Here is a 288,358-nt window from a genome sequence, read left to right as displayed (position 1 = left end):
CAGAAGAGTGAGGGGGAGGATAAAAAGTCAGACATGACGGCACGCGTGTGGACAGGGGCTTTGCGCTTGCATGGCCACTCGTGCGCCTCATTGTCACGGTGTGGGAAACTATCAAGCTATGGATGCGAGCCACACGGGGCTTTAAGGAGATACATTTTCGTAGCTCAAACATGCAGATATGTGTATGCATATGAAAAGTGCTCAAAAAAAAAAAAAGTAGCCTCTGTTTTTGCACGTCGTAGTAGTGGTATTTGATTGACAGTCGACATTTGAGCAGGGTGTGGTTTTAGCGCATTCAGCAAAGCGTCTAAGAGGGGACACAATGGCTTGATTTTTATTTATTTATTTTTTATGATTTCGAAGCCTCATTTTATATACATGGCCATTTTTTGTTGTCATTCAAAGTTGGCAAGGTCTCTGTGGTGTGTCAAATTTCGAATACGTACAGTATTTATTTTCACTTTGAAGGGACTTAGATTGACAGTTTACATTCATGATGGGTCCCGTCATTGTGCCATTTCTCCATTTCAATGAAGTCTGGGTACACAGCTCTTGTATTGGATCTCCTTAACTTGTGCAGACATACCAAATGCAGTGGCAAGTCGATATATATCACGTTTAACTGCTTCAACAACTCCCCCGACTTTGTGTTACGGCCTGATTGAGATTCTATGGCGAGCACAGTGCTCAGCGCGTTTATCGCCGGATTTTTATCTCTCATCGTCCCCAGCCCCAACCTCCCCCTGGTCGACCCAGCAGTCAGCTATCACAACCTTGTCCCCCTATGCCGCCCCCTTCCTTCCCTCTGCATGCCATCAGATGACCCACGGTGCTATTCCAACATTTGTGGATGCCTCTGAGGTGTGTGTTGGCCTGTGCAGACTCGGAACTTACAACTATAGAAATAGGAGTCATGTTGTTCGGGATAGTGTCTTTTATGTGCAGGCAACTCATTTCTGAAGGGGCATTTAATTAGATTGGACCTACCAACACACACACACACACACACACTCACACAGACTCGTGCGCACACATGCACACTTTCATTATCCCTACCCGGTATCTCCCGATCTCTTATCTACCTTATTCACAATTAAATGAGCGCACACACTTTGCACTTGCCTTTTCAGGATGACCCTTACAGGTTGTTAGCGTTTACACACACACACACACACACACACACAGACACAAACACACACACACACTCACTCTTCTCTGTTCGTGAACATGTGACGGTGCTCATTAATCCAGCATTAGTGTGGCCTTTTAATTACGTGAGCCCAGTAACGGCCAGGGGGCAAACCTTCCCCCATTTTATTCCACTTGCACTTTGGAAATATGCACGTCTTCCTGCCGCCACTAATCATTCCAGTTTAGAGATGATGAAATATTGCGGTCCCTGTGCGAGTCGCGTAATTGGACCTTTATGGAGATGCCTGGGGGCCAAACATGCTCCGGGTGTTACCTTGCTTGTGAAAAGCCGCTTTGAATTGGAAAAAAACTCAAAACCATCACTTCAATTTATCAGCTCCCCGTTTTTCAGATCACACCACAGCCTATAAAGTAGGCACACTTGTTGTAAACATAATGAATCCCCTCTTTAATTTCGAGTTTGGCACGGTTAACCGACACCCAAAAACAGCTTCGAACGCAGCCTCAATTATGCACACACACTCGTTTATCGCTTGTCAATGACTCAGTGTTTTATGCAGTTGCTTCATTTTTATTTCCTCGTCACGCCAATCGTTGAAGCCGTTCTTTGATGAGTTTGCAAGATGCTGATGTGGAGATAACCTTTCCTGCTTTAAAGGAAGCAGGCCGGCACAGCTGCCATGACATCTCGCTGAAAAAAAAATAGCATCCAGTGAGTTCCATACAAAAGTGAACTTTTTAACCACTTTTGTAAAACTTCTGCATCTCCTGCAGAAGACACATCATGTTGATTTATTTTTAATTGATGCTAGTAATAGATTTAGCTCAACTATGTTGTTACATTTCATGAAATTAATCTTTTATAAATCCTTATATTTGTGCAGCTTCACTGCTGGGATCTAATCTGTTTCATGCTTGTACTGTATATTCATTTCTTGACCAGGATTTGATCTGGATATGACACATCGTTATACATCATGCATCACATGGCTCGAACAGCACTCTATTTATAACATTTGACAAGACAAGAAGTATGCAGAGGTATCAGTCATGTTTTGTAACCAATTGATGTTTAGAACATGAGGCATGATGAATGACGAATGAAAATCTACATACTGTAATAGAAGCTGTTAATATATATTGGATCCTACTAAAATTATTTCTCCATCATAATTTTTAGCTCTGCAAAAGAGCATTATCAAAAATATAATGAAATATCCAAATGAAATGATTAAATAAAAGAGAAGTAACAAGGTTTTATGTAGCCACTCGGGATGGGCATAGTGTACAGTTTATAGACTGCGAACAGAGAAGGGGGAAAACGCAGAGCCCTGTGGCACACCATGCACAACAGTGGCTCCAGAGCTATGGATGTGATAAACAGTTTTCTGTTGAAAAGAATTGTAGTGTCCAATGAGCATATGCATAGTTATATTGCCTAGTTATTATTCTAGATTATCTATAGAATTAATCTAGTATTGACCTCTCTTCTTCAATGATTTCTGACTCGGGATAAAATAGCTTGCGGGTTGCTGATTTTTGTGATGAAATTTTAGGTTAAAATTTACGTTTCAAATTTAAATAATTTTTGTATTTAATTAATATCTCTAGGGGTAGTAGCAGTTGTCTTTCAGCTACTCCCATCTAATGTTTGCTGCAAGAGCAAACAAACTGAAAAAGAAGACGCGAACCATTGAAGAAGACAATGATGTAGGAGAAGGCATCAGAAGTATATGTTGCGGTGCTACAAAACATGGTGGAAAGCAGCCCAGATGACGGCAATCAAGAGGACTAAGAAGAGGACTAAGGCAGGTGTGCGCTCCTCCTTTGATAACGTTTGATAACATGCAGCCTCTCAGTGAAAAATAAAAAGGAAAAGGAAATAATTTAAGAAGTGAGTATTTGCTCATAATCTCAACCAGCCTTTTCAAATCCATCCAAAAAGCAGCGTACGATCATGAACAACACACTTGGCCTAATTTATGCACTGTTACAGCGCTTTTTATTCGATGAGAAGTGATGTGGCGAGGGAGCAGGGGCGCACGATCCCCATATTGTTGATAGTTCCGAGATTTTCATGATCTGTCTGATGATACAGCGTCCATGTTGTACTAAGCCTGTATTAGACTCACATAGATTTATACCCGAAACACGTGCAACAAGGCAGGGTAAGGCGGCACACAAGGCTTTTCCGTCTTGAGAAGGAACCATTTGAGGAATTGCAGAATGCAAAAAAATGGGATGGAATGGCACAAAGGAAAGATGTCTTTTCAAGCCGCCGTCCCTATTTGCTCCCCAATCTGATACGGAGGCTGAAAGAGAACATTAGGAGAGCGTGAAAGGACTTCACGGCGTTAACATCGTCGGAGCTTTAGATGGGAATGTTTTTTTTTTTTCCATCAACTGATTAGAAGTTTTTTTTTTGTGTGTGTGCGTGCTAAAATGAGACTTTCTCATTGTAGTGTATCGCGTGTAAGGTTAAAATGACTTTCCAGGTTGAATGAATTCATTGAAACCCTTTTTGTGTGTCTGATGTTTCTCTGGAATACTTTTTGCTCTCATCAGTCATCTTTTCTTCCTATTCTTTCTCATTTCCGCTCCTCATCGTCTCTTCTTCCTTCCTTATTATCGGGGAATCTCTTCCTGGCTGAGTTCCTCTCAGTGAGGAGAAAATAGGCCACACTTAGCGTCTTTTTTAAGGGGGCTTAATAAGAAAATGCGATTGGAAAAGCTGATTTCTGAACCCTATTGATGTTGACTGATACCAAAACAGAAGATGACTGAGATAGATGAGGTCAAATCATTGCAATGTTTATTTTCATCTTGCTACCAGGCCGAAAAAAGAAAACATGAGGGATTATTTATTTCTCCCGAGTAAATGATTTTAAATGATAACCGTATCCAAGATACTCAATTTGTGCAGTTTCTGTTTCATGATGCTATTTCTGCCTCGTTTAGTAGTTTCTTATAGCAGCTCGATTTAAATGTACACCATCCATCCATTTTCTATAGCAACCCTCACTGCCGCTTACTGAGTCACTTAAAGTAATTGTAAAGGTCTTTTACGTTTATGTCTGGATTATACTGCCCCCAGTGGCCAAGTCACACACACCAGAAGGAGCTGCAATGAATTACTCGTGATGCACAAAGTGTTTAGTTCTTTACATTCTTTTTAATTACGTTATTACTACGTTTTTAGTATAAAATACAAAATTATAGAGGGCTTTTTTTTTTTTAATTAAAATTTGGAACGGTTGAGCAACATTTCCATTCATTTTACCTTGGAAAGATGATTTGGTGTTTTCGGTTAGGGTGTGGTCACGGTACAAATTAAACCCATATCTCGGCACCACTGTATATTTTTGCGAATTAAATTAAGTTGCTCTAATATCGTACATGCATTAGAGCTGTGTCGGAAATTCTGCCTTTACAAAGATAATTTTAGTGATAATTAGGCTCACAGTTCAAAAGAAGGAGACGTCAGTTGATACATTGAAAGATACTTTGTATAACTCAAAAGGGTAAACGTGAACACATTAACAACCTGCTGCTTCCCTTTTAAAGAATTGTTGGAAATATGGTGTTTTAAGTTTAATTTGACAACGAATATACTCAATTGAATCTGTTCAATAAATACAGTAATTACAAATTAACATCAATGAACATGAACAGCTCTTTAGAAATTATGATATCAGCTGTTAACCAACAACATACTTTGTGACAGAAGGCTCACTTTTAATTGACACTGTCAGAGTGATAGTAATCGAATGTTTATTATTATGACTATGATACAAATTGCTTTTGCGATGGTAATTGATGTCTCTCATTAGACTGTGCACGTGTGCCTAATGAAGTGTCTGATGGTCTGATTGCTGAGAGGTGATCTCAAACTACAGCCGTGTCTCGAATCAATCACACACCTTCAGTATATAAAAGTCAATACCTCCCTCCAACATACTTACTGCAGTTGAAATAGAATCCTCATGAAGGGCGAATTCATTCCCGCATCTAATTCAAGATTGCCTTCACGATACTTGCAAGGGAACACATGTTCACCGAGATGTGTGTCTTTTATGATGTGTGCATCTCAGTAAGAGTGTGTATGTGTGTGTGGTTGTCTGACAAACTGTTCGCCGCCTTCCTGTTGCCTCCATCATGCTGCAGGTGCATCCAGGTGGGACAGCCAGTTGAGAACATTAAAACCACAGGACTGCAGTGTGTGGGCGTGTGCACGTGGCTTGTGCATGAATCGGTTTTACAGCATATACAGTCAATGTGTGTGTGTGTGTGTGTGTGCGTGTGTGTGTGTGTGTGCGTGTAACCAAATGGAGGCATCTGAGGTGTGTAGAATTTTTCTATCTAGTAATCCAGTACATTTGCCTCCTGCTGCTGCTTTTAGAGAGATTACAGACACCAACTTTGGCTTTGTGATGCCTTTGCGTGGCACATTTGGTCTATTTAGACCGATGTCAGCACTCCTAAAATAAAAATAGATGAGATTAAAATTTATTTAGAACCTGAGCATGCTTGAAATTAGTTTCTTTGTTGTTATTCTAAAATCTTCCGATACTCGAAAGCACATCAAATTTGGCAGATATGTTCTTCATGGTGATAATTTACATTTTGTTGTGGTCATGGAAGTGGCCTCCCAAAAGTGATTCTTTAGCGCCTCATGAATGTTTTGAAAATTCACCCCCCCCCCCCCCCCCCCCCGTGGACACTTTCGATTTGCAACATGAAATTTCGTAGTCTCTGATGAGGAGTCTAAAGAAGCCTTGCCCGAAAAGACATATTAAGTCTGACATTTTGGTTCGAAGTGAACATTTTTGGGTCATTTTGTCTGATAGATAACTTTAGATTAAGAAGCTTGGCATTTGAGTCATTGGCTGTGGCAGCAAATTCGAATGACTCGCTGTAAAACACGCCGCAGATACGCAAAGTCTCAGTATGCAGTACAGGGACCGCTCACTATTTGCGGGCCGAGACCGAAGACCAAGGCCAAAACCAAATCCTGCCACAAAGAGTGAAAATCTGCGAGGCAATGAAGACTCACCCGTTAGCGCTCATGCTTTTGGTTTGAATCAAGTTTTAGAGGTCACGTATAGCATGTCAGTGTCATTCAGGGCCAAGCAGCAAGTGGTAGAGCTCAACCATTGTTTTGCAAGTGTGTGTATAGCCTGCTAAACATTTATGTATATTAGGGGTCCCGGACATGACTCCTCCAAAGCTCACCCAGTAACCCCAGGAAAGTTTTTTTTAACCCATGCCCGAAAGTGAACAAGACGACGTGCTAACCACTACAATCTGCCACAACATATTCCTGTATTAGTTAAAAATATTATTGTGACTTACTGTATGCACGGCATTCTGATGAGGGGCTGTGGACCCATGAAGTTCCCATCTTAGATGACTCCATTACATGTGAGTGGACACTGATGATATGATGAGCTTTGCAAGCTTACAGGTGGGAGCTGAAAACACGAATTTGCATCGTGAATCTCCACCGCCCCTCATATGACTCAGTAACTGTAGCAAACTGCAGCATGCCTGATAGACTTTAACATCGCACTGATAACAGTCAGCTTTTGAGGCGGTAATCACGTGAGGCAATTTCCATCTATATTCAGCCCCCTCTCTCTCCTGTTCTGATAAGGTGCTGGAAAACCTTCTCGTTTACAGACTCGAATGAGATGTCAAATCAACAAATGTAAGTCGTCATGTCTGTCGCTCTCACTGGAGATTTGCCCGGAAGCTATCCGGCTGCTGCCAGCAGCAATGTGAGTGCAGTGTAGGAATCATGATACATGTTAATTATACAAGAGGACCTCTGAAATTGAATCTGGGTGCTGGCTAAGTTGTTTGGCTTTATACTTGATGGAAATGGAAATAATCAGTTCCACACAACAAACTATCCATGAAACCTTTATGAACTGTGCAGGTATTTTTTTAGGTCAGCGTTGTTAACCATTTCCAAGTGTAAAATCAATGCGTGTGTATGAAGCATGTCAATGTGGATGCTGGACGTAGATGCTTTATTTTTATTTTTTCTGTTCGAAGTTGCCAAATAAGCCTTTGGGAATAAAAAGCAAATGGACGTGTGTTTAATCCCAGACGGAAGACAGTTTTAAGACCACTACTTAACAATACGTACTATATGTATAAATTGCTCACTTGCCAGTTAGTTGCATATTATTTCCCCTTGGACAGCACCACAATGGCAATACCGCAGGTGTACCTAATTAATTGTCCAGTGAGTGTAAATGTGTGTCCATTTTTTACACACATACGAAGAGTCTTTGAGCGTACATTTGAGTTACAATTGCTCCGTGACGTGTCTGGAGAGAAATGGCGGTGCTGTTTTTAGCAAATAATCATTAACTTAGAATTTTATGGCTGCAACGCGTTCCAAAAAAGTTGGGACAGGTGGCAAAAAAGACTGAGAAAAGTTGAGGAATGCTCATCAAACACCTGTTTGGAACATCCCGCAGGTGAACAGGCTAATTGGGAACAGGTGGGTGCCAGGATTGGGTATAAAAGGAGCTTCCCTGGATTGCTCAGTCATTCACAAGCGAAGATGGGGCGAGGTTCACCTGATCACAAATCTGCAAATAGGTGATTCTGTGGGTAACATTTCAAAGATTAGTCCAAATTGCATGTTCTTGTGGATTTAATTAAAAAAATTGTGGGCGTACGGTACCCTAAACAGTGTTCGAGATTACTGAAGTACATCTTTTCTTGATAAGTAGATAACTATTTCCGAAAGTGAATGTGCGCGCTTAGAGATGATATTACCATCCTCGTTGCCATAACAGCAGTTTTATTTAACTTTAACTTCTTTTTAAACTTTTCTTTCACTTTTTCTTTAACCCTAATTGATGTGCTATCAAAGGATGTTAAATATTTCTACAATTTTCAAGACAGATTTTGTTCTCGTTTCCCCCAGATTCTTTTCAGAGAAACAATTTTCTTTGCTGGTTGGCTGTTAGAATCCACGTTTCTACTGCCTCATTAAACCCACTTTTTGCAGTTTTAAAATGCGGTAGAGTTTTTATTAGTTTTAAAGACTACATGAGTGTCAAGGTGAGAGCTCTTCTTTTAAGCCACTCCTTGTTCGCTACTCCTCCATGCGGCTGTTGTTAGTTATTTCCTGTCCCACCAACGCACCGCTGTCTCAGATTTATCAGTGCTTCAACCTTCTCTTCACTACAAGGTTGCGCAGCCTCATTCTCTCTTCTCCTGCAACCATAAAAACACGTCACTTGTAAATTTTAGAGCCGAGGAGAGGATCTTTGTCTGTTTGTACAGCTCTCCGCAGCATCCTTTAAAATACCTGACAGTCACATCCCCTTCGGCTGACTGGCCCGCAACTCTTTGGTTGGCTGACTCTTCATGCCATTAGTCTGTCTCAGTCACTAAAGTGTGACTTAAACGGCACTATTTAAGAAACATTGTTAGACACACTGTATGACTGGTGCCAAAACTGAGATTTAAGTGCTCCAAGAGTCCGTGAGCCATAAGTTGACTGCTCACTGTGAAAGTTTGGGTCTATACTGTTCCATTCCAGGCCTGCAGGTGGCAGTAATGTGCATTTTTAAACAACAGGAAGCAGAGCTGGAGGTGGCGGAAATGAAGATGTTGATGTTCGCTCTCGGAGTGACCAGGTTGTATAAAATTAGAAATGAGCTCATCAGAGGCACAGCCAAGATTCGATGTTTTGGAGACAAAGTTAGAGAGAGCAGACTTCGATGGTTTGGACACGTCCAGAGGACAAATAGTGAGTATATTGGTAGAAGGAGGATGAGGATGGTGCTGCCAGGGAAGAGAGCTAGAGGAAGACCAAAGAGAAGGTTGATGGATGTCGTGAGGGAAGACACGAGGGCAGTTGGTGTTCGAGAGGAGGATGCAGGAGATAGGCTTACATGGAAAAGGATGACGCGCTGTGGCGACCACTAAAGGGACAAGCCGAAAGGAAAAGAAGATATAACAATATTTTCAACAATTGAACTTTTTTTCATGTTTTGTGGTTGTTAATTTCCCCTTTTGCTTGACTGACAAATAAGGTGATGTTTTGATTTATACAGGTGACGGATTGAGCAATCGTTGCCCCCTTGGAAACACTTTCTGCGAGAGCAAGTGAAAATCTTACGGGTTTGGGAAACCAAGACCACATTTTTCAACTTTATTTCGGCAATTTTAAGTGTTGACACCTAATTGCACATTGTTCCCACTAGTAAACTGCATAACAAACTACACCCAATGAGGCTAGAAATTAGGCTGGACAATGTTTTCAGACATGGTCCATTTGTATCAAGATAAAGAGCCTAGCCTCTTGTTTATGCTGCATTTTGGTACACTTGCTTTCGGATGATAAATATCAAAATCAAAGCGTCCTTTCTCTCTAAAATGTCCCACGAGAGGCTGCAGATCTCCGTCTTATCTCCTACACACATTCACAGTCCTCCTGTCAGATAATTAAAGCTTATCATGTTTCAAACGTAAGCAACCGTCTTGATTCTTCAGCAGTGAAGACAATGACTAGTTTTGTGCACAGCTTTACAATAATGACCCGTTAACTTGGGCAGTCTAAATTACATATGGCATCTGAGCTCATATTCCGTGTTGCAAATTAGCGGAAAGCGAATGCTATTCCAAGAATTGCCCTCGTTGTCTCTGGCCCCGTGAAACTGATTATTGTTATATTGACATTCAGTAATGCAGCAATTATACCAGAGATAATATGCTTGAGTAAGACGCAGCTGCGTGCGAGCTCGGCTGCAGATGGTGTTGGCAGAGAGCCCGTCATTGTAAGGAGTAAAGGCCGAGGGCTTCGGTGGGTTGCTGAGTTCACAATTAAACGGCCATTGTTGGTGTTTCTTATTCTGTTGGCCGCTTTAACCACTCAGAAAAACTGCATACTCCAAGTGTGTATTTTTCGTTCTTGGCAGATACTACCACCCATCCATCCATTTTCTATACCTTTTATCCTGTTTAGGGTTGTGGGGAGCTGGAACCTATCCCAGCTGACTTCCCTCCGACAGGCACAGTATACTCTGGACTGTCAATCAGAGGGCAGTGAGTTGTCACTGAGAGGGAATTGAACTCATGCTGCCTGCGCAAGTCAGTCACCAGAGTCAATGTCACAAACAATACAGTGGTGCCTTGAGATACGAGTGACCCGACTAACAACTTTTTCCAGATCCGAGCTGCGGTTCCGCGGATTTTGTACTTGCTGGCAAAATTTTGAGACTCAAACTCATCTCAACTCACCTCACAACAAACCGCAGTTTAGTAGACAGGCTTCAAGCTGATCACTGCCAATCCCAATTTAAGTTGACTATCAAACTAAACACACAATAAAACAGAGAAGTACACATTACACATTCTGTAGCTTTGACATATAACACGTAGCTAGGTGTAACAATGTGACAAGTCGCTGCCATCTTTGTGGAATTTTCTAAAAAAAATGAGCACTTTAAAGGCCTCTAAAATCCTTCATAACAAATACATTCCAGAAAATAAAAATGCTGACAAATGTACATGACCTATTCTTCCCACACTGCTTCTCTCATGAATAATGTTCTATTTGGGCTATTTACAGTAGGCTGAGTCTTTAGGGCACGTGTCACCGTTTGATGAACCCCTCATTATTTTGTCTTGGACAAGCTGATTGGTGGATATTTTTAACAGAAACTTGTCACTGTATCAGAGATGGGGTTTGCCCGAGTATCCAACCGTACGCAAAGGTCTCGGAGATATGTTGAGAAAACGTCATACCAGATTTTCTATAGGCAATATCACACAAACACAGTATATTCCCTAAAAAGGGCCATTTTTTTCTGACACAAAAAACTAAATTTCTCCGTAGTCCGTCATGCGATTTTCAAAATTCTTTGTATATTGCACTCAGGTTATAATGACTACTCCAACCAGAATCAGCATCACTAACTGCAAAAGATTGCCTGCTTAATTTGTCTGTCGTTTTCATTTCACTCATTATTACAGTCATATGCAAAGGTTTTAATAACTTTACGAACCTTGCAAAGCTAACCCATCTATCTATCTGTCTGTCTGTCTGTCTGTCTGTCTGTCTGTCTATCTATCTATCTATCTATCTATCTATCTATCTATCTGTCCATCCATCCATCCATCCATCCATCCATCCATCCATCCATCCATCCATCCATCCATCCATCCATCCATCCATCCATCCATCCATCCATCCATCCATCCATCCATCCATCCATCCATCCCACCAACCACAACCCACCCACCCAACCAACCACCCATCCACCCACCGTATCTAGCCAAACCCTGTTTATAGCATAGACATATGAAGATATGTGCAAATTTAAAAAGGCCAGACTCCTTTAAAGAGGATTCTATAGGAAAATAAACTATCATCAAAATAATATAGTAATAATTGCAGTAGTAATGATTTATCTGTGTTGTTTGGAACTCTGGTTTTAAATAGGTAAATTGGTTTGTTTTGTTAGTAAATTATTTGCAAAATAGTGTGAATAATCATAAGCGATACTTTTATATGGTGATTGATGATCATGATTTTTAAATGTATGTCAATCATGTGGTTGTGGTAATGCTCAAAATTAAGTGATTTTCCCAGGGGAAGAGGGCTAAGACGGGTCAATATAATAACTCGCCCTTCTGAGTCAAACAAATCATCAATTAAAAGTAAAGCCTTTGTTTTTTTTTTTTTTTTTTTTTTTGAAAAATATATAATTGACCTGTTTTTTCTGCTACTGCTTGTTGCGGACAAACTTCTTCAGAGTCAAATATTTTGCAAATATATCTGGATTCACTGTCAATCTTCATGTGAAACTATGGTATGGTGTAGTCACACTGCCAACTGAAAAAGTTGGTCACACCAGTGCTACTAATGCAAAGGTAGTGCAGAGCTATTTTCTATTTAATAAATGTACTTTATGCATGTCTTTTAAAAAGTCCAATATTATAAAGTAGTTTTTTTCACATTTAAAAAACAGTACAAAAATGTTTTTTTTTTGTTTTTTTTTGGATGAGGGTGGAACAGATGAATGGAATTTCCATTCATTTCAATGGGGAGCAACGCTTTGAGATACAATTGTTTTTATTTACGAGCGTAGTCATGGAACACATTAAACTCATATCTAAAGGCAACACTATAATTTGTTTCGTCTTGCGTCTCTTGCCACTGATCATAGTTTGTGTTTGTCTTGATTCCATGTTAGTTCACTGTGTTTTGTCAAGTTGTAGTTGTAGCAAATATAATTTTTTTCTTTGTTTGTTGCCAGTTGTACCGAATACAAGAGCTTTGGAACTTGCTACTTATATAATATAAATACACACAACAAATACAAAATTGCTTGTCCAAAAACAAAATGCCTTTGTCCTTGGCAGCCAAAATCTGGCTAGGAAATAAAATTAGCTCATAAAAGATCCCAATAATTTGAATGACACACTGTTGTTTATGATGACCAACAAACTAGTGAACGCAACAATGGTGAATCACGACACTGTGTGTTTTAAACTTCACCATGCAGTGACTCTACTCTTCGTAAGCCTGAGGAACTTATACTTCCCAGGTGACTGCCTGGAAGCCAACAACAATTTGTGTAACTCAACTATATGTTCTTCTCTTCTGTTTTTTTCCTCACTACCTCACCGCGTTGCCCAAAGTGGCCTCACGCTTTCATCTCCGTCTGCCCCGAACGTCTTTAAGTCAGCACAAATGTAACTTTGCCGTCTCGCTGTGCAACTCTTTGCCTTCATCTCCACTCCAGGAAACCTTCCACTTAGGTGTCATTATTATGTGATTTTCCGTTTCCTCTCTGCATTGATTTAAAGTGTCAAAGGCAAACACTCATTTGAAGTGAGGTAGTGTTTTTTTTTTTTTTTTTTTTTTTTTTATTTTAGAATGAAATCATTTATTCACCTTCTTCCATTGTTATTTAACTGTGACTGTCCTCCCAAATAATGGCCATTAAGGAAATTGACAGCTACTCCAAATAGTTCAAAGAGTGTAGCTTTGTTGCATGGATATGAACATTATCTAGTTTAACAAAAAGTGCGCCCTGCAAAGACAGCCATCCGTCAAGCTCATCCGCGGGGGGAAACAAAAGCCGAGTTGTTGCGGCTGCAAAGAGTGATGGCTGGATATGCGTGCGGCAAGAAATGAGGGAAGGCTGGCAGGCCAGACTGGCGGAAAGATGGAGATGTCTGGAACTGCAGAGACAAATGTCTGCGTGAAAGAAAGAAAGAGGCCGTTAAAGATAAAGCGAGAGAGGGATGCGGAGGGGGATGAGGAGATTGTTGTTTTAAGGAGATTAACTTTCAGATAAAACCCATCAGGCAAAGAGCAGACAGGGAAGGAGGAAATCACAGCTTTATGAGGAAGGAAAGAGTAAATGCGTGTGGGAAGTGACCATCAATGCCAATCGTGATCGTTCCAGCCCAGTCTGATTGAAGGCTTTACCGTTAAAGTGTAGACTTGAGAACCCCAAAAATAGATCATCTGAAGGCAATTCTCATAAAGGCGTGCGTGTTTCTTAGATGAAGCACAGCAGCCATTCCTGCGGGCACACTATCTAGTTGGATTTAAACACACAGAATAAATAAAAGAAAATAGTCGGGGAACGAACACTAAATTTACTAAAAGCAGACTGACTACGTTGTCACCAAAATGAGCATGTTCTGCTGCGATCAATCAATGAAAATGACCTCAAACTTAGCTCTAAAAGATAGCGGGCAAGCTTTCCACAAATCTAAACTGTTTCTGCCATGTGTTTTTCAAAATACCGACCAAGAATACAACCCTGTTTACACCAGTCTGATTTGAGGGTTGATCCCGTCTCATCCAAATCACCCACTACTCACCACGGCCCCTCTACTGCGGGGTTGCCAGCATGATAACTGCTTTGCGTTACCTTGACGACAGGTGTTTGATACTGGCTAATTTTGTTTAAGCGGCAGTCCTGAGGCTGAAGAAAGGGGAGAAAAAAAAAAAGAAAAGTCAGCCCCTATTAAGTCAATAAACGCATGGATTTATTTTCAGCTCATCACTAAGCGTCTGAGTTACAGTACACTTGTCTATAAGTGTATCAGATCCGTTCATGTGGTGCATGCAGCAAGTACATCATCAAACACAAACGCTCTTTGTCGTAATATGATAAGCTAGCTGGTCCAGCCATGCTTTGTTGCAATTCCTTCTTTAGCCAGCGAACAAGTTGAGCCCGGCTGAAAAACGTCTGCTGGTTACTGCCTAGTTGTGCACTTCATTTTCATCTTTGTTTTCAGATGTAACTTGTAGACGGAAAATGTAAATAGTCGTCAATTCACAATAACCTGTATTACAAAACAACATCGTTGTGCCAGGCAAACGTATGTATGCATGGATGTAATAATGCTGCGCACCAAAGGTTTGCTTTATTGGTCATTCATAGACGGGACGACTGTTGTGACGCAAAATACACAAATTGCATTATAAAGTCAATGACATTACTGTGCTGCCTTGAGATACGAGATACAACACATGAACAGATAATATAGCAATTTGCACATGCATGTATTATTCATCCTCTATGAATAGAGGCTAATATTACAGCAGCTTAATGAGGACCTGTGACCCTCGCCATGTATACCCATATGGGTATACATACCCAATTTGCATTATACTGCCCCCAGGTGGCCATGGCACGCACACCAGAAGAAGCAGCACAATATCCACTGAATTGAAGGAGAACTGTGGCAAAAACAGTTTCCACATTTTACATTTTATTTACTAATCTGATTACTGTATTTCATAATGTACAATTTTATTAAGTGTTATTTTTCATATTCCAAAACTTTTTTGGTTTATTTGGGCTAGGAGGGGGTATGGGGCCAACTACAGCTTAACGGTATTTTCATTTATTTGAATGGGGAAATAAGATTTGAGATATGAGTTTGGGTTACAAGCATGGTCATAGAATGAATTAAACTCGTATCTCAAGGTACCACTATTCACTTTTAAGTGAAAGTGTGCATATGCAACTCAGAAATAAACATGCTTTCAGTGATGTGGACTGTGTTGGGTTTGTTTGCTGTCTTACTATACAGTACTACTTCTACTAATGTCTATATATATTAGTGTAATCTGGTTTACTTAACAAACGCTTTCGCTTTAATATATTTTTCTGTTCTTCTTTTCTTGATGGGACCTTTTTTCATGAAAGGATAAATTGAAGCTCCTTTATTTTAGGCATGATAATGGAGTCATTTTCTTTTCATAATCAATTGTTAACACAAAGCAATGTCGAATGTCTTTAACTGCACTAGGTTGCAACCTGCGGAGGCACTGTTGATTCACTCGCAACTAGTTTTTAGTACAATTTGTTCATCATTTTCTATTAGTAGTACATTGATGGGTTTAGGAAAATATTGGGATACCTGCAAACCCTCACCCTATGAATTATGCAAAAACATTATTTCATAGCAATATATATAGTATTTTCAGATCAGAATGACTGCTGCAGCAACTCTTGCTGTTGTTTTAGAGTATAAAGTTAGCAGTGCTTTATGTTGCTGAAAAATAGTTTGATTATCAAGATAGTAAAGTGCCTTTCACAAGATTTACCTCTAAATCCCGGTGAGAATGACTTTTTACCTTTTTACACAGTTTGGGTTTATCTGATTGTTCCGGCATTAATCACAGTATATGTGCAAGGATGCAAGTATATATTGGAGTTCTGCGCGCGTCTGTTTTATGAGACACCATAATAGAAAATTTATTCCGAGGGATAAATGGAGAGCCAGCAGGAGCGTGGTTAAGTCGTGTGCCGCCGAGATGAGATGGATGGAGAGATGAAGCAGTCGTCGGAGAGGGTCAGCAATCACCCACCGGTGCACTTGCAAACATTTCCTATGCTCAATATTTACTGTGTACTCGCTCGTTGACGTCAATCCAGCTGAGTCTAAATAAATGTAGATTTTATACCGTGCCAGCTTTCAATAGTCTTACTCTCAGTGAAATGAATATATACCAGCGGAGAAATCCAATTTGCCGCCCCCTCCCTTTGCACCTTATTGCTATTAGTGTTGTGTTAGGGTGATTTGGGGACGCCACAGCAGCGGGTACATATTTAAGTGTTATTGGCTGCACTCCAGGCCCAAGTCGACAATCAAAACACGACCGGCTTGCTTTAAAATAAAGCCCTAGTCAGCGTTACATCTTTGTGAGGTAAATGATCAGCTTTGTTTTTCTTCTGCACCACCCACATTTGTGAGTGCGAATGTACAAAAGCACTCCCAGAAGTGGAGGAAAGGGTCAGAGAGTCAAGGGCGTGAACCTGCGCTGCATTGCAAATGAAAGTTTTTGGGCTGTAAAGATGCAAATGCTGTTGGGCATCCGGCTCCATGCAGGTGTGACCGTGTGCAGGTGCTTGGGGGGAGAGGGGGGGGGGGGGGGGCTTCTTTTTCTGCTGATTCCCTTGTTTTTGTGCTTGAATTATTCATTTTCAAAAACTCTTTCATCCTCTTTCCCTTTCAGCTCAGCTAAACACAGCCTGTCATGTTTTCATCTGCACACCTTTCTGTGCGCCACTGCTCCCCCTCTTCTTTTTTCTTTTTCTTAAATTTCACATTTTCATTTGTGCCTTTCTTCCAGTTTTTACACTTCATTTCTTTTGATGTCCATCTCCGCTTTCCACCCACCCTGACCTTAGCCTCTCGTACGCCCGTCTTCCTCGGTCTGCCTCCCCGGCTCGGAAACTCTGGTCTCTCGTCCATTAGTATTCCCGCGGGGAGGCTCCGCTTCACAACGTGTCATGTGTCACCTCACCAGTAGGCAAACGACGGGCAGCCAAAACGTCTGCAGAAACCCCGGCCATGCCGCCGCACGGGAGAAAGGAGGTGGGGTAAAATGAACGAGCAGATAATCAATTTATCATTATCCCACAAGTGAGAACTTTTTCATGGGATTTTGACATATGCTGTGTTTGAAAAACACCCATCCATCCATTTTCAACAGCACTTGTCCTCATAAGTGTCGAATCAGAATCATCTTTATTTGCCAAGTATGTCAAAAACACGCAAGGAATGTGTCTCCGGTAGTTGGAGCCGCTCTAGTATGACAACAGACGGGCAATTGACAGAGAAAGGACTCCAAGATGGCGCCGAAGCCGTGTGGTTATGTGCTCTCTAGTGTCGAGGGTGAGCCTATCCCAGCTGGGAGAGGCTGGTTTCACCCTGATTCCACCTGGATACAAGTTGCATAGCTTGCGGACTTGCGCTGTTTAATTGCCTTTATTTTACGTGTCAGTTTTAAAACAAACTTCAGTTGGTAGTTACAAACAAACAACTTGAAGCAAGCACAAGAGTTGATCTCGATCTGTCAAACTGCACACAGCCACTTTTAAAAATAGCGGTACTGAGAAGAAGTAGTATAGTACCATTTTTTATAGCGAGGTATCGTGGTATTTATTTATTTTTTCTGTATTGGTACTGTAGTATACAAAATCATGTGAGTGACTTGATGTAGCAACCCCTGATGGGATGTCAAAAGTCACAATAACAGCAACGACATCTGTTTTTCCAGTTTTATTATTTAAAAACATATTTTAAACTGTTTTCCTGATAATGAAACAGGAGCTGTTTTTTAAAACAAAAAATAAATAAAATAAAATAAAACTGAACAATAGAATATCGTGTTTGTACCAAAAGTAAAACAGATTACAGGAAAATAGCATGCAGTTTAGCATCGTTATCGATGACTAAGCTGGACAAGCTTTATTGTTTTGATCGTTGTTGTTGTTTTGTTTATTAGATTTAAAAAAAATAAAATTGAATGTATATAAAAAAAATCATATTCAGAAAGAGGAATTGTTCTCTTCATTCATTTCAGTCACAATTGAATAGTTCCCTCCCATCCCAGGATGCAAATGGTAAAGTTCCATCCAATTGTTTTATGTCATTCCTTATAAACCACAATGTAGCCAACTGACAAATAGACGAACACAAAAAAAAAAACAGAACTACATTTTCTTTCACAATTGCACTTTTATTAGAGTAAATGTAATTTTACTTTTGTTATTAGTCATGAAGGAACCATTCCCCCAAATTCAAAAAATGTAGTCCAGTCATTTTAGACATCATCCTCCATGAACTAAAAAGTAGCCCGCTAGCACAAATCACTTTTGCTAACAGTTCAACCTTGGCAGGGGTCTGCGCTCTATTGAGTGCCATTTTAGTTTCTTACTCTTTTATTGTATGGAGCTGCACGCATTACTCAGGATGCGGTGAGGCCGGTAAAATGGAGGTGAGCTGGAGATGGGGAGATAAAGAGAGCACAGCTGTAAATGCAGCACATAAAAGCAGTCGTCCCTCTCCCGGGGGGGGGGGTCCACAAGTCACTTAATCTTCCTGGGAGGCACTTGAAAGGCACGTCCACCTGGCAGGACAATCTTCCCTCGCGACGTGTTGTCACAATTTCAATCCCGAATTGAAAATCGACCGAACTGGACATCCAGGATCGATTTCTTGAGATCATACGCGGGAACCACAACTCTCGCACTGTGGCTTTCCTCTCAACCCGCCACCTACTTGTTCTCTTCAAAGCCCACTCTGCGCTTGCCTCCCTGTTGCTATTCTGCATTGATAAGATGCTCTGGAAAGAAAATGTCACCACTCACTGCAAACCTAATAAACCGCGTTAAGGTGATTACAGCATCTACTTGGAGAGAGGCATTTATTTGTTGAGTGGAAAATGCACACGGGTGTCTATTAGAGCTTAAGCCACTATTTGAGGGTATACGATATGTTTATAGTAGGTTCCTCGAAGACTCTAAATTGCCCGAAGGTGTGAATGTGAATTTCAATGGTTGTCTGTCTCCATATGTCAGTCCTGGGGTTGACACGTGATCTTTTCAGGGTCCATCCCATCTCTCACCTTTAAATCAGGTGGGATTGACACCAGCTTCTCCGTGGCCCTGAATAGTGATGGAGAAAATGGATGGATGGATCATATATTATTTGATGGTTGATGTGGGCTCTCGTCTTGGAGGAACTCTTTTAAGATCAACTGACAAAGACACGTCTTTTTATTTTAAAGTGACATTGAATGTATTTTTTCATTTCATTAGTTTTGTCTTCATAACATACCATATCTGTGACATGTTTTTGTCAAAATGCCCAAAGGATCAAGGTTTATAGCACACTTTTTACACTCTACACAGTAAGTCTCTCCAGATTTAACTTTTTGCACAGAACTTTCCTTTCCTCTTTGAGCGATATAACTCCAAAGTACCTATAGCAACAGTTGTATTTTTTATTTATTTATTTTTAAATCAAACTAAACAAAATGCATAGGAAAGATGCCTCAATGCAACCTTTAACACCGCCTTTAGCATAAGTTACTCCTGACCAGCCTTTACCAAAGGATGTTACTTATAATCCTTTACGGCTCCCATATTTAAAGCAACAGGCAAAGTTGCTTGCTTATGAAGTTTACCGACTACACAAAGACGCTCAAGAGTATGAAGCAGAGAGAATAGAAGAGAACAACATGGAAAAAAAAGAGATGACTAGCGAGTAAGTTACCCTTATGTTACAAAGCAAAAGTAATATTAGGCATCATAATAGGTATTTTCATAGCCCATAACTTAAGCCATAGGAACAAAAAAAGGCCAACTTCACATTTCAGTAAGACTACTGAGGGCAGTGGATTCCCACATCCAGATAAGTTCATCCTCTTAAGGCATTTTCACTATTGGCGAAAACCTAGCGGGCATAAATATGACAAGCACGCATGGATCGAAGGAGCACTTTTTACAGTCTATCTTTGGAAAATAGTAGTTTCATACCAAAGACTTGCGTTAGCAATACTCACAATCGGTCTAGAACGTTCACCTTGTCCTCCTTTAAAGGGTTTTTGGATTTCTTTTGTTCAGACAAAACTAATTTGTTTCCGGTTCTTACCTTGCTGACGGTTTTGTCTGCCACTCCAGCCTTCGTCAGACTTGTCACTGCTTCCTGGTGTGACGTGTCTTTTAAAACAGCTGATCGGGTTGGCAAACCTTCAAAATAAAGTTCCCCGACCCGATCGAGTCTGCACTTCAGCCCCCCGCCGCCATTGTTGATGAACCCAGCGATATGGCTCGCAAGCATGCAACATAATGTTATGTAGCCTAGTAAGCTAGTGCTAGCACAACATTTGTACGAAACATGCTGGCGTTGTTTCGAATCATGCTCTAAAGCTTCGGTAAACATTGGTCCGTGCATGTGAATAAATGGGAAATTGGCCGTGTTAGCTAAAATCCTGTAGTCTTATCTAGACATTATCTTTTTGCTTTGACCTGTTAGCAGTGGCATGTCATCTGTGGGGAATGTGGGTGTTTCTGCATGATAGTGCCTCTGCATGACGGTGTTTTGAGTTTAGTCTTGAAGGTGGTCCTGGATCTTCACCCAGCCTAGCCGATCATGTCACGGGTCAAGAAACTCTGTGTGAGAGCAGTAATGATACAAATTTGCCCTGGAATGCTTGAATCATAACCTGGATGTGTGGACAGACACTCCAGAGACGCAACTATTTGTACACAAGCAAAACACACTATTTGCGGTGTTGTGATGTATCTGACACAAATACGACCAGCGTGACAGCACAAGCAGCAGGGGACTCGGTGAGATAGAATAAGTGAAAACAGAAATGTTGTTGTTTGTGTGTGTGTGTCTTACACACACACGCACAGACCTGCAGTGGGTACCTCGGTAGACAGGTTGCCTGTTGCTAAGCAATTACCGAGTCCATTACCCCTGCAACATGCCCGTAAGGTGTGTTTTTTTCCCTCTGCGTTTCAGTGTTGGCTTGCTTACTTGTACTGAACGTGGTTGTGTGCGTGTGTTTGCACTGTGAGCCGCTACCTGCTGTTAGCTGCCACCTTTAAAGTTGGTATCTATTTGTCTGCTGGGCACGTAGCGTCAGGTAAATAAGACAAAAGAAGAATCGAAGAATGGGTGCAAGATGCTTCACTCAGCTTTTTGTAGAAAGTAGAATAACTGAACTAATACATTTCCAATGGGGGAAAAAAGGGCCGCTGTGCCAGTGAGACTAGTAAATATGCGGTCCATTAAAGCAATACAAATATAAAAGACATGGAGGTGTATTTTATTCAGTTGCATGGCAGCATCCAGCTCCAGAGCCGTAATTTATTGTCCCGTGGAAGTGTTTTGCGTCTGCAGCCGTGTCCGCGGTTGTTGGGAGCACGCTGATATACGACACAGCGGTTAAATGCAAGTGCATGTGCTGGCTGTAAATTTGCAGGTCAGCTATTAGCGGAGGCTGAGACAGGGGAGCGTGTGGACTTAAAAAAAAAAAAAAAAAATCGCCTCTGTCCCATGCAGTCACACTCACGGGGGACATGGACAGATGGTGAAATGAACACAAGCAAGCTGTGAAACACTCCTCGCTCCCTCGGCTAAGGGGGACAGACGTGCTGTTTGATACCTACCTGAAGTCAGCGACCCGCTTTAAAATGCCACCTGCCGCACGGACCAACTTTTGCCCCCGGTGATTGTACGGTACTTTCATGTGACACTGTAACCAGTCAATTATCAAAAAAGGTTTGTGACAACAACAATCGTTAACTATATTTAACTGCTTACCACATCATGACCCACGATGGATTAACTTTAGTATCTGTTTAAGTTAAATAAACAAATAGTGAACAGCCGGCATGGTGGACGACTGGTTAGCACATCTGCATCACAGTTCTGGGGACCGGGGTTCAAATCCTGGCCCCGACTGTGTGGCGTTTGCATGTTCTCCACGTGCCTGCGTGCGTTTTCTCCGGGCACTCCGGTTTCCTCCCACATCCCAAAAACATGCGCGGTAGGTTGATTGAAGAATCTAAATGGCCCGTAGGTGTGAATGTGAGTGCGAATGGTTGTTGGTTTCTATGTGCCCTGCGATTGGCTGGCGACCGGTTCAGGGAGTACCCCGCCTCCCGCTCGAAGATAGCTGGGTTAGGCTCCAGCAGCCCGCGACCCTAGTGAGGATAGGCGGTAAAGAAAATGGATGGATGGAAATGGTGAACAATATCAAAGTAGCCCCATCATCCTTCAGTGTTTCTGTATGCAACCCTTGGTGGAAATTTTAAAAATAATTCCCCCCAAAAACGTCAGTTTCTAAACTTTTTGCACTAAATTCTATAGCGAACGGGCTGCTGTGCTGTGTTCCTTTGCGCCGTGTAGACCTCTCCTGTGATTCTCTGCCCTCGTTCTGCTTTGAGCAGCATTTTATGATTTATGTCCTGCTTACTCCCACGTTGGTCATTGCACATAGCCAGCATAACATCAAACACAGATAAATGTGTCACGTTCTCTCCGCCTCAAAGTAGCAAGAGAGCTTTTTACCTGTCTCACTGACTCCAAAGCAGGCTCGCTGCCGTAAAACCGCGCGTGTGCTTGGTGGGCGAGTCCTCAGCGACACCTGGAATTATCGGTCTAGCAGTGCACTCACACCAAAGGTGGTCAAACTACAATAGTTCACTTCCATTGACCTTTGAAGCAAGGGGAAACCACCAGATATTTATTTAGGAGAACTTCTGAAAAGTGCTTTTGCCCTTTTTGCCCTTTTGGCAATCAAATTTGTACTGGAACTGAGGGCTGTGTTTGGACTGACTAGGACTGGGCTGAATGCCCTGCACCAGCTGCACATCAATGTTGCTCTGTTGGAACATATTTCTGTCAGGTTTTAACAATTCCACCACACAAATTTATCATGGACACGCCTCTGTTTAGGCCCGTTTGAACAAGGAGTTCTGGGTAAAGATGACGTGTCGTAGCTAGCTGAGGCTCCTTTGATTTAGGTCGTCTGGGACTGGTATCTTAATTTAAGTCCATTTGTTTGTGCTGTTTAACCGGTCAAACACAGAATAAAGATGTACACTGCTACATTAACCTTTCAAACTCGCCACAAGCTATTTAGCCGCTCTTATGGACATTCTTTGACTGGTTTGAGCCCAGTTTGTTTGTGCTATTTGCAGAGGTACGCTCGCGCTACATTTATTCCGCTACATTTACTCCGCTACATTTACTCAAATAATGTTTTTGATAAACTGTACTTGTCAGAGTACTTTAAATGCACTGTACTTTTTACTTTTACTTGAGTATTTATGTGAAGAAGTATCGATACTTTACTCCATTACAATGATCGACATGCCGTTCGCTACTTTTATTTATCCATTCATGCGTGTACGTGTCTACGTACACGCATGAAAGACGCCCATTGTGCCTATAAACGTGAACACGAATGTCATTTGACTCCAATTCACCAATCAGAGGACACAAGGCAGTCACATGACCGCGTACGTAGCCTTCGCGAGCCAATCTAAATGACTCATTTTGGGGGTGAAAAACAGCTGCGCGAATGTGTTTACAGACTCCAAAAAACAACAGCTTTGTCATGCAGGTCTTAATTATGACTGTCCAAACTTGGATATTTCAGCCCACTCCTAACTTGAGAAAAAACCTTGGAAGTAAGTTGCAGATGTTTTTGCTGTGGTTTTGGCAGTGGATGTGGCAAAACACACACACACACACACACAATCAATAAATCTGGTCAGCAAACAGCTTCTTCATGAAGTCATTTAAGTGAATAAAGCAAATAATGTTTCTGTAGGGCCCAATGCATGTGTTGTTGTTTTTTTTTGGCAGTTAAAAATTGAAATGGTGGCAGGTGTGTATCGACTCCCATATATGATTTTTTAAAATTTGATGTTCATGCTCTGATTAAAAAAAAAAATAATAATAATTAAAATCTGAAGTTACTCACAAATTACTCTTTACTTCAGTAGTTTTTTCATTGAGTACTTTCTTACTCTTAAGTAAATATTTGGATGACTACTTTTTACTTTTACTTGAGTCAAATTATTCTCAAGTAACAGTACTCTTACTTGAGTACAATATTTGGCTACTCGACCCACTGGGGCTGTTTGACAAGAGGGAGCACTGAGTGAAGATGTAAGCTGCTGGGTTAGCTTTTCAAATTAGCCACGAGCTATTTAGCCGCTAATTTGGTTTGGCTCTCCAGTGACTGAGTTCAGTCTATCTGTTTGAGTTGTTTTTGACCAGAAGGAGCACTGAATACAGAATAAATTGATTTGGATTCAATGTTTGAGTCCATCTGTTTGTGCTGTCTGACAAGAAGGAGCACCAAGTGAACATGCAGACCGCTACGTTAGCTTCTCACGCTAGACATGAGTTAACTGGCCGCGGCTTTGACTTAGCCTCTGGAAAGCCAGCCACTCCCTACTTCTGTGACCGCTGTTGTTTGAGTTCATCTCAGAGACACTATGTAAAGATGAAAAGTGCTACGTTAGCTTCTCACATTTTGACACTTCAAAAAACTCATCAAGAAATCATACCAAACAGTCTCAAGTGATGTTACATTTATTTAGTTTATTTCCATGCACTGTTGCTCCCTACGCTACTGCGGTGTCAGTCCGTCCTGTTCCTGCTCAGTATGTCCTGGAGCAGGAATGCTGTCAGCCTGGAGGTTTTGTGCCAAATACCTCTATATCTGTTTGTGCAAGCCTCGAAAATTCATGCGTCTCGCCACATTTGATTTCCGCTCTCCATCTTGTTCATTTCGCTCCCTCTTCAAAGATCTTTCACTATTACAAGCCCTGCTTGCATGTCTTTCAGCTTCCTCCACGCGTGCCCCATCTCATCCTCACGATCGGCGGGTAGCGGGGAAGGTGATTTATGGAGCGCCTCCCTCGGCTACAAATGGAATGTTTTATTCAGAAGTTAGAAGGAAGTTGCTGCCTCTTTGACTGCTCTCCAGAGCCTTACTGTAAAGAACATGCATGCATTCATAAACGCGCTCGTGCGCGCACACACACAAGCTTGGAAATTATTTTCAAGACACATAAGTGATATAACCTGAAATGAAGGGAAATGGACAAGGTAAACATTGACAGAAAAGGAAATATATACTAGTAAATGAGTCTTTTAACGTCAAGGTCACCCCTTTGGGCTGATGTTTGTCAATTTGAGTAAGCAAAAATTCACTATTGCCAATGTTGTGTATGTGTGTTTTCATGCATGGTATGAACCCCGGTGTGTGTGTGGGTGCACAGCGAAAAATGCAGCAAGATTACTGTTAATATTCATCAGCTGTGAGCCAGTGACAGTTACCCATGTACCTGTCACTCAGAGCTCCATGTGGGTTCTGTTTGATGAATAGCACACACATGCTTGCAACTACACACATACCTACCACTCTAAATGCATTTCCCCTCTTATTTTACTGCAGTCCACTTACTGGCCAATTCATTATGTACACAATCTAATGAGATCCAATGAAAGCGCTGTATCAAAACTGAACCTTATGCCCACCGATCAACACTGCTGGACATGAGTGAACAGGACAATGAAATACACTTCGTAACTCAGACATACCGCACATTAGATGATTGGCCCTCGCACACATTCCAACTACTTGTAGATGGAATGGAAAAACTGCGACCCCTGTTCTCTTACCTGTCGTGACTGTACTCGTGCATTGCCATGACAGAAACGTCCTACGCTTTCACATTTACAGCCACGGGCAGGAGCGTCGAACAGCTGCCGTTCAAAAAGGAAGCGACCGGGGTGGGAAGTGTCCTCAACAATGTTCTTAGCTTTCTTTAGACAGTGGGATCCATGCAGTTCTTAAAGGAAAGTGCAAGGGTAGCCAATAATGATCTTTCGGGATGTTTTAATGACCATCTGGAGCGCTTCCCTCTGAGCCACTGTACAGCTTCTGAACCACACCCACGTACAGTATGTGAGGATGTGCTCAATGGAGCACCTGTAGAAGGATACCACCAGTTTAGAGGGGATGTTGTTTCTCCTGAGTACTCTCAGAAAGTCTCTGCTCTACAGTCTGAGTCTATTGTTTTTACACATTCATGTTTCAGAAAGTATATCTAAGTTGTCACTTTATCCATGCAGAGGACTTGCTTGGTGTTGGCGTGTCACTGATTTATTCTTGTTTATTCTCTATTCTTCCAAACTTTCAGGACATAAGTGGGACGGACGCTCGCCAGTCTCTTCTGTCTTTACAACTTGCACTTAATGCTCTGGAGGCTCAGCTCTCCAAAAACTTCTGCTTTAATTGAAGCGTAGGTCCTGTTTGAGATGTACCACTCCAAAGTGAATTATTCTTCACCTGAGCGCAATACCGCTGGACATGAATTGCTCCTGTGTGGGGTGTTCACGTGGACTTGCGATGCAAACACACAAACACACACACAGACAGACACACACACGCACTTGCCCGAAAAACAAATGCACATTTTTGTTGCACTGTTGCAAGTTAGAGAGCGGAGGCTATACAGTGGTTCGTCGACTTACTAGTTTTTGGATATACGAGCTGTCGCTGGGCCAACTTTTTTTGTCTTGAGCTACAAGCAACATTTTTAGTTATGAGCGCTAAATATTGACAGTGAACGTAACAACGAGCAGCAAATACTGAACAATTATTGAAAAAAAAACCTAATGCTTGCTTCAAGTTGTTTATTGGCATTCCCAGTTGAAGTTTAAACATGAAACAAAAAGAACTACATGTATTTAATCAAAACACACAACTTACAAAGGTTCGCTCCTGAATACTTGCACACGATGCATAGACGGGATAATGAGACAAGCATCAATGTTGTGATAGTTATCACCCTTGAAGCAACTTATATTTAAACACACCCTCTTCCTAAACTGTCACCTTATTGTCGTGGAGGGGTTTGTGTGTCCCGATCATCCTGGGAGCTAAGTTGTCTGGGGGTTTACGCCCCTGGTTGGGTCACCCATGGAAAACAGCTCCTAGGTGAGGGACCAGACAAAGCACGGCTCAAATGACCCCTTATGATGATAAAAATAAATGGACCTAAGTTCCCCTTGGCCAGACGTGGGTCACCGGGGGCCCCCTCTAGAGCTAGGCTTGGAGGAGGGGCAAAGAAAGAGCCCGAGGTGGTGTGCGAGGTTGAGAAGTTCCGACTAGATAGCGTCGGACTCACCTCCACACACAGCTTGGGCTCCGGTACCAATCTTCTTTAAGGGGTTGGACTCTTTCCCACGCTGGAGTTACCCACGGTGAGAGGCACCAAGCAGGTGTGGGCATACTTATTGCCCCCCCCCCCTGACTCGGTGCCTGTACGTTAGGGTGTACCCCGATGGACGAGAGGGTAGCTTCCCTCCTCCTTCAGGTGGGGCGACAGGTCCTGACTGTTGTTTGTGCTTATGGATTAAACAGCAGTTCAGAATCCCCACCCTTTTTGGAGTCCTTGGAGAGTGTGCATGAGACCGCTCCCGCTGGGGACTCCCTCGTTTTGCTGGTGTACTTCAACGCTCACGTGAAAAATGACATTGGACCTGAAAGGGCGTGATTGGGAGGAATGGTCCATAAAGAATACCATGTTCAGACATAAGGGTGTCCATATGTACACTTGGCACCAGCACACCCGAGGCCGCCGTTCGGTGATCGACTTTGTGGTCGTGTCATTGGACGTGCTGCCTTGGACATCCGTGTGAAGAAAGGGGTGGAGCTGTCAACCGATCACCACCTGGAGGTGAGTCAGCTCCGATGGTGGGGGAGGATGCTGGTCCAACCTGGCAGATCCAAACGTATTGTGAGTGTCTGTTGGGAACTTCTGGCAGAGTGCTCTGTCGGAAGGAGCTTCAACTCCCATCTTCGACAGAAGGGGACTCTAAGATGAGTTCTTCTATCGCTGGGGTTGAGGTCACTGAGATGGTTAAAAGGCTCCTCTGTGGCAGGACCCCAGAGGGGGATGAGTTCCTAAGGTCTCTGGATGTTGTGAGGCTGTCCTGGTTGACACGCCTCTGCATTATCGCATGTTTGGTCTGCATTGCCAGGAGCGTGTCCAGTGAGACTTGGATGCCGCCGAGGTTGGCTGCCCTTTGTCAGAAATTCTATTCATTACTTTTATGGACAGAATTTCTAGGCACAGCCGGGGTGATGAGGGGGTCCAGAATGGTGACATCAATATCTCGTTGCTGCTTTTTGAAGATGATGTGGTTCTGATGGCTTCTTCAAGCCGTTATTTCCAACTCTCGCTGGAATGCTTTGCAGCCAAGTGTGAAGTGGCTGGCATGAAAATCAGTACCACCAAATCTGAGGCCATGGTCCTCAGTCGGAAAAGGGTGGGGTGACCTCTCGCGGACGACCCCGGACACATTGGAGAAACTACGTCTCTCGGCTGACCTGGGAATGCTTTGGGATACCCCCGGAAGAGTTGGGCGAAGTGGCTAGGGAGTGGGAAGTCTGGGCATCCCTGCTTAAGCTGCTGTACCTGCAACCCGACCTCAGATAAGCAGAGGAAAATGGATGGATGGATATTTCAACAGAAAGGGTAGCGACACATGCAAACCGAGTATACATTAATGCTCACAGGCATATGTTCTTTATCTTATGCAAGAAAATGACTATTATTCTTGGGGTTTAGTTGCGACATTGTTCTTGTATTTTATCAACAAAGCTACGTTAGTATGTCTGTATGTGTCATACTGCCCCTTGGTGGCCAAGGCACACACACCAGGCACACAATGCCCATTGAATTAATGCATGAAATCATGATGCACAAACTGTTAAATTTAGCACTGCAACTAACAATTATTTTAATTAATCAATTAATCTGCCGATTATTTTTTCCAATCAATGGATGAATCATCTTAAAAAAAACTTTGAAAAAAATTAATCCAGTCACTGATGGTGTAGTGGTACACTCGCTTGACTTTGGTGCAGGCAGCGTGGGTTCAGTTCCCACTCAGTGATGTTGTGAATGTGAGTGCGAATGGTTGTCCGTGTCTATATGTGCCCTGCAACTGACTGGCGACCAGTTCAGGGTGTAGTCCGCCTTTCGCCCGAAGTCAGCTGGGATAGGCTCCAGCGTCCCGCGACCCTAACCAGTGTAAGCGGTGTTGAAAATGGATGGAAATGGAAAAATTAATCCCCTGATTCAAACACAGCACATTATTTCAAATTGACTGTGCAGAAAATCCGCAAACATAAACTGATTATGATTCAGTTACTGGTTTGGTCCGAAACATCTGTCAAAAAATCGGCAAAAATATTGGTAATTTGTTTCCAAAGTAAAAGATGTTTGCAAATATCTTACTTTTATGGAACAAAAAGACAATCAGTCTGCTTTATCATTATCCATCCATCCATTTTCTATACCGCTTTATCCTAACAAGGGTCGCGGGCGTGCTGGAGCCTATCCCAGCTAACTTTGGGCGAGATGCGGGAAAGACCCTGAACTGGTTGCCAGCCAATCACAGGGCACAAATAAAAACAAACAACCATTCGCGCACACATCCACACCTAAGGGCAATTTAGAGTCATCAATCAACCTCCCATGCATATTTTTGGGATGTGGGAGGAAACCTGAGTGCCCGGAGAAAACCCACACAAACATGGGGAGAACATGCAAACTCCACACAGACGGGGATTTGAACCCCGGTCCTCAGAACTGTGAGGCAGATGTGCTAACCAGTCATCCGCCGTTTCACCTGCTTTATCATTATATATTATTTATAAATATAAATAAATTATTTTATACTTATTATTATTATTAATATTTACTCTTGAGAGTATTCTGAGGATTTGGACAATTATAAGTTAAGCAAAGTCTCTAAACGATTAATTGATTATCAAAATGTATCGATTAATTTGATAATTTATTAGTTGTCGATTAATTGATTAATCTTTGCACCTCTACTTAAATTCTTTACACTTATTAATTAAATACAACTTTTGTTGGTGTTTTTCGGGGGGTTGGAATGGATTAAAGGCATTTCTATTCATTTCAATGGGGAAAGATGATTTGAGATGAGTGTTTTGAGCTACGAGCATCACTTAGTGAATTAAACTCATAAGTCAAGGCACAACTGTATTAACATTGATACCTCTACGACGAAAAAATAAAAACGCATTATTATCTTGAGAATTTATATTCTTGTATTGGACCGCAGGTGCTGGTGTTAAATGCAAGTGGGAAAGATATCCAACTCTTTGTACCTTAAAACAAAGGGTTGGTTGTTTTTACCTAACCTTCATCCCATTCGGCTGTTCATGCCTTGCGCTAAATGATAATATTTTTATTACCATGCATTACTTTCCCCATGAAGGGCAGCGTTATTGTTTAAAAGGTGCACTGGGACGACACTAATACTTTCAGTGTTCCCTAACACTCAATAATGTCACGGTTCCCGGAAATAATGGCGAGGAATCTTTTTTTAACAAAAGATAATTGGATGTAAGGGCAAAGTGGTGCTGAGGTAGCCTTGGTTTGGTCTTTATATTCTATTCTTGACCTCTTTTGGAGTTCAGTGTTGTTGTAAGGTCTGACAAAAGCTTAGACTGTTTTTCATTTTTACTCCACCTGTCCTTGAATGTCTTTGTGATTTGTTTTCACGCATTCTCTCATAGACAATAACTTAGGAATGATATTCAGCATATGCCTTTCTGCCTGTTTGTTAGACCTTTTCCTGTACTGATACATCTCGTGAAAGTTTTGCCACGGGCCAGATGGCACACGCACACACAATCCCGCTACTAGTCACCTTACTATTTATTCTTAGCGCAGGCAATCACAGTACTCTCATTATTACTCAATAGGGAGCAGGCATGCAACCCATCATCTGCAATGATCGGTGGAGCCTCGAGCAATAAATGCAAATGGGGGAGATTTAGCACATGCATGGATTTCATATAAATATAAATTTGGTGTTTTTGGACAGCGGGGAAGGGACGATGTAAATCACTTGCCATTTTGTAGCTTTATATGTCGGTGTTCAACTGTTGCAAAAAAAATGTTTTTTTCTCAATTTTAAACCATACATATTTCATATCCATCCATCCATTTTCTGATCCGCTTCTCCTCACTTGGGTCGCGGGCGTGCTGGAGCCCATCCCAGCTATCATCGGGCAGGAGGCGGAGTACACCCTGAACTGGTTGCCAGCCAATCGCAGGGCACATACAAACAAACAACCATTCGCACTCACATTCACACCTAAGGGCAATTTAGAGTTACCAATTAACCTACCATGCATGTTTTGGGAATGTGGGAGGAAACAGGAGTGCCCGGAGAAAAGCCACGCAGGTACGGGGGGAACATGCAAACTCCACACAGGCGGGGCCGGGGATTGAACGCCGGTCCTCAGAACTGTGAGGCAGACGCTCTAACCAGTCGCCCACCGTGGCCCAAAATAAATATTTTCTACTAATTATATATATATACCTAATGAGGATAGGTGGTATGGAAAATGAATGAGTGAAGGATAGATCATGATGTCACGTTAAACCTAAGCCTAAACCTAAGCGTCTCAAGCACTAATACTAGTGATGACAGGGTAAAAGTGTGCGATGTTGACCCAAGAACGCATACAGAGCACTGTGCAGTGTGTATGTGAATGACGGGCTCTTTTGTTTGTTTTGGTACAAGACATGAATTACTCAGTTAGCTCTTGACATTTATTGGGTGGCTGTATGTGCCCCCACTGCTCTGGTTTCAAGGTGTACCACAGTTTTAAGAAGTCACAGTTTCAAAACTGCTAAAACTTTCCATCAGCGGTATGAGCGTTTCTTTTTTGTTGTTGTTTTTTTGAGTCCTCCGTGCAGGCAAAATGGCACGACCCCTCCCGTTGTTGGTTCAATGTGTCAGTGAGGGTACCGCGGCTTGGTAGAGGAAGGATATCATATTTCCAAGAGTGCCATCACTCTTCCACAAATTCAAAGTCACATTAATATCCTACTTTAACGTTTGTAACCAGCTACGAGAGTTAGAAATAAATACTATAGGCTCACTGCCAAGTCAGATAGCTGCTTTTGCTTGTGTACTACATTTTGATTTTATTTCGAGAAAGTCAATTTATTATTTTCTTTTTACGTTTGCTAGTGTACCTACTGGCACGTTCATGCTTATCATGCTGTCAGAATCTGATACCGGCCCATGACGTTTGACCAGTGCTATAGAAAATGGATGCATAGAAATTGAGTACCGCGAAGAAGCTAATTAAAATAAGAACTAGCTGGGATAGGCTCCAGCACGCCCGCGACCCTTGTGAGGATAAAGTGGTACGGACAATGAATGGATGGATGGAAGCTAGAGGTGGCCCAAGACTTTTGCACAGTACTTAGTACTTGGAGGAGAGACCGAGCAATAAAATACTGGAGCACATGGACAAATGAAGACATCACTTTATGACCTAGTGTCTGTCGTCTGTGTTTTTGTATCAGGGGCAGATTCCTGTGTTTATCTCATAGGAGATAATGATATCATCAGTTAAACTTGAACATATTCACAAATACCGATATTAGAATGACATCATTTCAGAGATTAAAGGCATAAAAGGGCACCAAAAACCGCAGGTGACATCACTACTACCTACTTTAGATGCATTAGCACTAGTTTGAAAAAATGTTAACAGGCTGTTTCATTCCCCCTGAACAATAATACAATAACCTCACAAATATTTACTACCATATGTCATGAACACTTGTGGGTTAAATGTTTTAGGGGTTTGCATGACAGTTCATCTGAGATTTTATTAAGGCAAGTACCCTATTAAAAATGCATCATTTGTTATTGTTCTCTTTTTTTAGATGCTGTAACATATTCGAAAGCTCACCACATTTTGCCTTATGGAAAATGGATGGATGGATGGATGTTGATTAATGTTCTTATCAATTGCAGTAAAAGTGTTGAGATGATTTACTCGTCTATAATAATCCTGAAGAAGGATTTAAATGACATTATCTAGCTCAGGAAAAAGGAAAATTTACTCATTCTCACTTTTTAGGTGGTGACACATGGATGACTGTGTTTGCCTTGGGTCCCCAAATGACTAAATGCACTCCTGCTTGCAGGTACTCTGCTATTTTGGTTTGAAGGTGCACTTTTTCTGGGATTTTGGCCATGAACTCCGCCTACCTATCACTGTGGATTCAAGATAGCACACATTTTGAATTAAAGGGAGGGGAAAAAGTGTTTATATCTTTGGATTTATCTAAGAGTGCCATGCAGAAAGATAATGAGGTGGAGAACCTGCAGGAACACGAGGCTCATCTCCCCTTCCTGCCATGATGCCGCTGTCATGCCTGTGTGCTCTTGGCTGTCGGACAGGCGTGACGGCTTGTTTATGGCCAGATTAATTGCCTTTACGGCCTTGTTTCTCCCTGTGAATGGTGCGGCTTGCCTTTAATGAACACGCACGCCGCCTGCATGCCTCCCTCGCCTTCACTGGCGGCTTTAAAAGCAAAGCCGCTCGCTGCTTAATGCGGAACACTCGCCGCATGACCCTGCACAGGTGACTGACTACATTTGAGTGTGTGTGTGTGTGTGTGCGTGTGTGTGTGTGTGTGTTTGTGCGCGCGTGTGTGCGTGTGCGTACTTGGCCTTTTTAAGAGGCCCAGCACTGCTGCTGACTGGTTCCACCCGAGTGCCACCAGCAGACCGGACTGTGACTTTAATCATTTCCCGCTGAGCCGAGGAGAGTCATGTCAGGCTTTGGCCAGCATTAAGCAGCGGGCGCAGGTGCAGGACATGAGAGCCTTTTGAAGTATTTGCAAAAATAAATAATACAAATAAAAGTCATCGAAGAGGGTAAGGAATTATTAAAATGAGCTAAAGCAGGGGTGGGCAATTGTGTCATTGACATGGACAGTGGAACCGCGATAAAACGGCCCAGATATAACGGATATTGGATCAAATGGAACGTCGGAACTGAACAGTGTGTCCAAAAATAGTTTCTATTTGTCACGTACACTGCCGTTGACAATCTGTTAGTTCCAGAATTGGCCGCTGTTGTTTACTGGTGCTGTGGCGCAATGCAGGCAGAGAACGGGACTGACGTATTTCCGGGTAACAGATATACAATATGACTAGATCCAATTCCAAAAGATGTGCCTCCCTTGCCTACGTGGCGGCCATGTCGAATGTGAGGCATTGACGTGGTGGAAATGGTGTAATGGTTCTATCTATTGTCTATTATAAAGCACAGGCAGAGAGAGAGTGGCATGGCTGCGGTGTTAACCAAGTCTTTGGAGTCTGGAACATGCTATTTTTGGTACAGTGTCTTATTTGCCTTGGTTCTCTGACCTTGACTATGTTGCACACGTCACCTGATATTTGATATTGCACATTCAATTAATACTTTTTATACTGTACATACCATAGTTTACTTAGCGTTTTATATTGATGTTATTATCTTTGTAGCACCGTGGGCCCTTGACTACTACTACTGTACCACAAGCATCAGCTTTAGAAAGAGGAAAAATCTGAGCTTTTGCGGTGATTTTTGAAATGTAATTACAAATTTAATAATGGAAATTTCCAAACGCAACTGTAATTTAATTGCACATGTTCTCCCAGTAATGTAAAGGATTACAATTACATACATTTTGTAATGAAATGAATTAATCTCATCACATGTAATTAGTTCCTCCCCAACACTGTTAGCAAATGTATAAGAGAGAACCTCCGAGAAGTTTTCTTTAGGCAACCTATGTGCTAGCAGCTTTTGCTGTATGCTTATTGTTCCTTGCAGGAATGTTAAAAACATCTTTAATCCTATTCAGGCCTCCTCGATATTTAAGAAATGTAAATAACTTTGTGGAAGAACGGTGGACTTAGTGGTTAGCATGTCTATCTCAGTTTTGTGGTTCTGAGTTTGAATCTCCAGGTCACCCACGAACTTAATGAGGACAAGTGCAATAGAAAATGGATGGATGGACAGTTAAAAAGTGAGACCGAATTTTTATTTCATTATTAAAATGAACTTTGTTATACATTTTACATACACTAACCTTTTTTATTTTTTATTTCATCTACTAATGACAAATCCAATTGGGCTTCAGAGCTGCAAAGTTTCCCCAACCCTGTGCAAAAGCATTGATTTAAAATCACCCTCAACCTTTCTCAGCTCGTCACCTTATTGCTTCTTTCGAGGCCTGTTCTCTCTCTTTGACTGCCATTAATCAGCCCTCCTCTTTTCTCTCTGCCGCTCTACTTCATTAAGCCCGAAACAGAGCTCGGTCCAGTGCTAATGGACAGTCTCCTTAACTCAAGAGTTCAAGCATGGGGCCGTGATTCTTTATAAAGGTGTGTGTCTGTGGGTATCTGCAACCTTGTAAACAATGCGCCCCTTTATTTGTCACTTGTGTGACAGCTATTGGACCACCCAACCGTCTAGTCATGATGGGCCTGTACTTAGCGTACCTTTAAAGGGATACACTGCCCAGCTCAGATATTATGTTTCGTAGTCACAGGGGCACCGTGCATGCTGTGAAAGCTGGCGGAGGTAAAGCGGAACCTCCAAACCCAAATAGCTCTGAAGTCACACATTGCAAGATTGTACAGGCCTCTGCATGTGAGTGTCTAGCTTTTTCTTCGGCTTTTTACTTGACATGCATTCCTAAAGATGACACACTGCCACACGTGGTGTTATGCAAGTCATCAGTGCCCGAGCGCTCCAATCAACGTGCATCAAATGATGACCTCTCATGCTTCGCTTTTTTGGGGGGCTTTTATTGACAAGCAGAGTTTAGAGGAAAAAGAACATGAGAGGAGAAAAATAATATGTATTAAACTTCTGTGTCACCATGTGCGTGAGTGAGGTCAGTTTTTGTATTTTTACATTTTACAGTGGTTATCTTTTAAACTAGAGATGTCGCGTTCACATTTTTTTATTATTTTTTTTGCACGTGAGTCGAGTCGCTTGATTTTGAGTATCTGCTGATACCAAGTCCGATCTGATACCTCAGCAATATATTAAGACATGCTTGAACATAGCATGCACGAGTCCTATATTTAAGCGCTTGCTTTTGATGTCTTCCTGACTCAACAATACATTTGCATTATTATTTATAGAGCACTGGAAATGAGGATTATTTTTTTGCTTTTATGAACTTTTTAGAAGAAGATTAATCATCTTTATTGTCATGAACATGCATGCATGCACATGAAATTTGTTCTCTGCATTTGACCCATCACAGTGAACACACACACTTGTTAGTGGAACACACTGGAGCAGGGGGCAACTTAAGCACCCAGGGAGCAGTTTTGGGGTATCAGTGTCTTGCTCAAGGACACCACAGCTCTGAGTGAGATGTTGGCGGATGGTCCGGTCGGGGTCGTGAACAAAGGCCCCCACGGTGGCAGGCGAGGATCTTAACCATTGGGCTACGGCTAGCCCTTTAAAACTTTAAAAATTAATAAAAAATCTGATAGTTACACTTACACAATTTCCCCGATTCACGTGATCAGATCACGACAACTTGAATTAAAGGTCAGAGGACCTTTGTTTTGAATAAGACTTAGCAGAAAGCATTGGATACAGAGGCAGAGGCTGAAGCCAGCTGAGGTGCCAACTATTTTTCCTACGGCCATCGGGACCTCCCCCACCAGCAAGAGAACTAAATCTCGCAGCCGCCGCGGCGAAGCGGCGCAGACAAGAGGTGAGGATTTCCTTGTATATACCTACGACTCTATTATGGTTACTATGCACTGGGGAGTAGGAAAAAAAGACCCACACAGTACTTTTCAGCACTGTCTGTACTTTTGCCTATATGACAAGCCAACAGACACACGGCAAAGACAGTGTGCAGCGTGTTATAACGCAACTCGAGCGAGGGGCACACAATATATAGGAATACTGCATCCTATGTTAAAGTTTGTGCCGTGTCACTGAAACATATATGAATATATAATACGTATAGTTGTGCTAAAAAATATTGGCAATATTGGTGTGGCATTATTTCAAGCCATGAGTTTATAAAAAGTCATGCTTTTGGCATACCATCACATCGAGCCAGTGGCCACTCTCTTTTACTGTTGTACAGCTGCTACTTGGCTGCTCGTCGTCGTCACCGTCAGGTTCCGACCTCCAAACGTACGCTTTGACGATGCCAAGTTCAGTTGGGTGCTCCTGTACGTCGAAATCCTCCTCGTCCACATATTCCAACACGTTGCTGACAATTGCGTATAGAGTGTGGCGCGCTGTGTTTTGGCGATTGCAACGTCACTTCTGGTAGCCCTTGCGGTGGATAGATTAACCACATCCCGGTGTCTTGAGTTTCGGGTATGTTCGGGGAGGACTCAATATGAGTCGGAAAAAACTCATTTTTTAGCTAAACTACGGTTGGAGGTTACGTGCATGTATTACATAACATATAAACAATGCAAATATGAATTTTAACTGACCCTATAACATATTTGTCATCTGAGCTTTAAAGCATTATTATGGTTTCAGTTAGACATTGGAATTATTTCCATTTCCATTATATGCTGTAGATGGTTTTTATTCATCCATACATTTTCCGTACCTCTTATCCTCACTAGGGTCACGGGCATGCTGAAGCCTATCCCAGGTATTTTCAGGCGAGGTTTTTATTCATGTTTATCATTATTTTTTTTAGGTCTGATCAAATCGAATTTTCCCCAACTTATTGGAACAGGTTATGTTTGACTTTAGATGATCCACTGCATGTGAAATATGTGATTTATAACAATCAGTTGAAGAATGATGATGAAAAAAAGCATCTCACCTGATGATATTATCATAAATTAGTCACATCGTTTTATTGGGGGTAAAAATGGAGAACATGATGGCGTCATTTGACATTGAGCTGAATACAAACCCAATGGGAGACTATTTAAAATGCAAAATGTCTGCTTTTAAGTGCCCCATGCTTTGAAAGAAGTTCGATAACCCCACCCCACCCCAACACATTTTTATTTTTTTAAATTTACATTTCATACATTATAATACCCCCGAGAGTGGGAAGTGACACACCAGTTAAATAAACTTTAAATAACATCAGCGACATTTTTTTGGCCACAAATCGAAGTCCCAAATTGGATCATATCAGCCACCAAACTAAAAGACCCTGGGGTACGCTGCCTTTACAATCTTATTAAGCAAGAATGCCGATGTCTACATTTGACTATAATGCTTAATAGAACACATTTTATAGTCGCATGCATTTACTTTCAGCTCTTCAGCATATATATGTATTTATTGCTCACTCCCACCTACCAGTCGATAGTACAGTTGCATGTTGTTATTGGGCCGCTGTGGAGGACGGCTACTATTGAGCGGTGTTGTGAAAGGAGCTGCTTTATTGTGTGTTTGTTCTGGTATATAAATGGCTGCCTTTTCAGCTCTCTGATTACGGCCAACCAGGGAAGCCGGGAGTGCTAACTACACATGAAGGAAAAAATGGTTGCATGAGTTCCTCTAGTACCGTCACAGTGGAGGGCGAAAATGCTGATTGCAATTTCTTTCCTGCATTTTCCCTCCCAACTGGTCCGCTGCCATGATTGAAGTTTGAAGTAAATATTGCTGCCCAGGCAAATGGGGAAAAAAAATGCAGTTTGGTGCTACAAGTGGTTTTAGAAAATAGAGAGATAGTTAAATACAGATTGAAAGAGTCAGCTGGGATAGCACACCTGCGACCCTAGTGAGGATAAGCGGAACGGAAGATGAATGAATGAAATGAATGGATGATAGATGGATGGATTATGGTTAAAATGATTGATGACGGATCATTCAATAGATGGATTGATAAATCATCCATATTTTATAATTCATCAGTATACTATGTTGCCATGAACATGTGCTGTAATAACATTAATAAACCATTTATAAACCCTTTTATATGCCAGATTTTAAGTAAAATCTTTTTCTCTGCATCTGAGTTTTCTTTTTTTTTTGTAACCTCCATGAGCACAGACCATTATGCATTGATCACGGTTCCTTTGTTGATCAGTCAATCAGTTAGCAGGATTACACGAAAACTATGTTGGCGATTGGCGAGGTCTGTGGGGCCAATCTGGCTGCTTTGGGAAATCTCCTCGCTCAATTTCCTGGTCTTATTATGCAGCTCATCTTCTGTGCGCCTGTGACAGTGTCCATTATTAGTCTGGAAAGATGGAAGTGGTGGATGCATTACCTGGAGAGAGTGTTCGCCATCTCAATGCTGGGGTCATTCAGGGACAGCTTTGCGTGCATCATACACAGGTCTAGGTAAGTGCCAGAAGAAAGACAGACGAGAAAGAGGGCCTCATTTACAAATATCCCAAATAGCGGGCACTAAATCACACTAACTCTTTGTGGGCATGTTGCATGTTATCTTCTGCGATTGTGGCGTGATTGGCAACAGGTGTAGAAGTGGTGGGGACCACCCTATTTTTTGTGTTTTAGGTAGCGCTGATGGTTTTCACCATGAAAAATATAGGAGCGCACCGGAAGCACAAAATGAAGTTTGAAGTGATGGAATTGAAAGTGTCAGTGGAAAAAGCAAACAAACATTACTGACACAGAAAAGAACTCTATTGCTCTCATAATTTTGGGGAAGCCACCAACTACATAAAAGCCATATTTTGTTTGAGCCTGGCAATTGGGTGTATCTGCCCATCCTTTGTAGCATTGTGCTTTAGACTGAGCTGAAATGACCCAGATGCAAGAAAATAAAGCAATTTGTGATACGGCATGACTCCTTTTTACTGGCTCCCAATGAGCACTTAGATCATTCAGAAGGTCCACAATTGCATTGCTGAATAGATCATTTGTGATCATTTTTGTTTCTTGCATTTCAAACATGTTTACTGCGGCTCGGACTCCCCCTTTAAATCCTAATTTCTTATTCTTGTTATTCTTATTGACAGTACCAAATGACTTTCGAATCAGAATCGAATCGTTACTCCTTGTACTGTTCCGAAATTATGAAGTCATATTCCAACTCATGAAAAATGTGCAGAAACTATGCGCAGTAAGTCAAAATGGCGTCGGCTATAAAAAAAGAAGGCTACAAATCATGAAATATTTTTTTATTTTTTTAAGTAAATGATGCGTGCCAGCAGTTGCAGCTCTTGTCAGAATAAAGGAAGTAGTCTTTCGTTGCGATTCGAACCCAACAATTCTGATTCAGCGTTCGTTTTTTTTTTCAGCAGACTGGAATGCCAAATCGTGAACAGCCTTAATGTTTACAAAAGTAGGAAAATCCATTCTGCCCATCGCTTTTCATTTTGTCTGCACGTCCTTCTGAACACAATAACGCAGTCATTATTTGCGCATGCTTTTCAGACACGGCATTTAAAGAAGCAAAATCAGCCACCGCAATTTATTTCACGTTTGATAAATCATGCAGCGTTACTCTATTTGAATATACTCCTCGGAGAATGCGCAAAATGGAAATTTGGCCCATTTGGCAGACACAATCATAGGTGCGCCCTGTGAGTAGATCAGCTTCTACAGCTGTTTGTGTGAGCAATAAAGTTTCGTTTTTTCCACACACAAACCTTTAGTAAACCAGGACTAGAGTCTGGCCAGGGTTAACAAAATATAAGAATATCTGTCCCAGGCATGTGCTATCAATCGCACATGCAAACGCATACCGGAACCTATTGACAGACTGAGTCTCCGTCGCAGATAATGGCGCCGGCTAGACGAGGGCACCTTCGGGAGACTGAAAGAAGTTGCCTCTAAACTGTTTGAAGCATGACTATGTATGTGTGTGTGTTGGGGGGTGGGGGGCGTGGAAATCTTTTTCCACGCCAGATGGTGTGATGCTGTGTGAAACCAGTTAGGTTACCATCAGTGGAGAAGCAGGTTTGTGACAGATTTCTGGCTGCGAGGTGACTGGACCCACTCCCAGCCTCAAGGTCGACCCATAATTATACCCGCATACCTGGTGATCGTCCAAATGCCCCCAAGTACTCCATGCAATTAGGGAAGGCGAGCATTGTTCGTGCTGCCAATTGTCTTTGTTTCTTTTGTTCTTTTTTTGTGTGAGTGATTTTTTTTTCACCTTCATTTATACACCAGGGAGGAGGGTGTGTGGGGGGGGGTTTAAAGTACCCCATGCCCTCTGTAAACAGTTGCTTGTCTTTCGGCTTCACCCACCAGGGGTTTAATACAGCTCTTACTGTTGTTGGGGTTGTTGGACTCTTTTGTCTACTTGGCCAAAAAAAGGACTTGAATATAATTATATTATACTGAAACCAACATTTACATTAAAAATATGGGCTACAGATAAACATGCGGAATTTAACATTTAAAGGCATCATTTGAAGTTGCCCTGCTGTAATAATCGAATTTATCCATTGAAAGTGAGAGGTTTTTTAAACATATCACAGTGGGTCTGTAGAATGTATAATTTATTTCGTTTGTTTTTCTTTGCTTCTCTCAAACTGCTGCTCCCCAGACTCACATTTTTAAATTGCCTTGCTCAAATAATCTAATTTAACAACCAATCATTGTTTCTGGAATGTCAAATCAGAGATCTGAATTTTGACAACCAAAATAATAGCTTCGTTCTCATTTTATCACATAAAAATCCTTTTAATATTTGCAACTGTAAACAAGCACATTTACAGGAGCCCATATCTTCATATTTTTTTGCTCTTCTCTCACCATACAAAGTAAAAATCAATACTTTTTGCTTTAAGAATTTTGCAGGTTTAACATTTTTTTTTAATTAAAAACATCTCTCAAGCTGCTGCTCACCAGCCTCACATGTTAAAATAATCCAGTTAAAATAATGTAATTTTACAACCAATCATTATTTTTGAAACTTTAAGTGAAAGAATTTTTGAGGGCGTCCCTGTGTATTGGAATCTGACAGCCAAAATAATTGTGCTACTGTTTGGGTTTATTATTCAACAGATATTTTGGAGTTGTCATTCTCCAAAATATTCTGCTCTTTTTTCTTTTTAGCTTTTGAATTTAAATTATGATTTTTTTAAATATACAGGCAGTCCTCACATTGCCATACATTAACATCTGGGATGCAAACATATTTTTTTTCAACTGCATCTGTTTGAAAATTATATTTTTCGCTTGTACTTGTTTGAATTATGTCGCTGTAACACATTGACTATACTTTAAACAACACGTGGTCTTTTAATTTGGACTTAACACGATGACAGGTGAAGCACTGAATGGGATGAACGCAAAAGCTGCCTTTCTATGTGTTCTTATTTTTTAATAATTCTTTTGCCAAAAAAAGTGAGGGCAAAGTTTGGGGATGACAGAGTTTCCTAGTTGTACTCGAACTGAAGGGGGGACTTTGCAATTATATGGTCGTTGCCTTAAACCTCTTAAAAGCCTTGGCCCCTTTGCCTATCATTTTGAAACTACTTTCAACATTTGCTTCATTGCTCTTTGGCAGTTTTGACTTTAAAGGGAGCATACATAGGATCCAGACATCACTGCATTACATTTAGTTTGATTAAGTGGGCTGCCTTGCTTTATTTTTGGTCTGCAGCAGTGCAAATTGACAAAGATTAATTGATTATCTATACAAAAAAAAAAACAAGTGCACAGCATGAGTGTGTGTTCGTGTGTGTATTGCGAGGCTAATTGCATTCATCAGGCAAACAAACACAGCTGGCCAATGTGCTGCGGCGCTGGATGGCGACCGGAGCCCGTGCTGACTGGGAATGTGTTGCCAGCGTTTCCCATCAGGAAGCTCATCAAGTATTGACGACCAGAGCCAAGTGTAGCGGGATACAACGCATGGTGGGATATGTTAAAAAAAATCAAAAAAGTGGAAAACTATCATGTTTGTAGCGGGGGGGGGGGGGGGTGACTTCAAGGACATGACCTTAAAAAGGGCGACCTCGTTGAAAGCAGGGCGGCAAACAAGGGGAACTCGAAGATAACTGTGTTTTTATAGGCTGCTGAGACATTTGTCTGCCTGCACGTTTGTCTTCGGTCTTTGTCTGTTTGACACTTATAGGAGCGGGAGAGCTATTTAAGTCACAAGCACCTGTGTGCGCGGATGGGTTGTAGGTGCGAGGGACAGATTTACACCCCGCGTACGGGCCGAAATGAAGGCCATTGGCCAGGCGGGACATTTCTGTTTGTCTGGCTCGACAGCTGGCCTTGGTCCAATTTCATTTCTTCCGAGCCTGAACACTTGTTCCGCTCCGCTTCAGTCTCACTAGTCGACTGCCACGGCCTTTCTTTCAGATCAGGGAGGAAAGATCACTTTTAACGAGGGATGCACTGATACTTTGTCTCGTACTTGGACGTACTTGGAAAAAATGCTCCAATACCAATACAACGAACGATACCAGTATACCAGCCTGACAAATACAAGGTGTTGTCTGAGTCATGCAGAGCTGGGTAGAGTAGCCACAATTTGTGCTCAAGTAAGAGGACTGTTACTTTAGAATAATATGACTCAACTAAAAGTAAAAAGTAGCTCTCCAAATAATTATAATAAATAAATATTAAGTATTCAGTGAAAAAAAAAAACTACTCAAGTAATGAGGTAAGTAACATCTGATAGAACAAGATCAACTAGACAAAAATATAAAATGAATATGCGCAAATTCAGATATTTCCCCAACAATACCACATTAACTGAATAATATATATATTTCATCTTTATAAAATGACATATTAAGACAAATTCTACCACGAGAAATAGTCTTAAATTGCTTTTTATTTCACTCATGAAACACCACAATAAACTCACCAGGCAGCGATTACATAGCCGTTCTGTTCTCTGTTGTTTTTACTCGGTTTCCTGAAAATTATTCCTTTGAAAAACTTACTTTTATACGTGACCCCGCCAAGACTTGGTGTGCGGTCATGTGACTGCCTCTGATTGGACGAATGAAGTAAAACATGACTAGTAGTTCCGTTGAATTATTATTATTTTTTTTTTAATCAGTTTATTACACTGAATCATGTGACAGCAACCAAGGCGGAAGTCTCTCTGACAAACTAAAACATAGATTGTTGAAAGCAATAACAGATTAATAGAAATAAAAGTAGCGAGTGTAATGTAATAGAGTAGCTCACTGTAATGGAGTAAATGTACCATTTCCTCTTAACAAAAATAATCAAAAGTCAAATGTATGATGTATTAAAACTACTCTGATAAGTACAGTTTACCTCCAAAATTCTTTCAGTAAACCTGCGATTGGCTGGCGAACGCTTCAGGGTGTACGCCGCCTCCCGCCCGAAGACTGCTGGGAAAGGCTCCAGCAGCCCGCGACCCTAGTTAGGAGAAGCGGAAAAGAAAATGGATGGATAATCGAAAATAAAGTAAATGTAGCACATTACTACACACCTCTGGAACCACGTCAATACTTTGACTGAAATGTCATTTAAAGGGAGAGTTTGCACTTTTCAAACTGCTTGCAAGATTTGAATGAACTCCACTCCCCCCCCCCACCACCCTCACTTGTCTGGTTACGGCCAAGCCGACTTTAGCCATTGCTGGGTTTGATATTTCATTTTTTTCTTGGGGGGGAATGTACAATGAATTAAAAATCAAAATAAACTTAACTGTCAAGCAGAAACGTTAATAATTCAGCAGTGGTCCGAAAGTGCAGGGAGAGTATGTGGTGATTCTCTGCCCTGATGCCAGCTCTTCTTTTAATGGTGCACGTTCCAAGCCCTTATTTACCCTTACCCTTTACCCAGAAAACAAGTCTTTGCAAGCCCGTGAGGCTCTGCGTGTGCGTGTGCTCGTGTGTCAATGTTTGAACACCCTTCGGTAATTTCTTCAGCGACAACAATCTCTGATTGGCTGTTCTTGTCGTGCCATGCCCAGTTGTAAAACAATAATTCAAATCAAATTAGAGGTATAAGATGGCGCCAGAGAGGGATGCGTTTTGAAAATATGATTTTAATAATATTCTATCAAACTACTAAACACACACACCTATGACAAAAGGTGTGTGTGTTTTTTTTTTTTGGAAACTGCAAACTCTCTGAGTGAAATGTGTGGCAAGACTGTTAGAAAAACATGCAGTTGAATGTTAAAATGTCAGTTAGTTGCAATGGCAAGTAGTTACTCTAAAAAGTGTTATATTTGAGTGAAGCATGTCATGTTTAAGAAGAGTTTGTGTTTGGTGCTTTTCATCAATATTAGTTTAAAATAACATGATTTTTCATCACAATCCAGTATATGCACATACTACTTCCGCATTTGGCAAAATGGGTGAAAGCATTTCCTCCCGGTCCGGGTGAACGGCGAAGGAATCAAAACGTAGTCACGCTGGTTAGCGTAGCATACACGGGGAGTCAGCTATCCCGTTTTCGTAGACGTATTGGATTGTCAAGTATGGGTACTTGGTATCGTAAGTACTCGTACTTGTACTCGGTCTGAGAAAGTGGTATTGGTGCGTCTATACTCTTAACACACATCCTACTAGATAATGACTCAGGATAATCTTTTAAAAACATCTGACAATAATCGGGCCTTTGCTCACTTTGATCAGCAGAGGGGGGAAAATCTTCATGTTACACCCATTAATTTTTAAAAACTATTTAAAACATTTTTAACTGTCATACAAGTGGAATAATAAGTTCTGATCTTTATTTATTAATTATTTCAATTATTTATATGAATATATTAAAACAATAAGTCTCCTCATTCTTACCTTTGATGACCGGAATGACATGCAGAGTGAGATTGATTTTTGTGCCTGGGAGGTGAATGTCTTCCCAATAAGAATGAACACAGCTAACTCGTTTGAATATTATTGTTGACATAGCCTTATTGTACTGTGTAACCATGCAGGACACAGATACGTGCCAGCTTTCTACGCCACAATCAGTTCAATTTCCGGTTCAATGGTTGTCAGCACTCCATCACGATAGCCTTCGTTTCGGGTTTTTCCTTTTTTTCCCCCCCCAGTTTATTTTGCAAGGGCCATTGTAATGCAACCATTTGTCTCAGACCGCAGGTTTTGTTGCTGCTTATTGCCAAGAAAAGAAGCTCAATCAAATAAAACATTCTTTTTATTATCCTACCATAGAAAATTTAATACGCAGACAGGGCTTTAAAAAAATTCTATTATGAGAAACACAGAAGGGACAAAAGGTGTACGACAGTAAAGACACAATCAACGGCGGGTGGCCGTAAAAAGTCCCATGACACTACAGAGTCAATATAAAAACAATAAGCAGTATAAAAAGTGAAGCGATCATATCGGGTTAGGCGGCAAAGTGCAAATAAAAAAAAATAGTGGGCAAAGAGCAGCTATTAACGGTTATTAAATTGTTGTTTTTTTTTTTTTTTTTTTTTTTACTCAGGTGGATATTTCTGCTCATACAACATACTGTAGCTTCAGAAAGGTGTCCCCTTGTCTTTTATGAAGGACTCCAATCATTTCAGGTTGATGACATTTTGGATGGGCAGGTTATGAGGTTCTCCCCTGCTTGCATGGGTTTACTCAGGATACTCCAGCTTCCTCCCACATTCCAAAAAAATGCATGTTTTTTTCACTGAAGACTGAATTGCTCATAGGTGTGAATGTGAGGTTAAATGGTTGTCTGTCTATATGTGCCCTGGGATTGGCTAGCGACCAGTCCAGGGTGTACCACGTCTCTTGCCCAAAGTCATCTAGGATGAGATCTAGCTTAACTGCAACAAACAGTTCTCCATTGACCAATCAACGGACAGCAACGCAGGCAATTCAAATTTAACTATTATCGTTTGTTTTCCGTGTGACCTATTCTACGCTATTTAATGAAAGGGTCCCTTATTCACATTTTTATGTAATGCCATATAATGTCACAAGATGGCGCCAAAGCCCTGGCTGAATAGGAAAGTAAAGTAAGAAATTGATATTACGGAAGTAAGTCGAAATGATACATCTCGACTGTGAGCCAAGCTTTTTATGTCGAGAAGCTCCAGAAAGTTTAGCCTGGGTTGTCAGTGGAAGTTACGGCATCTTCAGGTGCATTTTTTTCAAAATCCAAATCTCAGTTTTAAAGGGTAATGTTGTAAGATGAGTTCAAAATGACAAACTGTTTTGGGGTCATGGTTTGTGGTAGACAGTATTTAGAACCTAAGTGATTAGTATAGGAATTAATAAATATTTTTATGCACAGTTGTCCCCCACTGTTCATGGCATGGCTAAGTCCCCATGCCCAGGGTTACTCTATACAAATACTGTAAAGGCCTTCGTCAATTAAACGCCTGGTAGTCCCTTCAGTTGAATTACAAAAATAAATAAAAATATGCCCTTCGGCCATTATTTTAGGAAATACAGCAGGTGAAGCAATGAGTTCGGTCCAGAAATGTCATGTTTCTATTGTGTAGACTTCAAATTGTTGAACTAGAATGCGAGTGTGCTGTTGTGTTCTGGCTACCGCATCTCCTTCTTTTTTTAGTTTAAAATGGCTAACCTTAACCAGGATCCCTTGCCGTTCCATGACCAAAAGTAGAGCCGAGTTGGTTTTGTGGCTGCTGTAAATCCTCGCTGCCTTGGATCAGCGGCCTCCTTTCTAGCTAGCCAACTGGCTACCTAGCTGGCTCTCGTCATCTGCCACACTGTGTTGGCTGTGTGTTGCCACACCTCTGTTTGTCACATGGGGAATCCAGTCAGCATGTCCGTCTTTGCGTCCGATCATCTTTTTTTCCACGCTGGAAATCGAGTTCGGAGTGTTAGCACGATCTCCTCTGCGCGCGAATATGTTAAGCAGGGGTCAAGGTCGCTTCTCCATCTGAATCTCTCTACTCCAGTCCTCCAACCCCCTCCACATTATCCGCTCCATGCCTGACTCTACCATAAATCCTGCACCACATGTGCTGGAACACACACACACACACACACACACAAACACACACACACACACACACACACACACACACACAGAGACATATCCACACGACAATCAATACAAGCCTGCTTGGCACTGCCAAAACCCAAAATGACTATAGATTTTCTGTCGGTGTTGCCTTTAAATTATGCAAACGTTTAGTTTATGAGCCCCCTTTTTTTTTTGTTGGGCTCCCACTTCAGACACTGGATGGGATTGCCACAGGTGCAGGTGTGCTCATACATTATTTCAGACCACAGCGTCTTGTCTAAAACGGTAAGTGCACTAATGTTTCATTTCCATCCAAGGTAATTACACATCGTGGAGTGGTGCAGATATTGAAATTGATACAAAGGAGTCGCTGTAAATTGTCCTGCTGAAGTCAGGCTTTTCCTTAATTGGCGAACATTGTACTCCGGATATCGGCGCGAGGATTTCTGTTTGCCAAGCAAACGCTCACAGCCGCAGTCTGTCAATTAATAGGCAAAGCACAAGTGAGACACTATTAAAAAGCACCTGCAAACTATTGGCTTATTCACACGTTTTATCTGAGCTAAATCTAAAGCTCTGAGGAACCTCTAAGCAATCCCTTCCAGGATGAGATTTCTCATGCTATCTATCTATCTATCTATCTATCTATCTATCTATCTATCTATCTATCTATCTATCTATCTATCTATCTATCTATCTATCTATCTATCTATCTATCTATCTATCTATCTGTCTGTCTGTCTGTCTGTCTGTCTGTCTGTCTGTCTGTCTGTCTGTCTGTCTGTCTGTCGGTCAGTCCGTCCGTACGCTATCTCTTTATCTGCTATCTGTCACTCATCTCTCTATCTCCATCTCTCTATTATTTATCTCTTTCTATCTCTAGTTCTCTCTATCTTCCTGTCTGTCCATCTGACTGTCTCTCCATTTTATATCTCTCTATCTCCATCTCTGTATCCCTATCTTTTTATCTCTATCTCTCTTTCTATTGGTCTCTCTCGCTCTCTCCTCTACCTATCTGTCTATCTATCTCTATCTCTCTATCACTAGGTCTTTCTGCCTGTATGTATGTATGTACTGTATCTATGTATGTCTGCCTCTCAATCTCTGTATCACCATCTCTCGCTCTTTCTCTAGCCCTCTATCCCGCTAGCTATCCATCTTTAACCGTGGCTCACTCGCTATCTCTGTCACTCACTCTATGTCTCTATCTCTTGTTCCATCTCTCGTCATCTATGGCTATCTATCCCTATTTAGCTCTATCTATTGCTATCTTTTCCTTCTGTTTTCTATATCTTTAGCTCTCTACTGTATCTCTCTATCCCTCTCTCAAGCTATATCTCGCTATCTAGCAATATATCAATCTCTATCTCTTTAGGTCTATCTCGCTAGCTCTCTATCGCTCATCATATCTCTATCTCTTTATCTCTATCCAATGATCTCGCTATTCCTCTCAATATCTCTCTGTCTATCACTCTCTCTGTCACACACACACACACACACGCACGCACACACACACACACAAGCTTAGAAGGACAATGACAGACATACATTACCTAGCTCCTTGCTCAAAGCTTATCTTTGTAAACACTTAACCCCTTAACACTCACCTTAAAGTAATCCTCAATCCTTTTCTAGCCCATACCAATCCCACCATCTCTCGCTCTCTCACACACACACTTCACACTTTTGTGTGTTGTCTCTGACACAACTTCTGCATCTATTGGGCTATTTTTAGAGTCATTTATGCCCCTTTTTCTATTTGTCTATTTCTAATCCTCTGCTTTGCCGTTCCAAAGCTGAAAATTCCCAAATGGCACATTTCAAAGTGTCATGTGCCTGACTGAATGCATATGGTGGAGACTGATGCTTTCTGAATGAAAGAGACAGCTGTCTTTTTGGGGCGAGATAGATAGATAGACAGAACACTTTGTTCAAGGAAAACAAAGCAGTAGTGACAGTGGCTCCATGAGGACGAGATCACAGAAAGGTTTGAATCTCCAGCTGAGCCCACGTGTTCATCCTCAAGGATTCTTCTTTTAATCAGATAGCCATGGAGGCAAACGCACTTAAAGAGTAAAACAGCACATTGAAGCGATCATTGAGCACTAATCACAGCGCTTGATTCTATTTAATGAGCTACTTGTTCTTTCTGGGAGGCCGTATAATGAGAAAAGCAGCACTAGCTGCACCCAACAGCCAAAATAAACCCCCTTTTTTCAATTTGAGGAAATTAGGGATATTGGGTGTTCTATTTAGTGGAATATTCATTAAGGTTCAACTTCAACTATCTATGCATGTGCAGCCGCTAAAGAAAAAAGGAAGGCTGAATTTTTAGAAGTAACAAAATGTTTATTATTGTGGTTGTAATATGCACCAGTGCAGCGGTGCACTTCATCATGATATTGCACCATTATATACAGTACAGGTGCATCTCAATATATTAGAATGCTTTGGAAAACTTCATTTTTTTCAGTAATTTAATTGAAAAATAAAATCATGTAGAGTTACTACACACACACACTGAAATATTTCCATCCATCCATTTTCAACACCGCTTATCCTGGTTAGGGTCGCGGGGCGCTGGAGCCTTGCCCAGCTGACTTCTGGCAAAAGGCGGACTACACTCTGAACTGGTTCCCAGTCAGTCGCAGGGCACATATAGACACGGACAACCATTCGCACTCACATTCACATCGTCACTGAGTGGGAACTGAACCCACGCTGCTCGCACTAAAGTTAGGCGAGTGTACCACTACACCACTACTACACTGAAATATTTTATGATTTTAATGTTTCTCATTTTGGTTGATTGTATGATTGTAGCTCAAAACTAACAAAAAATACAAAATTCAGCAGCTCAAGAAATTGGAAAAATTGGTTCTCAACCTGGGTTCGATGGAACCCCAGGGATTTGATGAGACACTCTCAGGGGTTCAGCAGAGGTCATTGTGTGTGCCTGTTCCCTTCACCCCTCTCATATGATTCGTAACAACTCTTCAGAACAACATCTTGTCAGCCTTTTGATATCACCTCATCATTAAGAGCCTTTGAGATACTCATAGTGTTTGTTACAATGTATCTTTGCAAGCTCTCCTTTTCTAGGATGGTAGACATAAAAACCAGAAAAGGATTTTGTTGCAAAAATGATATGAGGGTGGCTCTTGCCAACATGAAGCCAAGCATTCCTGAACTTACATCTGTAAGGCAACAGTAAAAGTTACATTGATTTGCAGTAAATATCCATCCCCAGTACATACAGTAATGGCACATCATACTGCTAATGTTGCAGCTTGCAGGGGCAGCGATGCACCCAAGCTGCTCGTCTCACGGCCTCACGTGAACCACCCTCGGCTCGTCAAGGAAGAACTGCTCCATTTAAACTTTGTTGCTCCCTTGTAATTGAATAAGTCTGCTCAATTATGTCGAGGCAGCCTTGTCCTCATTAGGATGAGCTGAATGGGAGGGGATAGGGCGTGAGGGGGGATCGGAGGTAGGGAGCAGCAGCAGCCCATGAGGAAGTGAGAGCCAGTTAAAAGTCGCTTTGATTTCTTTTTTATTCTACATTTGCTACAATTTTGTCTTAAGCAGCAAATTTGAGCAATTTCCCTTCCTTGTGGTCAAGGTCAGCAAAGATCTGATTATCGGATGTTTCTACTGTATGATTATCCTGTGGTTTAGGCGTGTTTTAAAAGATTTTTTTGCCAATCGTTTATTGCATATCCAAATATGTTTGATCAACTCCAATTTCCGCCGAACCACACCGTGATTATGACGTGAACCTACAGCTCACAGTGTTTGTAAAGACCTTTTCACCATGATGTCACACATGCTTCCGCGTGGCAAAAGCTCAAGCGATCTCTGGCTGCACTACTCGTAAACCCTTTCATGTCATTTGAGCAAGTGAAAAAACTGGGTGAATGGCCTCAATGATGATTCGAGCCGTCTTCTCTCCTGCCGTAGTCTGAATGTGTGACGTTTCAGTCGAAAATATATTAAATGAGGTAAATTGCCAGAAAGGAAGCCCATACGCCTGCTTTAATTTACATTTTAACAGGTACAGTAAGTCGAAAATAGACATGGTAGAAATTCAGACATACGGTAGTTAACATGATCATTAAGGGACTGACTGGCGAGTTAATCCACTTTTCTGTTGCTTGAATGAATGGGGCAGATGTGCTCTTTTGTTGGCGAAAAGGACAGTGTGCTACAGAGCTTAGCTTGGAGGCCCAACCCAACCAAACATTTTATACGTACCTGTGCAAAAATGTCTTCCAGAAACCCCTGACCAGATACCATGCCTTGGTTCACAGTCTGTCCCTTTAGAAGTGGGTAGTTTTGCAATCTTCTCTATACAACTACAATAATTCCTCAATTTATCAATTATTAACCGATTTATCTTCCTCAACTACACGTTGCAATGGATTCATGTTGATTTTTGTTTTTTTTTTGGGGGGGGGGGGGTCAGAAAAATACTTTTTTGGGGTATATCTGGCAGTCCAACCCCAAACACAAGTTTTTGTCATCGTTTTAAGTTCAGGTCAACAGTCGTCAATTACTTTTCGCCACCCAAAGGTACCCTGGCGCCAACTGTTTACAAACATAATAAAAAGGTCTGCAGTTAGCAGATAAGCTCACAGCTAACCTAGCGTTTTCTATTTCTCCGACGACGACGACTCTTTGTATTTCCTGGCTCTCTGTTGGACCGTGCTGCCTCCCACAGGTCAGTCTTGGTACTACACAGACATAATTAGGTGTGTTGTGTGCTGTGTTAGTCATCTTGAGTACACAAGTACACGCTATAAGCATCAAGGACACAAATTGCAAGTTTTCTTCCTCGTCATGTGTGGGGTCTCTCACATATTAAAAATCAGGTAAGATGTTCAAAATTGGTAAATGTGTATATGTGTGACTCTCTTGGACTATCCTGTTTGTCTTCGTTCCTTCAGTCCCATGCTGTGCCTAAATATTAAATGAAATCTCTGAAGCAACAAAATTCTCCTCAAAGTCACAGGAAAAAGAAGGACAAATCCATGCAAACCGAAACATCAGCGCAATGATCGCAAAACATGCCAAATGTTGTATGTGCTCGCACATCAGCTATTTGTTATCAACAATTTGTGCCTGGCCCTCTTTGTGTGTCACACAGGAGCAGCTCAAGAGCCTCCAGAGTGGCTTCAGGCACACTAATGGGGGAGGCTTCCAGCTGCAGACGTGAGTGGGCTCGCGCACACACACACACACACACACACACACGCACACGCATAGTAACACACAACAATAAGAGCACAAAGCATACTGCTCCCGTGTCGCATTAAAAGCCCATTTTGTCCAGATGGGATCAAACCATCTCGTTAATTACTGTTAATACATGGGTCATTCCAGAATTGGAGGACAATATAGGCAACACCATTTTTGAAAAATGTAATGATTTTATGTATTTTTCAAATAAAACAGGTAATTAACCATCATATAAGCTGATTTATCCAAACTCAGCTATACCTTTTCGAGTACTTGTTATTTATGTATTTTTCTGATAATGTGAGGAACAGTTGCGCTGGTTTGATCAGAATCCGAATCATCTTTATTTGCCAAGTATGTCCAAAAAACACACAAGGAATGTGTCTCCGGTAATTGGAGCCGCTGAAGTACGACAACAGACAGTCAATTGACAGAGAACACTTTTGAGACAGAAAGACATTGACAAAAACAGTCACTGAGCAATAAAGGGTTAATAGTTACCTGGGAATGCCGGTACAATTTTTATTTTTTATTGACAATTGTGCAAAAGTCCTCTAGCACTTAGAGCAGTTCGAATGACTAATATTGCAATAGTCCGGTGCAATGACCATTGTGCAAAGGGCGCCGAGACTTCAAGGAGTGTATGCAGTTTAAAGCGTGATAATCTGGGACAATGTTGATTGTGCAAATGTTGCAGATACTCCTCAGTCAGTGTGCAAATGAGGCAGATGCTACGCTGGCATGAGTGGCCAGTATTGGTCAACAACAAATATGCAAATAGTGCAGCGTGGCGAGACAACGACAGTGAGTGCACGAGTAATGTATAATTGGCCCGACAGAAATGTGACAACTCAGACAAAAAAAATAAAAATGGCAGCATGTTGCAATGGAATTGTAAGTTAGCTGTTTAAGAAGTTGATTGCAAGAAGAAGCTGTTGGAATGTCTGCTAGTTCTAGTATGCATTGATCGGTAGCGCCTACCTGAGGGTAGGAGCCGGAAGAGCCGGTGACCGGGATGTGGAGGGTCCGAGAGGATTTTCCACGCCCTTGTCTTAGTTCTGGCAGCGTGCAAGTCCTCAAGGGTTGGTAGGGGGGTACCGGCAATCCTTTTCCAGCAGTTTTGATTGTCCGTTGCAGTCGGCGTTTGTCCTTTTTTGTAGCAGCACCAAACCAGACTGTGATGGAAGAACACAGGACCGATTCGATGACCGCTGTGTAGAACTGTCTCAGCAGCTCCGGTGGCAGGCCGTGCTTTCTCAGAAGCCGCAGGAAGTACATCCTCTGCTGGGCCTTTTTGAGGACGGAGTTGATGTTGGTCGCCCACTTCAGGTCCTGAGAGATTGTAATTCCCAGGAACTTGAAGGTCTCGACGGTTGACACAAGGCAGCTGGACAACGTGAGGGGCAGCTGTGGCGAAGGATGCCTCCTGAAGTCCACGATCATCTCTACCGTCTTGAGCGTGTTCAGCTCCAGGTTGTGTCGGCCGCACCGCAGCTCCAGCCGCTCCGCTTCCTGTCGATATGCAGACTCGTCACCGTCCTTGATGAGGCCGATGTCAGTGGTGTCATCTGCAAACTTCAGGAGTTTGACAGTCGGGTGCGCTGAGGTGCAGTCGTTCGTGTAGAGAGAGAGAGAAGAGCAGCGGAGACTGGACACAACCTTGGGGCGCCCCAGTGCTGATGCTGCGTGTGGATGAGGTGGCCTCCCCCAGCCTGACCTGCTGTGTCCTGCCCGTCAGAAAGCTGTAAATCCACTGGCAGATGGCAGGAGAGACGCTGAGCTGGAGAAGCTTGGAGGAAAGGAGTTCAGGGATGATGGTGTTGAATGCTGAGCTGAAGTCCACGAACAGGATCCTCGCGTAGGTCCCTGTACTGTCGATGTGATCTAGGATGAAGTGCAGTCCCATGTTGACTGCATAATCCGCAGACCTGTTCGCTCGGCAGGCAAACTGCAGGGGGTGCAGCAGGGGACCTGTGACGCTCTTGAGGTGGTCCAGCACGAGACGTTCAAAGGCCTTCATGACCACAGATGTCAAGGCGACAGGCCGGTAGTCATTTAGACCCGAGATTGTAGGTTTCTTGTGGACTGGAATGATGGGGGAGCGTTTGAAACAGGATGGTACTTCGCACAGTTCCAGAGATCTATTGAAGATCTGAGTGAAGACTGGAGCGAGCTGGTCCGCTCAGACTTTGAGGCAGGATGGGGACACATGGTCTGGGGCTGCCGCTTTGTTAATCTTTTGTTGTTTGAAGATGCTTCTCACATCCTGTTCATGGATGGTTAACGCGGAAGTCAGAGGTATTATTGTGGTCGGGGGTGCGGCCGGATGGGTGTGGGGTGTGAAAGTGCCCTTTTCAAATCTGCAGTAGAAGGTATTCAAGTCGTTGATTGATGCAATCCATTATGGCTGAACACATTGAAAATAATAGAAGAGAGGACTTATCTTAGTTCTACCCATGGGCAGAGCATTTAGCTTGATGTCATTCTGCTGAGTCATGGAGGTCACTTTTTTCTCTCTCGCTCTCGCTGGCTAAAAAGGAATTATTAGCAGAAGAGCATGTATGTTGAGACAACTTCAATGCATTCATTATTACTGCACTTTAAAAACAATGTCTGACATTTTATATGGTGCACCAGAGCTCAAGGTACTTGCTATTTTAAATAATACAGTGGTACCTTGAGCTACAAGTTCAGTTTGTTCCACGACCATACTCGTAACTCAAAAACACCTTCCTTATTGAAATGAATGGAAATGCCATGAATCCGTTCCAGCCTCCCAAAACAATTAAACAAAAATTATTGCAGTGTTTTAATAAGAACAATAGCACTTTAAAACAAGATATTGTATATACAAAATAGACTAATTAAATAATTAAATAGAATGTAAGGAATTCAACAGTTTCTGCCACATTGTTAGCATCAATTTAATAGAAATTGTACTGCACCTTGGCCACCTGGGGACACTACAATACAGACATACAGATATACATTGAGCCGGTCAAAACCGCTCAGTAAACCGCATAAATATTAGTTCTTCTTCATAGAGGATAAATAATATGTGCCTGTCTGCCTACATGTGTTGCTCCACCATTTGTGTTGCAATGTCATTTGCTCAAAAAAGTCAAAAATGTCCCCCAATTCGAGAATGACCTACACACTGAAAAAGTTTGCTTCTCCCACAGTAAGGACCTGCTGGTGGACCAGGATGACAACATCAACATGAACATGCCGCCGTTTGAGACCAAAGTGTTGATGTGAGACTATCTTAAATCTCTCTGCCAACCCCACAGAAAACTTTATGACCCCCGCTTAAAACTTTCTTGCTGTGATTTATTCAAGGCCAGACGACATAAAGCTGACAGGTTGATTGATAGTTTTGTGAGAGATAAAAAGAAAAAAGTTCTGTAGGCCTAGGTTGTAAAGTGACACGAAGAGGTAGAGATGTGGATTTAGTGGAAAGAAAATTGCAGTTTTCGATATAAACACGCTCACCTGTGCTTGTGTGTGTGTCTGTATGTGTGTGTACGTGTAGTATCCAGCGCGCTTGGCGTGACTTTCTCCAAAGACAGGAAGCAGACAAGAGGAGCCCCTCCCCGTCTTCTCTCTATTCGTCGGATAAGATGAGCATGTCCATCAGCATGGCCACCCTCTCCGACGGCAGCACCCCAGTAAGTCATGCATTGTTGCCTTTGTCGCAAGAGTTCACACTGCTGCTGGTGGAATATTTAAAGATACTTGTTTTGATCTGGCTTTTGGATAAGGTACTGGAAATTGTTATTTATTTCAAGTAAAATTCTGCAGTTATCTGACTGAATAGTCAATTTCTTTGTTGAAGTAAAGCAATTTATAAATAACTAAATAAAACATTTAAAACATCACTCAATCATTTTCATAGCATGTAATAATAATAAGAAGAAGAATAATAACCATGGTTCAGATTTATCTGCTGAGCAAATTGCCCCCCTAATTGATTAATGTTCTTAATTTTAGAAAATATATTTTTTTAAAGGGAATTTTTTTTTGGGTAGTATTTTTTCATATTTTTGTAGTGGGTCCATTTGTTTGAAACTGTTTTAATTAAAATGTAATAATAAATAAATACCAATATAATAATGGGAATGAGACTAATACCACTAATAATGAATATATTGAAAAAATATTTTATATATTTTTATACACCATATAAGATGACAATATATATATATATATATATATATATATATATATATATATATATTTCGATGTGTAATTGCTGGAAATATCTTTAATTGCAAATTAAATATTAGACTAAATACATAACAACCATAACTAGGAATTGTCTCTCTTATCGATTAATGTTCTTAATTGTAGAAAATTCAATTAGAGGGAATTTATTTTCAGGTGTATTTGTTTGAAAAGTTTTTAATTAAAAATATATTATTAGATTGAATAAAAAATACAACAATATTGATCAAATATATCATATAAATATAAAAATACACACATATATTATTATAATTTTTTATGTATAATTGTTGGAAATATTTTTAATTACAAATTAAATATTGGATTAAATAAACAATATGATAGTGATAAGTATATTAACAACACTTCATAAAACTAATATAATACAGCTGATTATTATTATTATTGTGGAGGTATATTTGTTTAAGATATTTATTAAAAAATTTCAAAGTATAATAATTAAACATAATAATGATAATTAGAAAATGACTAAAACAATGCTAAATTCTATAATTAATTAATGTATTTAAAAGTATGTATGTATGTACTAAATACATAATAAATATTTGGCTTTTTTATATAAATTTGTCATATGTACTCAGCCAGGAAATCAAGGTTATTGAAACTTTACCACAAAAGAGGTGTATCTTGTGGTGTACTACAGACTGAGTGTGATCAAGTATGCTGATAATATATATATATATATATATATATATATATATATATATATATATATATATAAATATATATATATATATATACACACACACCATTCATATGAATATGAAAGATTCTGGAAAAGCTTGGTCTTTGGAAGTGGAAGAAAGATTTTTATATATATACATATATATATATATATATATATATATATATAAAATGCTTTAATTTGACTGGAAAAGGTGTAGCAACCTGAATATTGAGAGAGAGTTTAAGCTCACTCAGCATAATTGCTTATGGGTGTGATTATATGCATTTTGGGATGTTTTAGGTTGCCTGGAGCAAAGATGATGATGGGCCATTGAGAGTTTATGTGTGTGCGCTCCTTCCTGTCCAGAAGGTGGCAGTATGTCTCAGCTAATTTCCACAAACACACGCACGCACGCACGCACACACACACACTTGAATAGAGGAGAATAACTTGAACCGCTGAACCACGATAAATCCTTGGATTTTCCCCACTGCGTCTATTCCGGTCATTATAATTCCACGCCGAATCAAGTGTGCGTGTTCACTCCTCGCCCTAATCTCCGAGATGGCAGTCAACAGGCAGGTTAACTCTCACATGGCTTTTTTTTTTTCCCTACTCCCCCTTAAGGCGGCACTTGTCCGTTGTGTCGCTCCAGTGAAAAGCCGAGGAGGACGATAAGATTTGGATCTAGCGGATAAAAGGAGGTCAGGTGGGGGAGTGCGGAGACTTGAGTATGTATGCTCTCACTCGCGCGTGATGATGAAGTCCTCCTATAGTCGCAGGTATTGTACATACACACTGCTTCGGATCCCCGTGGGATGGCTGGAAAATGCTTAGCTCAGTGAGTCTGACCTGCTGACAAGGGCAGATGATCATCACATGGAGAAAGTGTGTGTGTGTGTGTGTTCTGGCAACATGTGCAATCGTGTGTGTGAGCATCAGCCACTCCCAATGAAGTGCTGTTCCACTGAGCGCTGGACAATATAGTGTGATAGTGGTACAATATAATCTTGATCATGATATAGTGATAATGTATATATTGGAACAACATTTGTGGTAAATTATACTTCACTCTCTTCCAGAAGTATTGGAACAGTGATGCCAATTATTTTTTTTAAGCAGAGAGCAAACATTTAAGATGAATCTGAAACAAGAAAACAAGCATTTGATTTTCAGCTACAGTTATCGCGGTTCACCTATTGTGGATTCAGATTACTATATTTACGTCTTGATCGGATCTGCAGCTTTGAAGACAGCATTATTTGTAACTAAACACATTTTTTAGGTGAGCAAAAGTATATGGTTTTTGTGTTTTGTGCTGTTATGTTAGAACATTTCTGTGTGGAGTTTGCATGTTCTCACCATGTTCATCTGGGGTTCCTTCAGGTGCTCAGGTTTCTCCCCCACGTCTCGAAAACACGGATACTAGGTTACTTGAAGATTTTAACTTCCGTCCATAGGTGTTAATGTGACTGTGAGAAGTTGTTTATCCCAAAAAAAATCTATGTACATCTAAAACAATAACAGATACTGCCAATATGTGGATTGAGTTGGACTAACTCATACAACATTTTAAAGCTCATGCCTTTCACATCCGCAATATTTTTTTTCCAAAATATCATACTGAATCCAGCCAGTAGCAGCAGCCAGTATTGCATCATCACTAGTGCTCTGATTTTCTCCCACATCCCCAAAACAATAAATTAGATTTACTCAAGAAATTGTCCATAGATGTGAGTGTGAATGGTCGTCTGGACAGGTATGTGCCCTGCATTTGATTGGCGACCAGTCCAAGGTATACCCAGTCTGTCAATCAAAGTCAGCTGCGATAGGCTTTAGTCAACCGTTATGAGGACAAGCGGAACAGAAAATCAATGGCTAGATAAATGATCATAACACTTCACACTTCAACCTATGGGTTGCATGACTTCAGATTTATTTATTTTTTATTTTTTTAGTGGACACTAATTTGATGAAAGTGGAGTTGATGTCGACTGGTTGCTGATGATGTCACTGATATTTTGTCAGTAATGTGAATTAAAAATAATAATAATCACGGTAGGCGGTAATGCTTAATCTAAATTCCCTGACAACTGATATCTTATACAGCATATTTAAGCAGAAAATGCACATTACAACACAAGAGTACACTGTCGACTAGTCACTATTCACGTGTTTTTGGCTTGTGGAAGAGCCAGAGCTGCTTCCAGCAACACATGACCGCACTGGATGAAATGGGTCCGTCACTTTAATTCATTTAAATTGTCTTCTATTTTTGAATGTGCACTTTTTCTAAGTGAAGGAGAACCAGTAAAGGTGGAAAAAAAACCAGTCTGAAACTTTTTGACCCAGCAATATCAAAATGGAAGGAGAGTGGGGAATCATTTCACCACACACAAAGGGACCTTTTATTATTTGCAAACACCATCACGTCATGTAGAACCTGCTGCTATGGAGGGCCCAGAACCAGGATCAGTTTCTCCTTTTTGCTAAGTTATGCAAATGTAATTTTGCTTTCTCATCGGCAAGCACACTGAGCGAGAGGATTTAATTTTTATTTTATTTTTTTAATTTTTTTTTACCGTCACGCAACAGCGGGCGAGCTTTCACCCAGCCCATCTGTACAACGCCAACCACACACTATTTTCTCACCCGTGTTTATTTTACTGGCCCTTTGTTGGCTGTGACAGTTCCACCCTGCTTGAATTTCTAACACTTTGGATTGTGTTGACCCAGCAATACATTGTGTTACATTTTCCATGTGCTCCTGCTTTCTCTACAGAATGCACATCCGTAACCCCACCACCACCAGCGTGCGATGGAGCTCACGCTACCGAGCCTCACTCATCGCCACGGCGATGCTGTACAGTAGATGTCTCACTTAATGATCGATCCTCACGTTCCATAGCAATGCCGTGAAGCAGGCAGAAATTATAGCTTTCATTAAGGGGGAACCTAACAAAACTCAGGATTTTATGCTCCGCTGTGAATCAGCTGTCGGGATTTTATTGTTTCATAATATTGTACTGACGCATCAACGCACGCACACAGGGCAGTCACCTCTATACACACACACACACACAAAGTGGTGTGAGCACAAACATGGCAACATAAGGATGACTCCGGCTTCAATTTGTGCCGGTCGTTGTGATGGTTGTGTGGTTATAACCAGTCGTTAATCCGCACAGATCGGCAGGGTTGCGTGAAGGTTTTTCTTGCAGGATCGCAACTAAATTACTACATTAATTATGACACAAAATGAAATGCACAAAAAGGATGCGGGATGGGTGCTGTCCAGTAGCATGGTGCTGACTTGTGTTGCAGATGCAGATTTTGGCCGCTAGAGGAGGTTGTGGTGCTACTGGAACTCTTTGGTTCCTGTTCTCTGCTGAATGCTTTACAAATGTACATAGCATGCTTTATTCATATTTATATCACCCTTGACTGTTATCATGATTTATTTATTATTGCATTATATTTCACGGCATTTAACATATTATATAATTAATTCTTAATGTTATACTCTAACGTTTATATTTATTTAGTCATATGTTTTATTATACCTTCACAATTATAATAAATGTTGCATTGCATTTCTATTTTACTGCTACATTTCTGTTTGCATCTATTTTATACTTTAATACAGTGATGCATGTGTGCAGTGTTTCCATGTCCACGCCGGTAACACAAAAGATTGAAATGAATAGAAATGCAATTAATTTGTTTCAACCTCTCGCCAAAAATACCAACAAACATTTTTACATTGTTTTTAATAAGGAAAATAGCACTTCATAAGATTGAACGTTATAAAAACATAGTAAAATCATAATTAATTAGAATGTAAAGAAATAAACAGTTAGTGCAACATAATTGAGTGCGACTCTGCCGCTCCTTCTGTGTATGCGCCCTGGCCACGTGGGAGCAGAATTATGCATACATGTTCGATACACATAGAAGACGGTCACAACAGTTCAGTAAGCTGCAGTACTATTAGTCGTCTCTCGCAGAAGATAGAATAATGCGTGTGAGTATTGTTATATAGCCTGTCTACATGTGTTGCCCCACCATTTATGTTCAAATATCTATTGCTTAAGGGGTTATAACACCAAGACTCCAAAGCTATTCGTTAGCCTTCCTATTTCCTTTTGTATTGTTTCTTCGCATTAAGCGAAACAGACTTTCCTAAGACAAACATATGTGTTTGTTTGAAATACACAACGTGTTATTCTTTTTGTTTTATGTTTAGTTTGACAATAAACTTCAACTGTGAGTGGCAATAAACATCTTGAAGCCTGTTTTTGAGGATTTGTTCATTTTCTGCTGCTTCTTTTGAAGTGAGTTGAGTTGCGTTTATTGTCGCCATACAGAGTTCCTATTTCCATTTTTTTGCTCGCAAGTCAAAGCAAAAGAATGAGTTGAACGAAAACTCGTGTCTCAAGGCACCACAATATTTACACTGTGCAACTAGTTGCATGTGCTGTTTAATTGTGTGTACCAAACTACTCATAACAAGTATTTTTTTAAATTTTATTTTATTTAACTCCTCGCATTTTCTTTTATTTCATTTAAATCAGCACAGTAAGGCTGGAGCCCGTTTTATCTTACTTTCAGTCCTTTTATTTCACTTTGCTGTGCAGGTCATGAAAACGCATGCGCAAGGCACTTCTTATTTCGAGCGTTTGTTTCTCCTTATCAGGTCTTTTCCCTTCCTCTTTGTTTATTTTGACATTATCCCTCTTATTGAATGCCCTTCACTCATCCTTGTCTCTCCATTGCTCTCCTCACCTGCCATTTGCTTACATTTATTTATCAGGCCGCCCAGCTGCTTATAGGTGGCTGGCAGTAGCGATAAGATATGTATGGCAAAATTTGGTGGGTTTCAAAGGGGCGGGGGGGAGGCTGGGTGGGGTTTAGTCTTTAAATGCTGCGCATGTTCACAAAGCAACGGCTTCCTCCACCGAAACTGCACAGTCATTGTTATTTCGTCCCTATTTGTCTCGAAAGGTTAGCTTCAGAGGTGTCCCGGAATAACCCGCCACCATTTTTTCCTGGCTCATCAGTACACAAAGCATTTAGAACCTCAGGAGATTACTGAGCCACCAGGCAGTGAGCAAAGTATTTAACCCCTTCTATGTCCTCTATTTCAGATCATGGTACAAAATGGACTCTCTCTCAGGACTCAAAAGCCCCTTTTGGTCTTTTTGTGCTCACTGCACAAGCTGTCATTGCTATGGATGGAGGGAAGCAGTAAAGGTCACGCATTGTGTCAGCCCTGCAGAATAGTTATTACACTAAAGGTTCAGCATTATCACGGATGAATGGCTCAGCCTTCGGGCTCAACTCTGTTGTGTTTACTGTACAATAAGCTCGCGGTGCTGCCTTCTGGCAGGTGGTCGACGATCCGCTCGCCATCTTGCAAGTAGCTTGCCGCGGCGCTGGCGTTGCATTTATGGTGCTGTTTTATGCACCTTTTTATTTATGAGTTTATTTTAAGACTTTACAAATACATACAGAAAATGCAGCAGTGGTGGTGATATTGATGGCTCAGCGTATCCCTCGTTGCTCGTTGTGGGATAACAGCTGGAAAAGTGTGGGTGCATGTTGAAGCCTTTCACCAGAAAAAGTGTGGGTGTTGAAACACTCACATGAACACATCAATGAGCTTTGAAATGACAGTGTTGATATTTGCAACTGTGGATTACGGGCAAGTGGCGATAATGCTAATCTGTATCAAATATGTTGCTTTTTCATAGGAGTGGTAACTTCTGTTTGGCAGCTTCAGAGAGGCATTCATTTCACAATATTTTGTATTGTACTTGTGTATTTTATATATATATAATACATGATATACATTTGGCATATAATATATATATATATATATATATATATATATATATATATATATATATATATATATATATATATGGCGGCACGGTGGACGACTGGTTAGCGCGTCAGCCTCACAGTTCTGAGGACCCGGGTTCAATCCCCGGCCCCGCCTGTGTGGAGTTTGCATGTTCTCCCCGTGCCTGCGTGGGTTTTCTCCGGGCACTCCGGTTTCCTCCCACATCCCAAAAACATGCATGCTAGGTTAATTGACAACTCTAAATTCCCCGTAGGTGTGAATGTGAGTGCGAATGGTTGTTTGTTTATATGTGCCCTCCGATTGGCTGGCAACCAGTTCAGGGTGTACCCCGCCTACTGCCCGATGATAGCTGGGATAGGCTCCAGCACGCCCGCGACCCTAGTGAGGAGAAGCGGCTCAAAAAAAGGATGGATGGATGGATATTCTGCAGGTGTACCTATTGTTGTGGGCAATGGGTGGATATTGCGCAGCCTGCTTTATTTCCACAGAGATGATATTTGGTAATTCTGCAAATTCCACATGTAGGCACACCTCTGGAAATGAATGCTCACCACCAACTAGTCCCTTCATCAGGGTGGGGAATGTGCAAGGCTTTTTATGATCCTGTTACGGTAATTCCAAACAAAATGGTTGGACGATTTAGGGATTCTCTTAAATTCCTTTACGGAAGCCTTACATAAACGGAGGCTCACAAGTTTAATCTTTTTTTTTTTTTTTTCCTGCAAATTGATTGACGAGACAAGAAGCTACACATGCTTTTCTGTTGCTTCTTATTCCCCTGGAGAAGGCCACCGGTGCCGCTTTCTACACCAGGCTATAATGGACGTAATCCCTCCTGTCATAGTATCTCTCCTAGATGTAATGTTGCGGTGGATGCTAGCCTCTTGTACCGGGCGCGCTGGAGGCTGCGGTGACACGCCGGCGTGAGAGTTATTGACGGACAAAATCATTAGTGACCTTTCCCTCGCCGGGCGTACGTGCGGTGCGTCTAGCGGCAGAGGTTACACAATTTTAACCCTGTTGTGACTGTAACCCGCCACACTTGTTGGCTGCTTGAAGTAGCTTGAGTGACATTCCTGTGACTATTTGGATTAGATGTGATGCTCAGGAAGCACCCCCACCCCATGTGTTATAAAAGATCTAATGGGAGACCCACTCAGCCGCTCACATGACATCGAAATGACAAGTTCAACATAGACTCTTTCAAGCGTGATGTATAGTGGGACCCATAAAGTTTATAAACAATCTGTTCCGGGGTGCAAATGTCATTTCTTCAATATGACTATATGGGAAATTCCATTAATCCATTCCAGGGTGAACTGTTGCCATCTGGAACCTTTATTTATTGTACTAGCAATGTTTTTGGCACACTCTAAAAACAGCTGTGTCAAAAAGAACCCAAAATGGGTTAATGGGTAACCCAATGCGTTCCTAAAGTTGGACCAACCCAACGAGTGGTTATTTTAGACAAGCAGGTCTGGGTTAGGGGTTTGACAAAGCGTGTTGGATGTGGGGCTGTCTACCCCAAAATAGGTTGAAAGCGACCCTCCCTTTGGGCCAAATGTGATCTTGCCGTTGGATTGGTCAAATGTGAAACAATAAGTGGTCTAAAACATAAGAATAACAAATAAATTATTCAACCCACTGTTTGTTGGCCCCACTTTGATCTTGCTGCATCATACATAACCAGCCCAAAGTGTTTATTCAGGAAAATTATTTTCTAGTTAGCATTACTAACATCCAACCATCCATCTTTTGAACTGCTTATCCTCACTGGGGTCGCGGGCGTGCTTAAGCCGAACCCAGCTGACTTTGGGCGAGAAGCGGGGTACACCCTGAATTGGATGCCAGCCATTCACATTGACCTTTTCCACAAATAATAAATGCATTGTCTTTTTTTAAATTAAAGGCTGGAGTAACTAGACTCTTGCACTTCACCATAACGGAAGCAGTCAGCAGGTGGCTCTAAGTCGCAGCTGAATAAAATAAGTGCAATCAAACAAAAATGGCTACTTCAAGAAGGCGCGTTTTCCCAAACCAATGGTGGTGTACCTGTAACCTGTACCTGTAGTTGATCCATCTCAGTACCGTCAGTTTAGACCAATAGCTGGGTTGCGAAATCAATGCATCTTGTTTTTGTGTTCTCTTACCCAACAGATGGGTTAATAATTTGCTCTAATATTGATCCGATGTTGGTTGAAATTGACCAAACCTATGACCCAACTATGCCAAACCAAGTTGAGTTACAAAATTGACCCAGCATTTTTTAGTGTGGAACATTTTAATATTCTTAACTGTCATAGCAGTGTAAATATAAATTACCTGCCACACATTAGAGGTGAAAAACAATTAATTGTGGATACCATGCGCACCACGTACTTAAGCGCTTCTCCTCACTAGGGTCGCGGGCGTGCTGGAGCCTATCCCACCTGTCATCGGGCAGGAGGCGGGGTACACCCTGAACTGGTTGCCAGCCAATCGCAGGGCACATAGAAACAAACAACCATTCGCACTCACAGTCATGCCTACGGGCAATTTAGAGTCTCCAATTAATGCATGTTTTTGGGATGTGGGAGGAAACCGGAGTGCCCGGAGAAAACCCACGCAGGCACGGGGAGAACATGCAAACTCCACACAGGCGGGGCCGGGGATTGAACCCGGGTCCTCAGAACTGTGAGGCTGACGCTCTAACCAGTCGTCCACCGTGCCGCCGGCTTAGACTTCATGCATTATGTTTTTAACATATTCAGCTAACATACAAGTGGGGGAAAAAAGCCAGCTGTGATATTAACTCCTGTAAACTAAAGCGTACCATATTTGGAACTGGAGAATGAGCTGAATGCTGCTGGCTTCGACTTTGTGCATTGTGATTCGGAACATTCTTAACTACAAAAGTGTTAACAGTGATTGTGCATACAGTGGGTACCACATATCAAAATGGAGAAGGAGCTAACAGCAGCGGGAATAGAGTTCACGCATTTGGCTTCTTAGCATTTTGAATTTCTCAAAGCATGCATGTTAGGCTTATTAAAGACTCTAAATTGCTCATAGATGTGATTGTGAAAGGTTGTTTGTCATGATGTGCCCTACGATCTGCTGGCGAACAGTCCTGGGTGTACCCTACCTTTCGCCCAAAGTTAGCAGAGATAGGCTCCCCTTCACCCTGAGGCAAACCGTATGGAAAGTTGTTGAGTGGCTGCATTTTCTCACGTTGTATTATCCAGTGGAATCCACTGGGGGTCAGTGTTCTGCTTTTGTCTCGAGTAGCTAGCAGCTTGTACAGGGAGGAGTTCCAAGTCCAGTAAACCTGCACAGAAAAAAGGATTGTCATCCCTCCCCGGGAGGAGGACGCTGTTTTTATTCTATCAGAACACAATCGGTCTGCGTTTGACGTGGTGATGTTGGTTCTTCTCGACAGAAAAAAAAAAAGAAGTGTTTAACGGCCTTGTGTCGGAGCCCTTTTCTCCAACATCAGCACCACGACTGGGTGCCTCTTTTCAAAGATAATACGCTTTTATCATCATTTTGCCGACTATAAAAGGCCACATTTTTCTCTTTCATCCCTTCTCCTTGAGGCTTTTATAATTCGGTGCCTCCCCAATTAAATATGAAAGTGTTTCTGGATGACATCAGACTTGGTGAACAAGCAGCCCTAGCTCGGATGTAGCGACACGTTTCACAGTGGCGGCCCATTATCTCGCTGATCCTGCAGTCACCCGCCAACAAGGCCATAATTGAGCATTATGTCTAATTTGGGAGACTCTGGACATAAAAAGCAGCAGATTGATGCCATAAAAATTCATCCCGGGCCTGAGATTTATCGATTGGGGTCTCACACAGTTAATCAAGGCAATGTTGGCCACATTGTGCAAAGTGTCTCAGTATTGGTTTTATGTGAGGTCTTGTTTCCTCTAACCAAGATTCTTTTTTATGATTATTATTCTGTGCTCCTCTGTGATAATCCCATTAAAAAAATAACAAAAAAAGCCATAAGAACTACATAGGCGGCACGCCTCACTTGATGCTTATCAGTGTTGTGATGGTCAGATAAACATTGACGATAAGATGAATGTTTCAAGTACCATTCGGCTTGTGTCTCTTCCCAGGCCACAAAAGTAGGTAGACCCTCAGAATCTGATCCAAAAGCAAGATAATAAAGATCAAGCTCTAGAGAGGTAATACTTTAATAAAATGTTTATTGGAGTTTTGCATGACTACAAACTATAACTTCAATAGCAAACCTATTGTTGATTCAACCCTTTGTGGAGCCCTTTAAATAGAATTAAGCATTGTTGGGTTAACTAAACATACTCTTTTGTAATTATAATCCAAAACTTCAACCTTGGTTTCATTGGACCATAACACATTTTTCTACATATGTTTGGAAGGTTTCGAGTAGTTTTTGCAATATTTTGAAACCAAGATTGAACATTTGGGCCAGAATTCCCAAAAGTATGTTTGGTTAGCACAAATATCACTGTTCATCACCAAAGGTCACCATACGTACAGCTTGGTGGTGGCAGCATCATGCTTTGGGGCTATTTTTCTTCAGCTGGAAGCAGGACCTTAATTGACTTAGAGGGAATTATGAACAGTTCAAAATTGCAGTCAGTGCCAGCTTCTTCTTGCCATTGGCTTGTCGTCCTTCTGCTAGAAAGGGAAAAAATGTCAGGGAAAGCCTACTAGAACATCTGATATTTATTTGGCGTTAGCCAGAGGTACTTTAAATGTTGGCTGGTGTGTAATGACTCCCATTTAACATGAGTTTGAATGAGATTGGCTAAAGCTGAACACAGCCCCGTCCCCACTTATAAGGGGTTCTGCACACTTTTGCAACCAATCCAGTTTGTTTATGCTCCCCCTCTTGAAAAAAATTCAAATGTTCTTTTCAGTTGAGTTTTACAGGTTGCAGGTCTCATTATTTGAGGAAAAACATTTTTTAAATGATTATATACAAAGAAAACCTGCCCTTTGAACTGGGTTGTGTAGACTTTTTGTCTCCACGGTGTGTGTGTATATGCATGGCCCATGGCTTTGAGCATTGCAAAATACAATTGAGGATGTAAGGCGTGCATGAAATCATAGGATAGTGTATGTGCACATGAAGAATCGTTGGCTATGTTGCGGCACAAAAGCAACAACATCAAGCATTACGTTCCTTTTGGAATAAAATGATTCTTTCTTCAAAACGTCTGCTTCCTCCCAGAGTTTCCTGTGGGTGCGACAGCTGCCTCTCTCACTGCATTCTTTCCTCGTTATTCAACACGAACAATCCCGCTGCTTATTCAGGCTCACTACCAGTGCAAAGCGACTGCAGTGCATATATATGCGTGTGCGTGCTTGGAAGAGAGAGATTGCTCTGCCACTTGTGACCATCTAAGCTGTGATTTGTATTAAAATTGTGATCTAGGGAGGAGATACTTTTTTTTGTTGCTTTATTGGTTTGGGATTTTGAGTGGAGGATTCCCACGAGGAAGAGGAGGGGGGAGGAAGCATATAGCACAGAAAGGAGATAAAAAGAGGTTTAGGGGCGCGAGAGAGCCCCCATTCTTCATCCCACTGAGTGATCAGCTCTCCAGAGAGAAATAAACTGATTTGTGATTAATGAATAGGTGGAGGAGAGCTTTCCTCTATTTCCCCCTCCTGCTTTCAATTCTCTTTTGCTTGTCTAACTCTCTTCCCGAGAAAATACATCTCCGTAATGATGTCGGTGTGTAGAAGATGATAAAGGGGCTGATTTAAAAATAAATAAAGTTCACCAATATGCGGAACTCTGCTGTATTATCATTCCCTTTGCTGCTCGCTCATTGGCTAAATAAAGATAAGGCGTTACTGAGATGAAAACAGCGAGGACGTCTTGTGGGACGCTAGTTAGCGTCCCACTTTCACAACAAATACTTTTTTTTAAATAACTGTTTATTATTATTATTATTATTATTATTATTATGAGCTCTGTCCTGCCTCATTAGGCCAGTAAACTAATGAGAGACAGTATGTCCTCATCGTCACCTCGACTGCTGCGTCCCGCATGACTTCAAGGCGGAGTTGCTAATAAGGGAGGAAAACAGCCAGTTAGTTTTATTTTTAACATTGTGTATGTGATGGTTTTGCACACGGCGACACCATCTTTTGAGTCGGTTCATGTTCTTTATCCGTGATCTCCTGTTTATCTTGTTCAATTTTCTGCGATTATCGTCAACTATGTACAAGGAAAACCCAAGCCAGGGTTGATGCTTTTGGTCACAGGTGTCCCACTTAAGGACCTCAAATTAGAGATACTGTATGGTGGCAGTGAACTGAGCTCACTTCACAAATAGCAGCAGTTTGTCAGATAGTGAATAATCCTTCCAAAAAGAGGCTTCAAGCTGTTTAATGTCACTCCCCGATGACTTTTACACTCAAACTAAACATAAAAACAACGAGAAATACATGTTGAGTATTACCAACATCCTCATAGCTTAGAAATGTCTACTTAGATTAATTCTAACACACAATGCAAAACGCTATAGTTGGGCTAATGAATAGCATCCGTGTCTCAGTGTTGTCAGCTTTTAAACCACGGGCATTTTTACACAAACAGTCAAGCAAGACATGTAGACTGACAACACTTACAAGCATGCAGTCTTTATCCTCCGCAAAGAACAACTCCTATTTCTACGGCTTACTGAGCAATTATGACCGTCTCCATCATGTATAGCCGTATGCCTATATTATACTGCCCCCAGGTGGTCAATGCGTGTACACCAGAAAGAACAGCACAATGTCCATTGAATTGAAGCAAAAAATGTGACAAAAACTGTTTAATTCTTTATATTCTAATGAATTATGTCATATGTTATATTTGTCTTATTTAAAAAAACAAGAGGGAAAAAAATCATGTTCCTTGTAACTTTTTTGTGTATCATCCTGAATATGTCTGACTGACGTATTGATTTTTCATGTCGTGTTTGATCCCGAACTCTGTTCATTTTAAAATACAGCCAACATTTAATTTTCCTTGTCAGCTCTTTTTGGGTCATCTTCTTTAAGCTACCAACACCTGTTGCTGTCAAAGCAAGAATCCCATTGATTTTTGAATGCCATTCCAGATGAAATGGCTACGATAGCTTCAATGCTCCTCATTACTGATTCTAACCAGTCCTCTTCAAACTGAGCTGTTGCTAAGTGTGACAAAGCAAGAACCCTATTGATTTTAAACGATAGTGAATGCATGTTGGATACGGTAGCCAGGGTCAAAGATCATCAAATTAGTCAGTTTCTTTTGAGTCTTATCTTCATGTTTATCCGTATTACCATGTTTTTTTAATCATTCAAATTTGGCAGTTTTTTAAGCAACACTCTTCTCTGTTTGGTGTCAAATTTAAAAGATGTATTTATTTTCACTTTCTCGGGACGTGAAATGAACTTCCTGTGTCACCACAGGAGCCCTATTGATTTTCACTGGCTGTTTTTGTCCCCTTCTGATCGCTGATGGCTATCTCAGTATCACCGTCTCCCAGTGTTCCATCCACCTCCAATCCTGTTTCCAAGCTATGTGTCACATCCTTCCTCTTCGTATCACCAATGTGCATCTGCACCAACTAAGATGTGTTTAAAGTTGTTCCTTGTGTGCCCGCAATATCCTCACCAGATGCTCGAATCATCTCAACTGCCTCATCTAACTCCTTTTTAATAATTGCTTTCACTCCATCATTAGCCAGAGTTCACGGCAATTACAGAATGCTGGAAACGGGCATCCAACAAACGAGTTAGTGATTTAGCTGCTTCTTCCGCTTCTAATGAGCCACAGTAACTTCTGACCATGACGTCACGGCTTAATCGGAATGGCGTCACACTTTTCAATAATATTTTACTCTCAAAATGAAATGCCTGAAATACACTTATCAAATGGGAATTATATTTTGGGGAATTTAACCCTTTATTATTGAATGTGGTTTCCTAAAGGGGAGATTCTTATGAAGTCATAACTGCACTTAAGTATGGATGTTCTCTCTCTCTCTTTCTTTTTACACGCAAGCCGTTATCCAACATCAAGCAACACTTACACATGCACTACTCACAAAAAGATAGAAGATATTGGGCTTTCGAGTGAAATTTCAGGACCAACCGAAATCCGCTATAACCTTTACGGGTGAATATAATTTGACATTCTAAACTCTTGAATGTTCAACAGTTCGATGTTTCAGTACTTTTTGCACAATGTGCTTGATCTCTAACAAGGACTGAATGGTAAAATTCACTGCAGTTGTTTGATCCATGCGGCGACCAATTAGATTTCTAAGGGGGCTTCAACTACTATGCGTGTCTGTGTCTCTGTATCTTTTTTGCAACCTGCTGCATTTAAGGTTCATCGTGAAAACTCACCTTAAAAGCACCTTTGCAGAAAACACTCAAAGGTGTGAAGTTTTCCTGCATCATTTGAATGAGAAAAACATTGCGCTGTCTGTTGGGATGAATATAAAAGTATACAATTGAAAACCGAAATTTTGAGTTAAGATGAATGTGGGATCAAAAGGGAGGACATTCTGTTGTCATTAGGAACACATGCATTGTTATTCTGTGGTGATTTGCTATTTTAGATTAATTTAGGGAATGCTGATTATTAAAAATAAATATCTTATGCCAAACATGACATCATTCAACACAGTCAAACATGGGTTTCAAAATATTAACAAAACCTCACTGGCACTTAATATCCCTCTTAAGGGTTAAGTTCTGGTCTTGACCAATCGAGATGGTGAGTGCATAAGTTACTGTGGTGGGTTTAAAAATTAATGCTCGGAAGTCATATTATCAAGTAGAAAAATAAGTACAAAAACAGGAATGATCCACACTGTTTACCCGTTTAAAATATAGAACATTTCATTCATAAAATATTTGTCTGAATCATGCTCTCAAGCCACACAGGCTAATAAAGTATTGCAAATGCAACACTTGGGGTTTCCAACCAAAAGAGTGATCATGCACCTATAAATCGAACCTAACTGCATGCAGCTACCACATTAATCTTGTGGGTAATTATAGCACAACCACATGTGTGAGCGATTAGCAGGCATAGGGGCACAAAATAGCATGTGTACGGCCTTGTATTATTTACAGACACCTACGGAAATGCATTTCATGCTCTCTGCATGTACAAATAGTCTATAAGAGCCCTAAATACACAAAGTGACAGTAGGGCACAAAGATATTGCAACACAAAAAAAGAATATAAAGCGATCACTACAAGAGCTGTATCAAAAATGTGATTATTCAAAGATAATACAGTACAATGCAAATGCCCTTTACATAAATTGTACACCTCTGCAAACCACACCGACAGTAGTCAAAATAATGTCAAATAAATTTTGCAGGATTATTTAGGTGTGGTAGGTTACAGTGATGTCTTGAGATATCCAGTTTTTAAAGAAGTGACCCGTCGTTCGGACGCTGTATGGTGGCAACATCACAGTTCACAAGCAGCATCTGGGCAGATAGTGAACAATTATTCCAAAAAAGAGGCTTCAAAGTGTTGATTGCCATTCCCATTCAAAGTTTATTGTCAAATTAAACATTAAACAAGCAAACAAACAAACATGTTAGGTATTTAGAACAAACGCATAGCTTTGCATTCGGAACATCAGTTTAGTTGAATGCTAACAAAGAATGCAAAAAGCCATGTACAGGCTAATGAATAGCATCGGTGTTATAACCCTTTACGCAACGGATGTTTGAACACAAATGGTGGCGCAACACATGTAGACAGAAAATATAACAATATTCACCGGCATATATTCTTTTTTCTCTGCGAAGAACAACTATTATTACTGCGGCCTACTGAGGAGTTTTGACCAGTTCCTTGTATATCCATGTCTCTATCATACTGCCCCCAGTGGCCAAGGCGCATACACCAGAAGGAGCAGCACAATGTCCACTGAATTGAAGCAACAACACAAAACAATGGGCCTGTGTGTATATACTACCCTTTTTATATGATGACTTTAGAGCTGCCCTGTTTCTTTCCCCTCAAATGTGGCCTGATCATTTTAATCCCCAAAAAGCTCAAACTAAAACCACCTCGGCCAGCGTTTTTTGAACATCTTTCACCAGGAGATTCGATTCGTGCTCCCTTTCCAACGTTGGTTTTTACACCCCCTCCCTCGACGAAACATCTCAAACCACAAGGGCAATCCAATAAACCGACCACATACGTGTTTCTACAAACTACTCTTCTTTTGACCTTCATATTTCTGCCAGTGAGCATGTGAGAGCTGGCCCCTTCTAATCACAACATTTCAGTTAGCACAGTTCAAACCGGGATAATTACTTGGGGAGCTTTATAAATGCTTATATGTGAGTATATATAGCTTCAGCAAAAGCTGACTTCCCGTTCTCGACAGAACATCAAAGACGTTGCCAATGGGCCCCTTGGCACGCGTTCTGTTTGAGATATTCACAGGATCTCAAGGTGCAATCAGGTAGTGCTTGGAGAGTGTGTTTGGGAGGCACTGGGTTCACACATGAAATCATTGCAGACGATGTGGTTTTTCTGGGCTCTTCATACTGTGACCTCCGTCAGGGGGTCGGTGTATGTGTCAGCACTTACAAGAGGTGACGACATCAGAAAAAAAAAAAAAAAAAAAAACAGGTTGGGAAAAAGGAGTAATTTGGATACAGCCATTCTGTGACCTACATATAAACTGTACAACTCATTTGATTAAAAAAAAAAAATATATATATATATATATATATTATATATATATATATTATATATATATATATATATATATATATATATATATATATATTGAGGAAGGAAAATTAAAATAAAAAACAGATAATTTGCTTGGACAAGTGTGCACAACCTTTTATAACTAGGATGTGGCTGTGTTCAGAATGAACATATCACATTCAAACTCATGTTAAATTGGAGTCAGCACACACCTGCCACAACTGAAAGAGCCTCTGATTAACCCCAAATCATTTTCATGACAAAACTTTTTAAGGTTTTTGTTGTATAGGAACATGTCACCCAGAGATCATACAAGTTCAGCAAGCACATGGAATGTTTGCTATTTTGCTTGAATAATCACTTCTTTAAACTTCATTTGTTACATTGGAGCTTCGTTTCTGTCCTACGTTTTGCATTATTAATTAATTGTGTCCCTCCATGTACACTCCATGGGGACTCTTATGATAATGTGTGTACATATGGTGTATTATTTTGCATCTTCATCCTTTTTGTCATCTTTCACTTGGTTTCACAGGTCTTTTTTTTTTAAAACAAATGTTGTGTGCATGTAAAAATACTGTTCACTTCTTCACATTTTTAAACACTTTTCATAAGAGATTTTTTTTTATTGTATATTCATTCACCTTTGAAACTTTTTTTCTGGTTTAGAATTTTTTTTTATTTTATTTTTTATAATTTATTGTTTGAATCCCAAAAGGGAAAACGCTCAAAATAGAATAAATTCAAATTAATATACCTTTTTATTTACCCACTAATCTTCATATAATGTCATGTTTTAGTAACTGTATATGTTTTAAAATCTAACATTATTTGTGTCTGGGTGCGATATTAAAATCTTCCTCAAAAATATTAACAGCCAAAAATGCACAGCAATTATATATTTTTTCCAAAAACTTTGTACATTTAAAAAAGTAAAATATTTATTACATGCTCAATTGTTTTCAATTATATTAATTCAGAATTTAAATATTTATAACCCATGCAAGGTCAGTTTTATTAATTTTATTATTCCAGAAGAGAGATTCACCACATTATCATCACATTATCTTACTTGATTAATAGTTTATTTGCTGGAGAAGGTGCACGCGTGGGTAGCATTGTCTGTACATGTGTGCCCCAGCTGTTTCGCTCGTCAGCGTGGTTAAATATTTCATCGTCTGATTTCTTCCTCTCTGCAGGAGACAGCTGTCAAGCTGCTGTTTATTGGCTGCTTTGAGAAAATGACCTGTCTATGATACAGTAAACACATTCAGTTTACACATCCATCACTATAGGTTTCTGTATATTTATATTAAACTACTACTATAATTTATAGTGAGTCACTATGAGTGTTCCTTTTAAGTGCCCAAGTGAATGACTTAATGCTGAGTCCTTTCATTCTAATCTGAAAAAGAGAAACTAAATATACAGCACATGTATTTAACGATTCATGTTTTTATTTTAACAGCATTTAGAAGGAAAGTTTTACCTACTATTTTCTGTAATAATAAAATATTTAAAACATTTTGGGGGTCCAATTTCCCCTTTAGGTAGAGCACCTACAATCTCGCATTCATCTACTTCATTTGGACTGGAAAATCTGAATTACATTGTTATCCTCTACAATTGTAATTTCGCTTTTTATAAAATTCATTATTTAAAAAAAAAAAAAAAAAGACAATAAATATTCTTGCCATCCGTTTTCTATAGTGCTTGTCCTCATTAGGGTCGCAGATGAGATGGAGCCTACCCTAGGTTACTTTGGTACGCCTTGTACTCGTCACCAGCCAATCGCAGGGCCAATATACACAAAAAAAGTACCCAGAAGAAACCCACACAGGTCCAGGGAGAACATGCAAACACCACACGGGACTCGTCGAAATGTCAGATAGACATTTCTTTAATGCAGTTTTTTTCTTGTCAAAACTGAAATACAGAGATCTGCAACATCATTTTGCCTAGGACAAATGATGTCACTATTGTCATTCATATGTATGGAGCTGCTCATTAAAGATGTCTACAACTCAGTTGCAGATATCCGCTTGTGAATTATGGATATTTGTGATTGAATTGTAGTTAACTGTGACTCTCGTTTGATATATCTACGTTATTTCAACTATCCACAATTCCAGTTAGAGATATAGTACAACGTCATTTCGTTAAAACTTATTTTAAGATATCTGCAAAGGGTCATGTAGCTACTGTATCTTGAATTTAGATTAATTAAAAATATCTTGAACTGGAATTATGAATAATATGAATCGATTGTAGATCTCTCAAACTGGAGTTACAGATATGTACAATTGAGTTGCACATATCCATAATTCACATAGTGGATATCTGCAACTTATTTGGAGATATCTGTAATTACAAACCCCGCATTGGATAGGAATGGCAAAAGTGACGTTATTTGTCTTAGGTCAAATGACTTTGCAAATATCTGAAATGACAATTGTGTATAGGAAGAATTTTGTTGCGGATATCTGAAATGCTGTTTTTGACTAGGAAAAACGGAATTACAAATATCTGCAACACATACCAAAACCCCAGTTTACTACTTTTCTTTTTCAAATCCTACGAAATAATGTTAGTTCCATCCAGCGTAGCTAAGTTCAATTGTGCCAACACGAATGCAGTAGAGTCATGGTGAAAAATGATTTGGATTATAATAATGATCATTTCAATCGAGGTTACTCACCGACAATGCAGTGTATTAGTTTCTTTCACAGGCACATTATTAACATATTAACATTTATAATACATGAAGTAGGGACGGTGTTTGGGGGGAGTCATGGACAAAGAGACACACATTTGCCATATTTAGCAGTAGCGTTCGAAAGCGTTGACGTTAGTTTTAAACCAAATGGTTCCCGAATGTGATAAGAACTCACTGGACTGTGCTTCTGTTTGGACGCCCGGCCACGCTGGCTTTGACTTACCGCTCGATGATCTAATTCCCTTTTCCCATAAGGCATGTTTCTTCACTTCCAGAACACTACCTTCACTCTGTACAGTGTTCCGCTGCTCACTCTGCAATATTTAAAAGCTGCCAGCGGTATATGCTTCGCAATATTACCCGGACTTGGATCAGGAAGTGGCTGGCAATATGTTGTGAATAACTGATCTGATGATTGATCTGATGAAATATTCCAGTCATCTGCCTTGCTTTGACAAACATTGATTTTTGACTTGACAGTCGCTCAGTATAACACAGCAGGTAGCCTTCTCTCCTGAGGACAGTTTCCTCTCATGAATTAGCACAAATACATTCATTCAAACTGAGGTATTACTGAAAACATACTTCTTAATTGCCTGGCTAGGCGTGGTTGGGTCTGTGGGGTGCCTACCTCCCTACCTATCAAGTGTGAAATTACACAACTGAGTCAAACTTTTTTTATATGTCTATCTCTGAAAATATGTCTATGAGCGAGCTGTTACGCACACTAATTTACATAATAACCACCCCACCAGATTTTTGCAGCCACAACATGTTCAGCTAGGATAGGTGATGATCCGCCATGGCCAAGTGATAGCCAGAGTCCACCCACGGAATTACACAGAGGCATCATTTCGTGTCAAAGCCAAAAGGTAAGCGGAGCTACAGTATTAGCATAGATCAAAATTAGATTCAATTGTGTTACCGGCGTTTCCTTCTGATAACTGGCACATACTTGAATTTTCAGATAAGTTGTCGAAATGTTTGTTTGGCGATAAAACCTCACGGATCATGGTGACTGGTCATTTATTTTAACATAGTTAACACTTATGGTCACCGCTGCCGCTGGGCACAAGCACCGCTCCGTGCGCGTACTTCTTCATTGGTTTTCGCCACTTTCTTATTGGGGTCGGCGGACTGTATGCATCTAAACCGGGAACCGATTTTTTATTTTTTTTATTTGAACGATCCCGGGAGAACCGGAATGTTAGTCCCGGTTCCAATCGATTCTCGATGCTCAACCCTAGTGATGAAGTGGTGCTACACAAGTGAACGTTCAATCCAATATTTATGGGTGCTCATTTTATGGTGGAAATATACAGTTAAATTATCCAGTGGTGGCTTTGCACAAGTGCACTTCACTTGCAGTCTGGACAAAGAGAGACTCTTAGAGTCTCCATAGGTTTCTAATAACATCACAAAAAGATGGTTGAATTGATGTGAGGTGTATTTCCGGAGTCTGAGAAAGCGTTCATGTCGAGTGGAAGCAAAGAATACTCCGAGACACAGGCGGTTGGGCTAAATCGGGTTTATTGAACAAGCCTTTGTGTCTTAACAGCTCTTTTCATGGTCAGATTCGCTATGAGCCCAGCCCGAAAATTTCGGACAACAAAAGTCTCGCACCTGTGGGCGTACTCGTATGTACCGCCCTTAAGCCTGATTGGTGCACTGAGGTTTGAATTGAACTACTTCCTCTTCCTCTTGTCCCTCAGGGGGCCCTCTTGTCATTGAATCAACCGAAATCCAAAGTGACGCACCAGATGGCGATCGTAACCTTTGATGTTACACCAGCAGCCTTCGTTTATGGCTTCCTTCATTGTTTACCCATATTGTCCTGTAAACTGCAGGGGGGATTTACAGATAAGCATTTAGTCTCAGGAATGCAATTGTCCTCTATGAAGCTTAAAGTTGAAAAAGAAATCGCTGACACAGTCAACACCTCCCTCTGCAGGCATCTGCACCCGGGTTCAATCCCCGGCCCCGCCTGTGTGGAGTTTGCATGTTCTCCCCGTGTCTGCGTGGGTTTTTTCCGGGCACTCCGGTTTCCTCCCACATCCCAAAAACATGCATGCTAGGTTAATTGACAACTCTAAATTCTGTGAATGAGAGTGCAAATGGTTGTTTGTTTATGTGTGCTCTGCGATTGGCTGGCAACCAGTTCGGGGTGTACCCCGCCTCCTGCCCGATGACAGCTGGGATAGGCTCCAGCACGCCCGCGACCCTAGTGAGGAGAAGCGGCTCAGAAAATGGATGGATGGATGGATAGATCTTAGGTTTGCTGTAATTCTTTATCCTTTGCTGTTTTTGTCAAAAGAATATGAGTGATCTTTAAGAACATTTATATTGTCGTCATAATATGTCTCCTGTAATATTTAGTTGCAAATCACCAAACTTGCATTCTTCTTTTGTGACGCATGTCCAGGCTTTCAATTTTTGTCAGGGTTACCTCTGCAGTCTCCTCCTTAGCAGGTAAAATGTATGCTCTCTTGGGTTTAAGTCTAGATATCGACTTGGCCTTGACCTTTGACGACCCATGAACGCCTTTGACCTAATGGAATTTTTTTTTTAATTGGTGGGGGATAATGCGTTCCATCGGATGGCGGCAGTATCGATATATAATGCCAGTGTATTGACTGCGTACCCTGATGTGATACGTGATGATACAAATATATTATCCCACCCCTGCCATGCAAATGGATTTATTTGTGTGTCATCTGTTTCTACTTGTATAACATTGGATGCAAAATGTCACCTCTAAATACAATGTAAAAGGATGTTTTGCCAACCTATCCATCCATTCATCCATCATTATCCTCACTAAAACGTGTATACCCAACAGTATGAGACTCAATCTGCAAGGAATTTTCCATAAACACCTGTTGCATCACAATGTTCTTTTCTATCCAACCACTTGCCTGTAAGCATGACAATAAGCACCGCATTGCAATGCCTATTGAAATATTCATGCGCCTCTCAGGTATGTTTACCTATCCATCCATCCATCCATCCATTTTCTACCGCTTATCCGAGGTCGGGTCGCGGGGGCAGTAGCTTAAGCAGGTACGCCCAGACTGCCCTCTCCCCAGCCACTTCATCCAGCTCTTCTGGGGGGATCCCGAGGTGTTCACAGGCCAGCCGAAAAACGTAGTCTCTCCAGCATGTCCTGTGTCGTCCCCGGGGTCTCCTCCCGGTGGGACGTGCCCAGAACACCTCACCAGGGAGGCGTCCGGGAGGCATCCGAATCAGATGCCCCAGCCACCTCATCTGGCTCTTCTCGATGTGGAGGAGCAGCTGGTCTACTCTGAGATCCTCCCGGATGACCGAGCTTCTCACCCTATCCCTAAGGCCTTGTTTACTACTGCCTTGTTTACCTACTGTAGCTCTAATGCATGTATGCATGATTGTAAGCCTGACACTGCATGTGCTTCATTTCACAGTTCCAGCAGGGCAAGAGAGGCCATCGAAAATATCCATCTATCTACACATATAAACAAACAACCATTCGCATACATATTCGCACCTACAGGCAGTCTTCAATTAACCTACCATGCGTGTTTTGGGAATGTGGGAGGAAACTGGAGTTCCCAAAGAAAACCCACTCAGGCCCGGGGAGCACATGCAAACTCCACACAGGCGAGGCCAGATTTGAACTCAGGACCTCAGAATTGTAAGGCAGATGTGCTAACCAGTCTTCCATCGTGTCGCAGCTATAGAAACTATTTTGGGGGGAAAAAAATCCATTCCTCCATTTCACTTTCATCACTTGTCCTCATCTAGCTTACTTTGGGACGAGAAGCAGGGTACACTCTGGACTGGTATCGAGTCAATTGCCGGCCAAGTTTTGGCAACCAGTCACATTCACAGTGACACCTATGCAGGGGCAGAGCCAGGAGGTGGCCAGGGGTGACCGCAACCACCTTAGACTGAAACTCGAACACCCAGTTGGGCACCCCCACGTCGATCATTCGTTCTCGAGGGGCATCGCCAAAACCTTGGCCACCCCATTGAATATTTTGTGGGTGCACCACTTCACCTATGAACAATTTCGAGTCTTAAATTAACATGCATGTTTTTGGAATGTGTCATGAAGCCTGACTACCTAGAAAAAAAAACCTAATGAACACGGGACAACATGCAAACTTCATCCAGGAAGCTCAGAGCCAAAATTTGAACCCAGAACCTTTCGACTGTGAGACAAAAGTGATAACCACTACAACCCCTGGATGACCTACATTTTTGTGGGAAATTTTTTTGGGGAAAAAATACACCCATGAAAAAGTTTATATATATATTATACAGTATATGCTGATAGTGTTTTTGTAACATTGTTGTCTGCATTAAAGTAATTTATTAGAGCATTTAAAAAAAAATACAGAATATATATATATATATATATATATATATATATATATATATATATATATATTTATGTTGGCCTGTAATCATTTTCTTCCCTTCTGCCTCTAGTCCGTTGGTTAGGAACCCCCATAATTGTTTTTGCAGAAAATGTGATTTGTGTCAACATTATCCCCTACATTCAGGGCTGTAATGAGATTCATTTCTACATTGCCTAATGGAAATCCTAGTAATATTTCTTGTGTGCTGTCATGTGGTGGAATAAAGTGTGGCATCCCCAAAGGTTGGCTGTCATGTGATTTTTTTTTTTTTTTTTGTATTTGTAGGCGGCTGTACATCCGAAACTTGTAGATCTGCCAGTATTTATGTCTCCTAATTACATCAGAGAAGTCGCAGGGCCGTCTGCACATTCCATCTCCATTCATCACTCGGGGAACATTTTCCGCTCTCCCCCCGCCATCTACTGTTTAAATATGAATATGCCAGCTGCGCTTGTAATGCTGATGGGCACTTTTAATTACACGCTATCTAATGTGCTATCTGGCCCACCGTCCAAGGCGCCGGCCACCTTTCTGTAGGAAATGAGTGCGGTGAGCTCATTTTTTATTCAATAAGAGCAATGCTGAGATTAGAGTAGCGCTGTGAACAATACGAGACGGGTCCAGCCGTGTCTTCATTTGGCTGTCGTGGAGTTCATCATCCGCTTAGATGCGGTGGCACATTGCAGTCTGATGGAAATGAAAGTGACCACCAGCCAGACATGCACCAAACAGAGATTTATTTATTAAACCAGAGGTCCTATCTAAACTAAGCACAAGATTCAAACAAAAGATATCATGTACAATTCCTGTATGTTTCATGAATAGTAGTCCTTGGACTCTTATTAGACCCAATTAGAGCCAATATAAGAGATTTTCTGCCTGCTCAGTTTTTGTTGGAATTATCAGAGATTTATCAGTACAACAATATGCTTACTGTTATTGCGGGTTTGATCAACTAATTAGGTTCAAGAAAAAGGCCGAAATATTAGAAACACCTATCAGTGTGCAGTTGCAAATTACAACCATAATGATAAACATATTGCTCACTGGTATTGCTACTGCTTTTATATAGTTCATTTTATGTGTACCTACTTTTTTGTTATTTCGTAGATGAACAGATGATTTTTTATTTATTAAGTTTATTTAGTGTTTTAAATAATGTTATGGTCAATAATGCTATTTTCAATAAACGTGTATGACTGTATTGTATTATTTATTGGGGTGAAGCCTTTATTTATACAAAGCATTACTGAAATAATATTGAACAACAGTTGTGACACATTACATTTCATGTCAAGTGAAACTGGAGTTTAAAACAAAAGTGCCACAGCTTGTATAATAGTGTGCATTTACTGCCCCCCAAAATAACTCGACACAGCCATTAAATTCTAAACCAAACCACTGGTAACAAACGTGAGTACACCACGAAGGGAAACTGTACAAATTGGGCCTAGTGTCAATATTTTATGTGGCCACCATTATTTTCCAACACTGCTACACCTTGGTGTCAATGTGGACTTGTAGTTAACACATTCGCTTTACAGTTCTGAGGTTGAGCGTTCGAATCCGGCTGGAGTATGCATGTTCTCTATGTGTGCTTGCATGCTTTTTCTGGTTACTCCATTTAGCTCTATTGTAGACTCTAAATTGTCCTCAGTGTGAATAGTTGTTTGTCTTTATGTGCCCTGCAGTTGGTTGGCGACCAGACCAGGGTGCATCCTGTCTTTTGTCCCAAGTCAGCTGGGATAGGCTCCAAATCACCGCCAACCCTAGTGAGAATAAGCGGTATAGAAGCTGGATGGATGAATGGAAGCAATACCGCAATATCTGAGAAAGAGAAAGAGAGAGAGAGTGAGAGAAAGATCAGAGACTACAGGAACGCAAGTCGTCGCTAAAGATGCTGTCTCCACAAGATCCTCTTTAATACTGCGCAAGAGACAACATGGTTCTCTTTCGTGTGCATCGGTCAGTGCTGCTGTTTTGGTTAGCAACTGTTCACATGAGACTCTGAACCAAGATACTTTAAATACAGTAAAGTTAGCTACAGTGGATATGGAAGATGCACCAGGCCACAAATTGGGTCACATCGTCTATAAGTGGCATATCCATTGCTTGGCTATGCCACTTATGGCTTGCCATTATCTGTCGGTGTCGCCTTGCAAGCCTCATTGCTTATTCTCCTCAAAGGTCATAAAATTCGGAAGTCTCTTCATTTTTACCCATCCATTCATCCACTTTCTATAGCGCTATAGGTTTGCATGTGGGCTGGAGCCTATCCCAGCTGCCTTTGGGCGAGAGGCGGGGTACACCCTGAACTGGTCATCAGCCAATCCTGGTTTCATTTGTAATTATTTCTTTCGCTTTTTGTACGGAGTAATTAGACGATTCCATGAAGCGTAAATAAAAAGTTGCGCCTTCAGCTTGCTGAGCCGCATGTGTTGCTCCATGTGTGAACAAACAGGTCAAGAGTACAAATATATCGTCCTTGACCTCCATGACCCACATTGATTTAAGAGTCCCCGTGGACATGCCATGGGAGGAAGAGGAGGAAAGATTTATGAGGCATTCCTCCCTCCAAGGTAATCTGCTTTTAAGTGCAGTGAAAGATGCAAAGAAGTGCTTCCCTCAGGGATGAAGTGTACTGTTATTTCTGCTAGAATGTTTTATATCCGGTGCCTCTCGTTCTCTTTTTGACTTTTCTTTTTTTAACTCGCCTGATATGCAAAGATTCATGTTCAATTAATGTCCCTTAAACTGCCTCCACTGCACTTGTCTTGTGACTTTAGTGCTAAAGAGAGAAAGATTCAGTCATGTTGTTGATTACTATATATGTGGACGTATTAACAAAGTAATAACATAAACTAAAAGCCATCATTGAGGGCTTTAATACAAGGTATCACTCGATGTGATGCGGTTGGTTTATTGTAAATTGATTTTTGACCATGTTGCTAGTCAAATTTGTCCTCAGGTGCAAAATTGAATCAACACCAAAAACCACTATCCCAAGATTCGCGGTATCGCAATTGTGAGTTTTTTGTGTGTTGAAAATGTCTTTTATTTTTTATTTTTTTAACTTATGTTTTACGGTGGCTAACTTCTTTTAAAAAAGAAAAACTTTGTTTAAAAAAGAATGCATGAGGGCATATTCACCCTTGATGTTCAGCATTCACAAATTTGCTCTTTCACAGATTTGTTTTATTTGCAACCAATTCTGTTTTATTTGCTAAAAAACCTCAGCCCCATCATGTGACATCTTGTCTTGGTGTTGTTGCGGTTACAAGGTGGTTAACTTGTTTTTTACATTTGTATGCCAGAAAGAATCCAAGAAGCTCTAAAGTGTAAGGTAGAGGTGCTAACCACTAGGGCTATGTTTACACTGCAGGTCAATTCCGATGTTTTTCCCATTGTGACATGTATCTGATTTTTTCATGTCAATATGAACAGTATAATTCCGATTTTTTTTCGTATCAAACCCAGCCCTCTTTCATATGTTGTTACACAGTGAGTCGGATATCTATGCGACGCGAGTGCAGTGTAGAAGCTTAAGGCCTCTTCTTTATACTCCCGAGCTCGCGCGGCCGACAGCGCCCGCATTGTATCACGTGACTGACGCATTGGGCCGTGCGGCACTTGACACGGACACGGCAAAAATGGTTGCTGCACGTAGAATGCCATGGAGATCATCTCTCGTGATTGATCCATTTTAGTCACATGCTGTGATGATGTACTCAGCGTTCTCCTTCGTTCCACATACCACCAACGCCGCCAAACTCCACCCTGTGGTGTCCTAGTCAATACCAGCCGTAGCGACACCCCCGACTTGGAGGAGAACTACAGCACATTTTCAAAACAGTGCATGTGGGTTGCGCTGGACTATAAAGGCAAACTTCACGCGGGACAGCCGCAGTGACGTCAGCGCGGTCACCGTCCGCGCGAGTATAAAGAAGCCTTTACGGGGCACGCATCTGACTTAAAAATCAGCAAAAAGCGACAAGCCTCACAAATGGAAACGGCGGACGAAGGAGCAGAAAACAGTCAGTGGTGAAAAAAAGATGCTTTAGAAATGATAAATATCAGAAAATGTTGGCTCGGGTTTTACAAAATCCTTGATATCGCCACAAATGCATCATGACGAGACCTACGGGCATACATGCAAATCAGTCGCCTTTCTGTGGAATTTGCCGTTTTGAACTCCTGAAAACATGGCACCTGCCACGTCCCGGCCACGTCCTTCTCTCAGATGATTCCTGCTGAGTCATCTTCTTGAAGGCGAGACATCTTTCTTTCTAAACATTGTCCATAATACTAATGCAAGCTAAGCAAATAAATGATAACTTCTACAATATATCTAACACTAGGCCATTTACGTGAATCGTACTGATTCGATTCGTTTTTCCGGGGGAGGGGGTACTCCTTGAACACTGGCAGCTAGATCCATTCTACAAATCTACCATCCACACACAGATGTCATTTCTGAATATTACTCCGCAGTGAACTAATATGCGAAAGCAAATCGGTCTGAGGTTCTGCCTGTGCGCTCAGGACCTGCTTTGGAGTCACAGGAGTTGACGACATCAGAAAAAACACTTCCGCCGCTTCAGCTGTTAAGAAGTAACGGTACTTTTACTCCGTTTCAATGATCTAAATGGCGCTCACTACTTTTATTGATCAATTATTGCTTATTTATCAACTATTTGGTGCGCGAGACTTCGACTTCCGCATTGGGCGCTGTTTGCGCCGATCCAGTTTAAGCACCTGTGACGATTAAGTCTAGTTTACCAAACGACACAAGAAAGTCACATGACCTCACACAACGTCTCCTATTGGGCTTCCTGGGGATAGGTATTACACTAGATAAGCCAGCCCGGCTAATTGTTGTGCCTACGTGGCGGCCATTTTGGGAAGGTCGTCGGTACAACGACGTACTACCCGTGTTTACATTTAGACGAACAAAAACAACAGCTTTCATGTATTGTTTTATTTGTCTGGCACGACCTGCCCAAATGTCGATATTTCAGCCCACTTATAACTTGAGAAAACCTCACAGTTCTGAGGACCCGGGTTCAATCCCCAGCCCTGCCTGTGTAGAGTTTGCATGTTCTCCCCATGCCTGCGTGGGTTTTCTCCGGGCACTCCGGTTTCCTCCCACATCCCAAAAACATGCATCAATTGGAGACTCTAAATTGCCCGTAGGTGTGACTGTGCGTGCGAATGGTTGTTTGTGCGTATGTGCCCTGCGATTGGCTGGCAACCAGTTTAGGGTGTACCCCGCCTCCTGCCCGATGATAGCTGGGATAGGCTCCAGCACGCCTGCGACCCTAGTGAGGAGAAGCGGCTCAGAAAATGGATGGATGGATGGATGGATGGAAGCTTTGTGCTTCATATATTAAAGAAAAAAAAAAACGGACCGAAAGAATATCTTATCTTTGGCACATACTCTCACCTGCCACAATATTAGGTACACCTGCACCATCTATTTAGATCCAATACCTCTCTGACAATCCGAATCAAAACTGAGCATTATTATTTATTTTGATTCAGCACTTTTATTTGAGCTCATTGGATTGTGCAGATGTACCTAATGAAGGGTCCAGCGGTTGTATCATAAAATATGAAGAAAATGTGCTAAGTGAAGTCAGAAACACTCAGGTTACAGAGAAGGACCTTTATCAATTGTTCATCCTGCCTTGGCCGCTTTTCAAATGTCTAACTATGAATCATAAGCATGCGGCATCTCTCCAGAGTCTTTTTTGCCTCAAGGGAACCATTTCACCACTGTGCTGTCGTCAGTGCTCTGCGGCTCCTTATTGACAGTATTGCACTTGTTTGAAACAGCATGATATTATAACAGACAATCCGGCGATGTGTTTTGCCGACACGATACAAAAGATTTATGGTTATCAAAACTAACGGGAAAATGGATGACATTAGAAGCGCCTCACTCTGGTGAAGCTTTTTTTAGGTCTTTTATAACAGACTGAAGGCAAAGATGAATGTAATATCAGAGAAAGAGGCTTGGGCAGCCAGTTTTGAAACATATTTGTTTGTTCAAGAGGCAGAGACACATGCGAGGGGGTGGGGGGGCGGTTGTCGCCTTCCGTGGAGTTGTCGCTGTGCTTGTGGGGGTTTTCTCCAGGCAATCTGGCTTCTTCCCAGTTCCTACATTCCAAAACATCCTTATTAGGTTAATTGGATAATTTGTTTGTCCATATGTACCCTGTGATTCACTGGTGACCAGTTCTGGGTCGACTCTGCCTCGCCCACAAAGTCAGCTAGGATGGGGCTCCAGCTGACCCGCATCCCTAATGAGAACAAGCGCTGCATATGGATGGTGTTTGATCTTACAGGCTCCGCTGCTTTTCCAAATTGTTGTGCAAACTCGGTCCGACCCACACAACCCATTTCCTCACTCAGCAGGGGGGACAAAGTTTCCCTTCCCTTTTTCGAAGGGATTTTGTGCCTCCAATCATCTTTTATCCGTGTGCTTTTCCAGTAATCCTGATAGGAAAGAAGTCATTTAGAGGAGGTGTGTAAAGAAGACACAGTTGTTCCCTTGTAACAGTGACTTGGACTGTGCTTTTGACATGTACATGATAGCTTTCCTTTCAGTCTTCACTGGACTTAACTCGTCGTGTCTGCTTGGTAATAAGCTCCTCTCAAATATGTTGACTGTCATAAAGATGACACCTTTCTTTAATCTCCTGGACATTCATGTGAAGTCATCACAGTCTCGAGGAAATACAAAAAAAAAAAAAATGAAAGAAAACAGATCAAGCCTTTCTGAAGCAGTAAATGTAATCCAGGGACGAGAGTTTATTTTTATATTATCGCCTCAACCGAAGAAAACCAATTTTGTTTTTATTGTCAGTTTTCCAGCAAATGAATTGGACTCTCATTTTTTGAAGGCAAAGAAAAGTTTTAATCCTTATGACTACAGACAGAATATAATTGAGTCTGGGAGGTACACACGCGTGCAAACAAACACACACACTCACACATACACACGCACACACACACACGCATGCATGCACACACAGACACACACACACACACCTTTACACACACTCACAAACTAACTTTGTATTGACAGACAAGCAGCATTTACTCTTCCAGCTTATTTCCTGTGTGGGGTTTGTTCTCCCCATGCTTGCGTTACTCCAACTTCATCCCACATTGTAAAATCATGCATGTTAAATTGATTAAAGCCTCTAAATTGTCCGTAATAACGAATGTGAGAGTGAATGGCTGTTTGTCTATATTTGCCTCGAAATTGGCCAGTCACGGGTTTACCCAGCCTGTTGCCCGAAGTCAGCAGGGGTAGGCTCCTATCTCATGAGTTCCAATGCTGAGAAATGCTGAGAGAAAACATCCATCCATCCATCTGTTTTCCGTACCATGCTGGAGCCTATCACAGCTATCTTCGGGCGAGAGGTTACACACTGAACTGGTCGCCAGCCCATTGAAGGGCACATACAGTCCAGTGCGTACGGAAAGTATTCAGACCCCCTTAAATTTTTCACTCTTTGTAATATTGAAGCCATTTGCTAAAATGATTTAAGTTGATTTTTTGTCCTCATTAATGTACACAGAGCACCCCATATTGACAGAAAAAAACGAAATTGTTGCGATTTTTGCAGATTTATTACAAAAGAAAAGCTGAAATATCACACAGCCATAAGTATTCAGACCCTTTGCTCAGTATTTAGTAAAAGAACCCTTTTGAGCTAATACAGCCATGAGTCTTTTTGGCATTTTTCACTTGGCATTCCTCCTTGCAGATCCTCTCCAGTTCTGTCAGGTTGGATGCTGAACGTTGGTGAACAGCCATTTTCAGGTCGCTCCAGAGATCCTCAATTGGGTTTAAGTCAGGTCTCTGGCTGGGCCATTCAAGAACAGTCACAGAGTTGTTCTGAAGCCACTCCTTTGTTATTTTAGTGTGTGTGCTTAGCGTCATTGTCTTGTTGGAAGGTGAACCTTCGGCCCAGTCTGAGGTCCTGAGCACTCTGGAGAAGGTTTTCGTCCAGGATATCCCTGTACTTGGCCGCATGCATCATCCCTTCGATTGTTGCCCTGTCCCTGCAGCTGAAATGATGCAGCCACCACCATGCCTCAATGTTGGGACTGTATAGGACAGGTGATGAGCAGTGCCTGGTTTTCTCCACACATACCGCGTAGAATTAAGGCCAAAAAGTTCTATCTTGGTCTCATGAGACCAGAGAATCTTATTTCTAACCATCAGTCCTTCAGGTGTTTTTTTTTTTTTAGCAAACTCCATGCAGGCTTTCATGTGTCTTGCACTAAGGAGAGGCTTCCGTCGGGCCACTCTGCCATAAAGCCTCGACTGGTGGAAGGCTGCAGTGATGGTTGACTTTCTAGAACTTTCTCACATCTCCGACTGCAACTCTGGAGCTCAGCCACAGTGATCTTTGGGTTCTTCTTTACCTCTCTCACCAAAGCTCTACTCCCCCGATTGTTTAGTTTAGGCCAGCTCTAGGAAGGGTTCTGGTCGTCCCAAATGTCTTCAATTTAAGGATTATGGAGCCCACTGTGCTCTTAGGAACCGTAAGTGCAGCAGACATTTTTTTGTAATCCTGGCCAGATCTGTGCGTTGCCACACTTCTGTCTCTGAGCTCTTCAGGCAGTTCCTTTGACCTCATGATTCTCGTTTGCTCTGACATGCACTGAGCTGTATGGTCTTATATAGACAGGTGTGTTGCTTTCTTAATCAAGTCCAATCAGTATAATCAAACACAGCTGGACTCCAATGAAGGTGTAGAACCATCTCAAGGATGATCAGAAGAAATGGACTGCACCCGAGTTAAATATATGAGTGTCACAGCAAAGGGTCTGAATACTTATGGCTGTGATATCTCAGTTTTTCTTTTTTAATAAATCTGCAAAAATTTCAACAATTCCATTTTTTCTGTCAATATGGGGTGCTGTGTGTACATGAATGAGGAAAAAAAAAAACTTAAATGATTTTAGCAAATGGCTGCAATATAAAAAAGAGTGAAAATTTTAAGGGTGTCTGAATACTTTCCGAACCCACTATATATCCAAACAACCATTCATACTCAGATTCACACCTGTGGGCAATTTAGAGTCTTCAATTAACGTCCCTGTTTTTGGGATGTGGGAGGAAACCGGAGTACCCGGAGAAAGGCACAGGTGTGGGCACAGGGAGAACATGGAAACTCCACACAGGCGAGGCTGGATCTAAACCCGGTGTCCTTAGAACTATGAGGTTCCAGTTGGCCATCGTGCTGGCCTAGAGAGAAAAGAAACTGACAAAAATAATGACAGATCTGAAAGCGTTCATCAAAGGCTATAATACAAGGTATGAGTCAATGAAGTTTGTTGTAAATGGATTTTTGACCATGTTGCTCGTCACATTTGTCCTTAGGTATGAAATTAAATCAACATGAAGTACTATTGCACCATGTTTGCTGCTATTTGGTGTGTGTGTTTGACTTGTTTTACCTTGACCTGTGTTCATGTTTTTATGTTTTGCAGTGGTTAAAGCCTTTTTACACTTGAAAAATAATGTGTAAAAAATAAGCATGAGGCGTATTCAGTCTTCATATTAAATATGTCTTATTAGAAATAAGATGGGCAGCACTAAGCATGTCTGGCTGACAGTTATAAGGTTCAGGATCAAATCTCAGCCTGGTCCTCCTGTGTGGCGTTCTCCTTGAGCTTGCGTGGGTTTTTGCGGATACTACTTCCCCACACATTCCAAAAACATGCATGTTACGTTCAATGAAGACTCTAATTGTCCAGGTATGAATGTGAATGATTGTTTGTCTATACCGCATGGGCCCTGCGATGGGCTGGCTACGAGTCAAGGGTGTAACCCGCCTCTCGCTCAAAGTCACTTGAGATAGGCTCCAGCTGGATGGATAGATGGTTGTCTTATTGTCATTGACATCCTTTGCCTGGTATACAACCCACCGCTATTTCTATGTACTATAGTGCACTCTACAAATGGCTACTTGTGATCTAATGAAGCATGACACTGTCCTCATTTATTTAAGGAGTTACATTATGGAGAGCTCCATTTAAAAGCCTTGACGCTTGCAGGAAAATGAATGCAAAAGGAAATTTCAATTGACACTAGTGATGGGTAGATGAGGCCTTGTGAAGCGTTGCGGCACATTTGGGCAACTGGATTGATACTGTTTCGGTACTGTGTCCCTCCAGGGCAGTAGCTTTAGCTTGCAGGGCAGTAGCTTTAGCAGGGATGCCCAGACTTCCCTCTCCCCAGCCACTTCCCTCTAGCGCTTCCGAGGGGATCCCGAGGCATTCCCAAGGCAAGCTGAGAGACGTAGTCTCTTCAGCGTGTCCTGAGTCGTCCCCGGGGTCTCCTCCCGGTGGGACGTGCCTGGAACACCTCACCAGGGAGACGTCCAGGGGGCATCCTAATGAGATGCCCGAGCCACCTCATCTGACTCCTCTCAATGTGGAGGAGCAACGGCTCTACTCTGAGCCCCTCCCGGATGACCGAACTTCTCACCCTATCTCTAAGGGACACCCTGCGGAGGAAACTCATTTCGGCCGCTTCTATCCGGGATCTTGTTCTTTCGGTCACAATCATAGGTGAGGGTAGGAATGTAGATTGACCGGTAAATAGAGAGCTTCGCCTTTCGGCTTAGCTCCTTCTTCACCACAACAGACCGATAAAAAGTCTGGATCACTGCCTGTCGATCTCCTGTTCCATTCTTCCCTCATTCGTGAAGACCCCAAGATATTTGAATTCCTCCACTTGGGGGAGGATCTCATCCCCGACCTGGAGAGGGCACTCCACCCTTTTCCGACTGAGGACCATGGTCTCAGATTTGGAGGTGTTAATTCTCATCCCAGCCACTTCACACTCTGCTGTAAACCGCTCCAGTGAGGGTTGGAGATCATGGCTTGATGAAGCCAGCCGAACCACATCATCTGCAAAAAGCAAAGATGCAATACTGCGGCCACCAAACCGTACCCCCTCTACGCCTCGGCTGTGCCTAGAAATTCTGTCCGTAAAAGTTATGAACAGAATCGGTGACAAAGGGCACCCTTGGCGGAGTCCAACCCTCACTGGAAACGAGTCCGACTTACTGCCGGCAATGCGGATCAAACTCTGACACTGGTCGTACAGGGACCAAACAGCCCATATCAGGGGGTTCGGCACGCCATACTCCCGAAGCACCCCCGACAGCACTTCCCGAGGGACACGGTCGAACGCCTTCTCCAAGTCCACAAAAGGCTGAGGAGTGTGATCCCCCTGTAGTTGGAACAGACCCTCCGGTCAGGGGGACCACCACTCCAGTCTGCCAATCCAGAGGCACTGTCCACGCGATGTTGCAGAGGCATGTCAACCAGCGCCAAAACATCCAGAGCCTTTAGGAACTCCGGGCGGATCTCATCCCCCCCTAAATTTAAAATGTCTTTGGTGTCTTTAAAATATACATTCAATACAAATGGTTAATGTGTCATTTTCTTAAAAACAGAGTGAAAGTGTTGTGATTGTGAGTGTGATGTTCATGCATGTTTATTTAAAAAAATAATAATGCTCTACACAAACCTTCAAAAACATTGTTCCAGCACATGCTTCCTGGAACAAATGCGACATTTAACCTTCAGAAAAAAAATTAATAATAAGAATATTTAAATGATAGTTACTTTGAAATTGGTTTTAATTCTGATGGATCAAGTGGAAACTGAGAGGAACAGGATGAAACAAGGAAATGAAAACAAATACCCTCTTTGTCGATACTATTGGGGGTGTGTGTATAAGACCAAAATGGTCCCACAAGGCGGAAAAGGTTCCTTTTCTTTTGGGCTCTGTATAACAATGACTGGAAGGGAAAAATTGTGCTTCAAATGATCCGTGATTCTTTTGGCAGAGACGCATCCCGTAGACAGATCCACTTCCTTATGAACACAGTTTGGCACGGCGTCATGCATTGACCGGTACAAGCGATACAGCGGCTGTGTCGGTCACGTGACTTTTTTAAAATGACGCATTGGTGTTGCCGGAGTCATCACTAATTGACACATCCCTGTACATTTGCAGTTTTCACCTAAAAATAAGTATCGGATAGTACTTGTACATAAATATAAATTAATATCTCAATCCCAGAGATAATTATATGAATTCATTGTAAATGGATGATTATTACTCTGCTTACTCCACTCAGTTTTAGAAAGTAAATCCCAGTCATGGTTAGTATGACACCTTTTGTAGTTTGTTATCTGTAAAAGTCTGCTTTATGGGTCTCATTATATGCAGGCAGACAGGTTACAACTTTTTACTTTTTACAGTCCTCCAGAGAAGAAGCTCAGTCACAGATGCCAAGTGGAATGCTCGTTGGACGAGCTCAGCCTCGCGCGTGGCCATGTGTTGCGGTATGGCTTGAAAATCCACACACCGCAACGCAGAGATTTGCCTGCACCAACACACACACGGAGAACTTTATTGTATTGATATACAGACTCTACAGAAGTGTAAGTCTTAGTATACAGTTAGAGCGGCAAAGCTATACTGCTATACATATATAGTAAAACTAATAAAACAACTAACTGCAACGAAAACAGTAGTGTAGCATCCTATCAGTTTGTCCATCTGTTTGTTAGTTTGCAGGATATTTCCTGATTCATGGAGGATGACGAGCAGATGGGAGGTGCCATTATGATTCTAGGGGGGTGGACTGTTCAATTGATGCCTGAGTGACTCAAACAGTGAATATACATTTGAGTATTCACACTTTTTACGATTCACACCGAAATGCAGTTTTGTAGAAACACATAGGGTGATCACCCCAGCCTCACAATTGAGAGGTTTTGGGTTCAAATCTCAGCTCCTGTTATTTCCTCCCCATACTTGCATGGATTTTCTCTCGGTACTTCGACTTCCTCCCACATTCCAAAAACATGCAAATTAGGTTAATTGAAGACTACATTTTCTGTAGTTGTGAATATGAACATGAATGGCTGTTTATATTAGCTCCACGACTGACTTGCAACCAGGACAAGGTGTACCCTGCCTCTGTGCCAAAATATGCCGGGACTGTCACGAACGTGGTTAGGGCGAGGGCGAGTAACACAAGGTAAGAACATGGTGGACCCAATTGCAGGGAAGCAGGGAGGCAAGGCAGGAGTGCGGGAGTCTCAAAATAATATTTAATCTTCAAAAAGGGAAAATTAAACAAAGTCCCACAACAGATACCAATCAAATCAAAGTAACAAAGAAACACTCGAATATCTAAAACTGGAAACAAACTATGACCTGTGAGGAAGACGTGGAATAGAAAGGGAGAATGACACCTGACAATAACATACCACAATGATAAAGACAACTGACGACTATGACATGGCAGAGACATGTGACAACGACAATGAACCGACAAGAACTGAAAGAAACCAGGTAACTAAATACAAACAGATAGACGAGACAACGAGGAACACCTGGACAAGACATGAGTGGCTGGAGAGAGCTGATTGGTTGACACAAAGCAGACGAGAACAGGTGGACACAACAACTTAATGAGCACACGACAAACATGGAACACAGGAAAACATGGAACAAAACTAAACACAACCCAAACCAAAACACAGACCATGACAGGGACAGGCTCCAGCTCACCCAGATCTCTAATGAATAGATTTTAAAATGACCCCTTTTGAAAACGGGGAAAAAAACAACTGAACTATTGGTGGCCTTAGACCTTTGCACAGGACTGTATGTATGCGTGACATGGTGGCTGCTTGTCTGCATACTAGATCAGCTACTAATGTATATGGTCGCACGATGCTGCTTCCATTGACTGAGCAAGTATGAAGACATGAATCATTGAACACACCCTATGTATGTAGAAGATAAAATTAATTATTATGTGGCTGCATTTATAATATATTATGTGGCTGATTTGTTACTATTTAAAATAAATGAAAATGGTAACATCGAGAAATTGAATTGTTCACTAATATCTATCTACGTTTATCCATACATGAATGTCTGCCTCATGCATATGTTTTAATTCCGGAGGTTCCCCTGGCAACACAGCTTCAGTCATTAGGATTGCATCCAAGTCACACCGAGCTCAACCGCTCATGTGACATCCGGTCTGATGGACACCCGCATGGGGGAACCACAGCGAGGAGACACTTTCCTCCCTGTCTGTCCTTGTCAGCCTGTTTGCCAATGCGTGCATGACTCTACGTGCCTGTCTCTCCAGTGCTCAAGGGCACAGAGTGTAGATAATTACTTTAGTTCTCTAGGAGGAAAAAAAAAAATCATTCAATATCTACCAAAGGGGTAGTGAAAATGGCCACGTGGCTTACAAGATCAGTGGTTTCCGTGTCATACCAACGTGACCTTGAACAAGACTCCAAAAGGTCCCAAATCTCCTGCGAAGAATATAATAATGAGTAGTAAGCATTAACAGGCCCTCACACCCCCTATTTCCTCACAAATCGTGAGAAATTATCATCAAACTTCAACACCATGTTCTGACCACATAAGATGGCGGTGGGAAAGATGTTTTTGTCTAGGTCACAAATGTCAAAATGGTGGCGCGGGTGCCAGATTTGGCCTGCCACATCTTTTTATGGGGCCCGCAAAAGCAAATCATGTGCATTGACTTCATTCCGTGCGAAAATTGCAAATTGTCTTCACTTGTACGAACGTTTAGGTATTTCAATCATTTTTGTTACCAGTCCCGCTCTTAAAAGAAATTGAATAATAGTTGAAAAACATGTTTTTATCGGCTTCTGATTTCAAAACTAGTTATCCATCCATTTGTTGTGTATATGTAAATGTATGAGGCGGAAATTCATTTGTATGGGTTTACAGTTATAATGGTCCTCCAAGTGAAGTCATAAATAACTACAATGTCGTCCATGATAAAAACTGCTGGTCAAGGATACCTATTTCTGATTGGGGGCTCATTTGGACGAATACTCTTCTGTCATGGTCTGCCTTTTGGTTTGGGTTGTGTTTCGTTTTGTTCCATGTTTTCCTGTGTTCCATGTTTGTCGTGTCCTCATTAGGTTGTTGTGTCCACTTGTTCTCGTCTACCTTGTGTCGACCAATCAGCTCTCTCCAGCCACTCGTGTCTTGTCCAGGTGTTCCTCGTTGTCTCGTCAATTTGTTTGTATTTAGTTCCCTGGTTTCTTTCAGTTCTTGTCGGTTCGTTGTCGTTGTCATTGTCTTTGCAGTATGTCATTGTCAGGTGTCATTGTCCCTATCTGTTCTATGTCCTACTCACCAGTGATAGTTTGTTTGCAGTTTTAGGTATTTAAGTGTTTCTTTGTTACTTTGGTTTGGTTGTGATACTTTGTTTAGTTTTGCTTTATCCACGTTCCTTGTTGGCTGTTTTTTGAAGATTCAATGTTTTTTTTTTTTAGACTCCCGCACTCCTGCTTTGCCTCCCTGCTTCCCTGCACTTGGGTCCTCCATGTTCTTGCCTTGCGTTCCTCGCCTTCGACCTAACCACAAACGTGACATCTTTGGGGTGTGTCAAAGTACGAGGCCTCAAATTCACCCAAAAATGGCTGCTTCAAACCAAAATGGTTCCTTTTCATTTTCAGGCATGGGTCCTTGAGAATTTTTCATGCGTCCCAGTATGATAGACATGTCCACTCAATTTAGCGTTGATCAGTCAAACTGGTGTCGGGTGGTATTTTATTATTTTTTTTCTAACTTACTGGATAGTGCTATTGAGTAAGTTTAGGGGGCGCCCTGTTGGTTTGGGCGTTTCGTGTTGGAGATACATACATTTTTACACTTGGAACACACAAAACAAAAATACTCCCAAAAAGGTGATTGATTTTTTGAGGGCCTTTACACTACCTGGTGCTTAGTAGGATATTTAAGAAAAGCAAGGACATTTTATAAGAGTAATAACAGGCAAGAATGGATTGTGTTTGGTTTGGATGAGTATATGAATAATGCGAGAGGACTAAGCAGCAAGCCTTGTGGCACACCTTCTGTAACAGTGGAGACATGGCGCAGGAGTTTCTGGTGACAATTTGTTGCCTTTTAACCAACAGATTTGAGTGGAAAGCTGTACTAGCCTTAAAGTAGTCAGATGGGACGTAAGCCTCTGTGCTTTCTTCACCCAGATTAAATTATGGTTTATGGCTGTTTCAATAAATAGTCGTATATACTGTAAGTAAATAAATGGTGCCTCGTTCATGGTGGGGGTTGGCATGCGAGTGTCATCGAGGGCCCCTGGATCAGTCCTGAGTTCATGGTCTCGCTCAAGGACACCTCAGCAGCCGTACTTAACAATGTCTTCCATCTGGAACTTGTTGGTGCCCTCCAGCATCATAACGTCCGTGCTTTGGCTATACAAATCATCTTATGTTCCATGCGTGTCGAGCTGTGCCGGGTGCAATTACACAAAGTCGATTAGAGGCAGAATAAGTCATGTTAATATCTTACAGAACGGCAGCAGCGATAAATCAGCAACAGCATTGAATTACTATTACACTGGACTCAGTTTTAAGCCTAATATATCACATATCAACAAGGCCTTGTTTCATTCACGACCTCATGTTGGTTTTATTATTGAGTAGGAATCATTTTCATGCGTTTTCCTGGGCCCCCTCACAAAATAGCTGTAAACATAAAAGTCAGCCTTAAAACAGAAGGTTATTTAAGGCAATATGAGGCGCTTTCCTGCAGAGTTATGCTCTTTTATATGCCCATTTTCTTCCTATCAAACACATCTGCACACTCTAATCAGATCCAATACTCCAATAGTGTCTGCATGAAAATAATCAGCCCTAATAAAAACAAGACTGAATTTTCATTGACACTGTCGGAGAGTTATTAATTCAACAATGTGGTTATTACTACAGTTGTCATTTGCAACTTCAATGCATCATTCTCAGAGACATACTGCCCAATAGTCTTAGATTTATATTGTATCATACTGTATATACAGTAATATGGACATTAAGCTATATTAGGCTTGTATGGTAAATATGGAGTCATGATGGTGTAGTGTTACATTTGCCTGACTGAGTGCAGGCTGCGTGGGTCCAGTTCCCACTTCGTGACTGTGCGAATGTGAGTATAAATGGTTGTCTTCTCTTTGTGCCCTGTGATTGACAGCTGACCAATCCAGGCTCTACCTCTACCTTACGGCCAAAGTCGCCTGGGATAGGCTCCAACTCCCCGTGGCCCTGAAAAGGATAAGTGGTATAGAAAATGGATGGATGGATGGTAGCTGTCACCTAATCTGAACAGAATGCAGACTAGTGTGTTATCCAGCATCTATCCAAGATAAAAGATGGCACAAGGACAAAGGATCAATGCAGGCTGTTCTGACATCAGCATGTTTGATAAAGCTCTGCCAGTATGCCAGTATTGCTGTTTAATTGTCCGCCCGAAATAATCCACTGCCCACAACAACTCTTTGCACCAAATACGTTTTGGGTGTGTTGTTTTTTTTGTTTGAAGAGGCCTGATTTTGCAGTCTGATGGTAGCCGATTCCATTATGTTGCCATGACCCATCACCCAATGCTGTTTATGCAAAGTAGCAGTTATCTTGCAATATCTGAGCCAAAGAATAACTTTAGGACTAGGAACTCTGTTTTACAAAATGATATCAATGAAAAGCACTGAACAGGAAAATATACAGCTGAGGGTTTGCCTGGTCAGTGAAGGAGTTAACTGTCTATTCCTTCACAGAACAACAACCCCCTCCCATTCATTTGCTCATTTAAATATGGCGGTATTCTGGCATAGTCCTGCCTCTAGCTGGAGGATGGGTACATCCAGGTCACTTTTGTGTAGATCTCATCCAATCGGTTTCTTCGATTGACCGTCTTGTCAATGAATGGGTGCGGACTGTGACGTCTTCCCATTGACTGTGGTTTGTACTCTTCCTGTGCCCCAATCAAAGCCTGGTTAGCTATTATTCTGACTTGATTATATATTCCAAAACACACATGCATGGAGACCCGAGGGGTCATAAAGTCACAGAGAGTTCCCACACTGCCCAGTAATTAAACAAGAAGTCCTGCACATTACATTCTGCTCAATAATTAGATGGCTTTTTTTTCCAAGGACAAAGAATATGCTTCAAATTGAAGCAGACCTAAAACTTGGTGTAGATGATCTCAGGTCAGAGCAGATCTCATGCAGGCTTCTACTCTGGAAAGGAGAAGGGCCGGATAAACTACGCTGTCCATTTTTGGTCTGATTTTTATTTCACACAAGTGGTCTTAAGCATGGTTCAAAGACCAAGTGTCACCTTACCAGTTAGGACCCAAACGTACCGCTCAGCACAACAAGAGAAGTTGAAAGTTTTAAATTTTTAGAGTAATAGATGGGAGAATTCTTAAAAGATCATGGTACCCAAGTGGTGGATTGAGCTGAGGAACCTAGCAAAATGCATAAAACTCATGTTTTGTTTGATTGAACCCTTCCAAAGCGCCCATCTTGCATAACGTTTTGTTTTAAACTTGCTAAAGCACACCCAGAAAAATGAAATACAATGACCGAGACACAAGGAAATGCAGTCCTTCTTGGAACTGGCTCCCAGTCAACCCTTGGAGATAAGAATAATACAGTTCTCTCCGTCGCCTCTCATTTTGCCTGTGCCTCCTTGTACAGCTATGCACAGCAATGGCTTTTGCACCTGTCTTTCAGATGCGGTATTTTTGATACAAAATCAACCACCGCAATTCGTCTCAGGTTTGACATTCCGCGTGCGAAAATAATCTATGCGTATATATTCATCCCAGAAGGCGCAAAAGGAACTGCGTGGCAATTTAGCAGAACCAATCATTGGTGCACCCGGTTAGTAGATCAACTTGTACGTACAGTATGTTAGCGTGAGCAATCAGGTTTGGCACACACACACACACCTTTAGTAAATCAGGCCCTAGTGTCTACTGGGAGTTTGTAGGGGAGATTGACCCACACTTTGATAGACACTTATTAAGGATGCCTGCAAGCCAATGATGTGAATGAATTGGTAACTGGCCATTTCTCCTGTAGGTGCACATACAGGAAAAGGAATAAGCAGAAAGATGATAAAGGATGGCTGGTGACAGGCCAGGACCAAATAGAGAAAATTAAAGCAGCAAGAAGACAATAAATGGAGCAAAGGTCTGTGCAGAAAACGGGAACAGGATCATTATGTTTCCACCTCCCGTCACTCTCGTAGACATTCATTCTCCTTCTACCAATTAAGTGCCCCACAAGAGGACCTCTGCAGACATGAGGGAAGCATTCAGCTAAGACCAACCCCCAAATGGTTCCCCCAAGTCCAGTTTGCCACATCAGTGCTATGGCAGTGCTTTTGTTATGCCTGAAAAGAATTAGGATGAAGAAGCTCCCACAGAAGATGCATCCTTCACCACAGTCAAACATGCTCGCCGAGAGAGGGAAACAGACGTGGATTAATAGCACAGTACCTTATGCACCAGCCAAACGGTGCAATCAGGCCATTGCTCCTCTTCGTCCTTTTTCACACACATCCTCAGAGACATATTTATCCCAAGCTATATATTGCAATAACAGCAAAGCCTCTCTTTCGTTCTCATTCCTGTACCTGCCCATCCTCTTTTTACACAATGTCTGCCTTGGAGAAATAAAAATATAACACCAGCCAATGAAAACGTGCTCCCGCCAGGCTGGGCAATAATCTCGCTTGACTTTCAAAGTGCGCTGAAAGCATGAGAAAGATTTAGGATTTCATGTCGCTGTCGACCCACCCTTTTTAAAAATGATATTTTTATTTTTTTCCATCAGCCCACCATTCCCGAAAATTATTAGACCTGGGTTTAAGTGATGACTCTCAGCAGGGAAGATGTGAAACTTTCATTCATTGTGCCGAAATCTCACAATGAATTCTGATGAGTTTGTGACGTGATCCCGACGCTGGCAATTGGACACTCGTCGTCATGCTTAGCTCTCGTGTGTGTGTGTGTGTGTGTGTGTGTGTGTATGTATGTGTGTGTGCGTGAGTGGGAAAGAGAAAGTGTTGGTAAGTAACAGTGTGATAAGTGTGTGGGGACAGTGAGGTTGTTGCTAGGGAGCACTTCTTTCTCCAAAGGAAATGAAATCTGGATGATGGCACAGCAGCAATCAATTAGTCCTCTGACACGTACACAGGAACTAGAGGAGTGATGTGGACATAAGTATTGGGACACACCTCTTTATTAATTAATTGAGCAAAGACAGGTTGGACTAGTCCTCTTAGTCCATTCATTTTTCATCCTAAAGAAGACGTATTGTGATCACACACCCCCCAGTAGTTTAATACATTTCTTGGGCGTCTTAATAAAACGTCTGTGACATTGCATTCATCAAAATAGCCCAAGAAACAAGAAGCAGACTTTGAACCCCATTATTTAAGCCTCCTGGAACTCAGCCTGTTTTGAGGGGGTTATTCTTTTTCATGAAAATGAGCGATTGGCCAAGTATGCCCTTTCTTTACCATGACGAACATGGGTGGAGCTGGGCTGTTCCAACCAGTGTTGCCACAGTTACAGTACCTTGAAAAAGTAACTTACTTTACTGATTACTAGATTTTAAAAGTAACTAAGTTAGATTAAAAGTTACTTTATTTGTTACATTCAGAAGCTGTCATTTCTTCTACAACGTACTGCCCGAGTAACTTCTTCAACTCTCCCCCAGTTAGAATTTTTTTTCTTCTTTTGAGCAGAAGTCCAGCTTTTGTTTTAGTGGTGTGGGACCTCCTGCGTTAGTCGCAGCTCTCTGCTATACTGTGCCGTGACTCCAAATGTTTCTTCAAATTTGGCGTTGTGTTTTTGAAGCTAGATAACACTACACCAGCACAGAGTGTGCAACGCACCTTAATATTTTCCTCTTTAGCTGACACAAACTCAAAATAATGACTGTATTTCCAGCTTGAAAATGTGAATCTTCCTCCTCCTTCCATTGTTGCTTATGTCGCTGCGAGTTATCTTCATGCTGAAAACCTGAATTGGCACATTTGTGACATCATTCCCCAAGATGGAATAAAAGGAAAATGACAAAAATGGTAATGCATAGTGAATTGGATAAGTAACGTTTATCTGATTAACAGTCGGGAAATAGTAACTCGTTAGATTATGCTTTACCAAAAAACTTATTAGAGTAAATAACGCGCTACTAGCATCACTAGTTGCGACGCGGTGATTGGCTTTGACTTGCAGAAGTTGACATCAGAGTTTAAAAAGAAGGGAGTGCCTTAAAAGATGATAAAAATAATTTTCATGGAGTGTAAAAGTTGTTGGGGAGCGGTTTTATTTAAATTATCCATCCACCCATCCGTTCATCCATTTTCTGCACCGCTTATCCTGACTAGGGTTGCGGGCATGCCGGAGCCTATCCCAGCTAACTGCGGGCGAGAGGCGAGATACACCCGGAAGTGGTCGCCAGTCAATCGCAGGGCACATATAAACAAACAACCATTCACACTCACATTCACAGCTGCGGGCAATTTAGAGTCTTCAATGAACCTATAATGCATGTTTTTGGGATGTGGGAGAAAACCGGAGTACCCGGAAAAAAACCCAGGCAGGCACGGGGAGAACATGCAAACTCCACACAGGCGAGGCCGGATTTGAACCCCGGTTCTCAGAACTGTGAGGCGGATGTGCTCACCAGTCATCCACCGTGCCACCCAGTTATTTCAGACAAATAAAATGTATTGAATACATATTGTCTATGACTCTAAAAGAACAGCGACCTGATACAATGTGACCTTTCTCACAGAGATGCTGTGAAGGTGTGCTTGCATTACGTGCGGGCCCATATCAAGACACAATCAGGCGATAAAATAAACAGCACCCATCAGATAAAAACTCCTACACAATAGCACGCAATTAGGACTGACTTATGCGGTTGCGATGTTTGGTCTTATTGAACCACAAAGCACAAGGAATCTAAAAGTCACCTCCTGCTGCCGGTGAGTAATGAATTGTTCGCTCGCCGGTTTGATTTCGGAGTTTTTCTTCAAGGGTGAATAGTCTCAAGGTTAAGACACAGCAGTGTGACTGTAATATGATGTTAGTTTGTGGAGCTGGTTTCTTTACACTATATAGTATAAGAATGATTTGTCAGCACTTAAGCATTTCTTCTTCCTCAAACATTCAGGCATTATTCCTATATCAGTAAGGAAGAAAACTTAGCTTTACTCTATTTGGATTAATTTCTTCCATTTGGATTTTAATATATATTTTTGGTAACTTGTGACATAATTCCTAAACATATCTAGTGCAAGATTCCTCAGGTACAAGTGGGGAGGCGCTGTGCTGGGATGCTTCATATTGGTGAATAAACACCCTTTATAAGACAAACATTGGTCGTATTAGACCCCAAGACATTTATTAGAATTCAAAACAAGACTTTCTAGCTTTTCCAATAATGTTAAATTATCATAATGATATAGGATCACAATATTATTTTTTATATTGATGTATAATTTCATTTAACATATTTTCTTTACATTTTTTGGCTAAAAGAAAATCACGCTATTCCACTGCCTTATAACTAGCATATTATTAATGTCATTTCATTTAATTATACTATATTATTCATTATTAATACATTAATTATTTGTTCTGTTTCCTTGTAATGTGTGTTATTATGATTTTATTTAAATATGGTGATATATTGTCACAGTAACATCCTTTCAGTTTATTTATCAATATATCATTTTATTTATTTTAATTGATTGACTGGGCAAAACCAATGCCATTCTATGGCCTTTTAAGTGTGTACAATTCTAACTTAATACACACTGTATAAAAAAAAAATATATATATATGCTTTCCATTTATTCATTTATTTATGTATTCTTTTTCTGATTGCCTTGGCAAACATCAGGCAGTTCTAAAGAATTGAAGCATTCAAATTTTTGGGAATTATTATCATTTTATTTTATTGTATTGACACACCACCCCACAACGTTATCCTAATATATTTATTCTTTAATTAATTATTAATTAATAAAAATATGTTTAATTCTTTTTTTTTTTTGGTCTCATTCTACATCTCATAGCAAAGCTTTGTGGATTCATTTTTAACATAAACTTTGTAGTCCCTTAAGATACAATTGACACGACCGAAGAGCATTTCGAGATACTGTATGAGCCATCGTTTGGCCTGTTTTTTTTTTTTGCTTTGACTTGTGAGCACAAATTTGAGATAGGAGCGCTACTGTACGGTGACAGTGAACTCAATTCAACTTAGTTCACAAGAAGCAGCAATTTGGCAGAAAGTGAGCAATTCTTCAAGAAAAAAAAAAGACTTCAACCTGTTAATTGCCGCTCCGGGTTGAAGTTTACTGTCAAACTAAACAGAAAACCAAGAGATTTACATGTAGTGTATTTAAAACGGCCACATAGCTTTGCCTTTGATAAGTCAGTTTATCTTAATGCTAACAAACAATGCAAAATGCCATAGATGGGCGAACGCATAGGATCCGTGCCACGATTTTACAACCCTTTAGACAATGGCTACTTGAAGACAAACGAAGCATTAACACATGTAAGCAGACAATATAACAATACTCACAGGCATATATTCTTTATCCTCTTTGGCTGCCTGAGGACAGTCTTCATGTTCTGTATATTTATTTGTCTGTATTATACTGCCCCCAGGTGGCCTAGGTGTGCACACCAGAAGTAGCAGCAAATGCGGCATTAATTGTTCATTTTCTTTACATTCTATTTAAATTTGTCGTGACTGTATGTTTTACTGTAAGTACAATATTAAATTGTGCTATTTTTCTTGTTAAAAATCATATTACAAAAAAATCTGTTGGGGTTTTGGGGGTTCATTTCATTGAGGAAAGATGATTTGAGATATGAGTGTTTTGAGTTATAAACATGGAGGGACAAATTGAACTCGCATCTCAATGCACCACTGTAGTAGATTTTAGTGTTAATGAACTGAGAAAGTGTCCAATCTCCTGTGATGCACCAAAGAGAGCAATGAGTAAGAGAGACGTGTCATGCGTTTCGGGACCTGATCCCACTGAGATGTGTTTACGCGTGAGCAGAGAGAATTAAATAAACGGTGAAAGAAACATAGCTCATTCACCGGTGTAACCACCCCACCCCCTCTCAGAAGATGGCGTCCCTCATACATAACTCAAATATCAAAGTCCTCTTTGATCTCATTGCAGCTTGTTCACCCTCTGCATCAAACTGACAAGGTTGATGGTGCTTCCTCGCTCTCGCTGCTTGTTAGGATTTTTGATGATGCAATCCCCCCCCACTTTTTTTTAACCTGTTGGGCGTTTTCCATCTGGCTCAGAAGATGAGCATGTGAAACGTAACGATCAGCGACAATGGAGAACAGTATGCCAGATTAGAGATCTCTAAATGGTTGCCTTCACATTCTCTATGATATTATTATTAATCAGTTTATTTGAAAGGGGACAATGCAATTTCATAAAACACATGAAGTACACATGGTTAAAAAAGCCAGAATTAGCCAAAAGGCTAGTTTTCGTCTGTAGTCCCCTGGCGATGATGTAAAAAAGCAGTAAAATACATCTACAAGACAATATAATACAGGATACATAATCATATGATCTTATTGATACACACTCACACCTCTAGAGGCTGTGATACGCTCCATCTGGTCCAAGTTCGTCTCAGTGTGTCAATGTGCTGCGCTTCTTTGGTTATTTGTCATATTTCCCCATCAGATTGCTCCTTAAAGAGAGAGAGAGAGAGAGGAGTCTCTATGGGCGCTAATGCTGCCTGCTGATTCATAATATGATGGCTAGTGTGGTACTGTACGTTTCTAAATGGCTGCTTACCTGCAAATGTCTTTTTAAAGGAGAAATGTTATTCTATTTGTCTTTTTTTTCACAATTTAAAACTGTTCCAAGGTGTTTCAATAATACAGTAATACAATCATACAGTTTTCCCATTGAGATGAATGGAAATCCGTTCCAGCCTTCCAAAACAAATTATACAAATTTTGTCATTTGTTTTTTAATAAGAAAAAATAGAACTCTATAATATTATAATTTATAAAAACATATAATAACTAGGGATGCTCATCCCCTCCTTGAGCCTTCACCTTATCGTAATGGAGGGGGTTGGGTGTCCCAATGAGCCTAGGACAGGGGTGGCCAAACTGCGGCCTGCGGGCCACATCCGGCACGCTGATCATTTCAATCCGGTCCGCCAAAGATTGGTACAGAATCGCCCAAATCATGTCAAAATCATGACTACATTCATTTGACCTTGTTCTGTAATGCAGAGTGGTTCCACCAGGTTGTCCTGTAATGCCCAGTGGTTCCACCAGGTAGCGCAGTAGGTACAGTGATATATTGTCTTGACTTTGGCTGCTTTGTTTTTACTCTGCTACTGCGCTGAACCCTTCTCAACCATGAGTGGGTCAAAGAAAAGAAAAGTCGACAGTGAGTCGCTCCGGGTTGAAGTTTACTGTAAAACTAAACAGAAAACCAGTGAGTGCTGAGTGTTTAATATAGAGTGGACTACTAAATACTTTTTCACTGAAGTCGTGTCAAAGGCTGTATGTCTAATTTGTTAAGAAACCATTGCGGTTTATATAACATGTTAAGAAACCATATATAACATGTTAAGAAACCATTGCGGTTTATATAATATAACATCAGCCGTCACTTTTCTACTAAGCATGATGATTATGCTAACAGCCAATCAACGCAGGAACTGATGGCTACGGCTCAGCGGTTAAAGCAAAACACCTTTATCTGACAAACTGCCATCCAAGATTCAGTCACACAAGACCCTGAAACAGCGTCACGACATCTGCAGATGAAACTGATTGATCTCCAGTCTGATACGGTCTTAAAAGAGAAGTTCAACTCTCAAACTGGATGAGTTTCATGCTTCATTAAGTGCAGACAAATTTCCAGAAATCCGGAAGATGGCACAGAGGATGCTGGTGGTGTTCGGCTCTACATATGTGTGTGAACAGACTTTTATTGTGATGAACACCAACAAAACATCCTATAGATCTCAGCTGAATGATGAACACCACAGATGTGTTCTGATAATTTGCGTGGGACTAGAGTGGCTTCTACTTGCATGAGCAGAGCCCAGAGAGTAGTAAAGACATCCATCCATCCATCCATCCATCCATTTTCTGCACCGCTTTATCCCCAACAGGGCCGCGGGCGCGCTGGAGCCCATCCCAGTCACCCCCGGGCGAGAGGCGGGGCACACCCCGAACTGGTCGCCAGCCAATCGCAAGTAGTAAAGACAATAAATAATCCTTAAGTAATACTCACCTCAATCTAAACATTGTAAATCATGTCCTTGGCCCGGGCGATGCAATGATTGAGTGGCTCAATTGTCCTACGTCGTTTGGAGTGTGTATGTCAGCAATATTATTCAAATGCAATATGTTTATTATTGTGGATATTGTTAGCAGTGGTATCCAACAATTATACTTTAGGCTGTTTTTTGTTGTATATTTTGGTTGACCCAAAATGTTATGTATGGGTGCAAAGATGCCTGGACATTGGCATTTTAAGAGAAGTGGTGCTCAGAAATGTGTGAGTGGCAGTGAGTTCATGTTTAAAAGGTGTCTCACTGCTCAGTTATAAATCAGCATGTACACAGACACGCACATACACATACACATATATATAATATACTCTTTATAGTACATGTACAGCCACGCCCTGTACGTTGTACGTGCACACAGACATACAATTTTGTAACTCAAGTGTGTTGTGACTCGCGCTAGTGTCCCGCAGCAGTTTTTGATTTATCGTCACTAGTTCATCCCCGGATAGATTCTCCCATGAATCATTGCACCTGCACGGGTGTTGCAACCAGCGATCCAAGGCTGTATCACCTGCAGCCATGCTCTCTTTGTGTGTGTGTGTGTGTGTGTGTGTGTGTGTGTGTGTGTGTGTGTGTGTGTTTTTCCAAGTAAAGTTTTATACAGCTTCTCTGTCCCAAAATATTCTGGTTGTTAAAGTGGAGGCTGCCAGCTGGTGGATGATGGAGATGTGGACTGAAAGCGCAAGGACCTCTTCCTAGGCTTCTCGCAGCTTAATAGAAATTTTCTTTTGGTGATATTGCTTTGAAATATGACTCAAAATGGAGATCTCAAGAAGGATGACAGTTGCATACTTTTATACTAAATACCGCGGTGCCTTGACTAAAGAGTTTAATTCATTCCGTGACCAGGCTCGTAACTCATAACACTTTTCAAGTCATGTTTCCCCGTTGAAAGGAACGGAAATGCCATTTAGGATAACATCGACAAAAAAACTTGAAAGAAAAAATAACAGTCTACATTACTGTACTTTGTAAAAATATACAGTAATACCAAACAATGAAAAGGATAGAATCAAACAGTTTTTGCAGTTTTTGATTTCATGCATTATTTCCTTGTGCTGCTCCTTCTGGTGTGTACACCCTGGCCACCAAGGAACGGTATATTAAATACAGACATATTACACGTAGATTTGATGACAAAGCACAGAACAAGACTGGGAACCTTTGATTTTTATTGTATGCTTTGATTGCGTGTGTTCATCCTGATTGTGTTCAAATATAAATTGCTTAAAACTTTATAACTACTGGCGTATTCATGCTAGTTTTCTTAGCCCATCTGTGGCATTACTGATGATGTGTTAGCATTAAACTAGCGGACTTTCAAGGTGTAATATGCAAATGTTCAAACTGCTAGCAATATTTTAATCTTGCCTCATTTCAGTCTCCGCCCCCTCTGTCTCACATCTCTCGAGGAATAGACCGGTTCGTCGTGCTCGCTTGGCAGCTTCAGTGTGCCTCGGTCGGCCTCATGAGCGCCTCGATGAAATGTTACGGGTTTGATGTGTTATTTTTGAACTGTACAGTCAATTAAAAATACAGTGGGAGGAAAAGTATGTGAACCCTTCGGGGTTTCTTAAATTTAGGCATAAATTGGTTATAAAATGCGGTCTGAAATTAATCTAAATCACAAGAATAAACAGTGTCTTCTTAAACTAGTGCCACACAAAAAAAAAATGATATTTTTCATATTTTTATTGAAAGTAACGTAACCATTCACAGGACGGAGGAAAAGGTAAGTAAACCTCTATGCTATGGATTCTCTATAAGGGCTAATCAGGGTCAGGTGTGAGCCAACCTAGTCCAATCAATGAGACAAGGTTGGAGGTGTGGATTAAAGCTGCTCTCGCCACTCGAAAACACACACCAGCTTAGAATTGCCTCTTGTTAAGAAGCATTGCCTGATCTGTACTATGCCTTGCTCAAAAGAGCTCTCATAAGACCTATGAGTAAGAATTGTTGACTTGTATAAAGATGGAAAAAGGTTACAAATGTATCTCTAAAAGTCATTATGTTCATCAGTCAACGGTTAGACAAATTGTCTATAAATGGAGAAAGCAGTGTTGTTTCTCCCCCAAGGAGTGGCCGTCCTGTAAAGATGACTGAAAGAACACAATGCAGAATGCTCATTGAGGTAAAAAAAAACAAAAGAAAATCTGGAGTGTCAGATGAAGACTGACAGAAAATACTAGCACATGCTAACATCTCTGTTAATAAAGCTAGCACGTGTGAAACATTAAACAAGAATGGGGTTCATGGGAGAACACCAAGGAGGAAGCAGTCATCCTCCATGCTGCCCCAGTTTGATCATATATGACAAAAAGTGTTTTTGTCTTTTTAAACTGCAAATTGTCCCTTTAAGGCAAAGTTATGCAATCTAATACAAAATGTATCTAAACAAGTCTCCTTTAAAATCCAGTAATGCTAACTTTTACTGAGTGAAATCTAATAATTTGGTTGCATTAGGTAGGTACAATGGGGCATATTAGAAACAATTAATATAATAAAGCTCAATGCAAACATCCATCCATCCATCTTATGTACCGCTTTATCTTCACAAGGTGCAAACAATACATGTTAAATACATTTCGGTGTGATGATGCAAGTCAAAACATAAGCATAATTATATATGTCTGAAAAGTGCAATTTTCTTTTATTCACTAATGTTCTGGTCTGTGAATGTATTAGATGGAGTACACAGTATTCTTACAAATTTAATCTAGTCAGTTGTTTTGCTCATTCACTCAAACATTTGTTTTAATGGGATGTTGCTGGTATTTTATGTTGCTTAAATATTAATGTTTTAATGCATTCCCCACACTGTAAGCAGAGACCCATCCGGTGAGTACTTTAATATTTCTTTTTATGTGCTTTTGTTTTACAGCAAAGGTCTGTCGCTGTCCGCTTTTCTGCTGAGTCGTGTTACCATAAGCCCACGTAGACCACTGGCCCGCGCACGTATTTGTTTAGAAAAACGCACACACAGCTAAAATTGGGCATCTCTTGTCAGACTTTGTCAGGAGTGATTTCCGGCCTGCCTTTCTTTAATCACAGTGCAAATTAAAGTTTACTGACTAATTGTAGACGAGAGCTACATGCCGCCCACTGCACTGAGCTGACGGCTAGCTAATTATGTCGCTAATGGTCTATCGGGCAGCTTTCCTGTGAGGGGGACTCTAATACACGAACGGCATGTAGTGATGGATGACCATGTGTGTGCGAGACTCCCATGACGTTCAGATGAAAACAAAATACTCAAATTCATTCCCGTCCGTCTTCCACGGCAGTCAATAGTTGTCATCGGCCTTCTATCGAACTGTGAATCATTGACCTCTACTCAACAGACACTTCATTAGGTATACCTGCACAATCTAATGACATGTAATACAAGATATGTCTTTACAAAAATGATAACGCTCACTTTTGTTGACACCATCAGAGGGGTCACTCAGCTGTATCGCGCAGAATGCACAAATGTTTTTGTTTTGTTTTTATATCACTAAGCCAAATGTGTTTTCTTTCCACAACCATTTTTGGTTTTAATATTACCTCATACTTGAATGTACAGAACACTTTGTTCCTTTGTGTGATTATAACAATATTTAAGGTATTTTGTAACTTTCTAAGCAAATGGCTTCTCTGAATGAACTTCATGGCTGTAGCATTATTATATTTTTACTAGAAATGGGGCCTCGGTGTTCCTCCCAAAATACCCCAAAAATACAACACATAGATAGTATTCTGAAACCTAACAAGCAAGGCATTCACTAAGCACTATCCTGATGTTTTGCAGAGTGTAGGAGATAGGTTCATTGACTACGCACCCTCCTCAGACAATGGAGAGGTTGCTCTTTTCGGTTTCAAAGACCAGATTTTTAAAAGGCTTCCTTTCACAATTGTCTATTTAGAACAAAAAACAATACATCTTTTCCATTACATGACTTAATGATGTTTTTTTTTTTTTCTGTTAAATTGTTACAACGTTAAGGAATGTGGAATGTTAAGGAATATTGGACAGCATCAGTCAGAATGTCGGGTGGGATGCATTGCGATCATCTATCCACATTCATGTCATGACGTTTTGGTTACTACATTTATATGATAGACGCCTCTCAGTATGATGCAATGCATTTCGACACCACTACACACTCCAACCACACTAATAAATCATCCATACATTTTCCATAGCGCTTGTCGTCATTCGAGTGATGAGTAACTGGAGCATATCCCAGCTTAGTTTGGCCGAGAAGCGAGGTACACCTTGTACTGGTCGACAGTCAGTTGCAGGGCACTTCGAGACATGTACAACTACATTCACACCAATTACGTAGATATTGGACGGATGGGCGGACCGGTGGATGGATAGACAGAGATAGATAGAGTGAGAAGAGAGCTTTATAGATAGAGGTACATAACTAGCGATGGCTGGAGAGAGAGATGGAAAGAGAAGAAGGATGGATGAATATATTGTGCAGAGGTACCAAACTAAGTGGTGTCCAACAATCGTGTGTTAGAGCAGTGGTTCTCAAACTTTTGACACCAAGTACCATCCAAAAAAAAACACCACCACTAAAATAATTCAATTAAACAGTTCAATCTGTAAATACAAACTTTAAGCAAAAGTTAAAATTGTATCGAAATAAACATTTAAAAACTTTTTTTTTCTTTTTCCGGAAACCTAATTTTGAGGGAAAACAAGGAAAAAGGAAAAAAAGTCGGTCAGAATTTGGGGGAAGTGAATGTTCTATTTTTCAAGAAAAAAAACGTAATCTCATGAGAAAAATTGCCTTTTTTTGCAGATTTTTTAGGAAAAAAAATCATAGTCTTATCTTTAGTCATATCTTTATTATTATCTTAATTTTTGGGAAAACACCCATAGATTTTTCAAGAAATGTCTTTTTATGACAAAAAATTATGGTGGGAGTTAGAATTATATTTTACTAGGGGAAAAAAATATTTTTTAGAAAAAATATCACAATTGTCCAAGAAATAAAGTCATACTTTTTTGTACCACTAGAGATAATGGGTGTACTACTAGAGGTACTCATTCCACACTTTGAGAATCGTAGTATTAGAGCTTTACTGAACCCAAACTTTTAAAAAGTATATGCCAGTTTATTTAGTACAAAATAGTTAGTGCCTAATGTTGTTTCAGCTGTAACGTTGTTCAACTGGATTAACACTGTAATTAGGCCGTGGGATGACAAGGGGCTGCTGGGAAAGCTGTCAAGAGTGGCACATAGTTGCGTTGCACCTCCAGACGTCATGGCATGGAGTCAGGGTGACAGTTCCCTGCTCTTTTTTTGGGGTTTTTTTCTCACTGTGTTTGTACTTTGTACTGTCTGAAGGACAGATAGAAAGAGAGAGAGATAGGAGTCATTGTTAAAATGCCACATAGTTGCGCCCATGAGTACAAAGATGAAGAATAGTTTCTCTTCTTTGATTGCAACCAAGTAGATATTAAGCCCATCCAGATAAGGATTTCATGCAGCATCCCTGAGAAACCAAACAAAACCTTCTTTTTGAAGTCTTCAGGACACACACACAGCCCCAATATATCTGATCCAGCCTGGTGTGATTCCTGCACAAATCTGACATTATTCACTTTGTTGCATGTTAAAAGCACAGCAGCAGCAGCAAGAGCACCCCCAGAAGGCACGCCCATTATCACACCGCTTCCTTTCACATGCTCGCGCGTCGACTGATGTCTTGACTGTTTGTCAGATGTTCCAAAGCTCTCTGCAAGCTACAACTGATAAACACAAAGTGAGAGAGGAGAGAGAGAGACCTGTGTGAATTAGACATTCCTCTCTCTTCGCTGCACACTTTGAAGTTGCTAGAAGACTCGTGATCGGATCAAGGAGGCTGTAAGAAATGGGATGAAGGGGATGGGAATGGGAGATTTTCCTGTCTCCGGGGATACTGGAATGCTTGTGCACAAGGACGCTAAGCTTGTCATCGTGACACTGTGAGTGTGTATGTTGGTCTATCACACTACCTCACAGCTCCCTACAGCCACACACGCACACACACACACACACACACACACACACACAAACACTAATGCCTAATGGCCAATCACATCGCACAACTTCATCCACCATATCAGATCCATGATTGAATTAGCATGTTTCAGCCCTAAAATGATTTCCTCACTTGCATTCTGTTTGAGGCCGTAATCGGCGCTGTTATCATCAGTGACGCTCTTCAGGCTTGAGGATTATTAGTGTAGATAACGGGCAACTATTCCAAAGATTCATCAGAACACATCAGTGCGCCACCAACTGTGCAAGATTTCAATGATGCCTTGAAGGAGCAATAACAAGTTTTGAAATTATTTTGCTGACTATATCTTCTTGGCATGAGAACATGAAAGGGAGGTTTTGTTTGTTGGTTTCTTGCTAGCAGGATTATTTAAAAAATAAAAAAATAAAAAAAGGATTTCCACAAAATGCATTGCTTTTTAGCGCCGATCTGGATAAAGGCTCTGATTGAGGTGTACAGTTGAAACCAGATGTTTACATACACTACTGTATAGAAAAAGAGACTGTCTGTCACTGTCTAACTTGAAATCACACTAAACCATTCCTGTTTTAGGTCAATTCGAATTTCCAAAATCATTTCTATTTGCTACATTCCAGAATACCAGAGGATTCTTTTTAAGGTAATTTGTCATTACTTTCTTTGAAGTCAGAAGTTTACATACACTAAGATTACTATATCTTTAGACAATTTGGGAAAACCCAGATGATGATGATGTCATTTCTTTGGAAGCTTCTGATTTTTATTGACAATGTTTGAGTTAGTTAGAGACACACCTGTGGATGTATTTGAACTAGGCACACATGAAACACACTGCTTCTTTGTGTAACATCATGGGAAAATCCAAATAAAACAGCCAAGATATCAGGAAGAGAACTGTGGACTTGCACAAATCTGGTTCATCCTTGGTTGTAATTTCCAGATGGCTGAAGTTGCCACGTTCATCTGTTTAAACAATTTTAGGCAAGTATAAACACCGTGGGAATGTTCAGCCATCATATCGCTCAGGAAGGGGACGTTGTTATGTGCCCAAGAGATGAACGTACTTGGGTCCGAAAGGTGCATTAACAACCCAAGAACAAAGCAAAAGTCCTTGTTAAAATGCTGGCTGAAGATGGCAAGAGTGTGAAATTATCCACAGTGAAACGAGTATTGTACCAGCATGGGCTGAAAGGCCATTCTGCCAGGAAGAGACCCTTTTTCCAAAAGAAACATTAAAAAAGGAGACATATTGTATCCTGTGGTCTGAGGAAACTAAAATTACTATTCCGATTCTTTTAGGGGGCTGGGTCAAAAAACAGAGTGTATGGTTTAAATAAAGGGTGTCCAAATTATGAACATCCATTTTCTTAGCAGCCTGCAGCATATACTAAAATGAACATTTGACTCAAGGTTCTTTATTACCAGTATCAATATCAAACCTATGAACTAAAAGGCAATGTGTGTGGAACTAACCCAGTTGACTTAATATTCATTAATTAATGTTTCAGCTAAAAGTTTTAAAAAGCATTGTTAAAATAGTTATTCTTTTAGGCACAACGTTAGTGTTTGTGACACTGTGAGACGTTTATGTGAATTTTGCCCCAATTCATTGTGATGTACAGTTGCTACGGTGACATTTTATCCATCCATCCATCCATTTTCTACCGCTTATCCGAGGTCGGGTCGAGGGTGCAGTAGCTTTAGCAGGGATGCCCAATGTTAAGCTTTTTTTTTTTTTTTTTTTTTTTTTTTTGTCATCGGTGCTTACGTTGGTTGGAAGGCTAAAATAAATGATAACAACAAACAAAGGTGCAAGCAACCGTTTACCTTGTTAGCTGTCTCAATGTTGGCATAGACGTATTTTATCGTTTCACTCACCCAATTGACTGAGAGTTGACTTGACTGAAGCTCCGCGCGGTGTAGGCCGCCGCCACTGTTGGGTACAAGCACATCATCGTGCGCGTTCTTCTTCGTTGGTTTACGCCGCTTCTTCGTTGCTTTTCGCCACATCTTCTTCGCGGCTGGAGGACTAGGCATCGAAACTGGGAACCGAAATTTAAAAATTTTAACGGTTCTGGGAAAACCTGAACGTTAGTCCCGGTTCCAATTGGTTCTCGATTCTCGATGCCCAACCCTAACCATGAGGGACGAACGTTATGTGGAAATACCGAAGCAACATCTCAAGACATCAGCCAGGCAGTTAAAGCTTGGGTGCCAATTGGTCTTCTGGGTTTTGCAACACTTTTCAGACTGCAGACTGAGCATTCAAAATAGTCAATAGATTTGTTTTCAAGCTATTTTCAACACCTTAAATGCGTAAAAATAACAGACAATGTAGGGACATACCAATAGTATCAGTATGTGGAAAAAATATGAAATTGACCATATCAGGACATAGGGGGCTTCTGCCTGACAGCGACGAAATACACAATCCAACATTTCCAGGATGCCCAGTGTGATGCATTGTGGTCTTACACAACCATGCATTTCTAGTTCTGGTAGCGTTTCTTCTGATAGCGATTTTCTGGTAGTTTGCCATTTTGTCTACACAGTACGTGGCCCTGTTTTAGTGTCCAGTGGAAGCCATTCCAGTGTCGAGTCCGTGCCCTCACAGCAGTGGTCTGCTTCAGCCCTCAGCTTCTGCAGGCTGACATATTGATCAAGACACTGGCCTCTAAGCTCTCCTTCACTGAGGCTCCCTGGAGTTCACATGCCCGCTATAACTCTGTGCACAGACTGGAAATGTGCGCTGGATTGAATGATCGAGTGTGAGCCAAAAGGACTGCAAAAATGCATGTCTCAAAACACAGCTGATGAGATGAGTTCACACCAGGTGGACATCTTTTATTCAGATGTTTGTCAGTTTTCTGTCCTTGTGCTTGGTTTGGCTCTTTTATCCGGCTGTCTGGTAGCGACTACGAGAGCAGATGCAGTATATCAGGCCCTCTCTGAATGATCCCCTGCTGTAAGTGCCTATCTACCCCCTGTCTCTCTGTTTGCTTTCAACTGTGGTATGGAGTTATTACCTGGGGAGTGCACATATGGGAGGCAACACCTGACCTTTAAGCCTGTTTTAGTGTTCAGCTCTGTGGGGGTGTAACGCAAATTCAAATATCTACTTATCCTCAAATGTAATTTGAGATTAATTTTGCAGTTGGTAAATTTGTGCAGGGATACACACACAAACACACACTCACACACACAAAATCATTTGTTCTTGCCAACAAATGGCATCTGCGTATTGTGGTGACAGACCATCTCGGTGAGGTGGTCTGCGCGCGTTTGGCAGCCCTGAATTAGACTTGCCCGCAGATGCACGTAATTGGTCATGTAATCAATCCATTAATTAATGTGAGACCCTCCATGTTATTGGCCCAAGAAGCCCCGTTTGCTTTTACTGGTCATTAAAAATTACAAAAGGCTGCGTGCAGGGCTCTAAATATAGAATATACTAATGAGCAACAATCAGGTGACATGGGAGGAAGGGACATGTTGATCTATTGCTTCTATTGTTTTAATTATTGTTACAATGAGCATGTACACAAAATACCCAAAAATTAAACTGGACTCGGCCCGTGGTTGTCCTCCATCTGTGAGTCTGGCTTTACAGAGGAGGAAAAGATGTGATACAAGTGAAGCATGTGTGGCTATGCTTTATTTTATTTTAGATTTCTATTGCTAAAAAGGCTAAAATCACATTTCTACTATTTTCAACCAACTTGACATATTCAACGCAATGGAAATCTTCATCGATTAGTTTGCCTTCTGTACCACGTCACGGTACACTATTTGTCTTGTGTCTCCCACTGGGACTCTGCATTTATTATTATTTTCTCCTTTTTCTCTATGTTGTTTTTCATTGTACAACTCCGTCAAAATCTCTTTTGGGCCGCCACGAGACACGGAATGGCATTTCGTCCTCGCACTGTTGCAGCACACACAATGAATGGGTTGGTCGACGACGCACTGCGCTTTGCAAGTGGAGCGTGAAAATTAGACTTCTTTGCCTTCTACTTACTCTCTTCTTTTTCTTAATTTCTTTAGACAGTCAGCACAGTTTGAAACTCTCTTGGTTTACAAAATTCCCAAAATAATATGGTTTTCAGGACCAACTATACAAACAACGGCAGACAATGAACTACTTTGTGCAGTTTGCCGTGTAACTTTAGAGTATGTGATCACATGGAACAAGACTGCCTCAATTACTGCGCGACCCGACCTCGGATAAGCGGTAGAAGATGGATGGATGGATGGATGTTTTATATGTATGGCCTACGAGTGTATTTTATACAAATATTACTGGTTAGAGAGTCTGCCTCACAGTTCTGAGGACCGGGGTTCAATCCCCGGCCCCGCCTGTGTGGAGTTTGCATGTTCTCCTCGTGCCTGCGTGGGTTTTCTCCAGGCACTCCGGTTTCCTCCCACATTCCAAAAACAGGCATGGTAGGTTAATTGAAGTCTCTAAATTGCCCCTAGGTGTGAATGTGAGTGCGAATGGTTGTTTGTTTATGTGTGCCCTGTGATTACCTGGCAACCAGTACAGGGTGTACCCCGCCTCCTGCCCGATGATAGCTGGGACAGGCTCTCGCACTCCCGCGACCCTTGTGAGGATGAGCGGCTCAGAAAATGGATGGATGGATGACTTTACCATAGTACTTAGTTAACATTGGTTAGTGATAGCCTTCACCACATTCTGATTTTTGTTCAAATTTGGGTTACGTCACCATCGTAGGAACAGAATGATGTCCTAATCTGTGGACTCCATGTATAACCTCTTCTCAAAGGAGTGCAAGCTGTTATTACTGCAAAGGAGGGTGACTGACGACGTTTTCTTCCATTTTCATTTTCTGTAGGTGTAATTGCTAGGTGTCCCAATACTTTTGGCCCAACAGTGATGTTGATTTGCATAGTTCAAGCATTAGTGTATTATTTTTTAAAATTCTAATCAATGTCGTATCGCCTTTCTCAAACCGCCACGGCGCCGCTCATTTTTTTATTTTTTTAACCCGAAAGATGCAGTCTGTCTTGTTTCCATGCATGTATTAATGTTGTAATACGTTCTAAGACCTCACACTTGAAAAACATCACATCGCCGATGAGATTAAGTCAGTCAACTCGACATGAGGCATCTCTAAAGCGGAACGAAGCGCTGACTTTTAAACCGATCTCTTGATCTTGGAATCATGCTGCTTTAAAGGCTGTCAAACTGACTAAATGATGTCACAGTGTATTAGATGTGTTTCGGCGAGCACGTCATTTGTAATATTAATAACGTTGTTCCTATATATTGTTTATGCCTTATGCTCTAATTATGTTTCAAGTCATTCATAAATTATGAACCTTTTCCTTTAACGCTTGAGACTTTTAAAAACTTCACAGCGTCAACATTAATTGAAAAGTTGTCTCGCAGTTTATTTAGCTAAATCTATATTGAATGAATTATTAATGGAGGATTAGCATGACAAAGACATCGTATCAATACTCAATCTATTATTTTGTCCATATTTTATCTTAAGACGTTTGCAGTGGCCTACTTTCTCTGAGGCTGGTCATTAAAATTTAATCTCACTTCTGTCGTAGCATAACCTCATGTGCACGGCTGGCTAAAAAAATACATTCTGATTCAGCCTTTTCGTGTTTTATTTCTTAAATTTTACAGAAATTCACAGAGGGAACGTTTAATCTGCAATTCAATGGTTTAATGTAATTTAAGTTTTTGGGCTGTCAAACAATAAGCACACTTTTTACATTGTACATATTTGTTTTCACTTTTTACGCTTAAACATTTTTAAAAATATTTTTTTGTCAATGAGAATACATTTGTTATTGTGTATATTGGAGTTTCCAATAGGTGACCTACAAGAGCGGAGGTCGAAGCATGCAGCTGGATTACATCTTGATGCGATGTAGGGCAAAGGTAGAGGTAGCAAGGGCCAAAAAAGAGGCAGACCTGTGCAGCAGGTTAGGATGATTAAGGATAGAGATGGAAATGTGTTGACTGGTGCCAGTAGTCTGCTGGATCGATGGAAAGAATACTTGAAGGAGTTGATGAATGAGGAAAATGAGAGAGAAGGAAGAGTAGAAGAGGCACGTGTGGTGGACCAGGAAGTAGCAATGATAACTAAGAGGGAATTTAAAAAGGTCACTAAAGATGTTGAAAAATGGAAAGGCAATTGGTCCTGATGACATACCTATGCAGGTATGGAAGCATCTACAGGTGGCTGTGGAGTTTTTGACCAGCTTGTTCAACAGAATTCTAGCGAGTGAGAAGATGACAGGAATGGAAGAAAAGTGTGCTGGTGCCCATTTTTAAGAACAAGGGTGATGTGCAGAGCTGTGGGAACTTTTGAGGAATAAAGTTTATGAGCCACACAATGAAGTTGTGGAAAATATTACTGGAGGCTAGACTCAGGACAGAAGTGAGTATTTGCGAGCAACAGTATGGTTCCATGCCTAGAAAGAGTACCACAGATGCATTATTTGCCTTAAGGTTGTTGCTGGAGAAGTACAGAGAAGGTCAGAAGGAGCTACATTGTGTCTATGTAGATCGAGAGAAAGCCTATGACAGAGTACCCAAAGAGGAACTGTGGTACTACATGCTGAAGTCTAGAGTGGCAGAGAAGTATGTTAGAATAGTACAGGACATGTACGAGGGCAGCAGAACAGTGGTGAGGTGTGCTGTAGGTGTGACAGATGAATTTAATGTGGAGGTGGAACTGCAACAGGGGTCATTCCTGAGCCTGTTTGCAGTGGTGACGGATAGGTTAACAGATGAGGTTAGACTGGAATCCCCAAAGGGATGGATGGATGGATAGCACCTTCGGAAATATATTTAGTGAGAAAAATTGTGACGTGTTAAATAGTTATTTCAGCCACTGTATGTGCATGAAAGAGAGGGGTGGGAGGGGGAAGAGTGAGGCTACAGGGAGACGAGATATCGAGGGTGGATGACTCTAAATACCTGAGGTCAACAGTCCAGAGCAATGGTGGGTGTGGTAAGGAAGTGAAGAAACTGGTCCAAACAGGCTGGAACGGGTGGAGGAAGGTCTCTAATGTGTTATGTGACAGAAGAGTTTCTGCTAGGATGAAGGACAAAGTTTATAAAACAGTGGTGAGGCCAGCCATGATGTACGGATTAGAGACAGTGGCACTGAAGAGACAATGGGAAGCAGAGCTGGAGGTGGCGGAAATGAAGATGTTGAGGTTCTCTCTTGGAGTGACCAGGTTGGATAGGATCAAAAAATGAGCTCATCATAGGGATGGCCAATGTTCAATGTTTTGGAGTTACAGAGAGCAGAATTTGATGGTTTGGACACTTCCAGAGCAGCGATAGTGAGTATATTGGTAGTAGAAGGATTATGAGAATGAAGCTGCCAGGCAACAGAGCTAGAGGAAGACCAAAGAGAAGGTTGAAAGATATACTGAGGGAAGACATGAGGGCAGTTGGTATTAGAGAGGAGGATGCAGGAGATAGGCTTAGATGGAAAAGGATGACGCGCTGTGGCAACCCCTAAAGGGACAAGCTGAAAGGAAAAGAAGTATATCTTCAGGCAGATTTAAAATTATGTGGTCCGAGGTGGGTTGGCAGGCGGTGGCGTGGATAGGTGGAAGGCAGTGGTGAGGACAGGCGGCTGGCTTGGCGGCAGGAATGACGTGGATCAGGAACACGGGGGAAAACACTAAGAACAAGGACACACAGGAGTCAAAAAAGGGAACGATGAATAGAGTGACTTATGTGAGGTAAATGGGCCGTGGTACCGCTGGAAGTAACTGCAATATTTTGGCGAGGATTTCCGGGAACAGGCAGGCTTATATACACCGCGGTGATGAGGCTGATTGAAGACAGGTGCTGAAAACAGAGAGGGGAGAGAGAGGACACAAAGCGCCCTCCCGGCTCCAATAACGGAACTGCGGGGCAGTATATGACAAAAATATTATAATCATAAATTGTATACCTGTGCAACCTTTTGAGTGTTTTGTCAACATTAACTGTTTTGGCAAATCAAAATTATCATTAGTATGAACACTTTGTGATTGTGCAAATGTTATATTATCTAATTGTTATGTATAACAGGTCTCTAGCACTGTTGTGTTTAGATTTATGTGGAAATCTCGATCTTCACTCTTTAAAACGACATTGTTATTCACTTCACATTTTTTTTCTTTCATAAAAAGTGCAACTTCTCATATTACTATGACATTTTCCTCTTCAAATTCATTATTGTAACTGCATCTCGTGTCACTAAAACCTCTTTGTGGGATGAGGAGGAGGGTAGAACTGTACTCAGTGGTCTAAGCTTGAATGGTTCCGCCCCCCAGAACCGTGTTTAAGATTCTGAACTGGTAAGGTCAACGCAGCTTGTATGCTTAACAATATAAGAACTTGTTATCCTTGATCTGGCTGAAGAGCATTTATTTTAAATTCTTAATCCTCCATTTTTATGTGTGCTCTATGTTTTAAACTGACTGAGCACTTAGCCTTTGGGTGTCTACAAGTGTTTCCTCTTTTGAGGACCTACTTCAGCTGTCTACAATTTGTATTGAAATTATTTTCCATTTATTTGTAGTCTTTATCAAATAAAATGATCTGGAATAATGTTGCCCAGAGAAAGAAAATAGGGGTAAAGCAAACTCCACAGGCATACATGCAAATCAGTCGTTTTTCGGCGAAATTCGGCGTGTTGAACTCAAAATAGGCCATTTATGTGAATTGTTCAGATCCAATGAGTTTTTCATGGGGAGCGGGGAGGTGGGTCGCCGTCGCGGTCGTCATCATAGGCTGTTTTGTACTCCTTGAACGCGGGCAGCTAGATCCATTCCACACATCCACCATCCACACAAATTTGTAATTTCTGAATATTACTCCGCGGCGGACTAATATGCGAAAGCGCATCGGCCTGAAGTTCCGCCTGTGCACTCAGGACCTGCTTTGGAGTCACAGGAGTTGACGGCACCAGAAAAAATACTTCTGCCGCTTTAGCTATAAAGAAGTAACGGTACTTTTACTCCGTTTCAATGATCTAAAATGTCGCTCGTTACAACTATTTCGTGCGCGAGACTTTGACTTCCGCATTGGGCGCTGTTTGCGCCAATCCAGTTTAAGCGCCAGTGACGTTTAAATCCAGTTGACTAATTAAATGACACAAGAAAGTCACATGACCTCACACAACGTCTTCTATTGGGCTTCCGGGGCATGGGTATTAACACAAGATAAGCCAGCCCGGCTGATTGTTGTGCCTACGTGGCGGCCATTTTGGGAAGGTTGTCGTTACCATGAAGGCAACGGCGCGCTACTCGTGTTTACATTTAGACGAACAAAAACAACAGCTTTCATGTATTGCTGTATTTGTCTTGTACTATCTGCCCAAACGTGGATATTTCAGCCCACTTATAACTTGAGAAAACACCTTGCAGAAAAAAACATTTTATTTTGTTATTTTTATTTTATTGATGTTCATGCTGTGGTTAAAAAAAAAAATCTGAATTTACTCACTATTTACTCAGTACTTGAGTAATTATTTCACTATGTACTTTTTACTCATACTCAAGTAATTTTCTGGGAGGGCTACTTATTACTTTTACTTGAGTCACATTATCGTCAAGTAACACTACTCTTACTTGAGTACAAAATTTGGCTACTCTACTCACCTCTGGACCGGACATCCTCTATTGCTAGTCTTACGTTTAAGCAATATTTTTATTTTTTTTTCAGCCAGTGCCATATTTGTTGCACTGGTCTTTTGTATTTTCGTGTTGAGGTTGTAGTCCCAGCGGAACCGCAAAGCACACGTAACATCGACGACAAGAGCTGATCTTGTATTGTGCTAGTACATCTTGTATTAATTAGGAAACGTGCCTATAATTTGTTTTGTTTGGTCTGTCACCTTTTTCATGCCTTTGGTGTTTGCATGTCTGCACAGGGAAGGAGATTCTTAATGATCACCACTTTGTGCAGCCTATTGATGAACAGAGCTCAATTTGAAGCAATATTAGTTTTGGACTATTTACTCCCTTAATAGTCTTTGTCTTATCACGGTCGCCGTCCTAATTTATGAGTTTAAAAACTATTTTCCCCCACTGGACTGATCGCTAGTTGTATAAAATAATCTGCTACTCAATTAAAACCAATTAATAACTAATTACAATGACAAATACTAAAAGTTGAATAAGTGCTTATTAACAAGTTACTCTGGCATAATGGATTAAAGTACACACACACACACGCATGCACACACACAAACGCACGCTGTATAACGTCTTGTCGAGCAGCGCTACCATCCATGAGAGGGCGTGTCTCGTCCACGGTTTGCTTCAATAAATCACTCAGCTGCGGGACGCCTCACGGTCCCTCAGATGCAAACACATCTGACAAACAATTCATCATGATAAAGACCACATACAGTGAGGGAGGGCGCACTGAAAACGTGTACTTGTTGACAATCTCTTGCATACCACCCACAGTATAAGCCATCCTGACTGCAAACAGGTTTAGGCCAATGAAGCCAATCAATGAATGAAGAAAGGTAATGATAAACAAAAAAAAAAGATTTAAAAAAAAAATATATATATATATATATATATATATATATATATATATATATATATATATATATACACAACCCCAATGACATCCCAATGAAGTTGGGACGTTGTGTTAAACATAAATAAAAACAGTGAAAACAATGATTTGCAAATCATGTTCAACCTATATTTAATTGACAACATTACAAGGACAAGATATTTAATGTTCAAACTAATAAACCTTATTGTTTTTAGAAAATAATCATTAATTTAGAATTTTATGACTGCAACACGTTCCAAAAAAGCTGGGACAGGTGGCAAAAAAGACTTAGAAAGTTGAGGAATGCTCATCAAACACCTGTTTGGAACATCCCACAGGTGAACAGGCTAATTGGGAACAGGTGGGTGCCGTGATTGGGTATAGGAGGACCTTCCTTGAATTGCTCAATCATTCACAATCAAATATGGGGCGTGGTTCACCTCTTTGTGAACAAGTGTGTGAGATTATAGTCGAACAGTTTAAGGACAATGTTCCTCAACGTACAATTGCATGGAATTTAAGGATTTCATCATCTATGGTCCATAATATCATCAAAATGCATGCTCCTCGTGAACATGACGTTCCCCACGACGTACTTCAGTTGTGCACAGACTGCAAATAACTTTCGTGTTGTTTGTCTGAGACACCGCAAAATTGTCCCACACCGACGACGTGTTTTTTTCACCGACAAGATTGAAAAAAACTTTATTGGCGTCAGATAGTTACAGTACTGCGCAACAAGACACGTGACAAGGCTAAAAATAAACTAGCTTTTTGATTCATGCGCGACGAAGACGCAGAGTTAATTGTCTTGTGCGGAGCCGATCAATGACGTCATCGGATCGGCGATTTATGACATAGAAGCCGATCAGCCGATCTGCATAAAATGCTAATTATCGGCCGATACCGCCGATCAGATTGGTGTAAAGGTTTTTATATATATATATATATATATATATATATATATATATATATATATAGAGAGAGAGAGAGAGAGAGAGAGAGAGAGAGAGAGAGAGAGAGAGAGAGAGAGAGAGAGAGAGAAAGAGAGAGAGAGAGAGAGAATTAAATATAACACTGATTTTTTCAAAGAAGAGTAGTCGTAGAAAAAGAAATAGAGCAAGCCTGGCTAACTGTTAGTTTATCTGCTAGCTGTATTGCACTTGTGAACTCTTCTTCTTATCAACTTTATTGTGTTTAATGATCTGTGAGACACGTTACACAAACACTCAACACAACCAGTTGCTCCTCTATTTGTGCCAGTTTACTTCCTAATTGGCTGCAATTCCGTTTTACGTCACATGGGAGAGTTAGTGCCTCAGCCAAAGTCGGTTTTAAACACACATACCAATTTGCGATAGGAAATATCTTTATGATGATGTGTTTACGATTGTCGAACCCAAACGATTTATAAGCAGATCAGGGAGAGAAAAGACATCTAAACACACCCCACACCACAGGATTATCGGTCAGAATAATTTTCCAGGGACATTCGACAATCAGGGGCTGACTTTAATTAGAAGGAGAGGAAAATGCTTACATTTGTCCTGATTGTCGATAAGTGTGTACCCTGCTTTTGTACCCAATTCTACAGTAGAGCCTTTATTTAATGTCTTTATGTGTACTACTTCCCAGTGACCCACATGTGTGACCCATTTTGTTTCTATTTACTGAGCACCTGTAACCTGAATAATCTAGGTAAAAAAAAAAAAAAAACAACTACAAGACTTCACGGAAACAACATGGAACAACACTTGTTAGCAACAACACGAGAGCTATTACCTTGACAGATAACATACTGCTTAGTTTGGTCAGGACTAAGGCCCATCATACACTGGGCGACGTGACCGTACACAATTAAACTGAACAATCACACACAAATTACATTCGGCGTCTCACACCCACACACCTGCCGATAGTCAATACAAATGGTCCCCAGCTATTTAGCATTGCCATGCAGAAGCACCTACTCTGAATCATGATGTCAATGTTACACTCCCTCTCCACCCACACGCATGCCAGACTTTTAATGGCCTGGAGATAAGAGCGTATTTGTGTAAGAAATGCACAAGTACCACATATATGTCTTCCTGAATCAATATACTGTATTGTGTGTTCTGCTTGTTTATGTACGTTTGTGTGTGAGTTTAGTTGGTTAGCTTTGACAGAGTGCAGCGTTTAACAAGCGAACTGGGGAGAAAATAAATATAGCATGGTTGAAAATGATTTCGTCTCATCCTTTTATTGCCTCCCTCGTTTCCATGCATTTATAGTGTGGTTGGGGAGAATGTACAGAAGCGCAGAGATGGTGAGACCTTGAATCATTACACCCCAGCCTCAATGTTAGTTTGTCTTCTTTTTGCCGCCCCATGTAGCGCTATCCCCGCTCCAAATGTCTACAGTCATACTAATATACAGTTAATGTGTCCTGAAGTGCATTATATTTGATTAGGCTTTACACGATCAGGATTTTTGTGGCCGATCACTGATAAGCGAGTTTAAAAAAAAATGATCACTGATCTGATCACAAGATGGAGCAAGGTGTCTATTTCAATGATTTGTTCATTTACTCTATATACTTGTGTACTTAATTGCTCAAAAAAATTTGTCCATCTATTTATGCCAGTGAGGCATAGTGACAGGCAGAACAAATGAATGGTCTTCAATTAGATGGCAGGAAGTACATACAGTAATTTAATGTGTCCACTTATTGTGACATTTTTGTTTGTTGGTGTGCCGTGAGATTTTTCAATTGTAAAATATGTGCCTTGGCTCCATAAAGGTTGGAAATCACTGCTCTTGCTTGGCTACATAACATTTTGTTGCCTGCTTGCGAGCGGTATCGTTGTAAAAGTACGTGAACATACCGCAAGCAAGCCTTAAACGAACTTTGTCTCCCGAGCACCGGTGACCACCAACACGTTTTTCCCTATTTTGTTCTTATAAACACACGGCACGATCCATTATTGTTGCCATCGCCATGGTAACGAGTGTATCCGGTTGAGTTGATGAGATGAAGCCCAGTGATCGTAAAAAACGGGATCCGGTGGTATCGGAATACAAGATTTTATTGCAATAGTCTGACAACAGAAGTTCAGAGTAGTCACCCTTTTTGGAGTCCTTGAAGGGAGTGCTGCAATAGCGCTCTCGCTGGGGACTCCATCGTTCTGCTGGGGGACTTCAATGCTCACGTGGGCAATGACAGTGAGATCTGGAAGGGCATGATGAGGAGGAACAGCCCCGCCCCCGATCAAAACACGAGCGGTGTTCTGTTATTGGACTTCTGTGCTCATCACGGATTTTCCATAACGAACACCATGTTCAAGCATAATGGTATCCACGCGTGCACTTGGCACCAGGACACCCTAGATCGCAGTTCGATGATCGACCTTGTGGTCGTGTCATCGGACCTGCGGCCGGACACTTGGACACTCGGGTGAAGATAGGGGCGGCGCTGTCAACTGATCACCACCTGGTGGTGAGTTGGCTCCGATGGTGGGGGAAGATGCCGGTCCGACCTGGCAGGCCCAAACGTATTGTGAGGGTCTGCTGGTAACGTCTGGCATAATCCCCTGTCAGAAGGAGTTTCAACTCCCACCTCCGACAGAGCTTTACTCATGTTCTGGGGGAATCGGGGGACATTGAGTCCGAGTGGGCCATCTTCCGCGCCTCCATTGCTGCGGCGGCCGACCGGAGCTGTGCCCATAAGGTGGTCGATGCCTGTCGTGGCGGCAATCCCTGAACCTGTTGGTGGACACCAACAGTTGAGGAATGCCGTCAAGCTGAAGAAGGAGTCCTATCGGGCCTTTTTATCCTGTGGGACTCCTGAGGCAGCTGATGGGTACCGGCTGGCCAAGCCGAATGCAGCTTTTGGTGGTCGCTGAAGCAAAAACTCAGGCGTGGGAGGAGTTCGGTGAGGCCACGGAGAAATACTTCATGGAAATTCTGGTCCACATTCCTGCGTCTCAGGACGCAGGAGGGGGAAGCAGTGCACCATCAACACTGTGTGTAGTGGGGATGGGGCGCGACTGACCTCGACTCGGGACGTTGTGAGTCGGTGGGGATAATAATTCAAAGACCTCCGCAATTCCACTGACACGCCTTCCCATGAGGAAGCAGAGTCTTTGGTTTCTGAGGCGCGCTCTCCTATCTCTGGGGTTGAGGTCATCAAGGTGGTTAAAAAGCTTCTCGATGGCAAGACCCCGGGGGTGAATGAGATTTGCCCGGAGTTCCTAAAGGCTCTGGATGTTGTGGAACTGTCCTGGTTGACACGCCTCTGCAACAGCGTGTGGGCATCGGGGACAGTGCCTCTGGATTGGCAAACTGGGGTGATGGTCACCCTTTTTAAGAAGGGGGACCGGAGGGTGTGTTCCAACTACAGGGGGATCACACTCCTCAGCCTCCCTGATAAGGTCTATTCAGGGGTGCTGGAGAGGAGGGTCCGTCGGGAAGTCGAATCTCAGATCTAGGAGGAGCAGTGTGGTTTTCGTCCTGGCCGTGGAACAGTGGACCAGCTCTACACCCTTGGCGGGGTCCTTGAGGGTGCATTGGAGTTCGCCCAACCAGTCTACATGTGTTTTGTGGACTTGGAGAAGGCATTCGACCGTGTCCCTCGTGGAATCCTCTGGGGGGTGCTTCGGGAGTATGGGATACCAAACCACCTGATACGGGCTATTCGGTCGCTGTACGACAAGTGTCAGAGTTTGGTCCGCATTGCCAGCGGTAAGTCGGACTCGTTTCCAGTGAGGGTTGGACTCTGCCAAGGTTGCTCTTTGTCACCGATTCTGTTCATAACTTTAATGGACAGAATTTCTCTGTGCAGCCGAGGCGTAGAAGGGGTCCGGTTTGGTGGCCTCAGTATTGCATCTCTGCTTTTTGCAGATGATGTGATTCTGTTGGATTCATCAAGACGTGCTCTACAACTCATTGGAGCATTTCGCAGCCGAATGTGAAGCGCCTGGGATGAAAATCAGCACCTCCAAATCTGAGACCATGGTCCTTAGTCGGAAAAGGGTCGCGTGCCTTCTCCAGTTCGGTGATGAGATCCTGCCCCAAGTGGAGGAGTTTAAGTATCTTGGGGTCTTGTTCACAAGTGAGGGAAGAATGGAACAGGAGATCGACAGGCGGATCGGTGCAGCGTTTGCAGTGATGCAGACTTTGTATCGGTCCATTGTGGCTCGTCTGCCTCTTTGTGTCGGTGTGTGTTGAAGGCTCTTCACACCTGGTATTAGCATGTGTTTTGGAGTGACACCAAGTAAACAGCTCGCCATTGCCACAACTGGCATGAGCGCTTGTGACGGTATCACACCTCCCCTGCTGCCATTGGGACGAGTGGACAAGTTTGATGAGCTCGAGCTACATCGGAGGGGTGGGAAACGCGCCCTCCGATTCAAATGCCCACAGCTAATGTAGAATCTTTGTTTACCCGCCGGTTTGCAAACCGCTGACAGTTTCCGTCGCTGGCCGGTAACAGCTGTCTTTTGTTGACAACGAACACAGCGTCCCGGGGGAAATTATGGCGACTGTAAACAACTTTACAATCATATAAGCATCTTCTTCCACCGTGTTAACTTTGCACTGCAAAACTGTGAGCAGGGATTTGCTCACAGTTTGATTCAGAGAACAATACATGCTTTTGATACAGAGAACAATACATGCTCACTTGTTTATGAGAGGCTGTGCAATATGGACATCTTTAGACGCTGTATAAAAATGATGAGTGTCAATGGAACGAGAACATCTCTTTCCAATGAACAACAGCCTGTTTTCATTTCTTGCCCTCATCGAAGCCATTGTAACATTTACAACAGCAAAATATGGTTGTTGCAAAGCTGTAAACTAAGGTTTACCACAAGAAGCTTTAGTTAACTATTGAGGAGACTATATGACAAAACGTTGTCTTGTCTCTCTGTCTAGCTACCTTGCTGTCTGTCTGACGAGCTTTGTGTTTAGCCAGCTTGTAGTGCAGACACACTGCTAGGTCGCTAGCTATTTGTGACCTTTTTTCGGAAGTTTATCCATCCATCCATCTATCTAACCATCCATCCCAAAATAAAAGAGACACACAAGATTGCCCTTTGTACTTCTAAGTCACTGTATGTTTGTGACCGCATAAGGTCCATTACCCTAAGACACTGAGAATCAATGCGCTGTAGTGTTCTTTTTTATGTTGCCATTGATTCTCATTTACCACCTCCCACCAACGCTCTCTACCACCCACGCTGTGAACGACCAAAACTATTGAATTTATGGATTATACCATGACTATGCATGGCGGTTGGTTGGACGGATATTTGGTGCAGCCGTTACAGTAATGTGTGTCTCCCTACTACCTGCTGTTGTTTACTGGTGGTGCCAATGAAGAAGCTACATGTTAAGACAATTCTATGCCTCTAACTGTGTGGGAACCGCGTGAAGCTGTTATTGCTATTTAAAGCATGCATATTTTGTTGCATTTTTTTGCTTCTCATATGTGTAATTTGCCAGCTTTTGCCTTTTTTAAAGATGGATGACAGATTTATGAGATGGCATAACAGTCTAGCCTTTGAAATGACACATCTTTCTCTTCTGCCCTTCATTTTGTTGGTCTATGGTGAAGTCTGGTAATAAAGAGAATATTGTGCAATATGTGAATATGTTTATTACTGTCTGTTTTGTTTTAAAGGGGATATATAATGGAATATTTACTTTTTTTATATTCAAATAGTTGGGTCTCTGGAGTGCTTGCCCACCCATCAAGTATGCAATTTAAAAAACTAGTAATTATTTTGTTTGCTTGTTATTTCTGAAAATGTATCTGTGAGCGACCTTTTGGGAATTTTCTCTGACTGTGATGTCATAATTTGTCTCATTTACATAACTAGGCCCCACACTGGGTTTCTCTACCTGTGACTTGGAAGCTAGGCTGGGTGAAGATCCTTCACCTTTTTTTTAGCAGGTCAGACTCCATAGAAGCATGTGATGTCAAAGCCAAAAGTTGCTTGAATCTGCTGTTTTTAACACAAATTAGAGTTAACATGCTCAAATGTTAAGCCAAGTTGTGGACGTGAGAGTGGGGAATACTCTTGCGCCATATGCACGGATCCACTACCTTAGTTGACAAGTGAATTTCTGAGACTCAGTGATGAATTGATGCCTCCGCTAGTAATAATAAAATCAATGCTTATACTGTCTTAATGGGCACATGTATCTTACTTCACACTCTGAGCTAACAGTAGCCGCTCGTGTCGCTGGAGTCATCAAAACATAAGATGTACTCGTCATTCTCCAGTGGCTCATTTGCATGATACAGGCTCGCCCACTCAAAACAGACAAATTCAGCGAGCAGAGAAATAGTGGGTGTAAAGTGTTCTCTGATTCTGCAACCCCAATTCCAATGAAGTTGGGACGTTGTGTTAAACAAATAAAAACAGAATACAATGATTTGCAAATCATGTTCAACCTCTATTTAATTGAATACGCTACAAAGACAAGATATTTAATCTTCAAACCGATAAACTTTATTGTTTTTAGCAAAAAATCATTAACTTAGAATTTTATGGCTGCAACACGTTCCAAAAAAGCTGGGACAGGGTCATGTTTAGCAGTGTTACATCACCTTTTCTTTTAACAACATTCAATAAACGTCTGGGAACTGAGGACACTAATTGTTGAAACTTTGTAGGTGGAATTCTTTCCTATTCTTGCTTGGTGTACAGCTTCAGCTGTTCAACAGTCCGGGGTCTCCGTCGTCGTATTGTACGCTTCATAATGCGCCACACATTTTCAATGGGAGACAGGTCTTGACTGCAGGCAGGCCAATCTAGTACCCGCACTCTTTTACCACGAAGCCACGCTGTTGTAACAGAATGTGGTATGGCATTGTCTTGCTGAAATAAGCAGGGGCGTCCATGAAAAAGACGTTGCTTGGATGGCAGCAGATGTTTCTCCAAAACCTGTATGTACCTTTCAGCATTAATGGTGCCTTCACAGATGTGTAAGTTACCCATGCCATTGGCACTAACATAGCCCCATACCATCACAGATGCTGACTTTTGAACTTTGCGTCCATAACAGTCCGGATGGTTCTTTTCCTCTTTGGCCCAGAGGACACATTTTCCCCAAACAATTTGGCAAGTGGACTCGTCGGACCACAGAACACTTTTCCACTTTGCATCAGTCCATCTTAGATGAGCTCGGGCCCAGAGAAGCCAGCGGTGTTTCTGGGTGTTGTTGATAAATGGCTTTTGCTCTGTTTCAAGTTGCACTTACAGATGTAGCGCCGTAGCACTGTATTTACTGACATTAGTTTTCTGAAGTGTTCCTGAGCCTATGTGGTGGTATCCTTTACACATTGATGTCGGTTTTTGATGCAGTGCCGTCTGAGGGATCGAAGATCACGGGCGTTCAATGTTGTTTTTCCGCCTTTACATGCAGTGATTTCTCCAGATTCTCTGAACCTTTTGATGATATGGACCGTAGATGATGAAATCCCTAAATTCCTTGCAATTGTACGTTGAGGAACATTGTCCTTAAACTGTTCAACTATTTTCTCACGCACTTGTTCACAAAGAGGTGAACCTCGCCCCATCTTTGCTTGTGAATGACTGAACAATTCAGGGAAGCTCCTTTTATATCCAATCATGGCACCCACCTGTTCCCAATTAGCCTGTTCACCTGTGGGATGTTCCAAACAGGTGTTTGATGAGCATTCCTCAACTTTCTCAGTATTTTTTGCCACATGTCCCAGCTTTTTTGAAATGTGTTGCAGCCATAGAATTCAATGTTAATGATTATTTGCTAAAAACAATAAAGTTTATCAGTTTGAACATTAAATAGCTTGTCTTTGTAGTGTATTCAATTAAATATAGGTTGAACATGATTTACAAATCATTTTATTCTGTTTTTATTTATGTTTAACACAACGTCTCAACTTCATTGCAATTGGGGTTATACTCTAATGGGTTCGACGAATGCATGTCACAGACAAGTTTTTAAGACAACTTGAACATATTTTAAAATTAAGACAAATACTGTATTTGTAAATATAAGACGATGTTACTTTTAAAAATATTATATTCTAAACAAATATATTATGATATAAAAAATAATTATAAGATGTCTCTGAGGGAAGAAAGAAAGAAGCACTGTGCTAAGCGGCAAATCATATGCAGTAGTCAGGAAAAGGTTATGACTCAAATAAAAAATACATATACTTTATTAATCCTGTGCGAAAAATTGAAGTTGGAATAAAATAATATATATATATACATTAAAGCTGCAACCCTAACCACCACATTCATATAGAAGATGAGGGGTGATGATTCAGTTGCTACACTTTTCATTTCTCCATCTTGATCAAATGATTGATGAGTGCACGACATCCGTTGAGAGATTATGAGTCTCATCTGTCATGCGGCAAATCCGACAGGAAAAATGGACCTCAGAGACTCATGTCTGCTCAGAATAATGCAGCGATATTAGTAATATTGGTGACACTTCCACATGCGTGTTTGCACCCCCAAGGTTACGTGTCGAGAGGAGTGCTCACATATATTAGCCCTTGGACCAGATCATGTATTCAGTGGTGGCCCGCTCGCTCTACCCCAGAGTTGTGGGAATTTCGTTGCACATTTGAATTGTATACATCACACATTCGGTGACGTCGCTTTTCTTCTGCATGCTCTCAAATACCTTCTACTCTATTTTCTTTGTTTACAGCCTCTCTGGGGAGGAACTGTATGAAATGTCCACAGCCCAGGGACATGCTCTGTTAATAGCCCCCCCTCCTTAAATGAAGTCATCCATAATGCTGCCTCCCTCCCGCGCATGCATATACTCTCTCCTCTGTTTGCCCGAGGACATATTGAAAACACTGTCCCTTGGGTGTGAGTGAAGAAAGGTAAATCTGACAGATATGAGAGGGAATAATTTAATGTGTGACCTTCGGAATGGAGAATGGTTGAGGTAATGGTTGATTAAAGGTTAAAGGGCGCACAAGGTGTGCATGTGCAGAAGGAGAGAAAATGGCTGTAACTAGACAAAGGGAAATTATAATTAGTATATTATTACTTTAACATGTTAAAATGTTTCTGTACACAAGAAATTACACTTCCCATTAGAAATGGTATGTATTGCTGATAAATATCATCACCTACACAAAATATCTAAGTCAGTTTCATATATATTGCGCCTATTCACAACAGCAGTATCACATGGCACTTTACACACATCAAGAACCACACTCCTCATACAGGTATTTAAGAAAACCAACTGAACCCCACATGAGCAACCACTTGGCGACGGAGGCAATGGAAAATTCCACCTAAGCAAGAAACCTCCAACAGAACCCAAGCTCTACGGGGCGAACGTTTGGCTCAGCCAGTTCATTTGAGATGGAGACACACGCAGAGGAACAAAGGGTAGAAAGAGAGAAAAAACAAGATAAAGTGGTTGAGAAGGGACGAAAGAACAATGGGCACAACAATAGCCGTATCAACAACAGTAAGAGTTCCATGGTGGTAGCGACAACAACAATACTGGTCCGCTCCCAGACTCTCTAGCGTTTCTCGGGAAAGAAATAATTGAATGTTACATCACCACACATCAGAGCATTTACTAACAACAATGCCACTGGCACAGACCTCCAAACTGAAAAAAAAAAATCCTTGACTTTACATAACTATCTGTATGTTAGCAGGCTAATTCTGAGTTCATGGAAAATTATGTAAGACAACAAGACCATACCATTTTTGATTTGGTGTGGGCAGGGGAACAGTTCCATTTCATGCGAAGTAAAATGTAACTACTACTAATAATAATATAAAACTTGGACACAGAACTTTACCATTGCGGGAAACGGTCCTAGAGTCAAGCATGCATTGAAAAGGTTAAACTCAAGTCCTTTGTGTTATTTTTTTAATGCAGATTAGCAACAGAATTGAACATGTTCTACATCCGCACTTGCCAACCCCCCACACAATTACAAGGTAATTGTAATTCTAAAAGTAACAAATCAACCAACAAACAAGAGCTTGTCAGCCATGAAAATATACCCAACGTGGGCTGTGAGAAGTATCGCAATCTCATTGGACGCTAATAGTAAATACTATGATCCTCGAGCATATTATAGCATCATTGCTTCTCTGCCAATGAGCTCACCTTTGATCTTTATGCAGAAAAATTGCCTATTTCAGTATCATTAAGTGCATTAACTGAGTTTTAATCTATTGAAAACGATTGAATTTGTACTCTTCTTCTTCTTGTCCTTCTCCTGTGGTCGTTAATTCCAACATTGCAGCTGTGTTACGTCACTGAAGAGCGAGCCTTTCCATGCCTGCTCTCTCCTTGAATATTTCACACTGCTCTTAGCTGTAGAACTCTAACACATCCTCCTATTCTCTCTCTCACTCACTCACTCTATCTATCTATCTCTCTTCAGCTCACATATCTGTCTGGACCCATGCCTGTCTTTTTCTCGCCCACACAGTCCCCACTTCCCTCCATTTTTTTAAAACCTACCTTGAGTTGTTGCTCCCTTCCTCAACTTTCCGGTGCTAATGACTCAGAGCGATCTCTGGGATATAATCTGAACAGACTGCAGTTCTGTGTCAGGAATTGCCTATACTGGATACCCCTTACCACCAACCCCATCCGCCACCAACATTCTGCACTCTATTCAGGAACACATACGGTTTAACTCTTTATAATTGCCTATGACCATGGTACCTTGACTTATGAGTTTAATTTGTTCCGTGACCTAGCTCGTAACTCTAATCACTCATATAGCAAATCAATTTTCCCTATTGAAATGCCAATAATTAATTCCAGTTTTTAAATAAAGACAATAGCACTACATTGCTTAGAAACACAATAATACAGAATAGAAAAAATACTGTACATATATTTGTACATTGGATAAGGGCCTTTAAAGGGCGTGGCCTAGTGAGTGACATATGGAACTGGCGCCAGGTTTGGCCGGTTAGTCTGTGTAAGAGCGTCTGGGTGTGAGCTGTGTCCTACAGCAGCTCCTGAAGCGCGTTCTCATTTTGTGTTTGTTTGTCCCGTTCAATAAACAGCTGAAAGTGCATCGGCGACTGTGGCTCTCCTTTCCCACATTCAAGGACATAGCAGTGCCTGATTTCTTTCAAACTCAGATATGCCTTAATTGCAAAATTTTTGTACACTTCACTTGGGCGGTGGTGTTTACGAAGTTTGCAACACAAAAAAAAAGCAAAAAAATCAACCAAGCAATGGTTCGTAACTAGAAAAACTTCTACGTTGGGCAGCTCGTCAGTCAAGGTACGACAATACTATGCAGGGATCTCGTTTGATGTGCGTCCCGCGTCTGAGACGCACAAAAACTAGCAGGGATGCATAAAGTATGATCAATCTGAGTCTTCTGACACAGAGCTATGGCTTGGTACTCTGCCGTGGTGCTGGTATGATTTTCTTCTTTTTTTTTTTTTTTTTTTCTTTTGACGAGACAGGACTCTAGAGTGCGACTAATTTGGTCGCATACGCGCCCTAATTTCTGAATGGTGCAGCAAAAAAACAAAACAAAAAAAAACCTAACAACACAGAGTACAGTTGCCCAGTCATTTGAGGATGAAAAACACATTTCCACGACTTGAAAGCAGACACACGATGGGTGTCATCATCGTGGTCTTGTGGTCTCTCAACCAATCAGAGATAGTGAAGAGCTGGGAACCTCTGTCTGATTGGCAGTGTGGTTGTCTGTGTGCATGCGCGCGTGCGTTTGAAATGCAGGCGCAGGTGTACACAAAGCTAAGTTTTCTGACGGTGCGCCGGTAGTTGCAGTTACAGAAATTTAAGCGGCATAAATATAATTAGTTCCAAAGCCTAACGTCGCCGTGACAATGTGGGAACATTTTGGATTCAAGCCAGATGAGCGCGACCATCCCGCTAACATGAACGACCAGGTATGTCAAAATTAGATGAAGTCGCAACAACGGCAACACAACTTAAAACCTCATATTGACTAAATCCATTTTAAACAAACCCATCCCACCCAATCCCACACAAAAAAAGCACGGTGGGACATTTCCCGTCACCTTGCAGTTATGGAACCGTTTCCCCAGTAATGCAAATACATACATGAATATGGCACATGTACGCTCACATTATATATAGTATAGCGTTGCTATTGTAAGAGATTTAGGCATGGAACATGTTGACAAAGCATCGTTTAAAGAAAGGCTGCAGACTTAAAGTAGCCGTAAAGTAGTAAAAATCTTGAATTATAATAGGCTGCTTTGAGCTACTTGTTGTGCTGTTACTAATGTTGCTACTTGGCATTTTTTCTTAACCAACTGGAAACTTGATTGGCAGTATATTGCCTGTGAAGGCATTAATGTCCATCCATCCATCCATTTTCTGAGCCACTTATATATATTTTACTATATATTTTTAGCAGTAGTACTTGTAGTAGTCAAAGTTGTAGCAGTATCCAGGATTCACCTTTTTTTTTTAAACTGCGAGAGGTTGTTTTCAAGATATTCTGTCTTTTTTGTTGTTGTTGTTTTTGTTATTTTTGTTTGTTTGTTTGTTTTTTGGTTTTTGGTTTTGTTTACCCTATTATGGAATGCTGGAAGTCTCTATGTTCCAAATAGTGTAGGTGTCAGATGATTGCACCTGTTAACCGCAGCAGCGCTCGGGGCTGTACGCAGCTGATGAAAAGGCTGCACAAAGCGCAGTGAACGTCTCTTTTTTTTTATTCGACATATAATGTATGTCTGCTTTGCTTACGACCTTCCTCTCACTTTCCCTGGAACCCGCAATGTTTGCCATATTGATAGATGACAGCATAAGCTAGAGAGTAAAGGTAAAGCGGGGTACACACATGCCATTTTTAACATCTTAACCGATTGTTGTGTGGCATACTCGAGATGGCATGACCACACAATATCCCATATCGTCGCTGACAACCGCGAGTCTCCAATTCAGATTCAGAATTCGTAGTACCAAGACTGATCTTAAAAAGGCAGCACGATTCCACAGGGCATTTAGACTGCCATAAAATACAAAGAATAAAAAAAAGTATTAGGATAAGATCTGGTAAAGCCTGAAGAAAATTAGTTACGGAAGAGGCACAACAACAAATTTATGGACTGGTAGTGAAGTGTAGTTCCTCCTGAATACCATACTTTGATATTAAGATTGGCTGACTACCAGCCCCATGGTATACTCCACCGCTCACTCAAAATCAACATCAGCTGGGATAGGTTCCAGCTCCACGAACAGCCCTAATGAGGAGGTGTGCTATAGGAAATGGATGGTAGGATGACTATTTAGATAATGAACAAACACAAATACAAATATGCGATGCTATAACCGCTAATGTTAATGTGATTTTAGACAATTAGCCGTTGGGTGAAGTTGTTTCTGGAAAAGAACACAATAACAATATTGTTGTGCACTGATTGTGAAGAGGAGCTACTCCTGAATATCACACTTGAATATGAAAATAATAAACAAGCCAAACATAGATGAAATATGTGGTACTCTTACCCTGCAATTGACTGGTGACCGGTCCAGTCCACCCTGCCTTTCGCCCAGTCAGTTGGAAAAGGCTCCAGTTCAACTGCCACCCTAATAAGCACGAGTGGAGGAAATGGATGGATGCATAGATGGATGGATATGGTGCTGTAACCCCTGATCGTAATGTCCTTTCAGTCAATCAGGAACCTGAAGAAAGTTGTTTCCGGAAAAGGCACAATATCAACATTATGTGCATTGTCGGAGAAGTGGAGATACTCCTAAATGTCACCTTTTAGACAATAAATCAAATAATTTTTTAAAAATGCAGTTTCAAAAGGTCTTCATTATATCATAACAACAATCCTATACAACTCAAAGCATCTCTGAGGCAAGATCGCAGAGGAATTTAAAGGTCAGTCATCCAATTAATACTAAAGGTATTTGTTTTTGGGAGCAAAGGCAAGTTTCCTCCCCACTTACCAGTGATCACTTCTCCTTTCTACTTTCTAAAAGTTTAGTTAAGTCTGCACAATATTTCTTCCGGCGAGAGGTGTAAAAATGCACCGATCGGCAATCATTAATGATTCATCCAGCTGAAGTACATCTATGTTTGGAGGGTATTTGCCTTGTCGGCACTGGTGGCCATACAGACTTGGAGATTATCTTCCAGCATTTTTCATTTTAATGGTGTTCAAATATAGGCACGTGCTTGGAGAGGTGTGGCAAAGCCTAAATATTTAGGCCAATCTCTGTCGATGTGGGCCAGTCATGTGCCGTTGTAAAGCTGTTGCTTGGCTTGAAAAGTTGATGATGTGACATTCTATTTACATGTTACAAAAAGATCTAAGCTTGCATATTAGTCTGATCTGTCTTAACAATATATATCATCACAAATTCCTCTCCGTTGCCCAGACATAAAAAAAATAGTTCCCATAGAACAAAATCTGCCTCCAGTGCTAAGTGGCAGTCATGCTACACAGCTGCAGATTTGGGTCAAGTGCTGGATGGTGGTCGCATGGCTCTGGAATCTTGTTGCAGCCTTGTAACAAATTGGAATTGCCCTCGAGTGCTCCCAAAATTAACTCCAGTGGTGAGTGAGTTAATATGCAACAGAGAGGCTTTCAGGAAAATATCAGCTTACATGTCAAGTTTTTATCTGCTTTTGTCCATAATTGTGTTTTAAGTGTGTATGTTTTTGTACTTTGGATTACAGTGTATTTTCTTTAATTAATAACATTCCCTTTTAACTTTACAAACTACAATGGTTTTCAGTGGTTAATATCTTCCACCCTGGCTGAACAATGTTAAACAAACCCTCTGACTGGCTTGGGGCGTGTGTGTGTGTGTGTGTGTGTGTGTGTGTGTGTGTGTGTTTATTGCTTATTTTTTTGTCAGTGTTGATACTGATTATGGTTGGGAATCTCTGGCCCAAGACCGATTTGATATATATCTCACCCCCAAAGTTCACCTCAAAATTCTGGAAAACCCTTCTACCTATGTATAATGCATTTTTACAATGCATGATTTTGCTTCTACCCATATGATCAAAACATGAAGTATTTATCTGTATTTTGTTAGTTTTTTCAAATAATTATTCTGAAGTTAAGCACTTTATGAGCATGTAATATTTTATTTTTATTTACTTGCTCTTATTTTGAAATTCACAGCCCTACTTGTATTTAGTAAATGAGAAAACACACAGTTGTGATCATATGTTTGATTAACCGGGCAGAATTTGTAAGATGGATACAATTCTTTATAGAAAACATGAAGGGCCAGTCAAAACGCATTGAGTTTTATTTTATCCATCCATCTATCCATTTTCTGAGCCGCTTCTCCTCACTAGGGTCGCGGGCATGCTGCAGCCTATCCCAGCTGTCATCGGGCAGGAGGCGGGGTACACCCCGAACTGGTTGCCAGCCAATCGCAGGGCACATACAAACAAACAACCATTCGCACTCACATTCATACCTACGGGCAATTTAGAGTCTCCAATTAATACATGTTTTTGGGATGTGGGAGGAAACCGGAGGGCCCGGAGAAAATCCACGCAGGCACGGGGAGAACATGCAAACTCCACAAAGGCGGGACCGGGGATTGAACCCGGGTCCTCAGAACTGTGAGGCTGACGCTCTAACCAGTCGTCCACCGTGTCGCCTAGTTTTATTTTAATGGGATTCAAATTAAATGGTCAAGCATTTCAGAAAAGCATTATTATCGAACAAAATATAACCATGAAGAAATTAATGGTTGTTGTTCAGTCATCAGTCGTATTAAACAAAAACAATATTTCACAAATATGCAGTCATATTGGAATGAAAGTGTAGACTACACCTTTTTCATAGTTTCCAGGTGGCGCTGGCATATTAGAATTAAAGTGTACACCTTCCTCATAACGTCTAGGTGGCAGTAGCATATGGAAATGAACGTACCCCTTTTTCATAACCTCTAAACCCTAACCCATACATTTATAATGTATAAAAGTTTTTTTTCCCATTTTCCCCTATACCTATGTATAATGTGCACCATTGAATTTTGACAATTTGGGGGGGGGGGGGGGGGTGCATTAAACGAGAAATTACGGTAGATACAAAGGTTACGATTCGATTCAAAAGGGATATCTTTAAGGGCGGAATACGATTATTCGATTTGGTGCGGAAACAATGCAACATTTGTTGATGTAGACGTTAATCATAAAGAACGTTGAGTTGACTTAACCAAATTCTATAAAATGACATTTGTCTAGCCCTTTTTTCAAAATTCTAAAAGACAACTTGTCTCTGAGAATTGTTGCTTTATGACACTGTAAAAAATAACCAGCAAAATATATTATATATATCTATATTTTCAAATATTAATTTATTTAAACAGACCACAACAATTTATTTTGGAGAGAAAATAATCTGCACAAACAAATAATGGGGTTCAAGCACACGGTGCCATTCAAGCTAGGAGCGCCATGGCACACATGCAATGCTTTTTTTTTTAAACAATTGCACTGCTTGAGCCGGCATGGTGGTCGACTGGTTAGCACATCTGCCTCACAGTTCTGAGGACCGGGGTTCAAATCCCGGCCCCGTCTGTGTGGAGTTTGCATGTTCTCCCCGTGCCTGTGTGGGTTTTCTCTGGGCACTGCGGTTTCCTCCCACATCCCAAAAACATGCGTGGTAGGTTGATTGAAGACTCTAAATTGCCCATAGGTGTGAATGTGAGTGCGAATGGTTGTTTGTTTATATGTGCCCTGCGATTGGCTGGCGACCAGTTCAGGGTGTACCCCGCCTCCCGCCCGAAGATAGCTGGGATAGGCTCCAGCAGCCCGTGACCCTCGTGAGGATAAGCGGTAAAGAAAATGGATGGATGGATGGATGGATGGATGCACTACTTACTGAGTGCTGACTGACCTTTTGAACTTTTAAGTCGTGATGACTAGCTTAGCTCGACTGGCGATTAATTTTGGGACAAACCCTGGCCGTGTGTCCTCTCAGGAGTTTCTTTTTGGGGTCGCAAAGTATCACGTATAAGTAGACTGAATGGGCTCGAGAAAAAACATTAGTTTGCGGCGGTATATAGCCCATGGCAATTCCCGAGATGTACCCACCTTTGCCATATTGTCTGCGAGTTTGCAATGTGCGGCGCAGATTTCGCCGCTGGCCCCGGTGACGAAGGCGGACTTGAGATAAGGTACGTAATGTTACGTTGCATTCAATGTTGACAACTGCCGGGAAATGTAACGTATGTTAACGCTACTTTGCTATCGCTGTGACCACAAAAGTAGCTTAACTACCAAAAAGCTGTTTGATGTTGATATAGTGACGCGCCAGAGAAATGTAGTTAAACTAGTAGTGTCGGCAGTACCCAACACTGCTGTTTTTGGTTGTAAGCATAACGTTACGTCCACGGTGCACAGCATGAGAGCTCTCGCGCTTGCTTTAAGAGATAGAAAACTGTAAAGCCTCAGGCCATCGATTCCTACCCTCGGTATATCGGGTCCACAGCCTTACAAACGAAGTATCTAAGACTTGCTGGCGGATTTTGTATCGATTATGGAGTCTGCTACCGATACAGTCGTATCTCTCGCTTTTACAAACGGATATCCGGTCGCATCGGTTTATCTTTCCCAACACGAATACTGATGCTTTGGCGAGTTTGAGTCTCAGTTGAGCAACTGATTAATTCTTCTACCTTAAATAAACAGCGATTTAAACGACATTGTAGCTGAATAACTAAAAAAAATACAATACAATATTTGTTGTCTCTTATTACTGTTTACTAATAAATGGTGCTCATGTCCCTCTTGCCTATGTCCAAATCACAGCCATGATGAGTACATCAATACTGCTCATGTGATATTGGTTAAATAACAGTGCTCATCTCACTCAAATACTGTTAATTCTAGTATTTTTTTTTTTCATTATTTGTAAAAGGGCGAATGAATTCACCAACTAGGTAGCGCTCCTACACACTAGTTGTTCTTTTGTCCACTTGTGTATTGACTTTCATGAGCAAACCCAATAAATGGGTCATCTACAGTCATGTTTTTATAGTTTTTAAAGTGTTTACAATCAAATTACAATCATGACAACTGTCTCCCTAACATTGCAGTGGCAGGATGCAAAGTCTGTGATCAACATGAACGCCATCTCCTCTCTGTGATGGCTAAATCGATGCCGGACCCTTTGCTAATCAGACTGCAGTGAGCGCTGAGCTCCGCTTTAACGATCGCGGCGCCTATGCCCTGGCAGAAGTGATGGAATGTTAAAATCTTGATCTCTGGATTCTTAATTTGAATTGCCAAAAGGGGTGGCATGGAGGGGGTGGAGACCAACGAACAAGATAAATGAAAGGAACTGGAAATGACAAAAAGTCAGTTTTTACATCCTTTGTTTTTTGTTTTTACAGTAAGAATAACTCAAGGAAGCTAATTTAAAAAACTAAAAGTACATAAAACAAGCAAGGAATTACAAAGCAAGAATGTTTCATAACAAAAGTAGAGTAAAACAAAAGAAGAAGAAAAATTAATTTAAAGCAAAGTAAGGAAAGAAAAGAATTGAAGAGGAGAAGGGAGGACGTGCATGAACGTCTGCACTTGTTATCAGCAAGCTTTTGATAACACTAAATCCTTGACTCCTCGGGATTAGGAAAGACAGAGGAAGTGAGCGATAAAGGAATATGGAGGGTGTCGCTTTAATACTGTGACTAATACCATCAGCTGCAACATGTCACCGCAAGGCTAATCTATTTGAATTCAACTTTGTCATAATTTCCTATTATCCAACTCTCTCCTAACCCCTATGGCATATTGTATTATATTCATTAGCCTTGCACCGAAACCAGACTTCAGGTTAAGTCTGGAGGCGTTTTTTCGAGGACACTGACAAAAGCTACAGCTAAAAGCCTAACCTTTAACAACAAAAAGGTTGCTTACGGCTTTTCCTGAGTACAGAGCTGATTCAGCCTTGTGAATACACTTGGTGCTTAGTAAAGTTCCTTTGGTGTCCTCACCACTATATACAGTAAGTGGCCAAACAGTTGCATACATTTTATACCTTTTGTATTTTTTTATTTTATTTTTATTTTATTTTTTTGGGATGTATGTGATTTTGTCATGTCCCACACACTCCTCTGCTAACTACATATTGTGTAATAAGCGGTTAAATAATACTAAATTTGTTCACATGGGTTTATGGTCTACAACAAGATACTTGATAAAACTAGTCATTTTACTCATAAGTATATTTTTATAATCAGGAACATTTTGCATTCCGGAAATTGCTGTAAACCCTTTCATTATGGAGTAGCTAACTCCCCTTTTAGGAAACCTTCTCATGTTTTCAGTGACATTACAACCAGCATTTTGTCTTTCTTAGATGGAAGTTGAGTATGGTCATATAAAATAAAAATGTAAACTTATCTTTTGTTATTTTCCTCATATGTGTTTAGTTAGATGTTGTCAAGCTTAACATGTCCACTCTATCACAGAAATATTGTCAATTGATTTAAAAACCTTTCAGAAATATGAAATACACTTGTTAAACAGTACACAGTCAGCAAACTGAATCATGTTGCTAAGTGAAGGTCCATCATGTGCTCATTAATGCTAAAATTATCCAGAAATGTCCACCCTGTTAGCAAACACAGTTTTTGCTTGCAGTTAAATGGGGGCTTGACCAATATGCATTGCCATCAGCATAACATCTGCTTAATACAAAGAACATGTGGTATTATGTTGCAGTATGTTGGATAAGTTCAAGTGAAACTTATTGGGGGTGTAATAGGGAAGACCCCAAAAATTAAATCTATCAATGGTACTTTCTTACTCAAGTAAATATTTGGATGAGTACTTTTTACTTTGATTTGAGTCATATTATTCTAAAGTAACATTACTCTTACTTGAGTACACTATTTGACTACTCTACCCACCTCTGAGTGTTATGAATAATATCATTCACTCTGCCGGGTCCCACTCTGCATTGACAGAGACAAACTTCCCCATTGATCCTCTCAATACATTCCTTCCTTTTCCATCCCACAGGAAAATGGAAGCAGGATGGAAAATGTATTTTATATATTTTTCTCCAACTCTTCTTTGTCCTCTCTGCACTGTTGGCCCAGTCAGCCCCAAAGTCATTCGAATATCTCTGACACGTGTGCCATTTCTATGCCGCCCGCGTGTGTGTATGTGTGTGTGTGTGTAAGTCTGTGTGTTTGTGTGCTGCCAGCTCTAATATGCGAAGTGTGAGTCTTTTACAACATGTTAAATATTACACCATGGGGTCTCACAAGCCAGACACCAAGTGGAGTGGGGCAGGAGGAAAGCGAGATGGAGGGATGCTAGGCGAGATGGCACAGAGCTGTCGGCCGCAGAGTAAACCCATTCGTCTTGCTCTCTCTTTATTTTCAACACCCTCTGCAGACTATAAAGCATAGCCCGCAAAGCATTATAGCCTTGTATCTTTCAAATGCCAAATTATACATCCACAGAAGCCCGATTGTTCACTTCCCACAATGCACACGCACACACACACACACACAGACACACGCACACAGTACACGTACACGACTCCATAATGCTTCAGTTTCTAAGTCAATTGGGCTGTAAAGCAGAGCCAGATATATGATGTCTGGATCTTCTGCTTTATCATATGTGTGTGTTGTGTGTTCAGCATGCTCTCACACGGACTTGGGAGGAAATTGTACAAAATGTCAAGCACTCTATTACAGCACTTTAGATGGCTCCATGTACACGTGCACACTCTGCCTAAATCAGGTTAGATGACACAACAAATTTTCCAGACTATCCCTGAAAATTGGATGTCGCCATGATCCTATTAAATCCACGTACCTGTATTAGAATTCTAAAAGTTAAAAGAAATTTACACTTTTAAAGGAATTTACACTTTTACTAACTGCAATGCATTCATTTGTGAATTAAAAATGACAAAACTCAAAATGGACGATCATCCATCCATTACTTATTGTAGCATTTGTCTTAATTTGTGTCACGGGTGAACTGAAGCCTATCCTAGTTGAATTTAGGGGAGAGGTGGGGAACACCCTGGACTGGTCGCTAGTCAATCACAGGGCACATATAGACAAAAATGCTTTTACAATAACATTCACACCTGTGGGTCTTGTATTAATCTTGCAAGCGTATTTTGGGAATTTGGCATAAAAACAAAATGCCAACTCCACACAGGTGGAGCCTACATTCAAAGCCAGGATCACTTGAACATGGGTGGGTTAAAGTCCAATGAATCCAATCCAGACAAGCAAAAATATGAATTAAAAAATTATTTTACAGAGAATAACTATAGCTTTACATACAAAAATGTAAATATAAATGAGTAGTGACGTGGATGAATTTAACATCACCTTTATCGAAAACGTTTGACGATATACTGTATGGAAGATGGGGAGAGGGAGAAGCCATTTAGCACTTTGCAGTGAGTTCTTATTTTTTAATTCTATCACCCTTTCTTCATCAAATGGCTGGCAATCATAACCTTCTGTCGTATTGTGTAAAAAGGGTTCAACAGACGGCCAGGCGTATTTCACAATGCAAGCTTTTATGAACAACTAAAACAATAACAAGCCTCACGGGTCTGGTCTGCTCAGCAACACTCGGACAAGTTGGTGCAACATCGGCGTCAACAATCCGACCTTCAAAATAAAATCACACCATTATAATACCAGTTTGACCACACTTTATTTCTTCTCATGGTAGCTTTTTTTTTAGCCGTCACACTCAAACTATTTTTTGCTTGTTTACTGAGTGTGACCATGTGGCCTACCATGTGGTCCTAGAGAGCGGTAAAACTGTGTTATTACACTGCATGCTTTTATTTTGAACGTCTGACTTTTGACAGCATGTGTTACGCAGATATTGCTGAGTGTTGCAGAGTAGACCGGGAGGGTTATAGCTTTGAGTTGTCAATAAAAGCTTGCATTGTGGAACACAGTACACCTTTCTGTCTGTTGAATCATTTGTACACACTTCGGATGAACGCACATCGATTCAGAGAAATGAATAGCCGTGTCACAAGGTTTTTTTTTTTAACACAAACTGAATGGCTGTAGAAAAATGGGATAAACTCTAAACGAAAAACACGGATCGTACGGAAATTAGGGCATACAAAAAGGGAGGTTCCACTGCATTCACGCTCACATTCACACCGCAACTGAGGGGGAATTGAAACTCAGGCGAGTGAACTACCATCAGTGACAAAAGTAAAAGCAAATGTTGAAAAGGTAAAGGCAAATTTACAAAAGTACTAAACAATCTCAAAAAAGCACAGTATACACAACAAAGCTAATGGAAAGGTTAGGTACTGTACATGTTTCCTTGTGGCAATCACACAATGTGCATTTTTTTTTCTGCATTGGTAAATGTTTCACAACATGTAATATTGTTTTCAGTTTTGTAATTGTGTTTATACTTCTTGGCCACTATTGCTTTTTTTCCCCCATGAGCCATATAAATGTTGTATCGCGAAACCCATGACAAACAACTGTTATTAGACAGCTTTAGCACCAGAAAATGTAATTCTAGCTCTTCACAGCTCGTGTACATTTCGTGTTTTAGAATGTTCAAGCAAGCATGTTTTGAATGATAATGTCATTGTAACAATTTGTATCGGGGTAAACCAACATGATTTCTCAAAGCGCAATAAAGAATTGCATGGACATTTTACATTGAAATCATCATAGCAGTCATGTAGTTTATGGCTACTAGATTTTGAACTGCATGGATCAATCTGAAATACATGTTTTGTGGTATTTTCTAAAAAGTATAAGTCGTATGTTTTGAAAGACAGTTTTGGCAGCTAATGGAGATACCGGTTATAAACATAACATTATATCACATTTTCTTTTGAATTTTAGCTACACACCATTCCATCATGTTAGAAACTTACATTTTGAAAGTGGATAATTTACAATGTTTTCAGCGGACAGCAGCATGTGTCAAATGTTTCTGATTTCTACTCATTAAATCACACTATTTTATTTAGAAAACAAACAAAACAAACATTTACAATGGGGACTCTAACACAAAAAAGGTTATATATTTACAGGTTATTTTTATTTCACTGTCACTGGTAGTTTCATGCTTCTTTATGCTCCCCCTGGTCTATACCGCTGAAGCAATCATAATTTTATTTCCAATTATGGTGCTTTTATTTGACTATTTCGCTCAATAGTTGCACATTGTTAAAAAGCCACACATGGCAAACGTTTCAGACAACGATTTTCCCTCTGATATTCCCACTTGGTTTAATTCAATAATTGTCTGAATCTCAAATCTAAAAATGTGTTTTTATACTTGTACCTAAACTGCTTTTTGCTTTTGGAGGCTACGACAGCAACACACAATGATGCATAAGTAAGTAATAAGTAATAGTAAGCTGTGATTGTTATTATCATATATTATTATATTACATTATAATTATTTAAGCAAGACTATATTATACTACAATACTATATTCCACATGTATTTAACTTAAATATTAGAAATTCAGTGTTGTTTTTTTTACAAAAAAATTGCAACAGAATAGTTATTTCAATTTGATTACTGAAAAAGAAAACCATTATATATATGTATTGTCAATCACAAATATGCTGTTAATATGCCTACACCACAAATTTATATATAAATATATATATACACACACACACACAAAATAAAATAGAATAAATTTTGTGTTACCGGTACTTCCAATTTTCCGACATCCCATATCATATACATATATATATAGGCCACAAATTAGAGCAGCTTGATTATTTATATATATATATATATATATATATATATATATATATATATATATATTCAGACTTGGACAATCACGGTTATGGCTATTGTAAAACCTTTATAGCTTGTAGAGTTCCACTTTTAAGAGCCAGTCAAGGTTAACTGAGCTCAGTGGGCACTCTTGTCGTTACTGAGCAGACGAGACAGGCAAGTCAGGCACAGTCGGGAAATGTGTGCTAATACTGTATTTGCCCACTTATCCATTGAGCCATGTGAATGAGTATTGAGGATTTATAGATTAGGTGACCAGCCTCACGTCTAAACTACTCTCCTTTTTAATCAAATATATTTATGGCATGTTGAATGGTGGTTGTGAAAGCCTGAAAGTAAATGACCAATTAGTTGTAATGCTGTGGTGTACAAGTACAATTATAGGTTAGGCTGCATTTCGATTATTGACAAAAAAAAAAAAAAATTAAATATTCCATTAAATAACCCCCTTTAAGAAGACACATTTTACTCAAGAGGACACTAAAGGCAGCAAGAACACAGAGCGCTGCAGCGTCAGTGGAGACTCTGGACTATATAATACTGCTAGTGTCCAGAGTTATTGCGCAGGGAAATTTTTTTTTTTATTTGTCTCATTTCTAGCCAAATCTCCTCTTGGCACCCGACCAGTGAACCCCCATATGGTATCCGCTCAAAACGGTATCCCAGAAATAGTATCACGTAGGACAATCTTATTTCAGGTTTAACAAATGGAAAAGCATCACTAGCAAGACGAACCATGTGGAGCAAAGTAGTTACTAATTTCGGTTGTTGTTTTCTAGTGTTGTTTTCGTCGTACAGTGTCTATTTTGGGCTCAATTAGTGGCATCGACAGGGGCGGTGGTACGGTGAGCACATGGGGTCCAGGGAGGGCCATTTATCGTTCACAGGAGTGTTAGGGGGGGAAAAAATAATTCTGAAAACATACATTCATTAAGCCTGGTCTCCTTGTCTCTATGGAAACCAGTGCGTCTTTAATAGTGAGTGTGTGTTTCATGTTTTTGTGTCTGAGTGCCTCTCACAAATTCACATTGGCACTTTTAGAGATAAGGACAAAAACCTTTGACGGGAAATATGTTGTGGGTCTTTCTTTGTAAAATGGCTTATGAAAGTAGTGAGAAAAAATGGTGCCTAGTATGCTCAATCAATCTCAGAGACCTTTTCAGTTTTTCCTCATTCCACCTCCTCTCCGCTTGCCACAATCTTCCATTTTCATCTGTACTCTCTCGCCCACCTGAGCCTAGCACCTGTGTAGGAAAGTTGCCTCAGGGTGACATCACATGCAAACTGTCACAAGCTGGATCCCCTTGGAAGATGCCACACACCACCTGCCTCTCGACTCCCCTCTGGAGAGAACCCAGAACAAATGCTTGTCATTCGTCTCATTCATTTAATTCCAATTTTGTTGGACTTCTTTCAAAACGGAATGTACCATAACAAGTGGGAAAATTGTTTTAGGTTACTTTGCTTGTTTTGCCATGATTTTACTGAAAAAAAGACATAGCATCACCTCTTAATCCAGGGGTGTCCAATCTATGGACCAAGGCCATTTGCAGCATACCACCCGTTTTTTTAGCGGCCCACAGCAAAAAATAAAAATAACATTTGACATGGCCTGCAACGTAGCAAAATTGAAGGTGTCGAAAAATTGCAGAATGGTTGCGACGCCCCGGACTACGACTACTACTACTACTACTACTAATACTACTCGTAGAAAGTCAAACTACCCCTCACACCTAAGGGCAATTTAGAAACCTCATTCAACCTACCATGCATGCTATTACTAGTAGTAGTAGTAGTAGTAGCAATAATAATAATAATAACAATTATAATAATACATTGGGCGGCACGGGGTATGTAAAAGACAAAGTATATGTAAAAGAGATATGTAGATATGTAAAGAATTATGCATTTTGGACTAAAATAGTAATAAAATTACTCTTAATAATAGTATAATCCCGTTTCAGAAGCAAAAATAGTTTGCCCACTTTCTGCTCCGTGTGAAGGTCTGATTTGTGAACATACTGTATATTAATGATCCCACGTAACTACTTTTGAAATTGTCACTTTACTACAGATTGGTCTAGTATTGGTTCTGAATGTGGAGATCTGCTCAGGACAGGGGCGGATCTATTTTAGTGGGATACAGGGTCGCGGGCCACCACAAAATCCTGAAACAAAAATCCTAATCTATTTGTGTTGTCGCCTGTAACAGAAAGCTGTGATTTTGTGGTTTTTCAAAATATGACAACAATATAAAAGTGCTTGATGGATTGGTTTTTGTGTGTTTCATGAATTGAAGTTGAAGAAATTCAAAGTGGCCCTTGCATCCTTCAATTTTCTGGATGCGGCCCTTGGGAGGAAAAAGTTTTGGCACCACAGCCTTAAACCCTTAAAATGATGGCAATAGCATTTCTAAAGTTTGACGATCTTTTTACCTCCACCAAGGAGTGTTTTGTGTTGGTTGGAGCATGAAAAACTATCTGCATATATTCCTGAACTTTTTTCACTCAGAGCTGTGACACGTAGGTGAACGCAGACACGGAAATAGACTGCAAATCAACAACATCCTGCCAAGTGTGGATTTAACACGGTGGGTAATAGGCTGGGCATGCCAACCTACTCAATGCTACCAGATTTCCTGCCCTCAATCATCAGTACAATGATATTACCGGCAATCTAATATTCATGAATGAAAACATGGCCGAGTGTCGGTTTGATCAGGGAGGGCAGACATATTGTTTTCTACCACATTCAAAACATTTTATTTTAATGGATTTGATCTGCGGCGGCACGGTGGCCCGACTGGTTAGAGCGTCAGCCTCACAGTTATGAGGAACTGGGTTCAATCCCCGGCCCTGTCTGTGTGGAGTTTGCATGTTCTCCCCGTGCCTGCGTGGGTGCCCGATGACAGCTGGGATAGGCTCCAGCACGCCCGCGACCCTATTGAGGAGAAGCGGCTCAGAAAATGGATGGATGGATGGATGGATTTGATCTGCAGTCGTTTTGGACTTCATCTTTTTGGAGACGTTTTCACCATCCAACAGAAGAAGACACTGACTAAAAAAATTAATGGACGGATATTCTTGACAAGTTGGACAGGAAATACAAAATATATATATATATATTTAACAGTAATGTATTTCTTATAAGCAGCATGGTAGAGCAGTGGTTGGCATGTCTGTCTCACAGTTCTGAGGATTCTGAGGATGAAACCTCAGCTCAGGTCTTCCTGTGTGGCTTTTACATGTTCCCCCTGTGCTTCTGTCGGTTTTCTCCGGGCTCTCCGGCTTTCCAAATCCTCAAAAGATGCATGTTATGTTTATTGAAGACCTTAAATTGTCTAAGTTGCGGATGTGAGTGTGAATGAGGCCTGTGATTGACTGGTGACCAATCCAGACGGGGTTTTTATTCACTTTTCTTCTGGAATTTTATTTACGATGCTATAACTGCAAGGAGCTTGGCCCGCAACATGGCGCCAGGAGAAGTGCTTCCCCTAATATGAAGTCAAATGAAGCGAGAACGGACTAACTGGGACAGGAGATTTGAACCATTCCTTCCATTAGTCATTATGGGGAATGTGCATTTACTCAACCACAGACGAACTAACCGCCGAAAACTGCATTTGTTTGTTTACAGTCAATCTTCAATTGCTGCAGAAAACGCTGGTGATGTCATACACGCAGTGATCGTGAGATTACAATTTCAGCACAAACAGAGACTTCAATTATGTTCCTATCTCTCATCTACTAACACCGTCATACCACATGTTGGAATATGCAACAGAGGGACTGAAACTCTGGACCTCCTATATGCCAAATACCAATGTGTAGGGAGCTCTTCATATATTTTAATTAGAAACGAATACAAAACCAACATTTTGTAATGTATATTACAAATATATTACATATTTGTAATATGTAATATATATTACATATTATATTATTAGTATTATTTCATTTATTGTTTTTTCTATATTATGTTAGAACTTATATACAGCACTTTGTTACAGTGCAGTTTTATTTTAAAGTGCTCTGGTAATAAAGTTAAGTAGAGTTCAGTTTGAAATTGATTGAACAAATGTGTCTGCATAAAGGGCTATCTTTCAGAAATAAGACTCCCCCCAAAAATATTTGTAATAGTAATTGTTGTCTTTGTTTTTGTTGTTGTGTTTTTCCAGGGACCTATTGATAGCCTAATTTACTTATTTATTTAAACAACAACATAAGCAAATTTAATTTAAACTCAAGTCAATAGCCTGTTGTAGATTAAAGCAAATTAAAATATAAGTATTGTTTAGTTGTAACAATGAAATCTAGTTCCACACATTTGGAAAAAGGCCAATTCAAACACAAATGATTGTTTATAACTTAAAGCAGTAAGAAAGACAGACACCTTGTAAAAAACAAAAAGAAAAAAAAGAAATTGATTCCTACACTGTGTAATACTTTGGATTACTCATTTATGAAAATGAGTGACAAACTTATAAGGAGGAGCAAACTCATTCGGCAAATAATGGAATGGGGAAATAAGCCGAGTTCTATTTACTCGCATTTAATTTATTCACAAACGTTTGGAGGCAGACAGCGTAAGAATGTCATACAGCTTTGTTATCAGTGGCTGCCAATTACATTCATCCGTTATTCACTGAGTTGCACTAATATAAACATACAAATATAACAGCGCACCAAAACAACCTAGAGCTTCAGTCTTATCTGTGATATACATCCATCCATCCATTTTCTGAGCCGCTTCTCCTCACTGGGGTCGCGGGCGTGCTGGAGCCTATCCCAGCTGTCATCGGGCAGGAGGCGGGGTACACCCTGAACTGGTTGCCAGCCAATCGCAGGACACATAGAAACAAACAACCATTCACACTCACAGTCACACCTACGGGCAATTTAGAGTCTCCAATTAATGCATGTTTTTGGGATGTGGGAGGAAACCGGAGTGCCCGGAGAAAACCCACGCAGGCACGGGGAGAACATGCAAACTCCACGCAGGCGGGGCCGGGGATTGAACCCGGGGCCTCAGAACTGTGAGGCTGACGCTCTAACCAGTCGCCCACCGTTCCGCCTGTGATATACAATTAGTGGAATTTCAACCAGTGAGCTGATGGTACTGTATCACTACTAAATGACAAGTCTTCATCTATTGTTTGGAGACCGCCGGTTGCTCTGAAACACAACAGTATTTATTGAGCAGGTTTTGAAGAACGTTTTCTTTTTGTTATTGTTTTACTCTTTCTTTCCCACCAAGCTTTCTGTGCTGCTTTTTCCTCTAATCCAGCGATTTCCAACCTTTATGGAGCCAAGGCACATATTTTACAACTGAAAAACCTTATGGCACACCAACAAACAAAAATGTCACAAAAGGTAGACACATTAATTACTGTATGTACTTCCTGCCATCTAATAAAATGGCATTTATTTGTTCTGTCTGTCACTATGCCTTACTGCCATAAATAGATGAACAAAGATACATTATTTCTTGTAAATAAATAATTTTTTGAGCAATTACATAAAATTTTCTAATTTCCCACGGCACACCTGAAGAGTGCTTACGGCACACGAATGTGCCCCAGCACACTGGTTGAGAATCACTGGTCTAATCACACTGTGTATTTTTAACTCCCATTGCTATGATTCCTTCTTGCTCACTGTATTCAAATGAAAGCCCTTTATTTCCTTGAATTTCTGCATACTGTATATGGGCCTGACATTTGGCTTATGTAACGTGTTGTCCAAACAACAGAAATGCATGTGCAGTGTCTCAATCGAAAAGCACACTGAAATGACAGCTGCTATTCTATAGGAGGGAGCACAATGTAATTCCATGTGCCCAGCTGCAGGTTGAAGAGAATTGCACTTGTTTTGCATTAATAATCAACTAAATGTCACCACGGGGACGAATGTACAGTATTGGGACAATTGGTTACAAGAAGTGAAAATGGAAGAAAATATCCAATAACAGTGGTGTCTTGAGATACAAGTGACTTACAAGTATTGTGAGATAGGAGCAATTTTTAGCATTTGAGATACAAGTGCTGTACGGTGACAGTGAGCTGAACTCATCTCAACTCAGTTCACAACAGGCAGCGGTTTGGCAGTTAGCGAACAAGTCTTCAAAAAAGAGGCTTCAAGCTGTATAATGCCACTTCCAGTTGAAGTTTACCTTCAAACTAAACAAAACGAATTGCATGAATTGCAATAGACGGTTGGATTCCAGTTGATGAATATAAACGTCCATGGCAGTGCATGAGTTAATTAACCCCAACATGGAGGTTTTCTGCCTTTGCTAGCTTATCATCCCCTGATCAAGTAATAGTGAGTGGGATTCACAATACCAGAGAGCATTTTATGCCATAAAAATCATATCATGAGGTTCATAACTGTATCACATGCTATGTTATTCCTGACTGCCGTCTAGATACTTTATTTCTGTCCTGACACGAGCACTGTAACTTTGGGGCCCTCGGCTTTTTATAATTGTATGAAATGATGTCATTTCCCAGCTAATTAAGACAGAAAACCCTTTTAGGGACAAGCTTGTCTGTGCTACTCTTATTCTGGACACCTTATGCAATTCTTATTACTTGTGATAACGTTGGGAACATTTTGTGCTCCACATACAGTCGATTCCCCAGGGCACAATGGATGGAAAAAGATGGAGTGCATCACCTGGGTGGTCAATAGGCTCAATGGCAGAATTAATATTCTCACACAATTCGCATTCCCACATTTTCTTTGTTTCCACAAGAAAGACAGAATGGAGTCTTTTAGATTTCCTACGCGAGCACAAAAGAAACCGAGGCGGAGGTTATCGCCATTGTTTCTCTGTTCTGCGAGTGTACCTCGCGCTCCTCTCAACTGCATGAAAGTGTATAATGGTGGCGGAGATTTAGAAGCGAAATAAAGAGCTTTGTTCGTATATCTTAAGAAAGAGAAAGTGTAGAAGTGGGTTAGAGAATGAAAGAGTGTGGTGAATGCATGAAAAAGCTTGTAAAAACTGATTGAAATGGGATTGTCACCAAAAGCCATTTGAAGGAGAATATTGCGGCTTTACTTTTAAGCCAACAATGTGATACAGAAGTCCCATCGCACTGCCCTTGCTTTTTTCCCCCCATCACTTTCTAATGAGCAATGCATTCTTTTTTTCTCTACCTGTAGACACACACATATGCACTCAAACACACATGTACAAAGCACACCTCTCATTGCTCATGTGCTGTCATGGCTGAACTGCATATTATTGATCTGTAGTGATTCATTGAGCTCAGGCCTTTCACTCGTTTCTTTCCCACTTTGCATTCATACATGTCCTGAAACACATATTCCCAAGTATCCTACTTTTATCTGTACATTTGATACTCAGGAATTCCATTTCTTTAGCACAGACAGATGTTTTTACAGATGTTTCAGGTCCTCACAATGTGCATTGTGTGGGCTATAGAATAGGTACACATGGGTATACACTATATATAATGGATGAGATTTTGGCTGTTACTGCAGACCCTCTTACAGGGGTCCACAACCCTCATCCCCTTGACCGTTACCAGGCTGCACAGATGGAGACCCACTCACCACTACTCCACTGTCAAGTATTATTTTTCAGTGAAGGAACGTCATATTTTTCAATTCACGGCAACTTTATTATTACTGCTGCTTACGATGTGTATTACTTTTTGTTTAAAATTGCACAAAATCTCTGTCTATGGCCAAACAGAAGTATTGGTATGTAGTGGTGCCTTGATTCACGTGTTTAATTCGTTCCATGATCACGCTCGTAACTCAAAACACGCGCTCCACTCTTGTTGTCGTCGCCATGCTAATGAGTGTATCCGGTCGCATTTGAGTTGACAAGATAAAGCCCAATGATCGTAAAAAACGAGATGCGGTGGTATCGGAATACAAGTTTTTGTTGCAGTAGTCGTGAAAGAGCAAATTTGTCTTATAGTCTGATCCAGGCATTACGTGTTTCCTGTCTCCGACGTGTTGTCTGTCCCACACCGCCGACATGTTTTAAAAAAAAATTTAAATAACTTCATTGGCCGTCAGATATTTATAGTACTACGTCAAAAGACACGCGACAAGGCTAAAAAATAAACTAGCTTTTGGCTTCAAATATACTGTGCACGCGACAAAATGTCTTTTGCGGAGCCGATCAATGACGTGATTGATCGGATCGGTGAATTATGACATTAAAGCCGATTAGCATAAAATGCTAAATATCAGCCGATACCGATCAGCCCGATAAAATCGGTGTAAAGTCTAACGTTAATTGGTTAAGCCATTCGAAGCCCTACCTCGGCAATATATTTCTTACTGTACAGGACCCCACCGCATGTCACACATTTAACGAGAGTTAACGGCAAATGTCGGAGCGCCCAAAATCGGAAGTGACGTTATATAATGAGACAAGGGTGATAAATAAATCTATTTTACTCATTCACTGTGTACTATTTATCCTACTCATCTAAAAATATATATACATATAAATTGTAATGTTTCTATAATACTGTCTTTCTTTCATTTCATTCACTTTTGTCCTTTTCAATGTGAGTCAGCAGCAGTACGGCAGCACCGTAGCGCCCTCTATTGACTAGTCGCCACTGGAGTTGAGTTGAGTTCCACCTGCCACCATACAGCCTTCATAGCTCAGATTTTTGCTTAAAAGTCAAAACAAAAAATGGAATGACCAGTTGTATCTCAAAAATCTAATCAGTTGGATCACACGTGTCTCAAGGCAGCACTGGTATTTTCGGAGAACCTTCCCAGATAATGCCACCATTTTCTTCTTAGTAATGCTAGTCTGCTGCAGTGTGTATGTAGGCCAGTTTGCAATGCAGTGAGCATTGTAAATTCATGAGTTAAGGTGCCCTTAAAGAGAAAGGTCTTATTTAAGGTTGAAAAACAAGTTAATGTTAAGGTTTTTGTTAAAGATTGCTGCCTCATGGACATGCAAAAGTGCAGTGTTCCATCTCTGTAGCGATGGTGTCAGTCAATATTGACCTTTCAGCCTTTTCTCCAAGAGTTAAGCCCTGACTTGTGGCCACCAAGGACTTGACTCGGATGAACTCATCAAAACACCTCTCCCCTCCCACTGACTTGCTCTCTTTTAATACTGTCTTCATCCTCTCATCTTTGTGACTGATCTCTCTTCCTCTCCTTTTTTTCCTCTCGCACCCTCTCTCCTTCCCTTCTACGTCCCCTTTTTGTTTGTTTCCTCTCGGGTTTCATCTTCCTGCCTTCCGTCTAGACGTTCATTGTTTATTAGGACTTCTTCTGATGTCAAGTTATCAAAAGGATGAAAGATTTATGTAAAGTTACTGTGAATTTCCATGTCAAGCGTCAGCTAATTCATTCCGTCAGATGCCGACTGTGTTTATGTTTGTACTACAGGACGAGGTCATCTGCTCCGCTTTGTTTATACCATCATTTTACTGGCAGACTTTACTTGAATGTTTAATGTTATTATCTGATATGCACTGTTGGTTTCTGTTCCTTTTATTTAAATTGAATTTAAATCATGAAAGAAGTTCACATCTTGGCCCGGGCTACTACTTTATTTAAGAACCAATGAGTTTTACATCTGGCAGCATAGACAAGGGGGAAAGCATTATTTTTTTCTTTACTTAAAGAAATATTTACCACAGTCAGCCTTGACTGATCCGGCTGAGGTAGTAACAGAGAAGTGACTACAGCAAAGTATACAAATGTCTCACTTAAGTAGGAGTTCTTAAAAAAAAAGTGATGCATTGTCGAAAACCGAAGTCTTCTAGGAAAAAAAGAAAAACATTAACATGACCTATAACTTGTACAATTCAAATTAAAAAAAATCTATCTTTTAAAATCTAATCCTTTTGGCAGAGGAAGTAAAAATAACTAACTCAGGTAATATGGTTGGAAAAGCGTGCACACCCTCTTATATCTGGGGATGTGGCTGTGTTCAGAATTAACCAATCCTTCCACCTTGTCGAAAGACTCCCAGTTCCAGCTGAAGAAAAACAGCCCCAAAGCACGATTCTCCGACCCTCACGCTTCACTGTATGTATGGTGTTCTTTTGGTCACGAGCAGTGTTGTGTTTGCACTAAACATACCTTTTGGAGTTATGGCTGAAGAGTTCAACCTTGGTTTCATTGGACCATACCAAAATCCCCCATACCACATGTGGGGTAAAGTGTGTCATGCTCCATGGTAGCCAAGGTTGCATTTTTATACTGTTTAAAAATAAATATTGACCGCATGATGATAGGTGGAATGCAGAGAACAATTGCCGCCATATAATATCCATCCATTCATTTTCCTTACCGCTTATCCTCACTAGCGTGCATAGGCGTGCTGGAGCCTATCCCAGGTATCTTTGGGCGAGGGACGGAGTACACACCAAACTGGCCTCCAGCCAATCGCAGGGCACATACAAACAACCATTCGCACTCACATTCACACCTACAGGCAATTTAGCATTTTCAATTAACCAACCATGCATGTTTTCAGGTTGTAGCGGAAACCCACGCAGGCACAGGGAGAACAGTGCCATTACCAATTAAGAAAGGTATAAAGTGTCTGCCTGTGCTATTCTCCATAATATTTGATATAAGCCGTATTTTTCCACTTTTTGACACAGTTTTATTGGGATACTGATTTCAGTACTACATTCACTTGTGTAGAGTGGAGCATACCTTAAAACTATTCTTTAGAAGGTCTCCTCAATAGTTGATCTCCACATGCGTTTCAGTTGGCACAGTTTATATTTCCTTTTTCCTTCATTTTATGTGATTGTCCTACATGTGCCTTAACGCTTTCATATTATTTGGTTTGCCGTACCATCCACTTCACGACTGTCCTTCTTCCCTCACTCCCGCTCCCCTTCGTCGCGAGTTGATCATAACCTTGCCATCAAATTAGCATGTTTTTAATTATCTCATCACCCAGAGAGGCCTGATGTTGATTGGCTAATCACAAATGTGTACAGGGTGAGACTGTGAATTTTCTCACTGAATTGGAATCAACTGTATTTTCTTTTTCTCGATGTCATATTTTCACTAGCCTTCACCTGCGTCTACTTCAGCTTCCTCCCACATTCCAAAAGCATGCATCTAAATGCGTGAGTGTGAATGATTGTTTGTCTTTATGTGCCCTGCGATTGACTGGTGACCAGTACAGCGTGTATCCCGCCTTTCGCCCAGTCAGCAGGAGTAGGCTACAGCTCAACCGCAACCAGGATAAGTGGTATAGAAAATAGATGGAAAAGTTATGCAAGGCATCCAAGTAAGTGACTGATATACATACATCTTTTTGGCAACCCTGTTTTGCAGTACTATAAGGGTGGAGCTGTACAAGCAAGCAAGCTGCTGATTGGTCGACAAAGAACACAGACAGGTCATTGGTGGATTATATTGTGTCATACTGCTCACACTATCGCCATCCATTCTACACAGGCCGCGGAAGAAACATAAACCAGATTTAACCACAACTTTAAGGTACCATTAAAAACCATACTCGAGAGGTCTCAAAGAGTCAATTTGAGGTTGAGAAAAATGAAAATGGATGCACACAGATCCATTCAGAGGGTGGATTTGTTGTCATTTGTGTGTATTTATTTACGTATGCACATTTTTCCAGGTGCTCTCTCGGCATCGATCGAAGTCCACCTAATGAGGCCACAAGAAGAGACTCATTAAAGAGCCTCATTGTCTCCCCAATAGAGTCAAGTGATGTAAGTGGAGGAGCTCAGAGATAATGGTGATGAAAGAGAGAAACAGGGCGCGAGTAAAGTAAAGGTGAGACTTGGATTGCGAGGAAGAAAGACGAAAGATGGAGGAGGGATGGAGGGATCATGGGTCGGTTTGGAGGGCGTGCACATGGATGATACAATGTGGCCTCCTCTTTGGCGAATGGAGTAATCGCCAAGATTTCTTTCTCTTTTCATGTGGCGTCTTTCTGATGTGAGGCCAATCCGTCTGGCTGGCCGTGACTCAAAAGGCTCATATTTATGCCTTTTTTCTCCTATTTCAGCTCCCCTCCCCTCGTTCTCCTTGAGGCTCTTCAATAGACACCTGGAAGCCCCCCATGTGCACCCCCACAAGTTCCAGTAGTCACATAGCATAGTCACATTTTCTCACTGTTGAATGCAATAAATCCAGATTCCCGATTGACATTTATGTTTATCTGATTTGGAAACATCATTCCAATATAAATAGTCAGTGCTGTACCTGAACGAGTTCAATGAACAAAAGTTCATGAACTAGTTCATATTTCGAGCAAACGTGAACTGAACTTAATTCATTTCTGCCTGATGAACGTTATTGAGAACGCGTTCTTTCTGGCGTCTGTGAACGGGTTTTGAAGGAAAGTTCAATTTCATTCAAGAGTGCCAGGTTTCGTTAGGGACTTCCAGGACAAAACCTGTCTGAATAAACGACATACGAGCCTTCATATAAACACCGTATTTGACAACTGATTCACTGCAGCCCCCAATCATGTTGACATGCGCGAGGTGCATTCAGGGACACTCTATCCATGTATTACAATTCACTCTTAAATCATACCGTTTCACATCGGTTGTTTTGCCATTTGGTATTGCCTTTTGATGACTTGTTGACATTTTAATTTACAATGATGCAAGGTTGTGTGTGTGGAGGGGCATAAGTGTGCGTGTGTTATCTAGATGGATGGCACCAGGCCTGAAATTGCCCAGTGGAAGACAGAAACACTGTGCTGGAGGATTAACCGCTGTTTAATCTCTTGTGTCTGGGGCCTGAGTGTACTCTTTGGTCTTACGTGCGTGTTTGTGCGTCATGTTTCCTGGGTGCATATGGTCCCCTTACACCCCAGTGGCTCTGCGCTGTCGTGTCTGCTGCTAGCCGATTAGTACAGAGAATGAAAACAATGGCCAACCTCTGAAAATTGAGGAGCAGGGAAAACCATGAGAGGAGGCAGAGTGGGTATGGACATTATGGGCAATAGTGGGGAAATTACAAAATGGTTATTTTGAGGGAGAAAGGAGTTAAAACCTGAAGGAAGCCAGTTAAATGTCTGTATAATATGGTTAGGAAAGGTTTGATGAGATTTAAAAATTTAAGATCACGGAGCAAAGATATTTATGACAAATGGAGCCTCCTGTGTCTGTGTGTGTTTCCCTACAGATAGATGAAAGCAGAAGGATCCAGATGTAGCTTCCCTTAGCTATAATGATATAATGATGATAATCTCATCGCAAAGGGGCCTGTTAATTCTTTAGGACCTCTTGTCCTTATGCCCCAACATACACACATGCACTATATGAACCTCTGTGTGTTGTGATTGATTTTGTCTGAAAATACACACAGCCAGATGCAAGTGCCACCCTCCATTGGACCTATGTCCAGTGGGTCCTGTTCTTGCCCATGGCCAGCAGGTGTCACATGGAGAGGAAACTCCAGCTGAGTTGCTGGCACGGAATCCAGCTGCACTTTGCGTGTCCGCCCCCCCACCCCCCCACCCCACCCCAACACACACACAAACAATGCTTGCAGACACAATACTACACACAAATACACACCCACTAATGCACGCACACAACTGCTGGCATTGTTCACTTTTCTGACAATCTGACAGAGAGCGCTGGCTTCCCGCTCACATGGCTGCACTATACCCACAGGTCTTCACCTCCATCAAAGTGGCTAACATGAAACATACGCATGCACAAAGCTCACGGGTAGAGAGCATGATGTATTGTTCTTGTGTTGTTATTATACAGTGTCGAATCTAACACATATCACCAAATAATTTACAGTATTATATATTATATAATATCACACTAAAGTGATCCAAAACATCCCACGGTCCAACAGCTGTTGTTTCACAACTCTGATACATACAGTACAGTAGCTGGCTAGATAGATAGATAGATAAATAGATAGATAGATAACAAGAACAATAGATAGAACAAATATGTATCGATCCAGGATAAGTGAAATTGAGCAAATGGCCTTAGCAAAGTTTGGGGTAAAATAACTCAAGAGTCAAGAGAAAAGGCCCCATCAAGAAGCCAGTGTCAAAGCGTCTAAACATCAGCATATCGGCAGGAGAGTTATTTGTTTGGTCAAGTCAATTGCGTTGAGTAGCCAGCATGAGGGAACAACCTGTGCAAAGCAAAAGTTTTATGCTTTGAATTAGCTGCAGTATAAATACTCTGTGTAAAGTATACCGTGGAATCGGGAACACAATCTGTTCTGTGACACTGATAAATTTCATTAGACAGTGCAGGTCTACCGAATGTAATAGCCGCTATACGCATACTCTCATAGATTAACTACAGTGGGTTTAAACCCACATCCGTTTGTTAAGCATTTACAGCATGCTCACACACCGAAATGACAGGTGTCCCACCCTGGCGTTCCCTCACCGTTTGGAGCCAGAACAGGGCTAGGAGCTCTCTCATTATGTGCCATTTGCTGTTTGGCTCCCTCACCAGGAATCTTGCAGTGAAGCGCTCACCAAGGGAAGCCAGGAAGTCGAGCAGCAGTCAAGTTAGCCAGGGGAGCTTGAAATGGAAACGCTGCCTTGTTTGAGGACTGCGTATGTGGCTGCTGGTCTGGTCTGGCTTTGTTTACTCTTGGGCTTGATTGGTGTTTTTGTGTGGCTCCTGGCAGGAGTACACTGGCCTTTGTGCAGCATATTTGATGGACTGACTGGGAGCAGCTGGGCAGGGTGATAGAACACAAGTGAGAGGCTGCAACTCAGTGTTGAACTGAAATGAAAGTCACTAAAATGCTACATTTTGGCACCACATCATGAAACTGAATGTATTTTTTCAGTTTTTCAGTTTTACAGTCTCAGTCTCCTATAAAAACATGAGAAGTCAAGGGAACAATACAAAAGCACATACATTTCTGCAGACATTATGGAGAGTTGTGTTCAATTGAAGCCAAGAGAAGATGGTTGCCTCAGATAAGTGCACTTGTCTGAAGAAGTGACAAGAGCTGAAAGTGTGTGGGTGACCTACACAAGCTTGAACGAGTGTGTGACTTAAAAGGGAAATAGAGGATGAAAGACAATAACCAGGACAACATTAAATGCCTCAAGTAATTGCTGGAGTAAACATGGGCTGACATTTAAATTTTAACTATCACCGCCCTCTTTATCTGTTTGACTTTGCAGCTACATGAACTGTTACACCATGGTAGCTAAAAAGATCCAACATATGGACAACAAATTACAACAAAATCTGGTGAGATGGTCAGAGGTCTGCTGCAAGGTGCACCCCAACGACAGGTACTGAAAAGTGGGATGATTCTGGATGGATATTTTGGGATTCTTCGCAATGGAAATGCAAAAAAAAAAAAAATAATAATGAAATTAAATGAACAGGGCGGCATGGTGACCGACTGGTTAGCAGATCTGCCTCACAGTTCTGAGGACCGGGGTTCAAATCCCGGCCTCGCCTGTGTGGAGTTTGCATGTTCTCCCCGTGCCTGGGTGGGTTTTCTCCGGGTACTCCGGTTTCCTCCCACATCTCAAAAACATGCCTGGTAGGTTGATTGAATACTCTAAATTGCCCGTTAGTGTGAATGTGAGTGCGAATTTCAAAAGTCAGACGAGACGGGGATAACCCATGGAGATGAAAAGCTAACAAAATGAGAATTACAGTTTCTATGATTATCAGCGGTAAAAGCAATGAGACTTCAAAATGAGGAAATAGGCTCAAAGCAGAGGGTTTTTGGTCTGCTTATCGCAGGATTTTCCACAGTCAACAAAGCATCTCTGTCAAGGTGCCCTCATGCTGCAGACATCTAATGTACCATCAAGCGTCTTACCACGACAGTAAAAAACATTCATCAAATGCGCCATCTTAGGTGGAGAATAGCAGTCAAAGCAAAACAAAAGTGACTGGTGCTTGACTAATTATGTCATCTTGTCACATGCTCCCGGATAGCAAACCTAGTGCAGGGAATTTTAAGCATTACTGTGCAGCAATGTGACACTTGAACACTTTCTATTAAAGGCAGAGCTGTAATGCACACACGCGCCCAGGCCATCTGTTTGTTCACCACCGTTTTCTGAAGACTAAATCCACGCAGCTGCTACTTTTGTACAAATCTCCCACAGATTTCCACAGTTAGAGCAGAGTGGCGCATGGCTGTAAATAAGAGATGAGGTTTTGAGGATGGGGTAGGGTGAAAAACAACTGAAGCTGAAGGGGAATACCAACACTGTACAGGCCCGCCTCCTCGCGGTCTTCATGTCGTCACGCTCCTCTTTCCTCATCAGTCTTTTACTCCGTCTGTCCGCCCCCTGTGCTTTCATCGCTTTTCCTCCTACTCTGCCCTCTCTTCCCCCCCCCCCCCCCCCCCCATGCTCTGGATATTTTTCACCACCCTGAGTGCATCACTCTCGCCTCCTCCCAGACTGCCTCTTGGGTTGTTTGAGGCATGGTCCACGCCCAAAACGTCTCCTGCTGCATTTAAGATGGAGTCTTTCAGTGCTTCAGGTATCTCACAATAGCCCATAAATGGTCAGGTTGGTCAGCCGAACCACACCCATTATTCACTCATGTCTTAGCTTTTACTGTAATTCCAATTCCAATGAAGTTGGGACGTTGTGTTAAACATAAATAAAAACAGAATACAATGATTTGCAAATCATGTTCAACCTCCCAACCAACTGGGCTCTCCCTTAGAGATAGGGTGAGAAGCTCGGTCATCCGGGAGGATCTCAGAGGAGAGCTGCTGCTCCTCCACATCGAGAGGAGCCAGGTGAGGTGGCTGGGGCATCTGATTCGGATGCCTCCCGGACACCTCCCTGGTGAGGTGTTCCGGGCATGTCCCACCGGGAGGAGACCCCGGGGACGACCCAGGACACGTTGGAGAGACTACATCCTTCGGCTGGCCTGGGAACGCCTCGGGATCCCCCCGGAAGAGATGGATGAAGTGGGTGGGGAGAGGGAAGTCTGGGCGTCCCTGCTAAAGCTACTGCCCCCGCGACCCGACCTCAGATAAGCAGTAGAAAATGGATGGATGGATGTTCAACCTATATTTAATTGAAGACACTACAAAGACAAGATATGTATTGTTCAAACTGATAAACTTTATTGTTTTTAGCAAATAATCATTAACTTAGAATATTATGGCTGTAACACGTTCCAAAAAAGCTGGGACAGGTGGCAAAAAAGACTGAGAAAGTTGAGGAATGCTCATCAAACGCCTGTTTGGAACATCCCAAAGGTGAACAAGCTAATTGGAACAGGTGGGTGCCATGATTGGGTATAAAAGGAGCTTCCCAGAATTGCTCAGTCATTCACAAGCAAAGATAGGGCGAGGTTCACCTCTTTGTGAACAAGTGCGTGAGAAAATAGTCGAACAGTTTAAGGACAATGTTCCTCAATGTACAATTGCAAGGAATCTAGGTATTACATCATCTACGCTCCATAATATCATCAAAAGGTTCAGAGAATCTGGAGAAATTACTGCATGTCAAGGCGGCAAGACCGAAAACCAACATTGAATGCCGTGACCGTCGATCCCTCAGGCGGCACTGCATCAAAAACCGACATCAATGTGTAAAAGATATCACCACATGGGCTCAGGAACACTTCAGAAAACCAATGTCAGTAAATACAGTTCGGCGCTACATCCGTAAGTGCAACTTGAAACTCTACTATGCAAAGCAAAAGTCATTTATCAACAACACCCAGAAACGCCGCCGGCTTACCTGTGCCCGAGCTCATCTAGGATGGACTGATGGAAAAAGTGGAAAAGTGTTCTGTGGTCCGACGGGTCCACATTTCAAATTGTTTTTGGAAATTGTGGACGTTGTGTCCTCCGGGCCAAAGAGGAAAAGAACCATCCGGACTGTTATGGACGCAAAGTTTAAAATCCAGCATCTGTGACGGTATGGGCCTGTGTTAGTGCCAATGGCATGGGTAACTTACACATCTCTGAAGGCCCCATTAATGCTGAAAGGTACATACAGGTTTTGGATAAACATATGCTGCCATCCAAGCAACGTCTTTTTCATGGACGCCCCTGCTTATTTCACCAAGACAATGCCAAACCACATTCTGCACGTGTTACAACAGCGCGGCTTCGTAGTCAATGAGTGCGGGTATTAGACTGGCCTGCCTGCAGTCCAGACCTGTCTCCCATTGAAAATGTGTGGCACATTATGAAGCGTAAAATACGACAACGGAGACCCCGGACTGTTGACCAGCTGAAGCTGTACATCAAGCAAGAATGGGAAAGAATTCCACCTGCAAAGCTTCAACAATTAGTGTCCTCAGTTCCCAAACGTTTATTGAATGTTGTTAAAAGAAAAGGTGATGAAACACAGTGGTAAACATGACCCTCTCCCAGCTTTTTTGGGACGTGTTGAAGCCATCAAATTCTAAGTTAATGATTATTTGCTAAAAACAATAATGTTTATCAGTTTGAACATTAAATGTATTGTCTTTGTAGTGTATTTAATTAAATATGAGTTGAACATGATTTGCAAATCTTTGTATTCTGTTTTTATTTATGTTTAACACAACGTCCCAAATTCATTGGAAATGGGGGTTGTATAAAAAACACCCTAGTAAAGTAAATGCACTTTAATTTGGAGTCAGCCAGTCCTCACGCAAACATCTCATGTTGGTTCAAAATGCTGCTGCTCACCTCTTAACTGGAACACGTAAGAGAAAGCACCAACTCATATTCTGGCCTCCCTCCACTGTGCACGTTAGAGTTTACTTTTGAGATTCTGCTATTTGTTTTCAAATACCTCACCTTAACTGTTCCATCCCTACACTAATGTCCGGTACCTCAGGTAAACCGATCGTGGAAGTACTGAAGTCTGAGCGGAAGCTAAGAGGGAATCGAGATTTTTCTGTTGCTGGTCCCAATCTATAGAATGACCTCACATTAGACAAACCCCTTCAATGTCCATTTTTAACACCCACCTTAAAATGAATTTGTATTCCTTGGCTTGCAACACAGCATGAGACTCTCATGAGACTCTGCCCTTGTTTCATTGTTGTATTTGTTTTTATTTCTTAACCGTTACTGTTTTATTTTTTTGAATTATGTTATGTTACAATGTTTTATTTTTTTGCATGGGCTCTTCAGTGCCTACGGGGAGAGAAGGAAAGGCGGAAGACTGTGCGGGAGGCGGGTGTCAAGCTGACGGCGCAGCGCTTGGAGAGGGAGGGTTTTTGCGCGAGCGAACCCCCCTCTCTCGTGTATGCTCTTGCAGTCTGTTATCCAGATGGATGGAAAGGCCGATAAGATCCTCGAGAGAGAGAGAGAGAGAGAGAGAGAGAGAGAGAGAGAGAGAGAGAGAGAGAGAGAGAGAGAGAGAGAGAGAGAGAGAGAGAGGAGGGCTCGTCCCGGTCTGCTAGCTCATCCTTGAACTGCTCGGAAAGGCAATTGGAAAAAAATACCCCGAGTGCCGCGTCATCCCAACCACATTTACCCGCCATTATCCGGAACTCTACGGAATATTCCGCTGCGTGAGGAGACGACGGGTGGCTTCTTTGCCCTGAATGGGGTGTTCGAACACTTTACGAAGTTCATCGGAAAAGGAATTGAATGAGTGGAGTACCGGGGAGGAGTTTAGCCATAATGAAGTGGACCATTTAGCTGCAGGGATACCTGTTGTGTGAGGGAGTGTAGGGATTCCGTGAGTTCTTGGAGATTCTTTTCTTGTTTTCCTATGTGGGCTCCTTTGAGAGTGAGTGCATTCATCAGTGCCTCCGGAGTTTCTGGGTCCATAATGGCCGAAGTATTCTGACACAAATAGAGAGTGGCTGGATCCAAGAGCAGTCGAAGGCAGATGTGAAAGGATGAATAATTTATTGATGAAAGGTAATGGCGGTGGTCCTAGGTGGGTTGAGAGGCGGCGGTGTGGACAGGTGGCAGGCAGTGGTGAGGACAGGCGGCTGGCTTGGCGGCAGGAATTACGTGGATCAGGAACACGGGGAAAACACTGGAACAAGGAGACACAGGAGTCAAAAAGGGAACGAGGAATAGGGTGACTTATGGGAGGTAAATGGGCCGTGGTACCACTGAAAGTAACTGCAATACTTCGGCGAGGATTTCCTGGAACAGGCAGGTTTATATACCAGTGGTGATAAGGCTGATTGGAGACAGGTGCTGAAAACAGAGAAGGGAGGGGGGAGAGAGAGAGAATGTAAAAAAGCGCCCTCCCGGCTCCAAAAATGGAACTGCAGGCAGTATATGACATGATTATTGCACAGGTGTGCAATTGGGGGCCCACAATAAAAGGCCACTCTAAAATTTGCAATCATGATGCCACACCTGTGAGATGGAGGGGTGATCTCGGCAAAGGAGATGTGCTCACTAACACAGATTGAAATGAAAAATGAAAGCAAAAATAAAAGTGTTGCTTGTTCAATATGACAAAATTAGAATAGAAGACTTAACTAAATAGGGTCGCGGGCGTGCTGGAGGCTATCTCAGCAATCTTTGGGCGAGAGGCGGGGTACACCCTGAACTGGTCACCAGCCAATCGCAGAGCACATATAAACATACAACCATTCACGCTCACAGCCACAGCTATGGGAAATTTAAAGTCTTCAGTTAACCTACCGTGCATGTTTTGGGGATTTGGGAGGAAACCGGAGAAAACCCACGCAGGCACAGGGAGAACATGCAAACTCCACACAGGCGAGGCCAGATTTGAACCCGGCTCCTCAGAACTGTTAGGCAGATGTGCTAACCAGTTGTCCAATGTGCCGCCCTCAGTTGGAAATATGTGCCGCCCTCAGTTGGAAATCTACTCAATAAAAAACCCTTAAAATAACATTGTTATTTGCAGAGGTAGGATTCATTGCCACATTATCATTTATTAACCTGCCCACTTAACTTGCAAGTCTAAACTATTCTGATTAAGACTGCACTCCAGGCCACATGCGAGCGAAATAAGCAAGCGTGTTGCAGAGCTGAAGTCAGTCCACAGATGGAGCGTCCTCTGTCAACATGATGCATGGTTTTCATTTACTCAACTTGTTCTGTCGTCACCCATTGATATTCACTGCACCTAAACGCCTGCCTCTCTATATGAAGACTATTTTATTAGGCTACGATGCTCAAGTAGAGCTTTTCCTGCCCTGCTAATCCTTACTAAGGCTGGATAATAAACAGCCATTACAACCAGCGTGGTATTTAGTCGTAATCCCTCCATTCTTCACAATAAAGCAAATCAATTAAGGAAGTTATTTCTTTATGGATGAGATAAATTCAGGTACTGTTGAAAGCCAAATCATTTGCATTCAGCTGTCTTGTTTGTTTCATTTATTGTTCTGCTGTAAATTTAACAATAAAATCATTCTAAATTTGTTTGTCACTAGAGAAAGAGAGAGTGAAAAAGTGAGAGTACAGGACAACACAAAGTATCCAGCATTTCATTGCTTTAACTATTCAAGCAGATGCTCTGCTTCTAAGCTTGGGACAGACATAATAATACATGGTCTGGAAGTGTCATCGCTACGCAAATTTATATGCATTTGAATATGAGCCTCACATTGTCAAATCATGTTGTTCCCCCCACGACACTGCAGCCAGCCCATATGCTGCGACACAATACATATGCATCTGTACGCACGTGGCTTCACATTGTTACTTCCTCTATGTCCTTCTCTCTTTCACGTGCATAAATGCACAGCGATATTGAAGCTCTTAAAGTTACTCATGGGATTTTGATTTGGAACAGCAAGGAGGGATTATAGACATCGTTTAATTTCCCCCGGGTTCGCTGTCTTGGAAGAGCAAAAAAAGCATATGGCTGCCAGCCTGTTGCTTTTTATGGATGCCTACTTGACCAACATTCATATATAATGTGTGCATGTGTGCGTGCGTGTTTATAGCTCAGGGTTAAAATCCCTGGCCTATGCACGTTTTTAACCATCTTAAATTGACCATTTAATATAGTATAGGCAGCTTAATTGTCTGGTAAGAAGTACTGCAACTAGTGTTAACACAACTGTATTAACTTGCATCATTTCATTTGTCAATTTAAATGTTCAGCCTCATTGACAACAGGCATAATATCATAATAGTACCATAAATTAACGTGTAACTACAGTGGAATATCTAATATAAAATAAAATCTATTTCATGACTGTCATGCAAATGTAAAAATAAGTATAATAATAAATAAATAAATATAAATTAAAAAAAGACAGTCACAAAGCAATTATTTGTGTGCCTACCCTTAATTTTTTGACTGAAGACTTTCCTTTGAACATGTGATAGTGCACAATAAAAACAAACAAATCAAAATATCAACCAATAAAACAAACTCAAGATGTTCAAAATGAGTAGGAAGAACCATAAGCTTTCTTAATTCTACCCCTTCTCCACTAGTCAGTTGGAATTGAAACATCCTATCCTGTCTTCACGCAGACAGTCACAAATTCCTACATATCATTAAATTCATGACTCGAGTCTGACCCGAGTCCAAGTCATGTGACCACACCTCTGATAATGTTATACTTTACTAGATTAATTGTCGCTTTAGCCATATTTTACTGAGCAGCCAGGACAGATACATACATGTGTACTGCTTTCGCATCTTGCAATAAGTTCTGTCAAGGTAAAAATCGTAACCCTTTAGTAGACAATTGATAGTTCACTCTTTGAGAACATCAAAAGATACAATTTAATAACATTTTGCACGCAAGGAGACAGTTCAAATACAACCTGATGGCTCCTTCTAAGAAGTGTTTGGCTATTTCTCCTTAGGCAAGGTCATACATTATACACACATGAACAGGCAGTTATCATCTGCCTCATGCAACTTGTGGCCCCGAACCACAGACATCTTGCGTCATCTCACAGCAAAGTGATAATACAATATCAAAGACAGCGAGAGGAACAATCTCTACTCTCTTACCCTTGCTTTAAAACAAAAGATTATACTGTATGAGGTTATAACTAACATAATACATTTTATTAGTACAAAGTCATACATTTTTATACCAAGTTCCATTTCTGGCTCTACAGTCATCATCATTTTTGTCCTCTTTGCTGTCACTGGTCACTTTTGTAGTGACATAAAAAAGACACAAAAAGCCAAAAGAAAAGACAAATGACACTGACCTCAAATATTGTGTGAAAGTGTATGATCCGTGTAATTTGTCTCTAATTCCGAATCATACTACATCGAGGACATTGTATTTAATAGTCAAATTATGTTATTACTGGTATATTAATTATAAATTAATAGTCAATTTAAAAGAAATGCATCTGCTATGCCCATTGCCATCAAGTAATGTGTATGGTTAATGTAGGCAGCTTAATAGCTTTGTAAAATAGTGGCATATTTGGTACAAGTGGGCGGATGAGAGTGGAAGGTGTTTCAGGCACCATGAGTTAGGCTGGTGTGTGTGTGTGTTATTTCTTATTATGTAGTTCAAAGGCTGGCAAAATCTCCGATATCTGTGGTTAGAGGCTATATAAACAGTTAACTTGGATAGGTCCAAAATAGGAAGATCAGTTTTTGTGTCATTTATGTTCCGCTCTAAATTACCTGTCTGACAGATTCGGTCAGTTAGATTTTTTTAGTGGCATCACCGTGTGCACGGAACCTGCCAGTGTAATTCACATCCCAATGGGGGTGGATGATTGATTTGTCTGTCACTTGTTAGGCCACCTCGTTTGAGGATGATGAACCCCTCTCTAAGTTATTTATTTATTAATTTTTTTTTCATGTTGGACCGCTTCAAGTTGTTCATTGCAATCTGCACCATGTCAAAGAAACTTGTCCAGATACAGTGATATACATAGGTACTTTGTCTTATTGGTGTGCATTTGAGTGTAAATGTCTTGTTATTGCTTGTGCGCCTGGCTGTTCCTCATTGAGGCACATACAAAACACTTTTAAGCATGCACATGAGCAAACACCTTTGTAATTGTATGTAAATCATAATCACTTGCAGGGGTGGGAGTGAGTCACATATGTACAACTCAAAAGTAAATCTCCAGTCTTAAATCTAATGTTGAAGCAAGTCCGAAGTTACTATGGCCAATATCAGGCAAGTTGAGTCCCCACTACATTATGAGCAAGGTTAAGTAAATCATAAGTCCAGTCTTGCTCACTCACAACATTAGCCACTTTACACTCAGTATTTGTAAAAAACACATTCACAATCCCATAGTTGTTTTAATGGTACCAAACCGGTGTTATTGCCTAGTACATTTTCTTCGCAATTAAATGAGTAACCAACATTAAGCTTAGTTAATGCTTGACTAGCTATCTGTGTGCTAAACGTTGAAGTGAACATAGCTTACCTGTCTTTGTGGGTTTTACAGTGACAGATGGAGTTAGGCCTGGCGTACATTGGGGCGACACGGTCGAACGCGACTGAAGTGTCGCACATTGTGCTGGATTCTGCAAAACAAACATCCAATCGAAAATGCCTTTAATTCACAACAAAAATTATGTTTCCGGGTCTGACGCAAGTTTGCAGCCAAGCTGTACCAATACAATATGTATATAGATATATATATACACACATATATACAACCCCAATTCCAATGAAGTTGGGACGTTGTGTTAAACATAAATAAAAACAGAATACAATGATTTGCAAATCACTACAAAGACAAGATATTTAATGTTCAAACTGACAAACCTTATTGTTTTTAGCAAATAATCATTTTAGAAAATAGTCGAACAGTTGAAGGACAATGTTCCTCAACGTACAATTGCAAGGAATTTAGGGATTTCATCATCTACGGCCCATAATATAATCAAAAGGTTTGGAGAATCTGGAGAAATCGCTGCATGTAAGCTGCAAGGCCGAAAACCAAAATGTAATGCCCGTGGCACTGCATCAAAAATTTACATCAATGTGTAAAGGATATCACCACATGGGCTCAGGAACACTTCAGAAAACCAATGTCAGTAAATACAGTTCGGCGCTACATCCGTAAGTGCAACTTGAAACTCTACTATGCAAAGCAAAAGCCATTTATCAACAACACCCAGAAACGCCGCTGGCTTCTCTGGGCCCGAGCTCATCTTAGATGGACTGATGCAAAGTGGAAAAGTCTTCTGTGGTCCGAAAAGTCCACATTTCAAATTGTTTTTGGAAATTGTGGGCGTCGTGTCCTCCGGGCCAAAGAGGAAAAGAACCATCCGGACTGTTATGGACGCAAAGTTCAAAAGCCAGCATCTGTGATGGTATGGGGCTGTGTTAGTGCCAATGGCATGGGTAACTTACACATCTGTGAAGACACAATTAATGCTGGAAGTTACATACAGGTTTTGGGGAAACATATGCTGCCATCCAAGCAGCTTCTTTTTCATGGACGCCCCTGCTTATTTCAGCAACACAATGCCAAACCTCATTCTGCACGTGTTACAACAGCGTGGCTTCGTAGTAAACGAGAGCGGGTACGAGACTGGCCTGCTTGCAGTCCAGACCTGTCTCTCATTGAAATTGTGTGGCGCATTATAAAGCGTATAATACGACAACGGAGACCCCGGACTGTTGAACAGCTGAAGCTTTACATCAAACAAGAATGGGAAAGAATTACACCTACAAAGCTTCAACAATTAGTGTCCTCAGTTCCCAAAAGTTTATTGAATGTTGTTAAAAGAAAAGGTGATGTAACACAGTGGTAAACATGACCCTGTCCCAGCTTTTTTGGAACATGTTGCAGCCATAAAATTCTAAGTTAATGATTATTTGCTAAAAACAATAAAGTTTTATCAGTTTGAACATTAAATATCTTGTCTTTGTAGTGTATTCAATTAAATATCGGTTGAACACGATTTGCAAATCATTGTCTTCTGTTTTTATTTGTTTAACATAACGTCCCAACTTCATTGGAATTGGGGTTGTATATAAAATATTGCTGTGTTCGTTTTTCAATCTCCATATATTTAGAATTTTTTAAAAATAAAACAGGTTCTGAAGTGCTGAAGTTAACACATTGTTAAACTTGTTGTTTTTCCTCTTTTTCAGATCATACGATTGTATCTCATACGATATATATATAAAATATTTACACTGCTGTAAGTTAATTATATATTTAAAATTGTTCATCATCAAAAAGTACATTCGTCAGATTTTCGGTCTCAGACTTACTAATACTCATACGCGGGGTGTTGTCAAATTTAGTTTGGCAAAGAGTTCTACGATGGTTCGCTTTGTCTTTGCCGCTAATGTTAGCTGTGCAGGCATTGATGTGGTAGGCTAAAACTGCTTCGTATGGTAACAAATTAACCTATCACAACGCAGGCTTGAATTCAACAAGAAAATAATTTCCTGAAAACACCAGCAGAGGAAGGCAACACAACACAACTACAGGCCAGCTTTCAGAAAAAATTTGCTTGCATACAGCAAACAGTACATACATTAAAAGTCGATTAACACGATTCAAAAACATAACACACTAAATAGGAGTATAGTTAATCAATCGCAATTAACGTGATAATTGTACATCCCTATTTATAATTTCATATTTCCCTGTGGCTAGAAAGCAAAATATGAAGAGTCTGCGTCGCCAAAATACTGTCCATAAGTGCAGTCAGTGAATAGGAAAATCATAGCTAAGGGCCTTTTAAATATTCAGACGCCCTCCTTTATTTCTCGCCCATTGTAATAAAGATACAGCGGGCAGGGCAACTCGCGTCTTCTTTGACAATCACACCATGTTGTTTGTGGTTCAATGAAAACATAGTGGAGTAATAACATGCAGCCTCAAAACATTGTTTCCCCGATAAGAACACCAAGGGTTGCAATTTTTCCATTGCAGTGAATTGGTTATGTGTGCAAGGTCCACACACACAATTAAAAATAACTCTTCTTTCAAAAACACAACAAATGGCACACTATCATGAAAATGCTGCTTTTCAAATGTGAACAGACAAGACTTCTCAAGTCACGTAGTTCATGTCAAAGTCAAGTCTTTCATGAGTTTAAGCCAAGCAAGTCCCAAGTCCTCAAACTGTCAACTTAATCCAACCCGAGTAGAGTCATCGAGTCCCCTACCTCTGGCACTTAGGTCGAAGGTGTTCAGCATGTCCACTATTGATATACAACCATCAGATTAAGCCAAAACCAAAAGATAGGATCCCCCATCTCTTCATCCCCACCTTTCTGAGCCATGCTTCCTCTAAGTGGCAGATAGAAGCTCTCAGCGTGATGCCTCTTATCTTCAGAGTTTTAAAGACAGCCATCAGTGATGACGCAGACCTGTTAATTAAACACAACAAACTCTGGTGTCCTCCCTTCTCTTATCCACCCTTCATTTTGTCCTCTAATCCACTGCCGAAAAGGCTGACATCATCATCCCCATCAGCAGCAGCATCCATCTGCGCGCACTGTGGAAATACTTAACTGATCAGATAGTGACACTGCAGTCTGCAATAAGAGTAAGCTGATAGAAAGTGGAGGCTTGTCAGCACAGACGGTAGACATTGGGAGACATAGCACTCCCCTTGATAGCTTCCGATCAGCATCTCAACTATTATGGTGACCAAGAAAAAGAGAGAGTTAGGCTGTATTTATATTATCTCGCAACCGGGCACAGAAATACCACAGTGGCAACAATTCACAATATAGTGAGAGCCAATACATGAGCTGTATCTGCCTTCATAAATAAACATTAAAAAAATGCTTATTTTTAATGACAAAGTCAGGGTGGTATTAATTTACAATGTTTAGAATTGTGGTTTGCAGCGGTGGCAAATTGCACTGAATCATATTGAGAGCTGTTTGTAATATTGTGACACAATTAAAAACGTAAACCCAATGAAAACTGAACAATTTAATGTTATAAAGGATCATGCAGCTCGCGTATTGGTTGTCATCAGATGGTGCAGGGCAGCATGTCGAATGAGTGGTTAGCACGTCTGCCTCACAGTCACAGTTGAGAGGGTCTGAGTTTGAATCTTGGATTGGCCTTCCTATGTGGACTTTGCATGTTCTCCTTTTACTTCCGTGGGTTTTCTAGGGGTACACTGGCTTCCTCCCACATTCCAAAAACATATATGTTAGGTTCACTGAAGACTCTAAATTTCCCATATATGTGAGTGTGAATGATTATTTGCCCTGCAATTGAATCGCAACCAGTCCAGGGATGGAAAGATGGCGCAGGTGTGCCTAATGAAGTGTACAGTGAGTGGTCATTAATATTGGGACAAGATGAGCCTCAGTATGCATTAGGGGCAAAACAAAAAGGTGATGTATCAGTTTCGCTTTCAGTACAGTGAATTATTCATGCAAAATATGGCATAACTCCAAGTGTGCACACTTATAAGGATTTTGACCCTTTAATATACTGTGTGAGTCCACTTAAATATTATGACACATGTTCAACATGGCACTAAAGACTGTGGGGGGGAAAACAAATATACTTATCAGGCACTAAATGTGTCTAAATATTGCAGCTTGTGTCATGTATTTATTGACCACTTAACTGTGAAACAGTTTTTTTCTCAGTCCTGAATAAGAGCTAATTGGACATGTCAGATGAAGATTATATTGAATAAAATTTTTTGTGCTTGATGTGCATCTATGGGATTCTGCAAAACGCACTCCTAGTATGCATGTCTGTAATGTTGCAAAGACTCAATTTAGAGCAGCTGCCATGTCACTGTAGTTCACCACACACACACACACACACACACAGAAGCACACAAGCACAGACCAACATGCACTTTTTTTAAAAGGTCCCATGCCATCAAATTTATTTGATGGCATGTTTATTTTTAATAATCTTTGATGTCCTTTTTTTCAGTTGGAAATGCTCAGGATACGCTTTTTCAAACTATTCAAGTTGGTCTTTAACACCTGGCATTTGAGACAGCCAGATTTGTCATTAATATGCGACGTGTAAGTGATCTTCGCTCTGATTGGATCGCTGTTATTAAATATGAAAAACAGCTTTTCTCTGATTGGTCCTTTGTAATATCACGGCATGTTGTGGCTTATGGAGCCAAAGTGTTCATAGCGATCCTTCGACGTGGGGTCTTACTATCATTGTGAAACAGAATTAACCAAGTGTTGGATTGTTCGCCCACTAACGGAACGTGAGCTGAAAGGGGACGTGGGTGAAAATAAAAAGAGAGGGGGATTGTAGCATCGTTGCTACCTTCGTGGGTTAACTAAGCACAAACACCCAGATGAGTTGTCAGCAGACGAGGCTTTTGCCCTTCACAGCAAAAGGCAGACTGCCCATAACAAAACAAAAAGTCCCCACAAACTGTGAGGGGAAGCTGCTGGCCTTCAAGTCACTGGTGAATCAAATGCAAGGCAGCTGCCAAAGTCCTCCTCCTCGGCTCGCCCAGCTCAGTTAACGCTCACCGATACACTACTGCAAGAGTGAAAGAGGAGAGCAATTAACTCAAATTGCCACACCTGTCACAGCCAACTCACCCAACTCTACTCACAAGAGCCCCCCCTACCCCTGTCTCCCTCCCCTGTAGCCAATGGTAGATCACACCCACCTCCACCGGGATATTTTGAGGTTTGGCACCCATTCACTTGAACATAACCGGCACGTGACGTTCATCGCTGGCACACATTTTGGCGACAATGATCGCAAGCTTCGCTATTTCATCCACAGTTACATTATACAGTACATTAGAAATATAGTTAAACATTGTTGTAAAACATAACATACGTACACTTTATAGACTGCATTTGTATGGCTTGGCGGTGGCTGAGACTTGCTAGTTTAAAACACCGAAATGCCATGTTGCTTTTCAGACGGGTTGAGTGGGTGGGTAACTAACTATCTACGTTACAAACACATGGAAAGCTGATCCGGTCGTTTTGCAAGCCTTATGCCATTCATTGCCTTTTTCATTCAATCGAAAAACTGCAGAGATGTCAAACATAAACCATGTCACAGATTCTCAGACCTATGTTATGCTTAAAACAGTAGGAAAGTAGATTTTTATGGCATGGGAGAACAAGTATCCTCAAGACAGTGGGAGTTAGCCAGTACACTGTTTAAGAGAAATTAATGGGCTCTATAATGAATTCATCACCAACGACCTGTGTGTAGTTGCCTGTAGGCACACACGCACACACACTGCGGCCTACATGGGAAGGCCAGATTAACAGACATAGATGGAGACTGTTCAATCACTATGGTTACACAGATGGGCCCCAGAGAGAGGCTGACCCTTACTGATGCTCAAGGCAACGAACACACACACACACACACACGCACAGATAAACTAACACGCACCTTATAGTGGCACATATTTGCAAAAAGGTGACCTGTTGCCTCTTTGATAGAGAGAATTTGTGAATGACAGCTACAAGTGAATAATCTTTTTTCATTTTATGCATTATTTTATATGCACAATGCTCTTTTGTGAATACAGTAGTTTATCGTTTATGTTCCAAAACCCTCTGCGATGAATGAAAATCTGTCAAGTACCGACCATATATCATCCATCCATCCATCCATTTTCCTCACAAGGGTCGCGGGAGTGCCGGCGCCTATCCCAGCTATCATCGGGCAGGAGGCGGGGTACACCCTGAACAGGTTGCCAGCCAATCGCAGGGCACATACAAACAAACAACCTTTCACACTCACATTCACACCTACGGGCTATTTAGAGTTGTCAATTAACCTACCATGCATGTTTTTGAGATGTGGGAAGAAACCGGAGTGCCCATAGAAAACCCACGCAGGCACAGGGAGAACATGCAAACTCCACACAGGTGGGGCCGTGGATTGAACCCCGGTCCTCAGAACTGTGAGGCAGACGCTCTAACCAGTCGGTCACCGTGCTGCCGACCATATATTTATTTTATTATATTTTAAATCATTATGACCCTCGCCACACTCTTGTTAACCTTTCCCACACTCTTCTGAACACTTCCTATTAGGAAGGACTATTCTTATCGAGGATTTCTAGAATGCATTATTCTACTGATCATCTTATCGATTAATCAAGTACTTGGATAAAAAAAAAAATTATTTTGCGCATTACCAATACAAAATATGCATGTGAGGTGATAGTATCTGTGATAGTATCTGTGAATTTGAATGTGTATGGCTTTGAAAGGTGGGGCCTGGCCTGTTGGGTGACATGGGAGTCAGCGATTGAGCGTGTCACGTTGTTGGCTCAGGATAGCTGTTGACAGATTGCACTTTATCTTCTTTATTTAAGTGCGAAATATTCCAACTTTACACAATTCTCTGACACACGCTTTCCTCCCGGCTCAGCCTTATTTCTCCGTGAATCTGCAGTAACATTATTACTGATCACCATAAAATCCCATGATAAAATGAAAAAACACAATATAAAATTAGATATATACAATTTAAAAAGCTGTGATACAGTGAGACTGCAAAAAGTGAACCGCATTATGGCGAGGGACAACTGTAGTATGATAACAATATTGCATCATCATCATCAGGTATCATCTCTATTCTGTCCTGGAGCTTTTACTTTCCAGCAAGCCTTTTGGCCATCCAGACTGTGGCCTGTGGCAGCCTGATAGAAAAAAACTCTTTTGTCTTCATACTAAAAAGTTTGATTGTCCATTTTCTTATCAGGGAATTGCAGCAGATGTTAACAAAAGGCGGCTTTTGTGTGTGTGTGTGTGTGTGTGTGTGTGTGTGTTGTATCTGCGCTGATTGTCTGAAAATATATGACTCTCACGAAGAAGGAATTAGGTCAGACTAAGGTGGATTAGGACTTTCTGCTTTTCTTTCTTCCTCGTGAGGTTAAATTTGATCATGGTCTATAACCCGTGTCTACTTCCTCCATCTCCCCACCAATTCTGCTCCCAGTCCATCCCCGAGGGAGCACCTTCCCTTCCATCTTCGAGGACTCTGCAGCTTGACAACCCGGCAGCAACGCTGTCCCCCTAGGGCTGCGGTGCAGCAGCAGCAGTGATCCATTCTAGGCCTGGGAAGTGAAACTTGCGTCCACGGCCAAAATAGAGCTTGTCTTCGCAGCGCGTACACGTGACTCGCTCGTGAAGCGCTTGCAAGGATGTTGTTGACAAGTTGTCGCTGATGCAGTGAGGTGCAGAGACCTCCCAGTATGTGCATGGTGACTATTCTTAGATTAGACACGACTGTGAAACACAAGCCGCTGTGTTTGCATCTTTCACCCGCCTGCATTGGGACAGCATAAAGATAACAAGATGGCATACACTATATTGTACAGTAGGTGTTTGTAGGCAATGTGGCTCATTACATTGTAGTTGCTTCTTCCTTGTAACTCTTCCTGAGCTACAAATGTCATGTAACTGCTGAGAGATGGCTGGCGACAAGTCCAGGGTGTACCCCACTTCTCACCTCAAGTCAACTAGGATAGGCTTCAGCTCAACCATGATCCTAATGACAACAACATAATTTTAAAATGATAATACAGTGACAAAGTTAAATAAAAAAAACATGAAAACAAATAAGACGCTAAAATAAGGGCTTAAGTCTTATGTTGTGTTGAAAGCCAAGAAATAAAAATTGGTTTTAGGATGGCTTTTATAAATGCACAGGCTTGCCTAATGTGCATGGGGTGGTCATTCGATAGTTTGGGACAAGCAACAGAAAAAGCCCTACCCCCGCTTAGCTTCCAATCATATATCGGCACCTCGTGGAACAGCTGACCTGAGGCTGAGGTAGGAGCAGTTGGATGGAGCAGTTGAAAGAGGTAAGGCCGGGCGAGACTATTTCAAGATTTGAAAACAAAGAGCAGAATCCTAAAATCAAGTCTGAAGGGCACAGGCAACCAGTGGAGCTGTCCAGAATATTTTTAAAATGATGTGCTCCCTCTTACGTGTTCCAGTTCCAAACCGATCAGCAGCATTTTTGATGGATGGATGGACGAATGGACAGATGGACGGAGAATTTGAAGTCCCACTAAAATATCGGGAACATTTTTCCTCAAAACAAAAACTTCGTTGGAGTCATATGAACGAGACATACATAGAACACATTAATTATAGCAATTCCTATAAAACACCATTTGGTGACCATATCGCTGTGCAAACACCTTCCTGTTTACTATCCATTTTATGTCAAATATGACTCATAACATTGCCGGTGCAGTTAATAAAGGTTTTATGATGTCAGCAGTTTGACCCTGGAGCAGGTCTCAAAACCTCAACATTCCAGTCGCTCAAGCCACTTAGTAGTGATCTGAGTAGGAGCTTTCCTTCCCAATTTTGATCCTATTGTGGAAAATATTTCATAACGGAAACTTTTTTTTTCTGAGAAAACAGCTGATCTTTCTCAAAGGAGAGAGATCAGCTTTGCTGCATATTTGTCTCTTTATTTTTTTGTTTTTTTTTTAATAGAATTTGAATCCATTTACACCTTCAGTATTTTCCTTTTATGTCGGACAATAATATGAATGCACAACTCAGTGTTTACGCATTCCTACCTATTTTCCACCTGCTGCATGGTGTACCTCAGTTTCCATTGCCATATCCACTCATCACTGTAGACGTTAAAGATGAGGCAAGCTGAGCCGAGTCTGACCTGAGAGAAACAAAAAGGAATACTGTCAAAGTTGGATAAAGGCGGAACAGTCATAGTGATGTGCTCATTTGTTCATGCATAAATGTTGTAAAAAGGCAATAACAGTATGTGGAAATACTTGGGGGGGGGGGGGGGGGGGGGGGAGAAGCTTGGAAAAAAGAAGTCAGCTGACTTTATCCAAGCCGATGAATTTCTGTAGCGAAGCGCAGGCGCCTGTTTGGATGGCTGTTGTCGGATGTTACGGACAATCCAACTTTATTAATGTGGATGCAGTTTGCAGTTGTAGAACTTCAGTGTATCATACTAGGAGGCCTCTGTAAAATTTGGATGACTTTACTAGTGACAGGTGAGGTGTGAAATATAAGAAGTAACAAGCAGTATCAGCAGAATAGTAAGTTTGCAAAACTCTATAATGTATTTTTGCAAAACAGGGGTAAGGTGGTAGTGTAAGGGCCAATAAATTACCCACGACAGTATATAACAGTTAGTTTTGACCAAGCAATTTGATTGGACCAAAGTCAATCCAGTGATGTTGTACATACAGTACAACAGCATTGGGACTTTTAACTTTGCATATCACTTCACCTCACAGGTCTTGTAAACCATTAGTTTGGCCTACATCTGCGGTCAGTGGTTATCTAACATTACTGAGGATAAAACCTAGCGTTGCGACGATGGATTTGATTTAAACGATGAACAGTCATCAGATGATGACGAAAGAAAAGAGAGAAGCCGGAAAATATCACCGCTAACCTCCCAGGTATGCTCATGTGATTAAATGACACATTATTGACACATTAAGTCTACAAACAAGAGTGGGCACTCGGCGAACATGGCTAGCGAGTGCACAATCGTTGCTACAATTGGCTTCATTTTGTATTTCCAGACAACTTTGTGTAACTTCTGCTTGTCATGGAGCACTTGGCATGAAGTAGCCTAATTGTCCGACTCTCCGTGAAAGTGAAACAGTCAAACAAGCTTTATTGCTTCATTTTTGGTGGGGACTTGGGGCAATGTAGACATTAATTCTTTCCCTGGTTCACATGTCGTTCTAATGGCTAACTTTGCAGCTAACACAACTATTTGCGAAACTATTTGTTCTGGCGTAGCTGAATATCTGAGCAAATACATTTGAATGTAACTGCAAACTAGGGCTGCACGTTTATCGCCAAAACCATAATCATGATTATTTTAATCAGGATTGTAATCCCGATTATTAATCCCGATTATTCCTCATGTGAGGGAAATATCTTTATTTTTATTGCACTGCTTTTTACAGTTACATGCAAACAGTATGTAAATGTTTTCAGTTCAAAATGAATCTTTAAATAAGAAGAAATAATCATCATAATTTAAAAAAATAATTGTACCCAAAAAGGGCTAACTGAATAAATGTGCTGTTACAAGTGCAATCACAAATTGCAACTTCATGGAAGCAAAATACAGTTAATGCATTGGCTGCAAGCACCGACTTTCAAAATCCCCATCATCAATATAGTGAATTGTTAAGGACTTCGTTGTTCTGCTTGGTCATTGGTCAGTCATGCACGTTCAAGAACTGCAAAGAACTCGACAGTTGTGATTTCCCTCTCTATGTACTCCCAGGCTTTTTTCATTGCGGTCAGGCCAGCCGAAAAGTTGAGGTCAAGTCAAGCCATCCGCTACAACGATTGTTAATAGTGTCTTACCATGACACGCCGCCTCTCCGCCAATGTGCTGAGAGATCCAACTTCAAAATAATAGCTTCCTATATGACTGCAATGGACATCAATGCCATTTTAGGCTTTTATTTTGAAGTTGGCAATGAAACACAGTGCTGCAGCGTAATAAAGCCTTAACAATGAATTCGCCCCCTTGTGTCTGGCTGACCAGGTTGCGGGCACTGCTGCAAATGAAGCACTTTTCATATGCAGCAGTGCCTGCATTTTAAATGTGAAAAATCTACGTCTACGAGTAAGCTCATTTTATTGTGGCAGCCAAAGTCGCGATCACGATTAAAATTCTATTAATTGTGGAGCCCTACTGTTAACTAATTTTATTGTCAATTAATAAATTGTTTTTGTCAAACTATGTACAAGCATGATTATCAAATCACAGCCGCGATTACACTGTATAGAGTAGAACATCACTCCATCTCGTGTGATGTCGATTAATGTCCCTGGAAAGTGAAAATAAATGTCTTCTGAATTTGACATACCACGGGGGAAAGGTTTTGTTCACAACTCTGCCATATTTGAATGATTATAAACATCACCAAGTATGTAAAATGAGGCTTCAATATCATGAAAAATCAAGCAGTGTTCATCTGCTTTACTGTCAATCAAATACCAGCACTATGACCAGTAAAAATGCATGCTACTTCATGTAGCATCTTTCTTGTGCATACTCATTTGATCCACAAAAATACTCAACTGTGCATCCGCTTAAAGCCTCCAGTGGCTGAAACATATCTCACTTGGTTGTCATGGAACTTTTCCATGCTGCGACAAAGAGACGCTCTGAAACGGACACGCCAGCCCGAAGCCCGGGTCCACACGCTGGCTGTCAAGTCTTGACTTGTTTTCCTCGCCCCTCCTCACTATTCCATGACATGCATCCACTCATGACTGACAACGAGTCACTCTGAAGCACTCAAGCCAGTGGACTATCCGAAGGGAACCTGCATTTTCAGGGTTTATGCATAGATAACCAGCTAACAGCACATCGCAATTGCGCCGGATAACCGCTGATACAAATGAAGGTGGTCAAGTTTGTATATAGTGGGGGAGGGGCAATTTATGCCAAAGACCAAAGTGCATCTTCAAAATTGAGTACTTCATAGTTCTCAGTCTTTGCACGTATTTTCAGCACTTACCTTCAAACATGTATCATGTATTTAGAAACAAATCTCTTAACAGGAATTTAGTGCATGGGGGTGTGTAAACAGTTGTATCTGCCCTGTGACTGGCGACCAGTCCATGGTGCCCGAAGTCAGCTGGGATAGATTCCAGCGCACCAGCGACCCTGAACAGTAGAAGCAGCATAGAAAATTGTTGGAGATCATATTTATTTATTTTTTCTGCCTTGGTGGATATACGGCGTCTGTCTCCCTATAAGCCGATGTGGAGAAGACGTGCTCTCATCACCAGCAGGGGACCCGGACAGAACCAGTCATGTGCAAATCTAATCTACCTCATCCATTTCTACAAGCACAGCAGACTTCAACAGAGGTGGTATAATTACACCACATCTTATGCATTCTGTAATGCACCTGCATTTTGTTTCACCTGCTTCCAGACATCATTATTTCACAGCCCATATTTAAATGGCCCGGTCCATCTCGCGGTAGATAACTACATTTTTGTGTTTATGTTTATGTGTGGTTTGAGGCTGGCTGAAATGAGCTATTGTTTGTGATCCTCTACGGATGTGTAGGTAATGTGCGTCTTAGTCAGCAGACCGCTGGCTCGCAGCTTATAAAAGCGGGTTCAGGGTAATTGACTCGAATGAGGCAGAACAAAGGTAGGGAAACAAAACTAAATTTGGAGTAACATCAATCAAAATTTAACACATGGTGTCTGTCCAGAAGTTGACTTTACACATACAGTGCATTCTAAGCAATGACAATACGTTGTTTGAATGCATAAAAGGGGTGACTGTGCTGCATACGCAAGCACTTTTCTCCTTCCCATAGCCCTTCTGACCAAAGCGTGTAGCTAGTTAAAATGTTAATGAGCGGGATCACTTTAATAATGTCAGCACAGCAATGCTCATCAATCAAGCTTTTATATGAAATCCCATAATGCTGACATGAATACAGACTCAATTCAAATTGAGCATTTTAGCACCTCTCATGCTTACTGTATGTTTTACAGTATATTCAGTTCTCTACAGCCTTCAAACTAACTTTGCTTTTATGCTTTGTACACTATCTCTGTTTCCCTCTTTGTCATGGCAGTTTCTCTTCAGGCATTCTAAGGATTGTGCATTTTGCTTTTTGTGGCATTCTCTTATTCTTTTCTTTCAGCCTTTTTTTCTTTTACCTTCTATTGTTTAGAACTGACAACGCGCCTTGAACAGACTTCTTCTCCTCTTTCTTGCCAGTACACACTGCAGTACACAGATGCCCACAAAATACAAACAAAGCCGAAATATATCAGTTTAAATGACGAGAGATGATACTGTATACGTTTGAGTACATCTTACACTGGTCCTCATTTACTGTTGTTTTTAAGTGTATTTTAGACAAAACAATTGGGTTTTGACTCAACCACAAATATATGCAGTCTATGAAGATTTATACAGTGTATACTGTGTATATATATATATATATATATATATATATATATATATATATACACATATATATATATATATATATATATATACATATATATATATATATATATATATATATATATATATATATATATATATATATATATATATATATTATACACAATGATTACTACCTTCAAACTGGACTATTTTCCAGCTAACCCATGCAGTAATGCAACCCCAAAAATGGGAGTCTCTTTCACAATAACGGTGCTAAAATTATGCCAGAATTTAAAAAGAAAAATGTGGTTAACATGATATTATTTTTGGATTAGATTAGATTAGATTACATTTTCACTACGGACGTACAAGAGAACGAAATGCAGATTGCCTCTAGTCAGTGCTTAAACAGTAACTAAGTATAAATCTACAGAATGTAAGGCAGGAGATTATATATAAATGTCATGTTTAGTTTCTATTTCTCCAGGGTATGTACAGGCTAATACCCAATGTACAGTTTAAAATTAGACAAAAGATTGATAATGCATAATATACATGTGTACAGTCGTGCAATGGGATGACATGATATAATTACAATTTATATAGTTTGTTTTAAATTTTTGAATAAAAAAAAAAATCACAATAACAAATGTTATTTACAGTGTGTCATTTTATGTAATTTGTCCAAATTCGTAAATTGCTAAACCAGGTGGCTCATTGGACTGAACTATTTGGCTCATTGGACTTCTAGTAACCATGAATTAATGTCAGATGTTGGACTGTCCTAATGCAACACCAATTCTAATGAAGTTGGGACGTTGTGTTAAACACAAATAAAAACAGAATACAATCATTTGCAAATCATGTTCAACCTATATTTAATTGAATGCACTACAAAGACAAGATATTTAATGTTCAAACTGATAAACTATTGTTTTTAGTAAATAATCATTAACTTGGAATTTTATGGCTGAAACATGTTCCAAAAAAGCTGGGACAGGTGACAAAAAAGACTGAGAAAGTTGAGGAATGCTCATCAAACACCTGTTTGGAACATCCCACAGGTGAACAGGCTAATTGGGAACAGGTGGGTGCCATGATTGGGTAGAAAAGGAGCTTCCCTGAATTGTTCAGTCATTCACAAGCAAAGATGGGGCGAGGTTCACCTCTTTGTGAACAAGTGCGTAAGAAAATAGTCGAACAGTTTAAGGACAATGATCCACAACGTAGAATTACAAGGAATTTAGGGATTTCCTCATCTAAGGTCCATAATATCATCAAAAGGTTCAGAGAATCTGGAGAGCATGTAGCGGCAAGACCGAAAACCGCTGACCTTCGATCCCTCAGGCGGCACTGAATCAAAAACGGCATCAATGTGTTAAGGATATCACCAAATGGGCTCAGGAACACTTCAGAAAACCAATGTCAGTAAATGCAGTTCGGCGCTACATCCGTAAGTGCAGCTTGAAATTCTACTGTGCAAAGCAAAAGCCATTTATCAACAACACCCAGAAACGCCGCCGGCTTCTCTGGGCCCGAGCTCATCTAAGATGGACTGATGCAAAGTGGAAAAGTGTTCTGTGGTCCGACAAGTCCACATTTCAAATTGTTTTTGGAAATTGTGGACGTCGTGTCCTCCGGGCCAAAGACGAAAAGAACCATCCGGACTGTTATGGACGCAAAGTTCAAAAGCCAGCATCTGTGGTGGTATGGGGCTGTGTTAGTGCCAATGGCATGGGTAACTTACACATCTGTGAAGACACCATTAATGCTGAAAGGTACATACAGGTTTTGGAGAAACATCTGCTGCCATCCAAGCAACGTCTTTTTCATGGACGCCCCTGCTTATTTCAGCAAGAAAATGCCAAACCACATTCTGTACGTGTTGCAACAGTGTGGCTTCATAGTAAAAGAGTGCGGGTACTAGACTGGCGTGCCTGCAGTCCAGACCGGTCTCCCATTGAAAATGTGTGGCGCATTATGAAGCGTAAAATACGACAACGGAGACCACGGACTGTTGAACAGCTGAAGCTGTAAAAAAAACAGGAATGGGAAAAGAATTTCACCTGCAAAGCTTCAACAATTAGTGTCCTCAGTTCCCAAACATTTATTGAATGTTGTTAAAAGAAAAGGTGATGTAACACTGCTAAACATGACCCTGTCCCAGCTTTTTTGGAACGTGTTGCAGCCATACAATTCTAAGTTAATGATTATTGCTAAAACAATAAACTTTATCAGTTTGAACATTAAATACCTTGTCTTTGTACTGTATTCAATTAAATATAGGTTTAACATAATTTATAAATTATTGTATTCTGTTTTTATTTGTTTAACACAACATCCCAACTTCATTGGAATTGGGTTGTACATTAGTTCCAACACAATCCTGTTGCTATCATAAAACCATGATGAACTGTACATGCAAAAAAATTTACATTTTTGCATTCCAAATTCTTATTGTAATATTACAAGAGAAAAAAATGGTTAACCACTTTATTATAGTAAGGCAAATAAAAACTTAACTTTAAAGGCAAATGACTACGAGGTGTATGTCTAAAGTGAGCTTGTGCGACAGAAGCGCCTCACGTTTACATTTGTAATGGTTATACAAATGTAAAAAGAAGATAACCAAACCCTAAAACAATTAAAAATTAAAAGTAAGTCTTTACATTTCCTTTGATAAGTAACTGGTGCTGAATGCTTTGAATGTGACTCCTTTTGCCACAAAAAGCAAAACGCACAATCATTAATGCTAGCTGAAGTGGAGCTCTCTTGAGGCAGGCTGGGGTCTCACGCCTACGTCATGTCATGCGTGATGTTAGTTCAAGAGATAAGTTGTTCCTCTTAAATGGAACAGAACTCCAAATTGTGCGTTTAATATCAAAGGTTCCACTGCTAGTTAGAAACAGCTTATTCCTCTCAAGGTCCACTCGCCATCCAGTTGCTTTAAATAAGTCCCGCTCTGCACCAAAATCGCAGCGGATTGCGTTCAGCTTGTCAAGACGAGGTCGCCGATTCTTGTTGTCAGTCTTATGCCACCCGCAACGTCACATTTGTGTTGGGAGTGCGTAAGCCGGGCTCGTAGCTGCCGTGAGTAAATAAGTCGCCCACTAATCTTTTCCCGGTGTGGCGGGAGCGCCACGGGAATTTGTTGTGCCACTGCTTCCTACTTACTTTCATCTGTTTGTGCGTCAGGTCAATTCAGGTTGTAATCACTCATCGTTTTATGGCAGTAAAACGGCATATGCTAAATAGGCTATTTGTGTGTGTGTGTGTGTGTGTGTGTATGCGTGTGTGCGTGTGTGGGTGTGTGTGTGTGTGTGTGTGTGTGTGTGTGTGTGTGTGATTAAAGACTGTCCCTGGAACTCATAGTAAAACACCAGCCCTCATCCATTCCTAATTAGCACATTATTGATAGCGGGATGTTGGGATGCTGTGCTCGGGGGGGCGCGTGTCCTAGCAGGGAGAACAGTGACATTTGAGCGGACCGGGAATACCCAGTCGACCTTATCGGTTTGATTAGAATTCAGTTCCACTGCTGCCGGTGATGACATCACCTTGTTCGTGATGAACCGCCGGGAATGTTCAAATCCCAACACCTGCAAAGTCCAACACTTTTTGCATTTCGGACCATTTTACACAATCTGGCATAATAAAGATATAAGACATAATTAAACGGAGGCAGATTCCACAAAGGCCTACCTGCTAGTGTTAAGTGGGGTATGCACGTACTGTTAATCGGGCCTAATTTGAATATTTTACCGATCAAAGTCAGCAAAAGTCTGATTGCCAGATGTCTCTGAAAGATTATCCTGAGCCATTATCCTGATTTATGAGATGTGTTAAGAGATATTTTTCTTCCCAGATCTGCTCAAAAAACGGGTCGGGGCTGACAATTATTTTTATTTCAATATTTACTATCGCAACTCTTTATGTTTGTGGTCAACTCCAAGTTCAGCCAAGTTCTGTGACGTGAAACGAAACTTCTACTAAAACGCTTTCTTCTTTGTAGTTTCTGTTCATCTGTATTCCCGGAGGCACGATGATGCCTCTCACAGGTCACTTATGATCGGGATGCACTGATACCACTTTTACTTACTTTACATTTACCAAGTACCAATACTTAATGATGTCATTATGTCTTGCAATTGTGACAAGAATGTTTCATTTCAATCAAATATTGATCAAAAACACAAACTGTTCTCGTGTGTCACTAAAATATTCAGTAACACTTTTTCGAGTAAGAGTTAATATCCAATTGCATGTAATTCCAACAGTCTTGTCACACATTTCACTTGAATTTAGCCTGTAACAAGGTATTTCAGTTATGCGGCGTCTCAGTCTGAAAACTAGGGGCACCATATAAAAGGAAAAGATAAAGAAGAAAATAAGAGACAAAGAAGAAGAGTCTGGCGGAACTACAAAATATATATAAAACTGCAAAATATATATATATATAAGTACAAAATAAAGTGATTAAAAAGAAATACAAGACTGATTCTAGTGAGTACCACAAGTTATTAATAAAAACTAACAGGCAACTGAATTCTTTATCACACTATCACTTCTCTTGACTCGACATGCCTTGCGGCAGTGCATCGTCTCAACTTTGTGATGGGAACGCAGCTGGCTCAGCTGGGGCACTACAGAGAAGGTGAGGGGGCATCAGAAACTCTGCCTGTCAGACAGCTGGGGTGGGGGCCTCCGTCACCGCCTGAGCAAAGCTCATAATCCATTTTGCAGAACATAATTTGTGGTTTGCTAAAAATCTCCATGGCCGACATGGCTTTTACTTGACCTGCTGCAGAGCTATATATCAAGCTGGTAAAGTGGTATCGGTGTCAAAGTGTTGGAGCATTTTTTTTAAGTGCAGGTACAATACAGGCGGCATGGTGGACGACTGGTTAGAGCGTCTGCCTCACAGTTCTGAGGTCTGGGGTTCAATCCCCGGCCTGGCCTGTGTGGAGTTTGCATGTTCTCCCCTTGGCTGTGAGGCATTGAGGCATAGTGACAGACAGAACAAATAAATGCTCTTCTATTCGATGGCAGGAAGTACATACATGAATTAATGTATCCACTTTTTGTGACATTTTTGTTTGTTGGTGTGCCGTGAGATTTTTCAATTGTAAAATATGTGCCTTGGCTCCATAAAGGTTGGAAGTCACTGGCCTAATGAGCCTACAGGAGTGTGCTGTTTAACAAGTGCAAACAATATAGTATAAGACCATTTCATGGACCTGGATTTGCCTTAATTTGTTATTTTACAAACATTTTCCATCCATCTATTTTCTGTATTGCTTATCCACACTAGCAGGCGTGCTGGAACCTATCCCAGCTATCTTCGGGCAAGAGGCGGGGTACACCCTGAACTGGTCGCCAGCCAATCGCAGGGCACATATAAACAAACAAGCATTCGCACTCACATTCACACCTACGGGCAATTTAGAGTCTTCAATTAACCTACCACGCGTGTTTTGGAGGAAACCGGAGGACCCGGAGAAAACCCACGCAGGCACGGGAAGAACATGCAAACTCCACGCAGGCAGGGTCGGGATTTGAACCACAGCCCTCAGAACTGTGAGGCAGATGTGCTAACCAGTCATCCACTGTACCGCCTACAAACATTTTCTTTGATACAATTTTATTTGTTTTAGATTAAGTGATATTGTTCATCAATATCTGAATTTGCACATTCGTATTTCATTTAGTTATTTTTATTTTACTTGATGTTCACACTGATTTAAAAATAAATCAGAAGTTACTTACTAGCTACTCAATACCTTTCACTGACTACTGTCTTACTCTTACTGAAGTAATTATTTGGAGGACTACTTTTTACTTTTCCTTGTCATTTTATTCAGTATTATTGTATTATCTGTCTACATGTTGCTCTCCTGTTTGTGTTCAAATATCCATTGCTTGAAGGGCTAAAACATCACAGCTCCGATGCAATTTATCCTGTCTATGCCGTTTCCCATTATTAAGTATAGTATATATTATTACATTAAGCTAGCAGACTCAAAGGCAAAGTTAGACAAAGACAAAGAATGACCCTCATTTCCAAAAAGTGAAAGTGCAGCCCGTCCTCTATTTTTTTTTCCTCTCTTATCTTCGCCTGTTAGTTTGTGTGTGACAGCGCGACATAGTAAAGTGTTCTGAGGTTGATTGCAGACCATTTAGACTGTGATTATGCAATTTTGTTCATATAAATGCAGTCATGAAAAAAAAAAGTCCATTATGATTTTTTTTTTTTTAATCTGGCAGATGGGTTGTTTTAGGAAGGGGGAGGGTTGATATTTAAATAAACGGTCATTCTGGGAATCCTGTTATCGTTCAGACCAAGGAGTGAGTGTTTATTTGTGCATGATGGTTTATGATACTCACTCCATCTTTTATAGCCTTTTAAACAGTCCTGGATGCGAGTCTGTGGGGCAAAAGCTGTTGCCTGGAAGTGTGAGGTTGTCATCCGGCAAACCGCGTGGCCTCGATGCAGATTTATGGAGTTTGCTGCACTATTCAAGCCCTGCTGGAGGGGAAGCGGTGACTTGATTGTGTGAGAAATCGAAACCCGTCACACCTGTTTGAAGCCTTGCACTGCTCGAAGAGAAAGCAGACAGCAAAGAAATTTCGCTACTCATAAATGGATGCAGGGAATGGATGATATTACGGCGTGAGAGAGGAGGAGACTTGTGGAGGAATAGCTGTAAAAATGCAGTTGCGGGGCATAAGACAGCACTAGGGGAGCATTTTTGGGCAAAATAATCCCTCTGTAGAACCTAATACTGCCAGTTTAGTGATAACATGCATGAGTAGACCTGAAGAAGATGGGCGGTTGAGCAGTGAGGAAGATAGTGGACGGGTTGGAAAAGCAGTGCAGAATTGATAGATTCAAAAGGAGCAAAAGGCTCCACTTCCTCTATCGCCGCATTTCTTTACGTGGGGGGTTACCAAGGACGTTAGTGTCCATTAAAATTGCAGCATGTTTACATAAAATGAAGCCTCGTGCATTCGTTGCCTCTCTCCTCATTTCGCCCACCTGTAGAATAGACCACAGGCCGGCAGATTTACAGATTTTTTTGACACTGAACGTCAATCAACGCCTCCCAACACAGAGGTATTATGGCTAAATCGCAAATTCTATTCAAATGTCCTTATGCATGTATAGACACGCAGAAGCTCATTGTCAATATAATTTTGTATGATTCCTGACATAAAAGTAAGGCTTCACAACCATTTTCTGATCAAGACACAAACCTTTCAACCAAAAGTCATGGATTATGGTAACAGTGACATATACATTGATTTACTGTAACAAACATGGAAGGAAAATTCCTTTACTCAGAAATTGTGTACCTGCTGGATGATCAAGAAAACAAATAGCTTCCTGCATTTTACTCGGCAGCTCAATACAAACCAACCCAGGAGCCTGTTTTGGTTCCCAACCCAAAGTTTGGAGAGGTAGAACTAAGTCGTACAAAAGTGAATTATTGTTGCTCTAGCAATACGCCATCAAACCTGAACAGAACAATCCATTCTGAGAGGCTATTAGACGTTATGGTGGTTTGAAATAATCCATCCATCCATTTTTCCATACCGCTTACCCTCACTAGGGTCGCGGCCCTGCTGGAGCCTATCCCAGCTATCATCAGGCAGGAGGCGCGGGGTACACCCTGAACTGGTTGCCAGCCAATCGCAGGGCACATATACACAAACAACCATTGGCACTCACATTCACACCTACAGACAATTTAGAGTCTTCAATCAACCTACCATGCATGTTTTTGGCATGTGGGAGGAAACCGGAGTACCCAGAGAAAACCCACACATGCACGGGGAGAACATGCATGGATATGAACGCGGGTCCTCAGAACTGTGAGACAGATGTGCTAAACAGTCGTCCACTGTGGCGCCCTGGTTTGGAATAATTGGGGATTAATTGTCCCCCATGAGAAAACATTTAAATAGAATAATATTCAGTTCCACAGATCGACCCGAAAATTTTAATACATTTTAATATCTGTCCAGTTTACTTATCATGTGAGGGCAAAAAGAAGTTACACAAGTAACCAGAAACAGTCAAAGTGGGGCAAACTTTCCCTATGAAAACACATTAGAGGAAAAGTTTTTTTGTTGTTTGTTTGTTTTTTAATCTTATGCTGGGTGCCCTTAAACATTGACAAACCCCCAAAAAAATGTGTACAGAAAGGCCACCAAGATCGAGTGCTTTGCACATCCTTTTCAAACATACTAGTTGAAAAGTTAACTTTTTTTAACAATATCCCAAATTTGTACACATGCATTCACATCATCGCCCTAGTTATGTCCAATGTTGTCATCAAGCTCCTGAATGATTCAACACACACTATTGTAGGGTCCATTTACTCGCTGATTCCTCATCCGGGTCATCCGCTTTTTGCCCTCGCGCCTATTTACCCTCCGAGCCCTTTCAACAGCTTTCTCTCATGCTGCGTGGAGCATGGGCACATATAGAGCCTGGAGGAGGAGATGGTGGAAGATGAAGCAAGAGGCTGAATATAAAAGGTAGTAAGCCAAAAGGGCATCAGGCCAGTGAGGATGATGATGTGTTGGCAGAGGCTTGTGGCAAATAACAAGGAATACTCAAGCAGTTATGAGGAGAAGAGCCCCCTCCTCCAGGTATATTTGCAGCCAAAACATTTTTTTTTTTTTTTTTTTTTTTTAATTCCAAGATTGATTCTGCCTCAAACATCTTCTCGGCTGGAATGGCTGCAGCTATTACAAGATTGGCTTTTATGGCTTTTTCCAAAGAGAAAATGTTTAAATCTCAACAAGTGCATTTATCTCAAGGTGCTCTCGGTGAATGTCTTTTTTTAAATGGCACACCCGCTATCATTTAATCGCAAATATCACAGTGCTGATGAACTACGGCATGACTCACTTGCCGCCGTGCGATGGCCGAGCCAGCGCTGCAGGGCCGCACATTTATCTCTGATTGAAACATTGGTTAATATTAAGCAAATCTAAATACAAAAACCAAGCAAGCATTTTATATAAACACAAGCAATCTATTGACTGATTCTCCATTATCTACGCTCTGTGGTCATGGATTACCGCTAATCATCACTGCTGTATTATACACTATAATCCGCAAATAAAAGGTTGCTATTATGCCTTTAACTGCTGTAATCTCAGCTCAATTCCTTCACTCTGCCCCCAATTATTTCATCCTCAAATAATCTCTGAATGTCTGCTCTGGAGAAGGGGGTGGATATGCTTCCCAAAAGTAATACTTACTTTTTGTAACATTAATGAGCTTTTTTTTTTTTTTTTTTTTTTTTTTTTAAAAGTTGTTGACATCCTTTAAAGCAGGCAAATTGATGTGTCTATCCTTTTATGGTTACGATGTCAAGTAGAAAAAACAATTATATTAACAAAATCTCCCCAAAAGGTGGGAAAACATGTCATGGTCAGATGAAACCAAGGCTGAATGTTTTGGTAATAATTTCAAAAGGCATGTTTGGCGCAAGCACAGCACGGCTTGTCATCCAAAAAAAAATAATCATACCCACAGTGAAGCGTGGTGGCAGCAGCATCATGCGTTGGGGCTGATTTTCTTCAGCTCAACCTGGAGCCTTAGAAAAAGTGGAGGGAATTATGAACAGCTCAATAGCAATTAGACTTAGCACAAAAACCTTCCGAACTTTATTTGGGGTTACTAAGACACATTTTAAATGGTGGCAGGTGTGTACTGACATTTAACATGAGTTTGAATGTGGTTGGTTTATTCTGAACACAACCAAATTGCCGTGTATAAGAGAGTGTGCAAACATGTGCGAACAAATTATCTCAGTTGTTTATTTTTACTTCCCCTCTCAAAAGATTATAAAACCTTTAACTGAATTCTACTGGTTAAAGGTCACATTAATGATGGAAAACATTGAAATAATTTATTTTGGTCTAATTTTTTATATCACAAAAATCTGGCATTTGATCAGGGGTGTGTAGACTTTTGATTCCCACTGTATGTGTCGCAGTAGACAGGAGGCATGGCATCTGTAAAGCTGATGTTGGTGTACAGTGTCAAGAAAAAATATGGACAAAACAAATAAAGCGATTGAGATCCACCTTTGAGTGAGTGACAGAAGCTGCAATACAATATAGAGCAATATCTACTACTAGTATATTCCTTATAATACACAGTATGTGAGATTGTAATACATATATTATTTTAGATTAAGTGTAACTTGTTATTTGTGGATAAATGATTACAAATATAAAATTTTCTTTATTATTGATTTGTCTTTATTATCATTTAAAAAATGAAAACCTCCTCCCTAATAAGTCCCTAATTGATGTATCGTCCACTTGAATGATTAAATGCCACACCTTAAAAAGTCATCTTTTTCACCCAGGAAAAAAATAATAATTTAAAAAAGACACATAGTTCCACTAGGTAATGGTAATTAATTATTTGTAAGATGACATTTGAAACCACCATGTGGTGTGGTGGCTATAAAGCTGACGTTTATGGCGCAGTGTCAAGATTAATGAAGAAAGCGATGGAGCGATATCTACCATAATAGTAATTATAACATTTTTTAAATTATTGTCTTTTTTATTAAAATGATTTGATATTAATTTTTCTATGAATAAAGAATAGAGAGAATCCAAGAATATTGGACTGTGTCTATAAGAGAAGATCTAGTTTAAGGAGTAACCTAATCTTGACCCGATGAGAATAAACTCATTCAGTGTGATGTTGTAAATGGAAATTAAATAATCTGATGTAATATAGACAAGTAATCGAAATAAGTGATATTAATAGAAAATGATTTGGTGATCTTGTACAAAGACATCCTGGAAAATGTCTAAAAGGGAGTTTAGAATCACTTTATAAGGACTTGGGTCACATTTAATTTACACATATACATAAAGTAATGGTTAGATAGTGTAACAGCTATTAGTGACAGCTGAATGAACAGTGAAGGCAAACTGAGTAATTACACGGGTGTTCAAGCGAATACTGCGCTATAGCTTGATATTTTACCGCAGCGTCACGTTTGAATATAGGAGTGGCTGGGCTGCCATTAAATGAAACGAAATAACATAAAATAATGTAAAGGTTGACCTTATCTGTATGCATTCCTCAAAACAATCATGCATGAATTGGCATTCTCAGCAACTGGGGCAAGTCTGTTTGTGCATACATATTTTAAACATTTACAGTGCTTGACTATAGTGCCAGACCATCGTACCATAGAGCCTAAGTCAGCTCCAGGGCTCCGATTTAGTCGAGTCAATTGTATTCATATAGCGCCAATTCACAACAAAGGTTTTCTCAAGTCACTTAACGTGTCATCGCTATTGGGCGGAATCCTTGCATCTCCAAAATCACAACTTTTCAGGAAATCAAAAAGAACGCCCCCTTGCTTGAGTTACCAAACACCACATCGTTCAAGTTGGTATTATACCTTTTATCGCGTACCAACATCAACACAGCGCCGCCTCAAATTAGGTTAAATCGCTAATTCAATTAGCTAAAAAATCGCTAATTTATTACGCTGTCATTGTTTAAAATAGAAGGACACATCACCAGCACGTCACCAGCCCCAGCAGGCCGGTCCCCTGACCAGACAAAAAGCCTTTGGTACTTCACATAAGCAACGACTGTGGGTACATCATCTTCCGAAACACTTTCTCAAACTCTTAGAAGCATGAGTGATACAATAAATAAAAGGCTCAGCTGACTAAGCAGTTTAATAGGCAGAAATGAATCTGCATGTATTTTCGTTCGTGACGAACCAGTTCCTTCTGCACCGAAGCATTATAGCGATACATTTTTAACAAAGCAGGCCTACTCAAGTGTATTTAACCTAATTATTTCTTGTCGTTATTGTCTAAAAACAAACAGACTTTATCTTGAAGCAACACAATGCCACACAGCATGCGGAGAGTCAGAAGAGGCAGACTTTTACAACACTTCTCAGACAGATAGTTAATGAAGTTGTTCTCAAGCTGTTTCCAACACTTTAAATTGGCTAATTGTCTGGAAAAATAACAGACTACATGGGGCGAGACCAATAGTATTAATTGTGAAAATAATTGACCATATTTAGACATACAAGGTTTCCGCCCGACAGTGACACTATGCTCCTCACATTACTAGACCAAGAGCCCTCACATGTCTGAGCAAGTGCTCGGCAACTCAGGCAGGGAAAAACTCCCTTCAAGCAACAAACCTTGAACGAATCCGTGACTCACTGTGCTTGGCCATCTGCCGGACCACTTTGGTTAAGACAGTGATAGAGGAGCTGGCCAGAGGGCAGAGAAAGGGATAGAATAGAGCGTTTGGAGCAGGGATTAGGAAGCAGTATGTATAAAATTAATTGTATTCACTAAATGAATGCGCGGCACGCTGGACGACTGGTTAGAGCGTCAGCCTCACAGTTCTGAGGACCCGGGTTCAATCCCCGGCCCCGCCTGTGTGGAGTTTGCATGTTCTCCCCGTGCCTGCGTGGGTTTTCTCCGGGCACTCCGGTTTCCTCCCACATCCCAAAAACATGCATTCCTTGAAGACTCTAAATTGCCCATAGGTGTGACTGTGAGCGTGAATGGTTGTTTGTTTGTTTGTGCCCTGCGATTGGCTGGCAACCAGTTCAGGGTGTACCCCGCCTCCTGCCCGATGATAGCTGGGATAGGCTCCAGCACGCCCACGACCCTAGTGAGGAGAAGCGGCTCAGAAAATGGATGGATGGATAAATGAATGCCTTGGGGACTAAGTCACATACCATATGTCCTAAGTCAGTCAAGTCTTAACCTTCAAGTTTCAAGACCCAAGTTACTAAGGCAAAAATTAAGCAAATCAGGTCCAGTCCCCACTAAATTTCAAGCAAGTCACACCCAGTCAGCCACACCCACCCCAGCCAGTCCGCCAGTCACAGCGCACCCATGTAAGGCTCAGTTGATGACTCACTCATGGCCATGTTGTTTCCATACACGTCCCAGCAAGAGTCTCCAACACTTCTCTGTGGATTGAGCTTTCCTTCCCAACCCGGTCGTCCTCTGACCTTCCTGCCTTGTCATTCTACCGGGAATCCCCTCAGCCTTCTGCCCCCCGACCGTTAGTTCAACTCAATTCCAATCTTAAAAGCCCCTCTGTCGGGACTGTGAAGTTAAACGCCCAGTAAAGTTGCCCAAACAATGTCTAGTAAATCTGACACACCACAGAGCAGAGTATTGTTAAAAAGCCAGACAAATTTAAGTTAATAAAAGTATGTGAAATCGGGCTTCCAAATGTTCAAGAATTAAGACATTCTTTCAGCTTCAGTGACACTGTGGGTGTGTCACTGAATCCTCTGAAAAGCCCGGCCCTTGGGACATTCATTCAGCTGTCCATCAAATATGTTCATTCCCTCCCGGCTCCTAAGCTGGGAGAGGAGAATTCCAGCGACGCACATTGCACATGTTCCCACGGGCAGCAGAGAGGCACTCTGTGGCGACCGGGCAGCTTCTGAGCCCCGGCGTAATGACCGGCAGCCGCACTGCCTGGACAATTTACCCTCCTTAAATCCAGCAGGCCGTTAATCGCGCCGCAATAGCTGCCGAAAGATGCACCATGTACGGCCACAGCAGTGCGATGGACCGCAGTCCCCCTGGATGATTTTTGTTTCTCCTCCTCCTCGCCCCGCGGCGTCGTGGTTGGTAACTGTCAGGCTGACGGTCCTAATGCCGTTGCATGGAACTGCCGGCACCTGTCACAGTTGATATAGAAAGTCCTTTCCCACTAGCCTGGTGGTTCGGTGTACTGCACTTGGGTCCTAGCCTAAACTGGCCCGTGACACTAGCGGCCACTTTTCTGTATACCCCGCCTCTCGCCCAAAGTCAGCTGGCATCTCCTCCAGCTCGCCCGTGATCCTAATGAGGATAAGCGCTTTATAAATCAGATGACTGGATCAATGAGTGCAATTCCAAATCGGGGCATTCCACTGTATTCTGGCCACAAGTTTGTTCGGGATCAATCATTGATCCAAAGAGCACCACAGTCCCTCTGGGTTCCCACATGTTACGAAGCAGATGAAATGATCTCACAACTCTGGTTTAAACTGTCACAACACTACCTTCCATGTGTCACGTTGTGCTTAACCTCGATCAGTGGGGTTAATTTGAGCAAGCAGGAGTTCATCACTGGATAAAATTATCTTTTGCTGATTTTCTCCAACCTGTAGTGTGGCATCCACACATATTTCCCAAAGAAAAGGTAAAGAAAAGTCTGTCATTTACTGCCAACTCATTCCTTAAATCTCATTTAGTCCCGCTTGGTTTCATTTCCTCCTCAATCACTGGTGTTACTTTTCCTTGTTACTCACTAGACATTTAGTCGTTTATGTGAGGAAGTAGCAAACAGCAGGTGCAAGTTCTGCCCCAAAAAAAAAAATAGCAAAGTGATCCAATTTGGTGTGGGTTGTTAATCGGGTAAACGTCTGCACACTGCAAAGCTGAGTTCGGGGCACAGCGGAGGCTTTAAGGACAGCGTTGGGAAGGCAACGAGAAGCTCGGGATACAGACTGGATTGTTTCTGTCTCTATATGATTTTACATATGCTCTGCTTTGGGCAGGCTACAAAGCTCAAGAGCTGACTTGCTTTTAGTGTCTGAAGCATACACTACAACGACACCTTCGACATATAATTATATATACCTGGGCGGCATCAGGAATAAGGCAGTCGGTCGAGCATAGACCTTTGCCAATGCACCAAATTATACATCTTGAGTGTCCACCTTTTATCAATCAAATTCATTAATTATTCTTTCCCTGCAATTGACTGGTGACCAGTCCAGTCTGCCCTCCCTCCAACTCATCCGCAGATAAAATGGAGGGATGTATTAATTGTTATCTGACCAAAGTTAATGACAACAGTTTCCTTGACTAATGCTTAAATGTGACTGATACTCTCAGTATTGAATATCAATTATTATTTATCTAGCAGTTTGTTTATCATTGCGTTTGTAGTTAGCAAGATTGTGAAAGTGCCATGAATCATACTGAGAGGAGCTTCTCTAACATTCTGGTTACCTTATTCAGGATAAATATATATATATATATATATATATGATGATGAATATCAAATATTAAAATAATAATAATAGTCACTGATGGTGTGGTGGTACTCACGCCTGACTTCAGTGCAGGCAGCGTGGATTCAGTTCCCACTCAGTGACAGTGTGAATGAAAGTGTGAATGGTTGTCTGTGTCTATATGTGCCCTATGACTGACTGGCGACCAGTTCAGAGTGTAGTCCGCCTTTCACCCAAAGTCATCTGGGATAGGCTCCAGCACCCCGCGACACTAACCAGGATAAGCGGTGATGAGAATGGATGGATGGATGGATAATAATAATAATAATAATGAATTACACTTATACATTACACCTTTTATTCACACTCAAAGATGCTTTACAGTTTTACAGTTACAGCACACGTTATTTATTCACTTCTCATTCACACACAAGTGGTGATAAGCTACTTGTTGTAGTCACAGCTCCCCTGCGGCAGTTTGACGGAAGCGTTGCTGCCATTCTGCGCCTTCGGCCTCTCCGTCCACCACCAAACAGCCAACCACATTCCTTCAAACAGAAACTATTTGAAACAGGTTTTAGCCTTATGCAATGCAAAACTGTCTATAATTGACGATCTCTTTTTTGAAATGCTATGAATACATTTTGATTAATTTAACCACATTATTGTCCATCCATCCATTTTCTGTACCACTTATCCTCAAGGGCGTGCTGGAGCCTATATCCGAGCTATCTTCGGGCAAGAGGCGGTGTACACTCTGAACTGGTCGCCAGCCTATCACAGGGCACATATAAACAAACAACCATTCGCACTCACATCCACATTATTGTGCCCTGTTAAAACAATTCAAGTCACTGATGGCATAGTGGTACAATTTCCTGACTTCATTGCAAATAGCGTGGCTTCAATTTGTGAATGTGAGAGTGAGTGTTTCTCTGTGCGACCAGTCCAGTGAGTAGTATGCCTTTCACCCAGAGTCACTTGGGATATGCTTCAACTCCTCGTGAACCTGAACAGGATAAGCGGTATGGAAAATTTATCGATTGATTGATAGATGGCTAAAACAATTAATTGACTCAGTCTCAGTCTCAAAAGTTAATAGTCCATACACAGTGAATGGTATGGCAATGTTTTAAATGTGGCTTTTATCTAGTTTTGGAAAAAGACTCAATTCTTCTCAATAGATTGTGTATCTGGCCGGCGAGTGTATTTCATGCTGATTTTAAGAACCTGCATGGTGGGTAGTTAATTAGGAAAAGAAGGGATCAAAATGCAAATTTCTTTAAATCTCAACATGACATAAAAACCCGGCCTCCCCCTGGATTCTTCCGAAAGAAAGTCTTCAGTAACAGTACACAGTCCCCAGCAGGAAGCCGTTCCAGGCTGGTCTAATTCTTTTGCTCTAATTAGAATTAGTGTGCCGCAGTCAAAATGTGTCTACGGTAGGTCTCGGCCATATCTCGCTAGCGATAAGATCCTCAGTGATAGCAAACGATAGCTGTCATAACTTCATTAACGACTTGGCAGACTTTTGCCAACTCTGCACTCAACATGGGATGCAGGCCCCTTTAGCCTCTTTGTCACATTAAGAACACTGATTGAATTAAACTTTTTGGGGGCGATATCTGCTCTCACAAATGTTATGGAAAGTGGCTTGCTCCGTTATTGATGTCTTTGTGCTTTATTAGGGCAAGGAACATGTGCCTCACAGTTAGGAGCTCCACATTTTAGTCTCTGTGGGAAAATACATTTAGCATTTTCTCCCGATGCTTGTAAGGGTTTTCTCCCGGTACTTCCTCCCAAATTTAAAAAAAACATTAATCTCAGGTTGATTTAAGGCTTTAAGTTGTTTATATGTGTGAATGCTTGTTTGTCAATATACTGTATGCCCTGCAATTGACTGGCGCCAGTCCAGGGTGTACCCCAACTCTCTCAAAACCAGCTCAGATGGGGGCCACGCGTTATAGAAAATGGCTAGATGAATGGATGGTTTCAAAGTCAAATACAAAGATAATGTATTGAAAATGTCATGAGTTTTGTTTCACGTTGCTTTCGAATCTGCCGAATAATAGACAACCGGGTTATTCCTCTACATCTCTGTTTTCTGTTAAGTATTTACTTATTTCAATGTTTTAAATTTAGGTTTGCGTCATATGCAAGACTAGAAGACTCCTATAAATATCATGACGTATTGGAGATGTTTTTCCCACCAATATATATTGATTCTTGCATTGCCGTTTGCTAGTATTATTATGTTGTGAGTAGGGTTGTCAAAGTTAAATCACCAAAAAATATTGCATTAATCATGTAGTAACTCAGATTAATCACACAATTTATTTTGACCACCGAAATCTGGAAAATCTGAACGCGTTGCAGGTTCCTATCAATTTAGTGATCAAGTCAATGCTTACGCCAGTGCAAAGATAATTCGGGAGACTGACTGGTGGGTTCGGCGGCAAATTTTGCTTCAAAAGTCTCATCGATAGGACTTTAGATAAAACAAAGTTAACTTGCATATAGTTCAGTGCTGAACTTCATTTTCATCGAAGCACAATTTTAAAATACCATCTCAAAGCAAAATGTGGTACTATCTGTGGTATAGTTGACGCTTGTGATTAATCATGATTAATCAAAATTCAAAAGTGTGATTCATCTGATTTAAAAAAAAAATAATCGATTGACAGCCGTAGTTGTGATTTACTTTGTTTGTGGATCTGACTCACAGTTGAGAGGTTCTGGGCTCGAACTCTCCGATCTGGCCTTTCTGTGTGGAGTTTGCATGTTCTTCCCGTGATTGTGCGGGTTTTCTCCAGGTACTTGGGCTTCTTCCCACATTCCAGAAACATGCATGTTTGGTTAATGTAAGTCTAAATTTTCTTTAGGCGTGAATCCAAGAGAAGGATTGTGATTGACTGGCGACTATTTCAGGAAGTTAGCTGGGGTAGACTCCAGTTTATCAGTGACCCTGAACAGAAAAAGTGTTCGAAAATTGATGAATGGAGTTGCTTTGTCTTTCCCCCTTCAAATCCTGTCTTCTAAATGCCTCTCTTATTGGTTTATCTTAAGCAGGCTTAGAGAAATGATTATAGCCTCACTTGTAACTGCAAGTGTCTTTCCTACCATCGTTTTCGACACAAACAGGCCATCATGCTTTTGCGTACTGCTGTGATTGTCAGCACGCTGTTGACTTTAGCACCATTAATGCCCAACTCTCTGTACAGTAATGCGCTTCCAGTAATATCATCTGGCTCTTCATCACATTTATTGCTCTTTGTTCCCTGCCTTGACTTGTAATTGATGCTTTACATTTTAGGCGTTTTTGATGACTGCAGGGCTGTATAAAATTTTGCAACGGCCGAACTGTCCTTTTTGCCTCTATAATCCAAGTTTACAGATTACACAAATGTGGCATATACACCATTCAAATGCATCTAATGGGTGAGCGTACTTGTCCAACATTGAGACAGATGTTACTCTCAAAATTCATTACACACTTGGTTACCAAGTGAAATTGCTGTCTGGATGTAGAGTATAGAAGGGGAGATCAATATATTACAGACAGGTATTAGAAGCAAAAGCCACTACATGCACTGGGACCTCAACACAGCATGTAATTTATTTATTTTTATTTTTTTTTTTTTTTCATCTGCAACAAAGGACACAAACAAACATCAGACACTTCACGCTAACGCCCAACAAACTGATCTCTCCTCTTCGCTCGCACCCATTGACTTGAATAAAGTAAATCATCATTGTGTTTCCGAAGGAGATTGATGGCTGCTCTCAATGCTTTGGTCACCCATCCTATTTAAAAAGGCAGGTCAGTCAGCCAGTTAAAGAATCTGACCTTTTATTGTGCCCGACTGACATCTCTATTCATCATCAACAGGCTGCGTACCAATGCACTCGCCCAGCTGCACAGGCTCTAGTTGTACCCTTCAAACTTTGTAGGTTCATATGGGGCAGAACGATGAATGCACATATATGCACTCAAGTTAGTTACACTTGCACGTCTAATGATCTAAAGAGATCCAATACAAGAGCTTTGTCTAAAATGTTGCCTTTACAAAAGATAATTGTGCTGAATGATTATGGACACTGCAATAATAAACATAAATCACATGTACATTACATTGATAATTCTTCTGCGATATGAAGTTCCGCATTAATATTGATATTATACTATAGTATCAAAAATATAGATTGCATGCATGCTTGCATCTAGCTACAGGTATCTATCTATCTATCCATCCATTCATCCATCAATCCATCCATCCAGCTAGCTAGGTAGCTAGCCAGCTATCTGGTTTGTCTGTCCGTCTTTATAAGCATGTTGATGTGTGAGGTCAGCAGTATTCCGGTCAGGTTGTTTTTGAAAAGTTGATACCAACACTCCAGCATTAAAAGAACTAAATACATACCCCAGACTGGGTAATTTTCTTTCATGCACTAGACTTGCATTGACTTCAATTTCCTCATCTCATTTAAAAGCTGTTTGCATGCACTCACGTTAATGTTTGTCTTCTCAGAAAGTTGAGTTGGAAGTGTGCCATGGAAATGGCGAGCTATGCGTTCCTAAATCATCTTTTTTCAGGCCATTCTCATTCAATATTGACCTTATGGCTGTAATCATTTCAATTTCTAAAGGATGCAGCATGATGAAAAGTCTGTTTTTGGCCTCCCGTGGCCTCTTCTGTTCAGGTGGGACACTTTCCCTTCTGCAAAGCTGGCCTGGTACCAAACTCAAGTTTCACATACTTTATTTTCTGCCATTTGGTTGTGGCCGAGACGTAGGGAGGGAGAGAGGTTGATAGGGGGAGGGAGGGAGAGAGCGAGAGAGAGAAACCTCCAAGGTCACTTTTAGTGTCTCTCCGTTAGAGTTGGCAAGATCCTGACAAGGCCCAGACAGTTTTAATTTCTCACTGTCTGTCAGGTGTGAGCCCGTGAGACGGATATAAGCAGAGGAAGATGTTCCTCCGACTTTTCTGTGTTATCGAAGCAGTATTCATTTCTCTGCTCTTATCTGTCTGTCAGTAATGGGCTTTCAGTGATTGCTGCCAGAAGATAACCGCAGTGGATGGACTGCTGCTTTAGAGCTGGTAGAAGCTTTCCAATAGATGCCGTAGACGGGGAATATGTTGTTTTGACCATTGGTGAGAAGTGAAATCCAATCGAATGTCATTTTGACAGATGTCACGCCTCTGGGTTGATGTAATGGTGAACTTCCCATGACCATCTGTGCAACCTAAAGTACATAAAAGGTTATAATCTTCCTCATTTTGCAATGATGTGAAATAATTCAATGATGAGAGGGATACTGTATGGAACAATGCTTACCTTCAGAATTCACAAACTCTGCTTGTCATTCATGCATTATTCATTGAGACGCTGGCATTGTCACGTACGTGGTTAGGGCGAGTAACGCCGGGCAAGAACATGTTGGACCCAATTGCAGGGAAGCAGGGAGGCAAGGCAGGAGTGCGGGAGTCTCAAAATAATATTTAATCTTCAAAAAGGGCAAACAAGGATATTGGATAAAGCAAAACTAAACAAAGTCCCACAACAGATAACAACCAAACGAAAGTTACAAAGAAACACTTGAATATCTAAAACTGGAAACAAACTATGACCTGTAAGTAAGACGTGGAACAGATAGGGACAATGACACCTGACAATGACATGTGACAACGACAACTGGCGACTATGACATGGCAAAGACGTGACAACGACAATGAACCGACAAGAACTGAAAGAAACCAGGGAACTAAATACAAACAGATTGACGAGACAACGAGGAACACCTGGACAAGACACGAGTGGCTGGAGAGAGCTGATTGGTCGACACAAAGTAGACGAGAACAGGTGGACACAACAACCTAATGAGCACACGACAAACATGGAACACAGGAAAACATGGAACAAAACTAAACACAACCCAAACCAAAACACAGACCATGAGAGGCATGTTTTTCTGAATTACAATGAAAACGAGAACAAGCATGGCTCAAAGTGGAGCGCAGACCAAGCTTGTTCTACTCCGGTCCTGTCGGTGGTGGTAAAGCTCATTAAACAATGAGTACCCCCGTTAATATTCCATTCAGTTGTAACAATGGTTGTGGAGGAACCTAAAGGCCAAAGGTGGCTGTGATTATGTGTTTATTATTTGTTAGAGGCTAAATTATTGAATCTCTTCATAAGGTATCAAAGGAAAGCATTATACATAGGATATAGGCGGTGTCGTGAACCCACTCCTCCATTTAGAGATGGTTTCTCAACCTTTACTTCAATGGCCTTCCCCTCGCCTCGTTCAAACCATATGTATTCTCTGTCCAGAATATGTACATTTTGGTCCATAAAAGAGTGCTGTTTCTCTTTAAGGTACAGGTAGACAGCCGAAACTTAACTGAATTCGTTATTGTGACATGCGCCTGCTCAGGGGCTGCTTGGTTTCCCAAATAAATTCCACCCAAACATCTGTCATTTGCTGGCTGAGGCCTCTCTCCAACGTATCTTAAAGACTGTTGTTTTGCATCCCGAAAAAGTGAAACCAACCTAATAGTCGGGTTTCCATACCAAAACTCAGGCTATAGCTGTCCTATCTCCTTGGTACATGAATTGATGAAGCCTCCTCGGAAGAGAGGTGAAAACGCAAGGCAAGGCAAATGTATTGATATGGCAAATTTCATACACAAGGTAACTCAATGTGCTTTATACTATTAAACACATTCAAAAACACAGAGTAAACGACATTCAAAAACAAAGTACAGTACAGAGAAATAAAACACAGCTTCCACACCAAAATTCAATGGGATTGTCTATGACCTATGCTTTACCCCTCCATAAATGATCGTAGAAATCAGTTTGGATGTGTTACATAATCCAAAATAACCAAACAACAAATTCAAACGTAACTTTAAAAGTTACAGTTTTAAACATTTCTATCCACCAAGTTTCATGGAACTCCGTTGTATATGTTGGGAACCATTACAGACGAGGCAAAAATAGAATGTAAAAGGGAAGCCATCTTGAGCATGAACAGTGTGTGTGCTGGAGCGAACAATATCTTGACACACAAGTGGCATTGAATTGTCGAGAGGGCATATAAACTCTCGTTGCTCAAATTCTGTCAAGATGAAAAGAGAAAAGTGCCCTTCGACCACTCTTCACTTTTATTGGCTACAGCCATACTGTTTGGGGAATCAGGGAGACAAAGTGGAGAGGAGGAGTGGACTGCCTGATAAGAGAAGGGAGAGAGATGGGGAATGGAGTGTCAGCACTACTTTGGAGCCCTGCTGTCTTTACATTGGGGGGAATCCCAGTTGGTTCTGTCCCCACTGTAATGTGAGGAGAAGCCCAGTCAGTGGACTTTGAGGTACCAGTCCTTTATTACATTGATGAACTCCTTTGCTTTCTCCTGTCAACACACCGTATCTGGACCACTCCTGTGCGTCAAACAAATATAAATCTTGGCTGGCTACGTATGCAGTGCAGAAGCAGAGTGACTCGCCGAGAGATTCTCGGCACAGAGGCACTCGGGGGATGCTGATCCAATTCTTTAATCATCATCTTGGAAATGCATGGGTTCATGCAGAGGCAAGCATGGCGAAATGTTTGGGGAAAGGGGCCCCTCAATGGCCCCTTGTTGTCGCACATTTTTGCAATGACAACTTTGACCACATTTATCTGTCTTACAAAGTCTGTTGGCTAAGCTGATTTGGACATAAAGTTACTGAACACAATAAAATGAATTTAGCTGTCAGGGAAACAAAAAAATAGAAAACGGTATCTATACCAGCTTAGTAGCATTCTTACCTTTACATTTGTTGCAGTTGTTTGCGGGTTGTTCAGTTGGGTAATTGGTAGAGTGACAGAGGGCAGCACAATGAAGCATCGGTTGATACTGACGCTTTACAGCAAAAATGTTTAGGTTGGGTTGAGGGATTGAAGCTCAGCTCAGATCTTTCTGTGTGGTGTTTTGTAGGTTCTGCTTGTCACAAGTAGCAGTCAGCTGAATGGAGGGAGGGAAGGATGGGTTTTGAATAAAGGTTCAACTTGAAATCCATATACCACAATAGGAGTACAGTGGACCCCCTAAATGTGATTATAATCACCTAAATTAATAGGTTAAACCATAAATATGCCACAAACTATTACCCCAAAACACTTTTAACAACATTTGAAAAACTTATAAACATCTTTAAACTTTGTTGTACCCTTAAAAACATGCATAGTAAACAGCTTACAGCTAAGCATGCACATGCACAAGGTACAGTAGCTGTGCATATGCCAATAATTCTCATGATGATGAAGAATTAAAACAATGACAGTACAGCAAAATGCAGGAGTTATAGTATTTAAATGGTGCAGACTACCGACACTCCTGAGGCGGCATGTGCTGGTGGGAGCCTGCTGGCTCCAAGCGGAGTAGCAGTTAGCACTACAATGGCTAGCACTTTGGGTTTTGCTGAACCAAAACTGCTGGATCCATGCAGTGACAACATAACTGGCAGTTGCAGATAAGCTTAGCAATGTTCAACTCAGATGTTATAACGGATTCCACTGGTTTTGATGCCGTGTTTAGTCCTAGTTTGGCAGAATGATCATGAGCGAAAGCGGCAGACATGGACACTGCCATTTTATCTGTCTATTCCTGAGTGTAAGTGGAACGTTCATTTTACCCATACAACAATTGTGGATTAGCAGAAGTTTAGTTCCACGATTTGACAATTAATCTGCCATGTTTACGGCTGACATTAAACTTTCCTTGTCTCATTTAAAGAAGCACTATATTACAGTAAATATCATACATACTGTAGATAATACTGTATTTTGCCATGAAAATAAAATTAAGTTTTTGGGGGGTTTTTTGCCACTTTGAAATCCTTCAATAGGTGAATTTGTGAATACCGAACCGTGATGATGCAGAATCCACTGTATAATAGGAGTCCATTTGTGTCCCTCAAGGTAAACTTTACAAACCTCAATTCCAATGAAGTTGGGATGTTGTGAGAAATGTAAATTAAAAACAAAATACATGGATTTGCCAATCCTTTTCCACTTATATTCCATTGAATACACTAAAATGACAAGATATTTAATGTTCAAACTGATGAACGTTATTGTTTTTTTGCAAATATTCTCTCATTTTGAATTTGATGCCTGCAACAGGTTCCAAAAAAGCTGGGACAGGGGCAACAAAAGACAGGGAAAGTTGAGAATTGCTCAAAAAACACCTAGTTGGAATATTCCACAGGTGAACAGGTTGATTGGAAACAGGTGAATGTTATGATTGTGTATAAAAGGAGCATCCCTGAAAAAAACGTTTCGCAGTGTACATTTGCTAGGAATGTAGGGATTCATCATGACCTTCTATCCCTCAGGTGTCACTGCATCAGTAACCGGAATCGTGTAAGGATATTGCCATGTGGACTCAGGAACACTTCAGAAAACTATTGTCAGTTAACACAGTTTGTCAGTACATCTACAAATGCAAGTTAGAACGCTACCATGCAATGCGAAAGCCATATATTAACAACACCCAGGAACGCAGCCGCCTGGCTTCTATTGACCTGAGGTCATCTGAGATGGACTGAAGCGAAGTGGGAAAGTGTGCTGTGGTCTGACGAGTCCGCATGTCAAATTGTCTTTGGAAATCATGGACGTAGTGTCCTCCTGGCCGAAGAGGAAAAGAACCATCCGGATTGTTATCAGCACAGACTTCAAAAGCCAGCATCTGTGATGGTATGGGGGTGTGTTAGTGCCCATGGCACGGGTAGCTTGCACATCTGTGAAGGCACCATTAATGCTCAAATATACATACAGGTTTTAGAGCAACATATGCTGCCATCCAAGCGATGTCTTTTTCAGGGACGTCCCTGCTTATTTCAGCAAGACAATGCCAAGCCACATTCTGCACGTGTTACAACAGTTCACTGTCTCTTCACAGTGCCAGAGCGTGGCTTTGTAGTAAAATAATGCGAGGACGGTCTACCATTGAAAATGTGTGGCGCATTATGAAGTGCAAAATATGACAACGGAGATCTGGACTGTTGAGCAAGTGGGGTTGTACACCAAGCAAGAATGAAAAAGAATTCCACCTACAAAGCTTCAACAATGCTTATTGAGTGTTGTTAAAAGGAAAGGTGATATAACACAGTGGTAAACATGCCCCTGTCCCAGCTTTTTGGGAAGGTGTAAATATCTATCTTTGTTGTGTGTTCAATTCAATATAGGTTGAAAAGGATTTGCAAATCATTGCATTCTGTTTTCATTTACATTTTACACAACGTCCTAACTTCATTGGAATTGGGGTTCGTACATCAGTGCTCCCCATTGGCGCCCCTTTTCCACCACAACAGTTATGACTGACAGACTGCATGTTCAGTTCCATCTGGAGGTCTAGGAGGTACAGTGTATATTATTTGCACCTCTTACCATACAGGCCATACAGTATACATGTCAGTTCCCAAGCTGTAAAAGTCTCAAGTGCTCAAAGGCAGTACCTTTGAAGGTACACCCTGACAAGACATAGTATTCCTAGAGGTACAGTAAATTCATCAACTTTTTTTCTGGAATATTCTGGAGTCTATCCAAGATGATTTAGGGACAGAGCTGGAGTATACTATGGAAAGATTGCAGGTCAATTGCAGGGCTAATTTGCAGTTAATCTGTTTTTGTACCAAACTGCATTTGTCACAGTTGGTTGAATTTAACTGTGGACAATTTAGAGTCTTTGCTGTAAATGAACTAAACACACATTTTGTTAACATTAAAGTCAATTAAAGTGTCTTTGAATAACAAAATCTACAGTACATACGTTTTGCTTTTTGTTTAAGTGAACCTATTGTACATGTTTTTGTAAACAAAGCTAATTAGGAGTCTTTGCTGACCATTAACATTTGTTTTTGTAAAATTAGTCATCTTTGATTAACCTAGCATACATTTTTGTAAACACAAGAGATAATTTAGTCTTTGATTTACCTTAGCATAAATGGTTTTGTTATCATTGTAAGTAATTTAGTCTTTGTAACAAATGAAGACAATATAGTCGCAAAACCTAACCTACATGTTTTTGTGAACAGTGATGACAATTTAGTCTTCTACCATACATTTTTATAAACACTGAAGTCAATGAGAGTGTTCAATTAAACTCACTTTGTTAGTGTAAAAAAAAAAAAAAAAAATGAGGACAGTTTTAAACTTGAACGCCTAACATGCGCAGGGAGAATATGTTAACTGATCCAGCATAGTTTGTGCTGAGATTAGAACCCAGAACCACGTCACTCATCAACTGCACTGCTTGGGGTGCCAATTCCTACCAGATCCAATATGACGCCAAAGAGATTGCCTTTGGTGTCTTTCACAGTCGACTGCTATTTAAAAAAAGAGAGAGAAAAAAAAGACAGGTATTTTTATGTCGAATCCATTACAACTCCAAATTGTGGATGCAATAACACATGGGTCTGAGGCTCTAAATTCAGAACAGAAAAAGTGTTTAATAATTCACCCAAATAGTTTCCTCTCCCTCGCCCCCTCCCTCTCCTTCTCCCTTCCTCTCTCTCTCTCCCCCCCTCTCTCTCTCTCTACCATTTGCAAGGTCAGTGTCGTCACTTTCTCACAGAGTCCAGACAGACGTGCACGCTGCTTTAGAAGAGGAGGATTTATTTGTTTTTTTGGGGGTGGTCGGCAAGCTGGTGTTCACTAAGTTGGAAAGGATCATTTGAGCGTGCGTGGACTTTCCTTCCACTCCACGAGGACGCAGGGACCTCGGCGCGAGTGAAAGGAGCGAATCCTTTGGATTTAAAACCAATAACCTCCTTATTCATTCATTCATTCACGTTTCTGCTGCCGTTGTGCCGAGACGAGCACACACATTGCACAGCGATGCCCGCACCCAGATGTCCTCTTCTTCACCTGGCCGTCTGTCATTTCGGTGGCCGAGGCGGCACCGCCAGCAGCCGCCCTTAGGATACATCATCAGCTGCTGCTTGCTGCTCGGAGACAAGTGGGGAGAGCCTCGTAACTGCGATTTGTACACTTTGACAATGTCTTGAGACGCGCGACGGGGGGTGAAAGCTTGCAAGATGATGACAGTGAGTAGAAATGTTAACATTTGCACTTGTGGCTCGCATGCATGCCGGGAAAGGGTGCCATGCGCGCTCGTTAGAGAGCACATATGGGCGTTTCTGTCGCTGCCGGCTTGTGCGCGGCGAGAGCGTGTGTGTGTGTGTGTGTGTGTGTGTGTGTTGTGTGTCGGGGGTGTCAGGTTCCTCTTGGGAGTTTTTGGGAGCATTACATCATAACAGCACAGCGAATGATTCTGCAAACCGGGATAGAATGAGATGTGCCTTTTTCATTCAGAAAGGCGCAGGAGGGGATGTCAAGCGTGCACACATATGTCACTAGCTGGGCGGATACGATTGCCTCCCCCTTGTTTGGTGCTAAACACCAAATTAAATGAGTTGCAACGAAGAACACCCCTCGTATTTGGGGAGGGGTGTCGGTGCAGCTGTCAGTGTGCATGCAGCCTGTTTCGGTGGCCGAACAAAATCCAGGCTGCTTGTGTGTGTGTGTGTGTGCATGGTGTTCGTTAATCCCACAGTGGATCAGTTTTACAGCTCCAGGATGTCGTTTTGCAGCCCCCCCCCCCCCCCCCCCCCCACACACACACTCTCACACACACACCCAAACACACACACACACAAAACCTTCCCTCTGTCAATCTCTCGCATAAAGGGGCACTTTATCTGATTACAATATTGCACTCAAGTACATGCGACCAATCGTGCGCTGTTATTGGTTCATACACAATTTTTTATTTTTCTATTTATTCACGAACCAGACGCTGCTCTGTTTGGAGGCTGCACAAATCGGATTAGGACTTTTTGTGGAGAAACGTCCGGCGCTTTGGAAGCAATGCAACGCGGCCTTCTCACTTTTTGTGAGCCTGTAAAAAGGGGATTCATTATGTTGTTTTTGCAGCACGTACGTGTACGGTTAGAAAGCCAAGGGGGGAGCAGCATCACATAGTGATGGTGACTTGCGTGGTCCGTTTGATGACCACCTCGGTAAGGTTGATTTCAGCAATGCACAGTTGTTATTTTACAGCCAAATTATTCCTTCCTATCAATGTAATACCTAAATATATGGCGGCTCCTGCATGTGGGCAGTAAAATGCCAACTGCAGAGGGCATGAGTCGCTTTGAAAGCACACAGTTACACACATACACCAGGGATCCACCCATATGGGGGGGTTTGTGGCATTTACTGCAATATTACTGGGAAAACTATTAAGCTTCAGCAGTGTTTGTATGGAGTCTCTGAGCTACAGAGCCACATTTTTTACTCTCTCGCACAAGTTTTGCAATCTTTGAAGCATACGGTCAAAGAAGTCGTAGTGTTAGTGGACCTGCATTGCATCCGACTGAGAGGCGTTTCTGAGACTGTATAATGTCGCTCAGTGTTAATAGTAAAAAGTATTATAACTGCACTAGATCGTACTGAGAGGTGTTTCTAATATATTGTCCCTCAATATTGATTGTCCAACGTTTATAACTACATTACATTCTGTCATTCTGGGATGTGTTTCTCATACAGTGTGTCCGAAAGGTTTCAGGACTCAAAAGAGATATTTAAAACCCAAACTACAAGTTTTCCCCTTCAGTTTGGGTCAGACGATTAACCAGCACATTTACCAAAAGACCATGTTAACGTGCCTCCTCACAGTACCCCGAGCATCGGACAGTTCCTGCCTGAGATGAACGTTGGCGTGCTGGAACACTCCCTACCCACCCGAGTGTGCAGGTGTCCCTAGTGAAGTGACTGGTGGCTGTAAATTTCCTGTCTTGCCCAGAAGGCTTGATGTAAACATGCTGGAAATGATGGCTAATAATATTGTTATTGTGTTTTGCCTCTACGACAGACAGGTACTCTTACTAGAAGCAGTCATAGTCTGTCTTCATATATCTTTTTTATTTGATTTTAGGACAACTCCTAATGTAGCTTTCTTAGGAAAGACGTCATAAATTTGTGGCCGCGCGGCACAACAATTTGGCACCTCCCTGACAGATGCGAGGGAGCGCTCAGGTCAGGTGGAGATCTGTGAACGGTTGTAAACAGCAAGGACGTTTTCATTACCTGGGAACTAATCAGTCAGGTGGTGATTGCAGAAGGGGGCGAGGGAAGAGCAGAGAGTCAAGGTTACGCTACAGCTCAGGAGCCGCCAGACCGTGACGGTGTGTTGTGAATGTGTGGTGACGTGTCCGTGCCACTCACTCGAAGCCGTCGTAACACTCTGCTGCGTTCCTGTGGGCTTGTGCTGTTGTAGCACTCGGTGTTTGGGTTACCATGCAGAGGTTATGTACTGTAGCTATGTGCGCTCTGTTTTTGTGTCTGGGCTCACTCCAAAACATGCAAGGAAATCTTTACAAGAATTAGCGGCCGAAAAGAGGCTGTGGCTGCAAAATTATGAGCAGACAGCAAGTTCCTGCTGGACAGGAAGTGGGAAGTTTGAGCCTGCTGGTCTCAAACTGCCATGCCAAGTATAGTCTACCTTTATTGTCCTTTCCTGCTCGCTCAGTCTTTGGACAGCTTCTCTTATAGTATAATTGTAGCCTACCTTGAGGAATACAGTTCCAAGTAACGTTTGTACAGCTATTGGATCACTAACTTTAAATTAACCATTCGGTAACATACAGGTACCTGCAACCCTTTGGCTCAAGAAACGACACAGTTACTTTGGAGTGTAATAATTAGGCTTATGAGCTACATTAGTGTATATTGTACCCTAATTGATGTAAATTGACTCAGTGTACCTGATGTGCTCCTATTTTTTGATAGATTTTACCTTCTGTGATACAATATCAGCCCTGCGATTGGCTGATAGCCAGACAAGCCCAAAGTCAGGGATAGGCTTCAGCTCACCCCTGACCCAAATGAGGATAAACGCTACAGAAAATGGATGTATGGATCGTACAACGCTCAGGTGTCAAACTCAATGACCAGGGGCCAAATCTGGCCTGCCACATCCTTTTATGTGGCCCACAAAAGCAAATCATGTGCATCAACTTCGATGACTCTTGCTAAAATCTGTACCACAATTTCATGTAATAAATTATAAAATTGAGATTTTTTTTTTTATTACCAGAACCCTTTTTACAGTTCTGGAACAATATTTGAACAAACTATTATCCCTGACTTCTGATTTCAAAACTAGTTATTCATCAATTTGTTGTGTATATGTAATAATATGTTGAGTCTCAGTCTCGACGGCTGAGTTCGACACCTCTGACTGATATGATATGTCTTGTCACACCTCAAAGGAACCACTTTTGTTTTTTTATCACTGACACTTTCCACCATTCCAAAATTGGGATTACACCTTTTGTGGTCTGGAAAGGCTAAACACCATTATTCCTTGGAAGTCTCATTTGATGGAAATTGGTGTGCATTGTAACTTAAAGCAGTTGTCCCCAACCACCGGGCAGGCCGTAGGCAATTTGGTAGCGGGCCACATTGTACTCCTCCACCCCGTCGATGATTAGCGTTCGATTGGGACAGTCCGTCTAATTCCACTGCCCCCCCCCACCCCCTGACGATTTGCTTCCAACTCAGTTGCCACCGGCCCAATTAGCTTCCAGTGGAGAAGGTCCAGCCGCACACCCCCCATTGTGTAGTCCGCCTCTAGCCCAAAGTCAACTGGGATAGCCTCCAGCTCACTGTTGACCCTAATGAGGACAAGCACTATAGAAAAGGGATGGATGCATAGAAACTGGCTCCCTGCACATCTGATATTTCAATACACAACTTCCCCAAAAGAATTACAAAATTGTGGCTCAAGGCTGCTGCTTTTTTTACCCTCGATACTCGCCTAATAGTTTGGGAATATACAGTGTCCGAAACGTTTCTGTCCTGCAAAAGGTGCACAGTTATCCTAGAGTCAAATAATTATCTCCATGGAATACATTAGTGGAGCTTGTACCTTGAGGGATACACAGAGGGTCTGAATGTTCTTCTATTTGCATGCATCCTCCCATCTGTCTCTTTCTAACGGCATTTGTCTTCCCTTGTGTTGCTACAGGATTACCGGGAGGATGGTATGGACCTGGGGAGCGACGCGTCCAGTCGCTCGAGCTCAGAGTCCAACTCCAACAAAGTTACTCCCTGCTCCCCTTCTCCTGACCTGGCCACGCTGGATGTCTACAAATCATCACCTTCTCTGGACCTTGTCACCCTTGAGGACTATGAGGAGGACGAGGACTACCAAGAGTACAAGAAGAAGGTGATGGAGGAGTGGGAGAGCGAGTACGGAGACAACTGCGCTTCTCCGCAGGCTCCGGGTCAGGAGGAAAGCGGAGGTGGCATTGTGAGGCCCGACGAGATCGGTGAGGTTTACAGGAAGAGCAGCCGCAGCCTCCCCGAAGAATTGCAGGATATAAAGACTGTTCCGCCCCTCCTGGCCCCCAGCAGATGCACCGCCGCCACCGTCGCCGCCCCTGATGAACTTAAACAAAACGGGAATCTCATTTTGCCCCGCAACAACCTGCCCCACTCCCATGGTACACCACAGGGGGGACTCACAGGGACACCCAAGCCCAGGCAACACAGATTCAGTCAAGGCAGGGGGAGCCGCAGCACTGGCGGGGGCAGTGGAGGTGGAGGAGGAGGAGGCGGTGTTGGGACTGTGGGACGTAAGGGGGGTTACAGAGAAGAGGAGAGTGTAGAAGAAGAGACTCTGCCCACCATGGACTGGGCAGCCTTGGAGAGGCATCTGGCAGGGCTTCAGTGCCGAGAGCAGGAGAACCAGAACCTCAATTATAACCAGAACCACAACGTAGGCAAGACCAGCTACACCTCAGTAAGTGTGCTTTTGCTCTTTCTTTATGTCGGTTTTTCTGCTTGTCTGGTGTACGTCAAAGGCTTTCTCACACACACTTTTCGCCAGTGTTCCCAAGCTCTGGTGGGCCGCTCTAATCCAGCACTTATCCGTGTCAGATGGACTCGAGATACACAAGGTTAGTTTAGCTGGAGTGAAGAACAGGGATTAGTGAGTTAATGTAGCGTTAAGCTATTTTGACCCGGCTATTAACCTGGCCGTCATTGAAGTTGGGGCTGCGCAGCTGGAGGGAAGTGAAGGCTGCAGGAGGCAGTGGGAAGAATGTGACTCAATGCGTCTGTAACAGGAAATACACACTGCCAGACACGGTTCAGCCAAGCTTAAAGCTGATGGACTTTGCCTTTACATGCCTGATCTTATATAAGCGAGAATGCACAAATATTCTGACACATGGACATTTTACCTGCATGAGCTCAAAATACAGTGGTGCCCTGAAATACGATTTTAATTTGTTCCGTGACCATGCTCGTAACTCGTATGGAAAATGATTCCAGTGTGTGTGACTTGGCCACTGGGCGGCAGTATAATACAGTCATGCAGACACAAATGAAGCTCAGTGACTCGGTAACTGCAGTGGTATTTTTAATTATTTTTTTTGCAGAGGATAAAGAATATATGTCTGTGACTACATGTGTTGCTTCACTGTTTGTGTTCAAATATTAGTTGCTTAAAGCGTTATAATACCGCCACATACAGTAGATGGTATTTGTGAGCCCATCTATGAGTGTTTCGAATTTTGTGTTTGCATTAAGTTAGCGGACATGAAGGCAAAATTCTTCGGTTGTTTGAAAGACACAATGTGTAATTATCTTTTTTGTTTAGTTTGACAGTTCAACTGGCTTAAAGCCTCTTTTTTTTCAAAGATTGCCAATGATCTGGCAAACCGTAACTTGTTGTTAAGGCCTCTTTATACTCCCGCACTCGCGCGGCCGACAGCGCCCGCGTTGTATCACGGGACCGATGCATTGGGCCGCACGGCCCCTATGTGGCACTTGATGCGCCCACGGCACAAATTGTCACCACGCGCAGAATGCCGCGGAGATCATCTCTTGTGTTGATTGATCTGTTTTAGTCACATGCTGTGATGACATACTCAGCTTTCCCCTTGGTTCCACATACCATCGCCGGCGCCGCCTTCTTGATCGATTTTGCAGCATAATTAAACGTATCATCTGGTCATCTAGGTCCATTTGTTCTAGCAGACACTGTTCCACGGTCTCCATTGTTGTTGCTTTGTTCCTTGTTTCGGAAAGGAAAGTAAAAACGGCTACCGGAAAGGGCCATCAAATGCAGAAGAAACTCCACCCTGTGGTGTCCTAGCCAATACCAGCCTGAGCGACACGCCCAAATTGGAGAACTGCAGCACATTTTCAAAACAGCGCATGTGGGTTGCGCTCGAGTATAAAGGCAAACTACGCGCGGGATAGCCGCAATGACGTCAGCACGGTCACCGCCTGCGTGAGTATGAAGAAGCCTTTAGTGAGTTGAGTTCACTGCCCCCATACAGAGCCCGTATCCCGAATTTTTACTTGCAAGTCAAAGCAAAAATTGTCAGAACAACGGCTCGTATCTCGAAAAATATGCAAGTCGGGTCACTCGTATCTCCAGGCACCACTGTCTATGAATTTGGAGCTGAAAGCAGGCATGGCTCACAATCATTCCTGATTCCTTCGGAATCAGCTACAGTATTTTGTTTTATTTTTTTAACAGTCAATGGGTTCTTCCGCACCAAACTCCTCCAAGCACACCTGTATGGACCTTGCTTTGTGGGAGCAGAAAATTTATTTCCTCAAACAGTCTGAAGCATACACTTGTCAAAAATGTGTTGATACGATTAAGAAGTATTCGGAGCTATCTAATCATACCCCTGATTGATAAATTCATTGATTGAGGTTATTTTTTGTCCATTTGTGTTTAATCGGGAAATGCATGTCATTAAAGTAGGCACAAGTACGCGTTTATGAAGAGAAATGGCAATTGAGTCCCGTGCAGGGAGCGTGGGTTCAATTTCCCCTCAGTGACGGTGTGAATGTGAGTATGAATGGTTGTCTGTCTCGATGTGCTTTGCGATTGGTGACTGGCGACCAGTCCAGGGTGTTGTCTGCCTTTTGCCTGAAGTCAGCTGGGATAAACTCCCATGACCCTGAACAGGATAAGCTGGACACAAAATTGATAGGTAGAACGATTTTAAATCTAAATTGAATGGAATAATCTGCATATTCCTTGTTGTGGCCTTGCGGTGCTTCTACCAGTAGATGGCAGTGTTGCATTGGCAGGTGTGGCAGGCCTGGCATTCCTGCCACAGGGTTTTTAGGATTTAGTTGCATTCTCAGGAGATCAGTTAGTTTAAATCGCGAGCCGAAATAGATTTGTTTTCTCTGCAGCTCCAAATGGATGTCACCTATAAGGAAGGACCAAGAGAAATATGTGTACAGAGACCTCGAACGCAGCAGAAAGAATCACTAAGTAGGTTTTGAAGGGGCTTGTTTGAACGCTGTTAGAGCAGGTCCGTGCTCCTCTTGCTATGCAAGCGCCAAGGCCTTTTCCTCAGTGCACATGGACAATGGCTGCAGCCAGTGCTATTGTGACTGTGTTGTGATCCCGGAGACCCCCCCAGCCAACCACCCCACCCTCCTTGTCTCCCTGAGGCATGTCAGGAATGCAGTGGGAGATGTGAGGAGGGGCGATAAGAGAGAGGAAAGAGAGCAGAAAGGAGAAGAAGATATCTTAAGGTTGAAGCAGTTCACGGCCACGTGGCGCATTTGTGTACCTGCTGTCTCATATATGCTCCCAGTAAATACTTTAATTTGAGTGGTGTTTTTGATACACTGTATACTATGAGTCTGCAAAATTGCAATAAATACATAGTGTATCATTTAAAAAAAAAAAGTGTATTCCTATATAGTGGGACCGGAAAATAAATTAAATCTAATAAAATAAATAGTGCACCCTTCCTTAGCATTGGACGTAAATCTGACATCCCTGCATAAATGAGTCATTTTTTACAACAAAAGGTATATTATTACAGAAATTAAAGTGCACGGTTCACAAAAGAATCACTGAATTAAATAAAACTGCATAATATTACAGTGGTTTAAAACTTTTTTTAATTCAGTACAATATTTTTAAGGCAGCACGGTGGGCGACTGGTTAGCACATCCGCCTCACAGTTCTGACTGAGGACCTGGTTTCAAATCTGGCCTCGCCTGTGTGGAGTTTGCATGTTCTCCCCATGCATGTGTGGGTTTTCTCTGGGCACTCCAGTTTCCTCCCACATCCCAAAAACATGCATGGTAGGTTAATTGAAGACTCTAAATTGACCGTAGGTGTGAATGTGAGTGTGAATGGTTGTTTGTTTATATGTCCCCTGCAATTGTCTGGCAACCAGTTCAGGGTGTGCCCCGCCTCTCCCCCGAAGATAGCTGGGGATAGGCTCCGGCACGCGCGAGGCCCTAGTGAGGATAAGCGGTATGGAAATTGAATGAACGTATGAATATTTGTAAGTACAGTTCAGTTGTAACTTTTAAATATAATACAAATGCATTTAATCTTTTTGAACTCTTTTCTAACATTTTAAAAACATGTTCATTTAACTTTTATGTGCAATATATTGTACTTGTATCCTTATTTAAGTACTTTTTTTATTGTCCTATGTTTAAACCGCCGGCACGGTGACCGACTGGTTAGCACATCTGCCTCACAGTTCTGGGGACCGGGGTTCATGGTAAGTTAATTGAAGACTCTAAATTGCCCGTGGGTGTGAATGTGAGTGCGATTGATTGGTTGTATGTTTCTACGTGCCCTGCGATTGGCTGCCGACCGGTTCAGGGTGTACCCCGCCTCCCGCCTGAAGATAGCTGGGATAGGCTCCAGCAGCCCGCGACCCTAGTGAGGATAAGTGGCAAAGAAAATGGATGGATGGATGTTTAAACCAAGGGAAGGTCAGAAGGAGCTACATTGTGTTTCTGTAGATCTAGAGAAAGCCTATGACACCTATGGTACCTACAGAGGAACTGTGGTATTGCGTGTGGAAGTCTGGAGTGGCAGAGAAGTATGTTAGAATAGTACAGGACATGTATGAGGGCAGCATAACAGTGGTGAGCTCTGCGGTAGGTGTAACAGAGGAGTTTAGGGTGGAGGTGGGACTGCATCAGGGATCAGCCCTGAGCCCCTTCCTATTTTCAGCGGTGATGGATATGCTGACAGATGAGGTTAGACTGGAATCCCCGTGGACCATGATGTTTGCAGATGACATTGTGATCTGCAGTGAAAGCAGGGAGCAGGTGGAGGAACAGTTAGAAAGATGGAGGCATGCACTGGAAAGCAGAGGAATGAAGATTAGCCGAAGTAATAGCCGAAGTAATACAGAATATATGTGCAAGAATGAGTGAGGCTACAGGGAGAAGAGATAGACGGGGTGGAAGACTTTCAATACTTGGGGTCAACAGTCCAGAGCAATGGTGAGTGTGGTAAGGAAGTGAAGAAACAGGTCCAAGCAGGTTGGAAGAAGGTGTCAGGTGGACGGCCAAGGTTAGATGTTTTGGAGACAAAGTTAGAACGAGCAGACTTTGATGGTTTGGACACGTCTATAGGAGAGATAGTGAGTATAATGGTAGAATAATGATGAGGATGGAGCTGCCGGGCAAGAGAGCTCGAGGAAGACCAAAGAGAAGGTTGATGGATGTAGTGAGGGAAGACATGAGGGCAGTTGGTGTTAGAGAGGAGGATGCAGGAGATAGGCTCACATGGAAAAGGATGACATGTTGTGGCAAGCCCTAACGGGACAAGCCAAAAGGAAAAGAAGATTAAAACCAAGTTTTAGTTTTGTTCAACCTGTCCATCATGTTACAGTGATTTACAATTATATTAAATAGTAATAAAACCTCTGCTAGGTTTTTGATGAACACTTCAGCTACTGTATTTTAATGCAGGTCATGATGGTAGTACTTGGAGAGCTAAGTATTTTTTGAGGTGGTACTTAATTTGGAAAGGTTCAAGAATCACGGTTTTGGGGTGTCTTTTCCTGAATAAAAGGCGTAACATTACGAGAATAAAGTTTCGTTTTTGAAATTCACTTGTTGAAATGTGACTTTCTTCCCTTGTTAAACGTTGACTTGAATATAATATAATGAGTTTATATCGGAAAAAATACCACTTTTTATCCCAAAAGATGTCTTTGTTCTTGAAAACAAATCATCTTTTTTCTTGAAAAGTACAGCATTATTCTTCTAACATTCACTCCCCACAACCCCGAAGAAAAAATACAATAACAACTTATTTTTTCATTACATTTTGACTCTTTTCCTTCAAAATAGGGCACCTTTTTCATTCCTATGCTATTTAGGGCTATACGTGGCAGTTTAATTGTTGTTAGGATTATGAGGCGGTCATTGGAAAAATGCTTCCCAGACCCTGAAAGTTTTGAGAGACCCTGCAGTTAGTGCACAATATACTGTGGCTGACCTTCATGAAGGGAAATCACCTAAAAGGGTAACCCTTCTTCAAAGGAACAGCTGAGATAGATAAAGAAATTGTTGGACCTTATTTTCATTCTATACCAGGCGACCTCTGAATGTCTTAATCCTTAAATTGGCAGCAGGATTTAGCAATGACCCAAAAGGGAAGAGAAGTGAGTAAGGGGTGGGGGGTGCTTTTAAAATTGTATTAAATATTTAGATACCTGGCCTGGTGGGACCCTGCGGCTGCGGTGTGTTCATGTATGGGCTTGAAGATGTGTATGTGTGTGTGTGTGTGTGCGTGTGTGTGTGTGTGTGTGTGTATGTCGTCTGAGTGTCTGGCGGGACGTCGCCATGCTTTAGTAGAGCTTCAGAAGCATCGTTGCGGAATGGACAGAGCTGAGCTTAAAGCTTCAAATTTGTAGCGGTCATTTTGTTCCTTGAGGCCATCTAGGCAAGCGCACAGACACGCGCGCGCTGCATCTCACAGGAAATATGAATGCCAATTTAAAGATCCTGCTTTGTGTCCACATCTCAACAAAGCAAGGGTTGAATGGTAGTATAAGACATACTATCACTGTATCACTCAGTGGAGTATTTCCTTCTATCCAGTTTGCACGAATAAAGTATTGGTGTAGGTGTGTTTAGCTTGGGTGTGGTTTTAACTGCTCTAATGTCAGCATCTGCCTCCAGGCTGTGAGTGCGGGGTCAGGAGGTGGATCGGCTGACCTCTTTTTGTCATTTGTTTCTAATAAACTCCGGAGGCGCGTGGCAGAGAGCAGCCTGTCGGGACCTGAACCCCTAACCCGGCATTAAGGCCCGCACTGTGGAAAAATAAACAGTAATATTATTTTTCCGAGGCGCTCTGGAAGTGAGTAGGAGGCGAGCTCATGTTCTTCAGTTCTTCATTTACCTGCATGTCTTTCTCTGACAGTGATTTAAGAGAATCTCCATGCCCTCAGGCTCCTTTTTTTTTCTTTTTTAAATCTCAGAGGGCACACACCCAAACTCCAAACACCCAAAAACGAGTTGCAGTTCTAAATAAGGCCTCTGCTGAGACTTGTAACACCATTCCTTCCTAAACTCATACTGTACAAAGCCTTGTTCTTTTTGTTTAAAAAAAATGATCCCATTAAGCCATACTGGTGTGGTTAAGCCGAAAGGAAAATAGGCACATGGTCTTTGTTGGGCGGAATCCTCGCATCTCTAAAATCACTCCTTTTCAAGAAATTTAAAAAAAGGCATCTTGCTCGAGTTACCAAACACTGCATTGTTCAAGTTGGTATTGTACAGTACCTTATATTGCTCTCATATACCATTGCGCACAAACATCAACACAACACTAACCCCAAAATCATGTTCAATCGCTAATTTAATACACTAAAAAGTTACGAATTTCTTATGCTGTCTTTGATTAATGACCGGCCACCACATCACAGTCTGCACTGACAGTGACCCCCCCAGCCAGACAAAAATCCTTTGTTTCACAAATGCCAACGACTGTGGTAATATCACCTTCTCAAACTCTTGTTCGAAGGTCTTAGAGCTGAGAGTGATACAATAAATAAAAGGGGAGCTGACTAAGCGGTGGAATAGGCAGAAATGAATCTGTACGCAACTTACTTGCTGCCTTCTGCACCGAAGCATTACAGTTACAGATATTTTACAAAACAGGTTTATTCAAACGTAACTAACCTAACTAGTGTCACTCGTTATTGTCTTTAAAAAAGACATCCAGATTTTCAGTCTTGAGGCCATGAAATGCAACACGGCTCACACAGAGTGACGGGAGAGTTGGAGTTTTACAACACTTCTCAGACAGTCCAAGAATTCGAGTTACTGTTCTCAAGTTATTTTCGACACTTTTAATTGATTAATTGATGCGGGGACAGAACAATAGTATTGATTTATAAAGACATAGGAAATTGAAGATATTTGGAGGTCGATACGAGTTTTCCGCCCAAAGGCGACGATATACAGTCAGTCCCCCCCTCCCCAAAATAAGTCAATTTGTCAGCTTACACTGAAAAAAAACAACTGGGCTTTCCAGTGTCTGGATTCTAATGGAGTGTATTTATTCCTATCTGGCAGACTTGAATGAGGTTTTCTGGTCACTGTACTATCGATGGAGTAGTCACCTACCTGTTGAAAGTGTCTCATCTCTGCTATTTGAGCAACTGTGAAGATTTGAAACAACTGAGCAAGTTAATACTTATCGACTTAAAAGGGAAATGGTTGCCAAGTATAAAAGAGGCTATAAGGCAAACAAGGTTGAGGCTTCAAGGACATTGTAGCCCAGAAAAGCAGGAGGGCAGAGCAAGGCTGTAGTTCAAGAAACCCTGTGATTATGTTGGAGTTCAGCAGAAGGACCAAGGTCGCCTCACTGCGATGCCAACCGTAACAACTACTCTCAGTTCTCAAGACTATGCCACGTACAGTGTGAGAGGTCCTGGAAGGAGAATGAATCGACAAAAAGGGATATTTGAGGAGAAAAGCAAGGGAATGGAATTTGGGGTTAGGGTTTCGATTGCAGTATGTTTGAGTAGGGGGAGGAAGTGGGAGATGAGGGTGGAGGGTTTCAGCCAGGTGTGTAGAGTGACCCCCTCAAGGCTCTGGTGTCTGGTTCAACCCTGTCGGCCATGTGTGTGTGTGTGTGTGTGTGTGTGTGTGTGTGTGTGTGTGTGTGTGTGTGTGTGTGTGTGTGCGTGCGTGCCACTGGCTGCAATACGTCCGGCCCTCCAGCTCACGCGCACTTGCACCGTCTCTGCCTCAGAGTTGAACTGTCTCTCCCTAGCGCACACTCTTATGAACACACCCCTTATTTCATCAAAGGATATCTTTTTCCCTTTATGGTAGTCACTCTTATAAACACAGCCTTTATTACATCAAAGGATATCTTTTTCTCCTTATGGTAGTCTGACAGTCTGCCAACGTTGGTGTATGGTTTTTCCCCATTTTTTTTGTCAGTGGAGTAGTTTTCATCTAACTTTAACCTTGGATTCCTCACAGCCAGTCGGGCACTTAACTCAGGTAAAGCACACTATGACTTTTTTTTGTATTGTTTAAAATTAATTGAATGACATTTTCAAACGTCAGAATATTCAGACGATTAAGGAAGCGTCGTTGGGCAATGTCTCCTGCAGATCATCATAGCTTCAGGCTTCACATTCTTCTGTTATGACACGTTGTCTGTTGAGGTTGTGTGTACAAAAGTAGCCATATGTGTGCAGACTTGTGGACGTAGAGCCGGCTTAGTCATCAAATATGCAACACACGTATATTTGAATGCTACTTTAAATAAGGGCTACGACCTATTTTGTATGTCTCTTCATCCAAAGCATGACTGAGTTTGCTCAGTTCTGACACAAAGTCCAATAATACGTATAAAGGTTAAGAGTGTGTGTTTATTTTTGTTATGATCGTATGGTATGGTCACTTTTATTTTCATTTCGCAATACCTGTGGAACATACAGAAGGTTGACATTTCTTTCTCAAGGGCCACAGTCTCCAAAACAATACAAAAAAAAACATAAAATAACAATAATAATAATTTCATACATAGTCTTTGTTTGAAGCTGTTATAGATGAAAGTGGAAATTTCAAGTTTCCCATCACCAGTGGATCATATCATGTGTTTTTGTGCAGATTTGTGAATTGAATAAGTGGTGGTTGTGGTTGGTGACGTTTGGCCTGTCACGATGACAAACATTTTTAGGATGACATATCTTCCCCAAAAACTATCACGATAAATGATAATAGTTTTTTTTAATACCTCTGAAATCATGTAAAATATGGCTTGCCTTCGAGCTGCAGGACTCTGTGGTCATTCCACTGAAGGCGCTAGAGACAAGCCCTTCACCTGTCAATCAAATACTTTGACTGTAGTCTAGCTTAATATGCCACTGACGTTATGCATAATAAACAGTTAACTTTCCCGTGTGTGTTACCTGGGGACTAACACAAACAACAACTCTGAGTGAGTCGCAGACATTTTAAACGACATCGCCGCTGTGGAGCAAGCTGTTTGGCTCCTTAGCTTGCTAGCTCACGTGCTAGCAAACATAATAAACAGTCAACTTTCCCTTAAGTGTCTCTGTTGTGTGCTACGCGCTGCACATGGAGCAAGGCTGTGGCGTATTGGACGGAGCCAACAACGGTCCGCCGGCGTTCCACAAGAAGCTCATGACGCAGCCGTTCAACTCGCCGTTGCCTCGCGTTAGCCTCGCTCACCACAACAATGAGAGTTTATCAAGTCCAGAAGAAACATTGTGTCCAGTTTATTTTTCGAACAATAAGTCAATTGAAAAGTTTTTGGTCATTTTGTCAATATATGAATGTATATTGAGTTGACCAAATAATAACATACCTAGATAGACCTCATCACAAGCTTCAATTTGATGTGTGACTCAGTGTGGTTTGTTGAAAGTTGATTTTGGACCTCGTAATGGGTGAACTTTGACCTTAGTTACTGTCCTTAAAGTCAAAAAGTCAGCAGTCACCAAAACAAACCAGCTGAGTAGCGACCTAATTACTGTATGTCCACCAAGTTTGGAGGCGATCAGATTCAAATTGCGAAAAGTAAAAGATTTTGGGCATTTGACCTAGTTGTGACCTTGATATGTGATTTCTCCCTTGAGGCTTTTACACATAAAAGTCCCTGAAGCCAAAAAAATAAAAAAAATACTAGGTGAACATCAAATGATTTTGTGGGGATTGTCTGAGTGTGAGAGAGAGTGAAAGGCAAGTGACACAGAAAAACTACCTTAAATAGTTCAAATCAGCCAACTGTGGTCAATGCAGCCTGTATGATAGACTGTCTGCTTTGTGTTTTGACAGCTGCTTACTTATTTTGTGAGGTAAATTCAATCATGGTGCTTCATCAGTACACTAATATAGTTTTATACGATGAAATCAATTTATGTTGACCTAGAAAGCTCACAAAGTGGTGCAGTTCAGCTTGTAATGGGTCATCTTATCTGCTGTCAAAGTTCACTTTTATATTCAGCTTGATAATCATGGTGCCTATTATCAGGTAAACAAACTGAAAACAAATTGTTGCCATGACGAGTAAGTGTGGGTAAATTCAGGTGTGGAAGAGCTGGCGAACCTGGAGTGAAACTTCCTTCATTCCTCATCTGGGTGATCCTCCTGGTAGTCACAAGAAGTTATACCAACACACCCTTTGAGTCATTCTGATGTGATTCACCCTCTCACATCAAAGCAGGGTGGTGACTTGAACCCTTTGACCACCTAGCAGTCTGAAAGGAGTTAACTATACCACTTTTTGGCACCCTTTTGGCAGATCATAATTTTTTTTTTTGTCGTCTTTATCATCAATCTTTGTGAACTGTGGCTTTCCCTGGCTTTGCGTGAAGGCCTGCTCTTTATGTTGGTGTTTTAGTGGTGGTAGCAGGCCTTTCGCTGCATGGTTCATCAAGAACAGATCCTGTTTTGAGAAACTTGCCATGGATAGCGTAGATTGTACTTTGCGTTGGAGCAGACACATTTCAATTTGAAAGCAGACAGATCAAAAAATCGGGACTAGCGGGACTAGCAATATAAGTTATAATGCCAAATTAAATAGCACCATTGCACACTGAGATCAACACAACATCACCCCAAAATCTTATTCAATTGTTAATTTAATACGCAAAGAAAAAAAATCACTAATTTATTACGCTGTCATTGATTAAAATACTACATTAAGTCGCCGGGTGCCAGCTGTCCAATTGAAAGTTTGCGCTCGTGGCGGACCCACAATCAGACAAAAACCCTTTCGGAGCTCACAAAGCAAACAACTGTGGTATATCATTTTCCCAAACTCTTTTTCAAAGATCTTAGTGACGAGTGAATGCGATAAATAAAACAACGAGCTGACTAAGCAGTGTAATAGGCATAAAGGAATAGTCACACAAACTTACCTTTGTGGCTGACCAATTCCTTCTGCACAGACGGATTACAGCTGTTCATTTTTCACAAAATACAATGACAATGTATCTGACCTATTTTCACTCATTCTTTTCTTTTAAAGAAAAAAACATCCAGACTTTCAGTCTTGAGGTGAAGTGTTGCATGGCTCTGTGAGGTCTCGGCTGCCCACCCATGAAGGGTGCTGATGTCACACTATTTATACCTACACACCCAGTGGTGAAAACACAACCTCCAAACTGTACCAGAAACCTGATTAGTTTGTGTTTTTACTGTAGTCTTTGAGCACACAAACATGAATCCAGTGTGCCTTCTCCTTTTTCTGGCCTCTCTTCCAAACACAAATGGCCTTTGCACAATTCTTGCTCGTGAGCTCTGCTTATTGTTCTTTTCCTCACTCTGTCAGGAACCATTAAAGTCTGTTTTCACTCATCCAAAATACAGCAGGAGGGCATTGGCTGCCCACTCTCTACCTTGAGCCCCAATTCAAAAACACCATCAAAGAGGGGCACCGGCTGTGAGTGTCAGAGTGCACTGTGGAGGAAATAGGGATTTATCTGCAGCAGTGAGGAGGCAGCCTCTCACGTTGTCCCTTTGACACAAGTCTATCCATACTGAATGGTCCCCATAGACTTCAGATGAATACACATAACCCACAGGGCAGCTTGGTAATGGGCAAACTGAGTTTATTGCCTAGGACGAGAGCTGTGAATTGAATAAATGGGGTTGTGATCTCAACTCATGTCTAAGGAATGATGCATACAGGGAAGTGTTTAAGCTGTGTGTACATAAATGTTAATTTGGATGGAGCTGCAACTTGAAACTGTTCTTCTCTGCACCTAATTATAGAGTTTTGGGCAGCGAGGCACAGAAGTGGGTTGTAAACATGGCGTTTTTATCCAAGGCTAAGAATATAACTAAGTCATGTTTAAAAACACACAATTATACACAGGGTACACATTCACAGGCTGTGATCAAAAGGGAGATTTTTTTTTTGTCTCAATGTTGTTCTGTGTATGTGCGTGTGTAAGTGCGTGTGTGTAGTACTCTGTACCCTAGCGTGCTGAGCGCTTCATCTGTTGCCGTAGAGAACAACACTTTGATCTCCTCGCATGCCTGCAGCACCATCTACATTTACAGCTACAAAAATACACAATTCTCATAAATAGAGATAATAAAACATTTCCATTATTGTTGCTCAGTACATTAGCTGCAGTTTGACTATTTATGGATTATGTTTTCATCTAGTTTGATTAGAATCAATTCACAATTCCACCTTTTGTTATTTCTGGATGGACGGACAGATGGATAGATGGATGGATGGATGGATCGATGGATGGATGGATGATGGATGGGTGGATAGATAAAAATGGTGATGTTAACCCTTTAAAGTCTCATGAAATGTGCTGACATTGTTTTTTGAGGCATTATTTCCACAGAATTTTGGTTTTGTTGTCCCCCGCACAGTTGCAGTCCGCTATTTTCAAATTCATCTATTCACGTTTTTTTTAAATGCCCTAGGATCCTATAAGATGGTGTTAAAACCCTATCTAAATAGGAATTGGTGCAAGGAACTACACATGTAGATTAGTTACATTTTGATTGTGATTGTACTGCATGGACCTACTGTAAGTTTTACCTGGTTTGTTATGGTGAGTGTTTGCCACGTGCTTTCACATGCTCACTTGAAATCATCTGTAAGTCATTTATTTTTCAGGGTAACGGTGTAAAATGCTTTTGGAATGATATTAAGGTGTTTTAGGATTATACAGTGGTGCCTTGAGATACAAGTGACCCGAGTCACAACACAACGCCGTATGGTGGCAATGAACTCACGTCACAACAAGCAGCAGTTTGACAGATAGTGAACAGCCCCAAGCTGTTTAATGCCACTCAAAGTTGAAGTTTACTGTCAAACTAAAACCCAGAAAAATGAAAACACATAATAGGAAACATCATTGATGGACTAATAAATACCATGTACATATGTGGCTTTGTAACACTATAAGCAACAGATATTTGAACACAAACGGTGCAGCAACACATATAAACAGACAATATAGCAATAGTCACAGTTTGCCCCTGGTGGCCATGCACCAAAAGGAGCCACAAAGAATTATCATGAGGCACAAATTAACAATAAACATCCATCCATTATTTGAGCCGCTTATCCTCACAAGGGTCACGGGAGTGCTGGAGCCTATCCCTGCTATCTTCGGGCAGGAGGCGGGGTACACCCTGAACTGGTTTCCAGGCAATCATAAACAAACAATATAACAATAGTCACAGTCTGCCCCTGGTGGCCACCCACCAAAAGGAGCCACAAAGAATTATCATGAGGCACAAATTAAAAATAAACAATGGAATAAAAACATTGTATTTAATGTTGTTAATACATGTTTTTATAAAGTACATTATTATAGAGTGCTAATTTCCTTATTGTAAAACACATTACACATTCATATTTTTTTTAGCGAAGAGTGAAACTAATTAATGACATTTCTGTTTATTTTGATGGGGAAAGGTGATTTGAGATATGAATGTTTTGAGTTATGAGCATGGTCACAGAAGGAATTAAACTCATCAAAAGGCACCACTGCAGTTTGTGGTATATGTCCAGTTTAAACTATATAGTAAATGTAGGCAATTATCAAAATTTTTAGGGTTTTTCGCTATTCGCTGCAGGGCTCAGTCCTCATCCCCTGCAATTTGTACCACGTTTGGGGCATTCTACTGTATTTTTTGTGTTGAAAAGAAATCACCCCATTACCACGTGGTTTACTGCCGACTTCGGTGCAATTACGCTTCAAGTTGCTGCTTTTACTCGTGGGCCCTCCTTTGTGAAGGATGGTGTCTACTCGCAAGTGTAATTGGCGGACTATCGGTCTTTAACCCAGTTGGTAGTCACATGTTGGGACACATTTCAGAATGTGAAGTATTACTACAGCCTGGTGGTCACAGCAGGCTCAGTCTTTCCATGACCCACCGCAGGCCTCATTAGAGCTACTCTGGTGAGCACCGCATACACATGCACATTTGCGCTCCCCTCCTCCATGTCAGAGCGAGCTCATTACCGCCAGACTCTCGCCCTCACACTGAGCCAACCTGCTTCGCTATGCAGTGTTTTTGCACTGGCACAAAATGTCAGCGTGCTAAAAGCATCTGGGCTGCCGTCTCCCCCGCTGTGAGGGATGGCGAGGCCGCGAGCCACAGAGGGAGGGATGGGAACGATGGAGAGGAGTAATGAAAAGGAAGCAAGTGTAGTTACAGCCAAATGCCAGTCGGAGAAGGGAGGGGGGATGATTGGCAAAAGAGCTGGCAAGCTGGTCTTCATGGAGAGGAAGCGGGATAAAGAGAGACGTACACAAGATCTGCAAAATGTTTAAAAGGGATGGCTTCTTTAATTTATTAAGAATTTTATATTTGTTTTAGATGGCAGGGAAAAAAGAAAAATGTGGCCTGTTTGGAACGATTATATTAGATTGGTATTTATTTATTCCAATAAAAAAAAGTATATTCCAACAATTCTCTTCAGAATTACCACTAAACATTCATGTTTTTTGGTAGCAAAAGAAAAGAAGCAGAAGAGCGGAACAGAAAGCCAGGCCAGGGCTTAGTGCTAAACCTCTTGAAATTCAAATGCACAAGACGACTTGGAAAAAACAAAAAAAGGAAATTATAACAATGACGCTCACTAGAATGCAGACCACCGCCAAGGCCGAGCGGTCCAAAGCATGTCCGTCTGACTCGTTCAATACTGTTCCACTTCAGTCCTGGGACTGGAATACTCATTAGAAAGTGGGTGCCTTATTTTACTGGCTCTGGCGCCAATGTAAGTGAACTATTCACGCTTCCTGGATCATCACCTTTATCCAGACCTGCACCAAATGGGAAAATCCATCCATCCATGTTTTCCCCTCTGCTTATCGGGGAGTTGTTTCCCTCTGGCAGCAGTTTAAACAGGGAAGCCCAGACTTCCCTCTCCCAGTCACTTCATCCAGCTCTTCCGGGGGTATCCCAAGGTGTTCCCAGGCACCCGGGAGACACAAGTCTCTTCAGTGTGACCTGGGTCGTTCCCTGGGCCTCCTACCGGTGGGATGTGTCCATAACACCTCACCAGAGAGGCGTCCAGGAAGCACCATAAGCAGGTATCCGAGCCACCTCATCAAGCCCCTCTCGATGCGGAGGAGCAGCGCTCTATTCTGAGCTCCCTAAGAGGCCGTTAATGAGAAAATGTTAATGGAATTTTTGAATAATTCTGATAACCAACGAAATAACAAACTTGGCCAACTAATCCAGCCTATGGATTTTGGGGGGGGAGCAATGTGGCCATGCCAACATGTGGGCAGTGTTGCGTGGACGATAAGCGTACACCCTGTAACCAGAGGGTCGCTGTTTTGTATCCCCACCTGAGCGCATGTTGTTGTTGTTGTAGACAGTGTTGGTGAACCACTCATGAAAGCCGCTGCACTGAAGATACCAAATAGGACACAGTATTTTATGTTTCCAACTACAGGGGATCAATGATTACAGCAAATGAAACTTGCGAAATTCAGTACCTTCAACAAGGTTAAGAACCACTGATTTAGAAACTTCAGTGACCCAAAATGCATTTTTGTGGAATGTTGGAGGAACCTGGAGTCCCCAGAGAAAACCCACACAAGCACAAGGGAGAAGATGCAAACTCCACGCAGAAAGGCCAGAGCTGACGTTCACATCGCGAAGCTCAGAACTCTGCGGCAGGCGTGCTAACCACTAGCTCACCGTGCTGCCCTAGCCTGATTGCATTAAACACATCAATGCCCATTTCTAGTTTGTACCATTCCAGTCGCAGTCACATTGCAGCTCTTTCTGCATTCCACTAGCACATTGCTCGTCCCTCCGGGATTATTGCCTTGTGATGAAGTATTCATCATTTCTGTTTGCATCTATAAATACGCCCACGTGGTTAGAGTTAAACACACATCGCCTGGTGTGTGTGTGTGAGTTGTGTGGATGTGTGGGATGAGAGGAGGCGCTCGACGCTGCGCGCTCCCTCGCAGCGAGAGTTGACGCACTTAAAAGCGAGCGCCCAACTCCATGCATGCATAATTCACATTCAACGTTACTGGCGGCATGAAGCCACGTTCTCTGTTCTCCATTCTCGCTAAATTGTAGTCTCCGTTCTAAAGTCACGCTGTAAGCTCGGTTTGCTGTGCTAATAATAAAGACATGCTGTCTTTGTAGCCACCTGTGCAGTGACTCAGATTGTAACCTTGACAACCGTTTGAAGGTTGGTATGGGTAACTTTTGGACTCAATGCTGCCATAGCAATAGCAGGGGGTTCTTATATCAAACCATAGATCAGAGATGTTGAATCTGTGTGTTGGAGTGTGTGAATTTCTGTTCACAGAGATATAGGCTTTAGTGCCTTCATGTTGGATTTAGTAGTTAAGGTCAAGGTATTGCCACCATTTTGAGTCTATCCATTTTTTACACCGCTTATCCAGTTTATAGGTCGCGGATGAGATGGAGCCTATCCCAGTGGACTTTGAAACACGAACTACACCCTGGACTGGTCGCGAGGCAATCACATGGCACATACAGAGACAGACAACCTTTTTGCTACCGTTGGGCCGAAACCTACTCTGTCCAAATTTGGTCAATTTCATATTTTTTCACAAATCTATACTAATGGCAAGTACACACGTGGGTCGAATATTTCTACAAATTATTGACCAATCGGAAATGTTGAAAATGGCTTCGTCTCTTTGACAATCATGGGTGCAATGTTTATGGCTCAACAAACAGGGTGTTTTGGAAATTATTTTTATTATTATTATTATTATTATCATCATTATTATTATTATTATTATATTAAATGGTTGCTTAATGGTTTTAATGGTGTTGCTTGGCAGAATTCGTAAAAATTATTCAAAGCTGCCCCATTTGAAAATGTCTGCCACGCCCACCATGTTGTTTTAATGGCAAACTAGGCGTTGACGACGTTGTGTTCTTACTCCAATAAGGCTACTGAAACAAGTTGATCTATACGTAGTAATTTTGCAGTTTATTACAGAGTTGTGTCTGTATTAAATATAGAAAGATGAAAGCGTTGCACGACTGGTTAGCAAATCTGCCTCACAGATCTGAGGACCGGGGTTCAAATCCCGGCCTAGCCTGTGTGGAGTTTGCATGTCCTCCCCGTGCCTGCGTGGTTTTTCTCCGGGCACTCCGGTTTCCTCCCACGTCCCAAAAACATGCGTGTTAGGTTGATAGAAAACTCTAAATTGCCCGTAGGTGTGAATGTGAGTGCAAATGGTTGTTTGTTTATATGTGCCCGGCGATTGGATGGCGACCAGTTCAGGGTGTACCCCGCCTCAACCCCCCTGGGATAGGCTCCGGCACACCCGCGACCCTAGTGAGGATAAGGGATAGAGAAAATGGATGGATGAAAGATGAAAGCTGAACAGCGCCGTCTGGGAGGGCACTTCCCCTCCTTACCCCTAAGCAAAGGCACCACTGGAAGTGAGAAGCAAGAAATTGCGCCAAGACAATAGATGATAAAAAGTTGTTGCTTGGCAGAATTCATAGGGCTTCCGCAAAACTGCCCCACTGAAACAATGTCAATGTCAGCCACACCCAGCAGGCTGTATGATGCTGATGCTGAACCCGACTAACCTGTCACACAGCGTGTGTCGTTTGGCAACTGTTTTGGGAGTATATAAAGCATCAAATATTGTGTTTTACATCCATACTTAACTATATTCATAATGTGTAATGTGCCTGAGCCTGTCTGTATAATAATAATAATATGGTTGTTATGGGGATTTGGGTTCGCAAAGTACTTTCTTTATCGGCCTCTACTACCGATCAAAATATGATTCACTGCGTGAGCGTGCTATTAAAAATGATCCTCTGTGTTTTGATACATGTTTCACGTGAGCACCTTCTTCCTATATGGTCTTTTTGCCCTTTCCCACAAAGTGCTGCACCTCATTTGACCCATTGACTATAAACTCTGTGTAAACTACAGAGTCTTTTTTCAGTGCAAGAAAACAACTTTATCCCAGGACAATGTCGTGCACGGATAATTGCGTTCAGCCGGCGTGACAGAATGCGGCACCAGCCAAGCAGGTCAAACCGTATCGGGTCACATTCTCGGCGTGAGCCGCAAAGGACCGAGCAGCGGGCCCATCGATCCGCATCCACGTCATTAATCCAAAGAGCCGTATTTTCAGCAAGCGTGGCGTCACCTTCCACACATCAATATCGGGATGGGGAGATCTTGCCTGTGAGGATAAAGGAGATAAAGAGGTGATGGAGCTTGGTGCAGAGCCAAAACACACAGAAATAATAATTGACAAATTGATGGCTGAGTTAATTTAATTTCTAATGTGATTTCCAGCTGACTCAATATTTGTAGCAAAGCAGAGATTTCTAAACTAAATGCCTTCAATAGAATCAGGTTTGATGTCATTTCCTTATGTGGTATTAATTCAACCAAAATGGACTGGTTTTATGACAGTAGTGTTCTACTTGAGATCAGACAAGATCAACTACGCGATATACAGTAGAAATAGAGTTTACGGTCACGGGTGGATGTTATGGTAGAGGATGAGGGGATGCACAGCGGATTATGAGAGTTGGTTGGCCTGCATATGGATTAGGGGGAGGCCATCTGCCACTGCTGAGATTATAATCCACCAGAAAGGCAGGCAGAGAGTGAGGCAAAGATGTGCCGTATCTGTGATTGTCCAACCACGTTGTGGTAAGCATCAGTTTCTGCAGTCGGAAGTGTGTACTCTGTCAGGAATGAGGCAGCAGAATGAATGGCCTTTATTGTGAAGCCCACACAAAACAATCACTTAACACAATTCCTGTCACTAAAACATAACATACAGAACAAACCTAAACCAAATGTCAATCTGTGGTTCACAGAGGATGAGACAAGATGGCAGGACTGTACCATGTTTCTTACCGGGGCAGACACAGGGTGGCTTTCCATCGTGATTTAAAGAGCAAACAGAGAAAGTTAGTCCACATGGAAAATGATGGGGACCAGGGTGGGGGCGGTTACTGACAGATATTTTTCCCAATCAAAATACCACCTGCCAATGTGAATGCCGGTGCTACCCACCACTGCTGCAATTCTGAAAAACTGGCGGTTTGGAGGCTGTTAATGTCAAGGCCTGGATACATTAGATGGTCCAAGTTTACCTAATGAAGTGTTCAGTGAGTGCTCATAAATAATGGGACTAGATGAGCCTCAGGATACATTAGGAGCGGAACAAAATGGTGCTGTATTGTATATTAGTGTAGTTTGTACTGTACCTTAAGGGACATCAGTTGTCTCATAGTGTACTGTACCTATTTGTGAGCGGTACAATATCTTCCCTACGATTGTTTGACGAGCAGTCCAGCGTGTAGCATGCTTCTCACCTAAAGTCAGCTAAGATAGGCTCCAGGTCACCCGTGACCCTAATAAGGGCAAGCGCTTGAGAAATTGCATGATGGATATGTTTGATTGTGTTCGCAGTGAATGTAATGCAAAAATGACTCACCCTCTCACCACTGAGCCTTTGCCGGGATAAACAAAATGGAAGAATGGCCTTGGGAGAGGTCTGTGCTCTACTAAGTAACATTTTTCACTGAATTTGTTCTTGCATTGAGTCTCTTAAAACTGTGCAAGTGTACTAAGTAGCCTTCCCATTTGCATCATTTTGTTAGGGCTATCCCTAATGCTCTCATGCCCATATTTGTGTTGTTGGGTGTAGAAGTACTAGAGTGGTTGAAATTGTGTTAAAATGACTGAGTGTCACACAGTACAATGACAGCTCAACCTTGACCCCCCCCCCCCCCCCCCCACCCTTCTTTCATCCTCCACCTCCTCTCTCCATTCAACCCTACACGCATTCAGCCAACTGGCTCCTCCCCCTTTCCAGCGAGGCGACTGTGTGAGTGTGTGCATTGCTTTTCACTGCTCCCCTCCTTCTTTTTCTCTCTCTCTCATTCCCACACCCCTCCTCTTGTCACTCGTTCCCCTCCCTTTTTTGTCTTTTTGGAGGGGAAGTAATCGGGAATCACAACCCTTCCTCTCGCTTGATAAACACCAGAAAACAGGCTGAACAACTCAACTGACAAGGCAAGGAGAGGCAGACAGGTCAAGTTGGCACTAGGGTTTTTTAAAATTTATTTTAGTAGCTAGATCGAGAACTGGGGCAGGATCCCAGCGCCTCTCTCCAGCTGGAATACCACAGCAGGACTGGGAATCTTCTCCCGCTTCCTCTCCCGTCCTGTTCTCCCAGCTCAGCCGGCGTGGCTCTAGGATGCAGTGAAGGATGGTCCACCAGGAAAACTGCTCTTACAAGGTAGTCCTCAGCTTCAGATGTCAGTTAAAACACATTCTGATGACAATCGTTGTGAGCTTCTCTTGTTGACTTGTTTTCCCAGTTTATCATTAATCCACAAATGTCACAATGTACTAATGTGGAACACATATTGGGACCCGTATTTGGAGAGTTTTGAGTTGTGTGATTGTGTTGTGAATCTGATGGCTGGCTGGTTGCCAAGGGAGCAGTTGACTTAAAAGGGAATAATGTCCAACCTCATATCTGCCTCATCCTCCTCTTGCCTCTTCATCATTGCAAAGTAGGGACTATGAGGCATGTATGCAATGTTGTTATTTGCAGACAAATGAAAGGGAATAGACTTGAGATGTTTACATGGTGGGATTTGCCACTTTCTTGTCAGCAGAGCCTCTCATCTGTGAACTGTGCAGTGATTTAAGCAAGCACAGCTGTACATCTACTTTGCAGTAAAAAAAAAAATTAAAAATGAGAAGCAAGTCTGCCCTGCAGAGGGAGCAAAGAGGTGGATGAAAGGCACAAGAGAGACGAGCTTCCTGAAGATTCCAGGGGAGACTTCGGGAGGTGGAAAAGGGAGCAAAAAAAAAAAAAACTGTGAATGTTGTGTGGAAAGCTGCAGAGGAAGAAAACATTAGGTACACTTAGGGACAGTCAAATGAGATCCAATACAAGAGATGTATCAAAAATTTTAGATTTAAAACATTATTTATGCTTATTTCTGCTTTATTTAACGCTGCCATATAGGTATTAATTTAGCAATATCTTTATTATTGGGGTTTTAGTTCTCACTGTATTGACCTGATTAGATATATTATGTTGTGAACTGTCTGTTTTCACTCTCTGACAGTGTGAATCAACATAATGAGAAATGCCGTATTTCATAAAAGTATTCCAGGATCCGACACGCCCTTGTCCAGAACTGAGAATACCCGATTCATGATGTAGCCCCTCCACAAAGATTTCGTTGTATTTTATGTTATATGCCGCTTATCCTCACTTGGTGAAGTCCCATGTGAACTGAAGCCTATCCCATCTGACTTTGGGCGAGAGGCGGGGTACACACTGCACTGGTCACCACCCAATTATTTTATGTCATTTTACTCTGTGGCAGTCAAATCACAATATCATTTTAAAAAGTAATCATGCTACTACATTTGTAAATTACCTACTTTACTATAAATAAAAATGTTACAATATTATTCAATACCCATTTAATTATTTATTAGATTAATTATTGTGTCAACTTTTTTCATTGAAAAGAGCTTTTGCCTTGGATCTCTTCAGATTATGGACAGTGGTGGTTTCTGGTCTGGTATGGTATGGTATGGTATGGTATGGTATGGTATGGTACAGAGTGGATTTTGTGGGTGGGGGTGTGGGAGGGCATGCTCCGCCAAAAAAAGGTTTTTCTTTTGGCATCATGACATGTAAAACATTTGTACGGTAAATTTGCACCCTGTTGTGAGGACATTATAAGAAGTGTTCAAGGATTTTGAAGTGAGAGGTTATTAAGTATAACGTCTTCATTGTTCGAAGATCTCGGTGTTTGAGGGATGAGCTAAGGTTAGCTCGTTATTGGCATGAATGTGGACGTGTCCCTAATAAAGTGTCCGGTGATTCTAAATATGCCATTTGGAGGGTTTTGCCATGTAAAAATAGTTACTTCCAAATCCTGTCCTCCAGCTTTAAAGATGTTCCTTTTGTGTTTCACTTGAACCGGATTCCAAAAAGATCTACCTTTTTTCTATGATTTGTGTTTAAGCTCTAACGTTTAAATCCAAAAATCTAATTTGGTGACTTGCATCATCCCACACATCATTTGTTTCCATTTTGAGTGAGTGTTCTACATATTTGTGTGTGTCAGTCAGGAGGGTGGGTGGATATACATTGGTGCTGGCTGGGGGTGGCCGCTTGTGTAACAGGATAAGGATTTCCTGCCATGTTTGTTGCTAGATAATAATAATAAAAAAGGGAGACAGCGCGACAGCAAGATTGCAGGCCACTGATAAGAAGTTAGCAAAGGGATGCCGAGGGCCAAGTAGGGAAGCGGGCTGAAAGGCAGAGATTAAACAGTAACAAGAGAAGTATCGACAGCACTCACTGAGACGGCGCCAGCTCTCGTATGAGGAGGAGGGGAGAAAATCGGGGTAAAATATTCTTCTGAGGCTGGACATTCATGGAGATAGGAAAAATACATGTGGAAATGGGATGGAAGTTGCAAATGGGGGCGTACAGATGAGAGAGGAAGGCAAGAAGGAAAGAAAGCAAGAAAGAAAGAAAGAAAGGAAAGGAAAAAGGAGAAACAAAGAAAGAAAAAGAACGAGAGCAGCAAGCAGAGCAGCGGATTCAGCCTCTGATAACAGCGTCTCTCTGGAGGCCCCTCAATTAGAGCGGTAACCTGGCAACCGGCACAGGACAGCGCCCCTCTCTCTCGCTCTCAGGCACACACACATACATGTCGTACAATATAATATATGCTCAGAAGTATTGGGACACATCTGGAGGAAATTTTGTCCATTTCTTCAGAGGTTTGTCAGGTCAGAGATTGTTTTTCTAACAATCTGCCTTCTAAATAAGTCCAAAAAGTGTTTGATTGGTTTGCTTCCAAACCAAACACACCAAAACATGCCTTTATGAACCGTAGTGGGGCCTTCCCCAAACTTCTCCCAGCATAAAATTGCCTTTTTTTCCACTGCATGATACCCACTTGACAATGCGACCCAACTCACCATTGGAGCTTTTCCACTGGCAAGAGAAAAAGTACGACAAGGTACCAGGTCAGCTGGGGTTCCAATCGTGCTATCCTCCTGACCACTAGGAAAAAATAATAGGAATTATTTTGCGTGCCACTAGAGCACTAGCCTGCGCACCACACCTTGATCATCACTGGGCCACATATCCATGCATCCAGTTACATGCAGTGGGGAGCGGCTTTGGGTGCTCTGGCACATGCCCATTTTACCCTTGATGTCAAAAAAATAATAATAATAGCTGGCGACCAGTTCAGGGTGTACCTCGCCTCTCGCCCGGAGATAGCTGGGATAGGCTGCAGCACGCCCGCGACCCTAGTGAGGAGAAGCGCAACGGAAGATAATTGCATGTGGTTATGTGTGAAAGCCTGTCTGAAGCTTTTTAACTCTAAAATGTTATTTAACTCGGCCAAAAAAAAAAAATAATAATAATAATAATAATGTTTTAAATCTCTATTCCACATGTCGTTACATGTATTTCTGAACTCCTCGTGTACGCATCACCAATGGTGCGCACACTAGCAGGTACTAATGTACACGATAATGCTGGTCGTGGCAGTGTAATATTATTACCTAGCCCACATACCTGACTTGCTATTGCTATTTTAATGTAGAAGAAACGTTCCTCAATTTGTGCTCACAATTTGTGCTCACTGCTTTGCACATAAATGGGAATAATATAAACCACACTCATTTCTTTTAGTTTCTTGTTCATTTTTAATGTCTGGTACAACTAAAGGTACATTTGTTTGGACAAATATTATAACACATAAATAGCTCAAAAGAGTTTATTGTAAGAGCTTATATCTATAAACATGTTCATGATTGTCTTGCTAATAAATAAAAAAATCACTTGGAATACAATGAAAGTTATGCATGTCAGATAGAACATCAACTAATGAGGAAACAGCTATATTTTGTCATGTTCGTTATATTCTTCAGGTAATATAGCTTTAGCGGTGCCAGGCATTAAAATGAACAAGAAATTGAAGAAGGGTGGTCTAATATTTTGTTATTATTGTTATTTTTTATGGCCAAAATAGATATAATGTGTGCACAAAATACTAATTTGTGGGTTAAATTCTCATGATCAATTTTGACATCTGGGTAAACAGATGACACTTAGCATTGCTGGAAACCTCAACGCCCGGTGTCATTTAGTCTGATCTTGTCAATGGCCTGCAATGCAAGGTTTTTTTGAATGTCTTTGTAGTTTATTACCAGCCTAAAAGAAAATCTAATCTTAGTACTGTATCCCTGTCCATTTCTTTAGCCGGTCTCTACCTCTACCTTACCTTTTCCAAAAAACAATCTCTCGGTATGCTTACCCAACTGTCCAGTAAGGAGCTAAATTTTTTTATTGCGTGACCACAAATGAGCATTGTTTTGCCCACATTATATTTACATTGTTTCCACAATAAAAAAAAAAATATTCCCCCTTTTACTTCGAGCACCTGCCCCTCCAAAGCTCTCTGCACGCCCCTGCACCCCATCCACCTATCCATTTTCTACACTGCTTGTTCTCTTGAAGGTTGTGTCTGAGCTGGAGCCTATCCCAGCTGACTTAGGACTCCTCAGGAGCCAATCGCAGGGCACATATAGGCAAACAGCCATTCACACCTATGTACAAAATAATATTCTTCAACTAACCTAACGTGTGTTTTTTAAATACGGGAGGAAGACGGTGTACAGAGAGAACATGCAAACTCCGCACAAGCAGGCCCGAGCCGAGATTCAAATCCGGAATCTCTCCACTGTGAGGCGGATGTGCTAACCGCTATTCCACCATCTTATTTAAGCCAATTAAGTGTGACGTGACCCAAATAAGTCATTGATATAAGTGTAGAAAGATCATCATCATCATCATCATAAATGAAAGAACAAAGAAATTAGATTTGTACCCTGTTGTCACAAAGAGATCTTATTTTCAGCTTTTTGCTGCCGTTTTTCATTTATTTAAGTGCCTGAAGAGCTAAAAAGCACACCGTTGTTTATTGCGAGAAGCCGATGTTGCAATATATCTTGCTTTTTTTAAATTTTATTATTTATTTTTTCATTTTTTGTGGAGGGGAGAGATTCCCCCCCATCACCTATAACTGATGGAGCTGTCTGCGCTGTCAGCAGCAGCGGAACAATCAGGTCGAGGCGAGATGAGGAGATTTATCAGGTGGCGGGAGCAATGTCAGCGTCCCAAGGCCTCGGGACCCTCCTCAGGTCCTGGAGGTGGGGTCTGAATGCATGAAATTAGTCCAATAAAAATGATATATGATGTGGGGGGAATATTCAGTTAACTGAATGAGCTGGAAAGACATGTTGGGCATTATGAGGCCCATCCAAAAAAGTTTGAGGACCTCCCAACGGGCCGACCCGTGCCCTCCTCATGGCCCAATTTGTTTGGAACACAGAGCATCACCATGGAAACATTGTGGCCATGTTGCTATGGCAGCAGACCCACTTCAGTTGTTTTTGCCCCAAAAAAAGCTGTTGTGTGGAGCTTGTCAAATAACTATTTGCATTACTTCCAAACAAATCGAAGACAGGCGATGTTGACACAGTTACCTTGAAAAAGTCATCTTATTCACCTTTAAAAGCCTTTAAAAGGTATCTTAGTTACTTTACGGATTACTTGATTTTAAAACTAACTAAGTTAGATTACAAGTTACTTTATCAATTACATTCAGCAGCTGCATAAGGCACATCAAACAGGATACAAACATATTAACAGACACAATTAAAGGTCCCATGCCACACCATTTTTTTTATTTAATCTTTAATGTCCTTTTATCATCTTTGGTTGGAAATGCCCCCGAAGCCCCTTTTTATGATATTCTTGTTGGTTCAAAAACGTCTGGCAGATTGATGGCTGGATTTCTCATTCATATTTAACATGTTAATAACATTTGCTCTGATTGGATCGCTGTTCTCCCTAATTTGAATATGGAAAACGTCTTTGCTCTGATTCGTAGTAGGCTGTGTCTCGGCGGCTTGCGATGGCGAAGCGTTTATAGCAACATTGCTTTTCGCTTTTCCTTCTATTTCAGCTCTGCCAATCATTGAGAAGTAGAATTCACCAAGCACTGGATTGTTCACCCACTAATAGGGAACATGAGCTGGGCTTAGACCACTGTGAGACAGGTTAGTTTCTAGCTGCAGATTATATTGACTATTCATGGTAGCGTTGTCCAAATGCGCTGGTGATGTGATGTAGTTAAATATTACTTTTACAACAGAATGTCGTTGTGTATTTAAAAAAAAAAAAAAAAAAAAAAAAAAGTAATTACAGCTAGTGGAGAGGTGGGTTACCTTCGTGATGGAATAACGTTTCAGGTTTTGCTGGACAGTACTCCGTGGAATCACGAGCAAGTGGGCAGGTACTTGAATAATAAGTAGTGTTAACTACATCACCATGATGCTTGAAAATGAACGTCTTGTTTCTCTCCCTTCTGCCTTACATCAGCTATTGCATAAAATTGACAAGACATATAGATGTCAAACTTCAGCTAAGTCAAAGACTCATTTGCACGTTATGCATAAAACACTGGGCGGAAAATTGGGTTTTCATAGCATGGGACCTTTAAAAGTGGATGCAATAACACAGTACAAGTCCTACTCCTAGTACTCGCTAAGATAACGTAGCACCAACATTAGCATAGCATACTGATTTAGCACATAACAGGTTGGTAAGACGCAGATTTAACATTGCCATTAACAATTGACGATAATGATTCTATTCTATTCTATTATACACACACAAAATGCCTTCCAAACGTACTTTCAGACACACACCCTGGGAGAGGATAACTATATTCAGAAATGGTACTGCTAGCTCGGTAACTTCAATAACGGCGTCACTCTTAGTGCTCTCAATGCCATAACTTATCGGTCTCCAACCGCTCGCTCTACCGTGACATCGTTCAAGCTATGGAGGACCCACGAAAATAGCATCCGCAACATTCACCTGCAGAAGAAAGAAGGAAAAAAAACGAGAATTTTTTTTCACACACTGTAAATGATGTTAGTCGTTATTGTTAGTTGTTGTTTGTGTTGCCCCGTAACTGACATCACGGGACTCGAGGATGCGGTGCATCAGCATCGAGCATATCCATCCACACAAATGCACACGCGTACACACACAGTGTGCAGTGTCGGTGCATGCCAGGCCCACAGGAGGTGCCAGGAACCTTCTCTCCCACAGTCGCCCTCTGTTCACTTGGAACAAAAAGCCCTTTTCTGTGTGTTTATGTCTCTCTTGCCCCTTCTCCAAACACTCCCTCGCGCCTCCTCCTCATCTTCACCTGATAGTTATGCCATCCGCTCCACATTTAACCATCTCCAAAGTGCACTCATGCTGAGAACAAGCCCTCGAAGTGGGCCCGAGGCAGCGATCGTGATTGTCTCGTCTCCGCCCACCCCTCTCAAATCCTTGTCATGGAGATCAGCAGTGACTTCACCTTAACTGTGAAGTCAGCCTCAGTAATGACGTTGCCCCACCCTTCACATCCACTCTTGCTCAAAGCTAAAAGCAATTTTATTGGCCCGTGTGTGTGTGTTTGTGTGCGTGCGCTCATGCCACCTTTAACGTGTGGACGTTTCTCTTTGTCACACAAAAAGAGACGCTAGAATGTGTACGTGTGTTGAAGAGTAGTTCTGCATGGACGGTAACAATGTACTTTACCCATAATCCTTAGGGATTCACACTGATTAAATCTACTTCCACTCTCCTGCTTTTTAGTGCTAGTGTGTGTGTTTGAGATTTGACACTTTGTTTTGGCTGTATTCCTTCACTCCATGAATATTTCATTATTTGTCTGGCCCCGTTCTCGTCTTCCCTTCTTGACGTTTGTCAACATTACTCGTTGTTCCTTCTCAATTTGCTCCTCTCGTGTTGTCATATCATTTTGTCCTCGCGTGACTGTTGCTATCGGGTAAACAGTTATCTGATAGCGAGGAACACACGGCTGCTCTTTGTTTCAAAGAAAGAAAGAAGCTGTTTGGTCTCTAAAATTGATGCTTTTTGTTTGTTTCCTCAAGGTTTACAAGGTCGACATTGTTTTAAAGAAAATCAGCCTCCATCTCCTCCAAGAGGATAGAAATTTGGAGCAGGTACTAATTATTAATCAAATACAATCAAAACAGAATTTTCAATGATCAGGATGTAACAGAAATGTACAGAGGATGTACAAATTCGAAACACCCTTGTTAAATAACAAGGTGTTTGCGATATTAAAAAAAAAAAAAAAATTTGAGACCAAGATAAATCATTTCCATGAATTATTTTATCTTTTGGAGAGGGTAAGGAAAAATAAATAAAAATAAATACAAAAATAATGAAGGTTTTGAGCTAACACTGACTTTTATTTGGAACAGTTCATAATTCTTTCCACCTTGCTGAACCTTGCTACCACCTTCATTTCTGTTGTTTAATCTTTCTTCCTCTGTTGAAGAGATTTAAAAATGGTGAATATGTTTTTAAATGATGGGTCTCTTGGTCTCATTTTTTTATACCACAAAAAACCTAGCATCTGAATGTGAATGGGTGTGGAGACTTACTGTGTAATCACATAGTTTTTCAAGATAGGATCCAATTGAACAGAACCCCACACTGTAAAAAAGAACCTGTAGAATTTACCCAATAAATTTAGTGTAACAATTTGCAGTCACGCTAATTGGGTCCATTTAAACCAAATATTTTGCGTGAAGAATACCTTAATTCAATAGCTATAAAATACTTATAAAACTCGGATAAAGTTTACCTCACATTGGTGATGACTTTCACACCACAGCAGCCAAGTTTGGCCGGCGGGGTCATGTGGGGGAGCACATGACCCCCGCATTATAGCTTGTATACCTTGTATGTGCAAACATCCGTGTTCCCTCATAATATACTTATTTAACACTTACAGAGAGACTCAACTGGCCAACCAGTGGAATGCCTACACAGACAACTTCCACATTTTCATGAACATTGCCAAGAAATCATCGTTTTCCATACAATCCACAGACACCGTTTTATAAAATGAACTGCAGATATAGCCTGCTAACCTTACCCGATACACTCATAATACAAGCAGGAACAAAGCTAAGTAATGTTCAACCTTTAGCTAAGCTTGTTTGACCGTATAGTGCCCTTTTTTCTTTTTCTTTTTTTTGTCATTTGTTTGCTTTGTGCTGATTCGCTAGCGAACAACCAATCAAAGTGATGAATCTGGCGAAGAATGTGCGAGCCACGTGTGAAAACTGCCCACCGAAGACGACTCATTCATTTACTGCTCCAAAAAAATGCACAGGCCCCCTGAGTACTGTCAGTGGGGCATGCACACGCCACGTGATATATATTGTAGTACCAATGACTTTAAGGTAGATTTTACTAACACTCTTTTTCTTGGGAACACTTTTTACTGCTGTCAAATAGGTAGTGTCGGTAACATATATTTTAAACTAAACTAATAATATCAATTTCAGATGATTTTCATGGATTATATTTACCAGTCTATAAAATCTTTTTTTAACAGTGCATAAATGTAATAAAATAATCAGTGCTGAGAAGATTACTGGGGAAATTTAGTTGGTTATAATTACAAATAAATTTACCCTGTTGAAAATTTAAAAGTAGTGGAATAATTTCAACTATTTTCTCAAAGTAATATAACTAATTGCATTTGATTAAGATATTACTAGTTAGTTATTATTTATTATTATTATTATTATTTTGAATGACTGCATCAACAGGAGGCAGAGAAAATGGATGGATGGATGGATGGGCATCAACAGGACCCTTGGATGTTTCCTATAGAAGAAAAGTGGATTAAAATAACACATCATTATTTTACACTTTACACAAATACTAAACTGATAACAAAACATGATAAAATGTAAACACAGTAATTTTAAAAAATGGGTTGGTTGCATCAAGTGTGTACCACAGCATGTTGAAAACCACCATACCAGACCATGTTGACCTAATTACAAATGTGCACAAATTGGACAACATTGCTTCATATGACAACCCATGTTCCATTAAAAAAAAAGTCTAAAAGTATAAGATGAAACTGTTCAAAAGTCAATATTCATGAATGTGTTTAAAAGTGTGTCCGCTATTGCGACTGCTTTTCCAATGAAACTAAAATGGTAATGATGGAAATTTTCCTGTAATTTAATTACACATTTTCTTCCAGTAATGTAATGAATTACAATTGCATACATTTTGTCATTAAATTATGTTATCTCCATCCATCCATCCATTTTCTGAGCCGCTGAATGGATGGATGGATGGATGGATGGTGATATCGCGATTCACCCAGCTGACTTTCATGCAGCTGTTATGAGATCAATTCCCACATTGTGCCACATTCCCACTCACCCTGTGGTTTTGTTTTATTTTGCATTTGCATTTTTAAACATTCAAACTCTGCTACAGGAAAATAATAACACTAAAAGTATTGCATGGCTTATTGCTTATTACAGTCATTCATTCAGACAACTTTATGCCAGTTGGAAAAGAAACGATGGTATTATTTGTCACGGCCCGCGTGAAGATGTTTGTGTGTTTATGTGAAATGTATTTATTTATTTATTTATTTTTTGAGTGATATGATTCCTTAGCCATATGTGCTTCTAATTTTCCATGTGAGCAGCCATGACAAATATGTGAGTCATGGCTCGATAATGTCTCGCAGTGATGAGATCATAAGACGGCGAGCCTGGACTGAAAGTATAAGTGGCAGACGTGATCCTCTGTGAACTGTCTGCGTAATGGCTGTGTGAGGCGGACTGACTCCCCATTGTGCTCTCCTTGATGGATTATTTCGCTAGTACAGCCTAATGGGGAACCTTTTTGTGAAGAGGTCGTCATTCATCCACGGTTGTGCAGATTTTTACATTTAATCCAGTTTAAAGCTCTAAACTAATCCACCTTTTTGTATTCTTCTCTTTTGCAGTTACACAGAGAATTGTGAGGTATCGTAGATTTGAAGTGATGTCATTTAAAAGTTAAGCCTGTGCATTTACATTACGATAGTACAATAGAATATATTTTTCTGTTATCTTGTGTCAAAATGCCAATTATGTTGTGGATCAAAACACAAAACCAGAAAAAAACATACAGTGCTGATAAAATTGAATAGAATGCATTGTACATTGTGCTGCTTCTTGTGTACATGCCTTGGCCACCAAGGGGCAGTGTAATACATACATATACATGAAGGAGACGATCAAAATTGCTCAGTAAGTCGCAGTAATATCAGTGGTTTTTCACAGAGGATAAAGAATATAGTCCTATCGGTATTGTTTTATTATCTGTCTACATGTTTTTCTCCACCATGTGTCCAAATATATTTTATAACACCGCCACGTAGGATCCATTTGTTAGCCTGTCTATGACGTATCCCATTTTGTGTTAGCATTGAGCGAGCAGAATTGAAGGTAAAGTTAGGTGGTGGTTTTGTCCACAACGTGTAATTCACTTGGTTGAATGTTTAGTTTGACAGTGAGCTACAACTGGGAGTGGCAACAAACAGCTTGAGGCCTCTTTTCTTAGGACTATCACTATCTAGGTGTACCCAAAAATGTGGCCAGTCAATGTATTATGTACTGTATCTGCACTGTATCTATTTTATGACTTAATACTCTACTACTTGGGCCTAGGTTGTAGGTAAGTGCATATAAAAACATTCTCCTCCTCTTCTGGCATCTTGATTCCACGTGGCCATTCCCTTGCGGAGGTGTCTTCTTTTTTTTTTTTTTTCCAATGTGGCTGCAAGCAGCTGCTGCCCACGCGTCGGGCATGAAAATAGAGAGGGGGTGGGGGGGGAACACACAGGGAGGATTTTCTGCCATGAGAGGCCGTCCTGACCGGAGGGTGCAATGCAGGGAGGGTCTTAAAAGGGGTCTTTACCTCGGACCACTGTGCTTTCACAGTCCTTCTGGAGACAGCACAGTCAGTGAGAAACATCCACACAGCTTGTAACAGACGAAGAGCAGGAAGATAGATCAGCTGCAGGAGCAGATTGGGGTAGTTTTGCATGCGCGGATCATGGCGGAGGCGAGTCAGCCGGGACGGAACCCGAGCTCGGCAGTGAGCCTGGTCTAAGTGAAGTTCGCCAAGGGGACGAGGGAGGAAGGGCGGGGGCGGGGGGGGGGGGCGAGATGAGGCAGGCGCTGGATCACACGGACGGACACGATAGCGTGGATGATGTCATAAGGCAAGCGTCCTGCCTCTGTCTCGGTGACGTCTACAAAGAGGTAACGCGTAACGTGTTGGCACTGTTAGTTTATGAGGCCGCTTTCCATTTTGTCTGTTCAACAAGAATTTAACACTGACGATGATGTCAGACTAGTGACAGAGACCGTCAGTTTGATTGTTGATACAAGACTTTGTTGTTTCATAGCTGTCTTTTTTAGCAAATGGGTGGAGCAGCTGTCTCACATGCAGAAAATGAAATCACACAAAGTAATGTCAAAGAGTTGAAAGCAAAATCATTTTGGAGGCCATTTTGGCTTCTTCTTTGCTTTTTTGTCAATACATTGTGGGCATTTATCTTCAAGGCCAAGCCATCTTGGCTCAGTTTTTAGCAGTTATATATTTATCCAATGTACAATATTATATCAATAGCTCATTTTAATGAGATCTGGAGGGTTTAGCGGGGGGCAGAGCATCGGGCGCAATTCTTCTTCTTATGTTTCTGATGAAAGGCAGCCTCGTGCCTGAAAACTCACCAATTTATTCTGGTAAAAATGTACAGTATGTATCTACCGAACACGAACCCCAACTCATTAAGTTGCACCCGAGGAAATTTTTTTTCCACAGAAGCTATTTTCATTGGGTGGCCGTCTCTATCATAACAGGAGGCATGAAAAAGTCACATCGATCCAGGCACAAACTTGAACAGGAAGTCAGCCATTTTTGTTTGAAGCCGCCATTTTGGCCATGGAAAGTGGGGGGCGCATGGCGTCAAAGTCTGATGATCATTTTGGCAATTTTCTGGAAAAAAGAGGGTGTGATGACCCATGCAACTTTAATTTGGTGTTGCCATTTTTGTAACAACACACAACTTCCTGGATGGTTGTGACATGGGCCATCTTCAGCTGGCAGATGAGTAAAATTCCGGTATTGGGGATGTTGTGTGAGTAAATCTAAATGTATAAAGTTACTGGAATTAAATAACAGCGCAGCTGTGTTGTTAATCATTGTGTTCTTATGGGAAAATAAGTAACTGACCATTGTTATAATTTGCTATTCATCCTGGCCAACCATGTCAAGCATGTGTCGAAACCAAAGGCGGAGGGCCAGATCGGGCCCTCTGTGTCATTCTACAGTATATGGCCCGTAAAAGCTTGCCACAGCGTTTTCTTGATTTCTGTTTAAAACTGTTTAAAACATCAAATTCAGGGCATTTATGTAATAAGGTGGGGCGATTATGAGGGTTCCCACATGGAATGAATATATTCGGTAAAGGACAAGGAAATGTAACTGCCTCACGCTCTACCTACACGCCTAGCCCGTACAGAAACACAATGCAGCTTAGCTTCTGACTTGTAGACGTCATGGCTAGCAATGTTTCAAAAACTTGCAGCCTCTCCCAGGCTCTGTAGAGCCAAAGCAGCAAATGCCCTTTTTAGTGATCTTATAGCATAATTCACACTGTTCAAAATGTTTCTGTTGCACTTTGTTAAGCTTTTGATGTTTTATTTTGAATGACATTAAATCTGTCCCTTTTTACACAAATGTTAAGCATTTTGCTTTGCATTTTGCTCCCTTGCTGAACCGAACCGTGAACCTAAAACGAAGGTATACAATATGTACCAAACCGTTTGTGGTTTCACCATTGTAACCGGCTTGCTGAGGGAAACCTACGATGAAGTTTGACACCCCTGATAAAGGGTAAAGAGAGACATTCCAACAGAAAAGAAAACTCAACTCAAGTAAACTATGAAAAACAAGTTTGGAACATTTGTTTCTTTTTTTTTTCATCAAATTCTGAGTTGTTAGACCGTTCAATCATTCACCTTTCGAGAATGCACCCTCAGTTGAACAACAATGGACATCGGCCTCTATATATTTGCCTGATCGTTCATACTAAAAGTAAGCCATACCTTCACCGCAGCTGCCATTCCAGATGCGACATGTTTGACTTGACCTGATGTGTTTATGGTTGTTTTTGGCTTTAAGTTTCTGCATGATTCGCTTCGAGATATTTGAGGCAGGGAAATGACATAATTGTCTAACTCACTTGGCTTCTTAAGTTAGTTGCAAAGCAGCATTTTTGCGGGTCGACTCACACTGTTCCATCCAACATTCTGACACAAAGCTGCGTCATGTGACTCTCTCACAGACTAAAAGCTCCAATGTCAATTGAGGAAGCCATTGTTCTGTCCCGACGCGCTCCTTTGTCATTGTGCCACTATTCGTCTTCTGATTTCTGTTCTTTATCGCACCGTCACCCTGCCCCACCGCTCTTACCACACACACACGCACACGCTCAGTTGGTTCACTATACCATTGGCTGAACTGTTCGTTCTGGGCTGAGTGGCAAGAGCAGCCTTGCACTGACCTGCAGCTGAACTGTGTTACGACTCAAAGGGCAGGACACTTATCTGGCACGGAATGTTGCTTTAAACAGACACATCTCAGGAAGGATGAGCACTGCCTGAAGTGAACACTGTGCGCTACAAAGATTTGGAGTTATGATAATGAAAAATAGGAATAGGAAAAAAGCCTCGTGTAAGTGCACGACACCATGTGTGTACTCCATGTGTGTGTACTGTACCAAATAGTCAAAACACACGCTGACCTTGTGTGTGTTTGTGAAGCTGGGAGCGCAGCAGCAGATCACTGTCAGCTCTGGAAAAGATTCCTTCTTCTATTTGGACTATCACCAGTGCACACATACAGTACACAAGGACATTTCTTGCATTGTCTTTGTGTGGACTGACCCAAATGGCCTCACAATAAAGATGGAATGTCAAGGAAACACACAAACGTACTTAAGGCCTTGATACTTTTACTGTTGACTCATGGGCCACTTTGAGAATAATGACTATATAATTTAATAAAAGCTTTCATTCTAAAAGAATACAATTTGATAGCAGCTTTCTAAGAAACGTGTCCTTACAATATAAGAGAGGCAGGAACAAGATATTCTTTCTTATTCTCACACTTAAAGAAAAGGGTTTACACAGTAATTCATATAAAACATATTTTACGATAAGTGCGAAGGAACCACGCTCTGTCCACATTCGATACCGTAGTCCAAAAAAGTTTGGTCATGTACCATCACCCATTTGTGCAGGATACCTGCTTCTGATTGGGGCTCCTTTGACCGAATTGACTAATAAGAGTTCATCAAAGCTCCAGATTTGCTCAAAATGGCTGCTTCAAACCAAACTGGCTGGCTGTTGAATTTCGGGCAAGGCCTTTTTTTGTGAGCCCTGTAATGATAGAAATATCCACCAAACATCATGTTGATTGGTAAAACTGGTCTCAGGCCATTTTTTTGTAACTTTCCAGGGGCTGATTAATTTTTGACGGGTTGTGTTGAGGACCCGTAAAATCGAATACATTTTCAGCGAGATACTGGTGCTTGCAAAGATTGGTGGGTTGTTGAGGCCCCCAAAAAGGCGATTCCTAACAAAACATCATTAGAATAGCTAGGGAAAAAAAACATTTAACCCACAACTTCTCATAGTATTCATAATAAGAATATTTGTTTAGTAATTTAGTATGGTCCTCGGAGGACTTAAATGGCCCCTGATTGGAAGACGGTTCCCCACCCCTGCTTTGAAGGGTCTGTAATCACTTCTCCAAACATACTTAAGACAGGTGCATTGCAATGTCAAGCCTGTGCTCGCAATATTTAGTACTTGTTGATGTGTGCTTGTGTGTCCTCGCGTGAACACTGGCTGCTTGTGTGTGACCGGGGAGCAAGGTCTCGCTAGGTAAAAAGCCTCCATTGTGCTGGTCGTAAAGAGAGACAGAGAGAGAGAGACAGAGAGAGAGAGAGAGAGAGAGAGAGAGAGAGAGAGAGAGTGTAGTGAGAGCTGGAGGGGGAAAGTGGACATAAATATGAATACGTGAAAGCGATGACACATTTCGAGTGAGCTGTGCCTTGAAGGCCATGCTCACATAAGCATGGCTATTTTTGCATTTGTATAGTTTTCTGTGCATTTTAAACTCAGGCTGCACAGTGGTTGGACTAGTGGTTCGCACATGTGCCTCACAGGTGGGAAGTTGTGGCTACCTGTGTGGAGTTTGCATGTTCTCCCTGTGCTTGCATTAGTTTTATCTGAGTAATGCAGCTTTCTTCCACAGCCCCAAAACATGCATGAAGATTCCAAGTTGTTCATAGGTGTAAATGTGAATGATTATTTGTTTACATGTGCCCTGAAAGTGACTCTCGACCAGTCTAGGATGTCCCCTTCCTACTTCCCAGCATCAGCTGAGATAGGCTACAGCTCACTCATGGCCCTGCCACTGATTGATTTGCATTGAAGTATTCTTTAGTTACCGATAATGTTAACTTTAAATCAAGTTATCCTTTTCAGTAACTGTACTGCCAATCCACAAAGGTATGATTACCTTTTCCCTCGATTTAGCGTTGTTCGCTCTTTTGATTGATTGAAATAGCCTCACTAGCGCCTATTGCTTTAGAAGGTGTTCATGTTGCAGAGATGTTGTCAAAACTACAACAGATATGAACAAGGATCTTTTAAAGGGAAAGAAGGAAACACATTGAAACATTGGAGGTTGACTGCAAACGCTTCAGTGATGTATAGTTGTCTCATAAAATAATGACAATAGATATAATGAAACCTTTAGTAACTCTACAGGCAATGTTTAAGTAAAACTGTAAACACAAGCCAATCACTTTTAAAAACGTTGCGTCGAATTGGGAATTGTAAAACCTTGAGTGCGTTTGATTTTGAGGCTCCACCGTTGGAAGCAATCAAAGCAGTCGTACTGGAAGGCCGCAGGAATGTACTGTAGACAGACAAACCACCACATTCAGAAGCACCAGTCAATTACAGGCTATCAGAGCCACCAATTTGGAGGAGGAGAAAGGGGGGGAGGGGTGTCTGTGTTCGCACGGATGATGGAATAATCGCCCCACTCTATATGGATATTCAAGGGGCCCAAACGAGTGGGCCGTTACCCGTCGAAATAAAAGTTTCCACTGCAGCACTGAGGAGGAGGAATTACCTTCATCAATGTGGATTTTTCTTCACTTTGTCAATTTGTGGAAAACCCACATTAGCTTGATTGTGTTCCTCCCCAATCTAATTTGGACCCTTTGGGATGCTCGAGGATGAAGGAGGTCATTAGAGCTGTCACTATTATCCTCTCTCGCCTCTTGCCCACATTGAATTGTTAATTCAATGGCTCCCGCAATTTTCCATCTCATCATCCTTTCGCAAAAAGGGAGCCACTCCAAAACAATTTGACCATTTAGAGGTTTTATGTGATTGCTGCAAATCTTCCGCCAGTAGAAAAAAGGCAGGAGAGGTTATGATTGTAGCTTAACCGCGGTGATGAGATCTAGGGAGCGGAGATGTGGTAAATTCACAAAGCATTGATACGCTGTGTTCATTTGATTACCTTGCAATTCCATGTGCTGTACTTCCAGTGCAGTTTATGTAAAGTTCGACACGCCCCATTAAAGCGAGCCGGCTGATGAGTCCGGAAGCAAAACAAGCAGCGGCACGTGTCGGCTTCCCAATTGGCACCTGGGCCCCACAGTGTCATATTCAGCAGCTCCGTAAATCCTTACGACGTTTGTTTTCCCTCAACACGGCCCACCCAAGCGCGCAAACACAGCTGATGACGTTTAGACAAAGATAGGAAGTTCTTTTGTGCGGCAAGTGTGAGGCTCAAACACATTCTGTGAGCCATGTTAACCCCTCTCGGGGGCTCACTTATTGTCGACATGCTATTTATTTATGTTGTGTTGTGTTGTGTTGTGTTACTCTGAGAATTCCTTGAACCCGAAACAACATTATTGAGTGACTTTGATTCATTTTGAATTGCACGCTATTTCATTGATTGGTATAGTTACTTTTTAGTCATTTGAAATTAAAAAGTGTTTTTTTTTAAATAGTAAAGTGTAAACTAAACACATACAAGATAAACCATGACAATTTGTTGATAAGTTTTGACTAAAGGAAAATAGCACTTTGTTGTAAAATATAATTAGAAAAACAAAATGAAACATGTTAAAAGAGAATGAAAATATAAATGAAAATAAAAGGAAAGAAATAAAGAGTGCTGAGAGCACACGGTTATTCGTGTGTTGCATATGTGCCTTTAAGGGGCGTGGCCTGGGGAGTGCCCTGAGCACAGACTTGCTATTGGTGTATTGCCACATGTGGAGAAAGCAAATGATGTTCCTACCATATACTGACCATAAAAAATAAATAACTGAATTGAACTTTGTTTTGCACTTTAAAAGTATAATTTGTATTGAGATTATTTTTCATGGTTTTATTTTTTATTTTAATCTATTCAAATGTACAATATGCTTATATTTAAGTGAAGCAGTAGTTATGTTCCAATTTAAATATATAGCTTTGTTATTGATTTTATTGAAGTTATTTTTCAGGATTTCCTAATATAATGCTTGATTTATTTTATTCAATTGTAGTACATTCTTATTTTTAAAGTTACTTTTTGTGAGCCATTGGTTAATAATAAATGAGTCAGTTTTTCTCATACGTACTGTTCATACTGATAATTGTTCTCTGTTGGAGTAAATTCACTTCATAAAGCCTTTTTTAACATTCCATACTGCAAATTAAGTATGAGTAAATATGTGTGATTTCTGCTGATATCGGATCGGGCCTACACCGATATCGTTTCGATATAAGGCTGCAATATCGGTATCGAATCGCAAGTGAAAACATTGGATTGGGACATCCCTAGAAATAACCTCTGGAAGAGAAAATCTGCAGGTCCTGATTTAAAATGAAAATCGACTTAATAGGATTTGACCAAAGCTCAACAATCTTCTATTGGCTCTTTGAAAATCTATTGGGTTCTTGCTCTGACTGAGCAAGTGGGTGTGAAGACAATCGGTTGAAAACTGTGGTGGGAAACGATAACTGAAAATACATCCCAAAATCTGTGGGCTCTTGCGCTTATCCTGAAAAACAACCTCTGCAAGTGCGACGTAGACCAAACGTGCAATGGCCTTGGATGCGGAATGATATTGCAAATCTATGGGTCTCTTGCTGTCACATCGACTTCTACAGCTTCTTGTGTGGCATAGCTTTGAAAAGCTTTTGGGTCATTCAGGCAAAATAACCTCTGGAAGTCTGAGCATAAATATCCACAAGATATGACAGACGAGCAGTTAGTTATTGGCTAGGATTTTTAAAACATTTTTTAATCTTGAATTTGCAGCACTGATGCTACTTTATGTGTGTTTGGATAGCTAATAGATTCATTATAATAGTGACTACTGACCAAAAAGCTTCCAGCGTGTGTCAATCCTTTGCTTTAGTGTGTTTTTCCTCAATTGCACTATAAGGTTTATGGCATGCATGTCATTGTAATGCAAAATATGCGCCTTTTCGCACCTGCTTTCACTTTACGATGGGATTATAAAGCCAATTGAGTGTTGCTGCAAAGTGGATTGACTGACATATTGTCACCTCAATCATGATGGAGCATTGCGTGCCGTGACATTCCTGCACCAAGCTGCTTGCACTTTCAGGACATCGTAATTATACTCTCATATACTGTACTGTATATATATGATACATGCCTTTATTGTGTGAGTGTGTGTGTGTGTGTGTGTGCGCGCGTGTGTGTAAGGAAGTGGAAGCAGTGCCAGGCCTACTGATCTTTGTGCCATCTGTTGGCCACTTGCTCAGATTGTGTTAATTGGCACTGGGTGAAGGAGCTCTCATCGACGAGACAAGGCAGAAAAAGAGGAAATGTTAGGGGGAAAGGAGTGGGAGGAAAGGTGAAGATGTGGGAGAAGACGGTTTGAGGCAGACGTGGAGGAGCGAAGACGGAAGGAAATGCCTGGAGTGCGTGATGAGCGCCTGGCGAGGCTGAATCGGGTAGATAAGGCACCGGTGGGAACGGGAGTGACGGAGATAGGAGACAAATGGCAAAAATGTGAGCGGCGATTGGAAGTCAGGGGAAAGAGAGCCGAAATGGAAGAATCCCCTTTGAATTTCTATTATTGTTTATTTATCACTTTATCACCCACACTTTTGCTTTTCATTTTGCATTTCAGAGCAAGGTAAGATAGACAAGAGGCAGGAAATGAAGGGAAAGTGAGGAAATACAAAATTACATATGGGAAATAAAACTTAACAATGTTGTGTTTGGTTAGTTTGGTCATGACTCATTTTGGTGGCCTTTAAGGAGACAGACGGAGGAGACCCTTTTTTTTCGACACCTAAATTCTTGTCTCACTGAAATTTTTTTAGGCTTATGCAAATGAACGACGGTATACCCCGCTCCATATACTGCTGCACCAATGGAAAGTCTGACTTTTTGTTACCATGACGACCGGGGACAAACCCTAAGCCTCGTGAGAGCAGAGCCCAAAATGTGGGTTGGAAAATAAGTAAGCGTCCATGAAGACAAAATAAAAAGCATTTTTACACATGGAGGCACCACTTCATACACTACGCTTTGTGTATGTGGCAACACACACCTGCCACCATTGAAAGTGCCTCTGATTAACCCCGAATAAAGTTTGGCTGTTCTAGGAGGCTTTTCATGATTTTATACATATACAGTATCAGTTCATTTCAGTTTGTCACATTGCATACATTGAAATGACACCATTAGGTACTGATGTATGCATATACTGCATATAATTGTATTATGCAGACGTGAGAAAGGTGCTTCATGTGATGTACGTATTGGATCACAAATCCTATGTCGGTAAAACAATATTAAGTGAAGTGCTGCCAAGGCCATGCTGGGTCGGGAGTTCAGGATTGAGAAGAGGCCAATTGGAACAACTGTTAACACTGTTCATGTTGTATGTTTAACACATGCCTCAAACTGGTATTCGACATAAACTTGGTGCTTTTGTTCTTTGATGCATCAGCACCACCTACTTGTGAAACTTTGACTAATATTTAAAAGGTCTCCCTGAATTTAATTCACACTTTTTTCCGGTTCAGCTGAGTCCGCACTTTGTATTGCAGCTTGTTAAGATGACGCCCAGCCTCTCAGTGCAAACTAAGAGGCTGCTGCTATAAATACGCTGGCCATGTAAGAGGGGGGATAATGTCGTCATGGCCTAAAAATAAAGTTCTCGCTGCCATGACAACCCGAGGTTATGAAACAAAGTTCTTTTCTCTTGTGTTTCAGGCCCAAAAGAATGAGAGAGAGTCTATTCGGCAGAAGTTGGCCCTGGGCAGTTTCTTCGACGATGGACCGGGCATCTACACCAGCTGCAGCAAGAGCGGCAAGCCCAGCCTGTCATCACGGTAACATCACTGGCTTTGCCTCTCCCTCGTTATCCAAAATTACATCGGGGGTTTAACTGCCTTCCATCCCCAAAACACACACACAAACACACATGCATACTGTCACCCAGAGGTGTGGACTCTCAGCTCTCTCAACAGCTCAACTTGGCAATGTTTATTTTCTTTTACAGAAATTCCAGAATGATGTAACCAAAAAGTTGATGTTCTCAATAGAGATCACTCGTGTAGAAATTTCCCACTATACTCAAACTTAATAAGAGCTTATTCCCTTTGTGTGATCAAAGATGACCGACATGGAAGGCATGCGCAACGCAGATCGTGCCTTGACAGCATCTATTCGACATGAAGCTACGTTCTTCTTAGTGTCCTTTTCTTCTTCTTCCCCTCTTTTTGACATATCATTTTTACGCAGTGCCCCCTAGTGTTCTAACTGAGATGCCACAGTTGGATACAATTGTGCCTTTATAAAAAGATGACAAACTTGTGTTTTTTTTTATTAATGCCTTGTGTTTTTGATACTCACAAGAAATGCCAAGTTTAAACTTAAATCTCTTTATTTATTTGTTTTTTATTTGTGTTTGAAATTGCCTCACTAGAAATGTTTGTAGACAAGAAAATGCAGTTTCTTGCTATATGCACAATCTGAGTTTAAGAAAAATATTGTTGATTATCTAAAAGAGGAAACCAATCGCTCGTTCATTATTAAGTCAAATGTCTCATTTTCTTTTGTGTTTTCATAATTGCTCTTTAACCCAAAAAAACTTGATTATTACTTGATTATTCGATGAAATTGTCAGGAGGATACTCGATTACTAATTGCAGCACTACTGGATGCAAATTCTCATTTGTGACAGCTCCATTTAACGTAACTTCAGATTTTACCTCGGCTCCTCAGATAATATACAATAATAACAACAATATGCAAATATGAATGCCGTCTATCAACATTCATCTGTTTGAAGCGATGTGACTACACTTAAGCTCAAAATGATTTCAACTTTTAACATTTTTAAACAAAGTGAATAATTCATGTGTTGAATGGCTGGAAATGAACAAGGCAGTAAAAGACCGTAAGCATTTGTGTTTGGAGATATTAATGATAAATATTGGCACGTTCCAAACATCTTAGGGGACAATGATTACAAAACATAATATTCTGCACCTTTCTAAAGGTTCCTGGTTACCTCGTCGTCGTCTCCAGTAATGGTTGTCGCTAGCTCCCTCTGGTGGTGCATAAAAGAATGACTGCCTCAATGCACTTCAGTTCAGTTGTATTTGACTTTTAATCAGAATCAGAATCATCTTTATTTGCCAAGTATGTCCAAAACACACAAGGAATTTGTCTCCGGTAGTTGGAGACTATTTGTTAAATACTATAAGTTAAATATATTAGCATTTAATCTTTTAAGAATTGTCGGTTTTTAAACATTTTCTTAGCTGCAATTTTTATTCAACTTTTATGTGCGCTACATTTTAATTGAATCATTATTTAAGTGCCATTTATTATTTTCGTATATTTATATTTATATTTATTTGTTAACTTTCAAACTTGATATTATGTTACAGTGACTTACAATATAAATATTTGTCGCTCTCTGCTCCCTTAATTCCTATAATTAAACCTTTATTTTTTTATAAACATTACTACTATACTCCTTGTTTTTAAAGTTTTAGGACACGTGGTACTTGGTGTGAAACATTCTCTAACCACTGATCTCGAGCAATTTAACCATCTTAGAAAATAGTATATGCATGTATCGGCAAAGAGTGTGAATCCTTTTGGACATGTAGTTTTTGTTCAAATGTAAAAAAAAATATATATATATGAGAATTGCATTGTTATATTTTTTAATTAATAACCCAACGTTTTAGTCCTTTGTCACGTTCTTTCTTCCAGCATTTTCAGCTAAAAGATACCAGTTCCACAAATAAAAATTCAATTTGCTCAAATTCTTTCCAGTAATAACCCTGTTGTGTATGAATTTGGTCATTATAAAAATATTTTATATCAATTCTTGTAATGTATTTGTTAAAAGGAGAGTGACCACAAGGAAGCCTGCATTTATGTTTGCCGTAACCGCACTCCTCTCGAATATGAATCATCCATATTTCCTCGTCTCATTTTCCAGAAAGTATGAACTTATGAGACCGCTGTCTTTGAGCTGCAGAGTTTGTAAAATCTGACTCATCGCCCTTTAAAGTTCTATTTTAATCAGCGCTGATTGGATGCCCTGTTGTGTGATCAATCAGCTCTGCTTTTAATTACCGCATCGAATAAGCAGATTATTGATCTGCATCCGGAGCTGGATCCACACCTCGTCGTAGTCGCCTCACGCAAACGAAAAAACACCCCAGATCAGCCTGCAGTGACCTGCATTGAGGACAAGCAGGGAGATGATTAAAAACACAAGACCTCATGGAGTCAGTCCTCACCCTGCATTATGATCTCATGGAGGCAGCCTTGATATTTTTATTTTATTTTATTTATTTATTTTACTACAGTGCCACGTACGACAGCAATGGATACAGCAAGGTTCTTTGGGCATTTTATTAGGTGCAGCTAATGACGATGATGCTAATGATGCATTTGTTACCTGGGCGGCCTTCAGTCAGGATTTACCCGACTTCATCCCACCACTATCATATCGCAATTGCAGTCCAGAAAGCAGCACGATACAAAATGCGGAATAAGAGCATGCAACTGTGCCAAGTACATGATCTGGAGCAGTTCAGACTCAATATTTGTCTAATAACATGACAATTTAACATTTAATGAGTAACCTCTGAGATTTGTTTCTAAATACATTAAACTGAGAACTATGTAGTAGTCAATTGGAGATGTATAGCATTAAATTGTTTTATTACCGTTTCAGTTTTCCAGACTTTTGGGGGGGGTGACTAAAACCGGGCCTGGTGACGCACTTCGGCCCCGGCATAAGTCGCCCTCCCCCACTATACAAGAACTTACGCGCCTTCGTTCACAGAGACTTCAAAGAAAATGCATCATACTCACCAGAGATGCTGATTATTAAATGTGTGTGGAGATTGCTACCGACATGATTTGCCCGTCGAAGTAAGCTGTAATGGGTTTTGCTCTAACCAACCAATCAGAGGATGGAACAATCCTGATGTCAGGAAAATTTAGGGAGCAGAGAGCGACACAGTTGGCACAAGTTTACGAGGCATAAAATGTAGGCGGCTTCTATTTAATTGGTTTATGTGACAGGTTGAAACCTGTTTGAGCAAAGAAATGTACCGTCCACGTGTAATGGGAGCAGTGCAGCCAAGAGAAACGGTATGAAGTGAAGCGATTGGACTGTTGGCAATAAATTTCATGGAACAGATATTCACATTCAAATACTGAGATCAGTACAGAAAAGGCCTATCTGTCCCTAACCACTCACTACCGCGTAATCATGTCCAGTTCAGAAGGTAGAATCTGCCTTTTGACTGACACTGTCATAACATGTTTACTGCATCACACTGAGAGCTGTTTGTATTATTTATCATAATATGTATTATTGAGCCGGCACGGTGTTCGACTGGTTAGCACATCTGGCTCACGTTCTGGGGACCCGGGTTCAAATCCCGGCCCCGCCTGTGTGGAGTTCGCGTGGGTTTTCTCCGGGCACTCCGGTTTCCTCCCACATCCCCAAAACATGCACGGTAGGTTGATTGAAGACTCTAAATTGCCCGTAGGTGTGAATGTGAGTGCGACTGGTTGTTTCTATGTGCCCTGCGATTGGCTGGCGACCGGTTCAGGGATGTACCCCGCCTCCCGCCCGAAGATAGCTGGTACAGGCTCCAGCAGCCCGCGACCCTAGTGAGGATAAGTGGTAAAAGAAAATGGATGGATGTATTATTGAATAGTATTTCTCTCTCCCCATGCTTCCCTCCTTCCTGCAGGCTGCAGAGCGGCATGAACCTGCAGATCTGTTTCGTTAACGACAGCGGCAGCGACAAGGACAGCGATGCGGATGACAGCAAGACAGAGACCAGTCTGGACACGCCTCTGTCGCCCATGGTACGCCCACCCGTCCAGCCGCCCGCCAACTGTACTGTGCGTCCGCCGTGACACCAAACCGGGAAGCGTACTGCGGGTCTCTCGGGCGTAGCGGCCATATGGAGGTCCGTGCCCACGTTATCTGGCCCGTTAACCGATTCCTGGGCTGCAAATGAGAAATGAATTGGAATACGCTCAGCGAGGCCACGGATGGCTGGATACGTTAACTTCCTGTCAGCCTGAAACACACCTAACACAAAGAGAGGGAAATGTTCATCCTTGCTCTTCTGCTGATGAACAGCAATTATACAATACATACAATCAAAAGAGATTTTTTTTTTTTTTTTTTTTAAATGTCATTTTCTGTTATACAGTATTGATAGTGGTGCCTTGACTTGATTTACCAGTTTAATGTGTTCCATGATCCAATATTTGACACACGGACATGAAAGTGAAAGGCTGAGTCCATTTTTAACTATGATGCAAAACAATCTCTTAGATTAATGTTGTTATGTGGCATATTGATAATATTCTTATGTTGTGGCGAGAAGAGCGATTTGTGTTTTAGTCCCCCCCTATAATCGCTCCACAGTGTTGTGCATCCGTTTTTAGGTTCCACGCATTCTGATTGGTTCCACCCAGTCTGCCTCTCTTTTGATTCACTTTTAAACTCCAGTTTTACTTGACATTTATTGTAATATATTTGTAGACTATTTTAATTACATTAATAATTATTTGCATTTGATTCAAATATATTTATTTTAATCAAGCATTTTTGCTTATTTGTAATGATGAACTATGTATTTCCATAAATTGAAGTTAGTCTTAAAAAGAATGTGTTGGTTCAAGAATAAAGGCCACCCCCTCATAAACGCCTCACCCCAAATAGCTCATTCTCTTTGCAGTTGGGTAAATAACGCCACAAAGATGAGGAAATGCATAATGGAAAGAAAGAAAAATCGCACTTTCTAGTGGGGAACTTCCCCAATACAAGTCATCACCGAATGATCAGGACCAAGTGCAGTATACAAGTCCGAAAGCTGACCTTTTCCCTGTTCTCGCTTTCCTTTTCCAACCTGCTTCTCTTTTTCCTTGACACTGTCCGGTGCAGTCCAAGCAGAGTTCGTCCTACTCGGAAAGGGACGCCACGGAGGACGACTCCGAGTCCCTGGAGGACATGGACTTCTTGAGTCGACAGAAGAAGCTCCAGGCGGAGGCCAAGCTGGCACTGGCCATGGCCAAGCCCATGGCCAAGATGCAGGTGGAGGTGGAGAAACAGAACCGTAAAAAGTCGCCCGTGGTTGATCTGGTGAGTTTCCTGTTTTAGAAGATTAGGATACTCCAGATTGCCGCTTGCCAGATGCTCACTTTTGATTGAGACGTCCGAGAGGTTTTCATTTCACGACATGTGCATTTTTGTGGTCATTATACTTTACGTAAACTAATTACATAATTTAATATTTTCTATCATGATAATATGGTAATACATTCTACAACAATTGTCATTTCTGCTCATCTTCATTCGTTTTATTATGTATTTTAACGTTTTTAGTTTCTGTAAATGTATTGAAATTTCTGCTTACCTTCTTTCAGTTTATTCTATGTTATACTTCTTTATCTTTATTTTAATTATTTAACGTAGGAATGTCAAACGTCTTGTTAAAAACCTTGTTTCTTATTATTATTTAGCTGTGAGCTAATCAAACTCTGCGCCACTTTAAACTACACAGCAGTTAACCTCTATAATAGGTTCAATAAAAACCGAGCATCATAAAATTGTGCAGGTGTACCTTGTCGTTGCCCGTGGGTGTATGGATTGAACAGGCCCGATCGGTGTTATGGCGATGTCACAGGAAGTCCACGTTTAAACGAAGTAAAGCAACATTCATCATTATTTCATACATTTTTTTTCTGGTTCGCTGCCTCCCTCTGTAACACACACACATTCTGTTTCCGCGCGGACTCGCAGACTTTAGTTATTCAGGGAAGTGGAGGGCGGCCAGACCCCGCTCCATCCATAATTCATCTCGCGGAAAGCATTGACTAGTGTGTTCAGGAACGGCGCAGTGCTCGGTAGTCAGAGAGGATCACTGTCACATCCCCTCTGAACACACAAAGAATATTAAAATGGATCAAGGTCTGCAAATACATGCTCAATAAAGCAAACCCATCAAACTGCAATGTACGTGGATATAAAAAGTCTACACACCCCTGTTCAAATGCCGGGAGACCAACATGAATCTTTTCAAAACTTTTTCCACCTTTAATGTGACTTACTAACTGTACAACCTAATAGGGGGGGGGGGGAATTATCTTTTCGAGAGGTAAGTAAAAAAATAAACAATTGAAATAATGTGGTTGCACAAGTGTGCACACCCTCATATAAATGGGATGTGGCTGTGTTCAGAATGAACCAAATGCCAACTCATGTTAAATGGGAGTTAACGCGCACCTGCCACCATTTTAAGTGCCAATGATAAACCCCCATTGAACTTCTGATGTTCTCGTATGCTTTTCTTGACATTTATTTCCTTTCTAGCAGAAGCCTTTTGGGATAACACTGACTCATATTCTCATATTTGGAATTGTTCGTAATTACCTTGCCTCACTGTAGGTATGGTATTCTTTGGTGATGAGTAGTGTTGTGCCAAACATACGTTTTGGAATTATGGCCAAATTTATACACACTGTATATATAAAAACTTTGAAGAGGGATGTGTAGACATTTTACATCCACTGTATAACATGTGCTAAGACTATTTTATACTGTGATTCAAATTTTAAAAGGTCCAGTATTTTACAACATCATCCTCCACATTATCATTAAGTAAATGATACATAAATGTTACTGACAAACCTCCCACATAGGCTGAAGGTGCGAATCTACGAAGGTATTTAAACTGTGCATCGTCATGATGGTGTTGATGTGCCAAACCATTTTCTCTTATGTGACAGTTTGAAAAAAATAAATAAATCAATCAAATAAATTATCGATCCGCAACAGTCCTCATCTTTACACGGGTATGTATACATTTGCGCTCATAATATTACAATGTTATTGTTGTAAAATTATGCTTCTTTTCTGATCTTATTTTCACACAACATTGTATTCTGATAAAATAATAACTTTATGTTTGGCATTTTCTGACTTTTTGGACTAAAAAAATTACAACCTTTCTCGTATTAGTAGTCGTGTAAAAATAAATGAAAGATGACATATATTTGCATGCAATTACAATTTTACTTTCATATAATTCGAGCATCTTCTCTAAGATGTTATATCAGTGCTTCCTTGATTTTTCTAAAATGTAACTTTTTTATCTTAACATCATAACTTCATTTTCTTTTTCGTAAAAAGTTTAAACTTTTTTTCTTATGTTATTCACATAAAATTACAAGTTTTCAAGCAAAATTACAATTTTGTGTCTATCTTGTAATATTATAATTTCTTACATTTCTTGTAATATTCCAACTTTTTGCGCAGCACAACATTTAAATAATTACAAATTCATGTGTGTCAAATTTCAACTTCTTCCTCTAATATTACAACTTTATTATTATAAAATGTGTTTGTATTTTTTGTATCTCCACTTTATTCTCACAATATTTACTTGAAAAAATAAAAGGTGTTTCTTGTAATAATACAATGGTATTCCCTTAGAAATAAACAAAAAGTGATGAGACACTAAAATGTAAACTTTTTCGTATGATATTGGAGCTTTTTTAAAAAAGTAAAATTATTTTTTATATGGCAACTTTTCATGCCAACTTTATTATGCATAATATTTTGACTTTATTCTTATTGTTCTATGTCTTTATCCTTGCAATTTTCTGTTGTTCTTTTCACTGTGACCCTAATTCATTAGTTAGCAGGATTATGGGAAAAGATAGTGTAAGGGTTGTTGTTGTTTGTGGGCCTAGGAAAATTTATCTCAATTCCACTTTAATTTTAGAGCACTTGAAAAAACAGCATCAACACCCTATGCTATAAGAAAGTTCTAGATTTCATAATTATTGAAAATAAAACAATAAATAATACAATAATAAATAACATTTCATATTCTTTTCTGACTGAAATAATACTTCTTTAACTTCTGTAGCGCCGCCACTACGTCTTGGACCAAGGGTCACCAATGTCCCCCAAGGACCACACGAGTAGGCCGTGGGCCTTTTCTAAAAATAGCTCACGAGTGATGGGACCTTGTGATTTTCTAGGATTGTTGTAGAAGTGATCATTTGAAAAGTGTTGCATGTTGATTTTTATCTGTCGTCTAATTATTGTGAGAAACAATTAACATGATCAGTGTCGTCACATAAATCAATATCAATTATTAATGATAACATATAATAATAACATATTATTAAAGCTAATTTGAACAAATGTGTCAAACTGGTAGCGCTTCACATTAATCAGTAGCCAAGAAGTATCTCTCAATTTCAAAAAAGGTTGGTGACCCCTGTGTCCGACCAAACTGTCACATTTGTGATGTTCGCTGCCTGCTGTTCCGCCAGCGGCCTGCTGGTGGTCTCAAGGTGTTTGAAGTTGTGGTCAGACTCCCGCGAGTCAGGAGCAAAGAAGAGCTCCCTTCACATTGGCATTTGGAATGCAGGCGATCCAGCGATTGATTCCCTCTCGTTTCACAGTCCTTTTGGTTACAATAACGTGAATGTGGCTGAGCGGCCATCCGTAATAAACCAGGAATTAATAGCCTGCTAACTCACAAACAAAACAACACAAATCATCCCAAATGCAGCCCTGCATACATTACGTCTACATTATTTTAGTTGCTAGATCTAATCACACTCAGCGAGACAGAGTGACCTCATAGGCATTGACTCATTGTCGGTGGTTGATTTACTGGCTTTGAGCTGTCGCTCGTACCGCGATATGATCCATCTCATGACAGAAACTCGCACGATTGGTCATCGGACGGATTCTAACCTACAACCTTATCGCCGCATCACCCACTCATTTTTGTATTGTACAATATGCCGATTGTCTGTTGCTCATTGTCGTTGCGTTCAACCACTCCAAAGAGAAACTGACACATGGCAATGTGAAAGTGAAAGGTTGCCGGGAAACTAGCGAGAGGGCATGCAAATGAAAATATTGACAATGGGTATTTACAGTATTCGCCTGCTCTCACTGGAGCTGGGAGGGAAAATAATCCAGGCTACAGAAAACAGTTGTTGTCTCATGTAACATTTATTTTATTGTTGATTGAACACATGCAATACCTGCTGAGTAGATATTCTAACAAGTCATTTTCTCATTCAATGAAGCTGAACAGATATAAATCATATATGGCCATATATATCAGCCACTGGCGTCGGAAAGGCTCTGCCGCCCTCTAGTGCCCACTTAGAACACGACAGTGTCGTTGAGTTCATTTGCTCTTCACTTTGCTTTCCCTAGAATTTATTTTTAGAGACTCACACGTCACATGTTATGACCCACTTCATAAGAAGCAAATCTAACCAAAAATAAACGTTAATTAATTTCAACTTACATGACCTTTGATATTGGCAAATATGGAATATTGAGGACGAATATTAATGTAACATGAATCAGCACAGTGGATTGGAAATGCATATGCTGTTCGTCACACGTTTTATTTGTGTTTTTTGTGTGTTTGCATACCATATTTCATTCATGTTATTAGTAGTGGTAGTAATAGTCGTAGTAGTATATTTAGAAAATTACAATACTGGGATTGTCTGGCGACCAGTTCAGGGTGTACCCCGCCTCTCGCCCGAAGATAGCTGGGATGGGCTCCGGCACGCCCGCGACCCTTGTGAGATAAACTGTACGGAATATGAACGAACGAATGAAAAATTACAATATTATGTAGTACCTGAAGCACTGGAAATTCAATGGACAATTTCGGGTCTTCAGCGAACACGCAGGTTATTGTGATGTGGGAGGAAGATGGGGTACCCGGAGAGAATCGATACAATTCACATACATACATATTCAAAGGAATATTTTTATACTTTGATTTGTTTTCATGCAACACGTCAGCCTGCTTGCCCAGAAAAGAAAAGAAACCGCAACGTATCCTATTTTGATGGCTTGTTCTTTATATTAATGAAGTTGTTTCATTTGTCCGGCAGCTCCCGCACATGCCTCACATCAGCGAATGTCTCATGAAAAGAAGCCTGAAGCCCACCGACCTGAGGGACATGACGCTGGGACAGCTTCAGGTTATCGTCAACGATCTGCACTCCCAGATCGAGAGTGAGTCATCGCACACTCTTCTAGGCCTGTCGCCATAATCACTATATCGACTTATCATCCGATAAATAAAATGGACAACTATAGTTCTTCCGGACTCGACCAATAGTCGTCGTCGTGGTGAGCCCACCGTGCGGATCACACGGTGAGCGAGTTGTGACATTAGCCGCTAGCGGGCTCATGGTGGACCGGTGGACCGGTTACACTCTTGCCGGTGTTGGCTCTGTGCAATACTGCGCAGCTTCGCTCCATGTGCAGCGCATAGATTCACACAACAGAGACACTTAGGGAAGGTTAACTCTTTGTTGTGTTTACGAGCTAGCAAGCTAGCGAGTTGAGGAGCTAAAGAGCTCTTCTCCACCGCGGCGAAGTCGTTGAAAACGTCAGTGCCTCTCCGGGTTGCCGTGTGCGTTAGTCCCCATTACCACAAACACGGGAACGTTAACTGTTTATGAAGCATAACCTCAGTGGCACACGATATTCAGCCAGTAGTTGACGACAGCAAACGTCAACGTACCGTATATTTGATTGATCCGACAGGGGAAGGGCTCGTTTTCAACGGACCAACCACACAGAAGCCAGGTTTACATGGAGACTTTTTTGTCATTCCGATTGAAATCATTTCGATTGAAGATCTCTGATCAACTGGTTACAAGTGACTGGTTTTCCGATCGGGTATATGCATGATACGCACTACATTTCATCGGAACAGCCGTAAGATAATGCGCATGTCGTCGTGAACGTCACGTCCTTTATCAAGATGGAAGTCCGTCGTCTCGTCAGCACAGTAGTTGGGATTGTTTTGATATGTTTACTTTTCGAAATGCGTGATAAAATTCGATTCAGATTTGGCCTGCGTATTCCGATTGAGGTGTTTGTATGGAGCATTTTCATTCGGCAAATAGAATCAGAATAGAAGGTTCCCTGTAAACCAAGCTTGTCTTGCAGCTCTTTATGCTTTATTTCAGACTCAAGGGAATCCATATCACACAGTAACGAAACATAATTTCAAAGAGAAACAAGAAAGGAAATTATAATAATAACAATGATAGTGATTTGAAAGCAAAACATTTTAATTAAATAAATAACGGAAAAATAACAAGGCCGGCCTTATTTTTCATGATTTCAGAGGCATTTAAAAACAACTTGGGGGACAATATATCATCTTAAAAACATTTTATCGTAACAGGCCTACTCTCTTCATACTTAGCATACTGTACAATGATTCATGATTCAACACATTCACTGTATCTGTGACTTCTACTTTCATTTGTAGAAACCCTCAGCAGATGTGAAAGTCCAGCATGTTACTCTTAATCTTGCTTACTCCCCACTCAGTTACGGAATCATACACGCAAATAACCTCTCAATTACATGGAGAATAAGTGCAGCTCTTTGCGATAGTTTGGAACTTACAAAGCACATGATTTTGTTGGTGTTCCTCAGGGAAAGTACCTGAAACGTGTAGTTTGACATTCTTACTGGCACTGAACCTTTTCGAGGATGTTTGTTTTTTCTTTTTTTCTTTGTTGTTGTTGTTGTTGTTTTTTAAAAATATGTTTGTTTTGTTTTGTATTAGAACACTTCACATCACATTTAAACATTCATCATTATCACCTTTAGTGTTGACTGTGTTTTGAGAAAATGGGCTTGATGTTGACAAGTCACCACTAAGCAGTATGGAAAATGAATGAATAAACTCATGTGTGGTAGCACAGTGGTATGTGGGAGGAGTTTGGTGGTTAGCACATCAAACTCACATTCGAGGGGTTGGAATCTCCTCTGAGGCCTTCCAGTGTGGAGTTTGCGTTTTCTCCCCCGCACTTGCGTGGGTTGTCTCCGGGCACGCCAACATTCCGACAAAATGTATAAGCCCATCAAAGACTCTAAATTATCCATAGGTGTTCATGTGAGCATGAATGCTTGTTTGTCTATCTCTGGCGACCAGTCAGGTAGAGTGGGATAGACTCCAGCTCACCCGCCACCCAGAAAAGCACTATAGTGTAGAAAATGGATGGATGAATAATGTGTCTCATCGTGTCTGTGCTGTGCTGTGCTGTATAGGTCTGAACGAGGAGTTAGTACAGCTGCTGGTGGTTCGAGATGAGCTCCACATGGAACAAGATGCCATGCTGGTCGACATCGAGGATCTCACTAGGTGACGGACCGTTATATTGTTTCCCTCCCTCTTAGGGTTAAGATTTAGTTTTAGGTTAGTATTATCAGGGTTTTCGTTAGTGTTAGGGTTACGGTTAGGTAATTATGCTATTAGGCTAACAAAATGTATTAATGTGGGCGGATTGTTACAGACGTGTTTTGCTGGTCGACTTTTGGCATAACAGTTTTGCTCTGACCAACCAACCAGAGGACGGGAAAATGCTGCCATTGGGGGCCAGCACTCTAGTCCTGTGAGCTGAATTTGAAATTCGATTTGTAAAAAAAAAAAAAAAAAAAAACAGTTCCATTGCAAATATAGTTTAAGTTACATTGGTCTTCGCTACTTATTCCGAAGGACCTGGGCAGATTGGATTGACATGGGCACACATACTATAGAAGCTGATATCTAATTGGACAAAAAAAAAACTAACATCCACATACAGCCAAGAGAATGCTTCAAAATGAATGAATCACTAGACTGTTGGGAATAGATTACAGGAAAAAGGGGTTTAGGACCGAGCCCTGCCACAAATAGTGAAAAGCCATGAGTAATTGACGCCGTCCCCGAAAAATGAAAACTGTCTCTGAGTCGCAATATGTCACCTTCAGGGACATGCAATCAGAGGAGAGGAAAGAAATAAACCAATAATGATGAGTAAAAGTATTTTCAATTTGAGATCTCTGGTCAGTGCTTTATATTTATTTTCTTCTTAAATCCAATAATGTCCATGCCTCATCGTCAAAATTGCTGAATTTGCGTATTCTATTGAAATACGTGGGCGAGACTTGAAGTGCGTCAGCGAGCAGCCTCGCCTCACCTCAGACTGCGCAATCCCTAACTAAATGGGTCGATGAGCTTTGTAATGGCCAAGTGCCTGTTTCTGGCTTTCTTCTCATCTCCAAAATAATGTTTTCGAACACTTTAATAAATTAACTTGAATATACATTCAAATCTGTCAGTCAGGCTAATGTATTTAACATTTGTGAGTAAACTATTTAGTTTTTCTGGTCGCAATAAAGAGCCGATAAAGCGCAAGGTGGTGGATTTAGATGAAACAGACAGCCCCGTGATTTCCTGGGGCCCCCAAAGTGTCTCAAAAAAGAGATTTATACATTTTTCTTCAATTTAAAATAATTATTATTGTTTTAGTCTTAATTCACACCCTTAAAAACACATCAAAAAGATCCCTATCCCTTCTAATGCAAAGGACTAGTCTGCGCATTTGCAGACTGGATTCAGGAAGACGAAACCAACTTGCTTGCTCGGTTGTGAAGAAAATAACGTGGCAGCTGCAGTCTGTGCATTCTGAAGATTTTCTCCAAATGAAAGCCAAACATAACCATAAAAAAAAAAATCTTAAAACCGGACGATCAATTGAAACGGCATCGAATTAATAATGGAAGCCCAACTTTGCAGATGTAAGATCTGCTTCAAACATCAGGTCATAAAATCTGATGTTTACCAGTAGTATTAAGTGTCAGGCTGCTAATTTACTGGCACGTACACCACTCTGTTGAGCTCATAAATTTGTAAATGTGATTCTAATGTCGGTGCCTCACTAGCCACGAACCTCACCGCATACCACTGGTCAGTAATAAAATTTCATGAAACAAATATCTGAATTTAGATTGTGATGACCCAGCACTGGATTTAGATTTAGCTTTTGGCTTTTGTAAAATATGGACTATTCCCAAGCATAGTTTTGTCTTTGTCTTCCTTCCAGGCATGCTGAGAGCCAGCAGAAACATTTGGCTGAGAAGACCCTATCCAAATAAGATGCAGCCCCCCTCCTCCCCCCCATCCGGCTCCACCTTCACCCCCTAACCCTCCCACTGCCTAGACCAAATGAAGCCCTTCGCCACACCATCACGCCTCCATCTTGATCCAAGTTTGCCCGCTTGTCTCCTTACCCACCTTCTCCACCTGCTCTCCTGCCCAGACCCCCTCAAATCTCCAGCACAAAAGACCGCCGCCATCTTTCATCCGCTTGCGTGGCTTAATCTCGGGGTAGCGCGTCCTACTTCCCCGGGAAGGAGCAGAGGAAAGGGATTGTGTATTGTCATGGATTCTGTCCCAGCTTCCTGTGCAGTGATCGGCCTTGCTTCGCTCTCGTTTCCTTACAACTTTCTACATTCGCCACTAAATTATTACTGTCAAATGCAAAAAATTGTGGGAAAAAAGTCAAGTCATAGTGAAAACTTTAGTAGAAAGTCTTTAAAACAAGAAACAACACTGTATTTAAAAAAAAAAAAAAAAAAAAAAGATGGCTAATTATCTTCGGAGCATTTTAAGTTGGACTGTAAAGTATTTCAACCTGTTTTTATTCTGCACAAATGGTAGTTTTCAACTGAGAAATGTTTATTTGAAGGTGCTAAGAGTGTAAAGGAAAACATGCCTGCCTTGTAGTGGAGTCGTAGCTTTTGGTGAATACATTCACTCGGATAGCGCTTCAACATTTTGTGAATGTTGATTTTTTCGGACACGAGTCATTTTCCAAAAGAATCGGTGTGTTAATATCGTTTTCATTCTACTGTGTTCAGAAACTTTATTTGAGGGAAGAAAATGTATATGTACAGATATGTAAAATAAAGAATAAACTTTGTTTCATATACACTTGTCCCTGCTGTGCACTCATCTGCTAAACACTTCCTGTTTCACAGTTCGCGTTGTGTGATATAATCAGCACAAGTGTTTACTGTCAAGTGTTTACACGGGTCGTCCTACGTGTACACTGCCAGAGTGATGCTCAGGTTTCACTGGTTGAAGGCCAGGAAACTCCTGTTGACTGACACTCGCGCACCACTGCAGTTTCTCTCTCATACTCACGCTCTCTCGGGCTTAAACGCAACAAATGCATCGCGGTTGTGGTAAAGGGATTTCTTTGATGTCAAAAGAGGGAGACTCACGGCGTGGGCGATGTCATGTTGTCATGTTGCATGTCTGTAGGAAATATTCACATTCACTGCAAAAAAAAGGTGGAGAGTTTCTGTCATGCATCATGTATCTGTTTGTATTCCTATTATTTGCTTTAGCAAACACATCACTGTTTTCCAAAACACTACAATGACTAAATAAATGCATGCATACACATTAAAGGCAACAACAGGATTTGTAAGTAAATACAACCTGTACCTATATGTACAGTATATACTAATACATCCATCCATCCATTTTCTGAACCGCTTATCCTCACTAGGGTCGCGGGCGTGCTGGAGCCTATCCCAGCTATCTTTGGCCGAGAGGCGGGGCACACCTACTGGACGCCAGCCAATCGCAGGGCACATAAAAACAAATAACCATTCACACTCACATTCACACCTCAGGGCAATTTAGAGTCTTCAATCAACCTACCATGTTATGTTTTTAGGATGTGGGAGGAAACCGGAGTACCCGGAGAGAAAACACGCAGGCACGGACAGAACATGCAAACTCCATAGAGGTGAGACTGGATTTTAAATCGCGTCCTCAGAACTGTGAGGCAGATGTGCTAATCAGACGTCTACCATGCCACTGTATTCTAATATATATATATATTTAAAAAAAAAAAAAAAAAAACATTGAAATAGTTAATATATACACACACACACACGTGTATATGTATATATATATATATATATATATATATATATATATATATATATATATATATGAACATCCATCCATCTTCCAAGCCGCTTATCCTCACAAGGGTCGCGGGAGTATATATCATTATATTAGTTTAACAGTTTTATTCAAATCATGAAAAATAATGAACATTTGACTTAAGTCAACACACCCTGTACCTATGCAAAAAATAATACAGTACATTCATTATTTAAATAAAATATTTTATCCTGTATATGTTCATAGATGGCGGCACGGTGGTCGACTGGTTCGAGCATCTGCCTCCCAGTTCTGAGGACCAGGGTTCAAATCCCGGCCCCGCCTGTGTGGAGTTTGCATGTCCTCCCCGTGCCTGCGTGCGTTTTCTCCGGGCACTCCGGTTTCCTCCCACATCCCAAAAACATGCATGGTAGGTTAATTGAAGACTCTAAAGTGCCCGTAGATGCGAGTGTGAATGGTTGTTTGTTTATATGTGCCCTGCGATTGGTTGGCAACCAGTTCAGGGTGTACCCCGCCTCCTGCCCGAAGATAGCTGGGAGGGGCTCCAGCACTCCCGCAACCCTTGTGAGGATAAGCGGGAGATAAGATGGATGGATGTTCATATATATATATATATATATAGTACTGTTATTACAATTCTACAAACTATTTCAATGAAGTTGGGACAATGTGTGAAACGTGAATAAAAACAGAATACGATTTGCAGATCCTTTTCAACCTATGTTAAATTCAATACCCTTCAAAGACAAGATATTTAATGTTCAAACTAATTAACTTTTTTTTTTGCAAATATTCACACGTTTTAAATTTCATGCCTGCAGCACGTTTCAAGAAAGCTGGGAGAGGGGCATCTTTACCACTGTGATACATCACCTTTTACTTTTACCAAACGCTTATCACTCAGTAAGCGTTTGGTAACTGAGGACACTAATTGTTCAAGCTTTGTAGGTGGAATTCTTTCTCATTCTTGCTTGGTGTACAACTCCACTTGCTCAACAGTCCAGGATCTCCGTTGTCGTATTTTGCGCTTCATAATGCGCCGCACATTTTCAACGGGAGACAGTACTCGCACTATTTTACTATGAAGACACGTTGTTGTAACACATGAATAATGTGACTTGGCATTGTGTTGCTGAAATAAGCAGGGGCGTCCCTGAAAAAGGCGTTGCTTGGATGGCAGCATATGCTGCTCTAAAACCTGTATGTACCTTTGAGCATTAATGGTGCCCATTAAAGTTACCCATGCCGTGGGCACTAACACACACCCATACCATCACAGATGCTGGCTTTTGAAGTTGTGCTGATAACAATCCAGATGGTCCTTTTCCTCTTTGGCCCGGAGGACACGACATTCCTCATTTCCAAAAACAATTTTAAATATGGCCTCATCGGACCACAGCGCACTTTTGCACTTTGCGTCATTCCATCTCAGATTTTTTATATATGGCTTTCGCTTTGCATGGTAGAGTTTTAACTTGCATTTGTAGATGTAGCGACAAACTGTGCTAAATGACAATGGTTTTCGGAAGTGTTCCTGAGCTCACGTGGCAATATCCTTTACACAATGATGTCGGTTTTTAATGCCGTGCCACCTGATGAATCAAATGTCATGAGCGTTGAATGTTGGTATTCAGCCTTGCTGCTTTACATGCAGAGATTCCTCCAGATTCCCCATCCTTGCTTGTGAACAACTGAGCCTTTCGTGGATGATCCTTTTATACCCAGTCATGACACTCATCTGTTTCCAATGAACCTGTTCACCTGTCGAATGTTCCGACAGGTGTTTTTTGAGTATTCCTCAATTTGCCTTGTCTTTTGTTGCCCCTGTCCCAGGTTTTTTGGAACGTGTTGGAGGCATCAAATTCAAAATGAGAGAATATTTGCAACATGTTCATTTTTTTAACATTAAGTAACTTGTCTTTGTAATATATTCCATATTTTTTATATTTACGTCATTGATGCTTTCGTGTACAATAGGGGAACCACGCATAGCACTAGTGGTACCCGTACCACACTTTGAGAATCACTCTTATAAATGATACTGTACATATGGAGTGATAGACAAATTAAAAATATATATATTTTTGTAATAATTTAATGCAGACAATTAAAACCAACCATTGGTATTGTGTGAATTTCACGCATGAAACCAAGTGGCCAAAAAACACCTCTGCATTGCATGTCTGTGCAATATTAGTCACCGTGACTTTAACCAACCTTTTCTCCCTACCATTCAAAACTGAGTTCCTTTTTTTTTTTCTTCAAGTTTAAATGAGGAAATGGCTTTTGGGTTTCCTTTTGCTCACCGCATACTCTCCTCCACGGGAGGGGCGGGAATACCCCCCTGAGAATAAGCAAATCAACGACATAAAAATCCAACAGGTAAGACAGAGGCAGTTCATTGAACACACACAGCAAAGATGGCAAACTTTAATTTCTGTGAGTCCGATAAGACAAAACGATGCTCTTTTATGCCGGTGGGTTCTATGCTTGATTTTTTTTAAAATCTCAATGTTCTGTCCAATTCAGACGTGATCAGCTGTTTGCTCCTCACATCTACACTGAAGTGGCGCACATCCACATCACTGCCGGTGCACAACCAGGTGAGCGCAGAAGAGTGCGCAAACTGCTCCGCTCTCCTTAAGAGCCTCTTGGCTAATATCACAGGCCTTCTCAGCAGTGTAAGTACTATATTATTATTAGTAGCAGTAGTAGTATATAGAATTGCATTGCGCATCCTTCTGTGCCCTTAATGTTTTTTGTGCGTGCGTTTGAAAGGACATTGTGTGTTACGGCATCCCGTCTAACAAAGCGATTGTGAGCAGCTCAGCCGAGACGGTGCAAGCCTGCGCGCCTACAGTGCAACAGGTGACACTTTGTCTTGTAAAATGGGAACTATAGTTAGCAACTTTCATGATGTTAAAGGAAAACTTTTTTTTACTGAGTGCGACTTGATTGTGAGATGTAGTCCTCAATTTAATCCTTGATAGCATGGTTCTCAATGATGGTTGTCGATCTTTTTACACTATCACCTCAAGAAAATAAAAAATACTAAAATTACCAGCATAATATATATCAATACACCAAAAATAAAATTGTACCTGTGTTTATTCTTGAAAGCCACTGTGACATTATGCACAATTTGAGCATGAACACTGCGCTTGAATAAAGAAAAAAAAAAACTGTATTTAAATAATGATTTGATTCAAATGTAGCCTACTATTTTTTAAGTACCGCTTGGTTGTACAATACGATATATTTGCATTCAGTATTTAAGATATTTTTATTTGTAAACATTTAATTAATTACAATTAAATTTTATTTAACTTTTACATGTAATAGGGGAGACCATGGGCAGTACATCATACATCCCTACATACCATACATCAATTGTATCATTTTTTTCTATCACATTATTTAAAGAGTGACCTAAATATGAATAAATCCATGGTTATTGTCATCAATAACAAGATTTTTTTGTGACTACTATTTTGAAATGTTAATTTTCTCTTGTTAATAATATTATACCATGTCCATATTGCAAGTAAAAGAAATTACCAAACCTGAAATGTTGATGGCAATTATTCAACTTTTATTCATGCTTTGTGGTTATATTTCATTTTGGATTTTTTTCCTCATTGACCTTTTTCTACAGAATTTCAACTGCATGGTGCGAAGAAATACATCCTTCAGTGAGGTATGTAACTACAGTATATCCACTCAAAAGCCACTCCATTAGGAACACTTGCAAACTCAAATGTGATCCACTACAAGAGCTGGTCTGGTCAAAAAGTCTGTCTGTAATATGCTAGTTAAGATAAGATTAGATTTGAAAAAACTTTTTGGGGTGAGGGTGGAGATTAGGCGAGTACTTGACGAAATATCGAATTTGTGATCGTGTCATCGGACTTGCGGCCGCATGTCTTGGACAGTCGGGTGAAGAGAGGGGCACAGCTGTCAACTGATCACCACCTGGTGGTGAGTTGGCTCCGATGGTGGGGGAAGATGCCGGTCCGACGTAGGAGGCCCAAACGTCTTGTGAGGGTCTGCTGGGAACGTCTGGCAGAATCCCCTGTCAGAAGGAGTTTCAACTCCCACCTCCGACAGAACTTTGCTCATGTTCCGGGGGAGTGGGGGGGACATCGAGTCCGAGTGGACCATGTTCCACGCCTCCATTGCTGAGGCGGCCGACCGGAGCTTTGGCCGTAAGGTGGTCTTTGCCTGTCGTGACGGCAATCCCCGAACCCGTTGGTGGACGCCAACGGTGATGGATGCCGTCAAACTGTAGAAGGAGTCCTATCGGGCCTTTTTGGCCTGTGGGACTCTTGAGGTAGCTGATGGGTACCGGCTGGCCAAGCGGAATGCAGCTTCGGTGGTCGCTGAAGCAAAAACCCGGGTATGGGAGGAGTTTGGTGAGGCCATGGAGAAAGACTTCCGGACAGCTTCGAGGAAATTCTGGTCCTCCATCCGGCGTCTCAGGAGGGGGAACCAGTGCACCATTAACACTGTGTATAGTGGGGATGGGGCGCTGCTGACCTCGACTCGGGACGTTGTCAGCCGGTGGGGAGAATACTTCGAAGGCCTCCTCAATTCCACCGACACGCCTTCCCATGAGGGAGCAAAGTCTGGGTTCTCTGAGGTGGGCTCTCCTATCTCTGGGGTTGAGGTCACCGAGGTGGTTAAATAGCTCCGTCGGGAAGTCGAATCTCAGATTCAGGAGCAGCAGTGGGGTTTTTGTCCTGGCCGTGGAACAGTGGACCAGCTCTACACCCTTGCCAGGATCCTCAAGGGTGCATGGGAGTTCGCCCAACCAGCCTACATGTGTTTCGTGGACTTGGAGAAGGTGTTCGACCGTGTCCCTCAGGGGTCCTGTGGGGGGTGCTTCGGGAGTATGGGGTACCGAACCACCTGATACGGGCTGTTCGGTCCCTGTACGACCGGAGTCGGAAAAGGGTGGCGTGCCCTCTCCAGGTCGGGGATGAGATCCTGCCCCAAGTGGAGGAGTTCAAGTATTTTGGGGTCTTCTTCACGCGTGAGGGAAGAATGGAACGGGAGATCGACAGGCGGATCAGTGCAGTGTCTGTCCTTTGTGGTGAAGCAGGAGCTAAGCCGAAAATGGATGGATGGATAATCGATTCTAAAGATTCGATAGTGGCAGCCCTAATATATATATATATATATATATATATATATAAAACACAGACATAACACTGTGCCGCTGTGCATTTTGTCCTCACAGAGAGAATGTGTGACGAGCATCATGAAGGACATGGTCCACTACGAAGCTCTCATTCAGTCCTACCTCAACCTGACACTCAGAAGCACCGCAGAAGAAACAGCACTTCTGAACCCAACCCTGGAAACAATCCACAGCCTGAAGGTGCGTGTGTTTGTGTTTGGGGGGGGGGGGGGGTGTTATCCATTCTTAGATGGCCTGACATCATGTTTTTTTCACAGAACTGTTTCCTGAGACTGAACGGAGGGATGAACTCTGCTGAGGTATTTATATATATATATATATATATATATATATATATATATATATTCCGTCTTGCTTTTCCCTTGCCATGACACCGGGGCCCCCCTCTGGAGCCAGGCCTGGAGGTGGGGCCCGAAGGCAAGCGCCTGGTGGCCGGGCCTGCACCCATGGGGCCCGGCTGGGCACCGCCCGAAAAGGTAACGTGGGTCCCCTTTCCCATGGGCTCACCACCTGTGGGAGGGGCCATAGGGTTTGGGTGCAGTGCGAGCTGGGCGGTGGCCGAAGGCAGGGACCTTGGCAATCCGATCCCTGGCTACAGAAGCTGGCTATAGGTAGGTGGAATGTCACCTCTTTGGCAAGGAAGGAGCCCGAGCTGGTGTGTGAGGTCGAGAAGTTCCGACTAGATATAGTCAGATTTGCCTCCACACACAGCTCTGGTACCAGTCCTCTTGAGAGGGGTTGGACTCTCTTCCACTCTGGAGTTGCCCATGGTGAGAGCCGCCGAGCAGGTGTGGGGATACTTATTGCCCCCCGGCTCAACACCTGTACATTGGGGTTCACCCCGGTGGACGAGAGGGTAGCCTCCCTCCGCCTACGGTTGGGGGGACGGGTCCTGACTGTTGTTTGTGCCTATGCACCAAACAGCAGTTCCTTGGTGGGGGTGCTGGAGAGCGCTCCCGCTGGGGACTCCATCGTTCTGCTGGGGGAATTCAATGCTCACGTGGGCAATGACAGTGAGACCTGGAAGGGCGTGATTGGGAGGAACGCCCACCCCCCACTCCAGATCACAACCCGGATGGTGTGGACTTCTGTGCTCACCACGGATTGTCCATAACGAACACCATGTTCAAGCATAAGGGTGTCCACACGCGCACTTGGCACCGGGACACCCTAGGTCACAGTTCGACTTGTGGCCACATGTTGGGGACAGTGTCTCTGGATTGGCAGACTGGGGTAGCAGTCCCCCTTTTTAAGAAGGGGGACCGGAGGGTGTGTTCCAACTACAGGGGGATCACACTCTTCAGCCTCCCTGGCAAGGTCTATTCAGGGGTGCTGGAGAGGAGGGTCCGTCGGGAAGTCGAATCTCAGATCCAGGAGGACCAGTGTGGTTTTCGTCCTGGCCGTGAAACAGTGGACCAGCTCTACACCCTCGGCAGGTTCCTCGAGGGTGCATGGGAGATCACCCAACCAGTCTACATGCGTTTTGTGGACTTGGAGAAGGCGTTCGACCGTGTCCCTCGGGGAGTCCAGTGGGGGGTGCTTCGGGAGTATGGGATACCGAACGCCCTGACTGTTTGGTCACAGTGTTTGGTCACTGGAGTCAGAGTTTGGTCCGCATATCCGGCAGTAAGTCGGACTCGTTTCCGGTGAGGGTTGGACTCTGCAAAGGTTGCCCTTTGTCACCGATTCTGTTCATAACTTTTATGGACAGAATTTCAAGGCGTATAGGGGGGTCCGGTTTGGTGGCCTCAGTATTGCATCTCTGCTTTTTGCAGATGATGTGTTTCTGTTGGCTTCATCAAGCCGTGATCTCCAACTCTCACTGGAGCTGTTCGCAACCGAGTGTCAAGCGGCTGGAATGAGAATCAGCACCTCCAAATCTGAGACCATGGTCCTCAATCGGAAAAGGGTGGCCTGCTCTCTCCAGGTCGGGGAAGAGATCCTGCCCCAAGTGGAGGAGTTCAAGTATCTTGGGGTCTTGTTCACGAGTGAGGGAAGAATGGAACGGGAGATCGACAGGCAGATCGGTGCAGCGTCTGCAGTGATGCGGACTTTGTATTGGTCCGTTGTATTGGTCTGTTGTGTTGAAGAAGGAGCTAAACTGAAAGGTGAAGCTCTCTATTTACCGGTCGATCTACGTTCCTACCCTCACCTATGGTCACGAGCTGTGGGTCGTGACCGGAAGAACAAGATCCCGGATACAAGTGGCCGAAATATGTTTCCTCCGCAGGGTGTCCGGGCTCTCCCTTAGACATAGGGTGAGAAGCTCGGTCATCCGGGAGGATCTCAGAGTAGAGCCGCTGCTCCTCCACATCGAGAGGAGCCAGATGAGGTGGCTGGGGCATCTGATTTGGATGCCTCACGGACGCCTCCCTGGAGAGGTGTTCCGGGCACGTCCCACCGGGAGGAGACCCCGGACACGACCCCGGACACGCTGGAGAGACTACGTCTTTCGGCTGGCCTGGGAGCGCCTCCCCCCGGAAGAGCTGGATGCAGTGGCTGGGGGGGCTTCCCTGCTAAAGCTACTGCCCCCGCGACACAACCTCGGATAAGCAGTAGAAAATGGATGGATGGATATTCCGTCTTGCTGTTGGTCTCCCAGTTCCACTTTAGATCTTAGATGCCATAGGCTTCGCAAAGCTTGGAATTTAAGGAAGAACTGTATTATCTTTTTTTGTTTACAAACATTTATAAGCTATCAGGATCAAATCTCAAGTTTCTCCAGCACCTGTGATAAACTACTGTACATTTACCTGTACTTGAAATGATTAAATGTGGTATTTTTCTATAAGACCAAAGGTGGAGAACCTTTTTTCTATCAGGGACAATTTTAATTTTGATAGTCCCTCGAAGGCCACCATTCTAAATCTCATAGGGGAAAAATATGATCAAACAAAATCTGTTGGTCAGGCGGAAGGAAGCCTCACATCTCCAAAATCACTACTTTTCAGGAGTAAAAAAAACGCAATCTTGCGTGAGTTACCAAACACTAGATCGTTGAAGTTGGAATTACACCTTATATTGCGATCATATACTGTTGCACACTAACATCAACCCCAACCCCACCTAAAAATAATGTTCAATCGCTCATTTAATATGCTTAAAAATCAATACTTTATTACACTGTCGCAAAAGTAAATGACTGGTTTAATCCTCTTCCCAAACTCTTTTTAAAAGGGCTTAGACTCACGAGTGATGCAATAAATAAAACAATGAGCTGTCTACCTAAAGACAGTATAATAGGCAGAAATTAATCTGCACGCAAACTTACCTTCGTTGCAGACAAGTTCCTTCTGAACTGACGCATTAGAGCAATCCATTTTTAACAAAACAGGCTTACTCAAACGTATCTAACCTAACAATTTTTTTTCTGTAAAAAAACAAAAACAGTCTCTCAATCCTGAGGCCAGAATCAAGCTGTACGACACAGAGGAAGGGAAGAGTATTTCAACACTGTTCAGACAGTTCAAGCATTCGAGAGAGTGAATGAATTTGTTCTCAATCTATTTTCAACACTTTATATTGGTTAATAACGCGTAAAAATACCAGACAACGTGGAGACAGACCAAAAGTGTTGATTTGTGGAAAAATGAATGAAATAAATTTGAATATTGTCGAAAAGTTATTTTATTTCAGTTCATAATTCAAAAAGTGAAAGTCATAATATATAGATTCGCTAAACACACAGGAAAATGCTAGATTTATTTTTGATTGATTGTTTTCAATTTTTTTGTGATGGTTAATTTGGGGTTTTGGGGGGGGGGGGGGGGGTTGAACAAGTAAGCTACTGAGAGAACTCTTAAGAGAACTGTACCCACAGTTCAATTGTTTTTCAGGCCTTGAAAAGTCAAGCCATGAATCCGACATTGAAATTCAAGCAGAAATTTCAAGCACCGGTGTGTGTGTGTGTGTGTGTGTGTGTGTGTGTGTGTGTGCTTTCAGGAGGACACGTCCCATTTGTGGGGAGACAGCAGCTTCACCAACCGACGCGAGATGTGCAAGATGATGAGAGGCTTCCACATCCGAGCCATCACCCTCAACAGAGCGATGGGCTACATCTACTCTGGAGACCACCGGAAGTAGACCACATGCGAGATTACAAAAGTTTGATTTTGATTTTTTTTTTTATGGAAAAAAATATTTAAAAAAATAGTTTCTATGGAAAAATATTAGTGCTAACTACTGTTAGCCAATGAACATTTTCATCCAAATATCTCTTCCAAAAACAATGTACTGATCCGCACATTACCTAAAATAAGAATGAACTAAAAGTGAAACAGGAAAAAAATGTTCGATCAAAATTGCACGTATTATGTTACGTTTGTTGCCAGGCAGACTTCGTAGGGCATGATCGTTTATGCCTCAAAGCCCATTAAGTTTAAAAAAAATAATAATATTCTCCTGGTGTCAAACTCAAGTTTACAGTGGGCCAAAATTAAAAATTGGGACAAAGTCATGAGCCAAACTTCATATTTATTGAAAATGAACTGTAATTGTGCATGTTTTCCCTCCTCTCCAGATATGTAATATTAAACATTATCAAATGTAAAAAACTTATGTTTTGCTTAAACTGTTCTGATGAGGAGAATCCTTAACTAACTACTGAATTCTTTTGCCAAGTCAGAGCTGCATACGTTGTTCTAAGATAACCATCAATCAGCGGTCATGTTGGCCAATTTCTCTGTCAATGTATTCCCATATTTGGAAAGAAATTACATATTTATAACATATTTATAACTATTAAATGTATTACCATTATTTATTTCCTTGCTTGGGATGTATTTTTTGCTATTTATAATAAAGCATTTTCAATGTCAAAGTGGTGAGATGAGTGTTTTTTTTTTTTCTAAATGGACAAAAACATCAACTTCAGCTGTCAGTGCTGCATTGTTACAAATGGTGATTCGTCGAAGAGTTCTTTGTTTGAGCCATTGGGTGGCGCGGCCTACATACTTTTTTCCTCCATTTGAGATATTAAAAACCCTAACATGATATGTTAATTGCCTAATAAAAGCAGAAGAGCGCTGTATTTATTTGTTCATCTCACAAGCCATCTACTTGGCCAGTTGTTTTGGTTGTGAGAAAAAAAATGGGTGTAGTGTTAAACGCTTGGATGAATGATGACAGTGAACCCCGATTTATCATGGGGGATAAATCCGCGAAAGGTGAAAATCCATGATATTGAGAGACGACAGCATGTAAAAAAATGTGAATTAATAGCATCTATGAGTGGGTGTTATAATGCTTTAATCAAAGGATATTTGAACACAAACGGCGCATCAACACATGTAAACACACGTTATAACAACACTCGCAGTCACAGTAGCGCACAACAGAGAGAGCAGCAATAAATGAATCATGATACACAAACTGGTTAATTCTTTACAATCTATTTAATTATGTTATTACAATGTGTTTTTATAAGGTGCAATATTGTAGTGCTAATTTCCTTATTAAAAAACATAACAAAAATGTTTGTGTTTTTTTTTTTTGGGACGGATAAATTGCATTTCCATTCATTTCAATGGGCAAACATGATTTGAGATACCTGTACAAGTTTTTTATATGAGCGTGGTCACGGAATGAATACAAATTTTAACTCAAGGCACCAAAGTATCAGGAAATATACCCATTTGATACGCAGCCGTATGCAATTTTATTTGTGCCGCAATAGGATTGATTGTGAGTGCTATAAGGACTGACCGTTATATTCGACTGGGCCTCAGCAAGCAGTAGCATGCCTTAACATTACCCCTGGCAGGAGGTGAGCAAAAGTAGGCCATATCTCATCTGTCTTTTGTTTCCTGTACAAATGCTCGTCACCCAAAAGCAAAATGAGGGGCTGACCAACTAATTGGGACCTTTTTTTTCTTTTCTTTTTTTTTTTTGCCATATGTTCATAGCGATAAGGTTGTAATCCTTTAAAATTGCTTTTTTTTTTTTGCCAAACCGCAAGGAGGAGTCGCCCTAGCCATCCTGTCTTCCCAGTGTTAAAACATTACCTGCATGAATTGGCTCTCACTTATTTTTCCCAACAAGATTATCTCAGGATCTTGATTCGCTTCAAAGATAAAAGCTATATGTGACGTTTGAGATTGTAAATGCACAACTGCAACACTAGTAGTGTTTGCCCCTATTTTTATTAGTTCCTTTTAACTGCACATCAAGAACGTGACTAGAAATGTGTTTTTTCATCTTCACGAGTTTATGAAGATACGGCCCATTCTATCCATGAGCGATGCATCGGCCATAGTTTATGTATTTGTTACCTTTTGCCTTGACTTTTGTATCGTGCTGCTTTCTGGTCTTCCCACGTCTGGTATTCAAATCCTGCAGTTAGTA

At 41.4% G+C, this 288,358-nt stretch overlaps 2 protein-coding genes across 6 annotated transcripts; both read left to right on the top strand.

Annotated features, from left to right (window-relative positions):
* Positions 1-56,586: 56,586 nt before the first annotated feature.
* On the top strand, positions 56,587-275,480 carry schip1 (schwannomin interacting protein 1). 5 transcript variants are annotated; one of them, XM_061680789.1, is made up of 8 exons: positions 56,587-56,643; positions 218,074-218,850; positions 260,699-260,817; positions 264,724-264,841; positions 265,932-266,129; positions 270,935-271,058; positions 273,120-273,213; positions 274,937-275,480. In XM_061680789.1, the coding sequence occupies exons 1-8, from the start codon at positions 56,596-56,598 to the stop codon at positions 274,986-274,988; spliced, it is 1,530 nt and encodes a 509-aa protein (XP_061536773.1). In that variant the 5' UTR covers positions 56,587-56,595; the 3' UTR covers positions 274,989-275,480. The 5 variants fall into 5 exon arrangements, with proteins under 5 accessions (XP_061536773.1, XP_061536774.1, XP_061536776.1 ...); XM_061680790.1 differs by lacking the exon at positions 56,587-56,643 and adding an exon at positions 213,626-214,087; XM_061680792.1 differs by lacking the exons at positions 56,587-56,643; positions 218,074-218,850 and adding an exon at positions 227,206-227,375.
* A 3,861-nt stretch (positions 275,481-279,341) lies between these two features.
* Positions 279,342-286,758, top strand: il12a (interleukin 12a; the record flags this gene model as incomplete). The annotated part of the gene is made up of 6 exons (XM_061682174.1): positions 279,342-279,497; positions 279,595-279,684; positions 280,472-280,513; positions 282,056-282,196; positions 282,274-282,315; positions 285,959-286,758. Coding segments are annotated over 6 exons (612 nt in total), but the record flags the coding sequence as incomplete, so codon positions are not given.
* Between the last annotated feature and the right edge of the window lie 1,600 nt (positions 286,759-288,358).

This window comes from Phycodurus eques, chromosome 7 (genome assembly GCF_024500275.1).
Source record: "Phycodurus eques isolate BA_2022a chromosome 7, UOR_Pequ_1.1, whole genome shotgun sequence".
In the NCBI taxonomy this organism is placed as follows: Eukaryota; Metazoa; Chordata; class Actinopteri; order Syngnathiformes; family Syngnathidae; genus Phycodurus; species Phycodurus eques.
The sequence above is the reverse complement of the archived record's forward strand: the minus strand, read 5'-3'. Positions and strand labels throughout refer to the sequence as shown.

What these genes read in the sequence shown, in the direction of transcription:
- schip1 (XM_061680789.1), top strand. Translation starts at nt 56,596, where the DNA reads ATGAGCATGTCCATCAGCATGGCCACCCTCTCCGACGGCAGCACCCCA. An exon ending in AAGCCCAGCCTGTCATCACG is followed by an intron (nt 260,818 to 264,723) that starts GTAACATCACTG and finishes TCCTTCCTGCAG; the next exon opens with GCTGCAGAGCGGCATGAACC. An exon ending in ACACGCCTCTGTCGCCCATG is followed by an intron (nt 264,842 to 265,931) that starts GTACGCCCACCC and finishes TGTCCGGTGCAG; the next exon opens with TCCAAGCAGAGTTCGTCCTA.